This window comes from Euprymna scolopes, chromosome 5 (assembly GCF_053919585.1).
Source record: "Euprymna scolopes isolate OS-2025 chromosome 5, ASM5391958v1, whole genome shotgun sequence".
Taxonomy (NCBI): Eukaryota; Metazoa; Mollusca; class Cephalopoda; order Sepiida; family Sepiolidae; genus Euprymna; species Euprymna scolopes.
Genome location: NC_136486.1, coordinates 160403495 through 160691852, shown reverse-complemented (window position 1 = coordinate 160691852; position 288358 = coordinate 160403495). Strand labels below are relative to the sequence as shown.

Here is a 288358-nt window from a genome sequence, read left to right as displayed (position 1 = left end):
TGCATATATCTCAGACTGTTTTGTAATTGTGCGTGTATTTTATTTTTTTAATTTAAAAAATTTCTTTAATTAGATTTAATTGATACTTTTATTTCATTTTCATTTTATTTTCATTTATCTTTATTATATTATATTTTCCATTATATTATGTTATATTTTGTTTTTCATACATATTACAATAATGCTTTTGGCCTTTTTTTTGTCTCAAATAGTATCTTAAAAAAGTTTTCGTGATTAAATAAATCAATGAAAATCTTTTGTGCATGCGCATTTTAGGGAGCAACCATTAAATTAAAACCCGTTTACGCTAGGTCCACTTTCCCCGTAAAGTACATTATAATAATAATAATGGTGCGTGTGCAGTGTGCACAACGTGCTATATTTTAGAGGGGATTTTCAAGTTAAATTTTAGGATATCTTTTTTGTTTTTTCATTAAATTGTTAGGTGAAGGTGCGGAATAGTTAGAAAACCCACTCCTATTAAGAATGGCTTTCTAAATAACGTTATTATTTCAGCACGGTAAGTACACGGCACAAATACCAAACAATATTTATTTATAAGATAAACACAAGAAAATATGTTAACTAAAATTTAATGTACTCTTTATTTTTAGTTCATATCAAAACTTTAATTAAAACTGATTAGTTAATGAATTTTTAAGATGAATTTGTGTTCGTATGTTTCTGGGGAGAATAGAGTTTCCTATTTCATTTCCTATTTCAGTCATGTAAATTATTTACAGATAAAATGTTATAAAACAAACAAACAAACAAAAACGTTTAAGTTTCAAATATATTTCAAAGAAATAAATTACGCCCGGTGCTAAAATATTGAATTCATCGATCGTTTTAGTTAAAAAAAAAAAAAAAAAAAACTGCCGTGAAAAATGCTTCTAACTTTAAAATATTTAGAAATACTCAATACTTATTATTAAAAGAACAGACTGAAAAATATTCTCATATAAAAATTGTTAGTTTTGCAAATAAAATGAAATATTCGACTTCCTTCGATAGATGGTCCTGGATATGAGCTTAAACTATATCCAGTGGTGAGGCCCCAGCTTGCGGACTTTGGGGAGTGTGGAACCACCCTCTAATTGCCATTGCTCCCAGGTCCACTCTGACCCGGAGTGGGAGTACGTGTTAGGGTCCCAACTATCGGTTAAATAGAAACCGACTTGAAAACAACAAATATATTCTATTAAAAAAATTTTCTTCGAAATCTTTGGATTCGGCATTAAATAACCTGAAAAGGGTTGATATGCCGTAAAACAAAAATAACCAACCAATCCTTCGATAGATATGAAAATTCAAAAACAATCCACTTACTATCATATTTTGTTAGATTAAAATTATCCCAATGTGCAGTTATTATAATAATTGCAATTGTATAATTATCCAAATGGAGAATTGTTTTTTCTCCTTAGGAGAATAAAAAAATCATGCACAATCTAAGGCAATGAAAAATATCTTTTATGGCCACCTGGTTGAACACCGGAAACTTTCTTTACATGTTGATCTGGTAATGACGTCACGCTGTCATGTTCACTGGCCTACTCTCTCGGTAGCTGTGGTTGAATCCACTTCTTCTGCTGGAGGAAGTGTTATGGGATATGGAATTCACGAGCAGCCCCCAGTCGCCTGTATATTCCTATCAAGGGAGATGACGACGTTAGGGTTTTGCTGTTTTTGCGGGGAGGTGTCGACGTTGGAGAACTATTATTCGTTTTGTCGTAATACATGCGGTGTTGCTTGCTATGTGTATCTTCACTACGTGTGAATAACACACTCTTGTATTTCTTCTGTTATTGTCAAGTTACTTCCCCATAACAAGCCTGGTCGCTAAAAACTTCAACCCCTGCGTTCTTAACGGTGTGATCTGATCATGTGACCTTTCAAGACAAACTGTCTGTTATACTATGTTTCCATATTGAAAAGTGATTAGTTTATCAAAAATTGTAACTTCAGTTATTTTTTAGGTGTATTCAGGTGTAGGTTCACATGCGTGACAACTGTGATAATCTCTTACACACTGGACAATGACAGTAAATTTGTACTAGTGATTTTCGTGTATTTTTTCTCCATCCAATCTTCGCCACTTGCAGTACCAAAGACTGGCGGTGGGGAGGAACTATTATTCATTTTGTCGTAATACATGCGGTATTGTTTGCTATGCGTATGTTCACTATGTGTGAATAACACGCTCTTGTACTTTTTCTGTTATTGTCAGGTATCCAATAAACCTTTCGTCAATGCGACACGCCAAAAAGAAAACACTGTACTTATCTAGACATCCTGTTACGTAGAGCGCCCGGTATTCCCAAATCGTTACCCGTCGTTGCTTAACTCCGGTGATCTAACGGGAATTCTAATATGAAACTGTAGAATGAAATTAGCATTTTATTTTTGTTTTTATATCAATTATCAGTGCTGATTAGCAAAATCAAGAAAAAGAAACGATGTTAACGTTTTATTATAGTGTTTTTTGTACAAGAGAGTCACCAATTATCAAGGCCCGAAGGCGACTCGAGGATAAGGGTTAATAAGTATAAGGAGGTCACTGAGACGTGTCAGTGGTTGGAATAGGGTAGAATTTCATTATTTAAGGGGATGACTCTATAAAAAAATTGTTTGCATTGGACTTAAAGACAACCGTTTTGTCGTCAGTTGGAAAGCATGCCAGCGGAATAGAGTTCCACGAGTGGGCAGTTCTAGAAAAGAAGCTTTATTTATAGAAATTTGCGTTTAGCTTTTTGCACAGGTATGGAATAATTAAAATTGTTGATAGTGGTTGTAGCTACATGAGTGTTTTTGTAAAGTTTTGAATATGTGGCATCATAGATTCAAGCTCAGACGAACATGTACCATGAAAATAACGATAGAGAAGGGACAATCTCGCAACGTCTCTTCTATGGGAAATAGATTGCAGGGAAGAATAAAGGACATGTTCTACTAGGTTTCGAAGCCCGTTTTAAAATCTATTGAGGCAGGATATGGTACTCCGAGCAGCTCCTGTCCAGATGTGGCAACAGTACTCAATTAAGGATTATATAGCACTTATACAATTTTATTTATTACATATCGAGTAGGATAGTAAGTTTGAGATGATCTGAGTTGCTATTCCCTTTCCCGTCTCACATTACTATTTTAAAAATGATTCTTCCGTGGTATACAAAACGCACGTGTTCTACTCTTATTTGCGAACTTTTACGTATGAGAATAATAGTACAGATATATATATATATGTTCGTAGCATACGTGTGTACAATTCAGGTGTTAACCGGCATATTTGACCACTAATTTGGATATAAAATGTGTCGACTAAAAACAATCACATGAATCGCAGGAAAAGTCTCAATCTATCAACAATTCATAAAATATTGTTTATAAATATAGAAATAAAGAACTACAAAAAATATGCTTGAACCTGACTTGAAATGAGAGACCTACATCAGATCCGCTGCCAAAATTACTGGGAAAATGGTAGGATCGTTCTACCACTCCGGAAAGTATCTCAATCACAACATAATCCTCTACATATACGTGAAATGCGTCATAAGATGGAATACCGTGGCCAGATTTGACGTGGATCTTCGAAGAGTAATCTTTCCTGCCTTAACAGGATACAAAAACCGTCTTCAGAATTTAGTGAGCGAGAACCATTTTTCCTCTCTACTCCCTCTTTCTCATAGAAAATACATTGCAAGTCTGTCTTTGGTCTTTCGTCACTTTTATGGTACGTGCTTGGCTGCCTACCTGTAAAACGTTCGCAACAAATACTCGCATAGCTACAACAATCGTCAACAACTTCACTAATACTTTATCGGTGTCTAAAACTAAACGAAAATTCCATAAACAGTTTCTTTTCTAGATCTGTCCGTCTGTAGAACACAATACCGTGGAGCTGCTTCCCAGCTGACTATGACATGGTCATTTTCAAATATAATGGAAATAAGGTTTTGTTGAGCTGTCCTTATATATAATTAAGCTCTACCAAAGTTCCCCGATTATTTATTATCCCTTATCCTAGAGTGCCTTGGTTAGCTGTGATACCCCTCAAGTTAAAAGAAAAAAAATAAAGTAAATGATCAAAATTCTTTTTGTGTTTTCTGAGTCTTCAATTGTAAATCTAATGTGAATAAATTCCTATTGAGCCGTCCTCTTAAATAATGTGTGCCCTAAGTTACACCATAACTGATCATGCTGTCGCAGCATCTACCCAACACGAACCGTTATCCTTGAGTGGCTTCAAAGCTTTGGTAAGTGGTGACCTACTGAGTAAAAAAAATGTTAAGTGCATAAAGTACAAAGAAAACAAAGGATGTTTAAAACCAAAATCTGCAGCAAATAAAATAAAGAAAAATAAAAGTAAAACGGAACCCCAATGTTTACAATTACACATTACGGTAAATAAAATATATGAAATATAAGGGAAAGATTAAAAAGAAGACATTTTTTAAATATTACATAAAAAAAACATAAAGGCATTTTTTCGGATGCTGGCATTAGTATGAAAATAAAATGGCCGCTGGGAAAGTACGTGACTGCATGTATAAAACATGTCTCCAATGAATTGAACGCGTTCATTGTCCGCGAAGTAGAACTCTTGGGGAGAGGGGGGTAAGAATGGTTTTAATTTGTTGTTTGCCCCGTTTCTTTTGTCAGTTTTTTTATAAACAATGAAATGAATGATGTCGAAGAGAAAATATTCTGTGGAATACCCATCAATGTGTTTCATTCGGCTAAAAGGCCGATAAAAACATTAATTTTTTTGTGTGTTTCCTTCATTTTGTACTTTTCTTTGATATTTTATTTGCATGATATTTTCTTTGTCGAATTTTAAATGTGCAGAAGTGTCATATTTATTTATATAGACTAGGCTTCTATAGGAATCCACTACTTTTAGTTAACACAAAAATACAAATATTGAGCACTTAACGCATTTTTGAAGTCACAAATAAGTTTTTTAACCAATACTACCGCCACCACCATTTCGTAGAGGTTTTAGATGTTACGTGATTACTTGAATGAATATTATCGCGTCCTATGGAATTGCCTATAAAAGAATGCTGCCTAAATACGCACAATATATATTCATACATGTGTATATGAACACTCCCGTCAATTTCGATGTAAAAAATATTTCTGTGTAGTAGTTAGTGAGAATGTTAAATGTACAGGGTTTTTTGTTTTAATCCAAACCGTGATTCATGTAACAATGTTATAAGAAATAGTTTACATCTCTAGGAGGATCAAAAAAAAAGAAATCATTGAAAAAGTCTCGACTCGGAAGCACGTTCCCATTTTTAAAAAGTAAAGAAACGTTTCTTTTCCAAAAAAATAAAGACATCGTTTTGGTTTTCTTTTTAAATATCATATTTGAATATCAATATCATAAAGATCTTTAAAACAACAAATGAAGCATGCATGGTCTCCTGTGAGTGCACAGTGAACGAGACATAAAAAAGTGACTAAGTTCAGCATTTGCCCCCTCCCATTTAGCCCCAAAAGTTCCCAGAGGACGTTAAATCCTGATGAAAATGAACAAACGATGCAGTTTTAGGCCTTAACATATGTAAATTTGAGGTCTGCACCATGCAAAAAAAAAAGAAGTGACTAAGTCCATCATTCCCACCCCCCCATTTTAAATTTGAGTTCAACACCATGCAAAACTGCTAAATAGACTTATACAGAAAATTTTGGACAAATATAGTAAAAATGTCCCAAAAATGGAGTGTTTTTAGTAGCCCTAAAAGAGTCACTGGGGCACAACCAAGAGTTATCGCGAAGTATAGACAAACAAAATTATATAGAAATCAGTTAGTTACAACTTTTCAGAAAGTTTTATAAAAATCAAAGTCATCATTTTTTTTTTTAATTAGCCCAAAAGTATCAATTTTATCCATCTTAACTCGAAAAGCACCCCGGGAGCGGGGGCAACCGAAGTTTCCCCAGAAAGTTCGTTCTGTTACTTTTACTCATATAATGTTTAATGTTTGTGCAAAATTTCAAAAAATTCCAAGACGTAGTTATTGAGAAAAGTGCGGACAGGCGAACGGACGAGGGTGAATTTACAGGCTCACTCTCCAATCTTATTTCTAATAACAAAGTCACGTAATTATGCGTGCTTGGTTTTGAGACTTAGAAATTACCAATTTAACATCCCAACTGACTGCGAGCTAGGTCGATTTTTACATCAAAATTGACAGGGGAGTCCGTTTAACTAAAAAAAAAAAAAAAAAAGATATCGCTTGAAAAAGTCAGGATCGAAGTGAATACTTGTTTCATATCTTTTAAGGTAAATAAAAATTGCGTTTAAAATAGAAACGTCTCTTTTGGCTTTCTTCAATTACAAATTATATATATATGTGTGTGTGTGTGTGTGTGTGTGTGTGTGTGTGTGTGTGTGTGTGTGTGTTTTAAGAAAAATAGAAAAACCGAATGAAATTATTAAAAAATCAACGTTTCGTCCTTATTTCAGAGGACATCTTCAGGATAATTGAAATAAAAATGTAAGAAAAGAAATATATATATATATATATATATATATATATATATATATATATATATACTTGCAGGCCGCCCGGCATTGCTCGGTCGTAAAATACGCTTAAATATGATATTTTGATTAATGCAGATTTCGTATCTATTATATTATGTTGGACCCAATATATCGTTATGATTTTAAGTTTTTATAAAATGATTCGTGCACCACCACTGAGAATCTAAACCAAAGCGTTTAGCTTACGATTTACTTTTTCCTTTGACGTTTAGGCCTGACGTAGGAAGACATGTTTACTGCAAGACTACGTGTGACTTATTTACACGCTTATAATTTATGAACTATACAAGAAAACTTTATATCTTCGGAGAACTTAAAAAATTCAAATTAAAATGAATTTTGGAAGAGTATCTTGTATTATAAACTTATTCTTTATATGGGATGTTCTGACTGTGCGTCTCGACGCTGGTAGCATATTTGTAGCCATCGATCATATTGACACATTCGTTTATTGTTATAGAACGGATGTATTTAATGATGGGTAACTTTAGTTCTGCAGTTGTTGGCGGGGTGTTCTTCTGAACATGATCATTTAAGTCTTAAAAGGTAGAAATCCGATTGATATGATGAGCGTTCTAAAACGCGGGGTCGACTGATCAGTTAACATGCAAAGTGCCAATCCAACTTTTTTTTAAATTTAAAAAAAAAATGGTTTTCAATTTTTTTTTTCAATTTTTTTTTTTCAATTTAAAATTTTTTTTTATTTTATTTATTTTATTTTTTTTTACATTTTTTTATCATTTTGATTTAGCTTGGGATGCAGCATCTTACCAGATTCCAGACATTCATTCACTATCTCAGATATCACAACCAAGAGATATTTTTTAGATTCTTACTGTCTATTCAAGTGCACTTGGCTCTATAATAATAAATACGAAATCTGCATGAATTAATATATTAAGCGTACTTTACGACCGACACGGTCTAGCGCCTCCTGCTAGTATATAGATATAAAACTGAACTTGTCTCTATGTGTGCGAAACAGTCAATACCAAAATACTCTCTTAATTTTTAGCCTAATGATTTGAAATTTTATATATGAGATTTGGATCAGTAAAACAAATTCAATTTAGTTTTTAGCTGGTTGAAATAGCTGCTAAGTAGTCAAAATTGAAAAATGGAAGCTGGGCAGACGCGAGTCGACTTAAAGTACATTTCTACGCATGCGCAAATATACATTTATACGTTAAAGTCGGTTAACTTTTTAAGTATTGATATCCATTTTTGTTAGCTCAGATAGTAATGAATAACGCTGGGGCGCTGTTTTGGTTTCGATTCTAGCTGATGGCACCCAAGTCATATATTTTGAAAACGTTTGAAATCACTACTATATATTGTGTACAGTATAATATTAAATAGACAATTCGCTGTATAAAATTAAGTACGAAATCTGCATAAATTAAAATATCACATTTAAGCGTATTTTACGACCGGACAACTCCGAGTAACCTGCTAGTTCTATATATTTTTGAATAAATTACCATTGTGAATATGACGTAAAACGATTGATCAATGGACGCAAATTGCGTCGAATCTCAGTTCTAGTTACCGAAATAGTTAGCTTGCTGCGGTCAAGTCGAAGAAGTTAAAAGACTATCGGAACCTAATGAAAATTCCGCGGTGTTTTCTACATCGATCTTAATAATTTACTATTATTTTTTTTTTTTACATGATAATTGTGAGTGCCAGTGTTGTACAGAAAAAAATCGTTCTTCTTCCGTAAAATAACTGCAGTTGGAAGTTGAATATTTTTTTCAATAAATAAGAAGACATATGTATTTTATTTAAAGATTGAAGTAATTAAATTCTTTTTAAAACGTTAAACATTCTTTATCTTCGTACTGTGAACATAATTGCAAGCTAAACACTCTCCAAATATATATATAATGGAATAATTTAAACCTATACGGTTTTACTCGACCGGGCAATTTAACTTGATTTGAGAACAATTCATTTTAAAATAGATAAAGTTGATTTTTTTTTACCTTAGCGACATCAGATTAATTATCAATTGCCATCTTTGCTAATCGGGCGGTCTCATGTTTTTAATGAATGTGAAAGTTGATAACGTACGTCCGAAGATGAAGCGTTATGGCGTTTTATTTTATAGATAGAAATTAATCGGTAGATTCAAACAGATCATTGTTTTTGTGTGTCTGTCTTGTGCGATGAACAAATTGATTGTTTATTCTATTGTAATTTGATCTTGTCGTCGAGCTTCTCTGTTTGGTTGGTACTCCGGAATTGTATTAGTAAGACGAAATAGGTTATCAATAACCCAACAACCTGAAAAAGAAAGAATTTTGAGATATCAAGTTTAGAAGTATCTTTGTAAAACCAAGACAAACTGACATCATATATCTGCTGTATTTTTTTTAAAATATATAAATATACATATGTATATAATAGTCGTTGAATACTATCTGACTGTTATTTATATCTACCTAATTGCTATTAATAGAACTGAAATTCCCTTATTGCCCGTGTTGATTACTTATAGCCTGGAGATTATATACAGGGTGTCCTAAAATGATCGGACACATCTGTAGGTAAAAGAAATAATTAAATAACAATTAAATAAAGAATTTTTTTTTATTTTTGAACTGTACATAGAATGCCATTTTATTTTAATTATGTCAAAATTTTTTATATTTGTATTTATGTATATATTAAATTTTACAAAACCCTTATTAATTTGATTTCCTTGCACGGTTATACTGGTTGGCCCGCAAGATCGCCTGATCTAAATCCCTGCGATTTTTTTTTCTTGTATGAATATTTGAAGTCGAAGTATTCAGCTATCGCCGTCGATCTGTCGAAGAATTAAGACGAGATATTCATTCTAAAATTGCTGCTATTCTACCCGAAATGGTCCATCTTTCGTAAACTTCTACAATCGTGTGTTAGCAATGATAGGAAACATTTCGCCGATTTAATATGTAAGACTGTGTGAAATAAAATGACGTTCTATGTACATTTAAAAAATAAAAAAATATTTTATATCATTTTTTTTTTCTTTTTTACCAACAAATATGTCAGATCATTTGGGAACACCCAGTACAAGCCTACAGAGTCAAAATGACTTTATGATTACGTTCGAATCCCCTGATTAGTAATTATTATCAATTCCCACATTATTGAGAATGTAAGTTCTGAAACCTGAGTCTGTAGGGTAAAAAATAATTATCTATTTATGTATATATCACGATGATATAGATATCTAACAGAGTAGAACCCCGGGATACTGTGGTTCTAGGATACTTTTTTTTTTCAAGTTACGATGTGAAATACGATGTTTTTCTGACCCCTGTTTACGGTATTTGCCCCGCCTTACGATGTTATTTATAATGTTATTTGATTATATACATGTGTATTATATACTGTACTGTATTTTGTTACTATGTTTTAATACTGTATCCCGGTGTTCTACTGAATATATATATATATATATATATATATATATATATATATATATATATATATATATATATATATATATAATTTACTGTGCTTATTGTGTACTACTTTATCGTCCTGGATCTCAGTCAGAATTGCGCTAATTAAAACAGGTGGAGGTGACCCTACGTGATAGATTGCGTCATTTATTGACGTCACCCATTAAAACGGATGACGTTATCGCATTATGTCGTCTTTAATGCAAACACAAATGGAGTTAACCGTGTAGAGTGAATCACGTCAACTTTTAGTGAAGCCATCCACTCTTCCTGGTTTTTCAACCTGTGTTTTAATAAATAACGTCGTAAAATGTCGACATCCCGTAAGGCACAGAGAAACAAAACCAAACATTGTAGTTTACGGATCGTCTATGAGACCGAACATTCTCGACCCCTTTGACTTTGTTCACTGGGTTTGTTTTCTGGGACCAGCAGTAATTATAACTTCTTATAACGGATGATTGCGTAAGATTGAAACATCAATCTCTGTAGATATAAAAAATAATATTTATTGCAAAAAAGATATAATTATTAACCTCTTTAAGTAAAATTAAAGTTTAGCCGCGAATTAGCTACGTGCATCATTCACAAACATCTTAAAGAATCTTAATGCTGCAATATTTTAAGTCATCGCTGTCTAATTATGACAAGTCAAGCTTACATGACTTCACAGGTAATTTAATTCACTTTCATTTAAGTGTTAATTCCTGATGGCCGAGTGGAAGAAGGCTAGCTTGTAAAGCCAAGGTTAACTTTGTTGCATATTTGAGTCTCGCGATCAGCAGTAATTATCACTTCCTGCACTGATGATTGCGTAAGCATGAAGCACTAGGAATAAAATTATTAATCTTTATTGAAAAATAGTATTATATATATAATAAAGAATGCTAGACGACAATCTAACGCTCCCAGGCGCTGTTAAATCTGACGTAAATTTATATAATCTTCGCCAATGATATTGAGGATTCTCCAACATGAATGCAGCAACTGCTACAAGTGTTTTCAAGTTGTAGTTGCTGTCTATTTGTTTTGACCAACCTCCTAGTGTTAAACGCAACCATGAGAAAATACGCGTAAGCGCGCGTATCAAGATGGCCACAAGCAACAATATAAGAAATGGCATTACTTGATTCTTGGATAGCTACTTATTTGCGGAAAAATTAAATGCGATATTCGTTTTAAGCATACCGAAAACCTATAAAAGTCGTAATTTTACTGAAAAATGTTAAGGTGGCAACCAGGTAAAAATTTGCCAAAAGTTTTAAGCGAATACAATTGAAAATAAATAAATAAAAACATAAATCAACCGCAGATAAAAAAAAATCTCTCTAATTATTTATTTTGAGTCAATAATGCAAATTACAAAACAAAAAATATAAAAGGAAATCGTTTAACCATGTTTAAATGCAAAGGCTCGCCGAAATAAACGCTTTCAAAAATGTTAAAAATAAAAACAAAACGTCTGCCGTAAGGTGGGGGCAAACGCAAAAACTAATACTTATGAGACAACCCTTCAAGCCATTCGGCTACAGCGACAGTCATACTGTTGCAAATTTATCTACTTAACGTATCCGAGAGGTGAAGTGGTTCACGCATGCGCAGATCCTAAAATCGTTTAGAAAGAGACGATTTTACGTGACCACTCCCGTCAGATTCTGCGATGGTTAAGGTAAAAAAAAAAAATGAATATTTTGTTCTAAATTTTACATAGTATTCGCACGACTTATTTAAGACAGTACCAGAATCATTCTTATTTGATTTAGATTTCAAAAGTTTTTGCAAGACATGCAAACACACATACATACATATATTTACGCCCCTTTATATAATCTTCTCTATTTCTGTCTATCTTCTTCTATTCTATATGTCTATCTATCTATCTTCTTCTATCTATCTTCTCTTCTCTCTATATATATAAATAAAATGAAGTCATTTTTCCCCTCTGAGTTTGGTCCTTATAAGATTAAAACTCAAGACATTACATGCAAATGTAATATACACAAACTGCAGCACATTTTATGAAGTGTGTTATAGGCCTATTACCTCTACACTTGCTCGATAATCGTACATCCCTATATTTTTTCTGATGAGAGTTCACTGCCAAACCCTGTAAGAATCAATGGAAGTTGTAAAATCTTTCCACTCTATTTAATTCCTCCCTTGCCTGCTCCACATTTACACCGCTGCTTCATCTTTCACGAGGAACCAAAAACGAACGCACACCGATTTCGGGTTTTGCAATGCTTCTTTTTCTGTTCCCATTTCTCCGATTACAGAGTTAAATATTATTTTTCCCATTATCGCAGTACAAAATTTTAAATGCCAAATTTTCACGTAAAGCGATTACGAACATAATCTCGATTACTAACAAATCAATTTATGCGTGCTTTAAAATATTTACCAACTCGGATCGAGATATACTACATTTAAACATGTAAACAATGCATTTCTATATGCACCTCCAAAACCTCAGTGTCGTTTTACTGCAATTCGTATGCTTTCGTTCCGTTTCTTTCATGTTCCCATTTTTCCGATTTCATTGCGATTGTTAACATCGTTACGCTATAAGTTCTAAATTTCATTACCGATGCTATTTTTAGCACAAACAAGGTGTTTTCTTTTTTATAATATTTACTACATTACCTTAGGACTTTACTAATTATCTTTGAATTATACCAAGAAAACTTAGATTTATCTCTAACTGGATTTTTACATTGGATTTAGTGAACGTCTATATTAAACTGCATTGGTAAGCTCGCCGTAAATTGCGTAGACAAATTATAATTTTAAAACAAGAATTTCATTATGCAAGCAACATCGGATTTTTATAAAATACTTTTTTCTTTCTTTTTTTTACAAATAATTTTTTGGATACGTTTTTTTTTCTTAAAACAAATTGGAAAGGTCAACAACAAATATATTTAACTAAGTGGGTTGTTTTTTTTTTGTTTTGTTTTTTTCATTTATTTATTCTTTGTTTTAACTGCAATAGTTCTCCAGTTAACACTTTATTTTTTTAATTTCATGCTTCGGTCCTAACTTTTTTCTTGGCCCCACGTGTACACACATTTTCTTTCAATTACGGGAATTTTGGTCCTTAATCTTTCAATTCCTATTTCAGTCACCTAAATTACTTAGTGTGACACGAATTTAGGAATTTATTGCCAAACCTAATTATTATTTATAATTAAATATTATGAACATTATTAAACTATGTTAGGCAACATCTGCATAGTTTCATTCTATGCAGATGTTGCTTTACAGTTGCGGTAAAAATGCAACGGAAATCGACTTTTCTTTCCTTTTCCAATTTGGTACAGTATTACATTACGTCAAACTCATCGTTCACATTACACATGTCAACTTCATTAGGTTTTCGGGTACGCTGTGGAGACCCGTTTCATTGGGAAAATGACATGACATATTCATCATGGTTTAAACTGGGCGAGCGCTATTTGACAACCAAATAAAAGACTAAAAGCAACATTGGCTTTTTATAAAATAGTTTTATTTGTGTGTGTGTGTGTGTGTGTGTGTGTGTGTGTGTGTGTGTGTGTGTGTGTGTGTGTGTGTGTGTGTGTGTGTGTGTGTGTGCGTGTGTGTGCGCGCGTTTTCGAACAAATAAATATTTGGAAACATTAATCTGAATTACAGCAACTTTGAAACGTCAACAACAAATTAATTTAAATGATTGTTGTTTTCTTTTTTTTTAACGGGGAAGTGGGTTGTTATTTATTTATTTATTTATTTATTTATGTTTTAACGGCAATCGTTCTACAGTTTAAATTTAACCAGGATTTGCACAGAAGGTGCGTCAAATAAAATGGCGTCTCCAATTTCGGCAATAAAGTCTAGAAGCACCGTTATTCTTTGCATTGTATTCGTTGGGGGGGCACAATTTAAAAATAAACTTTCCTCTACTTTCACCAAACTATTTACAGTGTTCATATAAAGCATTCATCTTTTTTTTTTATAATAAAAATTCCGTTTGCAAAAAGAAACGTTTACTGCCAATTTTATTTTTTAAAAAGTGCTACTTTTCCTGAAAAAAAACCGTTCCCCTAACAATTTATGGTAAAAAAGGAATCTTTTCTGGAGGAAAAAAATTGTAGAAAATATTAAAAGTAAATAAACAATAAAAATTCTATTTTTCTTGAGGAATGTGTTCCATTTTAACAAACCAAGCCACAGCAACGTGTGGCCGGGTAAAGATAGTAGATAATATATTTTAAAAAATAGAAGTTTAAAAAAAATGTTTAGTAATTTGCCCAGGAGTACACCTGGAATCTCAGCTGAAAGTCGATTATGTTAAAGACGATAAGGTCACTGGAAATTATTTGAAAAAATATCAGTCTAAAAACTAAATTTCGAAATATTACGGAGTAATTCCTTTTTTTATTTCAATTATTATCAAAAGATTGAAATTAATTACTTTTCTTACGACAAAATCAGAATACATTGCGGCTGATTTCATTTCGTAATTATTTTAAATGGATTTTTTTTTTTTTTGCAATTTTATGTTTTAAATTATTGCACTTTTTATTTCAACAAATATTATCCTGTGTGTAAGTCACGTAGAAACGAGAAAAACACACGTATAGTTATTTTATTTACCTCCTTTCCATGAGGTTAGATACATGGTCAGATGTGTATTTGATGAAAGTGTTACTGTGGAACGAATTAGATCAGAACATGGTACACTCCGGTTTTCAATCTGTATGGTTAACAACTTAGCAACCATCATCTCCACACCTTGTAGTTATTTTATATTATTTTATTTGCATAGAGATATAAGAATAAACTGAGCTGAAGTTGAAGTTTCTTTATATAGCATGGGCTACACGTTAACATTTGTTGCCAACTTATATCAAAATCTGATTTTAAAAAATGTTTTTTAGAAAAGAGAAAACGTTCGCGTTTGTCTAAATAGTGTTAATTAAATAAAGATAAGAATAGTAGACGTCATAAAAGGGAGACAATTCCAGGATTTTTATGAGATAATTTTTGTATAGATTCTTAGGCGAGACGCTTTCCATTTTAAGTCGTCTGTGAATGATACTTACCTTGAGAATGGTTTTCCAAGTGATAACAAACATTCGGAGAGCAGAAAGTCCAATCTGTCTGCCAGTTAACTCGCTTAAGAATAGAAGCATCTGGAAAATTGAGATGTCGAATCGTTTAAGAAAAACAACCATAACACTTTCTTTACTCAAAATTTAATGGCAGAAAAGAAATAAAACCAATTTTTTTTTTTGTTTCATGAGTGAAGCAGTATATATATATATATATGTGTGTGTGTGTATATATATATATATATATATATATATATATATATATATATATATATATTACAATAGAAAAATGCGAGCATGAAAAGGAATATGGTTAAGCTTAAACATGGAAAAGCAAAGGACTAGCTATCAAAACTGGAAAAGAAAAGGACAAGATATTTTAGTAAAATCTATAGTAATAAATTCATAACTTAAAGTATTGCAGCATTAAGGATTGATTATATAATGTAATAAATTGAATTTTAAAGAATCTTAATGCTGCAATATTTTAAGTTATGAATTATATTTTTTACTAGAATATCATGTCCTTTTCTTTTCCAGTTTTAACAACTAGTCCTTTACTTTTCCATGTTTAAGCTTAACCGTATTATTTTTCATGCTCGCATTTTTCTATTGTAATTCATGAGTTTTCCAGGCTTCCAATAAATTCACTTGTTTCTTGCTTAATTTCAGTCTTACTATTTTTGGTCTCCATAAACATATACGCAATAACAATGTAAGGCACTTGCATGTTTTCAATACAATCCCCCCCCAATTATCTCCCCTTTGTGCTTTCATTCTTTCTGTTTCACTTGTTACTTCTCTTTCTGCAACAGCAGTTAATTAGTAGCATCAGTAGTCGCCGAAGCGGCGTGGTTGTTGTGGAAACCACTCATAAGAAGTGTCGCTCACCTCTTTATATATTTTTACGATTTTGAACACAATAAAATTCACATAACTTGTTTTACAGAACGAAAATTGAAATATATATATATATATATATATATATATATACTAAGACTAGCAAATATATATATATATATATATGTGTGTGTGTCTCCAGTCGTATGTTTTTGATAGTGTATTAAATCTTGATAATATTACGTTGACATTTTCTTCGATTTATATATATTAGAGTATACCCGTCCCATGACGGGTAAAATTATTTCCCAGAACACACATTTTTGCACCACCCTGCAATAAGATTTAAATCAAGATAATGCTTTTTTTCCCACTTTTGATTAAAACTCGTTGCATAATTTTTATTCGAGAAAACGTCAAAATTTTAAGGAGTCTTAAGAATAAATTGAAATTTTAGAAACCTTAATTGGTCCAATTATGTATCAAATTCGATGCAAATCTAATATATTTGAATTTTTTAATGGGATGATGCCTCCATATAAGACTATTTAAAATATCACAAAGAAAATGGAATTTGGGGAATATATATTAAATACCTAATACCTATGGTTAACATTTTAAAAAAGTCGGAGATATCTAAATTTTAACCGACGATTTCTGTACTTTATTTATCAATTTAGTATAAAATTAAATATAACTTACATTAGGATTCCTTACGCCAAGTAGTTGTGTTCCAAGATTCGTAACGATCAGTTAATATACACTTATCAAACATATATATATATATATATATATATATATATATATATATATATATATATATATATATATAATTACTAGTTTTACCTACTGATAATAATGTTTCATGCTTACGCAATCATCAGTGTAGGAAATGAGAATGAGTGCTCGTTGAAGGATTCCAGCCCAGTTACAGTCACTTTTAACTCTGAGCTACTATAAATTATGACGGTATAAGAAAGAAAATTAAGCGCTATATAATGTCAGTGTAGAGGAAAAATGTTGAAAGTTAGTCAAATAGTGTTCAACTGCAGACGCCGAAACAAACAAACGGGTTTAATTATAATTTATTCTATGAATTTCAAATTTATAAACCAGTTGTTTTTATTTAATTTCATTCATTCCTTACTAAATACTAGACTAATATATTTTATAAATTTTATATTCCCTAATAAAGATAAATTTCTCTGTATACGTGCGAGCAAATACACAATCGTATAGATGCACCCATATCGATAGGCCACTCAGTTCATATAAAACATCGACTTGAAGTACGTAGTTATTATTATTTAAAGATATCCATCGAAATCAATTATGTGCTTGACTCTAGTATATAACGCTGTTTCATGATAATAATTCTCGAAGGTATATATCATCACTCTCTTTTTAAACATGTTAGCCACATAGATTATTTTAGTTAACCGTTTTCGGGTATTTTACTTGTAAGTATGCAAAGTGCACTCACCTTTTTCCGATTAATGCTATATTGTGCTCTCATCAATCGATTTCAGAATGAATCCGTATAGCTCCAAATGATGTTGTAGAACAGTTAGAGAGTAGTCCATTCATTCACGTTAACTACATTTTTATATTAGTCTATTGTACCACGTTTCTAGTATAGTATAATTATTAAAAGTACACTGGAACCACTTATCATTTCAACTTCCTACTTGATTTATTAATAAATGCCTTTAGATATCCTTATAGGAAGAGGGTTAGGGATTATAATATCATTCAAAATAAGTAATTATGTATATATGAATTAGTTTTTTTGGGGGGGGGGGAGAAATCCAGCAGAGTGCTCAATCATAAGGAAAATTCGAAAATAAGAGCGTATTTTATATTTTATATTTTGTTTACAGAAAGTTTTTAGAGGAGACAAGTCATTGGTACCGTCGGATGAGTATTGGCTGAAGAGAGCTTGATATAGGTATCTAAAACTGTCCTAATTATCGGGTTTGAAACCGACGATACCAATGACTTGTCTTATCTAAAAACTTTCTGTGAACAAAATGTGTGTGTGTGTGTGTGTGTGTGTGTGTGTGTGTGCATATGAAGATGTATAAAAAAGAATACACGAAAAGTATAAAAGTTTTTAACTTTTTTTATTCGCTTTCTATTGGTGACGTGTAAAAATACAAACAATTATTATAAAGAATTTCAAAAAAACTATAAATTTCTCTAAGCTAATTATTTTTCCATTGTGTTTTTATTTAATTATGTAATTTATTCTCTAAAATAGTTTTAGTCAGAAAAATAATTTTAATTATTTAATTTGGTTTATTAAACGGCGTATAAACATACCTCACAGGAATCGCGATTAAGTCAGCTAGTGTTAATTTTAATAAGGATCACACTTAGTGCAGGGCATCATAACTCAGATCCACAAAACAGAATCGTTCCCAGAGCTAGGTAATGTAAAGTTGAGCCAAGAAGTAGCAGATCAAACTGTAGAGAAAACAGTGTGAAATGATGAATGACGTCGTGTTTTTTGAATTCAGAGAAACAAAGATTTTGCAAATCATTTTTCCCCTATAAGCCGTGCAAATGATACACCGCCAGTAATGTAGAAAACCTTGAAAATCCAGGTGCGACATATTACTTCGCTTTCTTTGTCCGTGTGTCATTGCTTTCAATGAAATTAAGCAAGAAATAATTAGAGAACATCAGTCTTTCTCTCCTGAGTTAATTCTCTCTTAAAAAAATAAAACCTTGAAAAAAGTCGAAAGCACATAAAGACAAGCATGTAAAATCAACTCAACATATGTATAAATAAATTCCTTTTGCATTTACAAACATAATAATTTCAAAAGCGAGAACTAATGATAAAAACATTCGAGTTCATATTTCAAAACTCTATGAACGTTGGGGAAAACTGATTTAAGGTTTTCTTGAAAATCTGACATTCATCACTCACGCTCACTATGGTTCACTACAGATTTTGCAGCTGCCATTGCACAATGACAGCATGCCCTCCGTTGGCTCGTATGTTATAAGTCAAATGCAAGTAGGAAAATTTATAGATTCTAGAAATCATTGTAAGACAGTAATATGCTGCAATAACAAGGTAAAGCATAGAATCGCAGATGATAGGAACTCGCGATTTCTGGAAAATTTATAATAGTGTAATAAATAAATGACAACCAATAATTCCCCCACTATTCAAAACCAGAAGTTTGCATTCAGGGCAACCGAAAAGGCGGAATCACTTGCTCGACGATTCGCGTCCAACTCCATTCCAGAACCAACAAATAACTCCCTCCCAAATTTCCCTATGCAGACAGAAGCCACAATTGATGACCTGAAAATCATCCCTTCACATGTCCACGGTGTTATAAAAAAACTCAGACACCTGCAAGGCGTGTGGGCCTGATCTCATCCCTGCTATACTAATTAAGAAATGCTTAGCTGAGCTAGTCCCCGTACTTTTCAAACTCTACAACAAATGCCTAGCTGAATCCTGCTTCCCTAATAGTTGGAAAATGGCCTCTGTAATATCAGTGTACAAGAATCCTGGCGAAAGGACCGACTTTCTCAATTATCGCCCCATAACTCTCTTCCTCATCTTCGCTAAAATCTTCGAGACGCTAATCAATCAAGCACTAGTCCACCACCTTTCAAAAGCTAATCTTCCTTCTGACAAACAGTACGGAATTAGGAAATATAGTTCTACTGCAGATATTTTAACAGTCATATCTGAACGCATATACCATGCACTGGATTAGAAGGGTGAAGCCAGGGCTGTAGCTCTCAATATATCCAAGGCCTTTGACAAAGTCTGTTATGAAGGGCTGCTAATGAAAAATCATATGGCATAACTGGAGGAATACTAAATATAATTAGCTCCTTCTTATACAATAGGACCATCTATTTCGTCATTGATGGACGTTCATCCAAGCAGCATAACATTAATGCGGGGGTGCCTCAGGGATCGATCCTTGGACCATTATTATTCCTGATATTCATCAATGACCTCCCCGATAATACTGAGTCCGAGGGTTATATTTGCGGATGACACAACGCTCTATAACTTGTATGAAGGAAGAACGGATGTACACATATCGAAGACTGAATCATTAGAAAATTACCCCCCAAACCGTAGTTGAATGGGGGACGTAAATGGATGGTGATATTTAATGATAGTAAGACTAATATGCTTTCCTTTAACAATTACAAGAAATCTCTCCAATTACTGATATCCATGACAAATAACACCCTAGCTGAGAATTCTTCTTTCAAACTCCTCAGCTTAAAATTCACAGGAAATATGAACTGGAATAAATATATTGAGAACATTGCGAAGGCTGCTGCAATGAAGGTGGGTTCCCACAATCGCGCTAGAAAAATGTTTACACTTGAGAGTATCCTGTACCTCTATAAAGTCACCATTCGTCCATGTATGGAATATTGTTGCCACATCTGGCCTCTCCCTCTTGGATAGGGTCCACAGAAGGTTCTTCTATCAAATACGTTCCACTTCGGCAACTCGCCTCCAATCCCTGTCCCATCGCCGCAGTTTTGCATTCCTGTACCCCCTCGACAAACCCGTTTACCAACAAAATCACACCCCTTCACTGTTGAGGTCCCTAAAGGTCAGAAAGTTTTTTACTCAAATAGCTTCTTCCCCAGAACAGCTATACTTTGGAATTCTCTTCCTGCTGCCTGCTTCCCAAACTGTACTGATATGCTGAAATAGACATGCAACGTAAACCAACATCTTAATCTTTTTTATGCATGGTCCCAATTAGTAACTCCTTACGTCCAAGTGGCAATGTGCGTTGTTTGGGATGAAGGTAAGTAAAAAAAAAAAAAAAAAAACTTTATTCCAATTAAGTTTCTTGTTCATTCAATGTTGCATCTTGTCTATTTTATCAACCTTCTTTCACAACCAGGTAGAAGGAAACCTATTAATCTGGCTATTACATAAACTTTCTAACATTTGCTTCCACTGAAAACCATCAGTCGTCACAATTGCATAGCACAAAAAAAATACAAGGATGAGGATTCGTAAATGTGGGACTTACCTCCATTTGATAATCGCACGTGTGGTCACATGAACGAATTCTGTACAAATATGGTAACAACCTGTGCGCCTGGTAAAAAGAGCATAAAAGAATAAAATATTATTCAAAAGATACTTACATTAAACTTGTACGCTAGGTACGTGCAAAATGAACTGCCGATACCCAAAACGTTAAACATTTTGACACCAAAATTAAGGAAATCAAACAAATCTAATGAAAATTTCAGTATTTATTGAGGAACGATCGCCGAATATAATAAACTTAATGTTTTTTTTGTTTGTTTTTTAAATCTTAGAAAAATATATTTTGTGCAAAGAAAAGCACCTTTACTAATATTATATTTTTTGGTATTAAAAAAACTTATACACAATATATACTATATGCTATGAAAACTTTGTGGATATGGGCTGTTTTGTTTGTGTATTTTGTTGTTTGTAATTGTTGCGAAACCAAAACTTACCTGCATCATGGAGTCTTCCAGTACTAAATTACGATGAGAGATAACAATCTCAATGGGCAATATAGTAATAATAGGAGTACTAGTAGTGCGTAGTCCATACGACTACCCATATTGAACCCCATCGGATAGTAAGCTCCGCTTACCCTTTATCCTATCCGTGTAACCTTTTGTTAATATATCTTTCTTACACATATTTTGTGTTCTCTTTCCGTCCATTACACTAAATATATAGAAAGAAGGAGGGAATTTTTATGGCGTTTTATTTCGGTGAACCATAATCCGAAGAATCACAGGTTGTCACCTAAACGAAACGTTTAGACAACTGTAATTCAATTGTATCTCTCAAAATTATGGACCTTGCTTGTTATCGTGTCATATACTCAGGGGTTCCGTATAACATGGAGAAAATGTGTATATTATGTATACGTATGTCTAACGAGTGTCTTATTGAATGTGTGTATGTTGATTTTACATGTATTTACGTGTGATCAGCTAGTTTTCAAAATGTCACAAAACAACTTATCTCGTGTATGTTTGTATATAACGACAAATAAGGGATGGAAACGAACATCTTTGTCACTTGGCAGACAAAGGAAGACATAACTTCACAAAGGGGACGAATACCATTTTATAGGATTAGAACATTCGGCCAATTAGGGAACACACTTAGCCCATCTTTGATCTTGTTGGACGGAAATTTGCAATGAAAATTCTACCACGAACAACAAACCTCGGGTTTATTTCAGTAACCTTTATTCCAAATGTTGTTCTAATTTTGGAAAGGTTGGACGCTTATACAGTCCTGCCTACATTTTAATTATCGATCTTGTCCCTGCTGGATGCCATACCGTCTGTCAACCGTTTCTCCTGGTGACCCGTTACAGACTCAACTAACTTGTAACGTCATGTATCTACGTAACCAAAACTCTTCTCTGATCTTTTGTCACGTATCTTTTTTTTTATTAAAACTAAACATTCCAAAACATTAAACGTCATTCTAAACATTTTATTGTTTTACATATTTCTGGTTTAATTATTTCTGTATAAAATTCCAATCCAATTTCAAACACTGTTATTTCCAATAGTTCCACATTGTCACCAGATGTTGGTCAGTTATCTCTCACCCCGGGACGTTGTAGGTAGAACATATAAGGGTAAATCGGAAGAGTAGTATAAATGTAGGTAATATATATGTGTGTGTGTGTATATATGTGTGTGTGTGTGTGTTGTACCTACTTTTAATTACTATTTACTAGTGGTGGGACGATTCTAAAAATTCTACCGATTCCGTTCTAAATTTCCGATTCCGATACGACTTCCGATTCTAATGACAAAAACGGCCGAAAAAACACAACGATAGCATACGAGATTTCCGCCGTCCTTATTGAATGAGTTCATTAAATAGTGTCGATTTAAGTCTGTTTAAGACATGTTCCGATATTTGAAGCTTTACGTATCGCAAAGAACAAGGAGTTTAAGATATAAATTTATTATTTAAAAATCAATTAACAATTTGTTTACGTAAGGTTTTTTTTTCTTTCTCTTTAATAATTTTGTGAAACAAAATCTATAAATAACGGACATGTTCATTTTCTTATTTGTATCTCGCCGATAATTCATATACAAAATACACATTGGGAAACAAATGAATAAAAAAATTCTTTTCATGTGATGGAAACTTATGCATTTATAGCAATGTCATACGAAATACCGAAAAATTTTACCTAAAACCGTTTTTTTTTAACCCTGTAGATTTGTGGAATGAGGGAACAGACATATTTTTGTATGAAGTTTTATTGATTAGATTTCTAACACTGAATAAATTTATTATTGGCAGACGATTTATTCATATTTTTTAGGCATATTATCGAAAATATTTCTTCATTAAAAACGTATCAATATTTCATGAAATATATATGTGTGTGTGTGTGTGTGTGTGTGTATATAACATATTGACACTCTTTGAATAGGAGTAAATGTGGTATTGTGGTGAGTGAAATGATTCTAGCTAAGAATATATTATAAATGTTACTGTGACATTTATTGGGTGGGTTTCTACCACAATCAACTTTTGGAAAAGGAGTTAAAGCTAAAAAACACTATACAAAATACTGTTAGAAATTCACTCAATATATGTTACTGTAACATAGGCTGTGTTAGAGGATGACCAACATCTCCACTTTCCCACACTTTTGATGACCTTGTTGTATATTATATTTTTTTAGCAAATAAATAATTCAGAGTGGCGTACCTGTTCTGATACTACACTTTATTTTTCTGTCCTCCTTCAGTGAAAAAGAAATCCTTCTAGATTGAGGCATTTTTATTTTTATCCCAACTTAGAATTACCCTTCTTAGAGAGCTGGATTCTGTACATTATAAACCAAAACTTGTGTCTAAATCAGTCTCATTGAGATGATAACTAAAATGAATGACATAAGTAATAACGAATTTAGGAAAACTCGTCCACGGAAAACTCGTCCATTTTTGCTAGGTAGAAAAACTGGTCCATTATTGAATAAGTATCGATAAAAACACATTTTATGATCATTCTTAAAGGAGGTGTTGTTTTAGGACGACTATACCCACTCTATAATATTTTTTTATTAATTTACTTGTTCACTGTTCTTTTATAAAAGATAAAATCGATTTTTTTAAGTGTTCGTTCTTTACCTAGCTGGATATGCATTTAGTGGTTTAACTTATTTTAAAGTGTTTATTCAGTTCCAAAATGAGACTACACCCCCATAATATTTTTGATTTTCCTGATTTCTACTTTCGCTTTTCTCGCTCACATGCCCCTATTCCGAATTCGTAACAGCGGACCGACATTAATGGACTTTTTTCAGGTTTGTATTACTGTACACATAGATTTGAAAAAGTTGTCAAAAAACAAATATATAACAAATAAATGTTATCAAAGGCAAGATAAGTTACTTTTCTGCAAAATGCTTGTTCGGTTCAAAAAACATACAATTTTTATCGGTATATGTGAAAAAGGCAAATATGTGTCAGCCTATGTTACGGTAACATATATTGAGTGAATTTCTAACAGTATTTTGTATAGTTTTTTTAGCTTTAACTCCTTTTCTCAAACTTGATTGCGGTAGAAACCCACCCAATAAATGTAAGTAACATTTATTGGGTGGGTTTCTACCACTATTTTGTTTTATTTCTTAATTGTAAGTGATTATTGAGTTTTCAAAGACATCGCGACCATATTTTCTTGTTCTCCGGCAGCGTTCAACAATACTCGGTTTTAGAACCGAATAAACATTTTACATTAAATAAAAACACTAAAAACTTATCCAGCTAGGTAGAAAATTAACTTTTCTTGCCTTGATAACATTTAACTGTTATATATTTGTCTTTAACAACCTTTTCGTACCTCTATGTATAGTAATACAAACCTAATACTCGACACTACTTGTTTCAAACTGAATGAACGCTTTAAAATAAGTTAAACCACTGAAAACTTAGCAAGCTAGGTAGAAAACGAACACTTAGAAAAATCGATTTTATCTTTTTTAAAACAGTAAAACCTAAAACATTTTTTTTTAATATTACAGGGTGTGTACTTTCTTTAAAAAACAATATTTCTTACAAGAACGGTCATAAAATGTATTTTCAATCGATATTTATTCAATAATGGACCAATTTTCCTACTAAGCAAAAATGGACGCGTTTTTCGTGGACGAATTTGGGGGATTTGTTGAAGACTTTCATATACTACAACAATAAGTTTTTGTATAGTAAAATAATTCACTTAACGTTTATATTTGCATGAAAATATAAGGTTAAATAGGAAACGAAGTATCAGAAAAAACTTTTGGTAAAGTTTTACGACATAACCCAGCGTCGTTTAACCACAAAAAAAAGGATAATCTTATGTTGTCGTTTTTTTTTTGTTTTTTGTTTTTTTGCCTGATACGTTTAAACAGCCTTTATAAATAATATGAAAGAGGAAGTTTTGGAAAAAAAAAAATTAATTTAATATTTTAGAGTGGGGATCACTTTTCTATATAAATTTAACGTAAAATAAGCACCCACTTTTTCATCACATAGCGTTCAACGAGACATAGCACCCTTAGCATTTTTTCCGACATAGTCGTATTTGGACCTTAGAATTCACCCTCGTCCGTTCGTTCCCAAAATTCTCAATAACTACTCATTGCATTTTTCTGAAATTTTGCATAAAGTTACAACTACCGAAAGGAGAAAATGTAACATTCTCGGATTTTTATTAAAACATATTGGTTGCGTCACAAGGGGGTCAAAATAGCCAAAGATATCACTTTTCGGGACATAGAATCTTTTCCGACGATCATATTTTGCCGAAAATTACCCAAAAGCAATATACATGGATATACATCTGGAAACGTAATATCTGAACCTGGGAAAATGCTGCGGCTTGAGCGCCAGGGTGTTTTAGGTGTGAAAAACACCTTTTGGGACTAATTTTATTTTTATTAGGCATGAGTCGGGGACCATATAGTTTTTAGTTTGTGTAAAAAGAAAATACAACTTTATTATATACTAGCATGGGTGCCCGGCGTTGCCCGGGTGTTTGGAGGTGTATGCTGAGCAAAAAAAAGAGGGTAATTTTTTAAACTTTGACCCCTATTATGACCCCTGAAAATTTATTGTTTTGGGCTCAAATCAAGTTATTAAGTTAGATCCATGTCCACGGAAGCTATATCTAAAATTTCAAGTGTGTAGACCCAAAATTGTCGGAGAAGTTTGGTAGAGTTCTCAAAGCTCAAATCGTTGAACTTTGACCCCTTAATCGCCAAATTTCTGGCTAAAAACCGATCACATAGATTTTTCCAAATCTCAGTACCCTGTATATCAAATTTCGAGTCTGTAGACTAAAAATTGACAGTTATTTCGTAGGGAAATGTACACAGACACACACACACACACACACACACACACACACTTTCACTTTTATAGATATATAGATTTAAAATTTGAGTCTGACAGAATGACAAAATTATATTGCAAACCGATATATTAAACAAACGAACTTCAAAGAGACAAATGAACACATAAGTAAAAACAATTTGTAATAGAAAACATTTATTATTCCACGTCTTTTTTTACAGACCTGACGACTGAGGTTCGCTCTTAATAAAAATTGTTTTTTATAGTCTTAATTTTGACTTCCTTTTTCATAAAAAACTAAAAAAAAATCAAGAAAGAAAAGAAATTTAATTTTATTTTTTCATTAATTTCTTTCTGTGCAAAGCAATTCTTTCAAACTTACTCTGTTTCCAAAATGTTTTTATTTTATTCCCCTCCCCCTTCATTCATTTTCCTCCGCATCCTGGCAAGTATTAAAATAAACCATTTATAATATTTATTTATGGATTTATTTACTTATCATTTCTTTTGTATCGGTAAATGAATTCCATTTAAAAAAAACTGTAAAAGTCACGTTAAAGGTGATTAAGTTGGAAAGTAAGTAAAAATTTACCCTTTTTACTTTTATACGATTTCTGATCACTTTGAAAAAGGTGTGTGTGTGTGTTTTAAAAATGTTTTTTAACTGCTATAATCTCATTTATATATATATATATATATATATATATATATATATAACAACGTGAGTATTCATATCGTGGATTTGTATTACTGTACACATAGATTCGAAAAAATAGTCAAAAACAAATATATAAATAAATGTTATCAAAGGCAAGATAAGTTACTTTTCTACCTAACTGGATATATTTTTTGTGTTTTTATTCAATGTAATATATTTATTCAGCTCGAAAAACATACAGTGTTTACCGATGTGTTGGAAAATTCAAGATGGCGTCTCACACCCTCTTTAACACCGTAAGTTTGGGAAAAGGTGTTATAAATAAAAAACTATACAAAATACTATTAAAAACCCGCCGAAAAATATATTGAGCGAGTTTTTAACAGTATTTAAACAGGGCACATCGTAAAAACTGACCCATTAATTTTCCTGAAGTAAAAACTATATAGTTTTTAAACTTTTAAAACTGTACATTATAAAAAGAAAACTGTTCGAGTGATTTTTTTTTTTTTACATGGGTGTCACCACTTATCAAGGCCCAGAGGCCACTCAAGGATAAGGGTTAATAGGTATACATTAGTCATTGTGATTTTAGCATAGTAAACAGTGGGAATTTTTAACTTGGTTTACTTGAAAAAGAAAACTGTTCGAATGATTGAAAATGAAAACAAAATAACAATGTAAATATATTGATAAGAAAAAAACAAAAACAAACGAAGTTTCCGTTTCAGGAACCCGAGTTTAATTTTATGTCGTAATCATTCAACTCGTTAGCGGTTTTATTCAGCGATTAGGGATAACGATACGACATATCTAATTACCAAAGCGATTTTTTTAAATTTTTTTTTTTTATTAAAACTAAACCTGTTTAGTTTTAATGAACCAATTTTTTTAAAATCCAACACTTTAGTTATTTTGAGAGCGTGCAACTGCACCCGAAAGATTGATTAGGAAACTCCAAATCCTTTTATGACTCGAAAAAAAAAGGGCTTTTTATCGGCTTAACTGATAAACTAATGTTAAATATTAGTATTTAATATAATGAGATATCAATCTACACAATTTGCCATCGATTATGAAATAAAATGAAATCCTGACATTGTGATCATTTTTGCAGGTGTTATGTGCCAAATATTGAAATAAGAATGTTTAAATTCAATTATTGTAATTTAAGTCTTTAATTTTAAAGTTGATTTTATTTATAAAATATCTTTTTAGAAATCAATCTCAAAAACAATCTGAACAATAAATCTCTTTTGTTATGGCTAAGTTTTTGTCAAGGGTAAAAATTATAATAGACAAGTATTCATCCATGATGACATTTTACCGATTTCCTGGTTTACAGGTATTCTTGCTGAATTTCTTCGAAAGAATAGTTTAACATTCTGTAAAAGTACCTTCCGTTTTTTTTTGTTTTTTTTTTTTTTTGTACTTCTGCAGAGAAGGTAAAAAACCGATAAAAACTGGATATATTTTTCGTGTTTTTATCCAATTTAACATGTTTATTCAGCTCGAAAAGAATATAGTGTTTACCGATGTGTTGGAAAATTCAAGATGGCGTCTCACACATTCTTTAACACCGTAAGTTTGGGAAAAGGTGTTATAAATAAAAAACTATACAAAATACTATTAAAAACCCGCCGAATATATGTCAACCTATGTCACGGTAACATATATTGAGCGAGTTTTTAACAGTATTTTAACCGGTTTTTTATTTATTACACCTTTTTCCAAACTTACCGTGTTAAAGAGAGAATCGGCCGCCATCTTGAATTTTTCAATACATCGGTAAACACTGTATGCTTTTCGTGCTGAATAAACATGTTAAATTGAATAAAAACACGAAAAATATATCCAGTTTGGTAGAAAAGTAATTTATCTTGCCTTTGATAACATTTATTTGTTATATATTTGTTTTTTGGCAACTTATTCGAATCTATGTGTACAGTAATACAAACCCGAAATGAATTTAAGACCACGAGTGAAATGAGAAAATGAAGAAAATCACATTTACTGTGTGTGTTTACTGTTTATGTAGTCAGCGGGTTTGGTTGCCATAACAACGTGACGGTAGTGAACGTGTGTGTGTGCGCGTGTGCGCGTTTCGTGTAGTTTAGTTTCGTATAATAGTTTCGTATTTTTTTAATTTGTAAATAACAAGTTATTAAAAAATTAAACCCTTCCAAGATGGACAATAAATAAAACCATAATATTTTATGGTAAAGGTAAGAGCGTAGAAACGATTGTTTTTTAGGAGATGTGATTATTGGATTAACCAATCAGAAATCGTCTGTGGCACACACATCTCTGTTTTTATAGATATATATATAGGTCGAGGTAATTAGTTAAAGAGATTTAATATAATGTGATATATAGATAGATAGATTAAATGTTAAATAGATTTTGTAAATAGTACAGTTGAAATGATTAGAATATTTCCAATATGTAATAAGGTCGAGGTAATTAGTTAAAGAGATTTAATATAATGTGATATGCAAATGAGCATAAGTCATTCGATATGGGGGTGGTTTGTAGAATAGTATATAAAGAAATTAGGCAAAGATTCTGATGTCTCCTATAACAGAAACATCCTAAAATGGGTTCTAATGTTTCTCTACCAGGAGAGATCTACCCTCTTACCTCCTTTATATTTCGTTGATGATGGAGAGCTGTACACACAGACAGAAACACACGAACCCTATTACTTTATAAAAATATAGATAGGTCGTGGAATTGCATTCATTTTCAAAAGATTTGGCTAATTTGCATATTCTTTCAATCATTTATTTTAATCAATCCCGTATTAGTTTTTTCGATTTTCTGATAGGACGCTCATCTTTAATTAACTATTACGTGTAATTATGTTCATGCAGATAGTTTACGTGGTTTCTACTTGCATAATATTTGCGTAAAAATATTATAGTAAACACAAACTTCTTTCTATATATATATCTATGTATGTGTTATATATATATATATATATATATATATATATATATATATATATAGGGTGTTCGAACCCATACGAAACTTGCTATTTGGGTTTTAGTCAGGGAAAATCGGTGCAAAAGAGTGCAACATAAAGAAATGGAATATCCCAGTTGAAGGTCGAGTGACGGCATTACGAATATGCATGCGTAACGTAATAGCTATTGGTTCATGTTTTAATTGTTAGCCTTGCAGCAAACATGTCTTCATAGCTCATGCATTAACGTCAGAGGAAAAAGTAAATCTAAGCTAAAAGTTTTGGTTTCGATTCTCGGTGGTGCCGCACGAGTTATTTATTTTTTTTTAACTTTGTAAATCATTAACGTAAATCATTACTATATATTGGGCACAATATAATAATGAATACGAAATCTGCATTAATCAAAATATCATATTTAAGCGTATTTTACGACCGGACAATGCCGGGCGGCCTGCTAGTGTATAAATATATGGATGGTCTTGGCCGAAACAATTATTTGCTCCAATTAACAATTCAAATAATGTTTCGAAAATCTGAAGTTTTTTGTTAAAATGGTTACATAATGAAAAGTATAATATACATTATGTGTGCTGCTATATGGAATCACTGTTTAGAATTAAGAATAGATAATACTTACATTGTTGCAGTGCTTAAATAGCGGGAATTTCTGACTTCTCTTTTCACCATTATACACCTCTTTACCATTCTGCTAATTGTCCCTATTATTCTGAGAGTCACCTTATATTTATTTTTAATTTGATTTTCAATCTTGGAAATAATGATGTTCTCATCATCTCCTACTGACATGTATGCGACATAGATGGACATGCCTATAAAATACGTGGTTCATGTGAGGCCAGACACACACACACATTATATATATATATATATATATATATATATATATATATATATATATATATATATATATATATGCATGTTGGCTTGAATTATGTTTTGTTCTCTCCTCCACCCCACCCATTTTGATTTAAATGATTTTATTTGGCGATGTCATCAAAAATTCCTGCAAGGTTTCGCAACGTAGTGACAACTTCGTGATTGCCACGTGCCAGAGATCGCCAAGCGGACAATCAATTTATCGATATTTAAAATAAACAAAACCAAATGCAGTAAATACATAAAGAAAGACAGAAATTGCGATAATACACTAGGGAGATGAAACTGCCGAGGAAGGAGAGCACCAGATAGACGTCTATTTCAAGAGCACCAATAATACTGTGTGACGTGATCCCTTGCTTTGGTAGCGCCATTGTAGACGATAGCAACATTGGATATAGCCAAGAACCACACCAATATTTGATATAAATTGGGTGTAAAAGTTATGTTATAACGAAGGAATGAAATTAATATATATAATTATCATAAAACTCTGTTGACCGTCCGGCCGAACTTGCTAGAATCTTGTTTTCGAAAATCGGGCGATTATATTTGTTACAAAAAGGATAACAAGTGAACGTTATATAAAGTAGTAGCGTTCGTGTGTGTGAGTACAACTGTCTCACAACCCATACCTCTGGATCGATTATGACCAAACCTGGCATGCTGATGCTCCCCTATCTATGAATGATGAACACCATTTTTCAAGGTTTAGTGGTCAAAGGTCAATGTTTTGTATATATACTCTCCTACAGCCTACACTACTCGATAGATTATGACCAAACCTGGCATGATGATGGTCTCCCGCCTAGATATGGTGCACAGCATTTTCCTAGGTAAAGGTTAAAGGTCAAGGTCATAGTCTATGTACTGATACTTTCCTACGGCGAATAGCAAGTTCGCGAAAAGCGCGGGTATCTTTGCTACATTTTTGCTAAAAATGTGTGTGTGATGCCAAACAAATGTTAACCATTGTGATTCTTTGTTAACTGTTTCAATTTTTATGTGTCACAATATCAGTGTCAACTTTGATATAAATTATTTGCTTTAAAGTTCATAGTTGGATTACAGTCACTTCAGGGGGTTGTTACAAAATTTTAAACATCTTAAGCAATAGTTACTCTTACAACATCCACTTACTAAAGAGGTGTACAGAGTAGTCCCATGCGAAGCGCAGGTATCTTTGCTAGTATATATATATATATATATATATATATATATATATATATATATATATATATACTAGCAAAAGTACCCGTCGTTGACTCGGTTCAAAAACAGCCTACAGAAAACGGACTCTGATTCATGAAAGTATGATAGGTTATGAAAAGGAAGGGTTGTAAAGAGATAGCTTCGAATTTGGGGGTATCAAAACCAAAGCAAAATATGATGAAAGTAAAAATAAAATATATAAATCCCATAATTTATTATACCATACCTATTCACACTGAAACATTTATCACAATATTCTGTGGATCTATATTAAAAAACCTTGTTAAACTTTGTGACATATTTCCATTCGATGGGGGTCAGGCGCGAACAAACACCCCATAATTTTATTATACCATATTTCTTCAAAGTGAAACATAATTATCAAAGTATAGTTACGCAGATAGATATAAAACGTTTTTATTAAAGTTTGTGCCTATTTCGATTCTATGGAGGCCAAGCGCGAATGCAGACCCCACAATTTTATTATACCATCCCTATTTAAGTTAAAACATACTTATAAAATTATTATTATGTACATATGTATCAAAAACACTTGTAAAAGTTTTTTTTTGTTTTTTGTTTTTTCATTTTTCATTTTTATATTTCCCATACTGCGTAGACCAGACGCGTACGCAGACTCCACAATTTTAATGAATCATCATTATGACACATCAAACATATCCATTCCTGTGTCTCGATACATCTTCTATCATTATATGTGATCAGTTTTCTATAATAGTCAACCATATAGGAGCCTATTCGTGACCAGACATACACACACGTTCAGATTATATATATATATATATATATATATATATATATATATATATATATATATATATATATATATATTATGCGTATGGGCGTGGCTCAAAGGCTCAGGACTGAAGGTAGAGTTGAATGTTTTGGTTTCGATTCTAAATTATGGCACCAAGTCATATATATATATATATATATATATATATATATATATAGTTTTGATCGCATACTATATTAGGTTCAATATAATAATCGATAGAGAATTGTCGCCATAAAAATGAATATGTAATCTGCATGAAATAGCATATATTTAAGCAAATCTTACGACCATTCAACGCCGGGTGGTCTACTAGTATATATATATATATGGGCATGCTTATAAAAATTGCGATAAATGAACCATTAAAAGCATAGAAGGGTCACCAGTGAGCAAGTGCTAATAAAACATAATCTCTCTCTCTCTCTCTCTATATATATATATATATATATATATATATATATATAAAGTGAAATTATATCAGTGTGTGTCTGTACATTTCTCTACCAAATTACTCAGTCAATTTTCAGTCTACAGACTCAAGATTTGACATAATGGCTATTAGGATTTGAGAAAATTTTATCAATCGGTTTTCGGCCAGAAATTTGGCTATCAAGGGATCAACATTCAACGATTTTACCTTTGAAAACTCTATCAAACTCCTCCGCCAATTTTGAGTTTAAATACATGAAATTTTAGATGTAGGTTACTTGCACATGGATCAAACATTTTAATTTGATCTGAGCCCAACACAAATGTTACTGGGTCAAAATTGGAGTCAAAGTTTCAAAAAATTGACCTTTTTGGTCTCTACCAAATTACTCAGCCAATTATAAGTCTAAGCATTTGAAATTTTACAAAAAGTGTTCAGATATAGAGCTAGCCTTTTAATCGGTTTTTCACCGAAAATTTCGCTGCCAAGGGGTCAAAGTTCAAAAGATTATGCCTTTTCGGTTTCTAGCTAACTATGCAGCCAATTTTGCGTCTAAACATTTGGAATTTTACATAAAAGGTATTCAGACATGCAACAACCTTTATAATCAAGTTTTATGCGAGAATTTGACTGTGAAAAGGTAAAAGTTTAAAGAGTTGACCTTTACAGACTATACTAAACTCCTCCGCCAATTTTGGGTCTAAGCATTTGAAATTTCAGATGTAGGTTATCTGGACATGAGTCGAACTTTTTAATATATATATATATATATATATATATATATATATATATATATATATGCACATGCTGTTATGAACAGTACATAGGGCCTGAGCAAAGCTGGTATGAACTGTTAGTGTTTTATAAATGAAAAATTGAGAAAACGAACTTCTCTAACAAAGCATTTTCATCAGGATAATTTAATAAGAATATAAAAGTTATTTTCTATCACTAAGTGTTCATTTATGCAAATTTATGTTTGGCGAAGAAATCCAGTGTTGAAGATGTTGGAAAGCGTATGGAATCAGGGGAGACTTGTTTTCACTTCGATCCCAAAGAATATTACTGGTTATTAGCAGTAAGAACTCCTAACTAGTCGAGGATAATAATAATGACAATAATATTAATAATAACGCAAAAATGATTGTGAAAATTCAAGGAATATAGAAAAGGAGCTCTTCAGTCGAAAAGTGTGCGAAGGACTGCGATTTATATTACTTTTTTGTTCTCATCTGGAGTGTTATTTTTGCAACGTTTCGGTCTTAAAAAAGAAAAGCTACGTGTTTCGTCGATAGTTTCGTATACTTTGAGTTGTTTTTTTTATTTTTGCATAGTTTCGTATGTGTGAAAAATAGGAGGTCAAATAATTGATAGCAATGCAAGATAGTGTTAGACGGCTTAAAGAAGCAGCACATATGCTAAAAAAGAAAAATTACTCAAAAGACTGCGCATAGATATCAGCAGTATATGGAAACCTCTAATTATAGAGAAAAAAAGTTACACAACCCCTGTTAAAATTTCCACAGTAAAAGGAGGAAAATCCCGTCACTCTTTATTAGAGTTAACTCTCTTTATCAACCACTTTTTTCATATATACGAAACCACGGCAAAAAAAATCTTCAAGAATACAAAACTATATACAGAGCCAATAAAATTTCTCTTCTTTTCCAAGACGGCGACCAGCATGCGTGACGAAGGTCGATTGCACAAATAACATTCGAGATGAGAACAATAGTTCGATCAAAATAAGTAATACAATCAGCCCTAATCTAAAAAATGAAATAAAAAACATCTAAAAATTATGGGAGACTTACTGCCAATAAAATGACCAATGATCGTTGCCAGCGGGAAATCATTAACAAACGGTAGTTGCGATAATGCAAAATCATTTTCAATGGTTATCGAAAGTAGTGGGGAATACTGGAAATCTGTGGCGACTGTTGTCACTCAGACTGCAGGAAACGCCATTAGCTACTGTCAGTTTGCATCATTGCAAGAACTGAAAGTGAATAAGTGAGTAAAAAAAGAACAATAATAAAAGTAATAATAATAATTAGATATGATAAACCTTCGAACTGATCCTTATATATATATATATATATCTCATGACGTCACTTCCTCTGGTGACATCACATCCGGTAACCCGGCCAAGGAGGTCGTGTGCAAACGCGCTACAGTTGAAGAATGGTATTGCTCAACCCGCTTTGCCTATAATATATGTGAATACATATTTGTTCCTAAAAGTCCTGTGTTCCTTAACTGCAACAATTTTAAATGCCTGTACAAAAAAGTCTGGAAACGTATTAGATGCACCTTGTAATAGTTATTATCAATTTTCATCCAAAAAATTCCGAAATATTATTTCACTAACCGTACCCGTCCCTTTTCTTGCCCCAGAAGGTGTCAAAATGAATTCTTTGAACTACGTCAAGTTTTTTGGAACAGACATTATTGCCCTGGTTGAAATCACAAAATGATGCTGTCAACTAGAATCTCATTATTCAACAAGACAATGCTCCAAGCCATGCTTTTCGGTTTACAAAAGCTTGCCTTTCAGCCCATGGGATCTCTGGTGAACATCGGATGGATTGGCCACCTCAGAGCCCGGATTTGAATCCGATAGAGAACCTCTGCTAGATTCTGAAGAGGAAGGTTTACGAATGCAGGCATCAATTCAGTAGTAAAAAAACCCTTTGGGAGAGAATTAAGGAGGTATCTTCTGAAATCACACCTAAACAAGTGCATGAATTAACATCCTCTGTTGATAGGAGGCTGATGGAGTTGGTTAAGAATGGAGGAAAGTGCATAAAGGTCTAAATTGTTTTAAAAAATTGTATTGTTTTGTTAATTGTTATTTGAGCAATAACTGGTTTTCTTGTAATATGTTATCAATATATGGTACTATTATCATAATGACACAATGTTTCAAATTAAATTATGTTTAAAATGTTATTTATTTTGAAATAAATTAGTCTTGCAAACTCTTATGGCCCATATTTCTTCCTGAATTGTTTTAAAATCCATATTTTTCCGCAGAATATGACAATTTGGTTTCCATTCTTAGGAATTTACTTAACATATTTGCATATCGAACAATGAGTAACATAACTATTATATTGGAAACTATTGAAGCATAAATTTATCAGTTTATACGTTTTGCAAATACTTTTGATCCCCACAGTAGTGTTGACGCCGTAAAATGTTTGGGGGTTTTCAGCATAAGAAGAAATGTACAAAGCGAGGGAGAGACGAGATAAAAAAATTTGTAGGTAATGTTGACGGAGTCGAATGTTTTTTTGCTTGTTTTTTTTTTTTTCGACAGAAAAAATGTGAAAAGCGAGTGAGAGAGAGGGGGGATATAAAAACTGTTGTAGGTAGCGTTGACGCCGTGAAATGTGTGATTTTTCGGCATACAGAGAAATGTACAAAGCCAGCCAGCGAGCGTAAGAGAGGGCGAGAGTAAGAGACAGAAAGAGGGTGAGAGGAAATAAAAACTGTTGTAGATAACGTTGACGCCGTAAAATGCTTGTTTCATTTCGGCATAAAAGAAATGTAAAAAGCGCAGCGAGCGGGAGAGAGAGAGAGAGAGGGAGAGAGAGAGGAAATAATAGCAGTTGTAGATTGTGTTTACGCTGTAAAATGTTTTTTCGGCATAAAAAAATGTACAAAGTGAGTGAGAGAAAGAGAGAGGAACTAAAACTGTTGTAGATCACGTTGACACCGTAAAATGTTTGTTGTTTTTCTTGAGCATCGCCGTGTAATGTTTTTTTTTCTTCAGCATAAAAAACTGTACAAAGCGAGTGAGCGAAAGAGGAAATAAAAATTGGTTTAGATAGTGTTTACGCAGTGAAATGTTTTTCTTCAGCATAAAAAGATATGTACAAAGCGGGCGAGCGAGAGAAAGAGAGAGGGGAACTAAAAACTGTTCTAGATAATGTTGACGACGTGAAATGTTTGTTGTTTTTTCTTCGGCATCACCGCGTAATGTTTTGTTTACTTCGGCATAAAAAGAAATGTGAAAAGCGAGCGAGAGAGTTAGACAGAGGGGAAAAAACTGGTGTAGATATTGTTGACGCCGTAAAATGTAAGAAAATGAGTGAAGCAATTTATTGAGAGGGCAAAAGTAGTTATCATTGCGACACCATATTTGAATGTTGCGTTAGTGTCCGTTTACCATGCGAATACCGTTAATCCGGAATATAGGAATGTCCAGAGCTTACCCAATCAGAATGAACTTCATTATTTTTAATCGGAAAAGGAAAGACTATGTTATGTTTACGGTTATGATCCAGTTACGAAAGGTGCAAGCACAATATATGTATCAAGTGTATATTTCCTCTCGGTGTTGACTGAGGCGGTAGGATAACTTGGTATATAGATGGAAAAGTGGGAAATACTTTCCCTAAAAATGGTTGGGATTGTGATCCTGTTTCTCCTGCGATGAAATGTAGGATTTTATTATAACGACTAAATGTGTCTAAAATGTCGTTCTAAAGCTGTGGCTAATAGTTTAGACATAATAAATTTTATGTTGCATATGTTGCAAACCTACGGTATTTTGGTTCTGAAGGGAATTTCTGCAATCAAAATGTTATATATGAAGCTAATAGAATCTTGAAACGTGTGATCAACAATTTCTCCAAATTTTCAAGTTAGAACTCCAAGTTTGATGCATCCTCAAATAGAATATTGCTTCCATATCTGGTGAGGAACCACTCTGATAACCCATTCTTGTATTGACGGAATGCAAAAAGATATTCGTAATCTAGTGGGTGAAGATATCTCCTGGTCTTGAGAGATTCTTTCTCTATGAAGTGACATAGCCAGTCTTTCGTTATTTACATGAAAGTGCTCGACTGAGCTCTAATCTCTAATATCTCTTTTTAAAGAGATTCACGAGAAACCATGTTCCTACTCGTGATGGGACGATTCCAATATTTTTCCTGAATCCGATTCTATACTAAATAACTGATTCCGATATAATTACCGATTCTGATTCTTTAGAAGTTTCTAAATATTTAACTATAAAATTGTTATTTTTCCCAATTACGGTAAAAAAAAACCCAAAAAAACGCATGTTAAGTGTGCATATATTTTCTCAAACGTAAAAATACACTTGTGGTGGGTAAGCTATAGATGTTCGTTTTACTGGTAACTTAAAATCAATAAATATCATTTAATTATTACAACAAGTAGTAGAAGATTTGGTTTTAAACAAAATCCACTAAAAAAGATAATGAATCGTTTTTAGCAACGAAAAATAGGTTCAAATTTTTCCGATTCCGATATCCCTAAAAAATCCGATTTTTCTGATTCCCAATTCCGATTAATCGTCCCAACACTAGTCCCTACCACAACTGAAATGCCTGAAAAAGTTTCCTTCTTGCGGCATGTGGTACTCTCAGGTGGAATTTCGATTAACACATTAACACAGAACTACTTCCTTGCGTATTACAACATGGTTCTATCCAAGTCCAATATTAATTAATACTTGTCATAAACAGGAAAAAATTAAACAAAGATCATTTACTCTTTATTTTCAATCATTTTATAATATTCTTTTTTTTTTTTTTTTTTTTACATTTTCACCCCAAACAAGGCAAATTGCCACTTTGGTGTAGGGGCTACTATCAGGGGCAACAACTACTGGGGTACTATGTAGGGATTTGAGCAGTAAGGTGTCGGTTCACGTTACACTTGAACTTCTGCACGTCAGTACTGTTGGGGAAGCAGGGACCGGGAATGGAATTCCAGAGTTTAGCGGTTCTGGGAAGAAACTATTGGAGTAAAAAGATCTTTTACATCTAGGGATCTCTACAGTGTGGGGGTGGGATTTAGCAGCCTGTCGGGTTTGTCGAGGGTTCAACTTACAATCTTACTAACGTATTCATCGTTTCGAGTTGGATTTGTTTTTGATACGTAGCAACTCATGCGAAGAAAATTATTGCTTCCAGGCAACGCCAGTTTCTTTATTTGTGTAAACAAAATGAAGAAAAGTTTTGGTCGATCTGAACACATTGATCAAGTTAGAAAAAGGAGGCGGAGCTAAAGTTTATTTCCACAAGAGAAGCTGAACCTGATAGGTTGGTTATGAAGGAGGAGCTCAAACCAAGTAGCTGGATAGATACACAAAAATTACAAGTTGATTGGTGAGAGAGACAAAACTCTATCGATTACAAATTTTTTTTTTTTTATATAACTTTAGCTTTTCATATAGATTTTTTTCTCCTCTTGGGATTTCTCGTGAACTGTGGACAGACTTAGTTTTTTCAATGTGCTTATTTCTATTATTTGCGTATATGTGTTTGTGCTTTGACATCCAATTAGCTATGACTTAAATTAATATTCAGTTCTTTGGTTTGAGATTTCTTTTAATAGTGATGACTCTCTCTCTCTCTCTCTCTCTATATATATATATATATATATATATATATATATATATATATATATATATATATATATGAGAGAGAGACGGGGAGGCGATAGATATATAGATAGATATTTGTATGTATATATAGATATATCCTCAGCCGCTTTTTTCCGATAGTAAACTGCAAAAATTCTCAGTGGGAATTATTATTTCTCTAATTAATATGCCCGAGCGATGATAATTGGAATATCGACCAATAGTCGTTATTTCTTGACATTCAAAAAGCTATATATATCAAAAATAAAAATAAAACTTTTAAAAATGTATAAATAAATGCTGATAATAAAGGAAGCTTAGAACAAACAACGATAATCAATTAATTTATTAATTAATTATATTTATTTTCTCCTCTTTTGTTTCCTCTTCCACCTTCCACCTTTTTTTAATCGGGATACTTCCGCTTCACAACGGTCACCATTACGCAAAGTCGTATTTCGCGCCTCTTCTCTACGTCATGAATTTGCTGCACGTCTTTTTACGCTCCCATGAGAACAATGGCGAATGTCTTGGGTATTTTTGTCAATAATACACGAAACACATAAAAAGTTATTTTGTTTATTTTTCTTACATATGTTTACTTGTTCGTTTGATAATAAATTTGATGAAAACGCTGTTTCTATTTACGCTAACACTTTTCATTTTTATTATCATTTTCCGCGTTTATAATCACACAATCGTTCTTCATCATATTAATGATTATTAACTTGATGCCGATTATTTATTGAACGATGATGATGATTTCAAATCCAATAAATGGCAAACAACACCTAAGTAAGAATTTTTTTAAAAAGTGTTCAATATGAAAAAAAATTCTGTGACAATTACTTGTGTATATTAATACACAAGTAATTGTCACAGAATTATTTTTAAATAACAAAGCGAAAAAATACACCTTAATAATAATAACTTCTAAGCGCCAGGACTACTTGTGTCTATATAATCCAATAAGCGTTTTAAACAAGGGGTCTTATTTTTAAATAAGGAATAGAATATTGCCCATATCATAAAGAAAGAAATCTTATCCGTGATGGAAGAAAATGTAAAACAAAACAAAGAAAAAACAGTAATCGTGCAGAAAACGAGATCTTAAGTTTCAAAGATGGCGGCAGGTCTGTCAATTGAGCTATGGAAGCACAAAATTGATACAATATTGTCGCTATTCTTCAAAACTGCTCACTTATATATTTGGGCAAATTACTAAGATTTTTTTTATATATTTTTCTAATATATTTACATTTTTTTTTCAAATATAGTTATGCTTTCATTTTTAAATGTACTATATTTAAATATATTTAAACATGCACAGTCTATTCCGATCATCGCCGATTGAAAAAATATTTTTTATAGTTAACTATATTTTACGTTTATTTTTTTCACTACCACCCCTGATGATAAAATATATAAAAATATATAAACTTTCTATGTCAATTAATTTTGTGTTTTTTAATCGCATAAAAATATCTAAACAATTTGACAAAATATAAACATAATTATTTGGAAAAGATATGCGATTAAAAAATACAAAATCCATCGATAAAGAAAGTTTACGTATTTTTTTTTATATATTTTTATTTTAAAGGGGGTGAAAAAAAAATCTAAATTATAATTAACTATAAAAGATAATATTTTTTAAATCGGCGACGATCATAATAGACTGCACAGGTTTAAATAAAGTGGATCTAAATATAGTACATTTAAAAAAGAAAACGTAACTATATTTGGAAAAACGTAAATATGTTAGAAAAAATATATCAACAAAAAAAATCTTAATATTTTGCCCAAATATATAAGTTTTGAGAAACTAACGAAAGCTCAATTGACGGTTCGTTCTCTATAGACTCGAAAAAGGCTAGGCTAATTTTTATGAAATTTCACATGAAGTATATTATGTGCCTGAAAGTATCCTTAGATTGGTTTTGTATTGAAATTATTCGATAAGTATCGATAATCGAAAAAAAAAAGTCCGATGAAAGAACGAACAGACGATTTTGATCAAAGTTAACACCTTACACAGCCTAACATCACAAGTGCATGTGAGAAGTTTAATCATCATACAAGACGAAAAGACCCACATATAAAATTAATAGTAGATACTTTGATATAATAGGAGCAGGTTCGAAATTAATGTTTCTATTTGGAGCAAAATTGGACAATGATAATTGATGTTTGTATTTTAAACTTTAATTCAAGATATTATACAAAAATTATAAAATCAATAGTAGGTTCTCTACATTGCACTGTAGGCTACAATGTATTGTAGACTTTCCCTGCTAAGAGGCATATGAAGCTTCCACCCGCTGCACCGCGATGGGTCCCCAACTAGAGCAAGCAATCAATCTATTTGAATGAAAAATGGGCGATTTCACCGATTTCGATGATAATAAAAACATGGCAGTGTGAAACATTCGTTGCTCATCATTCGATTCCACGCAATGTCAGTTCTCCCTGCAAGTATATATATATATATATATATATATATATATATATATATATATATATATATATATACTAGCAAAAGTACCTGTCGTTGACTGGGTTCAAAAACAGCCTACAGAAAATGGACTCTGATTTATGAAAGTATGATAGGTTATGAAAAGGAAGGATTGTAAAGAGATAGCTTCGAATTTGGGGGTATCAAAACTAAAGCAAAATATGATTAAAGTAAAAATAAAATAGATAAACCCCATAATTTATTATACCATACCTGTTCACACTGAAACATTTATCACAATATTCTGTGGATCTATATTAAAAAACCTTGTTAAACTTTGTGACATTTCCATTCTATGGAGGTCAGGCGCGAACGAACACCCCATAATTTTATTATACCATATTTCTTCAAACTGAAACATAATTATCAAAGTATACTTACGCGGATAGATATGAAAAGTTTTTATTAAAGTTTGTGCCTACTTCCATTCTATGGAGGCCAGACGCAAACGCAGACCCCACAATTTCATTATACCATCCCTATTTAAGTTAAAACATACTTATCAAAGTATTCTTTTGTACATCTTTATCAAACACACATGTAAACGTTTTTATTTTTTTATTTTTTATTTCCATACTTGTGGACCAGGCGCGAACGTAGACCCCACAATTTTAATGAACCACTGTTCTGCCAAATCAAACATACCCATTCCTGTTTCTCGATACATCTTCTATCATTATATGTAATCAGTTTTTTTAAATAGTGAACCATATAGGAGCCTAATCGTGACCAGACACACACACACATTCAGCTTTATATTATAGATACATCATTTTGTATGTGCGTGTGTGTGTGTGTTTGTGAGTTCCTTCCTCATGGCTTTCGAAACGGCTAAGCCTATCTTTTGCAAATTTCACACAAAGGTAATTTATATGTCCGGTATTATTCATAGATATGTTTTGTATAGAAATTCATCCGGTAACGAGAATAAAAGAAAATCCAATTTTAAAAATGTCTTTCTCTAATAGATAAAAAATGATTTTACACGGAATATTTTACGTTACACCGGCCGATATTACGTAAAATATTCCCCTGTAAAAATTCTTGTTATCTATAAGAGAAGAAAGCCCAAATATCAGCTGACGTGATATTGTAAACAAAAACTTTTTTTCTTGCGAATTAGTTCACCGGGTAAATTATTCCTCGTAATATATAATAATAGAGGATTGATTTTATAATGATACATATGCAATCTGCATAAATTAAAATATCATGTGTAAGTGCATTGTACGACTGGGCAGTGCCGGGCGACCAGCTAGTAATATATATATATATATATATATATATATATATATATATATATATATCTTCTTTTCCAATTTTCGGATTTTAATCATGTCAAAACGCACTTTATTTCCTTTTGACGGATTGATAGTTGCTATTTCTCCCGATGAGTTAAGAGTAAAATGGACACTAATTGATATAATAATTGATTGATTGATTTTGCGCTACGAAACAGATACTGTCAAGAATTGTAAATGTCAACTGAATTAAAGGAATAAATTATAAGATGGTCAACATCATGAACTTTGGAATATAGTCTTTTGTCATTTATTCACATGCATATATATATATATATATATATATATATATATATATATATATATATATATATATATATATATATGTCTGCGTCGGGAATTTATAGGTTTCAAATCTAAATAATTTGTTTTCTTGTTTTCACCCATGAAGTTTTTGTTTGACATCAGAAACAATTGTTAGGCTTCTCAATTACATTTCGTTTTCTTTCAGCGATTGTTTTTGTTTATTCGTTTATCTTCGTGATGGTCCATTGTCATAGATAACTTCAGGTGTACCGTTCAACAACTTGCCTTAAGCCAAATCAAAATGTTTTATTACTCGTTAACCCCACCCCGCTTCAAAGTATATCTTCAGGTGTACTATACAAATACTTCAAATCAGAATTGTGCATAACTCATAAATTTCAGAACTAATAATCAATTCATCATTCAAATTTTCCTTTATTTATTTATTTATTATTATTTTTATTTATTTTATTTATTATTTTTTTTTTTTTTTGCATAATGTATCAGCCGATCTATTCTACAGCCTTCTTTGGGTGACTAAGTGTATTGGGAGAATTAAGTATCTTTTTCTTAATATTGTTTCTGTTTTATATCTCTACTTTTATTTTATTTTTATTATTTTTATTTTTCAATTTTTTTTTCGACCATCTTTTTTATTTACTTTTTTATAATTATTTCTTTCTTTTTGGCGTATTTGTTTTTTTGTTGTTTTTTTTGTATCTAATTTATGTTCTTCCTTTTCCCTTGTATTCTCGTCTATTTTTCCCTTTTCTTTTTCTTTTTTATTCTTTCTTTCCTTTTTTCCGTTTTGATTCTTTCTTTTCGTTGTTGATTCCTTCTTTATTGGTTCCTTCTTTTCTTGTTCTTTTTTATTCTTTCGTTGTATATTTTTTATTCGTTCATTTGCTCTTTTTTCTGCCTTTTCCTTCTTCCCCTATTTTTTATTTGATATCCTTTTCTTGTCCTTATCGTTTCACCCATTTCCATCATTCATCTGTCTCTTCTTCTTTAACACATTTGTCCCTTTTGTCTTCTTTTATGCCGTAGTTTTTATAAGTTTTCTTTTTCCTCTTCTGTATGTTCCCATCTATAATATATTTAAACAAACAGGTGAGATTTATATGTATGTATGTATGTATGACCTCGACCCTTTGGACGACAAATATCGAAAAATTTGCCAAAAACATTCATTCCTTCACCCTCAACTGGGCGCTTTTTTACAGGGATGGGTTGCTTTTTCGCAGATATTTTCAAAAGTCATCCCCTCTTTTCAATTGTCTAGCCTTAACTTAAACCTACGTCACTTCCGGTTTGGCGATGGGTGCAATAGCAAAGATGGTTTTTTTTGTCACGTTCTTTTCCTCCTTCGCGATACGGGTTCGAGCCTGCCTGCCAACTACCAGTTTTTTTTTTTTTGTTTGTTTTTGTTTTTTTGTTTGCTCAACACACACCTCCAAACACCCGGGCAACGCTGGGTACAAGCTAGTTTAAGATAATAAAGAAATAAATCGACTTTTGGACGGACATAAAATGTATAAAACTATAATTCTATCGCGTGTAGACAAATGAATTCAGTATATGAAACTGTTAATACTTATGAATAATAATTCAGAAATAAAAAATCTGAATTACAAAGGTATCAGTTACTAAACTATTAATTGAACTAAATCTGTATAAAACGAATGCAAAATATCTTAGGACGAATAAAACTAATTCTTCGTGCGAAATAGTTTTGCACAGAATTAGTCCCCATGGGAAAATTCAAATCAAATGTAAAAGAATTTTGACGTAGGTATCTGCGAGTATTTTTATTTTATTAAGTGGTTTATTTTTGTCAATGTTTGCTTATCTATAATATAAAGCTGAATGTGTGTGTGTGTGTGTGTGTGTGTCTGTCTGTCTGTGTGTCTGTCTGGTCACGAATAGGCTCCTATATGGTTGACTATTTTAAAAAACTGATTATAATGATAGAAAATGTATCGACACACAGGAATGGGTAGGTTTGATCTGGCAGAACAGATGTTCATTAAAATTGTGGGGTCTGCGTTCGCGCCTGGTCAACAAAGTATGAAAATAAAAAAATTAAGAATTAAGAAGAAACGTTTACAAGTGTTTTTGATATAGCTGTACATAAGAATACTTTGATAAGTATGTTTTAACTTAAATAGGGATGGTATAATAAAATTGTGAGGTCTGCGTTCGCGCCTGACCTCCATAGAATGGAAAAAGGCACAAACTTTAATGAAAACTTTTCATATCTATCTGCGTAAATATACTTTGATAATAATGTTTCAGTTTGAAAATATATGGTATAATAAAATTATGGGGTGTTCGTTCGCACCTGATCTCCATAGAATGGAAATATGTCACAAAGTTTAACAAGGTTTTTTAATATAGATCCACATAATATTGTGATAAGTGTTTCAGTGTGAACAGGTATGGTATAATAAATTATGGGGTTTATCTGTTTTATTTTTACTTTCATCATATTTTTCTTTGGTTTTGATACCCCCAAATTTACAACCCTTCCTTTTCATAACCTATCATACTTTCATAAATCAGTCCATTTTCTGTAGGCTGTTTTTGAACCGAATCAACGAAGGGTACTTTTGCTAGTATATATATATATATATATATATATATATATATATATATATATCCTCAAATAACCTTGTAACGAGTGATGTAACCCACTTTCCGGTTTACGACATCCGGTTGCGCATGCGCGCATAAACATTAACCCATAATAACGTAAACAAATAAACACAAATCCCTTCTTTTGCAGATTTTGACCTGCGCACTGAAATATTAACGTTATTATTTCGAAATTATTATTTAACATGGGAAGAGTGGGGGTGTTTTGCAACTATTCTTTATTACAACTATACTGTCGCTATTTTCTTACAACTAAAAAACTTTAACCCGTTGACAAACATAAGAACAATTGTAGTAAAGCCAAGACTACTACTACTACTACTACTATTACTCTTCCCGTCCCTTTTCCTTCCTTCCTTCTTTTTTATTTTTGTTTACATTTCTAGATACAAAATAGTTGTGTGAGAAATGTGAATTTGTTGACACACTTATTAATCTGTTTCAATATTAGTTTTATTCTATTTTATTTATTTAGGTTATATTTTTTGGTTCAGGTTTTATTAATTTTTTTTTTTTTTTTTTTTAGATTTTATGTTTCCATAACTTGGTTGAAGGATTCCAATATTGGTTTTTCATTCTTATATTTCTCATCGGTAGGTTCATGTGCGTTTTTGCTGCTAAATGACTTTCGTCGACGTTTGATTCGTAGGAAAATCATGTTTAATTTTCGATTTTGAGCGATTATTCAGAAAAATATGTAACGATACAGGAATAGGGAGGACCTTTTGTCATGTTTCAGTGATCCGTCCGTGATTTGTCATTTTAATATAGTTTCATAGAAATGTTTCTCTTATGTAAAAAAAAATATATATATTTTTTCTTTACGTCACAAGTATCACGCTCATACATGAATTCCATAGCTAATATAACATACTGACCCAACGTGTCACGGGTAGTCTAATATATATATATATATATATATATATATATATATATATATATATATATATATATATATATATATATATTGCTTTAAACAAAATAGACGGCAAAACCCGAGGGGCCCCTTTCATCAACACTCATCAGGAGTTAATCGTTGATCATAAAATAAAAATAACTAAATAAAATAACTCGCAAGAACAGACTTAATGGGGTGTATGTGTAAATTTTACCGAGGGAGGGGGAGGAAGGGAATACGAATTAAATAACATATTTAGAATCATATAAAATGAGGGCAATAGGAGAGTTAAAATATATCCCCAAATAAGTCTAATGACCTAAAGAACTCCTTCTGTCGACAGTACACTAAAAATTGCATTCCTGACTCGTTTAGGTTTGTGGAACATTTACGTTATCTACAACCTGGTGTTGAAAATAATTTTATGTGCTCATTCGATGTGTCTAGTTTATTTACAAATGTCCCACTACATGAAACTATTAATATTTGTACCGACTCTCTTTACAACAGTAATTTAACCTTTTCGTCAGGGACATATTTGTTGAACTCCTGATGGTCTGTATAAAGCAGCAGAATTTTACTTCGACAACGTTATGTATAGTCAGATAAACGCGGTTCAGATAGGAAGTCCCCGTGGTCCTGCACTAGTTGACATTTTGGGGGGATTTTACGAGTCGGCATTATTTAACGATGTATCGAAGCCATCAATATATTTTAGATACGTCGACGACACATTCGCAGCTTTTGCTTCTGAAAATGAAGCGAAAACATTTTTTCAGCAAACTCAATCTCTTCATGCAACGTTATTATTTACTATGGAGAACGAGAATGATGGTTGCTTGCCTTTTTTGGACGTTTTAGTTGAACGTAGTAAGAGTTCTTTTCTTACAACTGTCTACCTTAAGCCGATATTTATCGACTTATATATGAACTGGCGGAAGATTGAACATTCAGATGTTAGTGTATAGAGCCCTTAGAATTTGTTCTTCTGATAGACTAGAACGTGAATTGAAGACCGTTCAGGATATCTTCATTCAAAACGGCTATCCGGAGAATTTAATTGATTATATTATTAAAAATAAAGTTAAGAATATAATTTAACTGATTATATTATTAAAAATAAGTTAAAATAAAATTTAAATGATTATATTATTAAAAAATAAAGCTAAAAATATAATTTAATTGATTATATTATTAAAAATAAAGCTAAAAATATAATTCAATTGATTATATTATTAAAAATAAGTTAAAATATAATTTAAATGATTATATTATTAAAAATAAAGTTAAAAATATAATTAAATTGATTATATTATTAAAAATAAAGCTAAAAATATAATTTAATTGATTACATTATTAAAAATAAAGTTAAAATATAATTTAAATGATTATATTGTAAAAAATATAGTTAAATTGATTATATTATTAAAAATAAAGTTAAAAATATAATTTAAATGATTATATTATTAAAACTAAAGTTACAAAATACAATTCTCCTGCGTTCATTGATCTCTCCAGGTGTCCTATCTACTTAAAGGTCCCTTGGATTGTGGAGATCGGTCAGTGTTTGGGTAGACGAATCATTAAATCTGTGTCAAATTGCTTCCCGTCCGTTGCTCTACGTTTGGTCTTTGGTGTAAAGTCTGCATTTTCCCTAGTTGTTAAGGATGGTTTACCTTACATCGCAAGCCTTGTCGCTCTTGCACCCTTTCTTCCACCTTGGAATCTGCCATTGACCCATAAAACCCCCATAAAAATCCAGCGGGTACCAAAGTGTATAAAATGGAGTGCTTTAGGATTATGCATCGAGCTGACTTTCAAAATCACTTGCGGATTTTGGAGTCGGTATTCTTCTACGCAAACCGTCTCTCCGTCGACAGAAGGAGTTCATTAGACTTATTTGAGGATATATTTTAACTCTCCCCTTTGCCTCCACTTGTACATATATTTTATATTATTGTAAATATTTTATTTTATTCGTTCTTCTCTTTTCCCCCCTCTCCCTCGGTAAAATTTATACGTACACCCCATTAAGTCTGTTCTTGCGATATATTTTATTTATTTATTTTATGATCAATGATTAGCTCCTGGTGAGTCTGTTAATGACAGTGACCCCTCGGGTTTTGTTGCTTATTTTGTTTAAAGCAATGTATAAGTTTTGTTCCGGCAAACAGCTATATATATATATATATATATATATATATATATATATAATGATCAACACTTCGAATTTTATAAAGTGTAAAAGGTAACCTGTGCCAATGAAACCATAGTACATCTCTGCACTATGTAATGTATAGTTATATATATATAATTTTAATGAAATGCTGTGGGATTACAGATTGTATAATACTGTAAACCTAGTCCAAATAAATATTAGTATAAATATTTATTAGACAATCGCAAGCAGAAAAAAGCTCGATGTACGAAATAGAGCAGTAATATAAATAGAAATTCTGAATTAAATTATGTAGAATTGCAACAAATTTGTTTCACAAGGAGTACAAATAATTTTTAATTGTCTTCTTTAATTCATTGATTTTCAATGAATAGCTCATCTCATCGCAGAAGATTTTACTAGATTAATAGATATGGGTGATTATAAATTGTGTGTGCTAATAAGCAAAATTTATAACTATCCATATATATTTTGCTAATAACCTTTTCTTCGATGAGATAGCCATTCCTAGAAAATCTATGGATTAAGAAAAAAAACCTTTAAAAATTATTTGTATTTCTTTTGAAACAAGAAATTTTGTTGTAATTCTACATGATTTCATTTAGAATTTCCATATATATATATATATATATATATATATATATAGTATGAAATGTATATTAATTTATATAATATTCTGTTGTTCTTACCTTAGTTTATCCGTAAGTTACGCTTTTAAAAAGGGCAAATATAATTTTTGAAGGTCAAACTGCTTTAAAACGGCTAAATTCGCGAAATTAAGGCCACTTTGGTAACCTTTGACTATAATATTAGAGTGGCATCCCTTTGATAAAACCTCGTTTTCGAATATGATTATAATAATAATAATAATATATGATCATTGTTGTAATAGTGTGATGACCTCCTGCTCGTAGTAATTTCGGCATGAAGCAGTTTTTCACTGCAGAATGAAGTAAGCGAAACATTACCAAACATTCGAATAAAAAAGAAAAGCATTGTCTGCCAACAGGTACTGGACTGAGAGTTGTTTTATTATTTGTTCTGAACTATGTACCACAATATTACTTTCTTAATAAATACTGATTTATCTCATTTGAATCAGAGCTATATTTAAAAAACAATGGACATTATTTTAATAGAAATGTTAATAAACCAATAACACACATATACATTCTGCGTCTTGTTTGTTTTTCTGCCTTAAAACTATTTTAGCCCTATCCAGAAAAAAGTCAGCGTTATCGAAACATATTTGTTGATTAAATATTCTTCTCATTCTGTGTCATTTCCTCTGAAAATATATATATATATATATGTTGCATGTATGAAATATAAATATATATTATTGTTTTACAATATATTGTTTGAAATAAATATATATAATAAGTATATATATTGTTTTGAATATATATATATTGTTTGAAAAATATATATATGTATATATTGTTTGAAATAAATATAGATAATATATGTATATATTGTTTGAAATAAATATATATTTTTTTAAATAAATATATATATATATATTGTTTGAAATAAATATATAAATACAGTATAACTCCTATAATTTGAACTTCGTTCAAATTAGAGGATGCTGTTCAAGTTTCGTGATAAAAAAATATGCTGCAGTTAACTTTAATTTTCTAAGAATTAAGAAATAGTAAATGAAATTCATTGCTATATGATACTTCAAGTATATATTAAATTGAGTTTACGATATATTGCAAGTAAGAATTGTTAAATATTATTACCAGGAACAAAAACATTAAAAATAAATTAAATCTACTCTTACTTGTTAGGTATTTATTACCTAAGTATCCTCTACAGAAATCATACATTTATGTAAAATACAGGGGGGGGGTTAAAGTTATTCATTGAATGAGTCTCATTACAGTTTCTATTTTCATCGTTTGAGCTCTTGGACGCTGCCATTGTATTCCGTAAGCGATCATGAAAATCTACAATTTCTTGGTTCTGTAGCTTCTTTATGATTATATCTCTTCGGAGTGACATTGCTTGCAAAACATAGTTGTCACTGAAGTAAAGAATTTTTTCTAGAAATTTTATAATCGTCTCCATAGACTTTTCTGCATCATCCTATGATATTGCTTTATCAGAATGTTCTTGGTTATTTACATTAGGGTTAAGAGAATGGGAGCTGTCGCTATCTTCATCACCATTACTGCCTTCAGGATATTGATCAGTAGTTTCCTCATCTTGTTGCACCCACATTTCAACATCATTTGCATTAAGTGATTTAAGAACAGCGTGGTTGGTCGGTAACCGTTTGGCTTCAGGAATTTTTTCTAGACCAGATGTATTCTCTGATTCTTTCAGTTCAGAAGCCTTTGGCGCTGGGCATAATTTACCCCATGCTTTTGTTAATGTGCTTGCTCGAACTTGATTCCATGCACTTGCGAGAGAAAATATGGCATTTTTGATAGTAAAATGGCGCTGAAAATCGCTTATACTCACGGTACTATTTATCATATTCATCATGAAATCATTTCTGTAGCAACATTTTAAGTTCCAAATAATCCCTTGATCCATAGGTTGGATGAGAGAAGTCACATTAGGTGGTAAGTAGCACACAAAAATATTCCTGCAAGATGACACTAGTTCTGACTCAGGAGGATGTGCTCTACAACTGTCCAACAGAAGCAAGAACTTTGAATCAGGTTTACCTAATCCAAGAAAACACCTCTGAACAACTGTCACAAATTCTTGCAAAAAACATTTTTTAAACAACTGTTGATTCATCCATCCATTTCGTGAAAAATAATAAGATACTGGCAAAAGCGACACTCCTTTCAATGCTCGGGGACACTTTGATCTGCTGATGACAAGAAGCTTAAGTTTATGAGTTCCGGAAGCATTAGTGCATACCATCACTGTTAGTCTTTCTTTATTTAACTTGAGTCCTTTTATTTCCTGCTCCTCGAATCCGGCCAATGTTTTTGTAGGTAAGCACTTCCAATTTACGCCACTTTCATCAGCGTTGTAAACATCATCTGGTATTAAACCATAATCGGTAATTACCGTATTGAATTTGTCACAATAATGTGATGCTGCGTGTGTATCAGCAGACCGTTGTTTACCTGACATTGTTAATTGTCTTATAGCATGTATACTCTTAAATCTCCTAAGCCAGCCTTCACTGAATTTCATATCTTCTGCGATATTCAACTCCTCCTTAAGAGATTTTGCTTTAGCAATTAACATCGGCCCAGATATTGCTACACCTTCATTCCGTTTTGCTACAAACCACTCATGCAATATTTGATCGAATTCAACTTGCTTTGGTCTGTGAAGAGTCCTTCTTTTGACATGTCTTTTATTTGGAGAGAAAGGAGCAGTCTTCAATATTTCCTTCTTCCAATCTTATAATCTCTCAATATAACGCTATTTTCAACTCCAGCATCTAATTTTTCTATAATTTGACGTTTTTCGAGTAAAGTCAGTGTCACTTGTTTTCTTTGAGAGTTGCAAGCCATTGTGATGGGTTGTTTTACACTATTTTAAATATAGCAATCTGAAAAAAATTACAGTTAGTATAAATTATCAATAGCTAATCTACATTAATTACATAGTACCAATATTAAGATTTCTGCGCAATATCTGACTAAACCATGTAAAGTTTTACTGCAACTCCGCATCAAATATGCTAATACAATTTCAATGACGAGACAGTTCAACTTTAGAGGAAGTCCAGGTTTAGAAGAAGTCCAAATGAGAGGAAGTCCAGGTTTAGAAGAAGTCCAAATGAGAGGAAGTCCAGGTTTAGAAGAAGTCCAAATGAGAGGAAGTCCAGGTTTAGAAGAAGTTCAAATGAGAGGAAGTCCAACTTTAGAGGAAGTTCAAATTAAAGGAGATTTTATATATATGTATAAATATATTGCGTGAAATAAATGTATATATATATTTATATATTAGAAGGATCTGTTAACCGGCGTTGCCCGGCAGAAACATGCCCTTTTCCTCTCATAGAAAAATTAAAGTACGGTTGTTGTTGTGTTTTCTGAACACTCAAATTCCTCATGTTAAGAACGGCTTTCGGAATATATACTCCATTTTACTAGTAGGGGTGTCTGTCAAAATATTTGCCACAAATTTAACCTTGATAATCGCTGTCAAAATCTCCACGTGCAAATACTATGAATCAACAAAGAAATTTGAGGCTGGCAGTGTCGGTCGTATAAAATTAGATTTGTTTCTCGCCTTTGCGTACTAATCTGGCTGTCAGTGATTTAAATTTCACTTTATATCGCAAAAACTACATTTATCCGCTAAATAAAAATGATATTTTCTTCATCAGCATAGTGGAAAACTTATAACGGTCGTCATTTTAAAATTAAAATGTGTAGGTGGACCTACGGTAAAGATTTATCTTTAAAAAAAACAAAAACAATTCATCCATAGTCAAACAGCCCCCCCTCGTCAAAACAATAGAGTATGGTTGTTGTCCTCGTGTTAAGAACGGCTTTCATAACGGACACCCCCCAACCTCCTCTGGCCACCCGCAACGTCCCCATATTAAGAACGGCTCTCTGAATAGACACTCCATCCTGTGAATGGGTAAGGGGTGAATTTATCTGAATATTTGACCCATATTTAACCTTGATAATCGCAGTCAGGATCCCGAGGCGCAAATAGTATGCAACCAAAGGGGAAAAAAGTCGGTGCTATTTTACAATCGTTCACGGTGCAGAGGGAGTCAACTCTTTTTTACTAAGAGATTCGTTCATTTTTTATTGTTTTGTTTAGTTTTCATCTCATAGTTTAGGACGCTCGATGCAACAATATTTTAAAAGAAAGCTGCGACGAATTTTTTGTAAGTAACAAAGTTGATAAATGAAACATACAAAAGGTAGCCTGTACGCTACTATTAAGACAAAACCAACGATATTTTCATTAGATGAAAAGATTTTTTTTAAAAAAAAGAAGCTTCGGCAATTTTTTTTTTTTTTTACTAAAAAGTAAACGTTATGGTAATGTTTTTAAAAAATACAAAGAATAAAACTCTTTGAAATAATATAAAATAAATCTTCTATATAAATAAAACAGTAGACGTGTGTCTATGTGTGTAAATATCTAACAGGTAAACTCTTCAACTACTGGTCACATAGCACTGAAATTCTCAGGAAATAATAGTCATGCACCAAGGGTCGTTTACAGCGAATGATATCTTTGCTTACATGCATTCATATCGCATAGAAACATCGGCATTAGCTGACATCATACGTGCATTTTATTCGCGGTTTGAAATTTGTAAATATAAAAACAAACCTATATATCTTTTTTACGACCTCATATTTACTTAATTTCATACATTATTTTAAGACGGAGGAGGGGGATGACACACGGAATACGGACAGTGCTGAAATAATAACGTTATTATTTAGAAAGCCATTCTTAATATGGAAAGGGAAAGGTATTTTTTAACTATTCTGTATTTTCACCTAACAATTTATTAAATAAGAAACTGACACGTATTATCTCTGTTTTCGTTTAGTATTAATTAAGGTGCTTCTATAGTATAGTACCTATATTTAAAAAAATACAAACAATTCATAATTAAATAATGTATTTCGAAAAACGGCTGAGTTATTTTCCGGAAGTGACGACATGTATTGATGATGGGGGGACAAGCACGATTATGGTGCTTTAAAAAGTACTCTGGAGGCCGCCAGGGATTACCAAACCTTTTTTTAGGTGAGGTTTGGGTATGGTGAATTAGTGCCTGTTCATTCTCCCTATCATTACCGCCACTTCCTGTTTATGGAGAGGGAGCCAGCAGATGATTTCGCTGAAATGCTGCGTCAGAACAGATACTACACTGTAATCTTAGCTAAAAGGCAAAGTAAGCGTAATATAGCTTTCTACCAGGCATTACCGCCTTCTAAAAAAATACAAAATAACCAACAAAGCATATATTTTAAGAGGTGGGAGGGCAATATGGAGTAAGTCTCGGTAATGGCTGAAGCAGTTTATGATCTCAAAAACACTTTATTTCATATATATTTTCAAAAGAAGTTGGGATACGGAGTCAGGCCCGGAAAAGGCTGAAGCAGTTTACGTTGCCAAGGTCGCTGGAAAGATGGTGGGATCCTTCTACCGCTCGAGAAGATATCTCACTACTGATGCAATTTTCTATCTATATAAAAGTCAAGTACGTCCAAGGATGGAATACTGTTGCCATATCTGGGCAGGAGCTGCTAAAAACAGCCTATCCTGCCTTGACAGAGTACAAAATAGACTTCGTGGCTTAGTGGGGGATGCCCTTTTCTCTACCCTGCAACCTCTCTCCCACAGAAGAGACGTTGCGAGCCTGTCCTTGTTTTATCGTTATTTCCATGGCAGATGCTCGTCTGAACTCCAATCTCTGGTCCCCCTCGCCAATCTTTCACGAAAAACACCCGTCTAGCTGAATCCACTGTGAAAAATTTCCCCCACTCTATATCTGTGCCTAAATCAAAACGCGGATTCCATGAACAAAGCTTCTTTCTTAGAACTGCACGCCTGTGGAACTCTGTTCCGTCTGCCTGCTTCCCTCCGGACTACAACTTGGATGTGTTCAAGTCCAATGTTAACAAATTCCTAATGAACCGCCCCCTTAAGTAAACACTTCAGCAAATCTCCTCACTAACTTAATGTACTTGCAGTAACCCTTATCCTTGAGTGGCTTCCGGGCCTTGATAAGTGGTGATCACTGTGTAAAAAAAAAAAAAATCTAAAAATTATTTTATCTAATATATTAAAGCTGAAACAGTCTACGATTTAGACATTACATTATTTCATGTATGTTTTTAAAACAGTGGGATGGGGATATGAAATCAGTCCAGGAAATGGCCGAAACCGTTTGCGAGTTAGACATTACTATATTTTATTCATATTTTTAACAGTGGGGTGGGGAATATCGAATCAGTCCCGAAAATGGCTGCAACATATTACGTTTTAGACATTAATTTATTAAATGTATATTTTTAACAGTGAGGTGGGGGATAGGAAGTCAGTGCCGGAAATGGCTGAACCAGTTTACGATTAAAACATTACTTTATTTCATGTATATTTTTAACAGATATTATTACATAGTTATTATTTTAGTAAGGAGTGGCCAGAATGTGGGTTAAAAGTATGAAAAATGATTGTCGAAATTAGTAACATATCCAAGAATTATGAAATATGGTGAAACTTAAGTTAATTTATTTGTGTGTTTGTAATGAAATGATAAAGCCAGACAATATATTAAATGTATTATTTTCGTAAGGGGTAAGGCGATAATTTGGGTTACAATTATAACAAATGATTGTTGAAGTTAGTAACATATCCAAGAATTATGAAAAAAAGATGAAATATGAGTTGATTGATTGGTGCGTTTGTAATGAAATAATCGGCCCAGACAATTTATCTAAGTTATTATTTTCGTAAGGGGGGGGGCGATAATGTGGCTTAAAATTATGACAAATGTGTGTCGAAAATAGTAACATATTCAAGAATTATGAGAAACGATGAAATGTGAGTTAATCGATAGGTGTGTTTTTAATGAAATAATCGGCCTAGACAATATATCAGTTATTATTTTCGTGAGGGGTTTCCATAATGTCGGTAAAATTATGAAAAATGATTTTCAAAATTAGTAATATATCTAAGAATTATGAAAAATGATGAAATGTGAATTAATCGATTGGGGTGTGTGTAATGAAATAATGAACCCAGGAAATATATCAGTGTTAATTTTGTCGCAAGGGGGGTGTATAATGTGGATTAAAATTATAATGAAATGATTGTCGAAATTTGTAACATATCCAAGAATTATGAAAAATGATGAAATATGAGTTAATTGATTGGTGTGTTTGTAATGAAATAATCGGCCTAGACAATATATAAAAGTTATTATTTTCGTGAGGTGGTGGCGATAATGGTGGTTAAATTAATAAAATTGATTGTTCAAATAAGTAACATATCAAAGAATTATGAAAAATGATGAAATGTGAGTAAATTGATTGGTGTGTTTTAATGAAATAATCGGCCCATACAATATAAACAAGGCCGATAGCCATTAGTCGCGTGCTCTTGTGTAATGAATGAATGTGTGAATGTAGGATTGACATGAAATTCTTAAAGATAAACTAAAATGACCGAAAAATGGGCTGAAATGACTTAAATAAAAAGCAAATAACTTAGAATGACTTTAATAAACTTAAGGATGACTTGAATGCTTAAAATATAACTGGAATCCTTCAAAAACAACTTGAATGATCTGGAGAATGGCTTGAATGGCTTTGAGACTGACTGGTTGTAAAGTGGGTGATCAATTTACATTAAATTAATACAGAAAAGTGATCCCCCACTTTATATCACAAGGTTACAAACATAAGTACAGCGTGTAGTAAGAAAAGATACTACACTTTGATCTTGGCCAAAATGCCAAAAAAGGGTATTTATTTGCTGCCCCACCGAGCAAATTAGGCGCAAGGCCGATTTTTAATGTGAGGAGTGAAGGGGAAATGGGGACCAACTCCCCGGGGAGTAGGGGAGCTGGATAGTGACAATTGGCATAAAGGGTTTCCACTACATTGACCAAGGTCTTATATGTGGGGTTGCCCCCACATATGGTCTTTGCTTGCAGTATCTGCCGGAACAGATGGTATTTATTTGCTCCCCCACTCAGCAAATTAGGCACAAGGCCGATTTTTAATGTGAGGAGTGAAGGGGAAATGGGGACCAACTCCCCGGGGAGTAGGGAAGTTGGATAGTGACAGTTGGTATGAAGGGTTGCCCCTACATTGACCAAGGTCTTATACGTGGGGTCGCCCCCACATATGGTCTTTGCCATAGGGACAGGTAAGAAAATTACGAATTTATTTAACCTTCCAGAGATAATTAATAGTTAAACAGCTTACCGAAGAATTGACACAAGCTGTCGTCGTCGAAATGGATACCAACTGCGAGACGATAGTCCAAAACCAGATGCTGAATAGAATCGTGTGGTAGCCGGATTCTCTGTGGAAATATAACATGTTGTAAAAGTTGAGCGTAAAAATCACAATGTTAGTAAGAAAAGTGATAGCGATCACAGGACTGAAGCCGCAATCCAGCGTCTCTACGAGCTGGATGAGGCGTTGGTGTTCGTATCTGATCTGTTCGAGATCACAGAGTAATCGGCCTTGTGGCGTGATGGCCTCTGTCAGACGGCGTGCGAGTTTGTTGAATTGTTGGATGATAAGTGCGCATAGCACGACTAGTAATGACACTGAGGCGCTGGTGACAGCCGTGTTTAGTGTAAACAGACTTATAATAAACCCCTTTTTAAACATCATCGGTGATTCCTGAGAACTGAAGTTTTTTTCTTCGCGACAAATGGAAAAATTGCATTCCGTGTTAAAATGAAAATTGTCCAGACTGTCGTTGATGGTAAGATTGGTGTTAATTCGTTTTCCTGGCCACGTTATTTCCACGATGATATCTCCGATGTTTGGCTCTATACAAAATGATAACAAAAGTCCGAAAAAGTTTACTGAAACGTTAAAAAGCAACAATAACAAACCAGCGACGACCACACGTTTAGTAAAACAGTTAGCGCTTTCGTTGGCAACCGTCTGTGACCAACGATTGAAAAATAACTCAAGTGGTCCGCAACATCGAAATCCCCGCAAAAACATTAACGGAAGAAGCATCGACTCGAAACATAACAAGCTCCATTGAATCTTTCCAAACAGAATGCTACCATAGACCTCATTCGTATCAAAAACGGTAAGGCTATACATAAACGAAGCTGTGAGTCCAAGGAAAACGATGAACCCATACCGTCGCCATCTTTCACTGTAGTGGTTTGAATAGTAAAGTCCTAGGAACTGAAGAGCCGTTAGAAGGGGGTTTAAAGTCCGTCGCAAACCGCCGTGGCAGAGATCGTCGCAGATTTTCGTCCTGCAAGCCTTCCGTAATTGTTGGGATTGTCGCATTCGTCGAACCCTCCAGGCATGAATGCCTGATTTAGAAAGTAAATTGTACATATTGGCACCATATAAATGAATTATTTCATAAACCATATAAATGAATTATTTCATAAACCATATAAATTAATTCTTTTATAAACCATATAAATTGATTATTTTATAAACCATATAAATTGATTATTTTATAAACCATATAAATGAATTATTTTATAAACCATATAAATGAATTATTTTATAAACCATATAAATGAATTATTTTATAAACCATATAAATGAATTATTTTATAAACCATATAAATTAGTTCTTTTATGAAATGGAACAGGTGCCGGCAAGTACAAGCATCTTCAAATAGAAAATATGGAATAAAAAGATAAGCTTTTTACAACATACTTTTAGAGGTGAAAAAAAAAAGAATTTTCTTTTCTTTTCTAATTAATTTTGGATTTAAAAATTCCTCACCAGTAAAAGAGTTCCAAAGTTTTGTTGGTCCTTTTTTTTTTTTCCTCGGGAGTAAAAGTAAAATATCCATCTATATGTTGTGGTATCGAGGTTGCGTTAGCTGGTATTGCACGTAGAACTCTTTAGTTTTCCTTTCTTTATTTATAAAGCCGGAGAGGCGCGCAGTTGCCAAATATGAAATTGAAAAAGTGTCGGTAAGTAAATTATTTTACTTCGTTATTCAGTTGTCATCTTATCCCGTGTTAATAATCCAAGTTCAAATCGCTACTATATGTCGTTCCGACGAGGGAATCTCTAAGGCTAGATTAAAATCCTATAGGATCTATTTTAATTTTTTTTTTATTGAAATTGCTCCAGAGAAGGCATGAAGCCAATTGATGTAAGGAGCTAAAAAAATAGTACTTCATAGTTAAAAACTAGTCAACGAGATATGTTATATGAATAGATTCCAATCCAGAAAACACAATTTTCCTCCTTTGTTTAAAACATAATTTATGGAATGTGTAAACTAAATAACAAAATAAAGGAAGCGAGAGTTACGAGGCTGCCGAAAGTAAACCCAAGCTTCACTTTCTACTATGTTCAATAACGCATTAGTAACCTTTTAAAAGGCATGAACAAGCAATTAACTCACATCATCTATGAGTAAACTGACAGTGTATGTTCATTTGTTGCTGTACTATATGTATTATGTTTCCATATTAAATAACTCAAAGAGGAAGGATTTAAAACCATTCAACCAAACCTTTTGTTTTTAGATTTTCTAGCGCACAAATTCAATTTCCAGCAGGTGACCTCGAAGATTTTAGTTTTTGTATTCATGTGTAAGCGTCGAATGGAGAAAAAGGAGTACGAGTTTTTATATCATTTTAATAGAAAACCTTTTATATCATTTTAATAGAAAACCTTTTTAAAATGTTAACAGGGGAATCAGAAGAAATTACTTTTACATATTCTATTTTTTTACTTGTTTTTAATATATTTCTGAAGCTGTTAACTTCTTGGATTTCTTTATTTTTCGTGTGTTCTATTACGTTTTTTTTTGTCTGGCTTCATGATCTTCACTTTTTATTGTTCACATTTTTATGTGTACTTGCGTTATTTTTTATGTATCATTATTCATATTTTATATCATACTACGTTTTTCTACAATTTATGTATTTTATACATTGTTATCATATCTGTTTTATATATGGGCTTTATATCTCTTTTATATATGGGCTTTATATCTGTTTTCTTTTAAACCTTGTATACATTTGTTTGTGTTCGTTTTTTTTTTTTTGTACCAGGTTTCTTTACATATTTTTATATTTGTTTTTACCTAAGTTTGGTGCAGTTTCTTATATTTTGACCTTTATATTCGTACTGTTGTTATTTTCTGTTCGTGTTTACCTCCCTTTTTTTCAACAATACGGTTCATGTATTTGCTTTAAGCGCCTCTATTTACGTCCGTTTTCTTAGGACTATTGATTTAAAATTTTAATTCCTGTTTAACTGTATTACGTTTTTCGTTTGTTTTCTGTTTGTGTAAAATTTCCCTCTGTTATGATTCGCGTTGTTAATAGTGACAAATGTTGACAATTCAAACGTTCCTTCTTTCTAGCCAATTTCTGTTTGTTAGCGTTGTACCATCTAATTAGCAATATAATAAATACTTCGCTACTATATTAGTTTCTTTTTATTTTACGTGTTTTATTATATTCTTTTAATTTTACTTATTTTATTTCTATTCATTTTAAATAAAGTCTTTTTTTATAGACTAATTACGAATACGTGTCGCTTTATACTTATTTTAATTCGCCCTTCTTTTACTTCTATCATAATGCCAATGAAATATTTCGAGAATATATTCTGCAAATTAAAAACAATGTTAAAATTATTTATTAAAGTCAACGCGTGATGTCGCTGGGAAGTAATGTATTTATATAAAGGGCAAATGCATGTTTGGATGTCCAGCCAAAACTTGTAAAATGCAAAGCTAACACCCACAACGTTATTATGTCAATAAAAGTAACTGCTTTTTTCACATACTTTACGCGTATTCTAGTTGTGTGTGTGTGTGTGTGTTTAAGAATGTTGTCCCTTTATTGATGCCCGGCGCGAACTCAGATCCCACGATATTACTTTACTCCCTGTTGTTCAAACTGGAACATACTTATATTTGTTAATGTAGTTTTAGAATATATTTTGTTATGAGTTTCTGTTTCCAACATCTTTGTTAGCGTTTGTTACGTGTTTTCATTTTATAGACGTCCGATGCTAACACAAACTGTACGATATTATTGTAGCAGCCTTGGATAGAACAGATATTTCGCATTGATCCTATCCCGAAGATCCAGAAAATTTTCATGGTGACATTAACTAAACATTTTAAAATTAATTTTATTTATTTGCAAAAAATCTGCGGCAGCTGGTGATACCACGCTTTAAAATAAAAGTTGAGGGTGATAACATACGTACGGATATGAAATTGCTTTAGTGCTTATTTGTTGCTGTTGTTTTATTTTTTACTAGAAAGAGAGATTAGGATTTGAAAGAGAGAGAAATAGAAATTATATTACACTTTTGCTCCGAGCAATGCCGGGTAACTTTGCTAGTATATGTATAATTTAGCTTTTAACTGTTAATAATGCGCAATAATGACAGATTATCATCAACGTAAAAGGTCATATGTCTGTTTTGATGGATAGCTAAAACTTGGAAAATACATAGCTAACACCCACAAGGTTATCATTATTTAAAGAGAAGTAACAGATTTTTTCACAAAGTTATTTCCCTTCCGCTGATTCGAGTTGCGTTTGTGTTTAAGAATGTTTTGTTTTTATTGATGACAGAGGCCAACTCTGCCACCACAATATTATTTTACTCTTTGTTTTTCAAACCGAAACATACTTATCTGCGTACTATAGTTAATATAGTTTCTGGATATATTTTGTTATGTGTTTCTATTTCCAACGCCCTTGTTAGAGTTAGTGACATATTTTCATTCTCTGGACGTCCAGCATTAACACAAACCGCACGATATTATTGCTTCATCTTTGGACAGAACAGATACTACATATTGATCCTATCATGAAGCTCAGAGAAGGGATAGTACAGGCAAGAAAAAAAGACATTAGGGATGGGTAGGACAGAGTGATAGAAATTATGTTACATTTTTGTGCCAAGTAATGTCGGGTAGATTTGCTAGTATATATATATATATATATATAATGTGGTTTTTAACTTTTGATGATGCGCGTAATGGCAGATTATCATCAACGTAAGTTTATGTACAAAGCGCAAAACATCGATAACAAAATCGCATTCCGATTTCGATTGAGTACAAATGTATATAATGATACATTATTATCACCGCTAAAATAGATTGTTAATATTCAAAGAACTCTAAGCTGAAGCTTATATTACTAATTAAAACATAATTAAACAAAAACGTGTTTATCATAAAATAACTTGAGAAAGATATTTTTTTAAACATTAATCATGAAAATCTGATTAACTAAATAGCGTGTTGTTTCAGTTAATATCTCTGTGGTGTGAACGTGAACTATTGGAGAAATTATTGGCACAATGTCAGCGGAGCATATCTGAAAATTATGGACATATAATCTCTTGATAATAGAAATAATTGTACAAATATATTGATGCAGGTTATTGTCGTGTAATTCCGATATTTTTATTTTATCCGTGGGGAATATAAAGAAATAACGATGCTAAATATTTATCCCGAAATATGTTGCTTCTTTGTAAAGTTTTGTGAAAGGTTAACAATAGGTATTAAAGATGTGTTATGATAGTGATCTATCATATTATGACTCTCCTAAACATTAAGTATCGAGGAGCTAACGGTAAATGGCAAAGTAATATCAGAGCAATCTTCTGCGACATGCTATTCTGTACGCCTGTAAATACAAAATTGCGTTGTCTTAGTTTAATAACTAACGACATAATCTGGACATGTTCAACAGAACACTGGCAACGAGAACTAGGACTTGCGTCGGATATAACATAATCATTACTACTAATTAGCAATGTTGGATTTTCGTGAAAAAAATTAGATGGTGTTTTTAGAAAAAAAAATTACAACACTAACAGTGAGAAGTTAAAAGCTGCACTGGATTTTTAATACATCAAATTTGCGAATGAAAACCTTTTAAACTTCTAAGTTACGTAATTTCTCAAAGGAGATGGTTAACCCCTCCTCTAGTGATTCCAGTCAGATTCTGGAGATGCTAATGTTTCCACATTTTTTTGATGATTGAATTATATGTAGATATTACACGAAAAAAATGTAACGATGCTAACAAGACGTAAACAGAATCAGTTGAATACTTTTTGAAATTTGTTTCATTAAACGAGAAAGATAGAAAGAAAGAAATTGGTTTTAAGTATGTGTTCATTTCTAGTTATTTTTCATTAATAAGTGCTATCCCCACCGAAAAAAAAAAACAATTATAAAATTAAGATCGGTAATATTTTTTTACAAGTTAAATACGATTTTGTGACTTTTTCCCCCAGTAATGTTTAAGGTAAGAACGATATAAAAGAAAGAAATGGGTTTTAAGTGTGTATTTTTCCGGTTATTTTTCATTAATAAATAATATTCCCACCAAAAAAAAAAATATAAAATGCATTATAAAATAAATGAAGATAAATAATATTTTGTGGCATTCTGTATGTTTTCATGTTTTTTTTTGTCTGTGTTTTGTGTACAAGAATTACAATGTTTTTTATACTATTATATGTTTTTATGTATAGTTTTAATATCATTTTTTTTTACAAATTTTTATAATTTTTTATCTTAGTTTGATTTTCATCTGCGTTTTTTTTAATATATTGAACCTTTACATCTGTAATTCTATTCTTTTAAATTTAAACGTCCTTTTTTTGTTGTTTTAGTTTTTCTTTGGTTTGAATTTTATGTATTACCGCTGTTTTTATTAAATTTCCATTTGTTTGTAGGTTTCTGTACATATAATATCCAATAAAGTTGTGCTAGTGTTTGCTTTAATCTCTTTTAATTATCTTCCTTTTCTTTTGGCTGTTGTTTTAGATGGTAACGTCTTGTTTTATCGTTTTAAGATTTCCGGGGTTTTTTTTGTTTTTTTTGGGGGGGGTTGTTTTATGCATGCCGCTGGCTGGTTTTAATTTCTGTCCGTTTTATTCGCGTTTTCATATTGACAACTTAAACTTTGCTTCTGACTAGCCAATTATTGTTCGTTGGTGTTGTACCATGTTATTGGCAATATAACAATGTACTTTACTATTATATTTGTTTATTTTCTTTTGTATGTCGTTTTGATTTTATTCTTAATTAAATACGGTCTGGTTAGTTTAATAGATTCAGTATGAAATATAAAGATCGAAAAATTATAGTTATATAAACAAAAGGAATTTTTTCATTATTTAAATGTTTCGTATTTTCTGCTTTGATATAAGTCTAATAGAAAAACAGATTAAGATAAAAGAAAAAAATCAAAAAAATCTTCAGGTATGAATCAAAAGTTGTCATTGCTTACATATTATTCTGATAATCCATATGTGGCTATTTTTTATTATTTTTTTTTTTTTGCCGTTTATTTTTCTTGTAAAGATAATCGTCCGTGTACTGAAATAGAGAATAGTGGTATTGTGAAAGGTGTTCTCAGATTTCTGTTATTTTGGAAACTTTTTTAAAAATTTATTCTGAATTACAAAATTTTTCAGTTTTTCTTGTCAGTTCCTATTTTGGTATTAAAACATTAGTCTTTAGTCATGTATTTTTTACCATTGGTTGAAGAACACTATGGGAGTACCAAAACTGCTCAATGCAATGAAATAAGTTATTATTTTTAAGAATCCATCACAAGTATTCGTTGACATTAAATTTGACGAAAACTATGTTGTAATCTGTAAAGAGGCAGTCACACAGGCATTTTTTATAGGTGAGGAGCTTTTGAAAAGAAATTCAGTCCATGGAAATTACACCTAGCGTAAGACATATGAAGGAAGAAGGGAAAGTCCTTTTTGGATGTGGTTTTTTGTGCTGGGTATTTTCGGGGTGTTTTTTCTTGTGTATACCCTGTTTTCCCCTTTTAAATCTCACATTTTGTTTGTTCGTAATCCAGTAACAGAAAAGGTTTTCTCCTTTATCTGCATATTGTCCAGTGAATTATTTTCTAACCCTTTAAAAAAGATGAATTTATTATTATTATTATTATTATTATTATTATTATTATTATTATTATTAATAATTGCCTAACGTGCTGTTAACGGAGAATGTCGACGTGGCTGCACAGGCAAATGTTGTTCAGCTCGAGTGTTCTTCTTCTAGGGGGCTGCTTTCAAATCCAACTTTTTGATTTTGTGTCACATCTTCCGTTGTTAGATGAGGGACAAATAGAATTATTTTCTATATACATTCATTACTCAATTTATATATTTTTTTTAATTTATCAATTTAGTTTGTAAACATGATTTTATTTAAGACTATTTTAATTTTCACTGTCATAAATTCAGTCTTTTTCTTACACAGTAAAGTTGATTATATCACAATTTTAATCCAGAGTCCATGCCGTTTGAAAGATTGTTGCAATTTACCTAAATAAAATAGACCGTCTGCTCTCGGTAAAATTCACGCTGTACTTTTTAGAAAACGTATAAAGACGTTTCCTTTTTATTTTCAGTGCATTGCCAATGTCTTTGTTTCTAACAAAATGTTCCTTGTTTATTTGTTAGGCAGATTTCTTTGCTGATGTCAAGTAAAACCCCTCATAGTTACCCGCCCTTTGCCACTTATGTTTCCATGGGTATTACACTTTCATTTTGGTTCATTTTTATCGTCGTAGTTACGTTTCGCCGGTAAATAGTAAAATCAATCAATTCCCTCCTCTTTCCTCCTCCTCTCTGTCTCTCCTCCTCCTCTCGCCTATCTCATCCTTTCTCTTTTTCTATTACACCTTCCACCTGGTTTTATTATCGTTCAATGTCTCCCAATATGTGATTATCTCTCCCTTGCTTCTTTGTCTCAACATTTTCCCTCTCTTTTCTTTTATGTGTAATTTTTCGCCCTTGTTTCTATCTTTTAACTACACTCTTTATTCCTTTTAATCCATCTTACTTTACATACTCTTTCTTTCTATCCTCTTTCTCATTCTCTCTCTCTCTCTCTCTCTCTCTCTCTATATATATATATATATATATATATATATATATATATATTATAATAGAAAAATGCGAGCATGAAAAGTAATATGGTTAAGCTTAAACATGGAAAAGTAAATGACTAGTTGTTGAAACTGGAAAAGAAAAGGACAAGATATTCTAGTTAAAAATATAAATTTATACCTTAAAATATTGCAGCATTAAGAATTGATTATATAATGTTATAAATTTAATTTTAAAGAAATTCTTAATGCTACAATATTTTAAGTAATAAATTTATTATATTTTTACTAGAATATCTTGTCCTTTTCTTTTCCAGTTTTAACAACTATTCCTTTACTTTTCCATGTTTAAGCTTAACCGAATGACTTTTATGCTCGCATTTTTCTATTGTAATTCATGATTTTTCCAGGATTCCAATAAATTCACTTGTTCTTTGTTTAATTTCAGTCTTTTGTTTTGTTTTTTTTGCAACCACAAACGCATATGTTATAACAATGTACGACACTCCTCTGCTTACAATAAAACCTCCCTAATTATCTCCCTTTTATTCTCACAGTTTTACTTATTACTTCTCTTTTCGAGACAACAGTGAATTAGTAGCAACAATAGTCGCTGAAGCGATGTGGTTGCTATGGAAACCAGTAATAAAAACGTCACCCACCTTAATTTTTTTTACGATTTTGAACACCAGAATATTTATCATTTGTTTTACTGAACGAAAATTGACATTTTTTTTTTCACAATATAGCTGAGAAGAAAATTAATAATTATTTAAAATTTGGTCGAAAAATGAGTGAGCGGTGAATCTTTAAAGCAGTTCTAAATAACTAAAACTGCCACTTAACCATATGTTCAAACACTACTACCATGATGTTTTCCTTATTGGAGCGATAAATTCATATTTATTTTATTTGTTATTTTGTCAAATTTTATCTGTTATTTTGTCTACGGTCCAACATTCCAGAGGTTGAAACCCAATTACAGGAGACGAAACTGGACATATTCTTTCTAAGTGAAACTGGCATAGGATCAACCACTTCCCTAGACGAATTCATAATTAAAGGATACTTTAACTTAACATCTAAATCTGACCTCTAAGATCGCCATGGGCATGGAATATGTGCCTACATCAAAGATGGCTTTCCATGTGATAGGGATATCTCCAGAGAAGACCCTAATTTACCTTATATGTGCTTCCAGGTTACACTAGCTTACACCACTGCATTTATATTTGCCCTCTATCGCCCCCATAACAGTGGGGTTACTATCTTTAAGAGCATATCTGAGTAAATTGACCACATCCTGCCTGCTCATCCTTCGGCTAACATTCACATTTGCGGTGACTTCAATGTCCATAATGTGGAATGGCTGACCCACTCGAATAAAACCGATGACGAGGGGAGGTTTTGTCATGATTTTGCCACTGCCGGTGACCTCACTCAGATTGTTCACGAACCCACCCGTGTGCCCGATACTACCGGTCAGTATGCAAGCCTTCTATATCTTTTCCTCACAAGTTCCCCTGAGCTATGTTCATGTTCCGTTCTATCTCCTCTGGGATCCTCCGACCACTCTGTTGTAGCATTTAAGATAAAAATGAAGTGTAATAAGTCTTCAGACGTACCTCTCCACCGTACTATATATCGATACTCTATAGCTGACTGGGATAGCTTCCGTACATTCATATCTGACCTACTTCTGAATTCCATGTTTAAAAAGGATGTATCCTCTATACTATTAGACCTGACCGAATACTTAATTGTACGCATAGACCGATTCATACCATTTAAAAAAATTCCAACAAAAACCTAACAGCCAGCCATGGTTCTCCCCTGAATGTGCTGCTGCCATCGCGCACAGAAATCACTTTTTCCATAGCTACCAACATAATAGATGCACTGAGACTAAAGCTGCTTTCAGGACTGCCAGCAACCACTGTAAAAGAGTAATAAAAAATGCAAGAGAGCTATATGCTCAGTCCGTTAAATCGAAAGTAGCTGAGCAGTGGCTTGTTTCCTACCAGTTCTAGCAAATAGCAAACAGGATCTTGAACAGAAGCGTGCGTTCTATCCCAACTATCATCAATGGACCTAAGGTCATCTCGTCAGCATCAGACAAGGCGAGACTATTTGCCATGAACTTTGCAGCTAACTCTACCTTAAGCGACAAAGGCCATCAACTCCCCGTATTTCCTCCTATAACAGACAACATGCTATGCAACATACAAATATCTGTGCGTGAGGTCGCCAAGCTAATCAAGAACCTTGATTCCAGTAAAGCAACTGGCCCTGACGGCATTCCAGTTATAGTGCTGAAAAAGCTCCAACCATAACTTGCCCCCATACTTACAAAACTGTTTAAGCGTTGCTTTAAGGAGAAGTGCTTTACAACACCCTGAAAAACCTCATCAGTATGCCCTGTATTTACGAGTTCAGGTGAAAAGTCAACTCCCTCTCAGTACAGACTAATAGGTCTCCTGTGTGTTATGAGTAAGTTGTTGGAATCCATATTAAATAAAGAAGTAGTCAACCACCTCAGCAGAAACATCCTTCTTAGTGACATTCAATATGGTTTCCGCTCTGCAAGATCTACAGCAGATGTGCTAACGGTTATATCACATAGGATTAGTGAATCTCTTGACAAAGGCTTTCTTTTCCAGGGCAATTGCTCTTGACATATCAAAGGCCTTCGATAAGGTATGGCATAAGGGCATACTTCACAAGATTTCCAGCTACGGTATCACTGGAAATGTTTACTCAATCATTAAATCATTTCTCTCCGATAGGTTCATAAGAGTAGTGGTTGATGGGCAGAAATCAGAGGCCCACAGTATTAATGCTGGAGTCCCTCAGGGGTCCATCCTGGGCCCAACTCTCTTCCTGATCTACATCAATGATCTTCTAAAACACATACTTAAATCATTCGTTGACATCTATGCTGATGACACGACCATCTATGGCAACACATCAAAGGCCATAAATGAAAAAGTTCTTTCTGATTCTTTCTCTTCTGATCTTGAGTGCGTGGTACAGTGGGGGAAGAGGTGGCCGGTTACTTTGAATGCATCCAAAACTAAGCTCCTATCATTACATCATCAACGCTATGATCCCCATCTGGCATCAATTGAAATGGATGGCTCTCGGCTTGGGGGAGACTCCATGTTTTGACAAGCTTCTGGGTTTGACCTTTACTCCTGATCTGGAATGGAACAAGTACATCAGGTCTGTTGCTAAGGACGCTGGGAAAATGGTGGGATCCTTCTACTGCTCCAGAAGATATCTCACTACTGATGCAATTGTCTATCTGTATAAAAGCCAAGTACGTCCAAGGATGGAGTACTGCTGCCACATCTGGGCAGGAGCTGCTAAAAACAGCCTATCCTGCCTTGACAGAGTACAAAATAGACTTCGTGGTTTAGTGGGGGATGCCCTTTTCTCTTCCCTGCAGCCTCTCTCCCACAGAAGAGATGTTGCGATTTGTTTATCGTTATTTCCATGGCAAGTACTCATCTGAGCTCCAATCTCTCGTCCTCCCTCGCCAATCTTTCATGAGAAACACCCGTCCGGCTCTGGCTGAAACTACTGTGAATAATTTTCCCCACTCTTTATCTGTGCCTAAATCAAAACGTAGATTCCATGAGCAGAGCTTATTTCTCAGAAGTGCACGACTGTGGAACTCTCTTTCGTTTGCCTGTTTCCCACCTGACAACAACTTGGATGTCTTCAAATCCAACATAAACAAACTCCTGACAAAGCGCCCCTTAAGTAAGACACTCTATAAAATCTCCAATACTAATGATTACTACAATGCTATCTCATTAATTACTGTACACGCAATAACCCTTATCCCTGAATGGCCTCCGGGCCTTGATCAGTGGTGAACCCCATGTAAAAAAAAAAAAACTCAAATATATCATTTTTTGTTACGCTCCACCTTCAAATGTTGAGCTTTATATATCCTTATATAAAGAATAAATCCATATATAGAGAGACACTATAATTCAAACACAGTTATAATTCTTCATTCATATCTTCTCATTATCTCATAGATGCATAGTTTTTTTTTTTTGGGGGGGGCGACATTTGCAAATGAGAAAGTGTTAATTAATGACTGTTTTCAGAAAAAAAGAAATATAAGGCAATAATTATTGCTATAGCAGTGCCAGCTTATGTGAATATGGAGGAAAAAGAACAGGTATATAGTCGTGAAGTGCCAAGACTTGAAAAGGGAGGTTAAAAAAAAACTGGAAGTTGAAGAAGGTAAACGTTGTACCTGCTGTGATGGGAGCCATGGGGAGGGGTGTAACAAAAGGATTTGAAGAGTAGGTTGGGATCCAGTGCAATGTTGGAGTGCTTCAAAAGTCTGCCTTGTTAGAAACAACCAGAATCTTGCGGAAAGTACTAGAAGTCTGAGAAAATAAAATGCTGATCGCCAATGTCCATTTGCCTATCAGTATAAAATCGACAATACTAAGAGCCGAACACAAAAGGTAAATAATAATAATAATAATAATAATAATAATAATAATAATAATAATTATTATTATTATTATTATTATTATTATTATTATTATTATTATTATTATTATGAACATATCCACCGCCCTATCAAGAGTGGAAAGATTAAAAAAAAGTGTTACTCACTCGAATCACCACACATCTATTCTATACTGACAAAATATTGTTAGAGGGCACTGACACTTCAGAAAATGTTCTTCAAGTGGACTGTTTCCAAACATGAAGACCAAATAACAATCGACTCGATATGATAGGAAACACACCCTACAGTAAATAACGGAATGCACACACACATTATATATATATATATATATATATATATTATCAAAAGGGTTTGAGAAATATGGAATTGTTCTTTATATAAGGACTCAGCAGGATATATAAAGCTCAACATTCGAAGGTGGAGCGTAACACAAAATGATATTTGAGATAAAATAAAATAAATATGAATTTATAGAAATAGCGGTTATAAACGCCTTTTATACCTAGGCATTTCGAAGCCTAATAATCCTCTTCAGTCGAGGAAATGGGGCTAGGTTACAAATAAACAGAAATTCAACATCCACCTTAGGATGCATTGGGATGAATATGTAAAATAAAATAGGAGGATAAATGATATATAAATATATATATATATATATATATATATATATATATATATAAAAGCGAAAATGTATGTATGTGTGTCTGCTAAAATATTTCGACAGACTGAACAAAAATTGACAAAATTAGCCTCATATGAAAGCCCCATAATTCGGCCGACAAATATCGAAAAATTGGCCAAAAACGTTAATTTTTTCACCCTGAAATCAACACTTTTTTTCGGGGGGGGGGGGCTCAGCAAAAACCGTCCTCTTATGACGAGATACATTCTATGCATGCGTCAGACCACGTCATAACCTGATTTAGCTTAAATATTTGAAGAACTGACACAATTTCAAGTACGTCGTGTTAGGTCAGTTGGTTAGAGCGTTTGGTCATTATTTAAACGTTTTGGGTTCGAATCGTGGTGTGAGATGTCTTTTATTTTTCGATTTTTTTAAATTTTAATATTGAAGCTGGGTTATTTAAGCCGTTTTTCACGTAATGTTCGTTTTTCTGTGTTTTTTTTTTTTTTACTTCGCTTATTCTTAGGTTTTCATTAACATGCCCCCACTCCCGACCAACCACACACACCCAAAAACACCCAGGTACCCACCGATTTTTTAAATTTTAATATTGAAACAGGCTTATTTAAGCCATTATTCACGTGTTTTTTTTTGGGGGGGGTGTATTTTTCAGAAGTTTTAACGTTCGTTTTTCTGTTTTCTTTTTTGTTTTGTTTTTCAGATTTTTACATTTAACATCGTTCGTTTCCTTTACGTTAGTTTTTTTTGTTTTGTTTTTACTTCGCTTATTCTTATGTTTTGCTTACCCTCACCCCACCCCACCGCCCGGGTACCCCCCCCCCCCGCTTTATTTTTCAGATAAGTTTTAACGTTCGTTTTTCTGTTTTCTTTTTTTACTTCGCTTACTTTTAAGTTTTCATTAACACCCCCAACCCTTCCCGACCATACACACCTCCAAACACTCGGGCAACGCCGGGTACTCCCCCCCCCCCGCTAGTCTATATATATAAAAGGCAAAATGTGTGTGACCATTTTGTGTATGTCTCGCAAAGGATTTTCTCGCACACGGTCCCGGGGGGGGGGATTACGATCGCTTAGAAGTGTTTATATACGCCGTAGATAATAGTATTTAGGATTTGGGAAAGCGCGTCGCGTCTAGATTTATTTACATCGACTTTTACAAAATTATTGCTATTTTGGCTTCTCGCATGTTGATTGGGCTTTTTCGTATAAAAAACCGAAACTAATTCAAATGGAGGTGTTCTCGGCCTCGCGCCGGGAAACGTCAAGAAGCAATCAGCTTTGATCAATGTTGTATATCAGACAAGGGTAAACAAACCCAAACGCTGCCTCGCAGCAAAGGTTTACTGCGTGACTTTTATTTGACCTTCTTAATTGGGTCAAATAGAAGCAGCAGAGTTAACTTTTATTGCGGACACCTGTTTTTAATAGTTAAATAAATAAACTCAAATGTATCTCCCTTGTATGTCGCGGTGGCCCAATGATTAACGTCGCACGGGGTTTTTTTTTTCACACTTTAATTTCCAACTTTGTCTCAAGGGTTCGGGTTCGATCCTCATACTCACCTACCAAAACTTTTTTTTAATTTTAGTTTACTTTGATTTACCCAAAACCACACACACCTCAAAACACCCGGTACCCCCCCCTAGTCTATATATATAAAATGCAAAATGTGTGTGACCATTTCGTGTATGTCTCGCACACGGTCCCGGGGGGCGGGGTACAATCGCTTACAAGTATTTATATACGCCTTAGATAATAATATCTAGGATTTGGGAAAGCGCGTCACGTCTAGATTTATTTACATCGACTTTTACAAAATTATTGCTATTTTGGCTTCTCACGTGTTGATTGGGCTTTTTCGTATAAAAAGTGAAACTAATTCAAAGCTAAGGGAGCGTTCTCGGCATCGCGCCGGGAAACGTCCAGAAGCAATCAGCTTTGATCAATGTGGGGACAAAGTCCTCTAATATCTAATATCAGACAATTGCTAATCAATCTGGAAAATGGGGAGCTGGTTTCCTCCTCTCCAACATCTGTTGGGGAAAAAACTTGTGTTAATTTAACTGCGTGACTTCTATTTGACCTCAATAATTAGATCAAATAGAAGCAGCAGAGTTAACTTTTATTGCTGCCCCTATCAATTTAAATAAATTCAAACCTGTTTTACTTGTATGTCTCCGTGGCCCAGTGGTTAATGTCGTACGTCTTTTTTTCACACTTTCATTTCCAACTTTGCCTCAAGGGTTCGGGTTCGATCCTCATACTCGCCCACCAAAACTTTTTTTTATTATTTTAACTCCCCCCTCCCCGGAGTTTTGATTTACTCAAAACACCCAGGCATCGCCGGGTACCCGCCGCTAGTATTATATAAAACAAAGGATGAAAGAAAAATCAAAACAAAAATTAGAGAAATAGAATGGAAGTTACATACATCGAGTGAAATTCGATTAGATGAATGCATGGGTGTTTTTTAAGGCAAAGATGTTTTAAGGCAAAGACGTGTAGAGAATGAAGAAAACTGTCCAAACTAAATACGAAAAATATAATATGGCTTAGTGAATAAAGGCGCAGGGATTAAACAAAATATAAGCAAATAAACAATGTTGAGCTTTATATTTCAGGATAGGTTCCTATATAAAGATTTATCAATTTATATATAAACCCACTAGCTATTGCAATTAAGTCCTTGTCGGTTTTTTTTTGTCTAATATTTAAAGTAAAATATTTAATCAATGATGTATTCTCCATTTGTGTTCACAACTTTTTCCAGCGTTCAACAAGATTCTCAATATATTTTTGGTAGAAATCATTTGATTTTTAACTCGAAAAATATTCCAAATAAATTTTCAAAACTCAATATATTTAAAAAAAAAAAAAAACGGCAAAAACTTGGTTGCCAAACCTCTCTCTCCCTCCCTCCCTCTCTCTCTCTCTCTCTTATATATATATATATATATATATATAATCAGTAGTATATTACATTTATATAATTATAAGACTCTGTGGATCTTGTTTGCTTGCATCTTGTCTTAAACGATCGGGCAATTCCATCTTAAATTCAAAAGGGATGATATATATATATATATATATATATATATATATATATATATATATATATATATATATTCAAACTCACCAACCATTTAACCACTATTGAGATTCACACGAATGTTTTTAGATAATGAATGCATTCAAAGTTGAATCAATAATAGTTGTAAGGTCATTACAGCTTTGTGGACGTTTATATATAGTGTACAAGTACTCAAATTATTTTGGATGCACCGTGAGTACGCTGCTTGGAAATCCTGTTTTACTGCACTTATAGTCTTTTGGACTTGTATCCTGTTTCAGAAATAATCTTCAACTTCAGCTACATCGCTTCCTTTTATTTCTTTTTAGGGTTAGTTTAAGGTTCATTAAGATTAAGCTTAGATATATCTATACTATACCTATGCGTTTTCCTTTCAACCCCCTAAAAATCTAACATTGTTTAGTTTTTTCATCACTTACGGAAAAAGTTCCACACCATTTGTATTTAATTACATATTTTAGTTTATTTTTAAAGCAGATAAAAGATTAAAATTGATTCTAAGTCTACAATATCTGGAGGTATAGGGGGGGAAATCGAACTTTTAGGTCATGAATGCATAAATAAAGTCATCATAACAATGCAGTTTACAACCCCTTTGATCCATTCTGTCGGAATAAAAGCTATAAGAGGGATTACCTTTGGAACGCCAGTTGTAGGTCTTAATACTTACTGTTATAATTAGCACCTACAGAGACCCATCTTAGTTTTCATCACTGTATGGTCTACATTTCTTGGAGTGATAGTGCCTGTCAAGACTCCCATAAATAGGTTAATTCGAATCTTATTTTAATTGGAATTCATTATTGAGATGAGTATTATTTATATTAATTCATCTTATTGCGGACTATATTAATTCATCTTATTGCTGACTATATTAATTCATCTTATTGCGAACTATATTGTAAACAATAGATTCGAATTATTAATTCATTTTATTGCGGACTATTATTCTCATCTTTATTTGTTGTTACACGACATTTCGGCCAACTATTCCTTTACTTTGACGAAGGCCAGAGGAATAGTTGGCCGAAACGTCGTGAAACAACAACCAATAAAGATGAGAATAATAGTCCGCAATAAAATGAATTAATAATTCGAATCTATTGTTTACGAGATAATCATTTACAAAAATGCATTTATAAAAACTTACTCAACAAATGAAATGTGAAACAAAACATGCATTTATAGCGTGAATAATTATTGGAAAATATAAAACATTCGAAACATAGCTGAATGGCCGACTATAGTCGAGGGCAACCCGAAGGATACTTTTTACGTAGCTACTACACCGAGGTGTGAGGGAGTGCGCCACTCAATTTCTACGATTACTCCACTTATACTTGATCCTCGCTTTATAATGCTGAGCGTTTTAGCAAAGTGGCATCAAGTACAATTTTTTTAATCTTTAGTATAACTCAACCGAGTATTGAACCCCGGTCTCCTGGCCCATTAACGAACACTCTTAGTATTATGATAAATATGACGGTTCTTTGTACAAATCTTTTAGTTTTTACATTAAATATCTGGAAAAGGATGGATATGCCGTAAAATAACAAAGTAAACCAAACGTTATAAGTGCAGACCAATTGAAATCAGCCTACGTCAGAACTAGGTAAATAAATAAGAGATCCAAAATTTTATCCAGAAAGCATGTGTTGGAGGCATACACTCACCAAGTGCTTATATTTTCTATTTCTTTTCTTTCCGTTGTGTTATTTTCTCCCTGGCCTGCACGTCTGTTTCTCGATATTCAATAATCGAAAAACAATAAATCATTTTATTGGCTTTTGAATGGTTCGATAATACACAAGTTGTTTTTCTCGGAAACTTTCAGCTTCATTTTTTTCCAGATATTCGAAAATAATTTAAATTAATAATTTTGACATTTAAAAACTATTTTTCTGTCTTTTGTTTCCACAATTTAACAGTTTCGTTATTTGTTTAACTTTTATAAAATATCCTAACCTGATATTTTTGTTACGATTTATATAATCCACGAGCTGAACTTGTTTGGCGTTGTCCGGGCAGAAGCAGAAATAGTCAACCACCTCAGCAGGAATAACCTTCTTAGTGACACACAATATGGTTTCCGCTCTGCAAGATCTACCACAGATGTACTGACGGTTATATCCCTCAGGATTAGTGAATCTCTTGACAAAGGCTTCCTTTCTAGGACAATTGCTCTTGACATATCAAAGGCCTTCGATAAGGTATGGCATAAGGGTCTACTTCACAAGATTTTCAGCTACGGTATAACTGGAATGGAAATGTTTTCTCAATCATTAAATCATTTCTCTCCGATAGGCTCATAAGAGTAGTGGTAAATGGACAAAAATCGGAGGCCTGCAATATAAATGCTGGAGTCTGAAATGAATGGCTCTCGTCTTGGGGAAGCTCCATGTTTTGACAAGCTTCTGGGCTTGACTCTTACTCCTGATCTAAAATGGAATACGTACATCAAATCCGTTGCCAAGGTCGCTGGAAAAATGATGGGATCCTTCTATCGATCCAGTAAATATCTACCTGCTGATGCAATTCTCTACTTATATAAGAGCCAGATACGTCCAAGGATGGAGTATTGCTGTCACATCTGGGCAGGAGCTGCTAGAAATTACTTATCCTGCCTTGATAGAGTTCAGAATAGACTTCGTAGCCTAGTGGGGGATGCCCTTTTCTCTTCGCTGCAACTTCTTTTGCACAGAAGAGATTTGCGAACTTGTCTCTGCTTTATCGTGTTTTTTTTTCATGGCAAGTGTTCGTCTGAGCTCCAATCTATGGTTCTTCCTCGCCAAACATTCACGAGAAACACTCGTTTGTCTGTAAACACTATCAATAATTTCCCCCACTCTTTATCTGTGTCTAAACCTAAACGTAGATTCCATGAACAAAGCTTCTTTCTTAGAACTGTTCACCTGTGGAACTCTGTTCCGTTTTCTTGTTTTCGAGCTGACTACAACATGGCCGTCTTCAAGTCCAATGTAAACAAGTTATTGATGAGCCATTTCCCTTAAGTAATCCAATTTACCAAATTTACACTTCTAACGATTATTATGATATTGTTCTTTTGACCAATGTACACTCTTTAACCCTTATCCTCGAGTGGCCTCTGAGCCTTGGTAAGTGGTGGTACCTATGCAAAAAAACATTGTAAGTTAATCAAAAACCATACTATCGCTCAGGTGAATTGAATTGGTTTTGTCCTTATTTAATTACGGTCTTATTTAAACGATGATTTTTTTCTTCTACAGAATTAAAGTGAGCTTTTTGTTTCACAAACCAATGAAGCTATCATAAATAGCTGCAGACGAGATGAGAAATAAACCGCACATTTTTCAAGAAAGATCATCATAACAATAAGGAACATGCATTATAAGTTTTGAAGGCTTATTTTATTTACTCAGTAAAGCGCACAAAAGGGTCTAAAAAGTAATTATTTTAATAATAAATATTTAAATATTATCAACATGAGCATACGTTTCATCCTTGCGAAATCATTAATGTAGAAAAAAGCATTACCGCAACTCACATCATTTGAATCCCGTAACAAATCGAGCGAGCTAACTAATGAGACGACCGTAAGTGGCTAGAGATGAGGTAAGAAATACCTCTTAATGATTAGATCACTCTGACTGGCGTTAAAAACATTTAATAAGAATTAATGTTCAAATTTCAACTTTATCTCTCGCGGTTGACGGTAGCCGAATAGTTTGGGTCCTTGCTAATGAAGCCAAACATGACTTCTGTTACCGGGCTTCGAATCTCTCAACTGGCGTTAATCGTGACACCCTGCACTGATGATTCCCGAAAGGATGAAACACTAGTGTCTGTAGGTATTTAATAATTATTATTATAATAATAATTATATATTATCAGCAGGAAAATCCGGCATTGTCCGGCATTGAATAGGGATCAACAAATTTTCCACACTTCAAGTACTTTTCTTGTCATCGAAATCACTGAAATCGACCAAATTTCAATCAAATCGATCAAATTGATTGCCCGCTCTAACCGGAAACCCACCACGGTGTATCGGAAGGAAAGCCTTACATGTCCCCGCAGTGCCTAATCCACAATACATTGTAGTCTACATTTTACTGTGAGAGCCTACTGTTGCTTTTATAAAATTATTTTTATATAATGACTTGGATTTAAGTTCAAAAAATTAAATTAAAGATTGAGTAATACAAGTTAGAATGCAATTCGTTCCACAAAATCACTTTCATTTAGGATGTTGGCAACCTTCACATAATCCTTCTTGTAAACATCTGATGTCATTCCAGAAAGAATTCTGACTTGAAAAGTATTGTGGGAAACCATTGCTAACAATAGTCTTTGGACATGATGATGAGCTAATATTTCGTAACAAGGTCGATTGTTGCTTCAAACACAGATGTAAGGGTTGCGGTTCTTCATTTACGTATTAAAAACAAGGCCGGTGTCTTTATAGTACGTCGCTTTATTTGTGAAAAAAGAAAAAGATGTTTTAGTTGTGGTCTTTTTTAGTCAAGTTTGGTTCAAGGCTGCGAAAAGAGAAGAGTTTCTACAACAACCTGTCTCGATTATGACCCTAAACTTCATCCGTTCGTTCGATCCAAATTTGGGGAGTGTCAAATTACTCAATAGTTTCTATTACTCTGCGGTTTTGGCCTTTTGGTCAAGATCAAAGTGTAGAATCTGGTCCGGCAGATACTGCAAGCAAAGTCTTATATGTGGGCGAAACCCCACATATAAGACTTTGGTCTATGTAGGGGCAACCCTTCATACCAATTGTCACTATCCAGCTCCTCTACTCCCCGGGGAGTTGGGCCCCATTTCCCCTTCACTCCTCACATTAAAAATCGGCCTTGTGCCTGATTTGCTCAGTGGGTGAGCAAATAAATACCATTTTGATCAAGATCAAGGTGTAGTATCTGTTCTTCAGATGCTGCACTTCCATTTCTTATTCTCTTTCGGTGGAGGATCAGTCCTTCACGACTGAGACAATTTTTTATTTTTGTACCTTATCACCACGTTAAAAAACGACCCTGGTGTCTAACTCTGTCCCGTGGGGAGGCATAGTAAATAGGTACTCTGACGACTTTCAGACCTGTCAATATCTTATTAATAGTTTACACAGAAACTATAGTTTAGACATTTTATGTAAAAAAAAATGCCTACAAAATTAATAAATGTATAAATATCTTAACATATAAAGAACCTGTAAAAAAAAAAAAAAGGATTTACTGAAATTTCGCTATTACATAACTCCAACATTGTATATATGCCGTAAAATTAAGCAAAAGATTTTGGATGAATTAAAATTGTCCGCGTGGCAGATATTTAGATAGTTTATCTAAGTTTGGTGAATAAAGGTCTTTTTTCTGCAAAATGTGTCTAAAATAAGCGTAATATAACCCCCCTCTTGTTAACAGATTGCGCATGTGCAATTCAAGTCGTAATAATATCGCATGACTTGCATTTTGCTTAATAGAGTTTTATTGCATACATTAAAAAACTATCAGCGTTAATTATAAACGTAATTTTGTTTCTGATCCCATAAGAACGCATCACGTTTGCTGATAACGCTTTACTTTAGATAATACATTCAACGAGAGACGAGCATTTTATCGTGAAATGGACATACAGTCGCTCCGTCAAACTTAGCCCTACAAAACTAGAGGATTAGCGCAGGTCTTCCAAAAGACCTAAGCTTTTTTTTATATATAACTAACAGGATTCGGATCCCAGCGTTTCTTGGGTAAAATAGAACAGAATGATTGAAACCATAGTTTGTGTTGCATTGTAACAATCTCAGCCTGAATACAATGTTATCCACAAAGGACATAAAGTCACTGTTTAATTGTAAGTAATTTACACGATTAAAATAAGACTTATCCATGAATAAGGGGTTTTAAATTGTGTTGAATCAAACACGTCACAAATACGACGGATAGCTAAAGTGTATTTGTTTTAAAACAATTTATGCCGTTAATACTAATTAGCTTCATGAAAACCGTGGCTAAAATTCCAATTTATACATTGGATTTTTGTCACACAGACTTCTGCTTATGTTGTTTATTTCACATGAAATTCCTGCAGGAGTTTAATAAATGCACAAAATGTCCTTTCGATATTGAATCCATTTGCCTTTACATTTTATATTTGTTACTATTTGTGTTTAAAAAATAGAATTAATTCATAAACAATATGGCATTCGTCGTATAAACGGGACACAAGAATTCACGTAGATAAAATTATATTTATGCCAAAAGTATTTTGCCACACATACTTAGGGTTAGTTTTTGTTGTGGTTTTGTTTTTTGTTTGTTGTTTTTTGCCATAAGGAATTCCCGCTAAAGATAAACATATTTAAAAATGCACAGCAAAATAATGAGCAATTAAACGTGAAAGATGGCAAAAATTAAACAAAATGCAAAAAATAACAAAGACAATCGTTTAATTTAGTAAAAATATTGGGCAGCTTTTGGATCAGACGAAATTGACCTATTATTCAACATATTCAGCTATCTAAAGAGCGGGAAGATGCCAAACCGCTTCCTTGTTTTATCGTTATTTCCATGGCAGGTGCTCGTCTGAACTCCAATCTCTGGCCCCCCCCCGCCAATCTTTCACGAAAAAAACCCGTCTAGTTGAATCCACTATGAAAAATTTCCCCCACTCTTTATCTGTGCCTAAATCAAAACGTGGATTCCATGAACAAGCTTCTGTCTTAGAATTACACACCTGTTGAACTCTGTTCCGTCTGCCTGCTTCCCACCTGGCTACAACTTGGATGTGTTCAAGTCCAACGTTAACAAATTCCTAATGAACCGCCCCCTTAAGTAAACACTTCATCAAATCACCACACTAACTTACTGTACTTGCAATAACCCTTATCCCTGAGTGGCTTCCGGGCCTTGATAAGTGGTGACCACTGTGTAAAAAAAAAAAAGATTTTTTTTTTTTTTTTTTTTAGAAAGAATGCACAGAATCTTGAAAGAAAAATTAAATTTGTTGTGAAAATAAAATATTTAATTAAATTTTTTTGTATGAAAAGTAAATTGTTAAAAATTTAACATACGGAAAGTGTTTCCCTTTCAGTATTTTTTTTTTCGTCTTTTGAAACGTTGCCACGGCGTTTAATGTAACTATAATTCTGGTATTTGGGTGAATCCATTACTCCTGAAATATGTAGATCAGCTTACCCGTTAACAATACAAATCTTCCCATCAACGAGCAACAATACAAATCTTCCCATCAACGAGCAACAATACAAATCTTCCAATCAACAAGCAAGAAGTGTGATTGGAAATCCTTTCTTTCTCTATAAATAAGGTATCCGTATTTACTAAGAATAAAAGAAGGTTACACGCACACATACTGTAAAGTTAATATACGGCATAATCGCGTTGACAAACCGGTTCTCGTCAGATCACTGAAATCAAGCAACGAGCTTGGTTAATAGTAGATGGGTGATCCTTTGGGAATTCTAGGCACTGTATGAGCTCTCCGCTTATCTCGGCATTTGTTATCCAGTAGTCCTGTACACACTTCACTGGCCACTGGTATAAAGCAATATCGACTAAGGAGAGGTGTGGTTGGAGATTACGCACATCCTGTTACAGAAATATAACGCTCAGTCACCCCTTAGTGGGTATCCATAGTCTGTCAAAGACTGAAGGAGCTGAACTGTAACGTTACATTTTTATGATAAAAGATAAAATCAGTCTTAGATTTTAACACCGGTTCGTTCTCTTTTCTTTTTTTTTTTCTGGCTGCTTACGCATTTCTGTGTCGAGGATATTCGATGTTTTCTCTAAACGTGCAAAACATTGTAATTATTTGTTTAAATTTGTGTAACTTATTCGAAGACTATAATTTCAATTTTTGTATACGAAAGAATGTCATTGTATCGTTTAGTAACAACGTAAACATAATCTGCTATGTTATGAGGCAAGGAAGGTTGAATGCGTCTTGTTTGAGGCAATCTGCAAAGAAAAAATATGTAAAACAATATGCAGTAATCAGCTCACTACTACTGGTGTGGCAGTTTTGGAGGCGTTACGTGATCATGACGTCATGAACTCAAATGCACATATGGATTAAAATCGGGAGAATTGATACAAGAGTCTGCTCTATCCTATTACCACTTCCAAAAGTTGAACTTTATGAAAATTGCCGTTGTGCCGGTGATATTTATGGCATTAATTTGTTTGGTGCTATGTTCTGAGAGCTATTTGTTCCTGGTGCCGTATAATGACAGTCGACTGAACTGGCGATCAGAAAGAGAGAACATTTTGGTGTTAAATACGTATCGGCGACTGGTGTAGTAACCGAAGAAAATAAATACTTTTTTTCTTGCACATGGAAATTTTATGTCGAAGTTGTCAAGTTGCAACTGTCTCTACATCGAACGTTTGGGTTGGTTCGAAAGAACAACAATATTACACTGATTATTCGGAATATCTGACATTCGATCCGATATTTTTGTTTACCGCAATGTAAAGTGTGTCCGCGTTTTGAAAAAATAAGATGAAAATTAATCTACGTCACTAGTAATGACGGCCTTAAATCTATGACATCCATTTCGATATTCCTGTATTTCGCGCTAAAGTAGAAAGTTTGCAAGTGTTGTGAGTTTCGTATTATTTTGATTCGTCGGGCTGCTATTCTAATCTTGAATGTAATTTTCACAACGTTCCGGTTGATGTAACCTCCGACCTTCTTCAGGTGTATCTTGTCGAACTCGGAATTGTTTTTGTTGAACTCGTTAATTTGAACAGAATTTCGAACGGAACCCTTTATTTATTTCACGGAAGCAGCATGTTCTTATTCCGTCAGCCATGACTAGATAGAAGTGGTGTGTAATTTTCAATTGTATTTTTCGATTGCCCACACTGACAATTGAACCTTCAACCTTCAGGAGAATATCACTTCGGCAAGGATTCGTGGCGCAGTGGTTAGAGTACTTGGAAAAATCAATTGTAAAAGTGATATTCTGATGAAAGATTACATCGACCGAAACGTCGTGAAAATGGCACTCAAGATGAGAACAGTATCCGATGAATCCAAGTAATACGAATAACCAATCCTCATTTCAAAAATTCAGAAACGTTATAGTCGTCATTTTTTAGATTGTGTAATTATAAGGGGATCAGTTCAAAAAAAGAAAGAATTACGTTTTAAGTGAGGATTAATGATGCAGAAACCCATAGTGTTATTAAACAATTGTTGTTTTTTTGTGTTTTTTTTTAGAGAGATGATGATCATTGCTATTTTCAAGGATTCGATAATTTTTATAGATTAACAGATGTTTCCTGAGTTTTCAAGAGTTTGAAAAGTAGCGCATGGTGATTTTGGTAGTAACAAAACTAGTAGCGGGTTAGTGTTGCTGCTTTCTCTTTGAAAGGTTTATTTAGTCGTCTGGGCGGACAAATTAAATATAATGAGGTGAAACAAATGCAGACTTTCTGGAAACACTTCTGGATGTTAAAGATGATTAGAGTGTAGAACGATTAGCACATAGCGTTTATAATAAGCATGTTCTTTTATAATAAGCATGTTCTTTTATAATAAACTTAATTGGCTGGTATGTCGAGAAATTATTATTATAGAGTCGTGATTTAAAAAAAAAAAAAAAAGTATTTCGGTGGCATCAGCTTGAATCGAAATCGAAAGCAAAATTGTAGCATTCAAAGAAGCTGGTGACGTTACCACTGTACCAACGTGATATGCACATGAAATGATTAAAAATAAAAAATAATCTAAGATGAATGCATAAAATGTATAACGATTTTTGCAATTTTAACCCATTTTTGACTCCTTAAAAACTATTATAACCAGCTAAAAGCCTATAAAAGAACGACCCGTAAAAGCTCTAATGATTTGAAGCCGCTAGCGCCACTCTGCGACTTTTAGTTTCGGAAAAGATAGAGTTTGAAAATATGGAGACAAACAGACGGATAGACAGACAGACAGACAGATAGACATGCATATAGCCTTTTATATATTAGATTTTGAACGGGAACAAAAGCTATTAAAAAAACAGATACGTTCATTATTTTTTTTTGTATCTCAACTATGATTTAAATAATACACATGCACACCCACATATACAGAGTGACCTAAAAAACAAAAAGCGGGCCCAACTCTAATTAGGCCCCGTTTCTTAGTGTTTTTGTCTGAATGAAATGAAACTTTGGTAATAACTAGTTTATTATATTCAAAACATCACATCAAAACACTAGGGTCTTTGGCCTTTTTTTCTCCGTTCTACAGCATATGTTCTAGATGGCCTCCATTTAGCTTTTGTTTTTTTTTTTGGGGGGGGGCTCACCCTGTATTAAAATGTTGTTTATTTTTTGCAGCGAATAAATGATTCAAAGTGGGGTATCTGTTCAGATTTTACACTTGACCTTTTTTGTCCTCAATCAGTAAAAGAGAGTGAACCGTTTTCTATTTTTAATTTTATTTTTTTCCCGAATCTAATGCACTCCTCTTTAGTAAGGAGTCTATGCATTAAAAACCTTGTTTCTAAATATGGGAAGATAAGTAAATAAGAGTACATATATCTATAATATAAAGCTGTTCGAATTCTATCGAAGCTATCTCTTTACAACCCTTCCTTTTCATAATCTATCATACTATAATAAATCAGAGTCCATTTTCTGTAGGCTGTTTTCGAACCCAATCAACGACAGGTACTTTTGCTAGTATAATAATAAATTTTTTAACTCAATCACCCCTCACCAAAATGAGATTCTACTTTTAGGCGATTATGTGTGAACGCCTTAAAAATATAACATTAAAAATACAAAAAGAACTATTTAGAATTTAGTCTGAGGGATCAGTTTCGTACTAAAGTTAATTTTTTTTAGCCACTAACCCTAAGTCTGGCTGGAAAAGTCAGAAAGCCACACGTAATCGCTTTAAAGATTGTAGTCTGTTTTACAATATATATTGGTAGGAAAAAATGGTTAAAAACCTAATATATAACCAATAAATGTTATCAAAGGCCAGATATGTTACTCTTCTACTTATCTAGAAAAAGTTTTTAATGATTTTACTCATTTTAAAACGTTTCTTTGGTTCGACAAACAAATTATATCTAGCGTTAGGTGAGAACAAGAAAATTGCTGCGAATTGATACCTAAATATTTGAAGTTTCGATAATGACTTTAAAATGAAAATAAAACAAAATACTCTTAGATATCCAATAAATTTTACAGTGACATTTATTCATTCTTTTATCATCAGTACCAGCAAACGAAAATTAAGAATCGTTTCGGAAATTAGGCGATTTTTTCCGATTTTGATTAATCGTCTCAACACACACACACACACACACACATATTATTTTTTTTAAATAATCAATATATAAATAAACATATTATTTGCTTACGTCCAAATAAAAATATGGGCGATTTCCTAAGAAACAAGATCTTCATGATGAAGACGCTAAGTTGACTGTATTATCATTAAAAAAATCAACAACAAATCTACTATATAATATATATATATATATATATATATATATATATATATATATATATATATATATATAAAATATGTGATGAGGATCATGGAAATAGTATTCCGACGAGATAGACAAAAAGGAGAAAATCAAGTTATGTGTTTATCAACGTTTCGTCTTTATTTTAAGACGCATTCTTCAGACTTATTGTAAAACTCATCCAGAAGAGGTCTTATAATAAAGACGAACGTTGACGAAGACATAACTTGGTTTGTTCCTCTCTCTCTCTCTCTCTCTCTCTCTCTCTCTCTCTCTCTCTCTCTCTCTCTCTCTCTCTCTACACATATATATATATATATATGTGTGTATATATATCGAACCTGGGAATCCGTACGATATTTCTAACTAACCCTTTATTTAATCAATGAATACAGATTGTTTTCGTTACGTTAGTTAGTTTTTAGATAAAAGATGTTAATAAAAATATGAATTTTTTGGTTTACCATAATGTGAAAAAAAGAGTACAAATTTAAGTAATTCTCAATTACATGCAAACTATCTCTTGCACTGAGGATTGAAACTTTAACTTCCATTAGTCTATTCATTGGACTGCTAGAGTTTGGAATTTCCTGACTATTTTCTGCTTCCATAACCGTACTAACATGCAGAAGTGCCTCTGTAATATGAACAGCCATCTCGCTTATCTATGCACATGGTCCTCGGTGGTTTTACGCCAAATTGGCAATATGCCTTGCTTGGTTTAATAAGTCAAAAATAGAATTCAGTATCGTATGCTATTTATTATATTAAAGTCGTTTTCCTGTTTGTTTGTTAATAATTTGGTGATTATATATAAAAAGTGCAATGTTTCAAAAATACATTTAATATTAAAATCGGATGCTTATATACTTTTATTCCTGCGTGATTTTCATATAAACTATTTATTCAAAAGGAATCAATATTGAAAATTTTATCTCATTTGTTTATTATATTAAAAAAAATCTGCTTTAATCATTAGCTCTAAATCTTTAATGAAAATTAATAATAGAATTTTTTTAAGTATTATATATAGAAATCTATATAATTATAAAACTTAAATGACCTTATAACGGGTGTTGTAACCAAACATCCGGTTTGCGACTTCCGTTTGCGCATGCATGCATAAATAAATAATCAACGCGCCAATAAAACGTATTGTTTTACTGTGTACATTTTCAACGTCCCAATTGGGGTTTTTTTCGCGTTTAAATTATCCAAATAAACCATTGTTAATACTCTCTTCCTTTTTTTTACAGCGTTCATCTCTGTATTACGTTTAAGTTATTTTAACGAAATTTTCTTACAAATAAATCTACTTTAACCCGTTGACAACCATAAGAACATTTTACCACGGCGATTTACCTACCGCCTTCATTTTTCTTTAATTTATTCTCCATTTTTTAATACTCCTTTCTTAAAAAAACATTCATACATTTTCTTCTACATTACCAACATAAATAACCCCGAAAATACTTTTTTTGAATTTGCGTTACAAATAAATAATCAACGCGACAATAACATGTATTGTTTTACTGTGTACGTTTTCAGCGTTCCAATTGTTTGGTTTTTTTCTTCGCATTTAAATTAAAAGATATATCAAAATTTGAATTTAACTTTAAGTATTGTGGTATCTGTTCAGTGCACATTTACCTATAAGTATGGCAAACCACTTATAATTCAATGAATGTTATTTTTTTTATAAACAATTATAAACAGAATGACTCATATAAATCTATCTATATTCTTTTTTCATTTTAATATAATTTCATTGAAATGTTTCTGTTATGTCATAAAAAATATTTTCTTTACGTCACAAGTGCCACGCTCATATTAATTCCATAACTAATATAACATACTGACCCAACGGGTTACGGGTAGTCTAGTATTATATAAAGTTGATTTATTGATTTATTTTTTTTAATTTAATTTACATTTAATTATGAGTTTAACCAACGTCAACTGCATTTAAAAACGGAACTACGTTTTCAATAACATGAGTTATTTCCCTTGAATATATGAGATTTTATTTCCCTGTTTGAATTTCTTAGATGAATATGGTGATGTTTTATCCTTCCAAAAATCCAAAATCTTGTCAACTTTCAGGAAAATCGTAACAGCTTAGGATATTTGGTGTATCTTAAATAGTATGTGACTAAACCCTCCGATCGACAATGATTTTTCCCTGGCAACACCAGGGAAAATGTAGTATGTAATGCAACAAAGAATACTACTTGAAATGCTTTGTCCCTCTCTCACAACAGGAAGTAGACTAAAATCCGCCATTTTGGTAGATTATCGGCGACTATTTCTAAGTTTGCATGTGGTCAGTCGTAATAAATCTAAACTGATGTTAATGTCCCTTAAACGGGGGAGCTGCCCATTATATGCATGTAATTTTTATAACTCAGTGTTGCTGTATAGCTAAATATCTCATCTGACAACGGCTTGTTTACAACCGACTCTGCTTATTGATTGATCCGTACTCGGATTAGTAGGAATCTTCTCTTCCATAGCGGTAGGCTTATCGATCCCGGTTGTCACTGACACATCAGTACCGGCGGTGATCTACGATTGTTTGTTTCACAACAGATGGTGAAGAATCAGCGACGCCCCTTCCCCATAACATGGGGTAGGAGATGGGGAGAGTATATTAGACGAACCCCAGTACAAAATAATAATAATAACCCTTCTCGTTTCCAGTTGCGTGTGTTGGATATTTATCAAACACACATCTATCAAAAGGGGAATTGGCTTCGTGTTTTGTTCATGGCCAAATGTTGATAGAACATGAATACGAATACCACTTATTGATATAGATAAAAGATGCTAATAAAAATATGCATTTTTTTGGTTTACCATAATGTGAAATTATCTGTGTGTATATACACATGAGCTTAAGAGAAGACAAGCTTCACGCGGAGTGTATGGTTTATTTTTATTATGATATACTTGGTCGTTCAGTCTTCATAATTGTTCATACGAATGAAAATCAACAGAAATAAGAATATTCCTGTAAAGATCTGATCCCTAATGATTCTGCGGTAAGAGTTTAGTTATGGGCAGTTCTAGGAGGTCCACCTTCGCAGACTTTGCCTTCTCTTTTTGAGAAAGAGTTAGTTTATTGCTAATCGCCTCAGCCGTCTCACCGGGAAATACCGACGGAGCTGCCCACGCACTTTTTGCAGGTCAGAGTGCCCCTCCTCTAAGTTCTTGCACTAAACGAGAAATAAACAATTTCATAACTGCTCATATCTGTTCTATCGTTAATTTCATGGCAAGTGCTCGTCTGAGCTCCAGTCTATGGTCCCATTTGCCAAACTTTCACAAAAAACACTCGACTAGCTACAACCATTATCAACAATTTCCCCCACTCTAGATTTGTGCCGAAATCCAAACGCAGATTCCATGAATAAAGCTTCTTCCTTAGAACTGTCCACATGTGGAACACTGTTCCACTAGTCTGCTTCCCGGCTGATTACAATGTAGTAGCCTTCAAGTCCAATGTAAAGAAGTTCTTGTTGAACCGTCTCCTTGAATAATCCAAATTCTACCCAATCCACATCATTAATGATGACTAAACTACCACCTTACATCTATTAACTCTTATCCTCGAGTGGCCATCGGGCTTTGATAAGTAGTGGCTCCCATGTAAAAAATGGACACTTTAATGAAACACAATGAAACAATTTATTGAGCTGAACATGACATTAAATAAAACAACATTTACATCATTTTTTTCAGCATTTTAAAAAATGTTTTTAAAAATTGAATTAGTAGCAAGTCTATCATTTTTTACTACTCTTCGCCTCTCTCTCCCCCTCCCTCCCTCTCTCTCTCTCTCACTGTTTCTATTTCTCTTCCTTTTTCACTTTTCATCTCTCTCTCTCTCTCTCTCTCTCTCTATCACTCTCTTGCACCATTTTTATCACTTTCATCTCTCTCTCTCTCTCTCGAATACTCTTTACAGTCTATTTGTCATTCTCTTTTTGCCTAGCTTGCACCCTATTTATTAACCCTATTTATCACTCTCTCTCTCTCTCTCTCTCTCTCTCTCGCCATTTCCATCACTTGTGCTGTCTTGTGTCCTCTTCATCATCCTCTCTCGCACTGTATCTATCTCTCTAACACATACGCTCTATCCATCATTCTCTCTCTCTCTCTCTCTCTCTCTCTCTCTCTCTCTCTCTCTCACACACTCTCTCTCATCATCTCTCACCACTTCTTCACACACACACACACACACATATATATATATATATATATATATATATATATATATATATATATATATGCTGGAACCCGGTGTTGCCCGGTCGTACAATACATTTAAACATTACATTTTAATTTACGCAATTGCGTATGTATTATTATAGAATCAATCATCTATTCATTATTATATATTATGAGGAACAATTTCTCCTGTGAAATAATTCGCAAAAAAGTAAAAATAATAATACTGATAACGTTCACCAAATTCTGTCTGTTTGTTTTCAATATCACGTCAGCTGATATTTCGGCTTGACAATGAATGCCCTGGAAAAGTCACTTCTGATTAATGTTTAGTTTTAAGATATACAAATGAAGACATGAGTTGCGACGATTTTAAATGGTGCCTCTTCTTTTTATTGTAACTTGAACTCATTAATAAGAAAAGATTAAAATTAAATGGTGAAGTACACCCGGGCTTGAACAGGGGATCATTCGATGTGTAATCGAATGCTCTACCACTAAGCTATAACTCCAGATTATAATAAATCTGTTTTGTTTTTTTTAAGAAGAAATGACTTGCTGAAATTGTATTATCTCCTTTCCGGTGTAAACTAAAATATTCCCCTGTAAAAATTATTCTTTTTTATCTAAAAGAGAGAAATCTATTTTTAAGATTTTTTTTGATTTTCAGATACTTTTTGGATGACTTTCAAAACAAACCATATCTAATAACACTACCAGAATATAAATTAGCTTTGTGTGAAATTTGCAAAAGACAGGCTCAATCGTTTCGGAATCTATAAGGAAAAACTCATACACACAAATTGACTTTTATATAATTGTAAATATATGTTTATTTTTAAACTTTTGCAATTGCTTTAATATTATAGGCATAGTGCAAGAATAAAAAAAGATGATCCTTTATAGCCGAATTGTTGAACTTAGTTTCAGTATCTTTACGTACATTGAACACTAAAAATGAAATAAAATACTTTTATGATCTTCAAGTCTCCAATCATTCTAAACTAATGATTATCATAATCTTTAACATAAAGCCGACAAACAAGCAAATAATACCGCAATCCTTCCATGAGCATAGTTACTTTCGAATAATTTTCACATCTGTAGAATATAATGTCATGGGACTACTTCACTGCCGACGACAGCATAGTTGTCTTCAAGCCAAAAACTACTTGTTGAGCCGTCTACTTTATTTATTAAATCATTTTCACCTATGCTTTGTAATCGTCTCATAGTCTTCGCCATCATGAAATTTGCAATTTCCATACCCTTACACTCGAGTGGCATTTTGGCCTTGGTAAGTTGTGACTATCATACAAAAAATATATTCTGTAAGAATGTATGCTCTTTCATTAATTTATTTTTAAAAAGTGTGTAGTCAAATGTATGGATTATTAGCATTTTCATATTTATTTATTTGAAAATTGTTTTGATTGGGATTTCATATGTACGGCGGACTTAACTTGTACGTATTGCACTTTTATGACCAGTAGTGGGTAGTGGCGGGCATAAAAAAACAAGCAGTATATAAAATCTTTATGTACAAATGTGTTTCGAAATGTAACTCGACAAGCACAAATAAGGAGTTTTTAAAAGAGCGATTGGATGCTTGCTTCAGCTAGAGATCTGCTTTTAACATTGTAGGGTCTATGTTCGCGCCAAATAATCATTAGCAGTTAATAATTAAATAGTTCGGTGTGTTATTTCTGGATTTAATTTACTTTCCAGGGCAGCCCCGAGACATGTCGGCTAGTATATATATATATATATATATATATATATATATATATATATATATATATATATATATATATATAGTGGCTAATCCTTATAAGAGTGAAATGCAGAAAATTCTGTATAGCTTAATACTTAGCTCTACTTACGTATTGAGCACTGTCGAAGTAAATACTGAAAATATATGCATAAAATAATGATAATAAATAAATATATATGTTAGTGTGTTTCTGTGTCATTGACAAACTGTTTCATTGTTACAAATAGTTACAAATCCTGACATTACATTAATGTTGTGTGATTTGTGTTCGCGCGAAATAATCATAAGCAGCATATATTTGAAAAGTTCAAGATTGTATATGGAATTTCTAGAATTAATCTGCTTTCCCGGGAAACGCCGCGACATGGGTCAGCTAGTTCTTGTATAAAATCTTGTGTCGTTATTCAAATTAATAAATTACAAATGCGGTTTTTTGAAGAGTCGAGTATTTTGATTCCTTTTTCCTTTCTTGCCAACATTTGCCGTAACATGTATTCGCTTTCACTGTTTCTCAATAATAAAAGTCTCTATCGAATAATCTGGGGGAGGGGGGGTCCTGACAATTCATTTACTTAGATTTGCCTAGCATTGTTCTTCATTACAATCGTTTTCTTTTCTCTTCTTTGCGACTATGATTACACAGACTGTGATGACAAGTTTACCTAACAAGCTAACTCCAGAGGTCAGACAGTACCACCTGATTACACAAATGTTCTCGGCAGAATTCAATTTAAAAAGCGTATTCAGACAGCGATGACAATTTTACAAAATAGGCAGTCTGACCTCAGAGGTCACAGAATCCCATCTGGAGGGAACTATGCAAAATATTCAGTTCTCAACTGAATTTTATTTAATAAGCTTGTGTGCAGTTATATTTATTCTATGTGTTAATTCGTACTAAATTAAAAGAATTTCCGCTCAAGGTCCAAGGTCAGCTAAAATTAATTCTCGGGGCAGAAGTTTTACACCATTTTTATGTACCGATACGAAGATCAAAATATAATGATACTAAACCTTATATCTTGAACCCTTATTCCAATTTTGAATACAACTATATGATTTTGATACTATCTTTTTCTTCTTCGTGTATCCGCTCTGTTTTCGCATACATTGCTGACCATGGCTCAATCTCTTCTGCATTAGGTTCTTCTAATAGTCATGGTTCTCTTGTGATCTCATTGAGAGCGTTTTTCTGCCTTCCCTTGTTTTTTTTTTGTTTTTTTTGTCGACGATTTTCATAAGAACAAAATATTTTTCCATCCCGTCGCATTATATGCCTAAATAGCTTTAACTTTCTGGGTCCTTGATATGACCTTAAACTATATCCGATAGTGAGGCCCCAGCTTGCGGGCTTTGGGGAGTGTGGAGTTACCCTTTGTCATTGCCCCCAGGTCCACTCTGCCCCGGAGTGGTAGTACTTGTTACGGTCCCAACTATGGGTTAAATAGAAACCGATTTGAAAAACAAAACAAATATATTTTATTAAAAAAAATTTCTTCGAAATCGCTGGATTCAGCATTAAATAACTTGAAAAGAGTTGATATGCCGCAAAACAAAAACAACCAATCAACTTTCTGACGTGGATGGTATTTAAAAATGTTGTGTTGTACTCTTCCTTACGCATGACTTTTTTATTTGTCTCTGTCCATGAGACTCTTAGAATTCTCCTTATAAACCATACATCCGCAGCTTCCAAACGACTTTCGGTAACCTTCATCCAACATTCGCAGATATAGAGAAGAATATATATGCCTTCAAGATTCTGAGTTTTGATTCGATAAAATGTCTACAAAGTTAAAGGGACATAATAAAAAAGTGAAACTAAAAAAATCTTGCTTAATTATTATCTAAATCGTTCAACGTAATGCAAATAGAAATATTTTAATTAAACAAAAAAAAGGACTGTACCCATATTGTGTTCCTTAACGAAATATTAAAACTTAGATTTGAAGAATATTTATTAATTGATGTAATAGTTATTGTTAAAATGTGACACTAATCGTAAACATCTGCATTTTAAGAAAAGACTTACACCATGTCTTTCTCCATTTTAATAAAACAAAAATTAAACTAAATATAGCCCACATTACACCTCTTTCGCCTAGGAGATGTATTAAAAAATGTTATGATCGATTAGAAGTTCATTCTATACATAGAAACATACGCACATACTTAACTTATATATATTAGTTTCTTTTCAAGAACTACAAAGTTATGAAACTCTCTTACTACCGATTATTTTTTCTCCTACCTTTTCAAGACTCTGACCAATAAGCATCTGTTGTATTTTCAGTTATCTTTCTTACTGGTTAGACAAGAACTTAAGTGGCTTAATGTCTTGTCTGGGGCGAGTTTTATAACAAAAGAAAGCAGCGATGTAAATTATTTAAGTCTACTTTAAATCTCATTCTTCGTTTTGATTGGTTCACTCCACACAACGTCAGAATCATTTGTCAACATTATGCATATTTAAAAGTGTTTAAGAATTTTGTTAGCAATCTCATTGATCGGGACAGGTATTGCTTTCTCACTAACTATTGATGATTCTTCGAGTTGTATTTAACTCTGGCAAAACATCGTTAACTGATAGTTTCATGCAACTTAATGCATTTAGTTTTATATTCCCTTTTATTATCAAGTAAATTTTGATACCAATTTCTAATCTTTTAATTAATAAAGCTAAATCTTTAGATATAGAAAGATAATCTCTCATATTTGTTTGCAGCTTAATTTCTATATTATATTTTTCTTAGTTTGATTATTCCTTTCTTTGTCTCTCCATCCGTTCTATTTTTCTCAGAAAGTTCTGTATCGATCTAGATGAAATTTTGTACGGACCGTTGCTATGATAAGGTGAAGGAAACTTAGTCTTGTGATATACTTTCGATGCTCAATTAAGAATTAATAGTGATTAGTATTTAAATTTCACTTTCCTCAGAAACTATCTGACCGATCTGGCGAACATTTTGCATGGACCTTTTTGTGATATAGTGCAGCGAATTAAGTATTATGGTATCCATTCGATTCACAGAAAGGGATTAATATAGATTAGCATTTAATGGAAAAATAAGCAAAAATGTAATCATATCCAGCCATCAATTTGGTATGAAGAACTAATTCTAAGTTAACGAGCTACATCTTTTATGTATTTCCATAACTTTAATTTAAAAAAAACTTGCAATTTGATCAGCTCGGTCTTCATTAGATTCACTGGAAAGATATGGCGAATCTCAGGCAAAACTAAGCTTATATCACAAAAAACTTATTTTATTTTCTTCTATTTATTAGTGTTGGTGAGCTTCCAATTGTACTTTATATAAGACTTGCAGGAAGACTTGGAATCTATATTATTTTTTCATCTAACCCTAAACTATATTAAAAAAATTTATTCTTAAATGTTACATGTCATAAACATTCAATTTTGGGGGTGCGGTTCAAGGATGTACTTAGGATTGATTGTTTTGAAACTGCTGTAAGTAAAGTGATATTTATCAAAATACTTTCTTGTGGATGTATAAACTTTCAGGCTTTATAATCTTAAAGGCACACCGGCTTCTCCAAATAGTTATTAAATTGGTCGCTCTATGATCCTGATCTAAACCCTGAACTCTATTACCAATTCTGTTCCTGTTTGTTTTTTGTTTCGTTTTGTTTTTTTTAAATTTCTATGATTTTTAAGTTATAAATTAAATCAAATGAAGTAAACTGTGGCATTTCATTTCTATTGATGTTCGGGGATTACGCAGACCTCACTATATTATTAGACTTTTCTGATACAAATAAAAAAAATATACTTGTCCAATTACTTTGGATAATGTAGTTGCAGGATAAATAGGAATACGGGTGTCTAGCTTCAAAATCCTAACAGAATTTTGTGAAACATAAATTACACACACACACACACACACACACGTGTGTGGATACTAGCAGAGCTACCCGGCATTAATGATGTCCTAATTTCCATAAACTACGTAGATTGCATAAATAAAATATAAGTAAAACCAAAAAACTTACGTAACATTGTAGTTTGATATGTTTAAGTTCCTTTTATGGTCAATTAAAAATAAAATATTCTCATGTTTGAGTGAGTTTTGAACTCATAACCTCTGACTATAAGTATAACCTGCTAATCGATTGATCCACCAAATCAATTCTCCCATGTTGCTTCCATGTAAAATAAACACCCTCTCTCTCTCTCTCTCTCTCTCTCTCTCTCTCTCTCTTTCTCTCTCACACACACACACATACATACACACACTCGCTGTACTTTCTTTACTTTTCCCTCTCTTCGCTAAAATCAATGAATGATTCCTTTCCCGCTTTTAAAAGCTGAACCAGCGACATTTTCAGTCTAACCTTGTGTTTCTCGAACACATACACACACACATTACCTTCTCATCATTTGTTTTTGTTAGTCTAACACCACGATGGTCCTGGATATGACGTTAAACTATATCCGATAGTGAGGCCCCAGCTTTTTCCATCCTGTCTGGCCGCAATATATGTCTAAATAGTTTCAACTTTCTGGGTGCTGGATATGACCTTAAACTATATCCGATGGTGAGTCCCCAGCTTGCGGGCTTTGGGGAGTGTAGAGCCACCTTTTAGTTGCCATTGCTCCCAGGTCCACTCTAACCCGGAGTGGTAATACCTGTTAGGGTCCCAACTATGGGTTAAATAGAAAATGACCTGAAAAGGGTTGATATGATGTAAAACAAAACCAACCAACTAACACAACGAAAGTGAAGAGAGAGCGCGAAATATACTTTTTATTCACCGAATAAGATCAAAAGAATTATTTTTTTAAACTAATATATCTTTCGATGAATTTTTACAATTTAACTTTCAAATTTAGCCGAAATTCCAAGTTTTCGTAGACGCAGGGAAAACGTTTCTAATTATATTTTTTGTTCACGTGTAAAAATACATGTTTTCCTTTTAGAGACTAACTTTAGGCTCTAACCGTTCAAACATAATAAAAAAGTAAACGGAAACTTATAAAAGAAAAATTATGATAAGCTGACTTTCAAAATCATCGATCAGTTTCCACCATTACCTTGCACGCGCCTTATCTCTCACAAACTCTTCTGTCAATTTTTTGTCTACAGACCTGAAACTCGATATATACGGGGTTAAGACAATTTGAACATGGCAGGCGTAGGTCGGCTTAAAGTGCTGTTCTATCCATGCGCAAATATAAATTTACACATTTCACATCGTTATTTTGTGCGTTTTTATATGCTTACAAACACAGTACAAATGGTAATGGATAAAGCTGTAGAGTTTTGTGCTTTTGTTTCTGTTGTAGTTGATGGCATTCAAGTCGTTTTTTCTTTTGAAATCACTGCTATATTTTTAGTACAATACATTAATCGATATAAAGATTGGCTCTATAATGATAAATACAAAATCTGTATGAAGTAAAGTATCATATTTAAGCATATTTTAGAGCCGGAAACACTGGACGGCTTCCTAATATATATATTTTTAGCGGGGGGGGCACCCGCGTTTGGCTGGCCGTAAATATGCTTAAATATGGTTTTGTATTTTGTCCAGATTCCGTATATATTATGGAGTCGTGATTTAAAAAATAAAATTATTTGGGTGCCATCAGCTAGAATCGAAACTGAAAGCAAAATGTAGCATTCAAAGCTGGTGACGTTACCACTGTACCAACATGACACGCATATAAACTGATTAAAAATAAACTATCATAGACGGTTATGTTTCCAACCCGTTTCCCTGACCAGCAAGAGCAACACGCATCACTTTTAGATCTGTTTCTGACCACAGTTCCTGATGATTGTGTTACGAACGCCCACAGCCTACTTAGGAATGCTTATCATGTAGTGATAATAGTTGAAATCACCCTAAACTCTAGAGCCAAAATGGAAGAGCCATTGCTCAAAACAACGAGATATTATAAAAAAAAAGGCCGACTGGGAAGCCATCAGGGATCTCATTAGACACGTCCCATGGCGAAATAGCTTTTTACTTCCTGCTGAACAGTGCGCAAATGAGACCATTGAATGTTTCAAAACAGTAATTGAAGCTCATGTCTCCACGCAGAAATATTGTAGCAAGCCCCACTCTCCCCCAATGGTTTACTTCCACATGTGCAGCTGCCATCGCGCAAAGGCAGCACGCGTACCACAGATTTGACCGACATAAATCCAGTTCAAACAGACAGAAGTATATAGAAGCCAGAAGTAACTATAAGAAAGAAATAGCGACAGCTAAGAGAGAATTTACTGAAACCACCCAAAAACGCATCGAATCTCAGAAATTAGGAATACCTGACTTCTGGAAAATCTACAACAGTGTAGTAAATAATGGGCAATCAACAATTCCCCCACTATCAACAATCATGAAGTTGTTTGCCCAGCAACCGAGAAGGCTAACATGCTTGCCATTTGGTTTGCCTCCAACTCCACACTAGACCTTGCTAACCACCCTCATATCATGCCATCATACGGTATCACTAGAATAATACTTAACATAATTAAATCCTTCTTAGATAAGAGAAAAATCCAAGTTGTCCTCGATGGCCGTACATCTAAACAATATGATATAAATGCGGGAGTGCCTCGGGGGTCTATCCTTGGACCTCTATTATTCCTAATATTCATAAATGACCTCCCTGGCAAAATTTTCTGTGAGATGGGTATATATGCTGATGACACCACGCTCTATAACAGACACGACAGGAAAACAAATGAACACGTATCTACAGAAATGGTAGAAACACTAGAGGATGACCTCCAATCTGTAGTGGAATGGGGACAAAAATGGATGGTCACATTCAATGCTGCCAAGACTAAACTTGTTTTCTTCAACAACTATAAGAAACCTTCTCTACCACCAATAGCAATGGCCAATGACTCTTTATCTGAAAGCACATCTTTTAAACTCTTCAGCCTAATGTTCACAGGAAACATGAGTTGGAACAGTTACATTGAGAGCATTGCCATGACCGCTGCGAAAAAGGTAGGCTGTCTCTACCGTGCTAGACAGCTACTGACCCCTGAAAGTATCCTATACCTCTATAAGGCCACCATTCACCCATGTATGGAGTATTGTTGTCATATTTGAGCCGTTGCATCTGCTACTAGTCTCTCGCTCCTAGACAAGGTTCAAAAAAGAGTTGCCAACCTAATAAGTCCTGAACTATCATCCAAGCTTCAGCCTCTGTCCCATCGACGTAATGTAGTATCCCTCTGCCTGTTCTACAAGTACTTTAACGGTGTATGTTCCGACGAGTTTCAAGCACTTGTACTCCCTCTACGTAAATACCCCTGACAAACCCGACAAGCAGTTAAATCCCAACCCTACACAGTAGAGATCCCTAGATGTAAGAGAGCTTTCTACTCCAGTAGTTTCTTCCCCAAAACCGCTAGACTTTGAAATTCCCTGCCAGGTTCCTGCTTCCCAACTGTACTGTCATGCAGAAGTTCAAGTGTAACGTGAACCGACATCTTACTGTCCAACTCCCCACTTAGTACCCCTGTAGCCTGTGTCACTAATAGTAGCCCCCTACATCAAAGTGGCAATGTGCCTTGTTTGGGGTGAAAATGTAATTTTAAAAAAACTAAGATGGATGTAAGAAATATATAACGATTTTTTCAATTCTGACCCATTTTTCACCCCTTAAAACTATCCAGAAAAAACGGTCCAGAAAAATCCAATCATTTTAGGGACATACCGCTGCTCTGCGACTTTTAGTATCAGAAGAGATAGAATTAGAAAATATGGAGACAGACAGAGATATATCCTTTTATATATTAGATTACACACGCGCGCACGAGGGTCGTTCCAATCGTAAGACCGCTTCATTTTTTAACTAGAAAGTTGGAGGAATAGGTTTGGGGTGACCGTTAGTAAAAAAAGAATTCTTCAGCGAAAATAATCTGCAGTTTTCTAAATATTATACTGAACCTCTAACTTACGGTGCGACTTCTATTCCGTAGCGCTTCTCAGATTTTAATCCTAATATTAATATCATAATTGATGTACAGTTGTTGCAGAATTGAAAATTCTGAAATGAAAGAATAAGTTGAGGCAGGGAACTCACAATGAACGACGAACTCGCTGAATGATTACGGATGTGAAGTAAGAGTGTAACCTCGGTGGATCACGGAAGTCTGAAATAGCATCATTTATGCCGGAAGTTAGACACCTACATTTGACAGTCATCAAACGCATGCAGCTATAGTATTAAGTTCCGTGCGCGTATTTCTTTCTCTTTCTCTCCCTCCCTCCCTTCGTTTGTCTGTCTATCTGTCCTTGTGTGTGTGTGTGTGTCTCTCTCTCTCTCTTTTAGTTATGTCTTCAATATTGAGTCAATTTATATCATGCGAATCAAAATCCATTTTAAATAAAACTTGTGTCCGTGTAATCGGTCAAGAGAAAACACGATAAGCGTGGAGCCTGACGACAAGTGTAGACACCGGTATCATACACATGATATTACATCAAAGTACAATGTTTATAAACAAAAAAAAAATAGGCGTGGGAGGAAACTATTAAAACTAGCGATTGTATTAATTTAAATAAAAGTTGCAAATAAAAAGTTTATTCATGAAATTAAATACAGGTTATTGTCTTCCCGTCACTTCTCTCCCGTCGACTTAATTCCATTTACTAAATTTCATAGCAACATATCTGTAAATTAGTTTTATTTCAATTTGGTTACCATTTGGTTCTAGCTGGATGCCAAACAATCACCCACTATCTCATACATTCCAACCGAAAGATCTTTGGGGGATTCTAACCGACCTTTTAAGTGCATTTCTTTGTATCTGTCTTGCACTTGGTTCACCGATTATATTTCTTAGATAGTTTTTACGTTTTTAATACGAAGCGAGAAGTCAACAAAAAAAACTGTTAATTTTATCATAAAAAAACGTTCACAAAAATACGTTCACTTTGAATATGTCACTCAAGAAGCAACAATGAGCCAAAGTAAATTTGTAATATTTACCATTCAAACTAAAAGACTAGTGATGTACTGAAAAAATAAAGAATTATCCGAAATATGGATAGTAGACGGTATAAAAAGTGTAATGGGAGGTATTTGATATAATTTCTTTAATGCAAACAGAGCGTGTAAAACACTTCTTTGAAAAGAAAGTTACCAATTGATTAAAAGATTACTGGTTATTTTTTTTTAAACGAAGATTAATCCCTTAAATACATGTGTTGTATATAAATGGAGAGAGAGAGAGTGTGAAATGTGCGTATAGTTATGTGAATATTTATACATATAGATGTATATGAACATACATAAAAATATGCTTATATTTAGGTATACATGCATGCATATATGTGTGTATCTTTGTGCAGAACATTATGCGTGCATGTATGCAGACATATATCTATGAATCTAGTAAGAAAATTACGCATATGAGTGTATTTATGAATATATATATATACGTATAGACAGAAAATTGTGCGTATGTTTACGTGTGTATATATATATGTGTGTGTGTGTGCGTGTGTATATATGCATAGAAATGCGGATTTGTATGCAGTATGGGTATACATACACGCATGTATATAGATAGTACATATTTGATTTGTAAATAATGACAAAGATACCTACTGATAAATTCACGACATGCAAGAATTATATATATATATATATATATGCATACACACACACACATATATGCGCATAAAAACATATACGTACAGATCTTAACATTATCTGATAAAAGAAAATGCATTCTCACATTGTACTTGGGTTATGAATGCAAATATTATAATGATAATAGAGAAATGAACTGAGCAAAACTGAAACTTTGCCAAACAAATATACAAGAATTAAAAGAAGAAAAAGGATTTCCTTATTATTCGAAAGAATATCGCCTAGAGAAGGAGCTGTACGAAGAAAGAGTCGTGAAATGGTTGGCTTGGCACCGACTCATATTGTTCTATTCATCGCAACGTGAAAAGAAACAATCCGCATGTAGAAGTGCTGCCTTATTGACTTTACTTGTCCGGAAAATAAAAACTTCCGAAATGCATTTGCACTGGTTTTTTTTTGTTTTTTTTTTTGTTTATTTGGGTTTTTTTGGGGTTTTTTTGTCTTTTTTTTTTGTCCTCGTACTTCCATAATCGGCTTCGTCCGCCACACAGTCACGCTTAACTTTGTTTCAATCAAATTTATCTATAAGTTAGTGCCTTTCTGAGAGCCTCTAATTTGTGGAACACATTATTATGAGGATGTTTGCTTGATGACTACAACATCGATATGCACATACTCTCATACGCACTGATTTGCATTATTTTCAAATACTGGACAGACTAACAAAGTTTTCCAATGTGATAGAAAACATTTCTTACTTAAGCAACGATTCAATAATTTTTTAAGGATAAAAGCTATTCCATGTTGCAGTTTTCTAGTACTATGACAAGAAGGTTTTGCTCGCATCGAGGTTCTTGATAAGTTTGGCAACATCCCGACCAGATATATGAATGTCGCTAAGAATGCTTCCAATCATAGTGGAAATTTAATGATTAAGGTAGAACTGATTGTAAAGGTTGGAATTTGATGCAAAATTCTTTCAAAAAAAATTGGGTTTATTGAATGCTGAGGAAATCAACCCTGGTCGATAATTGTTGGAAATAAAGATTATCTGTTTAGGACCTTGTGTGCTATTCGCCAAAACTCATGAACAAGTCCTCTGTTCAGACACTAAATTTAATGGGTTGGCATATGATTCCTTTGCGTTTTCTTGTTGCCGTTGTTGCTGGCAGTCCTAAAAGCGGCTTTGATTTTTATTTAGCTGAAAATAATTGAAATAGAAGGTATCTGCGGGCAGTGGCGGCGGCGGCACATTATGGAGTGTACCATCGCTAGCAGTTTAAATCGGATACGATAGAGGAAACTTTTTTTTTCAAATCTTAAATTCAGAAAGTTTTTTGATAAAAATCCGACATTGAATATCGATACTCTTTGCGATGAAGTGAGGCTGGAATATATATTTTTTCACTTGTTTTTATTTTCATCGAGACAAATGATCGAAAGATCCCAACGGAGATATGACAGTGAATGAATAAAAGTCAAGACAAATTGTCAGGAAAAGATAAAGAACACTTATTTCCTTGTCCTTCCTGAGGAGTTCTAACATCGTCCTCTCTGTCGTCAAGGTTGGATTCATTTATACTTTAAAATAGACACCAGATCCTATTAGATCTGACAAATTCTTGTAATATGCTGCTCCATTCGTTGATTCTTCAGCATTGCCTTTCTCTGCTAGTTGTACTATTATGACATCCCTACTTCGTTGTGACTTGCGAGCGAATACTTCTTCCTGAAGGTTTTAAATTCTCAGGTGTTTATCTTATCTTCCATCTTAGCTCATCGTTTTGGGCCTCGTGTTTATTTAAGAATTCCCCTGCTATTATCTCTAAGTATGTAACCTCTCAGTAGTTCTGGCGACGATAAGACCTTTTAGTCAGCCGATGATTTCTTTTTTTAACAATATCTTTTATTGTGAATAGTAGACTTAGAAACATCTGTCTTTAGCCTTCATTTTTCGTCTTTATTTCGCGAGATTTTATATATAACATATGCCGATATTCTTGGATAAAAGTTTTGTCTTCACTCGGCGATATACCTTTTGGAGTTTGAAGTAATTCGTAATTGTATTCTTAGGATCACTCGTACTAATGATTAAACCTGTAGACTTCTACACTGTCGTGGCGGACAAAAGAAGAATAAACTTTCCCGTGGAATAAATAGAGGATTCCGTTCGAAATTCTGTATATGTTCCGGTCTGATTTAAATATACTAAAATTGAACAAGGTGTACCTGAGGATTGTTGAAGGTTACATCAACCGAAATGTTATAACATCCAAGATAAAAACAATAGTCCGAATAATTTCAATAATTAAAATTTATCTCCATTTTATAAATTCCGAAATATAAAAATTCAAAATATTAAAAACTAACACGGATTCAAATAGCGTAGTCCATTATAATGAGTAATACAAGATGGGGTGGGGTGATTCCAAAAGTAAAGCATTTAAGAATTTATTTTTCTATATAGTTGCCACCATTTTCAATGTACTTTTGCCAGGAATTCAATGACACATCTCAGTTTCTGACACATGTCCATGACAAAGGTTGCTTTTTTAGTTTCAGACCGTCAAAATCTGCAACAAAGAGAATAAACTTTCAGGTCATGAATGCATACGTTAACCATAACACTGAAAGTAGGCGAATAAAATATATAAGGCATTTTTTGGACGTCCCTCGTGTTTAATATTATGTTTATTTTATATCCAATACGTTGGTAAACACAGGTACCAAACTTCTATTATTGTAAAGATGTAAGCTCGTTTCTTTTTGTTTTTTGTTTTATGAATGAATTTTTTTTCGTTATATTTCATGCTGCCTATTGTTATTTATTTAGTGTTTCTGTACATCTTCAGATAGCATTACTAGTAAACATACTATATAAATAGTGCGTCAAAATATAATCATTGGTATATGACATTTATCTTATGTTTTCATTTTAAAAAACTTCCTACCCACAAATTAAAATAGTTGAAATTCAAATTATAAAAGCTAAACTTTAAATTAAAAAGCTATAGAAATTATATATATATATATATATATATATATATATATATATATATATATATATATATTAAGTGAGAATGTGTGTGAAATGATGTTTATCAACCTATATACTCAACGAATTTATTATCTACGGACTTAAAATGTAGTATATAGGCTTTTAAGACACGTGGAAAACTTTTTAATCAGTTTTCATCCGAAAAAAAGGGCTGGTAAGGTGTCAGAATTGAAAATTTGGTACTTGGTGGTCATTGGATTTTTATCTGTTTGTCAATTGTTCTACGACTGCGCATGCGCGAATCGTTCACACTATGTTAAGAATAAATAGGTTTGAAAACACTTTGAAAATCGTGTCAAGCTGACCTAATGGTTATTGTATTTGACTCACTGTCTCTGGGTTTTTATTTCGATTTCAGATAGAGTATTTCTTTACTTACAAGAAATAAACTGTTTAGAAAAAACAAAATACTCGTTTGCACATATTTCAGTTTCTTTCCGGGTTTTTTTTTTTTACTTCAGTTTTTTTTTTTTTAAGAATTAATGTTTAATACCGGGCAACGCTGGGTACATACACCTTCTAACAAACTCTATAGATATATAAACAAAAAAAGGAAAATTATTATGAAAAATTAATAAAGGATTAATTTGTATCTTCACATGACTACTTATAATGAATTTCAGTTTCATGAAGTACAATTCAGAGTTTTATGAATGTATTCATTTATACATCTTAAAATGATTCTAAATTTTAAATTTGCAAATAATTATCTTCATACGAATTCACAGCTGCATACTAATCGGGTATGCCATCGTATTATGGATGTTTGGCTTATATTAATTATTTACATATTTTTTGTTTTACATTCATTTTCGTCATGGAATTGAATAGCATATTGTATCAATTCCGCCTTTAGCAGCTTCAGTTTAAGTAAATCATTTTACCAAATAGACGTACCTAACTTATATATAAATTAAAGTGACATTTTCCTCTATTTGGTTCACGATTAGAGCTTCATCATCAAATTGTGTTTGCAAAAATTCTAGTGCACACATTGCTTCGTCTTTTGATAAAATATATTTTTATTTCCAATCGATGAAATCTGTGCCTATATAGTTATGTATGCATAGTTAGAGTTGCAGTCTGTTAGTCGGAAATAATGCGATGACTACTCGAATCGCCAGGTTCAAACATTTCCTCGAATAAATTTGCACCGCTTGTAAATTCTACACTGCTTATAATCTTTCATTCTTCTTAATCTTACCACATACGATTCACAAATGGATTTTAGTATTTCACGGTTTTAGACAAACACCGACTAATTATTAGACAATGTTTATATTAATATCGTAATTCGCTTCGGCCGTTATCATCCTGTGCTTACCTACAAACATATGTGAAATATTCCGAACATATTTGATTAACTAAATTGGTGTCGATATAAGGCATTAACCTAGTCATATTCTGATTGGCTGAGAAAAACGCATGCCAGCAATCTCGCTAACCAACCAAAACGTTAAAACAGTATGGCGGATATATCTTACAATTCAAACGTGATTTTCAATAAAAAAAAAAACGTCAAATTTACATTAAAAACATTGGGTTACAATTTATACGTATGTGAAAACATTTATTCATAAAAAACTTTATTTTACGCTTCCATTTTATTTTTTTTTACTTAACAAATATATTTTTATACCCATCATCGAAATAAAAATGGACTACTCTCATCGACTATCGCCTATTAATTACTCTGTTTTTATTATTCTCCTAGATTAGAGGTGTACGGCTGATCACGTTGATACTAGTTTCCGCTGGATCACCGAAATTAAGCAACATTGAACCTGGTCAGTACAAAAATGGTTGACCATTGGGACTTCCAGGTGCTGTATGTGCTCTCTGCTTATCTCGGCATTGTTTCCAGTCGTCCTGAACTTCTCCTTTGACTGGATTGAAAGAGTGCGTGGTTGAAGATTGCGCATCCCTTGCCGCATGATTACATGCGCAGCTGCCTCTACATGGGGTATTCTTTGTCTTTCGAAACTGACCGGAGGTATTGAGATCAGAAGTTCTCAGACGGGGGTAAAAAAAATTATAAAGTCGGGGGTGAAAAAATATAAAGTCAGGAGTAAATTATTGAAGTACCTGATAATTTAAAAAGAATTTCTTTTCAGAATATAACATGTCTAAAAAATGTCATATGTTCAATATGGTTTTGAATTCGTTGTTTTGTATAAAACTATTTTCAGACAACAATAAAATGTTCCTTTTAAACGTCTTGTTTTTTCTGACACTTTATGATGGCTATGAATTTTGTGGAGGGGGGAGTAGGGGGTAGGTGAAGAGACACATAAATCTGACGGGTCAATGATGGAGGAAAAGTTGAGAATCGCTGCTCCTGATGATAATTCGCATCAATTCTATGATACGATTATGTACGATTATATATCTCATTCAACTACATTGTTTGAAGTTTTTTCTTTTGAGAATCGTGGGATTCACCGCTATTTTTCTTGATATTAAATGATAAGGGTTCAATTTCACGTTAAAAATCTTCGTCTATTATTCGTAATATTCATTAAACAATCGGAAGAGTTAGTGGGAATATTTGAAAACAGGCCTAAGCGTATCAAGTGATATATACTCCCGGATAAAATAAAATCAGTTTGACTAATTTTGAATAAAATGACAAATAAACCTGAGTTTGGATATTTTAGAGTACTCATTTTTAATAAAATTATCTAACACATACATTAACAAATTTGCATTTATCTGATATATTTGAGAGGTAGGCTCCGAAACGGTTTGTATTCTCTCTTGATGACCCATCATTATCCGAAAACCGGGATGGATTACCCTACAAGGCAAAACAGCCAATAAACTTATTATATACAAGTCTATAGGGAGAGGAAGCTCCGAAATAGTGTGTATTCTCTTTCAATTACCCGACATTTTTTTTTGTTTTTTTGTTTTTTTTTGTGTGATGTCTTTCGGCGGTCAGAGCCCTCCAAGGTCACTGCGGCAAGCGGCCTCCAGTTGGGACGGTATAGGCGGCGTCGAATCAATAGACCGCTGCACCGTTTCGCTGTCCCTCTTTACACAGACAAGCATGTGGCGTAAGCTATTGGATTCACTGCGTCTAATAGCGGTATAACCGGGGATCTGAGGTTCGTCTGGTACAGACTTCAGCCAGGTATCCAGCGCCGACTTGAACGATTCTGTTTTGCAGTTCGTGATCTCTCTGATGTTACGTGGCAGGCAATTGAAGAGCGTAGGACCCCGGGAATTTAAACTCGATTACCTGAGCCGTCGGATCCAGTTGTCCCTGGCACTGGTTAGGGGTGGTACCACACACCTTCTGCCACGTTTTGAGATATGGTGCTGTATACCAGCGTTGGGCACCTGGTTCTCCATCATACGCCAGGTATAGATGATTGAATATCTTTCTTGCCTGCGTTGAATCGATTTGATATTCAACGTATTCAGCAGTTGCCAATAATTCAATTGACTATAACCAGTTATCTTTCTTAGAAACGACTTCTGGATGGCCTCTAATGCATGAATATGACCTTTTCTGTCCGGAGTCCACAGCTGACAACAGTAATCAATGTGCGGCAACACCAGCGACTTCCAGAGTGTCAGCATTAGGTTTTTTTGTCTCGTTTTGAAAGTGCGTAGAATCCAACTGGAAAAGCTCCGTGCAGTTGAACAAACTTTGTCGATCTGGGAGGTGAATGTACCATCAGAATCCAACGTTACTCCCAGATCGCGCACAGTATCTTTGGTTTTAATTAGCTTCCCGTTATTTTTTTTTTTTTACTTAACAAATATATTTTTATACCCATCATCGAAATAAAAATGGACTACTCTCATCGCCTATCGCCTATTAATTACTCTGTTTTTATTATTCTCCTAGATTAGAGGTGTACGGCTGATCACGTTGATACTAGTTTCCGCTAGCGGTGAAAAATAGCGGTGAATCCCACGATTCTCAAAAGAAAAAACTTCAAACAATGTAGTTGAATGAGATATATAATCGTACATAATCATATCATAGAATTGATGCGAATTATCATCAGGAGCAGCGATTCTCAACTTTTCCTCCATCATTGACCCGTCAGATTTATGTGTCTCTTCACCTACCCCCTACTCCCCCCCCCCCACACAAAATTCATCGAGTACTTAGATGCTTCTCTCAGGTCCTTCCTTCTACCGTATTTGATACACTCGAATTTCCCGGAGTTAAACTGCATATTGTTGTCATCCGCCCATTGGTAGATAGCGTCTAGATCATCTTGGAGAGCTTGTACATCAGAAGAATCTTTTATTTTCCTGCCAATCCTGGTGTCGTCGGCAAAACTTGAGACGAAAGACGATTTGACTTTTTCGTCTATGTCGCCGATTAGTACGAGGAACAGCATCGGACCAAGTACTGAACCTTGGAGAACGCCAGATAGCATTTTGTTTGGGGGAGATGCAGAGCCATTTGCTACAACTGTCTGGTAGCGATCTGTTAGGAATGATTTCATCCATAGGATCAATTTACCTCCAATTCCAAGATGTTGGAGCTTTTCGATGGTTACTGCAAAGTCCACTTTGTCGAACGCCTTTGAAAAGTCTAGGTATATCAGATCGACATTACATTCATTGTCTATAGTATTAATGATCCTATCATGATGGATTAGAAGCTGACTTAAGCAGGATCTTCCGGTTCTGAATCCATGCTGCCCTGGATTGAACAGACTGTGGTTGTTGAGGAATTCCACCAAGTACTTTCGAAGGACCTTTTCGAATACTTTTGTAATGTGGGATGTTAGTGCCACTGGTCGATATTGCTTGGGGAGAGATCGACCGTCACCTTTTTCTTCTTTTTCCTTTTTTTTTTTTTTAGTTTAGTAAGCCGTTGATGTTTGAATACGAATACTACTTTTTTTTTAGTTTAGTAAGCCGTTGGTGCTTGAATGCGAGTACTTTTTTGAGTATTTTTTTCGTTTGGTGGGCCGTTACAAGCTAAGATCAACCATGTCGGCCAATTCACATACTACAACAAGCCAAGCTGAATCACTTGAAAAACGGAGAAATATCATAGCTCAACTCTCAGTGAATGCTCCAAATCATGATATTAGAGATTGTATTCGAAAATACAATCCGGAAAACACCACAGCTCAACATGAAAAATGTTTTGGAGGCTCTGGTGTGAAAAAAGAGGTACTCGTATCAACACTGGATTACCTTGGCATGAAGCCACCAACTAATGTAAATAAACTATGCTACTGCGTAGGATACAAAACCTCTTACCCGATGTGTGTGTATTCTGCCACGAGGAATACACAGTCGGACCCAATGACACTCCTATTCTAATATGTCGTCTATGTAATCAGGGCTCTCATGATGAATGTTTGAAGGCTCATATCAAAGATACAACTGGTCAGGATATAAGAGATGATGTCGCGGGACTCGCAAGCCATCATAAACCCATCTAACATCCCCGGTGTGCACTATATCTGTCATGTGTGTGAACACACGAAGCTCCCTGAACCATTACCATTACCAGGCAGTGGCCGGAATCCAAATGCTAATCAGGTAGATGTCGATCCAACACAGGCAGATTAGAATGATGATACCCGTGGTGCTCATGGTGGTGATGATGACGAGGAAGATGATGAAGACCGAGGTACTGATGGCGATGAAAAACATACTACTCATAAAGCAGGAGAGAAACAGTCTGATGCTGCAGATCTGAAAAAATCTCTCCGTAAGAATAATACTCCCGACAAAGACCCCAACGGCGGCCCGCCTAGACTTCAAAACGTATGTTCACACTACGCCAAGAAGAAATGTCGTTACGGGGTGTCTGGAAAGGGATGTTCAAAAAACCACCCACGTCCATGCCGAAAACTTATGAGATATGGGCTGAAATCCAAAAGGAATCCAGACGGCTGCCCGGGATTTCCCACTTGTACAAAGTGGCATCCTATATTATGTCGCTCGTCTATCAAGAACAAAGAATGTCAGAATTATAAAGACTGTACATTCCGGCAAAGACATTATCTGGAGATCGGAATGAACTACTTTACAAGTAAAAATACCCATTAAACTTGATTATATACATGGTAAGCTGTTTCTTCCAAAAATAATATCTTCTGTTAGTCGCTCGCTTCATTGCAAGTTTCTGCTACTCTTCTGGTAGCAAATATCATTCTCGATACGTATTTTGTATAAAATTATCAAAGAAATTCATAAGCAAACTGACATTTAACTAATACTTAATAGTACATCAATCGTCTTTCATAATAAAGCTATTCATTTAGGCATGATATCCGTCAGATTTTTGCATCGTTGTGATAAAGCGTAACGTTGTCATTAGATGTTAACACGGATCCACACGCAAAATAACAAAATCAGAAATAAATTGGACTCGACTTTTACAGTTTAAATAAAATACATTTATTAACGGTACTTTCTAAAACAACGCATTGCATCTTGTTTTAAAAGTGTCTTAGTTCGCCGTGTAGTTGACAAAATCTCTGCCGTGTCGAACACGTGCTTAAAAAATCTCTCACGCCATCACGTGGCCACATGTCCATCTCACGCTGGCACGCCTTCCCGGTCGTCTTACCACGTGGAGTCCTTTTTCTCCTCTTTTTACCAGTCTCTGCCTCCGCTGAGACGTCACATCGCGCACCAGCTTAGTTAGTTGCATACGTGTCATGCGGCTTCTACTGCTAACACGCTTCAACGGTTCTGCTACATACCTTCCCATGCCAACAAAAACGTCTGTACAAGAATTTATTAAAATCTTCGCTGAGTTAATAAAATAAAATAAACTCCAAAGTTCAAACAGAAAACATAAGTAAATAAATCCAAATAAAAGGTCCCGTGTTGATTTTGTTCGACTTTTTCATTTTACTTTTTCTCCGAATTTCCTTTTTTATTTCCTAGCATGGGTCCCCGGCGTTGCCCGGGTGTTTTGAGGTGTTCTGGGCAAAAAAAAACAAAAGAAACGGTCAATTTTTTTTTAACTTTGACCCCTATTATGACCCCTTAACATTTATTGTTTGGGGCTCAAATCAAGTTAAGTTAGATCCATGTCTAAGGAACCTATATCTACAATTTCAAGGTTTTAGACTCAAAATTGTCGGAGGGGTTTGGTAGAGTTCTCAAGGGTAAAATCGTTGAACTTTGACCCCTTAACAGCCAAATTTCTGGCCGAAAACCGATCACATAGATTTTTCCAAATCTCAGTACCTTGTATATCAAATTTCGAGTCTGTAGACTAAAATTGAAAGATATATAGATTTTTTTTAGTAAAACGTAGTTTTCTAAATATTTAAAGACAGCGTTTTAATACGTAGAAAGGGAAAAAAATCACTAACCTGTTTAAATAGGGTGATTGTAGTTTTCTGCATTTTCAGAAAATCAGTGCCGAAATGTTTCATCTTGGTTGTCTTAGATTAAAGTTTTAAATGTTAACAATAGATTACGAAGCCAGTTAAATCGAGGCAAGAGCAAATCCAAACTCAATTGAACAGTCTTTGATGATTGTTGGTCCTGTGTCTACTCCCCAAATTAAACCTTTCTCTCCTTGTGTTTGGTTGATTGGAGATTTTCACGCCCAATTAGTTTTGTTTTGGTTAAAATCTCCTCTTCGAAATTATTGACTAAACTAGTTAGCATAACTTTAGTCTAAGGATATCTGACTAACTTTCAGAAGGGCATTTTGTTATTAATTTTTTTTTTACTACTTTCTAAGCACTTTTTTACTGTGTTTTACACATTGTTGATCGGGTTGAGATCAGATTATTTTACGATACAGAATATTGTCTGGAAATAGTTATCATTCACCCACATTTGGGGTAACTTTTCAGCGTGAGCTGGTGCAATATAATACTAAAACAAGGTATTTCCCAGCAATAGAAAAGAAACAACTATAAGCCATTTTTTAAATTAAAGATGTATAATTTGGTGTTGATGCTCAAAGAGAATTTACTCTCCAATAGGAAACTATGAATATGCGTTCCGAGCCATAATATCCCCACTCACATACTTAACCATATTTGAAAGACATTTAAAGACTGGATTTTTCAACTGATTTGCGAAGACACGGTTGAAAGCACCCGTCTTAAGAGAAAACTTCGACTCGTGTGGTCAAATAACTCTCTGAGATTATTCTAAGAAAAGTGTGCCGTATCCACTGGAAAAGCTCACCTCATCTCACCTCACCTTATCTATGATATTAACATAGGGTTTTTTATTACATTTTCACCCCAAACAAGGCACACTGCCATTTTAATGTAGGGGCAAATATCAGGGACATAAGCTACAGGGGTACTATGTGAGGAGTTGGGCAGGAAGATGTCAGGCCACGTAACACTTGAACTTCTGCATGTCAGTACAGTTGGAGAAGCAGGAACTCGGAAGGGAATTCCAAAGTCTGGCGGTTCTGAGAAAGAAACTGCTGGAGTAGAAGGCTCTCTTGCATCTAGGTATCTCTGTGAAGGGGTGGGATTTTGCTGCTTATAGGGTTTCTCGGGGGTATTTACGTCGATGGTACAAGTGCTTGCAGTTCGTCGGAGCATTCACCGTTAAAGTACTTGTAGAACAAGCAGAGGGATTCTAAATTTCGTCGATGGGACAGAGGCTGAAGCTTAGATGACAGTTCAGGACCTATCAGGTTGGCGACTCTCTTTTGAACCTTGTCTAGGAGTGAGACTAGTATCAGATGCACCAACCCAAATGTGACAACAATACTCCATACATGGCCGAATGGTGGCCTTATAGAGGTATAAGATACTTTCGGGCGTCAGTAGCTGTCTAGCACGGTAGAGAGAACCTACCTTTTTCGCAGCGGTTCTGGCAATGCTCTCAATGTAATTGTTCCAAATCATTTTTCTTCAATCTCCTGGCTGTTAGTTTTCGGGAAATAGACTTAATCTTTAGCTGGTTAAATGTGTAAGGATGCCTTTTCTGTAACGAAAAGCTGTCATTTTCAAACTGAACAATTTTTTTTGTTGTTGATTGTTTTTAGACGACTTATTCTTTTACAAATTACATGTTTGTTCATTGGGTTTACGAATCCTTTTGAATATTAAAAAGAAAATTGCATATTTTTTCTTGTGCAAGATGGTAAAAATTTGTTTATAATCCAAGCCTTTATTTCCCATCTCTTCATTTTCGGTTTTCGTAATTTCACCCGAATACTTATTTTTTACGTTCCATTTTATATAAGGTATTAGAAAGCCACCTGACGTTGCTCGGTCTTAAGATATGACATTTAAATATTTGCAGATTTTGTATTTATAATTATAGAGCCAATTCTCTATTGATTATTCTAGTGTACTCACAATGTAGTAGTCATTCGAAAAGTTTAAAAAGATATAACTTATTATATTATTTATTATTAGTTTTACCGTCGGGTTTTTTCGCTGATCAATCAATAAACAAAATGAAAGCCATTTTTTTATGAGAAATTAGAAAAATTGCTTGACATTAAAAATAATAAAGTGATTAATAATAATAATAATAATAATAATAATAATAATAATAAATCACAATGAATCATTAAATATATTTATAAAAACTGAATGATCAAAAATAGTACAAAAACAAAAGTGGATGATTAAAACCAGTACAAAAAAAAACAAAATTGAATTATCAAAAATAATAACAACAGATTTAAACGTAAAAAAGAAAAAGAAAAAATGGTTGTATTTTATTGTTTTATTCATCCACACATTTTTTTTATCAGTTTTTAAACAAATAATATAAAAACAAAGCAAATAATCTTATAATTTTATATTTTGTGTGTGTTTTATTTGATCTTTAGTAAAACACGAAATCGCGGAGAGTGTTTTACACAAAATTTGCAGCCAATCTTTTGTTTTTTGTTTGGCATCTATTAAATGAAAAAATTAAAAATTGCCCTTAAATACGGATACATCGTAAGAGATAGAGGACAATGTTCTTAAATTAAAAGAAATCATTCTTAAATAGCTATTTTCTTTCGACATTTTTCAAACAAATAATTTCAAGAAACTTTTGCAAAAGGGTTGTTTTAAAATTACTACTACTTTATAACTTGTTGATAATCATTTTTGAAGTTATTCAAATCGTATCCTGGTTTTACGGTTGTTGTTTTTATTCAATTCTATTTTATTCATATGATAAATAGAAAAGTGTAAATACTCTTTAGTTATACATTTTATTTGCATTTTATTTGTATCTTTTTAATTTTAAAACATTTTTGTTTAACTCTAATACATCCACATTAAAGAATTGAGTTTACTAATATTTTTTGGAATACCTAAAAATAATATTTTATTCTACATAGTTCATTTTTCTTTTTATATCCAGTTGTGCTACAATTTTTAAATCCTGTGCAGTGTTTTCAAAAATAAAGTTTCATAACGTGAAAAAAAAATACACGAGTGTATAAAATCCTAGAATCTTGATTGATTGCTTCCTTCTCGACAACTTTAAACTTAATCAGTTAACTCCCTTTCTTGTTTCATTACTTGATGAGTAATCTCCCTTTGGTTTGTTTAATTCGATATGAAATGCTTCCTTTCGGGGGCTAATCGTTGTCTTATGACAAATGTTTTACTTTTAATGGGATCGTTGTCTGCTGTATGTGCCACGTTAAAACCTTTGCGCATTTCGGCTGTTCTTTTTTGTTTGTTTGATTGTTTTTGTTTTGTTTTTTAAACTAAACAGATCGTAGATTGCAAATAGGCTAAAGTTGGTGATTAGAAATAGATAAATATATCACAGATGTTCATTATTGTTGCGTGTGTGTAGATTTGGCCTCTTATTTGTGTCATAAAATTACGAGATCGAAAGCAAATGAATAGAAGACGCCATTAAATTGGATTTATTCTCAGTTTAATTGCGGATGTGCAACGAAAAAGAAATGCAAAGATTGATTAAAATAATTATTTCTGCTATGCCTTTATTTCCAACTTTTAAAATCGGTATTTTAACTTCAAGTGTTCTAATACGTCCTCTACGATGTCTACTTGAAGATACCTCGTTAAAAGCATAAGTGATACGCGGCTTAAGATGTATTCAATCATTTTCATTTGATTAAACATGCGATCAATTACCAGGTTTGTTTTCATATGTGAAAACTTACATGTTTGCAAAAATTAGAAAACAAACACATCGTTAAGGTCGGGCGAAGATATTTCCGTCGATGAGTTCGACCATAATCATTTGAGTTGGCTTTCAATATAGCAGCATAATTAAACGAATATGGTCGAACATATCGTCTTCGTCCAGCTTAAAAGATATGTTTGTATTCTGATTTTTACTAGAATTTTAACTTGTTCATATTTTTATAGATAATTTCACATATATATGCATCTGCTTTAATACCACAAATTTATTTCCGGTAGTATGCTATGTATTAAGCTGAGTTCTTTTTACTATTGTTTGTGTAGGTAATATGCAACAAGATATGTGCTTACATTGCTAGTAAAAAGCTCAGCAAACACGTGCCGAAAAACGGGGAAGATGACTTATCACGATTTTCTTTGGACGTATGAATTGTGAGTCAAATAGTCCAAGATGATGCTTATGTTAGGCGATTCTCTTCTTCTAAGGCACAGTTCGAATCCAGTATGATTCTCTTTGTTCATGTTATAATATTCTTTGTTTATATCCAGCCCCGGGACTAAATAAACCGTTTGTTCCGTAATATTACTCATGCTAAAATAGCATATCATGAAATGATTCAGTTTTATTTACTATACAAGCGTACAGTTGTTTCGGTCTATTACTAATATTTTTATGCAAGGTTCTTTGTATATATTTTTTAGTATTCTTAAATCAGTGGGGCATTATATATAAAGACAGATAAAGAGAGACAGAGACAGATGAAAAAAGAAACAAATCAATATATATGTTCATCAACGTTTCGTCTTTATTTCTAGACTTCCTCGTGAATCATCTCGAGGAAGTCTTAAAATAAAATTGATTAGCATATACCATGGTTTGTTCCTTTTTCATCTCTCCACCTCGTTGGAATATTATTTTCTTTAATCTCATATATATATATATATATATATATATATATATATATATATATATATATATATATATGTGTGTGTGTGTGTTATTCTATAGATCAACAAACCTGTTTCATGGGCAATTTATTTTTCACTCTTCTCCGATCGACACACGTTAAAGGGTTTTCTTGAAGATGCTGCATATTTTGATGTCGTTGCTTCATCCCAACTTTCTTTCGAATATGATTCAATTTTTTTCAGAAATCGTGAAAATATTGTTAAATAGTGATAAACTCTTGCTTTAACATTTCTCCAGCCTGCATCGTTATTACTTGATAAACACGTTATGTATACGAAACATAGACTTTTACAGCCAAATTTGGATTGTCATTTCCATAAAAAATATAAACGTTTATCATAATCTATTAAATGAAACGGAGGGCTTCATTGAATAAATCTATTATCGTAACCAATTTTAAATGTCTTCACAGAAAACACTTTTTACTATTTGTAACTGTTAGTTTTATTATGTTTCGCCAGAATTTAATCGCTACTAATATAAAAAAAAAAATGTCTAATTTTATTATGTAAAATTATCTTCCTGCTTTTCCTTTTTTTTTTAGAAAATATAAAACATCTTTCTTCATCTGGTGCAAATATAATCTGTCTTTCATGGTTATTGCTTCCACGGAGTAAATTTCACGGGTCCTTTCGGGCGGATGTCTGTCGGTTCAGCAAAGGCATGTCTGAAAGATAAAAACGTAAAATGTGTAGGCATAAATTTAAAATAAATATAAGCATTTTCAAATCTTTACAAAGAAAACGCTATTCTGACTCCTCTTGGGTTCGTAAACTTAAAGGTAGCAAACGTGTTTAGGATATCATTGCTACATCATTATTAGGGTGAAACCAAAGGTAAAACCGATTAATTCACTTCAATTACCTTTACAAGGAAAGTACGCCTAATTTCGAATGTAAAGAAAAATAAAACCTAAGGACTAAAACTTAAAATATGAGTCATTGTTTTTATATGGTCACAATCAACTTACCTTCTTAGGGTACATCTTACACTTAAAATTTTCTTTTTTTAATTTTCTTGATTAATATTATCTTTTATCTTTTTTTAAAAAAAATTATTTTTATTTTTTATTATTTTCATATATTTATTGTTTCTTTCATGTTCGTCTGTCTTTTGTCCCTCCCCTAATATTTTTTTTCCATTTCTAATCTGAACTTTTTAAAGTCGGTGTTGCCTTTTTACTCTTAAGTTTGTATAATACCGGCTTTTTATCTTCTTCTGACGAGAAGCATTTAGCTTCGAAATACCATGGTCTAAACAGGTTTCTCCCTTATTTCCCTTTCTGTAACCCTTATTGATTTCAAAATGTAATAAAGTTTCTATGTAACTTTAATCTTCATCCTTTTAACTTATTCTATTTTTGCTCCTCTTAATCGGGTAGAGCTTTTTATCCTAATAGGTTTGTCTTAATTCTATTACACACTCTCTCTCTCTCTCTCTCTCTATATATATATATATATATATATATATATATATATATATATATATACTTTTGAAATAAACCTTTTATGTAATTTATGGGTGTGGATTGTTCTTTTTCGTCAATCATGATGTGATAGAAATCTTAGTGTCGTCTGTAGTGGGGATTGAACCATCAACCTCTAGAAAACTGGCACTGAGAACTGATTGTTGCTTAATACCTTTATTCGTGTATCACGTCTCCACGTGTTTTTATATGTGAAAAATTACCGGAAATCTACGAAATCACTACGGAAGTTCTTCATTTGACGTGATGGGAGGCAACCAAGAAAAGCAAAAAAAAATCTGTTAAGAGTTTGTCTCATGGGAAGAGGCTAATTCGTTAAGATGAATGATGAAATGTCTTTTAGCGCGATTCATTTGCAGACAGACGCTTCACGCCGCCGCTGACGACGCCTGTACTTGCTTGGCAATCAAACGAGTTGAGATGATTTTAGACGCGACTTTGCGTCTCGATAATGTTATATAATAGACAAAGCATAAGGTAAGGAGAAAGAAATAAACCTGGGCAGGATGGACCTTAAGACTGATTGTTTTACTATCATTTATTGAACTTTAAACTAAGTTGTTGTTAGTGAGGAAAGATTGTCTGACAGGGGGTTATTGGAGAGTGAGGAGTGATTTCCTTGTGAAGATAATTGGAATGAGAGTGAAGAAAGATTGCCAGAGAGGCGGTTATTGACGAGATATGCTAATTCCCTTGTGAAAATAATTGAAGTGAAGTTGTCGGCGAAGACATCATCGTGTGAAACGATATCTTAGGACGGTGCTGCCCGTATGGAAGTTATCATTTGTGAAGATATTAAAAACGGGACGTCACCCTGAAGAAGTTATCATTTGTAATGATAGTTGAAATATGACTGCAACTGCGCTGCTGGTTGTTTTTAAGAAGATGGAAACGATGGCACTGCTGTGTGGAAATTATCGTGTGAGTTGTCGAGAACCCTTGACCTAGCGGCTAGGGTCAAATTGGTAGTTCCCTTATAGGAGTTGTGGTGCTTACTGACAAGGGTTCGTTTGATAACGTTGCTGCTACTCCGAGTCTCAACTTGCGCTCTGCCTTATATTAGAAACTTTGGCAGGTACCCAGCTCCCACGGCGACTGTATTCTGATTGGTTGAAGTTAGGTCAAAACAAGGAATAAAAATCTAGGTTTCTAACCAATCAGAATTTATTTTTGCACAAATCATTTTTCTGCTCCTGCTAATTTTTGTTGTCGCTCCTACTCCTAATTTTGTTTTGATAACTTTGAAAGGGTTCCATCAATTGTATCTAATGTCAAGTTAGGATAAAACTTAATAAAACGGAACGATGTATTTAACAATTAGGAGCTTTGTCCGTCCGTGGGTCGAGCTGCAGTTAAACATGATACTTTTCGCTTTAAACGCGCAGCATGGATGGACGCATTTTGAGGATCTTGGTTCTTGTTATTTTTTGTAATATTTTCGCACCTCACTGTGTACTTCCTCTGCTCTGCTTTCTCTCTATCTTCTACCCCCTCCCCACTTCTAATTCCTCTCTTCTCTTCATTTCTATCGTCTCTTTCTTTACTCTTTTACCATCTCTTCCTTCCCTCATTCTCTTTCTTCTTGTTCTCTCCCCTTCCTTTACCTACCTCTTACTCTCCTCTTTACCGCTTTCTACTCTTACTTTCTGTTCCTTTTCTCACTCCCATTTTATCTCCTTCCTACTTTTTAAAGTATTTCTCCCTCTCCCCTTTACAGTCTTCTCTTTTCCTTTGCCCTTCCCCATCTAATACATTTCCCCTCTTTGTCATCTCCCTCTCTCTGTCTTCCCTTACACGTCTTCTCGATTTTAGCTTCCTCCTACTCTCTTTCTCTTTCGATTTCCATCTCTTTCTCCTCCTACCTTTCTTTTTCTCTTTTCTCTCCCTATCTTTATCTAACTCTTCAGTCTCTTTTATATTCCCCCTTCTCTTAGACATGCGTTTTCTTTTTCAGACTCTTTAACATTTCTTCAAGGATTAATTATATTTTCTTTCCAAATTGTTGCTTTCTAAGAGGCACAACTTATTTTCAAATTGTTAGCTTTTTTTTTCAGTCTATTAAGTTGATAAACAAATAAAAATCCGATGACAACTTTTTCCATTTGGGCCTCTTAGCAGCCCTTCTTCCGGATGAAAACGAATTAAAAAGTTTTCCACGTGTCTGAATACCCTAAATATCAAATTTAATCTGTAGATAAAAATTCGTTGAGTATATAGGTTGAGAACTGTCCTCACACACATTTTCACTTTTATAGATATAATAGATTTAACATAGCGTAGTGAATACATCATCAAAACATTACGATTCACTGATGTATTTAACGGACTGCATCATGATGATGGTACTAATTATGACAACGGATTTTATACTCCTCAAAATCTGTGCACTTATGCATCGAACTTTTAAAATGTGTTTTAAAATGGAATACGTTCTAAGAATCAGCCTAATGGACTGCAGATGAAGTTTATCAGACACTGAAAATAAATCTTTTGGGTTTTTTGGGTTTTTTTCAACTGATAATCTTCCTGAATTCGTACCAACGATTCGAATGCATACGCATACGTCTGGTTTATCCCTCTTAGACAGGATCTACAAAGAGTCTCTGTGCCTGTTTTACAAGTATTTTAATTGAATGTACTCTGGTGAAATAATAACGTTTGGAGCGTGTTATATATTCAGAATTTACTTTTACGGCCAGTAAACACTGCTAAACAGACAGGAGATTCCAAAATCAAGAAAAGCTGACGCTAAAATGTTTCTCGCGTAAAATGTGAATTTTTTTCACGCGTTTTAACAACCTTTTATCAGACTTGTCAATGCCGATGGGTAGGGCAAAATCCAAACATTGTTTGTTTTGTTTTTCCCAAGTAAAATAACATCGTCTTTTTATGTTATATCCTTTTTTATGTTATATAGTTTATGTTTATATATAGATTTCAATTTTTTTTTTTAGTTTGAAAACAAGAAATATTCCTTATTTAATACCGTCAATGTAAGATGAAGTTCAATATGTTTTAAGGAGTCGTTTTTTTTAATTGGAAATTCGGGTTAAAGTTTCCGATTCCGATACCCTAAAAGGTTCCGATTTTTCCGATTCTCAATTATTATCCCGATTAATCGTCCACACACACACACACACACATATATATATATATATATATATATATATATATATATATATATATATATATATATATTGTGAGAACTTAGAATTGTTAAACTTGCCGAGGAAGGGGAAGTAAGACACTTTCGTGTGTGGAGAACGTTGGACCGTTTTTCTGTAATAGTAAAATAAAGAAACTAGTGCCCCTATTGTATGCGTTATATAGACACGCTAGTCTCGTTAATTCTCGCTGAACGAGAGGTTGGGTGTATAAAATATGTTACATGTGGTCTTTTGTTTGTAGTTACTTTTTGGGTTTTAGACAAAAGATACGTGTGTTTACATTACCAGCTTGTTTCTTACATAAAAAGATTGCTTGTTACTGACATCATTTCGTTACAAGCTTTAACGTCTTTCGTCCCATCTAACTAGTCGGTAAGATTATTCTGACAATATATATATATATATATATATATATATATATAAAGTGGGAATGTGTGTGAGGGCAGTTGTCAACCTATATACTCAACGAATTTTTTATCTACAGACTGATATTTGGTATATAGGATATTCAGACATGTGGAAAACTTTTTAATGTGTTTTCAATAAGAAAAAGGTCAAAACTGAAAAATTAGTACTTGGGAGTCATCGGATTTTTATCTGTTAATTGTTTGACGAGTTTTGAAAACACTTTTTAATGACCATTGCAAGCTGGTCTAATGGTTTTCGTACTTGACTCACAGTTTTTGACTTCGATTTCAGCTCGAGTATTTTCTTACTAACAAGAAGTGAACTATTTAGAAGAAAAAAAAAGCATAATACTCGCATGCACATGTCTCGGTTTCTTTCCGTTCTTTTTTTACTTCATTTTTTAAGGAATTTAACGTAACGTTTAATACCGGACAACGCCGGGTACATCTGCTAGTATATTTAGAAACAATGTTGAAAATACCACACTTTTTAAAATAAATCATGGGAAAGGTGCATAAACACAACTTTAAAGCTGACCGACAAACGAGCCAATGATTGTCAGCTAAAAATCTGGAAAATAAACAAAGTGTTGTTTGACGATCTTGGGGAAATTCAAATGCGCATAACGTTTTGCGCAATCAAAATCGCCTTATTGTCTGCTCTCAGCGAACGCTTCTTCCAGGAGTAATTTAGGAACATTCCGCTTCACGAAAGCCGGCATACGCCCATATCGATGCCGATTTGTGTGGCATAAATCTTAGCTGAGAGACGTGCTTGCTTTCCTGCCTGTGTAACTTTTTGTTGCTTTTAGACGATTATATTACCGAGGAACGTAACATTGTGTTTAACGGCCTCCTACCTATGAATGTTATCGTAAATATATGTGTACTAGACTTTTTAGCTCATTAAAAACTGGCAAAAGTTATAACTCGTTCACTTAGAATAAGTGCTCTTTGCTAAACTTCTAGAGTAAATGTGGTATTGTGGTTATTAATCTCTATCGATTCCTAACTGTACATTGAACGGATAAATAATAGTTTGCTACACCTTATAACAAAGCTCCATACAAAATTACAGGAAGATCGACTGAGGAGATTTCGAGAAAAAGTGAAACTGACAGTCAAAGAGAAATCGTTAATCCAGAATAAAACATTCCTTTAGACTTACGTTAAATTGGATTGAAAACTATTGCGTGAGTATATAGATAAATTCAAATGTTATCATGATTTTGTTATTGTTTTGATGTTGCTGCTATTAAAGCAACTTTTTCAATCTTATATACTAAGAATCATGAACGGTCAAAGTTTCAGTTGCGCAAGTGCTTTTAGTTTTTTAAGGGCAGATGACAGTATCGCTAACAGATCTGATGAATTCTTTCAAATTACTGGTGAAAAGAATTCATATTCACTTCATCGTTGACAATAGATGCCAATCGGCATCAAGTTATCCCATATAAATGTCGAATATACTGTGAAATACATCAAACTAAATAACAGATGTTCTTAAGGTTAAGATTCGCGATTTAAATCAACGCGTTTAATCATGAAAATACTAGTTGAAACTTAACAGATTGGCTGACGAAGAAAGCGCCTTAGAGAGAGACTTAAACATTCTATAAAATAATAAACTAGAAAAGTTCTCGACTACAACATCGAGGTTTAGAAGTTCATTTTTGGCGCCTTGTCAATGAAATAGATCACACCATCCGTTCCGTTTATCTTCTCCAAACTAAATTTCAAAAAGTGAACAAAAAATAATAATTTCATATTTACTTTAAAAGAGTTAGTTGCAAAAAGTTTCCAGCACTTTTGATAAGTTGATGAGCTTGCATATGCGTCAGCTGGCCGGTATTACTACCTCCGATGCCAAGAATGGCATCGCCGGGATGCAATTGACCTGCGGCAGGAGTGTTTGGTGCTACCTGCAAAAAAAAGGCAAGAATTAAGTATCTACATCAATAAGAAAATAATTACACTTATTACTGAATTCAATAAATTACCGTTAAAGTTAAATAGAGTAGAATAATTGACTAGTAGAATAATGACCCCCTTTCCGGCCATTATGGCGATCGAAATGCAGATGAATGTTCCTCTCAGCTTGTGTCTTGTACATTGCAGTAGCATGCAGTATAATACATCTGATCGTGACTTATGACGATCTTATGCGCAAGATTGAATAGCCTTATCTCCTCTCTATACACAAACTTTTATATATTCTTTAATATTATGATGAATACCGAAATTATTCTATATTATAGGATATAATTAATTCATTTTATATTATTAGGTGCAGTTAGATCATTGTGTATTATGGGATGTAATTAGGTCATTTTATATTATGGTGTGTACTTATATTATTTAGTAGGATTTATGTAGTTTAATCATTTAATAGTATGGTATGTAGTTAGATTATTTAATATAGTGATATGTAGTAAGATGATTTAATATCGTGATATGTGGTAAGATTATTTAATACTTTAGTATGTAGTAAAGGTTTTAATAGTATGTAGTTAAATATTTTAATATTATAGTATGTAGTTAGATTATGTATTAGTATGGTATGTACTTAGATCATATCATATTGTGATACATAGATCATTTAATATTGTGAAATGTATTTAGATTATTTAATAGTATAGTATGTAGTTAGATCATTTACTAGTATGGTATGTAGTTTGATCATTTATGTTGTGACCTTGGAGGCCGATAATAAGACAAAGTGCTATGATTAACAAAAATACGCTATAAAAGTACGCATTATGATTTTGAGTGTTATCGCAATATTTACTTCATTGTAACTACAGAAAGATGTCGGGATGTGCATAGAATAAAGCCAGGAAACCTAAATGACGAACACTCTAACCTTTTAAATATTACCAGGGCAATCCCCGGTTGGAACGTCTCGGGAAGTAAGCCATAAGCAATAAACTTACTCTATCCCAAAGAGAAGAGGACCGATCCTGGAGGATAGACGGCCTAGGACTACCACAACGAATGGTTCAGCCTGCTAGATGAATGGTCACTGAAATGGTCCCGTTTCTCCTGAACTGGTTGTCGAGATCGAAACTTCGACTAGCAACTGTCTGCGACCAACGCCAAAAAAATACCCCAAAACGCTGTTATTTACTTCCTTTCTACTGCAGTAAGATATGGCATAAGGTTAGACAGTGAGAAATTCAAACCATCGCCACTAAAGAGGGATCATTCTTGTCTTTGGAAAATTGCCGGGAAACCCAGTCAACTTTCCTAGGTCAGAGCACCTCAGTCAATAAGCGATAAAATTACTTCACCCGAAAGACGAGAGGCAATACCAAAAAGCGTTGACCTCTTACGTCTATTAGAACGATACCTCAGCCCGCCAGATAAAAAGCCACCAAAAGGATACAGTTTCTACCGGATTAATTGTTGAGGTCTTATACTGGACTTATAATGCACTCACACGACAAGTCCGACACCAAACAAATGAATGAGATGCGACATGGTTTTTACTTTCTCTCAATCGCAGCAAGATGTGGAACAATCTCAAGAAGGTGGAGAAAGTCAAGCCAGTGCTCTTAAAGATGTGCACTCTGGCCTTTTAAAAACTGACTAGGCAGCACTGTCGGCACTCCTCGGTCGAGGCATCCCAGGCAGTAAGCAATCAACTTCCACCATCCTGAAAGGAGAAAACAAAGTTTTGGGGGAGTTCCTTGGATTACCCATAATGAATGGCTCAACCCAACAGATAAAAGGTCAGTGTAATGTCCGGGTTTCCGTAAGGCTTATTGTCGACGTTGGAACCTTAACAGGCATGTGTCTATTATCGCGCAAATGAATGTCGCTAATCGCGTCCACAACGTTTAGATGTGTTTTCATTGTTTCTAGGTAAGTCCATTTATTTTTATTTATTTATTTATTTATTTTACTGTTTTCTCACCCCAAACAAGGCAAGATTCCACTAAGTCGTATTTGGGACCAGATTTGTAGGGATATTATGTAGGAAGTTGGGCAACGAGATGTTAGTTCACATTACGTTTGAACTTCTGCATGTCAGTACAGTAAGGGAAGCAGGGGCCTGAGAGAGAGTTCCAAATTTTAGCAGTTCGAGGGAAGAAGCTATTTGAGTAGTAGGTTTTACGGCATCTGGGGTTCTTTTCAGTATAGGGGTGGAATTTTGTTGCTTTTCTAATTTGTCGGGGGTATTTACGTCGAGAGGGAACAAGTGTTTTAAGTTTGTCCATTAAAATATTTGTAAATAAGTAATTTATCTACTATCACAGAAAAAAAACTTCATGATGACTTTCAGGCCACAAGTTTGTATACCAGTGCGAAACTTTTACTACATATCAGCTTAATTATAATCTTTCTTTGCGTTTGATATAAAACTACATTCAGAGACATACACGTACATTTATTTGATTATTTATATCTTGAATAACGTAAACTACATCAATGTGAAGATGTTAATGATATACAGAATAAACACTTTCGTCAAAATAACTGTTTTCTGCATTGAATGACATGAAATGAATTGATATGCCCTAAATAAAAAAACTCGTTTCTAACTCATTTTTCTGTTGTTTTCATGCATATTTATTTATATTTCTACCCGCAAGTCGGAGTTTGTAAGAAATAGAATATCTCCTCCCAGCCAAAAAGAATATAATTTAGTTAGTGTTATCTTGCTTCATTATATGTTTGTAAGTAATATTATGCGAGAAATGTTCAACAGATCTTTTCAAAATTTGATCGTAACCTCAGAAGTCTTGCAGTTGGCAGATATCATGAATTCCATGATTGTAATTCTGTATCTGGCGAAGCGTAAATATATATGTAAGTTGGACTGCAACTGTGTAAATAAAACATCGTGTCATTATTCAGTTTCATGATGTAGATATGTCAGCTATCAGGTGCCCCTAAATAACTCGTAAAAAGTGCTTATGTGTTTGTGGGTGGAGGGGGATAAACGACAACCTTACGACAGTTGTTTTTATTTCCTTTCTTCTATTTGTTTAAGTTTTGGGGGGGTAAAAATGATTGTTTCGTCGGTAACCTGTGATATCTGACACTTTTGAACAACGCACCGAGACGCAGTATCATCTAACTACCCGTTCGAAATGTCAGGGAGTTAATGTGTATCGCGAGTCTAGTTAATCCAATGATTATAACAAGTAGCACTGATCGTGTCAGTCTGTAGAACTTGCAAACAGGGTACATATTTGGTCATGTCTGCAAGTCCACATGCAGATAATGCTCTCTCTCTCTCTCTCTCTCTCTCTCTCTTTATATATATATATATATATATATATATATATATATATATATCGCTTCACTGGGAACAGACGTCAAAAAAAGGTTTAGTCTATTTATCATACAAGCGTTCATTTGTTTCGGGCCATACTAATATTTTTATTTTAACTGAACCTATTTTGATGAGCATAAAATGATTGTCTGTTTCAAATGAAGTAATATAAGAATACGAGTGGCGTTCCATAAGTAATACCTCCTATTTTTTTATTCTGCCTGAATTGATCAAAGAAGATTGCAAACTGAATTGCTACATGACTGAATTCATGCATTCGTAGCCTGAAAGTTTCATCGTCCAAACTGAGGATTGAAATTTCAACTTCAGGAAGAGTGTAACTTACAACTGAAATATCAAGTACTTTATCCACTACGCCACGGGTCGTTGCGGACGAACTACATAGTACGGACGTCTCTCAAAATACAATTTCGAATTATTTAAAACTTCTGCCCAGTAAAGGCTGTTGGAACGAGAGCATGCTACCTTCCTAAATTTCAAAATTCCATGCAGATTCCCGAATTCAACAGAAAGATACCCGTGTTCGACAAGGGACATCTAAAAAAAAAAAGTTGTAAGTCAATCTCCCGAAACGTGGTGAAAATAACACTCAAGATGAAAACGTGGTGAAAATAACACTCGAGATGAAAATGTGGTGAAAATAACACTCGAGATGAAAATGTGGTGAAAATAACACTCAAGATGAAAATGTGGTGAAAATAACAGTCAAGATGAAAATGTGGTGAAAATAACACTCAAGATGAAAATGTGGTTGAAAATAACACTCAAGATGAAAATGTGGTTGAAAATAACACTCAAGATGAAAATGTGGTGAAAATAACACTCGAGATGAAAACGTGGTGAAAATAACACTCAAGATGAAAATGTGGTGAAAATAACACTCAAGATGAAAATGTGGTTGAAAATAACACTCAAGATGAAAATGTGGTGAAAATAACACTCAAGATGAAAATGTGGTGAAAATAACACTCGAGATGAAAACGTGGTGAAAATAACACTCAAGATGAAAATGTGGTGAAAATAACACTCAAGATGAAAATGTGGTTGAAAATAACACTCAAGATGAAAATGTGGTGAAAATAACACTCAAGATGAAAATGTGGTGAAAATAACACTCAAGATGAAAATGTGGTGAAAATAACACTCAAGATGAAAACGTGGTGAAAATAACACTCAAGATGAAAATGTGGTGAAAATAACACTCAAGATGAAAATGTGGTGAAAATAACACTCAAGATGAAAACGTGGTGAAAATAACACTCAAGATGAAAACGTGGTGAAAATAACACTCGAGATGAAAATGTGGTGAAAATAACACTCGAGATGAAAATGTGGTGAAAATAACACTCGAGATGAAAATGTGGTGAAAATAACACTCGAGTTGAAAATGTGGTGAAAATAACACTCGAGATGAAAACGTGGTGAAAATAACACTCGAGATGAAAACGTGGTGAAAATAACACTCGAGATGAAAACGTGGTGAAAATTACACTCAAGATGAAAACGTGGTGAAAATAACACTCAAGATGAAAATGTGGTGAAAATAACACTCAAGATGAAAATGTGGTGAAAATAACACTCGAGATGAAAACGTGGTGAAAATAACACTCGAGATGAAAACGTGGTGAAAATAACACTCAAGATGAAAACGTGGTGAAAATAACACTCAAGATGAAAATGTGGTGAAAATAACACTCAAGATGAAAATGTGGTGAAAATAACACTCAAGATGAAAATGTGGTGAAAATAACACTCAAGATGAAAATGTGGTGAAAATAACACTCAAGATGAAAATGTGGTGAAAATAACACTCAAGATGAAAATGTGGTGAAAATAACACTCAAGATGAAAACGTGGTGAAAATAACACTCAAGATGAAAACGTGGTGAAAATAACACTCAAGATGAAAATGTGGTGAAAATAACACTCAAGAAAATGTGGTGAAAATAACACTCAAGATGAAAATGTCGTTCGAAGAAATCCAAAGATACAAATAATCAGATCTCATCTAAAAAATTGGAAAACATAAAAATTCTTTCACACATAAACTTCAGAGATAAATGAAATACTATTTCAAACTAACGGGTTAATAAATTGTTAACTGCCGATAGACAAAGCTTCCAATAAATATGTAAGGACGCATCGAAAACGCTGGCAAAGAGAGCGGGGTTCAATCTACCGATGGAGCCTTTTAATCGGCACTACGGGAGATATAAATGTAGTTGTTAAATTTCCGAAACAATTACATAGTAATGAGCTGGTCGGTTTTTTTTTTTTTTGTTTTTGTTTTTTTTGTTGTTTGTTTGTTTGTTTTCACGTTTTATCGTTAGATCCTATATTTATGCTTGGTCCTAAGTATGCCTAAAAGACATCCAGTGGCTATGCCCCATTTGAGAACTATAGGGAATGTGAAGTTGCGCCTTAGTTTCTATTGCTCCCAGATTCATTTAGACTGTCTAACATACTGGCTTCCTGACCAAAAATGCACCAAACATTAATGTGATTGTTTTTTTTTCCTTTTCATTTCCAAAACTCAATCATGTTCTGCAAAGCCAAACACAAAAACATTTTCTCTGCAAAGCAATCAAACCAAACACCATGAATAAATATTTTAAGATATAAAGAACTTGAAAACAAGTTTTTGTTTTATTTGGGGGGTAGGGGCAAAATTATTGGATTTAGCATTAAATAACCCAAAAAGGGTTGATCTACCGTAAAAAGAAACAACCAAACCAAAACAATTAACGTATTCCGGAAATTGACACAACAAATATGCAAGACTGTGAGTCTTACTCATGAATCTAACACACAGCATCTGGCACCAACACAAATACAGAATGTAACAACGTTCGAGAGCTGTCTACGCTTCTTCTATCAATACCTGATGAAGAGATATTTTACTCGAAAGTGGTTGGGAAACTCAAGCATGTACCATCTTGTGCGAGACACTTTGTTCAGAAATAAATATGCGTAATACATTTATTTATTTGGGGAAGTGTTATTTTCCACTGAAGAGCTATGACTTTAACAGCTTTCCTGTTTTCTAAAATTTCCGAAACAGCTACATGGTAAACAACTGATGATCCCCGTTTTATATTTAACGATTTATGTTAAGCTTCCCCCCCCCACCGGTATTTAGTTAAATCCTCTTTTGTAATTATGAATTTACGAGCGAGAGCCGCATTATGCAAGTGTTAAGTCTGTGATATGTTGAATCTAGTTAGTCATTCTACAAATTTAAACTACAATATTTTTGTATTTTATAACACACTGAAAGCTTCTTTCGCCAATATATATATATATATATATATAAGGTGTGTGAGTGCTATGTGGGTATATATAATACTTTAGGAAGATGAACACCTCTGCCTTGCATAGTTCCAAATAACACGTTAACCTCCCTCCGAGGTCTTGGAGGGTTACCATACATATATATTGGCGCCGGGCCATGGAAATACCCAGATTGGTGTCTGGGGGTGCGTTTAAACCACGAGGAGTTATGCACCCTTAGTTTTCGTGAAGGCATGCATCTAGGAGAAGGAAACTCTAATGTAAAACCTGGGGACTGTTATTCACCTTTTCTGTGGCAAATTTTTTGCACTAAATTTGTGTTATCAGCCGCTCCAAAAAGTGTGGATAGTTGTACACTGGTTTTTACTACTTAAATTAAATATTTTTGTACGTTTTCTGACAGCAACATCGAATCTTAAGTTTTTTTTTTTATTTTTATTTTTTTTTTTTACGTAGTCCATGATATACATATAGAGGTGTGTACTAGCAGGCTGCATACGCTAAAATATAATATTTTAATTCATGCAGATTTCGTATTTATTATTATAGAGACAATTTTCTATTGATCATTATATTGTACCCAATATATAGTAATGATCTCAAAAGTTTTAAAAAATGACTTGGTTGCCATCAGTTAGTCTCGAAAATAAAACATGTAGCACTCCAGCCTTAGTCGATTGCATTGGAACTATGGTCCAACTAATAAAAAACATGTTTAAAAACGTTTAACGAACTTTAACGTATAAATGTATATTTGCGCATGTGTACAAGAGCGTTTTATGTCAACTTTCACTTGCCAAGTTTCATTTTTTTTTTCAATTTTGATTCGTTAACAGCTATTTTTACGTGCTAAAAATCAAATCTAATTTGTATTCCAGGTCCAAATCCCTTATACATAAAGTTTCGAGTCTGTAGATTTAAAATTTACAGTGAAGTTTTGTAGAGGCCGTTCCTCAAACAGACAAGGTCACTTTTATATACACATATATATATATATATATATATATATATATATATATATATATATATATATATAAAGAGAGAGAGATTTATATTAATAAACTTAACAGATAAATAAAATTCTATATCAGTTCTAAAACTAACGCGAATGTTATTATATACGTAAGCGTTACAGACCAACAAGAATTTTTTTATTAAAAGTGCCTCTCGTCTTGGGGAAGCCCACGTTTTGAAACGCTTCTGGAATTGGCCTTTACTCAGGATCTGAAATGGAACACATACACTAAATCTGTTGCCAAGATCGCTGGAAACATGATTGGATCACTCTACGGCTCCAGTAAGTATCTAACTGCCGATGCAATCCGCTATCTGTATAAGAACCAGCCCACAACTGGACAGGAATTGCTCGGCGATATTCTATCTTGCTTTGATAGATTTCAAAACAAGCTTCGAAACCTAGTAGGTGATGCCCTTTTATCTTCCCTGCAACTTCTTTCCTACAGAAGAGACGTTACGAGCCTGCCTCTGCTCTATCGTTATTTTCATGGCAAGTGTTCAACAACTCCAATCTATCGCCCCTTTTTGCCGAATTTTCATAAAAAAACACCCGATGAGTCCTATACATAATTTTCCCCACTCTCTATTTGTGCCTAAATCTAAATGCAGATTCCATGAATAAAACTTCTTTTCTAGAACTGTCTGCCTTTGGAACACTGTTCCGCTGGCCTGCTTCCCGGTTGAATACAACGTGATAGCTTTCTAATCTAATATAAACAAGTTCCTGTTAAACTATCCAAAGCAAATTTTACCTAATTTACACCATTAGTGATTACTACATCATCACCTTACATTCATTAACCCTTACCCTCGAGTGGCTTTCGGACCTTGATAAGCGGTTACTCTCAGGTTAAAAAAAAACACGTTACAGACAATTGAAAATGAGATTTCAAACTGAGGGGTGAAAGAACTATCAGCCGATCGACTGACGGACAAAGTTTCCTATAAACATTTGAAGACATGTCTAAAATGCCGGCAAAGAAAGTGGGGTTCAGTATATAGATGGGGGCAAATCCACAAATAAAATCGGACTCACTTCAGCGACAATGACTTTTTTAATGTTGTTTTGTCAGTGAAGACAAACTGTCTGCTGGCGGGCTTTAATATTTGGCGTCTCTCCATCGTTATCATTGTTCTCTAGTGAGTAACAAGCTTCAACCGTACTCGATGAAGGGATGGTCGATAGATGAATCATTTGACATTTACAGTTGTTTTTCTTGTTTTGTTTTTTTTTTGTTTTGTTGTTGTTTTTGTTGTTGTTTCGCCTTTCCTCAGATAAGGCATGGCTGACTTTGTTTGTTCAGACGCTGCATCATAAATAATAGCCACGCATACAATACAGCCATTCTGGATGAATTATATCATTCGTGTTTGTTTATTAAACAGTAGTCTTTAGACATTCAATTCCCACCTGTATAATGTTAATTTATTATATTTCTCTACAAAAGTTTTATTGAGCACTATTTAATTGAATGTTAATAAATGCAAAACTGATTTTGAATTATCTCTAGCTATATAAAGTTAGGCGTGGGTACATATCGTCGTTGTTGGCAAAACTCGGATACGAGTATACATTTTGCTTATTAGGATTGAGCCAACCCCAGTTAGAAAGTGTTTTTTAGGTGATCCACGAGGTGCAACCTCGTGTAGCAATCACTTCAGATGTCACCATTTGCTGCGGCAAACATGTGCTTGGCATGCAGGTTCAGAGAGGCATTTTGCAGCAGGTTGTCGATACACCATTACGTGGAGTACTGCTTTGCCGCTTATTCGCCAGGCGAGTTTATTCGGGGGTGCACCTTCCCCAGTGAATTAAACACGCGCCCAGTTACCAACCTGGAAATTTTCTACGATTCAGCGCAGTACATACAGCGCATAGCCTTCCCAAATGGTCACCCATCTGGTACTGACCAGGATCATTGAGAGAGAAAGTGATTTAGTCTGTTGATTAAGAATGAGTAATTTATGCCAAATTGATGGTTGAATAGAGCTAAATTAGTGCACACTTTTGCATTAGATACTAATCCCAATTAATCTCTATTAATCCTTTGAACGGGTACCATTATGGTTAGTGCGCTGCACCTTATCATAACAAAGGTTAATACAAGATTTCAGTCAGGTCAGTTCAATAGTTTCAGAGTAAAACGTGGAACTTTAATACTAATCGCTATTAATCTCTAAATGAATCAAACGAATACCATAACACTTAGCTTACTGCACCTAATAAAGGTTCATACAAAATTTCAGATAGCTAAGCCAGTAGTTTCAGAGAAAAATAGAAGGGACAGACAGATTAACAGAAATACGTGTGTGCACAGATTAATCTAAAATTATGGCCGGATTATTATGAAGGGATATATATTCTGGGCAACATGGTGAATAGCATGGGCACATTCTTATAATTTTTTTTGTTTTTTTGTAAATGTTAACATTTAGTGGATGAATACGCATAAAGTTTTTATGAAGCATTCATTATGATATTTTTAAATATATAATTAATCGTTAACTCAGTGGCTAATATATTTTTAAATATATAATTACTCGTTAACTCAGTGGCTAATACGGACACATGATTATTTTGTAAATGTTTACAGTTTGATCGTGCGCCTATTCAAACTCGCACTCGCCCTCGAAACCCCAAGTTACATTTTTATAAATTTCATAGATAAAAAAATTGTTTTACGTTATATTTTAGTTATTTAGTAAGTAATATATTTTTGAAGGGAGTAATGTGGGTGCGTGAACGTCAATATTATGCATGTGCTTGGTATAATTTTAAATTATTGAACTAATTATTATGAATAAGGGTGAGTAACGTAGGCACATTGTTTATTTTATTTATTATTATTTTTTATATAAAACTTAATATGTGGGTGGGTGAAATCTTGTCATTCCCCCCCTTCCTTATCCAGAAGAAAAGAGAAAACATTAATATTTTAAACTAATACTATATTCATGGTTTGCACCCCTCCAGTGATGGATATTCTAATATATATGAAATAAAATGGAGGTGGAAGGACCTGGATACTCAACGTTTCGCCCGATTTATGCGGGCTTCTTCAAGAGGGATGGTCATTGACGAGAGAGTCGGAGGATTGGGGCTATATATAATGATGGGGGATAGCAGCGTGTTTTCCTTATGTAAATTAGATGTCATATATACATGTATATACATTTTATGAGAGAAGAACTAATTAGAGTAAACTAGTGTAGTGGATTACGTCTAAAAGATAAAATATCGTAGAGATTAAAAATTGTGTTTGGAAATATAGCGGTGATAGATTAAATAAATAAAATGACACGAGATTACGAAAGAATCTTTTTTTTTTTTTTTTTAATTAGAAATAATTGAATTGGGATAAAATAGCGCAGTAACTTAAAAGATGGTATCTAAAAATAAGAATAGGAGACACACACACATATGGTCAGCCAAAAGTAGAAAATGTTTAGAGAACTGTAAGACGCAAACTTAAAAGCTGTATAAATCAAGAAGAAAAACAGTTTGAGCACTTGTGTTGATAAATAACATTTAATTTTTATTAATATGATTGTCTTATTACTAGGGCTAGGACAACAGCATATTCTTTTCATTGTTTTGAACCTCGAGTGTGTATCCGTTGATATCTTATGTGCTTTTATATAGAGTGATGTGGTTCTCAGGTGATTTACTTTGTCTAACTATGTCGGATATATATTCGAGAGTCAAAACAATGAAGAGAATATTCTGTTGTCATAGACCTACTTATTACATATAGTTGAACGTATACGTGATCTCTAAATAAATGTGTTTACTGTCCACCTACTTTTGGCTCACCCTATATATATATATATATATATATATATATGTATATATGTATATATATGTATATATATATATGTATATATGTATATATGTATATATATATATATGTATATATATATATATATGTATATATATATATATATATATGTATATATATATATATATATATGTATATATGTATATATATATATATATATATGTATATATATATATATATATGTATATATATATATATATATGTATATATATATATATATATATATGTATATATATATATATATATGTATATGTATATATATATATATGTATATATGTATATATATATGTATATGTATATATGTATATATATGTATATATGTATATATATATATATATATATATATATATATATATATATAGGGTGCACCAAAGTGTGTGTTGAGATTATATATATATATATAATATATATATATATATATATATATATATATATATATATAATCAACACACACTGTGGTGCCTCCTCCGTCAAAAATAAAAATATTAAATCAAGCTTCGCCGGTGTTCACGCTCTTACTTTTCCAGCTATATTACAAAAATATTTATTTAAAATCATAAATTACGTCAGTAGGGTCTTTTTGTTTTGTTTTTTTTTCTTTGTTTTCTTTTTTCTTTTTTGGGGCTATATAAATTATTACCGTTTCTGATGGCATGAAGAAAAACACTCACCGTTAAGTTTTATAACAGAGTGGAGGATTTTATTCCAAATTAATTTCAAGCGACGAGATAAGTCTGATATTGCTCTCTGACTTGCTTTCATTCATTTCCTCTCATTCGTATGAGAGGCGTTCCAAAAGTAATGCCTCCTATTTTTTATTCGAATCAAATGAATCATAAGGGAATGTAAATGGCATTATTATCATGATTGAACTTATGCATTCATGATCTATAGTTTCATCCATCTGTTGCAGATATTAGCGGTGTGAGATTCTAAGAAAGCAACTCCTGTCATGGGCGTGCATCAGAAACAGAGATGCGTCATTAAATTCCTGTCAAAAGTTCATTGAGAACGATAATGACTATGTAGAAACAAATTCTCGAGCACAAAAGGTCGTTTATTTTAATGGTACCACTCACGTTTTCGAAGGTCTTCAACTTTTAGAGTTAAAACACATAGGCGACTGTACTTTTCAGACGACCCTCATGTGATAAAGTGCGCTCCGGACGCTCGTGCACAGCCATCATACATCGCTGGCAAAAGTGCCTTAAGAATGCTGATGACTATGTAACAAAAATTAATTATGGAGTACAAAAAGTCGCTCGTTTTTATAGTACCACTTTTCTCTTCATAGTTCTTTAACTTTTTGAGTTAAAAAAAATAGGAGTCTCCACTTTTAAAACGATCGTCGTGTTTATTCGCTAACTTTTGCGTTACGAAGCGGTAGTACACGTATTTATATTTTATGTACAAATAAGTGCACATAGTTATTTATTATATGAAGAAGGTATTATATAACGCGTATGATGTTAGCTATATTTAAATTCCGGTGAGTCTTCGTCTTGAGTGTGAAAATTACTAATGAGGAAGCCATCATTTTGGCAGTTAAACTATTTTTTAGAGGAGCCACACCCGGATATTTTTGGTCTTTCAGACAACACTCGAGTTGTTTGTAAGATATTTACAGGTGCGCCGGGTTTCACGAGATATTTATCTTCGTCCAGGGTTTTTGCGCAGCTATGTCCGTAACAGCAATTGAAAACTAACACATGTTCCCAGAGGTGCTGGCTGACTGGCATGCGAATATCTACATCACCAGCTATTCGACTTCCTGCCAGCATCGCAAACGCATCCGCCGTTTATCAGTTGTGTACTGACACTTTTTTTTATTTTAACCTCGAATGCTTGACTGTTCCTTACCTGACGGATATTATGAAGTCTCTCGCCATAACCATCTATATATATATATATATATATATATATATATATACCCGAAGTTTAATTGTCGGGCCCTTCTGCTTCTGCGGTGATGAAACTTCTCGTGTGATGTTAGGCTGCATAAAGGTGTTAATTTTGGTAAAAATCGACCCGTTTTTTCTGTAGTCGAATTATTTTGATTATCGATTTTCGATAATCATCGAAGGCATTCCGATAAAGAACTAAGAATACTCTCAGGCAGATAAAATACATTTGTGTGACAGTTCAAAGAAATCGACCAAGCATTTTCAATGTCGCGAATCAATTTAGGCAGTATTCATTCATTTAAGCAAACATTGTTAAGCATAACAGAATTCCATTCTGCCTCTCTTTTTCATTTTTTAAAAAAGTTTTTCTAATGATCGTTTTTGTGTCAAAATCAAAAATAAAATGTATGTTCTATATGCATCACGAACGTTTTCGATCCTTCGTCGAATCATTTCAGTTTATAAGAATAAATGGACAAGAATGCTAGAGGAATTTCCAAAAGCAGCTGAGAAAGTGCACATAAAGTTAAGTGTAAAAAATGTGCATTGTCCGTAGATTTAAATTTTGATACGTAAAATTTAGCGTCTTAGGATACATTTTATTACATTAAACATTTCAAAATGTTTTACTGGTCATGTTAGTAATTGTAGGATACCTAGTTTTAATAAAGATATCCCCAAATATTTTTAATTTTTTGAATCGATTTTTTAGTATACTATTTTCGTGTTATTTACTAAAGTGTTTTAAATCAGAGGATCCTAGTTATGTATTTATAGATACTGGTAAATTGGGTTTCCAAGATGCATTGTGAGGTGGCAGGATAAGGTAGTGGTTGTAAAACAAATATAGCTATTAGTTGTATTACAATAAGGGAAATTGTATTTTTTATTTTGGCACAAGATCATTCGAAAAATTGAAAAAAAAAACAAGGTATATCAAGCTATTTAATCTTGTTATAGTTAACAATGTTTGCCTCTCTCTCTCATATATATATATATATATATATATATATATATATATATATATATATCTTTTGTTCGACGTATAAGATTCTTCACTGTTTCAGTGGTGCTTGAATCGTCGGTGATATTTCAATCCAGCTGGTGACTTACATTGTAATCCACAGAAACTGCAGGTGTGGGTACTGAAAACTTTTGATGAGTAGTGGCGTGCTGCCGACTTCCGGTTTGCCCTTACATTGCACAGGTTAGCAATTGTTGTCAGGTGGTGATTTGCAGCTTTAGTTTGACACTGGAAACGATATACACTCCGTTGCATCGCAATCTTCTCAAAGTTTCTCAGCTTCATGCTTACAAAAAAGGCAAGGTTATTTTTCAACTTGTCGTTTTATCTTTTTTTTTTTACATGGCGGTCGCCACTTATCAAGGCCCGGAAGCCACTCGGAGATAAGGGTTATTGCGTGTACAGTAATCAATGGGATAGTATCGTTGTAATCGTTAGTGTTGGAGATTTGATATATTGTCTTACTTAAGGGGGCGGTTCACCAGGAATTTGTTTATGTTGGACTTGAAGACATTCAAGTTGTAGTCAGGTGGGAAACAGGCAAATGGAAGAGAGTTCCACAGGCGTGCACTTCTAAGAAACAAGCTTTGTTCGTGGAATCTACGTTTTGATTTAGGTATAGATAAAGAGTGGGGAAATTTATTGACAGTGGTTTCAGCTAGACGGGTATTTATCGTGAAAGATTGGCGAGGGGGGGCAGAGATTGGAGCTCAGACGAGCACATGCCATGGAAATAACGATAAAACAGTCTCTTCTGTGGGAGAGAGGTTGCAGGGAAGAGAAAAAGGCATTCCCCACTAAGCCACGAAGTCTATTTTGTACTCTGTCAAGGCAGGATAGACTGCTTTTAGCAGCTCCTGCCCAGATGTGGCAGCAGTACTCCATCCTTGGACGTTCTTGGCTTTTTCAATATATTTATTATCTTTGTTTCTACTATTATATATAAGAAACTTTGGCGGTGGGTGAGAGGAGGAAGGAAAGGGTTTCTATGGACTCGGCAACGACTGGGCCGATTTTATTAAATTTCACACGAAGATGCATAATTTATCTGGGAAAGAATAAAGTCCGATTGTGACGAAAGTAGACACGTTTATACAACCTAACATCAAAAGTGCATTACAAAAGTTTTAGCACCGCACAAACAGCCTATAATCTCAAATATAGATTAGTTTATAAGACAAGAGTACGTTCAAAATCAATGTTTTGTTTTGTTTTTTTAAATTAACCATGACACTTGACTTTTCTAAGTTTAACTTCAAGTGATTATGTAAAAATGATTTCAAAAAAATCAACAGTTAATATTGGATAAGACATACGCGCGTTCGAAATGAATATCTTTGTTTAAAGTACAGGTAAACCATGATACTTGACCTTTTCATTTTAAACTTTTAGTGAAGCCATTATTCATATAATTTTCTAAAATGAACAGTAGATTCTTTACAGTGCAATGTAGACGACAATGTATTGTGGGCTAAGTCACTGTGGGGAGGCATGTGAAGTTTTCTGATACACTGCAAGGGGTCCCAACTAGATTAGACAATGAATCGATTTGATAAAAAATGGACGATTTCGATAACAATAAAAGTATGGGAGGGTGCAATATTTATTGATCCTCATTCAATCCAGGAAGACGTCGGGTCTCCCTGCTAGTGTATACATATATATATATATATATATATATATATATATATATGTATATATATTATAACCCCGAGATAGGGCATTAAAAATTCGTAATACAATACAGTATATAATATACATGTATATAATCAAATAACATTATAAATAACACCGTAAGGCGGGGCAAATACAGTAACCAGGGGCTGGAAAAACATCGAATTCCACATCGTAACCTGAAAAAAAACGTATCCTAAAGCCACCGCATCCCGATGTTCTACCATATGTATACATATATATTAGGATTTTTAGAATATGAGAAAGTATATTATTTCAACAGTCAAGCAATGTCGCAAGTAGTTGCTTAAGTGACAGAGTACCCGCCTCGCATGCAAGAGATGTGGGTTTCGAATCCCAAGTTCGGATGTGTTCAACCGATGAGGGCGAAACTCGAGTCATAGACTTCCGGTTTGTTGGTTGTTATGGCTTGTGTGAGCTGCAACGTTGCTTTGCTGTGAGAATGAATATATATATATATATATATATATATATATATATATATATATATATATATATATATATATATATATATACAGGAGAAAAAAAGGGTTGTTAACAGTCTAAGCCCGTGCAGTTTTTATATCGATCTATATACTTCAGCCACAGTTAAATGGCAAATGCCAGAACACAACGGATGAATAAATACCAAGCGGATAACCTTTCTTTACTTGTTTATTGAATTTGTTGTTTTGATGGCATTTATTTTAGTTCAAATAAATGCCAAGATGTTCTGCCGAGTGCTTCCAGTTTCTTGTGTTGAAAAGAGAAATGGTACTGGTGAAATTCAGTGCGATGTTGGCATTACACTCGGATGACCTTTAGCGATACGTTAAAGATCTCATGGCAGTGATCTTCCTTCGAGAATTAAGTTTGGATGAACACATCATTCCTAAGTAGGATTAACAGAGTTTAAATTAAAGTTTAACCTTTACCACATGTACCGGAAGTAGATCTGACTGGTTTGTCTAATCATGTAACGTAAAAAAGGATGGAAGTATGATTTTAGTTGCGAATGAAACTTTAAATTAGAAAACATAATTTGACGTCATGAGTATAGATGTGTTGTCGTCACTTTCAGTAGTTACCTGCATATATCAGCAACCTAAGAAACTTTTATCCGGTGATGACCTCCAGTTTGGGAGCTGCATCAAATGAGGAATCCAAATTACCATTACTAAGGTCCACTCTTACCTAGAAGGATAGCAATTGTCATGATCTTATCCCTTAGTTAATCATAATAGTCCAGTGTATAATTTAAACTCGTACAATAGTGAACAATTCTACAAAAATGGCAGTTATCTTAAATTTTCCGGACACTTTTTGCCTCCTCTGCATAAATTAAATATAGCCTACTTACGCGTAACATCTGTGTAACCATATTTATAATGATCTAGAATTATTTCAATGGTGAATCTTGTACATACGAATATATAAACATAAAACAAACAAAAAAAAATTTTTTCATATTTTTTTTTGTCTTACACGTGTTTCGTTGAATGGCGTACGAACACCGAAGAAAATTAATATTTTCCTCGGAAATATCAAAGACTTCTAAAGGTTTTTTGATTACATAAATATGCATCAGGTGCGCTTAAAAGCCAAATTACAATGCAATATTACGAAAATAAACAAATATTTTACTTGTTTGAAATTTATAATTTAAATATAATTCGGAGTTAATCTCCATCCTCAGTATTTTCTTTCTTTTTTCTTTTTCTTCTTCTTTCTTGCCATGTTGTCACGTTGGAGAAAGAAAAGTCCATAGTAAAGATCAGCACATTGTCTCTCAGCGGTTGTATTTTAAAATGCCAAGAACGGTGCGTTGGCTACGCGAGATTAACGTCAGGGGTGTGAGTTCCGTTATAGAAGTGTTGATTTAACTGTAATAAAATAAAATACGCATCAGGTGCGCTTGAAAACCAAATTACAACGTAATATTACAACTTTAAAAGAAAGAAGAGGAAAAAAGAAAGAAAATACTTAAGATGAACTTGGACTCCGAATTATATTTAAATTATAAATTTCAAACAAGTAAAATATTTGCTTATTTTCGTAATATTGCTGCGTTGTAATTTGGCTTTCAATTACACCTGATGCGTATTATATATATATATATATATATATATATATATATATAATCAAAAAAAACTTTAGAATTGTTTGATTTTTCTGAGGAAAGTATTAACTTTCTCCGAGTTGTTCGGTGTTCGTATGCCGTTCAACGAAACACGTGTATGACAAAAAAAATATCCAACTTGTTTTTCAAGCGCACCTGACGTATTTTATCTTATTCAAATTAAATCAACGCTTCTATAACGGAACTTCACACCTCTGACATATATATATATATATATATATATATATATATATATATATATATATATATATGACGATTTATGATTAAAATAAAATTTCAAAATAGAATTTTAAAATAAAAAGCCTCTTCCATGGGCTACTAACCATACGATTTGGATTTCTTAAATTTATTCTATTGATTCTTGTATTCAATGGAATTTTTTTCATGGTACTTTTGTGAATGGCATACTGAATTTTGAACTATAATTCCCGAGGATGGGGGATTTTTCCTGTACCTTAAATCAATGTTGACTGATTTATGATTGCTATTACACACTTCTAAAATGTACGTAAAATGTTTACTTCATTATGACGCTTGTTTAAAATGATAACTATAGATATATGAGAATATATATTGCTAAACCCCCCATATACATATATGCACCAAAAATGACGGAATTTACGGCTTTTATGGAGAGGAAAAGATTTATAAAAATATACTAATCTTTTCTATACGTTAAAATTAGTTAGGTGCATCAAGAAATTCATTATAATGCCATTTATCATTCAAACATTACTGTGTTTGAATATATGGTAAAGTGACAGTTTTAGTCATTTAGAACTGCTTTAAAGCTTCACCGCTCACTTATTTTTCGACCAAATTTCAAACAATTATTACAATTTATAGATCACCTTCTAAGCTATATTGTGAAAAAAAAATTCAGTTTTCATTCAGTAAAACAAAAAATATGATGAATTTACTGGTGTTCAAAATCGTAAATAAAAAAACGTAAGGAGGTGAGCAACGTTTTTTTATGACTGGTTTCTATAGAAACCACGTCGCGTCAGCGACTACTGTTGCTATCAATTCACCGCTCTCGCGAAAAGAGAAATAACAAATGAAACAGAGAGAATGAAAGCATGAAAGGGAGATAATTGGGGGATGGGTATTGAAAGCAGACGAGTGCCGTACATTGTTATTACATTACAGATGTGTATATTATGTTTGTGGGGACAAAAAAATAAGACTAAATTTAAACAAAGAGCAAGTAAATTTTACTGGAAGCCTACAAAAGTCATGGATTACAATAGAAAAATGTGAGCATGGAAAGTAATATGGTTAAGCTTAAACATGGAAAAGTAAAGGACTAGTTGTTAAAACTGGAAAAGAAAAGGACAAGATATTCTAGTAAAAAATATAATAAATTTATGACTTAAAATATTGTAGTATTAAGATTTTTTTAATTCAATGTATAACATTTTATAATCAGTTCTTAATGTTGCAATATTTTAAGATAAAATTAATTATATTTTTTACTAGAATATCTTGTCCTTTTCCATTTTTAACAACTAGTCCTTTACTTTTCCATGTTTAAGCTTAACCATATTACTTTTCATGCTCGCATTTTTCTATTGTAATATAATTTAAGTATTATCGTTTTATTTTTGGGATTTTTTTTTTAGCGGGGGTTGTGGAATACGTATTTTTCTCTTAAAAAGATGCGACCTTTAGAAGTAGAAAACTGAGTTTGTCTTATATAATGATATGTATACAGAATTTTCCGCCCCCACCCCGTACGCAAAGTCATGCTCGGGGTGATTTAAAAGCAAGTAGCAAATTAAAAATGCTTGAACCATTTTCTCTCTTAATCGAATCAGCAATTAAAGGGTAGTATTTACAAACATCGAGATACTTTTGCATAGATATTTATTCTTCTTGTATATAAGTATGTTTTCCTCCTATTTAAGTGAACATTCTTCAAGAAGATATACGTACAACGGCCTATTGCAATAAGAAGATTAGTGGGTTGGATTTTAGAGAACGATGTATGAAAACATGAAACGAAAGAAAATGTCATTTCAAAAAAAATGTCATTTCAAAAAAAAAATGTCATTTCAAAAAGAAAAATGTTATTTAAAAAAATGTCATTTCAAAAAAAAAATTTCATTTCAAAAAGAAAAATGTTATTTAAAAAAAAATGTCATTTCAAAAAGAAAAATCTCATTTCAAATATAATTGTGATAAAGATATAAAAAAGTTTTTGAAAACTAAATACAACCAACCGACTAAGGAATTTATAAAGATACATGCACAAATCTAAAGAAAAAAAAATGCTATTTTAAACTTAAGTGCGGCAGACCGACCGACATATGTGGGAGCGCATTTTATAAAGGGAACATACTTCGATTAATAATTAATTAAAAAGGATCTGTTTTCGATTTTTTTTTTTTTTTTAATTTTGTAAACCACAAAGGAACGATTGTAAGGAGAGGCCATATTTTTAAGTTGCAACTTAGGTTTGTTCATATTACAGTTAAAGTTTTTTTGTGTGTTTATACACTCGAGGAAATGGGGAGGATGGATGACATTCCAAAGGCAAGCGGTCCGACAAAATCTTTCAGGATTCTTTTTTTTTTTTTTTATGGAAATCGCTTCAGACAAGGCGGGAAAGTCACTTGATGTAAAGATATAAAAAATACTATTTCAAAGTCGAAAACTTGTCAACGATAAGTGTTAGATGAAATAGATTCTGACCCAGAAAACAGCAATTCTTCCCTCTTTGTCAGAAACATCGCTCATGGAATGTGAGGACTAAAGGCATAAGGAAAGCGAGAGTCATGCGGTTGTCTAAAATCAGCACAAGATTCATTTTCTAGTCTCCTTTAGCGGCCTCTACAGTGAGGCGATAGAAATTTGTGCTATTCGAGTTGGTCAGATTATTTTCATCCAGGGTTACACGAGCAGCAAGTTTATCACACCACATCCTGTGAACGTATTTGTATAAAAGTACAGGAACGCAACACTTCAGCGCATGGGGTTTGTCACACACTGCGCGAACAATTAGATTAGAAATTCTTTGCATCCTATCCAAGAGAAAGAGGCTAGCTGTTGGTTCACATGCCCAGATGTTGCAACTATACTCCATGCACGGACGAACACCGGCTTTATATATAGATAGTTGACTAGAATTAAATGCGTCGATTGTAAATTTCGATTAAAATAATCGGAATATTAGTATTTAATAAGTACTTAAGGGATTGTGGATTTTGTGTGTGTATGTATGCGTGCGTGTAAAGAAAATGCCTATGAAATAGACGTTGAGTTCCATTCGAAAAGTGTAAAATAGTTTCTAATATAAAGTGAAATGAAAACGTTTCGGCAATTTGATTGGAAATTTTGAATGAGGTGATGAGGAATTTGCTGACGTCAGACGTCAATAAAAGAGACAGGAAAACCAACAGTTAAACCCAACCAAATTGCGGGGGCTTGCATTCCTATTTAACTGAGTAGGTTTTACCGGTGGGCGTCCAGATTCTGAACATTGCCCACACATCTGGGAAGCAACAACAGATACATATGCCCCATTTGGTGGAGCCATGCCATTCATCTCTCTCTCTCTCTCTCTCTCTCTCTCTCTCTCTCTCTCTCTCTCTCTCTCTTATATATATATATATATATATATATATATATATATAGAGAGAGAGAGAGAGAGAGAGAGAGAGATAGACAGACAGGTAAATATTTGTTCAGGGGTCATAATAGGGGTCGAATTTGTTCAGGGGTCATAATAGGGGTCAAAGTTTTTAAAAATTGACCTCTGCGGTCTCTACCAAATTACTTAGACAATTTCTGGTCTAAACATTTAAAATTTTACATAAAAGGTATTCAGAGATAGGGCAAGCTTTTTAATCGGTTTGGGTCGAAAATTTGAGCTATCAATATATAAATGTATGTCTGTATGTCTGCCTAAAACTTTCGATAGAGACGACGGATTTTCACAAGATCAGTATCGTTTTGAAGCTCGACTCTTCAGACGACAAATACAGAAAAATGGCTAAAAACATTAATTAAATTAAATGCTAGTATGAGAAAAAAGAGGAGGTAATGACTTGAAGGATGATATCATGAACAGTTACTACACTACATTACTCTCCAAATAGATTCATAGTACGTTAGTCTGAACCATTATATAATAATGGATTGAACATACTATGAGGATTGATAATTTGGATTGTTTCATTAAATATAAATTTATATATCTATAAAGTTGACTTCTTTTCTTACTCTGACATTGATATTAAAAGCCTACTTTTTCTATATAAAAATGATTAAAATGAACTTGTTATATTCAGTCATGGATATGCAAATGACGAAATGTAGGTTTATTTGCATATTCTTTTAAAAAACTAATTAATTACTTATTTATTTCGTATGGTTTTTAGAAGATGATTTTCATTTCACTATTATGCTGAATTTGATTCATTCTGTATAATTATGTAGAATTTAAGATGAAAATCTTTAAGCACTTAGTAATATTTACGTATAAATACATGCATGCATATATATGTATATATATACTAGCAAAAGTACCCGTCGTTAACTGGGTTCAAAAACAGCATACAGAAAATGGACTCTGATTTATGAAAGCATAATAGGTTATGAAAAGGAAGGGACGTAAAGAGATAGCTTCGAATTTGGGGGTATCAGAACCAAAGCAAAATATGATGAAAGTAAAAATAAAATAGATAAACCCCATAATTTATTATACCATACCTGTTCATACTGAAACACTTATCACACAATTCTGGGGATCTATATTAAAAAAAACTTGTAAAACTTTGTGATATATTTCCATTCTATGGAGGTCAGGCGCGGACGAACACCCCATAATTTTATTATACCATATTTCTTCAAACTGAAACATAATTATCAAAGTATACTGACGCAGATAGATATGAAAAGTCTTTATTAAAGTTTGTGCCTATTTCCATTCTATAGAGGCCAGGCGCGAACACAGACCCCACAATTTTATTATACCATCCCTATTTTAGTTAAAACATACTTATCAAAGTATTCTTATGTACATCTATATCAAAATCACTTGTAAACGTTTTTTTTTTTTTTTAATTTTTAATTTTTTATTTCCATACTTTATGGACCAGGCGCGAACGCAGTCCCCACATTTTTAATGAACAACCGTTCTGCCAGATCAAACATACCCATTCATGTGTCTTGATACATCTTCTATCATTATATGTAATCAGTTTTTTTAAAATAGTCAACCATATAGGAGCCTATTCGTGACCAGACACACACACACGCGCTCGGTCAGCTTATATATATATATATATATATATATATATATATATATATATATATAAAGTGATGGGACGATTCTAATATTTTTCTCGATTCCGTGCTAAATTCCCGATTCCGATACAATTACCGATTCCGATTCTTTCTAAATCTCTAATTATTTAACTATAAGATTGTTAATTTCCCCGATTTTCGGAAAAACACACATGTTAAATATGCAAAAAATTTTCCTAAATGTAAAAATATACTTGTGAGGGACGATCTATCGATTTTAGCTTAATTGGTAATTTAAAATCAATAAATATTTTTATTTTATCATTTTTGGCAGCAATGAAAGATTTCGCTTTAAACAAAATCAAATAAAAAAGACAATCAAAAGAATTGTTTTTGCATCGGAAAATCTGTACAATTTTTCTGATTCCGATACTGATTCCGATACCCTCAAATATTCCGAATTTTTCGATTCTCTATTCGGAGTCTGATTAATCCTCTCAACACTAATATATATATATATATATATATATATATATATATATATATATATATATATATATATATATATATATAGATCTTCAGTAATAAGTATTAAGATTTTACATGTAAAAACAAGAATAGGTTTAAGACTCCATGAATTCATATTACAATTATTCACGAAAATACACTACTTGGTAAAATCAAGTTGTGACACTTTTCTGCAAGTTGAAGTTTCAATCGTGAGATACTCAGAATACACTTGTAAATTACTTAGGACTTCTACTCAGTCAAACGAGAGCACGTTGCCTACATTGATTAGATAAAATGGTTCCGTTAAAAATTCCGTACAGATTCCTGATTTCAATAGCTGCTACACTAAACCTAAGCATCGAAAGATAGTAATAGCATATTGCCGCCTTCAAACAGACAGATATCAAATCTCAATTATTCATAGCAATAATACAAATGTTTGTGTGGGTTGAATGAGGAAAATTCTGTTTAAACTTAAGTGTCATAGAGAGACGGAAATGTGATTTTAAAATGCTGACTCTCGGCCGACGGACAAAGCCTGCTATAGAGATACTTAGAAACATAAAAGGAGAATATATTTGATTAACGTGGAAGATTATAGTACGAATTAATGTGCGGCAGGTGGACGGCCGACTAACAGAGCACCTTGTGTAGATATGTGGACGCAACTAAAAAGGGGAGACAACTTGAGAATTTGGTGAAGAAGAAAAGAAAAAAACTATTGGGGGGGGGATGTGTTAAGAACTCTTATCAACGTTTCTGTTATTTCGTTTTTATTTTCCGCCCGCCTCTCCACCATGACCCTTTTTTTTTTTTTGTTCCATCGACTTTATCTAAACAAGCATTTGCTACGTGGGGCCCTCAACCAAAAAAAGTAAACGAGACCCGTTAGTGTTGAAACTCCATCCATTCTTCCTTTATTAACTTCGGTTAAGAAGGATTGCTCTCACCTCCCTTCCTACTCCATCCTCCTGCTTCCCCTCTCCATCTCTCTCCTTATATATCGCTATCTACATGCTCACATGCATACCTGCATAGGTAAGCGTATCCATGTAGAATGCAAGAGAATTGTATTTAAGCCGTGTTAGATATGTTCGCCGATTTCAGATTAGATGAGCCTATTTTTTTAAACTTTCGCATCTCGACTGCTAACTGAATACGGTGTTTAATTGTTTTATGAAGATGATGGTCGGTGTTTCAATCCAGAGTAAGTAGAAAGTGAACCTTGTGTTCACTTATGGCTGCCTTGTAATTTAGTCTCAATGGACAATGTAAAGGTAGCTGCGCGTATAATTGTGAAGCAAGGGTTGCGCAATCACAACCACACTTCTACTGAATGGGCGCTGCTTGTGTCCAGTGGCAAAAGTTTAAGACGATTGGAAGCAATGCCGAGATAAGCGGAGATCACATAGAGTCCCCCCTGGATTTTCCAAATGGTCACCCATTTTTGTACTGACCAGGCTCAATGTTGCTTAACTTCAGTAATCTGAAGGGAAACGGTGTGTCAACGTGATTATGCTATATACATTCCATTTATGTTTTGCATATTAAATGATCGTCCGTGCAGATGGAGGAGTCACATCCGTCTTAAAATTACCCTGTTTATATGCATGTGCATAGACAGAACATGGCGAATCCAGAGAAGTAAATTTTCACCACAAATCCTGCCTTTCATACATTCTCTTTTGACGCAATTTAATTTTATGATATATCCTGTAGTTTCGCCTCATGATATACACACACACACCTTCGACGATCGGGAGATTACGTATTTTGAAAAAGGATAACGAGTAAATATATATATTATCCATTGATACGTAGGGAGTACCAAACTGGTCAAGGGAAAAATTATTCCCAACTTGTATAACTTTCGTATAAATAATTGAATTCATTCGAAAAGTATTGCAAACCAAAGCAATTAACCAACAACAACAACACACACACACACACACACACACACATACATATATATATATATATATATATATATATATATATATATATATATATATATATATATATGAATAATGGAAATAGTATTCCACACAAATATTTTCCAGGATAAATAAGCAAAAATAATATACACCAGACATTTCTCTCGTAAGCAGACATCTTTTACCTACACACACACACACACATAAATAATACGATAAGTTGTAATTATAAAGAAACTAGGGATTTGAATCATAAAACCCACATCACAAACTATAAAACAAGCATTTAAAAAAAAAACATCTCCAAAACAAACCAATTTCCAATGCAAGCATATACACAGTTCCTTGCCAAAATTGCCATCATATATACGAAGATTAGAAAAAAGGTTCACTAAACATACAAGAAATATAAGAAATAGCAATGCTCTGAATACATTTTGTTTTCATTCATTGATGCATAATCATACTTTTGCATTAAAACAAGCAAAAATAGTTAAATTTATTTCAAATAAACCGCGACGGAGACCTCTTAAATCAGCGCTTATCGCAAATTGAAGCACAACTAAACAACATAGAGGTTTCTATAATATATCGCCATTAATATGTAAACTCCTAATAAAAGAACATAATTAATTTTAGACACTGGTTTCCTCTCTTACACCATGGAAATATCACCTATAATAAATAATACATATAATACGTCAATAAATTCCATAACAAAAATGTACTCATTTAATTTCAGTTACAAATCCATATTTGAATTGCAACGGATATATTTGTTTCAAAGAGAATATGAATTACATCATATCTTTTTAAATATATTAACGGCTATATGACGTTATAAAAAATCTAACTCTCTTTCACAACGTTATGCCTTTTTTTTTTTTTTAAATTTCCAACGACTTTTTCGTTTCTGAAATAGAACAAGGTCATACATTTTATTACATCAAAATATATTTTAAAATATTGCACTGGTATTTTATTTTCTGAATTTCATTCATCGAGAAGCTTTACAATAAAGACGAAATGTTGATGAACGCATAACATAGTTTGTTTCTTTATCCCTCTCTCTCTCTCTCTCTCTCTCTATATATATATATATATATATATATATATATATATAAGTGAAATTGTCTCTGCTTGTACATTTCCCTACCAAATTACTCTGTCAATTTTCAGTCTATAGACTCGAGATTTCACATAAGGAGTATTGAAATTTAGGAAAAGCTTTTTAATCCGTTTTCAGCCAGAAATTTGACTGTCAATGAATCAAAGTTCAACGATTTGACCTTTGAAAACTCTACCAAACTACTTCGCCAATTTTGGGTCTAAACACTTGAAATTTTCAGTGTAGGTTACTTGGATATGGATCAAACTTTTTGACTTGATATGAGCTCAAAACAATAAATATTAAGGGGTCAAAGTTTAAAATAAAATTGACCTCTCAGCCAATTTTTGGTCTAAATATTTGAAATTTTACATAAAGCGTATTCAGACATAGGCCAAGTTTTTTAATTAGTTTTTGGCCGAAAATTTTGCTACCAAGGGGTCAAAATTCTAAAGATTTGACCTCTGCGGTCTCTGGCAAACTATTCAACACATTTTAGGTCTAAACATTTGAAATTTTACATAAAGAGTATTCAAACATGCAGCAAGCTTTTTAATGAGTTTTTTGGGGTGAAAATTTGGCTGTCAATAGGTCAGAGTTGAAAGAGTTGACCTTTGCAGAATATACCAAACACCGCCAATTTTGAGTCTAAACACTTGAAATTTTAGATGTAGGTTACCTGAACATGAGTCAAACTTATATATACACACACACATAAAGTTATGAACAGTACAAAGCCTGGCTGAACTGCTAGTATATATATATATATATATATATATATATATATATATATATATATATATATACTAGACTTTTTAGCTCGTTAAAAGCAGGCAAAATTTATAGTCTCTGTTGACGTAGAATGAATGCATTATGACAAATTGATTGTTTAATATGATTAGTTCTGTGCTCATTTTTGTATTGGATACTAATTCCTATTAAACCTTAACTGATCATTGAATGGATGCTATAATACATAGTTGGCTGCACCTTATCATAACAAAGATCCATAAAAAAATTTGCGCTAGATCGGCCTAATATTTTCCAAGAAGTCAAACTTCCAAACAGGCAAACAGAATAAAGTGTGTGTGTGTGTGTGTGTGTGTGTGTGTGTGTGTGTGTGTGTGATATCTCCAATTAACAGGAAATAAGTATTTTTATCTATTACTTGGATTATTCGTTCGGACTATTTTGGGAACCTTTATGTCGAACTCGGGAATTTGTATGCAATTTTGAACGGAACACCTTATTTAATCCACGTGAAAACAACATATAAGCTGAGAACAGTAATCCAAATATAAATTATCGATCCTCATCTAAAAAAATTCTGAAACAAAGTATTTTTATGTATTTCTATATTTTATATTTGATTATTTAATTCAAATTATGAAAAAGATGCATTTCTTGATAAAATGAAGACATTACGAAGTGAATGATATTTAAATATGTATTTAAATAGGTAAAGTTGATACTTGAAGTCTACATCAAGATGGGTTCATGTGCACCCGGATTTCTTTCTGGGGTTTTGTTCGCATCAATATTTATGTACGCATCTTTTGGTTGGTATTATTTTCACAGCTGTCGGGTTTGGTGGGCGGACATGTGTTCAGAGTTCCTCTCTTTAAAAAGTAACTATTGCACCTAGTATGTCCAAAGATAGAGCCTGAAGTCGATGGATCACCTGACACGTGATTGGGATCCATTAAAGCACTAAATCTACAAATAACACACACGGCATGCATACTTGTAGCTCTGCTGAGAATTGGCCTATCCATGCAGTTTGGTAAATTCACATACTTTTTTTTCTTTTCTTTTTTTATATACTCACGTTCACTCCAAACAAGGCATATCGCTAGTTGGATGAAAAGGACTATCATTTGAACTGTACCTAGGAAAGATAAACGAGATGGTTTTTGTTTGTTTGTTTGCTTTTTTACATAGGTATCACCACTTATCAACGCCCAGATGTCACTCGAGGATAAGGATTAAAGAGTGTACAGTAGTCAATTGGACCTTCGACGATCGGGCGATTACATATTTTAAAAAGGGATGACAGGGAAGCAGGTATCAGGACTTAGAAGGAATGCTTTATGCTAAATTAATATTTATTTAAAATATATATGTAGGTTTGTCGTAATGTAGGAAGCGAACCCACTAACCAATCAATCTTTTATTATAACTAAGCATTGTTGACTCACAGCTGACTTCCTGTATGCTTCAAAACTACTCGACTGCACTGCACCAAATGTTGACATAAAAAAGGTTTTAAAGGCAATGAGTGTCACAGGGTGATAACAATGTTCATGTTTCCACTGATAATGCTAATAATAATTAACATGAATAGGAACCAAAACTATCGGTCATAATTTCGACAGCCCTTGTGATTCGTCATGGAGATCAAAATTAAACTACTACTCTTATTAAAACTATTGTTGCTACTAATACTTATAATCGATACTAATTAGCTTTAAACTATTCGTCAGAATTCTGGCCTTTTGTAAGAGATCTTCACCACTAATAGAAAAATGACATTTTCAAACATAATAGCCTTTCCAGTCATGCACAGTGTGCACACACGCCCTTGATTTATTTTCGTGAATCCTCTCAAGAAAAGATTTAAGAATCTCACTAATTTAACATGAATAACTCTTTGGGTGTCATATAGGTAATATAATTAACATACTACTACTATTATTAGAAGTGGTATTACCAAATTAGGCTGTCTGAAGATGCCGGCTTCCTGATCTCAAATTCATTAAACATGATGTTATTGTTTTGTTTTGTTTTTCTTTTACGTTCGAAAAACTTAATCATGTTCTGCAAAGTAAAAAACTAAAACAACAATTTACCTCTAGATCACAACCAAAACAAGCATCATGAATAAATATTTGAACATGTATATCGATTGGTTTTCTTACATGTAAATCCAATGAAACTCGCATGATTATTAAAGAGTGTTCAGTACAAGACAGAGCTGGTATATAGTCTGTATATTATAGAAAACATTATTGGTTGCATATGTGCATACATGTTTCAGTGGAGTTTCAATTCAGAGACAACATTTCATCAGACCCAAAAAGAATTGATATTAATTTTTTTTCTGGTCTGAGAAAGTGTTATCCCTGAATTGGAACTCCACTGAAACATGTATGCACATGTGTAACCAATAATGTTTTCTATAATAATCAGAATAATATATATATATATATATATATATATATATATATATATATATATATATATATATATATATATATATATACTTGAAGTATAAAAAAATATTGTTTCAACATTAATGGGTTCGGCATTAAATAACCCGAAAAGTGTTGATATGCCGTAAAACAAAACAACCAAATATCAGGCCGTGTTCATTTACGCCGAACATCCACAAAATGCCAACATCAATATCTTACATATAAAAAAGTGCGCTGTGGAATTTCCACAGGTCTTACTAGTAATAATTATTTGTTGTTGATAAAAGTACAAATGTTAAAACTAAGTCGATCTCTTATTTTATTATTGAAATCCTTTGAGATGAGTAATTTGTATATTTATTTGTTTTGCGTTATCTTCATCTTCATAGTAGAACAAGGCCAGAGGAATAGTTGGCTGAAACGTTGTGAAAACAACTATGAAGATGAGATTAACAGTTCGCAAATAAATAAATATGTCGATCTCTAATGAAGATACATTGAGCTGATTTTAGTACAACTGCATTTCCCAGAGGTGAGACATCCGATTTGTATAGTGTATTCTTACATTTAGACATTGCAAAATCTCAGTGGATTGGGTTATTTATGAAATATATTGACATTGAAACCGTTTGTCATATCGTAGTAGATTCTATTACTAAAAATATATACGATAGCATTTATTTTGTTGTTATGCTTATTATATACTCACTAGGAGTTTTCACGCATGCAGTCATCAAAGATTTCTCTGAGAACAACCTGTGGCATTCCCTGGAGTCTGAGTGACAACAATTCTTCTCAGATTTCTCAGTACTCTCCACCTCCTTCAATAACATTTGTAAATGAATTTGCATTATCGCAACAACCATTTACGATTGATTTCTCATTAGTAACGACGAATGGTCTTCACTGGAATTTGGGTGGCACTAAGTATCCCCAGGGTTTCACTTCTTTTCGCACATATTCAGTGGAGGTTTGCTTAGTGCTTTCTCTCCTAGAGTTTCCCATCTTCCTTGAGTCGACTATTTGGTGGGGTGCCAGTGTTGATGCCAAATCTTTTTTGAGAGGGGGGGGACTTACAATTATACATTTTCATTTTTCTTCATTGCATGTGGTGTTTCTTTGTGTTTCACTTCTGTAGCAATTTCTATTTATCTGGCTAAAGCCTGTAGCTTATATGTATTACTACATCATGGAAACTTTATTTTCTTTCTACATAACTATGTATCTTTTACCATTAATGATAACATTCTTTTTAAATTTATAAATATCTTTCAAGATCAATACTATTACGAAAAAGGTCATTCTTTTTTTTTTTCTGTAAATATAATTGTCATTGTTAGCTAAATATTTTTTATTTTTTTATGGAAATCGCTCCCGACAATGCATGTAGTCACCTGATGTAAGGATCTACAAGAAAATACTTCTTAAAAATCAAGAACTATCCAATTATATGTGTTAATAGCTTCTGACCCAGAAATAATAGATGTGAAAGTTACGAGACTGCCGAAAATAAACGCAGCTAACTACTTTCATGAAATTTATAAAACTAATATGTTTCTTTATTTGTGAAAGGGGTTGTGTTTGAAGGCTATATCAGTGTTGTTCGTAAGAAACACCGTGAATTCGAATTAGTTTATAAAAGAATGGCAATATTAGAAGGAATATTCAATAATTTCCAAGGATGTTACGTTTATTTAGTCTGTTATATACAAATTCGTGTCTACGATGTTTCCTAGGAACGGCATTGATATAGCCTTCAAACACAACTCCTTTCACACTACGCACAATGCTTCAACCAAACTATAACATCCTTCTCTCACTTATTTCTTTATTTTTTTTTTAATTGTAGCGATGAAATTCGATTTATAAACAATAAATATTCGCTGTCTTTTTCCTTTAAAAATCATATTCTACTAAATATTTATCAAATCAATAAAATGAATGCTTTCTTTTTTAATACGTGTTTGGAAATTGTCTTAATCGATGAAGAGCATAATTTGATTTGAGAACAATTCATTTTAAAATCAGTATGGTTGAACTTTTTACCTTCGCAGGTTAATTATTATCTACTTAGAGTTTTCACGTGAATCTTTGATCACCCAATGTCAACATTGGATAGTGCTCCTTGGAATCTGAGTGATAAGTCTCCCCAGATTTCCAGTATTCTTAGCTTCTATTAATAACTTTGCAAATTATTTTGCTGTCTCCCAACAGCTGTTTATCATTGATTTCTCGCTGATTACGACCGATGACTTTCCATGAAACCCAAGTTGTAATATATCTTCTCGGCATTCCAGTGTTCTCCGTACCCTTCCAATGGAGGTCTGATGTTTTCTCTCCTATATCTTTCCATCATTCCTGATTCTGCCGGAGTAATTTTGCATAACAGCCAATTCTGGTGTCACCATTCCAGAGGATGAGTTGGCCGAAACGTAGTGAAACAAAAACAATTATGAAGATCAGATTAACAGTCAACAATAAAATGAATAAACAATGCTGGTGTTACCGTTCTTACTTTGGAAAAAAGAGATGTATACGTTGGCAGTTTTAGTTCCTTTAGGTTTGTTTTACTCCTTTCCATTTTTTTTAATTTTAATTTCTACTAACCTGCCGTTGGTCAATGTTAATCCTTCCTTTCATTTCAATTTTTTTATAGTTTTCCCATGTTTTTTTTCGAACAGTTCTGAGTGCTCCTACAATTACTTGTCTTACCGTAGTTTCCTTCATGCTTCATATTCGCTTGAGTTCTCTAGCAGACCTCATTTGATAGTATTGTCTGCCTTTTTTATATCTTCACTCTGCGATATGCTGGGACATCAAAATCAACTATTTGGCATTGTTTTCTTTGTTTTAACTATTTTTTAAAAATCGTTCTTCATGATTGGACGAGATTATCCATTTGCATTTTCATGATCCTATGGATTTTATGAATTCAGTGTTTTTATTACTGTATCCAATTATGCTTGTAATATTTATGTAATTTATATTCGCTTGCATAGTTCCAAGTGAATCACCTTGCTGACTCAGTAATGTTTGTGTTTTGTATTCCTTTGAGGATAGTTTGCCAAATTCACTTACGATGTAGTTTATCATTTTGTCTCTTTGTTTACAAAGTAAACATCTGTTTTCCTGAATAGATAGATATCACGCCTGATTTTATTTCTTGGGCGAGTTTGCATGTTTGTATTTCCATGTTCGGTTTCATTTTTCCAATCCGCGCACCAGTTTGTGCTTTTCTCATTTATTTATAAGGCAAGTGTTGTAAGTTACAGTCAGCAAGAGTTTTGGACTAACGCACTCAAATGAAGGACATCTTCTACATAATGTCTATCGTTTTCAAATCGCTAGGACTGTAAAAACACTGTATGGTTCTAGTATGTTAAACTATTGCAACAGCAGAATATAGTTTTAATAAAATGAAAATATGACATGCAATCGCATCCGATGGTATACATGTTATTTTACCTCAGAAATACAAAATTCAACGAATGTGTAAACCATGTGACCTCAGGACAGTATTCAGGAGTGATTCAACTCTGCAGAAACAGCTTGTGAGATTCAAGCCCCCCCCCCCACAGAAAAAAAATAATGACTAAGAACTGTTTATATGAAACCCCATGTAAATGTGGAAAACTATACAGAGATGAGACGTGTAGTCCGTTGAAAGTACGGTTAGAAGAACATCGGAAAGCCGTAGGACGTAGAGAGACTGAAAAGTCAGGTATAGCTGACCATATCTGGAAAGAAAAAGGAAGCCATCTACCATTATGGGACGAAGTAAAAATTATAGACGGTGGAGAGTAAGACGACAAAAAGAAGTATCACATATGCTGGGGAATAACCAACTTCTAAGTAGACAGAGTATAAAATTCAATACGATATGGGAACCAGTAATTATAAACAATAAATAAGAGTTCGACAAGATACACCTGAAGAAGGTCGGAGGTTATATCGACCGAAACGTTGTGAAAATTACACTCAAGATGAGAACAGTAGTCTGATGAATAATAATACAAATAACCAATCCATATCTCAAAAATTCACAAACGTCATATCATACATATTTGAAGATGTTGGGGTGTTTAAGAATAGCAGCTTTTATCAAAATGACTGGATTCGTCATTATATGTTTAATATGACGTAAAACAATTCAGCCAATCATATATGAACATTACAGTTTTGTAATAAATATCTTTACTCAGCGTTGATTCACAACAAAGTAATGAACATGGATATTTATCTTTGTTGACGAAAAGAGAACAAGAAGGATTTATTCTTAAGATGCGTCTAATGAATATTAGAATGTGCTCATCCAGTGATAAAAGTGTTATTTCTTAGTTGAACGTGACAGACAAACGGAAATCTTATTTCCTAGGTTGTAACGTGACAAACCAACGAAAATGCTAATTTCGAACTGAAACAGACGAAAATGCTATTCTAAAATTGAACGTGACAGTCTACTGAAATGTTATTTCTAAGTTGAACGTGATGGACCAACGGAAATGCTATTTTAAAGTTAAGTGTGACGAACCAACGAATGTATAATTTTAATAGTGAGCGTGACTATCAACAAAAACATATCAAACTTAAAACTTTCAAACCAACGAAAATATTAGTTCAAACATGAACGTGACAGATTAATGGAAATGGTATTTCAAACTTAAGTCTAACAAATAAACGAAAATATAATTTCAGACTTGAACGTGACAGACCAACAGAGATGCCATTTTTAACTTATGCGCAATAAACGCTCGACATTCTCTTATTTAGATGCTCGAACGCATCTAAAATTAGGTGCACGCCTTTAATCTATTCATTGAATGATAAAAATTGAAGCGTGACCGACCAACCGATTAAACGCCTCCGTCCCATAGATTAAGGGACGCAACTAAGAGGTGGATATAAATAAAGAAGAGCAAGCAAGTATCTATATTGCTGTTTAGTTGCGAATTCAGTCGCATTTGCCCGACGTGTGCAGCATTAATCTGTAACTTTTATTTTGTTTTTCCTTCATATGAGATGGTATGAAATTGTTTGAACCGTTCTTTCGTTTTGCAATCAAACTTGTTTGCATTAAAAAGAAATGTCACGGGTTTTCTTTTTTGTTGTTTTGTTTTTGCGTTCGTTTTTTTTTTTTTTTTTTTTTTTTTTTTTAGCTGTCTAATTGTGTTCGGAATTTGCTGGCATCTCCACAGAATAGTAAACAATGGTACGTCGGACACTGGAAGAATACAGAGTTAATTGTTGAAAGAAATGCTTTTTGAGCAGAGTGTAAATCGCATAATTTGTTTTACTTGTTTTGTATTGAAAATGGGCGGAGATACTCGGGTTTCACGAAACAGGCCCCGGTCAAGACATTATAAGTAAACAGACAAATTTCGAATAATTAGTAATAATAAAATTCGATTATTATTTCGTACCATGAAAAAAAATCCGAGAAAATCCCAATTCATCCGTTTTGATTGATAAATGATAACAATGTTCATATTTCTTCATCAATAATACCACGGAATTTCATAAATTACGAACAGCTGTCATCCATTTCAGCAAGTAAAGAACATATTATAGCAAGTGGACGGCATAATAATTGTCCAGCATAATCACGTTGACACACCGGTTCTCGTCAGATCACCAAAGTTAAGCAACGCTGAGCCTGGTTAGTATCAGATCATTGACCATTTGGAAATTCTAGGCGCTGTATGTGCTTTCCGCTTATCCCGGCATTGTTTCCAATCGGCCTGAACTTATACTTGCCACTAGTATTCGACAATGTCGACTCAGGAGGGGTGTGGTTGAAGATTGCGCAACTCTTACTACAAACATTTCGCGCACATGCACCCTTACATTGTGTATTCATAATTTGTCAAGACTGGAGGAAGCCATTATAGCAAGTGGAGAGTTGAAGGTAAATCTTGCGTTTACTTTCAACAGCGTCGTCTCACTTTTTTTTTTTCTTTTTTTTTTCTTTACATTTCCTGAGCGATGTTTCTGACAAAGGGAAAATAATTGCTGTTTTCTGGATCAGCATCTATTCATATAACACTTATCGTTCATTAGTTTTAACCTTGAAGCAATATTTTTAGCTCTTTACATCAAGTGACTTCATGCTTTGTCTGGGAGCGATTCCATAAAAAGTACACGCAAATAGAACTTGATTCTGAATAGGTTTTCCTCTGAACTTTAAAAGCGACGTCGATAGCCTTTCTCTACTCTATCGTTTATTTCATGGTAAGTGCTCGGCTGAATACCAACTTTTGTTTCCTGATTGTAAAACATTTAAAGCAAAACCTCCTCTAGCTACAACCACTGTAAATAATTTTCCTTCTCCTTCTGCATCTAAAATTAAATATAATTCCATGGACAAAGTCTCTCTCCAAAACTGGAATAAACTACAAGGTGATTCTTCACAGCTAACTACGACATAATCGATTTAAAGTCCAATGTTAACAAATTCATGTCTAGATGTCCTCTTTAATAATCATATACCTTATCGCTTTCAACCCTCTCAAGATATTGTTAATCGTCCAACTGATAGTCATATGAACCTCGTGTAGCCTTTGAACTTTGATAAGCCATCACACACGAGCATAATAATTATTTCTTCTGCTATTAAGTTATCGGATGGTTAATGTAGCGAAAAGACGTTGAACTACAACATTTCTGATTTTGGTTTCGGTTATCGGCATGTTGGTTGTGCCTAAGCCACGCCAATAAGTCCTAAAGGATGTAGACAAATTATATTATTGAATTTTCATCCTAAACAAGGTACATTGCCACTTTGATGTAGGGGGCTACTATCAGGGACATAAGCTACAGGAGTACTATATGGGGAGTTGGGCAGCAAGTCGGTTCACGTTACACTCGAACTTCTGCATGTTAGTATAGTTTGGAAAGCAGGAACCCGGAAGGGAATTCGAAACTCTAGCGGATCTGGGGAAGAAACTACTGGAGTAGAAGGCTCTCTTACATCTAGGGATCTCAACTATGAAGGGGTGGGATTTTACTGCTTATCGGGTTTGTTGGGTGTATTTACGTCGAGGGCGCACAAGTGCTTGCAGTTCGTCGGAGCATTCATCGTTAAAGTACTTGTAGAACAGGCAGAGGGGTGCAACATTTCGTCGATGGGACAGAGGCTGAAGCTTAGATGACAGTTCAGGACCTATCAGGTTGCCGACTCTCTTTTTAACCTTTTCTAGGAGTGAGAGACATCTATAATATAAAGCTGAACGTCTGTGTGTTTGTCTGGTCACGAATAGGCTCCTATATGGTTGACTATTATAGAAAACTGATCACATATAATGATAGAAGATGTATCAAGACACAGGAATGGGTATGTTTGATCTGGCATAATGATGATTCATTAAAATTGTGGAGTCTGCGTACGCGGCTGGTCCACAAAGTATGGAAATAAAAAAAATTAAAAATTAAAAAAAAGGTTTATAACTGTTTTTGATATCAAAGTATTATTATGTACATCTATAAGTATATTTTAACTTAAATAGGGATGGTATAATAAAATTGTGGGGTCTGCGTTCGCGCCTGGCCTCCATAGAATGGAAATAGGCACAAACTTTAATAAAGACTTTTCATATCTATCTGCGTAAGTATACTTTGATAATTATGTTTCAGTTTGAAGAAATATGGTATAATAAAATTATGGAATGTTCGTTCGCGCCTGACCTCCATAGAATGGAAATATGTCACAAAGTTTAACAAGGTTTTTTAATATAGATCCACAGAATATTGTGATAAGTGTTTCAGTGAGAACAGGTATGGTATAATAAATTATGGGGCTTAACTATTTTATTTTTACTTTCATCATATTTTGCTTTGGTTTTGATACCCCGAAATTCGAAGCTATCTCTTTACAACCCTTCCTTTGAATAACCTATCATACTTTCATAAATCAGAGTCCATTTTCTGTAGGCTGTTTTTGAACCCAGTCAACGACGGGTACTTTTGCTAGTATATATATATATATATATATATATATATATATATATATATATATATATATATATATATATAATGTCTACATGTTTGTATATTTGTATGCATAATCACGTTGATATACCGGTTCTCGTCTGATCACCAATATTATGCAACGTTGAGCTTGGCTATTACTAAATGGGTGACCATTTGAGATTTCTAGGCGCTGTATGTGCTCTCTATCAGCATTGTATCTCGTCGTCCTGGGCCTCCACTTGCCACTGGTATTTAACAACACCGACTCAGGAGACGTGTGGTTGGAGATTGCACAACTCTTACCATAAAAATTCCACACGCAGGAACTCTTACAGTGGATATCCACAGTTTGTCACCACTGAATGAAGCTACCATATTTGTATGCAGTAGATTCATACCTAAACTAATATTCTAATAACTATGAATGAACTCAGCTACTATGCGTGAGGATGTGTAAAAGTGATAACGTACGTGCAAGCGAATATACGGGTATATTATTGTACAAATTGTAATTAAAAAAAATATCTTCTCAGCTTTGAATTCGACACAATAAACATAAGTGATATGAAAATTATCATCATCATCGTCAAGTGGTTTCCTGCCTGGTACAAGCATTGACGGATATGATTCTATATCTATCTATCTCCCTCGGGGCATTCATCAATTCATTGTTGCTCATCATTCAGAAACCTATTCACGCTGTTTCTCGAAAGTGTTTGATGTATTTCCATAGATTTCTTTGCAGTTTTACAAACACTCGGCTGCAGTTTATTCCTGTCCGAGCAGTGCTGAACTGGACTGAAGCGGGTTCTTGAACTTGACTAAGGGTCTCCCAAGACAGAGAAGGAGGTGTCTTAGCTTTCCTTTGATGCTGCCCCACCACTCTATACAACGCCTACTATTCCCAAATGGTCACCCGTCTGATACTGGCCAGCCTCACCGTTGCTTAACTTCGGTGATCTGGTGAGAACCCTTCTGTCAACGTGATTATGCCGTATGATAGAATAAGAGGATAAAATAAATACGTTACCGTAATGATAACATTATTAATTGTAATAATAACATTACTAATTGTAATACATAACATCATTAATTGTAATACATAACATTATTAATTGTAATAATATTATTAATTATAATACATAACATTATTAATTGTAATACATAACATTATTTATTAACTTAAACTTATTTTTATTATTCTGGCAAGTTTTCGTATCTACAAATGTTTGTGAGAACGATTTTCTTTTTTAGAATAGAGTCTGTCTTTCAAATTACCGAGACCCTTAATTCTCTTCAAGATACTTTAACTAAATAATGCGTTGGGACTATCAAGAAGAGATAACCGTGCCCTTTGACGTCACTATGCCACCGTTCAGAAATGACATCAAAATGACCCAGAAATACCATCTTAAAGATAAGCAAATCTACGTGTGGTGTTAAAGGCAATCACGTTGATGCCAGTTCAGAAGCGATTCACTTTCAGACTTTTTTCTCTGTAACTTACAATGATCCCTGTTGAATGGTTTAGATAAGAAACGAATGGACATTTTTCAAGGCAAGTTTAGATTCTAAATCTGTCACGCTTTCATCATCTAATTACGTTTGTAGTGATTTATAAGTATACTAAAAAAAAAAATAGGTGACCTTTTGTGTCAGCTATTGACGTCGGGTTAAATTATTTGAATCAGGAAAAACAAATTGGCTAAGCATGTTGAATATTAAAAAATAATATTCAAAATTAGCCCCCCCCTCTCTCTCTCTCTCTCTCAAATATTATTACAGCATGTAATGATATTGCCTTTTGTTTTGAATAGATTATTTCAATAGGATATTGTTTACTGCGACTATTGCTAAAGAGAGAGAGGAGCGCAACCGAGGGCGTATATAATAAAAGCGAAGGAGACCGTAAAAGTGGCAGATATAAAGTTAATAATAGATGGGTTACTTGTATAATTAATTTAAAATTACAGCTAAATAGAACAATCAAAATTAAAGTTTATCAAATAAAGCTCAATCCCAAACTGACGAATATTTTCGGATACATTTTGTACGGTTAAAATATATAAGAAAAAGTATTAGAGAAACAAATGTTGATTTTTTTTTTATTGCATTTTCATTCCAAACAAGGCACAGTGCCACTTTAATGTAAGGGGCTACTATCTGGGACATAATTTGTAGGGATTACTATCTAGGGAGTTGAGCAGCATGATGACTGTTTACTTTACACTTGAACTTCTGCATGTCAGTACAATCAGGAAAGCAGGAACCTGAAAGAGAATTCCTAAGTCTAACAGTCCTAGGGAAGAAACTATTAGAGGCTTTCTTACATCTAGGAATTTCTAATGCGTATGGGTGGGATTTTGCTACTTTGTCGAGTTTGTAGAGGGGGGCACAAGGGCTTGTAGTTCGTCGGAGCATCTACCATTAAAATACGTGTAAATGCAGCTTTAGTATAATAATATATATTTGAATCAGGAAAAATAAGTTGACTGACTATGTTGAATATTAATAATCAATCATCGTTATCGAAATCGAAAGTGCTTGAAAAACCAACATTTTGTGTAGCTGAATATTTCCCTTATATATATATATATATATATATATATATATATATATATATATATATATATATATATATTAGACTAGACTGCCCATGACCCGTTGGGTCAGTATGTTATATTAGCTATGGAATTAATGTATGAGCGTGACACTTGTGGCGTAAAGAAAATAGTTGGGGTTTTTTTTTACATAACAGAAACATTTCTATGAAAGTATATTAAAATGAAAAAAGAATATAGATAGATTTCTATGAGTCGTTCTGTTCATAATTGCTTATTTAAAAAAAAAAACTTACAGCCATTGAATTATAAGTGGTTTGCCATACTTATAGGTAAATGTGCACTGAACAGATACCATAATACTTATAGCTAGATTCAAATTTTGATATATCTTTTAATTTAAACGCGAAAAAAAACACTTAGGACACTGAAAACGTACACAGTAAAACAATACGTTTTATTGCCGTGGTGTTTATTTATTTGTAACGCAAATTAAAAAAACATTTTCGGGGTTATTTTTGTTGGTAGCGTCGAAGAAAATATATGAATGTTTTTTAAGAAAGGTGTAATAAAAAATGGAGAATAATTTTTTTTTTTTTAATGAAGGCGGTGGGTAAATCGCCGTTGTAAACTGCTCTTATGGTTGTCAACGGGTTAAAGTAGATTTATTTGTAAGAAAATTGCGTAAAAATAACGTAATACGGAAATAAACGATGTAAAAAAATGCAGAAAGTATTAACAATTGTTTATTTGGATAATTTAAACGCAAAAAAAAAACAATTGGGACGCTGAAAACGCATACAGTAAAACAATACGTTTTATTGTTGTGTTGATTATTTGTTTATGTACGCATGCGCAACTGAAATTCGTAAACCGAATGTTGGATTATAACACCCGTTACAAGGTCATTTGAGTTTTATAATTATATATATATGTATAGCAGGAAAACTCGACGTTGTTCGGGATTGAATAAGGATCAACAATTGTTCCACCCTCTCGTACATTTATTTTATGGAAATTGGTGCAATCGCCCATTTTAAATGAAATTGGCTGATTGCCCGCTATAGTTAGGACACCCCCCCGACCGTGACTTAGTTCACAATACATTGTAGTCTACATTGCACTGCAGAGAATCTACTGTTAATTTTATAAAAGTATCTATAAATAATGGCTTTACTTAAAGTTGTAAAAGTCAAGTATGATTGTTCAGTTGTGCTCTAAACAGAAACATTCATTTTGAACGCGCCTCTATTTTATCAAAAAACAACCGTTCATTTTATGAAATTATTTTTGCATAATCACTTGAATTAAAGTTAAACATAAAAATTAAGTATCAGAGTGAACTAAATAGAAACATTCATTTCGAACGCGCCCCTGTCTTAGAAAAGAATTAGTTGATTTTATAAGCTGGGCCTTTCTGCTTATGCGATGATAAAATTCTTAAATGCACTTGAAATGTATAAAACTGTTAACTTTTGCCAAAACCGAACATTCTTCTTTAATCGGATTTGTTCGATTATCGATATTAATCAGACGGGTTTGGTACGTTTCGGTGGGGGTGCGATTCGGCGGGGGGGGGGGGGAACGATTCGGCGTCAAATTAGCGCTTCGTCGTTATAGTCAATATATATATATATATATATATATATATATATATATATAAAATTGATTTGTAAGCAAAGGTATTTTTCTTTGAATAAAATTTAAATAAACATTATAAACAAAAATGAATTTGATTTTTAAAAACGAATTTAAAAAAAAACAACATTCGATCGTCAACAATAGGAGATTATATGTTCATATTAATTTTCTTAATAAAAAAAATAAACTTTAAAATATCTTTAAATTTTTAATTAAAAAATTATGAAATAATTGACCAAAATGAGTTTTGCAAAAATATTATTTTTCCTTTAAAAAACAATTAAATTGATATAAACATTATAAAGTTCGAACCGTGTTTATTTAAGTCACAACACAAAAATAACATTCAGTCTTCAACAAGGAGATTATATTTTCATATTATTTTTCTTAATCTCGGTTATTTTTTTGTGCATATGCACTTTACCGTGCAACTTTTGAATAGTATTTTCAAGTTAATTTGAAGTTTCGCGATATCTTTTGTTAGGTGAAAGTACAGAATAGTTACAAAACATCATCTCTTCTCATGTTAAGAACGGCTTTCTAAATAATTACATAACGGTAACATAAGTGCATAAGTACCAAAAGAACTTAAAATATTTTAAAAGGTTTTATCCTTGAAAAATTAATTAAAAAATAATTACCCAAAAATTGCAAACACATAATTGTTCTTAAAAACACTTAAAGTGATATATTTTCATATTGTTTTTCTTAAATTTTTTAAAGAGTTAAAAAAAATCTGTATAAAAATGTGACTAGCGTGATCGATGCCGAATTGTCCCTATGCCGAATTGTCCCTATGCCGAATTGTCCCTATGCCGAATCGGTCATACCGAAACGTTCCATTCCCTTATCAAAAACATTTCGATACAAAGCCTTTCGTAAGAACGCTCTCAGACACGTATCTTTGTGTGAAGTTCTAAAATAGTCGACCCAGCCGTTTCCTCGTCAATAGGGAACGAACCCATACGCACAGACAAAATTCCTAGAGAGAGGGAGATTATTTATATCATTTTTCTACGAGCATAAATGCCTCTTCAGTGGGTGTATACAGATAAATACAAGAAAAATATTAACTTTTTGATTTTATTATAGTGCTTTCGTTATACACCTTGCAATAGAATGCAACAAACTGAAGAAGCTGCCGACCGTTTTTCTTGGAAGATTGTGTGTGTGTGTGTGTGTGTGTGTGTGTGTGTGTGTGTGTGGGTGTGTGTGTGGGTGTGTGTGTGTGAATATCGAGTTTCTCTTGATCTAATTTGGTTTTCTGTTTCTGTCTTTGGAGGCAGAAGCAAAGGGAAACGTTTCTGTTTAGAAGTGTGGAGGAACTTAGATGGAAGTGTTTGCGATGGGAGCTGGTGGGTGGGGGGAGAATGTCATAGTTAAGAGAACTGATTAAACTTGCGATCCGTAATTTTGGTGGTTTTGAAGCGGTACTGCTGTTGTCAGTTTTATCTGACAAGTGTCAACGTCAGAGTTCGGAGGTGAAGTACATCAACATGTCGCCCTTAACACAGTCGCGTAACTTTGTCAATGTTACCATTAAATTGTGGAAAGTCACAGAACCGGTGATAACTAACGCACACACCGCTTCAACCGGAAAGAACCACTAAGCTCTATACAGGACTGAAGAAAGAAAGCATTTCAACAGAATTCTTGTAGTTGGGTCGATAAAGGTGAAAATAGGAAAACACGACGACTGGTGAGAATACGAAGAACATTTATATCCAGAACAGGGTTAGTGATACATGAAGATTAGTAAGTCCGTGGGGACTCGTCTCTGTACGACATCCGAATAGCTCTCATTGAGCGGTCTATACTTGCTGCTTATATGGCTAATTGATGAGTCCATCTTAGTGATTATAAGGGGGTGTATGTCCCCACAACACTTCTAATTGACGGCTCTTTGTTTCGTTGATTTGAAATGTCAGAAAGAATGTTCTTATGTATTATGGTACACAGGTGAAAATCGCATTGCAAGTAAAAACAAAGTCATTGATCTATTCACGTATCATGCAAACAAAAGAAAGAACAAGTAAAGAATGTCTGGTCCCCCGTGAGTGCACAGTGAACGAGGCATAAAAAAAATGACTAGGTTCAGCATTTCCTCACCCCATTTAGCCCCAAAAGTCCCCAGGAGACGCCAAATCCTGGTGGAAATGAACAAATGGTGCAGTTTTAGGCCTTAACATATGTAAATTTGAGTTCTGCACCATGCAAAAAAAAAAAAAAATGACCAAGGCCATCCTCCCCTCTTATTTAGCCCCAAAAGTCACATATTTAAATTTGAGCTCAGCACCATGCAAAACTGCTAAATAGACAGACACAGAAAATTTTGGACAAAGATAGTAAAGTAGTCCCAAAAATAGAATGTCTTTATTAGCCTTAAAAGAACCCCTGGGGCGCACCCAACAGTTATCGCGAATTATAGACAAACAAAATTATATAGAAATCAGTTAGTCACAAATTTTCAGAAAGTTTTATAAAAATCCAAGGCATCAATTTTTTTTTAATAAACACAAAAGTGTCAATTTTAGCCATTTTAACCCGACAGGCATCCCGGGGGGGGGCAATCAGGGTTTGCCCGGAAAATTCGTTCTGTTACATTTTTACTCTCATCATGTTTAATGTTTGTGCAAAATTTCAAAATATTCCAATGCGTAGTTATTGAGAAAAGTGCGAATTTACAGGTCCACCCTCCTTTTGTCAGGGGACCAAAAATGATTGAGTAAAAGTTTAATTAAAAATAGTATTTTGCTAATTCGCCATTCATCATTACTCGATTAAATAACAAACTGAGTTATCTCCTCCTGATTTACCGATACAGACGGATCGACAAAATGTAATATATAATATTGATTTTTATTTTTAATTAAAATTCTACTCGATAAGTTTCCCTAATTTTTGGTTTAGATATTTTTGTCTGATACGAGAGTATATCAAACAGTTTTTTTTTTATTTGAACCACTGCTATTTTAACCTGTGTAACACTATTTTAAATATCACTATGACGTTAAATTCGAAAAATTATATCTCTATGTATTTTAAATAAGGTATATATATATATATATATATATATATATATATATATATATATATATATATATAATAAAAGTTACAATAAGTTTACCAAGGTAATGAAAATGGTAAACTTAAAATATATTATAAATATTAAAGAGTTAATATTTACAAGTAAAATAAACTCAGACAGATATAAAAAGCTCAATAAAACCGAAAAGGAAATAGAGCGTATAATATGAACAAATGATTAATAAAACTCCGCGGATTAAGGACTATCCACTTATCATGTGCTTCCTTTTTTTAAAATTAAATATGTTTTTAACTCTTTTTCAAGATGTCTTTTAACATGTTTTATTAATCATTTGTTCATATATATATATATATATATATATATATACCTCTTATTAATTTAGGCTTTTTTGTGTATTTATATTCATCTTAAAAACCTTTTTTTCTATTTATTTGAAAAGAAAATACAACTTTCTTATATATGGGTCGTGGAATTGCATTCATCTGCATAAGATCTAGCTAATTTGCATATTCTTTTAAACATTCATTTTAATTAACTTCCTGTTAGTTCTTTTCGGTTTTCTCATGGGATGATCATCTTTAGTTAACTATTACGTGTAATTATATTCATGCAGATATTCTATATGATTTATAGTTGCTTAATATTTGCGTAAAAAGGTTACAGTAAACACAAACAAATATATATATATATATATATATACGCATCCATAAATTAATATAGAAGAGGTTTAAAAAAAATTTGTCTATCAAAATCCTCTGTCAGTTTTTGGTTTACAAACATGAATATTAATATCTAGGGTATTCGAATACATGCGAAACTTTATATTTGGGTTTTAGCCATAGAAAATCGGTGAAAAAGTGTGAAACTTTTAAAAAAATGGAATTTACTTGGTGAAGTCGAACAACGGCATTACGAATATGCATGCGTAACGTAATAGCTTTTGGTTCATGTTTTAATTTGTAGCATTTCAGCAAACGTGTCTTCATGGCTCAGGTATTAACGTCAAAGTAAAAAGTAAATCGTAAGTTAAACGTTTTGGTTTTGATTCTCGGTGGTGGCACACGAGTCATTTTCCCCCCAACTTTTTAAATCATTACTCTATATTGGGTGCAACATAATATAAAAATAAATATGAAATCTGCATTAATCAAAATATCATATTTAAACGTATTTTACAGGCGGACTGCTTATATATATATATATATATATATATATATATATATATATATATATATATATATATATATATATATATATATTAAGAACCGGACTTCTCCAGTGGAAGACAAACTTTATTAAGTCGCCTGACGAGAACTTGTATGCTAGACAGATCATCTGTCCGAAACATTAATATGTCCAGTGTTGCAACTATGTAAATTTGCCTATATCAATAAAGAACATATATATTCTTAAATCTTTACCGCTTATACAGGAATAAATTCACGTTTATGAAAACCAGGTTTTAAGGGGGGGGGGGATACGAACACATAAACAGGGGCGATAATTCATTAGAAAGTATGGCACGAGTTATTTCCCTTTTCTTAAAGATTCTAATCTCAGTTTAAACCAGTAAGTCGTAAATTATTAGCGTATGTTTGCAGAAACTAAACGGGGTCAAGGAAATATATGACTGACTTTTAGGTGCTAAAGGCTGTCAAGAGGATTATTACAGGTATGCATGTGTGCATGAAAGTTTGGAACGGTGGATTTGTGAATAAAAATTACAAGTAGAGCTCAGTGTTGATTCAGTGCAGGAAAGTTCGTGTAAAAATATATCCGAAAGTCAAGGATCGAATCATTGGATTCAAGTGACTCTAAGTACAGAGTTATGAAAACCGATACAACTTTCTGGGTAATTTAACAGCAACTAGAGGTGTGAAAAAATATACTAATTTAAATGTATGGATGCGGATCCGGAACGGTGAAGTCATAGGAAATAAATGCAGGTAGGGAAGCACAAAGGGTTTGTGGAAGTTTGTTTGAAATTAAATTTTAAAAAATCTAGTAAATGGTTGACCATTCATTGTGTTAATTTGATTTAGTGCTGGTGCTTTGCTGATAATTAACTGCGAATAATTCAATGAGTTTTCTATATCATCCTACATTTTACCTCTAATTTTTAATAACAATTTAACTGTGTAGAAATCGTGTGTCTAAAAGTATTTAGTGTTCTCCCACTACAAGAACTCTGACACCAGCGTCGGAAAGTGGGATTGAAAAATCAACGCCTCTGAGGAGGCGTACGCTGATCTGCAAAAAGTGCCTGGGTGGGGCCCCGTCATGATTCCCCGGTAAGGGTGTCTCAGGCAGTTAGCAATACAAGAGAGAAGACAACATCTGGGAGGGTGGACTTCTTAGAACTATACAGAACCAACATTATATCGCAATCAACAGTGATCAGGTCATTACAGGAATGCTCTAATTTCTGTTGGTTTAGGAGGGGAGGATAAAAATAAGTTTTAAGATGAGAATTTATAATTTGAATTATTCGGACTACTGTTCACATCTTGAGTGTGATTTTTGCCATTTTCAGTTGTATCTTGTCGAAATATGGAATGTGTACGGAATTACAAATGGAACTCTTTTAATTAATTCACAGTGATGGCATACTCTCGTTTAGTTTGCCATGACTGGGTACAAGTTGTAAGTAATTCGTAAGATTGAACCTTCAACTCCCAGAAAAGTATAATTATAACTGAATTTTACGAAGTAATTTATCCATGATTGCTTGTGAACAATTCTAAGATGAATTTTAGGTGCCTAACCCTATTTTTCTTTTTCGAAGTACAACCTTACTACATATCACTATTTATTATCAAAAATTACTCCATATATATTACAATTTATTTATATTACAATTTATATATATTACAATTTTTTACATTTTATGACTAACAATCATAATGTGTTGTTTCATCTAATGCCATAACCAGCAAATTCTTAGCTAAACTATACTAGTAAATTTGCTAATGCAGTTCTTTCCTCTGAAGAGAAGAATAACATTTTTGAAACTCTGAGGATTAAGAACTTTAAAAAAAATTTTTTTTTTGAGTATGCTGTCGAACTATAAATTTCCTTGCAAATTTTTAATTTACAGTCTTGATTTCTTTTCCTATATATACATATATATATATATAGTTATTAATCTTTTGATGGTTCAAATTCTACACTAGGTTTGCTTAGTAGGCAACGCATATGCTGAGTGACGGTTACGTCCTTCAGCATATGCTTTGTTTCTTTCAGTTGTCTTATTCTCCGATAACATGTATGATGAGAACGGTATATAATCCGATACGAATGTATGGTTCGCAATGTTTAATATGTGTTTTCTGCTAAGCCTGAAAAAAAATCATCCTAATGCAATATTATGGAAATAATTTAAATCTATCTATATACTATTAAAATATTATGATGTTTGCTTATTAGTGTGCAAATAGAAACATGTGATTCGTTGACAGAAAGAGAATAGGCAGAGTTGAAAAAATCGCTTTGAACTTTTAGTGTTTTGACAATTTGACATCTATAAAAACTTCTACCTTAGAAAATGTAATAGTTTTTATAGATGTCAAATTGTCAAAGCACTAAAAGTTAAATACGATTTTTTTTTCAACTAGCTATACCTGAGTTTGAATCTCACGTGAGTCTGTAGCATCCGCTATGCCCGGCAGGAACATTTCATAGCAACCACCGTTTTCAACGCCCACGCGCATGAGAACGCGTTAGAACACGACGTCGTGATACGACCACACGCACACATAAAACAAAAGGAACGGTTACGTTTCCTCGCGTAGAAATACACTGAACAGACTGGAATATCCGAGAACATCTGTATATAAAGATTTGCGCGTGAAAAATCAGGTCAGTTTTCCTCTTGATTTCTCAAGAACAACACATGTTCAGAATAACTCCGTCACAGAGACACGTTAAAATCAACCGTCCTGAATTTAGGCGCCATGCAAATGAATTTTAATTTTCATCATGGAAAATTACCACATCGAACGAGAATTTAAATCTTCCTTTGAACAATCTTTTTTTTCGAACTACTGTTCTTACGATATGAACACGCGCGAGCGCAATTGCTTACATGATTTATGAACTGTTATTCTCGTTACCTTTAAGCCACTTATGACATTTTAATTATAAAAAAAACAGACATTTCAAACTTCGTGCTCTTCTTACAAAAATTCTCACGTCATTGATAATTCATTGTGAACACTCGACACAAGAAAACATTTATGTTGGAATGATTTAAACTAAGATTCCTAACACGTAAATAAATGTTGTTTATTCCAATACAGTAATTTCGTGTTCTTTGTTGAGAGTTGTTATTTTCCGGTGTTATTTTTATTTTTCTTATGTAAGGATATAGATTGGTGAAACATTTCTATTAATCGGCGATCCGGTTTAATTTACCTTTAATGGTCCCGCGGATACACTTCTACTTTCGACTTCAATAAAATTGCAACACACGCAACCACGATCCCAAAAATTGATAAATCCCCATTATAAATTAATTAACCAAATCTAGCAAGTAGGGACTCCGCCATGAGTCCTACAATTGGTGAAATCCGACTTGCCTTTAACCTAGAAGTCTAAATGATTCTTTTTATCTGGATATATGTTTTATAAATGAAAAATATAACATAATATTTGTAACACAAAATTAACATGACATATTTTTTTTCATTTAATTTTAAAAATATATTACATTTTTTTTTTTTTTTTTACGAAAATATTTTGTTGCGGGGGTGAAGAGATAAGCCGCAAAAAATACGTAGAAACAAACGTTATTGAACCTTAATCCAAAACGAAATATGTTTGTTTAAAAACATAATTTATAAAGCGGTAAAGCGGTAGAAGCTAGATAAAGATGAAAATAGGGTAATTATGTAGAAACAGGATCGTGCTATCGTCGACATTTTCCGGGCAGTTTATGTAAAACGACGGAAAATGCCGAACGGCCGAAGTTTCGTGATTTTTTTTTTTTTATTTATTGATTTTTTTTTTTTTTTTTTTTGTGCAAACGCTGGCCAATTTTTCAATGACAAATATATTATTTCTGTTATTACGAAGATAATTTAATGAAAAATTAATTGGGGGAAAAATGAAAACAGCATTCTTTTTTATTGTTACGCAGTACATACAACGAATAATTATTAGACAATTTTTACGAAACTTGAAGAAAATTAAAATACTCATTCTAAGGTAAGTGCCATTTATAAATGTTTATCTTTTGAATAACAAACAACTGATAACAAAGTGTAGTATCTGTTCTGATACTACACTTCACATTTTCTGTCGTCGGTCAGTGAAGAAGAAACACTTTTTGACTGAGACAATTTTTATTTTTCTTCAGAGTGACCCTTTTGGGGGAGCTGGATTTTTCATAGATTAAAAACCGACTGGGGAGGCAATTAAATAGGAACAAACAACTAATAGCAAATATTTAAAAAAAAAAAATGTTGTTTGTTCAAATCGGAGTAAATAGTTTGTGTGTGTGTGTGTGTGTGTGTGTGTGTGTGTGTGTGTGTGTGTGTGTGTGTGTGTGTGAGACAAACCACTGAGAGCAAATAAATCTTTTCTTAAATAATGCTGATTGTTACGATTTCATTATCTCAGCGTTTAAACATCTTTCGGCGTTTTACGTAAATTGGCCGAAAACTTCCGACACTTTCCTTTTCTGCAAAACTACTGAAATTTGACGTACCAAGCTGTCGTAACGGCACCAATCAATTAAGGCGTATAATCTAGTAATTTTAGATTGAACTCATACTTTATTTGCCTTCGTATGTTGCATCGCTTAGGAGAAACCAAAATCGTGACGTTTCATGGTCAGAGAACAATGAGCGATTTTTGTGTCGTCAGCAGACCTTTGTGTTTTTAACATATTTTATTTCCGCACTCCATCTTTTTTTTTTTTTTTTTTAAATTTGTCCAATAATAAATCAAGGAGTAGCGGTTAAAGTACTTGGTAAAATTCACTTCTACATAAGTAACACTCTTTTGGAAGTTGAGGATTCTATCCTTAGTGCGGACGACACTCAAAAATACCATTGTACTTGGGACTTTTATCCAATCATATCTGACGGAACGAGAGCAAGGGTTCCGTTTGAAATTACGTTGGAAATTTCGTGTAGATTTCCGAGTTTGATAAGATACAAATGAAGAAGGTCGGAGATTACATCGGTTGAAAAGTTGTGAAAATAATGCTTTAGATGAGAACAGTAGTCCAAATAATCCAAATAATCAATCCTCATCTCAAAAGTTCAGAAATGTAATTGATCTCATGTTTTCTTCGGGGGTGGGGGGTATTAAACGTGCATTTCTCCATGTTTGGTACAATACTGCTTACTCTGACCGCCCTTTTCGGCTCATACACTATGTAACAGTCTGGCTGGATGGCTGGTGCGTGGGAAACAATTCTCAAAAGTATCGAGTTCTACCTGCAAGGAAGAAAGGGAAGGGGAACTTGCCGTTGCATCTAAAAATAAGTCGAAATCCTCGTTGTTCTCTTGTCGCTTAAACTGCATCCGGGTTACGAAGAAACAGGTGTAAAAATACTGTGATCGTTTTATTGGTTATGAAACTACGTGTAATACGATATGTGCCAAATTAAACTACGAGTTCCTTATATCAATGTACGGTATGTAATATAATATCGCACTCTTATTTTTTGTCTATATGTAATTTGATATTACAATTATTACACTATATTTCTGATTGACGAAAGTCTTTCATCCTCGTAAGGAATAATTAGTCTAAATAAATAATAATAATAATAATAATAATAATAATAATAATGATAATAGTAATAGTAATAATAATAATAATAATAATAATAATGATAATAGTAATAGTAATAATAATAACAATAATGATAATAGTAATAGTAATAGTAGTAATAATAGACATTTACGCCTGACGATTCATTACGGGGATGAAATGCAAAAATTTCTGAGTAACAATTATAGTTTCATAACTATAATATAACTAATATATACTAACAGGGAGACGCAACGTTGCCCGGAATTGAATGATTATCAACGAATGTTTCCACCCTAATATTTTTATTGGCATCGTAATTGATGAAATAACTCATTTTTCAATCAATTGATCACCGTTCAATTGTGCTCTAAACAGAGACATTGCTTTCAAATGGACCCCTTTCATATCAAGGAACCTATAGCTGATTTCATATGCCGAGTATTTCTGCTTGTGCAGTAATAAAACTTCTCAAATGCACTTGTGGTGTTAAACTGTATAGGGTGTTAACTCTGATCAAAATCGCCTGTTCATTCTTTCGTTGTATTTTTTATTGCTATCGATACTTATCGAAGACATTCCAACACAAAACTCATCTAAGAATACTGTCTGATACATAAAGTACTTTTGTGTGAAATTTCATAAAGATCAGCCCAGCCGTTTCGGAGTCTATGGTGAACAAACTCACTTACATACACATAATTCCTCATATATATGATAGATGTGCCATAGTGATATTGACTCTTCTGTCCATAGCGGAATATCAGTGTCTGGTTATATCAATTTTGTTGACCATACATTCTAAGGAATTAGAGCCTATCTCTTTACCAGAAAGCAAGTCCTGAATATGACCTTATACTCTATCCGATGGTGAGGCCCCAGCCTGCGGGCTTTGGGGAATGTGGAGCCACCCTTTAATTGCCATTGCTCCCAGGTCCACTCTGACTCGGAGTGGTAGTACCTGTTAGGGTCCCAAAGTTAAATAAGAAACCGACTTGAAAAAATATATTCTATTAAAATATTTTTCTTCAAAATAACTGGATTCGGCATTAAATAAACTGAAAAGGGTTGATATGCTGTAAACCAAAAACAACCAACCAACCAACCAGAAAGCAATGCACGTATGGCGGCTGTATTTGTCAAGTACTAGGAGTACGTAAACCATGATACTAAGACATTTTTGGCCCAACGACATCTGATATCAAAATTATTGATGTTATCCTGTTAGACAGATGTTCAGTCAGTTAATATTGTAAGATAAAATAAAGATTTATTAGCATTGACAGAATAAAATAAATGCGGAAATTAATGTCTATAAAAAGTAACAGTTTTCGTCTTCTTTTCCTTATGAGGAGTATAGAAGGGAAATCCTGTTTTCTTAATTAAATACTCGTTAATCGTTTGAGGCTCATCCAGATGTTTTACACGTAGGAATGGTCGACTCTTTAAAAGGAAATCTTAAAGTAAAATACAAAACTGAAACGATTAGTTTGTTACACCTGCTTTGATTCGAGCGAAGGGGGATCTAATAGACAAAAAAAGAAACGAGAAATGAATTATCATTTTAATGGACAAGCACCTGCTGAATGCAATTAGGACAACTGATATCAATTTCAGAAATAGCTATCTCATCAACAAGAAGATGGAAGTTTTATTGGTTTGTTGTTAAAGAAATTAAAGCTAGTTTACGTTATTTGGATTTTTCGGACTATTATTCTCACCGTTGTATAACGGATCAAGTATTAGGTTATATTCAGTTCTAAGTGACAGTCTTTTGGCAGTTGGGGGCTTAATTTTTAATGGGGGAATACTAAGAATACAATTGCGAATTACGAAAACATTTAATTCGGTCATGGTTGATAGAATGAGAGCATACTACCCTGAGGATTAAATAAAAGTTCCGTTCGAAATTCGAGATTTTTTAATTCGACAGAATAATACACTAGATGAGAACAGTAGTCCATTCATCCATCCATCGCGGCCGTAGCCGAGATTAAACTCACTACATGAGTTTGTAGTGTAAAGACTATTTTTTATCGTGACGCCATCACTAGATGTGATGCCTACCACGGCTTAAGAGAGTCCCATCTACCCTTGAGAGAAAGATAGACCGCTCTACATGCCCCCCTGCAATAGCTTCGTCCACACTACATTATAGTCTACATTGCACTGTAGAGAATCTATGTTGATTTTATAAAATTATCTGTAAATAATGGTTTCACCTAAAGTTTAAAATACAAAAGTCAAGTATCATGATTCAATTGTACACGAAAAAGAAACATACATTTCGAACGCGCCCCTGTCTTATAAAAGAATCTAGGCTGAGCCCTTCTGCTTGTGCGGTGATAAAACTTCTGAAATACGCTTGCGATGTTAGGTTGTAAAAAAGTGTTTACTTTGATCTAAATTGGATAGTTCCTTCTTTAATCGTATTTTTTCGATTATCGATTTTCAATGATTATCGGATTCTGGTACAAAACATACGTAAGAACATTTCCACACACACACACACACACACACACACACATATATATATATATATATATATATATATATATATATTGTGTACAGAAAGTTGTTAGTTGAGACAGATCATTGGTACCGTCGGTTTCAAGCCCGATAATAAGGCCCGTTTAAGGTATCCTTATCAAGCTCTCTTCAGCCAATATTCGAATATTGGCTGAAGAGTATATATAAATACGCTCTTAAAATTTGGATTTTCCTTTTAATTGAGCACTCTGCTTGAATTCTTTTTCCAAAAAAAAACTAATCATATATATATATATATATATATATATATATATATATATATATATATATATATACTAGTAAAGGGCGACTTTGCTTGGGCGTAAAATACGCTTAAATATGATATTTTAATTTGTCCAGATTTGGTATATATTATTATAGAGTCATGATTTCAAAAGTAAAACAAAAAATATTTATGTGTCATCAGGTAGAATCGAAATTGAAACTGTAGCATTCAAAGCTGGTGACGTTACCACTGCACCAACGTGACACGTATATAAAACGATTAAAAATAAACTAAGATGAATGTACAAAATGTTTAACAATTGTTTCAATTTTGACCCATTAAGACTTCTTAAAAACAATTTTAAACAGCTAAAGATCCGTAAAAAACGCCCGGTAAAAAGTCCAATCATTTGAGGTCCCCAGTGACTTTTAGCTCCAAGGAAGATAGTTTGAAAATATAGAGACAGACCGACAGACATATAGTCGTTTATATATTAGATAAATAGATATTTTTTAAATTCCTTTTCACCCCAAGCAGGACGTCTTGCCACTTGGGCGTGAAAGGCTATTATAGGTGGGTAGTTGAGCAAGAGGATGCCTGTTTATATTCTGTTTAAACTTCTGCGTGTTAGTACAGTCAGAGAAGCAGAAACAGGGAGGGAATTATAAGGACTAGCAGTCTGAGGAAAGAGTGGAATGCTTCCGACATTTATGAATCTCAACAGTGAAGGGGTCGAATCTTGCTATGTGTCGTCTCATTAGGGAGTAAGTGCATTGAGTAGCAAAAGTGCTATAAGTTCATAACGCACATTCCATTAAAGTAATTGTAAGATACATTGATGCACCATTGAGACGATGGGGCAGAGGTTGGAGCTTGCCCGATAGTGTGGGACCTATTAGATTGGAAACTTTTTTTTTTTTGCACCTGCCAAAGAGAGAGAATGAGAGAGAATGAGAGAGAGAGAGAGAGAGAGAGAGACTAGGTGTAGATGCACCAGTCCAGATGTGGCAACAAAACTTCATGCACGGGATACTCTTGGATGTGAGTAATTTTCCAGCACGATAGAGGGAGCCCACCTTCTTTGCAGCAGCTTTGGCAATGTCCTCAATGCTTTCTTCCAATTCATGTTGCTTGTAAATGTGAAGCCGAATGTTAAAGCTATTTACAATATATGAAAGGCCTGTCTAAATAAACTGGGAAGATATGCAATCCTTATGATATTGTGAGCATTCAAGAAAACATCTCGTCCGAGATAATCATTCTATAAAAAAAAACGTAACTAAGAATTGTACGTAAATTGCATAAACGTACAAATGTGGCAAATATATAAACAGGAAACATGACTAAGGTTACAAAATGATCAGAAAATTGTAACTTGTGATATAGAAAAGTTGGCAAGATCATGTTGACAATCCGATTCTTGCCAGGTTTCAGGTGTGTCCGGTCATGGCTGATGGAACAAGAGCATGCTACCTCTGTGAAGTAAATAAAAGGTTTCGTTCGAAATTCCGTCAAAATTCCCGAGTTCGACAGACACATTTCCATGTTTGACAAGATGCACCTGAAGAAGGTTGGAGGTTACATCGACCGAAATGTTGTGAAAATGACACTCAGAATGAAAACAGTAGACCGATAAATCCAAATAATACGAATAACTAATTCTCATCTCAAAAATTCAAAAATGTCATTTAGTCATTAAATTATTAATCAAACCAAATTAATGTGATGTTTGAGCCTCTATTTATACAATCGCTGGGTATAAAAAAACTTCCAAAACTTTTCAACATAAATCTATATAAATAAAATAGATGTATGTGTGTCTGCGTGAAAACTCTTAAACTGTTGGTGAGATAATACTAAAAGTAACAAGAAATAGTAATAATATACTAAAGATGGTTTATAACGAGTAAGGATCTATTATTTATAGAAAACCAAATGACTTCACGATATATAATAAATTTATAACTAAAAATATTGCCGCAATAAGAATTTTTTAATTCAATTTATAACATTATATAATTAATTCTAAATGCTGAAGTATTTTCAGTTATAATTTTTTTTATTTTTTACTAGAATATATTATCCTTTTCTTTTCCAGTTTTAACAACTAGTCCTTTACTTTTCCATGTTTAAGCTTAACAATATTACTTTTCATGCGCACATTTTTCTATTGTAATACTTGACTTCTCCAGGTTTCCAGTAAATTAACTTGTTCTTTGTTTAATTTCAGTCTTTTTTTTTTTTTTTGCCCCCACAAACATAACATACACATATGTAATAACAATGTACGGCACTCGTCTGCTTTCAATAAAATCTCCCAATTATCTCCCTTTCATTCTTTCATTCTCTCTGTTTAATTTGTTACTTCTCTTTTCGCTAGTGGTAAATTAGTGGCAACATTAGTCGCTGAAGCAACGTGGTTGCTGTGAAAACCAGCCATAAAAAACGTCGCTCACCTCCTTACGATTTTTTAAGATTTTGAGCACCAGTAAATTCATCATAACTTTGGTTTTACTGAACGGAAATTGAATTTTTTATATAATATAGTTGAGAAGGTGATCTATAAACTGTAAAAATTGTTTGAAATTTGGTCGAAGAATGAGTGAGCGGCGAAGCTTTAAAGTAGTTCTAAATGACTAAAACTGCCACTTTACCATATATTCAAACACTACCGTGTTTGAATTATATACACACACTAGCAAAAGTACCCGTCGTTGACTGGGTTCAAAAGCAGCCTACAGAAAATGGACTCTGATTTATGAAAGTATGATAGGTTATGAAAAGGAAGGGTTGTAAAGAGATAGCTTCGAATTTGGGGGTATCAAAACCAAAGCAAAATATGATGAAAGTAAAAATAAAATAGATAAACTCCATAATTTATTATACCATACCTGTTCACACTAAAACACTTATCACAATATTCTGTGGATCTATATTAAAAAAAATCTTGTTAAACTTTGTGACATATTTCCATTCTATGGAGGTCAGGTGCGAACGAACACCCCATAATTTTATTATACCATATTTCTTCAAACTGAAACATAATTACCAAAGTATACTTACGCAGATAGATATGAAAAGTCTTTATTAAAGTTTGTGCCTATTTTCATTCTATGGAGGCTAGGTGCGAACGCAGACCCCACAATTTTATTAGACCATCCCTATTTAAGTTAAAACATACTTATCAAAGTATTGTTATGTATATCTATATCAAAACACTTGTAAACGTTTTTTTTTAGTTTTTTTTTTTAATTTTTTATTTCCATACTTTGTAGACCAGGCGCGAACGCAGACCCCACAATTTTAATTAACTACCGTTCTGCCAGATCAAACATACCCATTCCTGTGTCTCGATACATCTTCTATCATTATATGTGATCAGTTTTCTATAATAGGCAACTATATAGGAGCCTATTCGTGACCAGACACACACACACACACACACATTCAGCTTTATATTATATATATATATATATATATATATATATATATATATAGACTATGTATTTTCTGTATATATATATATATATATATATATATATATATATATATATATATAGACTATGTATTTTCTGTATATATATATATATATATATATATATATATATATATATAGACTATGTATTTTCTGTATATATATATATATATATATATATATATATATATATATATATATATATATATATTAGCGAGGGGGCGCCCGGCTTTGTCCGAGTTTAAAATACGCTTAAATATATTATAATTTGTCCAAATTTCGTATATATTATTAGAGTCGTGATTTCAAAAGTAAAAGGCAAAGTACCTGGGTGCCATCAGTTACAATTGAAATCGAAACTGTAGCATTCAAAGCTGGTGACGTTACCACTGTACCAACGTACTAGGGTGGCACGCATATGAACCGATTAAAAATAATCTAAGATGAATTTACAAAATGTATAAGGATTGTTTTTTAAATATTCACGCACATTTGACCCCTTAAAAACTATTTTAACCAGTTAAAGACCCATAAAAGTCCCCTAGCGCCGCTCTGCGATGTCTAGTCTCATAGGAGATAGTTTGAAAATATGGAGACAGACAGACATACAGTCTTTTATATATTCAAATATATGAGGGTCGGTCTAAACGTCAGGTCACCTATTTTCTAGCTAAAATGTTTAAAGGCTACAAAGTCGAGTGTAGTACCATGTAAATGAATGGTTGGTTCGTTTTGTTTTACGGCATATCAACCCTTTTCAGGTTATTTAATGCCGAATCTGGTGATTTTGAAGAACGATTTTTTAATATAGTATATTTGTTTTTTAAGCCGTATTCTATTTAACCCATAGTTGGGACCCTAACAGGTGCTACCACTCCGGGTCAGAGTGGACCTGGGAGCAATGGCAATTAAAGGGTGGCTCCACACTTCCTAAGGCCTGCAAGCTGGGGCCTTGCCATCGGCTATAGTTTAAGGTCATATGCAGGACCGTAAATGAATGGGAATAATATGTAAACATTTTTTAGCTTAATTGCCATAAGTATATTTTTATACTATATTATATGATGTTTGTTAGTTAAGTTTCAAATTTCACTCAGAAGCAAATTATATTTTTCTGTTCCTCTAAACTGTAATGAGAAAAAAAAAAGAGGAGGACATTAACTTTGCCTTAGAGGCAAAATTTTCCGCCATAGCGTGAAGAAGTGACGATAGAAATACGTTGAGGAAATATTAATCCGTCTGAAATTTGTTTCTTTCTTAATTGCATCTTTCAACAGTATTTAGGATCCCAGTCATTTGATATCTGACCTCGAAAATATGGTTTCTCTAAACTGATAAGTAGGAGGCTCGATACAACTCTTCCTCCTCCTCCTCCTCCTCCTCCTCCTCCTCCTTCTTCTCCCACTTTTACTATCGTTTGAAGGAATAGTTTTTCGTATGCGTTTCTCCAAGTATTTATGTTTAAGGTGGATTCTTTGGTTGTTTTATTTTACGACATATCAAACCTTTTCGGATTATTTTTAGCGCCGAATGCAGTAATTTTGAAAAACCTCTTTTATGCTTAAAGTTCTTATATCGTCAATTTTTTTTCCATAGAGTTTCGTTTGGTAGTTTTGTTTTACGGCATATCAATCAATATCTTCGGATATTCATCTACGGTGTTTTGTTTTGTTGTTTTGTGGAGAAAAAGGTGTTGTTTTTGTTTTTGACTTTGCGAATGATTAAATTTGGCTAAAAGAAAAAACAATATCATCATTTTTTTCTTTTTTATTTCCGGACTATTATCCTCATCGTTTATAGTTGTTGTTTGAGGATGTTTCAGCCAACTATTCCTCTGATCTTCGTCAGGTAGTTAATGCTGAGTCTCTTAACTCTATCTTCAATTATTACTGTCTTCCATAGACGTTGGATCTTTACAGTTCCAGGTAAGCATTGTCTGAAGATAACGGTTTCAATCCTACCCAAAGCCGACCAAAGGATTAGTTGGCCAAAACGTGATGAGACGACAACTATGGAAAGCAGTAATTACTGAAGATACAATTAAAAGATTCAGTATTCCTATCCCGTCGCAGTTAACAACCTGATAAAGGCCAGAGGAATAGTTGAATGAAACGTTGTGAAACAGCAAATGTAAAGATGGGGATAATAATCCGAAAATAAATAAATAAAAATATACAAATTAAATATTTAATAAGTATTGATAGTAGTTCAGTATCTTCATACAGCCTGATCTGAAAACGTCTGGTTTAGATAGGAAATAATAGTACGATATATTTCGAATGAAATGTGTACATTTTTTAAAAGTTGTATGTAAGGTTATTATTATTTTTTTTTTTTTTTTTACTTTTCGTCTATAATTCTTCATGACATTTAAACAAGAATATGTCTGTTGAAAAATGGTTTCTTTACTATAACAATGGTTGTTCATAATATAAACCTTATATGTCTGTTTGAAGAAAAAATTTAGAATTAATCGGTATCGAAATTATTTTCACTAATGGTATGTATGTGTGGGGGAAAGATATGATAGTTTTGTTTGTTTTATTAGATGAGTAAATTGGCAAATGAGAGCGGATGTAATTAAACGACGTATAGATTTATGATGTTTTAGTTTAATAAGATTTACGTTTACAAAGTCAAAGTGATCACCATGCTTCATAATATGTGTAAAAAATGGCGTTGAATGTCTTATTGGTTTTTATAAACATAAATATATTTCTCTATTTTTTTTTTTTGTCAGAAAACCTACGTTATCTATAATATTTTATGCCTAAATCGTACATGTTTTTTGTATATTTGTGTTTGTGAATTCATTTGTTTTATGGGTGTATGTTTAGTACTAGAATTTAGCCGGTTTAAAACATGCAAAAGTTATAGCCTGTTGACTTAGAATTAACCCTTTACGCCACACATCTTGAGTAAACGTGGAATTGTGGTGACTGATCCCTATTTCTTCTTATTTATCCTTAACTGTGCATCAAACGGGAATCATAATACTTAGTGCGATAAATCTTATCATAACGAAGGTCAATACAAAATTTGAGCAAGATCGTCCCAGTAGTTTCGTCGAAAAAGTATAATTGATAGATAGACAAACAGATGAAGAGAAATATAACAGAAGCTTTTGTTCCACCCATAGACGTGATCTTGATGGTACTACCACTTCTGAGTGGGCCTGGGAGTCGTAGTGACTAAGGAATAAATCCATACTCCCCTAAACTACCAAATTAGTGTCTCACTGCTGGATTCAGTTTCTATTTTTTTTTTTTTTTTTTTTTTTTTTTTTTCATTAAACACGGTTGGAGGTGATAGGGTTGAGAAATATGGTTAATCTTAAAATTAAGTAGAAATGTTTCATTCTGTGGTACATATGCAGAATAAAAACCGTGCTGAAATAATAACCTTATTATTTAGAAATCCATTTCTAATATGGCATAGAGAGGACGTTTTTGAAACTATTCTGCTTCCACCTCACAATTTAATCAACAACATATGCTATAAAAATTGAATTTAACTTTAAAATCCTATCTAAAAAAAACAATCAGTACAGTCCACATTGTACACAATTACAAAGTATTTGTTTACAAAAAGACACACACCCAAAAAACGGTCCGTATTTTGCCTACGTGCCCATTTGTTTTATAGATATTGTATTTAATAAGCAAGTTGTATGTAAACGATAGTTTTTATTTAATTCATAGATGTGATCTTGACAGGTACTACTACTCCTCCCGGTCAGAGTGGACCTATGTTACTCAAAACTCACAAATTGGGGTTTCACCGATGGATTCAGTGTTGCCTCATATTTAATACGGTTGGGGGAGGGGGCATTGGGTAGGTGATAGGAATAGTAAATAGAGTACTCTTCTCTCAGTGTCTATCCCGTTGGGTGCATTTAGCTTGCAGTTTACTGCACCTCGAGCCTGTCTCACATGACAAAAGGGTAGAAAGATGGATTTCGGATGCTGGCAGAGTCGAAAACCCTGTATAAGGCTAATCGAGGCAATTTAGAGTTTAGCCCGGGAAGAATTCTGTTTAACACATAAATTGACTTTTAACAGGCTCTTACATTTAGAGTCAAAGTGGGCCTGGAAGTAACGGTAACAAAGTATAGGGTGTCCAAAAGGTCACTGAAAGGTTGAGAATCTTTATCATTTACCATTAATGATTTTTTTACTTTTGCTTCAGATATTTTACAGATAATCTTTTGGAAATAAATTATGTATACGTATAGTATGGATCAACGTACGTAAGTTGTGAAATTGTTTTACCAAATTCAGGGGGTCAATTGTTTTGACTCGAACAGTTTATCGACGGTATTTTCAAGTAAGAGATAGCTCAAGTCACAACACAATTCGAAACATTGTACGCCGATTTGAATAAGGAGCTGTACTTCATCTTCCATGAGCTAGCAGACTCGAAACGTCATCACAAATGAAAATAGGGAAAGAGTGCGATAGAGTGTGGAGCAGCATCTTGAAACATCGATTCGACGATGTTCCACACAACTTGGGATATGTCGAAGCTCACTACGATATTCTACACGGTATAACACTTTTTCCTCATAAAGTACAGCTTGTTCAACACTTGAAGCCTGAAGATTTTTGAACAAGAGTTCAATATGCAATTCTAATGCAAGAACTTGTTCGAAATTATCCCATTTTTCTGCAAAAGTTGATTATGTCAGATGAAGCACATTTTCATTTGAATGGATTAGTTAACAAATAAAATTACAGATTTTGGGACTCTGAAAATCCAAAAGGCAATTCATCAAAAGCAGTTGCATCCCATAAAGTGCATTGTATGGTGTGCAGTAATTGAGGAGAAGATTATTGAACCTTCTTTTTTGAGAAAGATACCGGACTATGATTATAGACTTCCTGTGCCCACAATATCAAAAGCCCGGATTATGGTTCCAACAAGATGGGAGAACGGCACATACGGTGAGAGACACCATGGAGGATCTCAGGCAATGCTTTGGTGATAACATTATCTCTCGCTATGGCAATGTCAAATGGCCATCACGTTCCCCAGACTTGACTAGCCCCAACTTTTTCTTGTTAAAAAAACTCCAAACCATGCAAGAATTGAGGGAAAACATCAGGAACGAAATAAGGGAGTTAAACCGTAATCCAGAGATTCTGCAATCTGTCATTAATGTTTTGGAAAGCGCATAAATATGGGAAGCTGAAAATGTGTAACATTTAAGATATTTTTTATAAATAAAAATTGTTTGAATTTTGCAGTTTCCTTTTAATTTCCCATTGTCTTAGTCAGATTGTGTTAAAATTGCAGGAAGATATCATCAAAAATGAGAAATCTATTTCAGTTCAAAACACTTCAGTGACTTTTTGGACACCCTGTATTAACTACTTTACATTCCTACAAATATCCCAAATTTAGGCTTTACCGCCGGATGCACTATAAAATTATACTGGGAATTAGTACAACAAAAACTAAAAGAAAACATGTATTCATGCGATGTAAAACAGTATAATCAGAAAATCAACAATATGGCCGCGACGCAAACCAACCAATAACATATCCTCAATGTCAACCATTTTGGAGGTCAAAAGTCATTTAAAAGTTTTACATTTCACCTCCTTATCTGTCAATAATGGCGTCATCCACAAACCCTAACAAACAGACCAGTTAAACTCGTATTTCTTTTTGTTTGTTTGTTTATTGTTTGTTTTCATTTTTTTAAATTTATTTTTATATTTTTTACAAGTAGGGAACGATATCGAAACCTTTGCTGTCAACTAATACTATTTTCGGGAATCCTAAACGAATTCCACTCCACCCAAAATGCGTCCTAGATGCGGGAACGATGAGTCTATGCCACTGGGGAGAGGGTAGTGCCTCGCCCAAAGACCATATGTCCGTCGAGCGAGAGAAAAGAGGAAAAATCTATAAAATATGATTGCAATAAGTCTCCCGCCTCTAAAATGGGTGTGTAATTCAATTTTATTTTTCACTTTGGATTAATATCGAAGTAATATTTATAATGCTAAAACTATGATAATAGTGCTTGCTGATTTGCACATTGAATATTTTAAATGACTGGAGTACTAGTCGCTCATGCATTGTTGCCATATGAAGATGAGTGCATCTATCAATAGTTTCTCCCTCTTAGAAAGGGTCCCAAAGAGAGTCTCATTTTGAATCATTTAATGCCATATTAAGTAACGTTGTTAAAACTTGTTTTGTTCAAAGCTCTTAACATCTTCTAAAATAATGTGTTTTATAACATATATTTTGAAAATAGTGTAAAAACGATAAACTTTATCCTACGTATAGTTTTAGCCCAGACAAGCACTACCGTTCGATGTCAGAATGGATTTGAGAGCAATTGCAGCGAAGGAGTTTTAGCTATTTGATACTGAATTGAGTGATTTTATGTAAAACATTATCTGCTTGAAGTTCTTAATATCTTGAAATAGATTAATTTGTTCCATTGCCTATATTTTAAAGCCATATTTCAAAATTATATTTTTAAACTACATCTTGAAACTATATTTTAAAACTAGATTTTAAAAGTGTATATATATATATATATATATATATATATATATATATATTGAAACTACAGCTTAAAATGATATTTTAAAATTATATTTGAAAACGATATATTTTAAAGGTATATTTTGAAACTACATTTTAAAACTATATTTTAAAACAATGTTTTCAAATTACTATATTTTAATATTATATTTTTTGCTTTTATTTTATTTGAAGGGAGAGTTGATTATTATTTTTATTTTATTTTTTTTTTTTTTTTCACCACATGAAGACGATCGGATTTTTCCCCTACCCTAAACAAGAACATTAAATCAACAAATACTAAAAACAGAAATAGGAAATACGAAACAATGCATCGTTTAAAATCTCGTTGGTTTCTGATAACAAGTTCAGTGATATATGCTTGCTTTCGGCTAATATAAATAAAGCAAGTACATTTTCCACACATCTGGTTCTTGGGTTATTTACGACTTGAAGAATTACTGCGTGTTTCCCACGTAGAATGAATCACATATACATAAGTATGGTAAGTAAGGGTGACTGTGTGACTAGGTACGAATCTTCTGACCAGCAGTAATTATTACTTTCTTCACAGATAATTGCATAAGCATGAAACACTAATGTCTGTAAGGATAAAAATACTTGTTAATATTTATTTTAAAACTAGCAGGACCTGTTAACTGGCGTTGCCCAGTGGGAGCATCCGCCACGTAAAAAATTAAAGAACGGTTGGTGTTGTTGTTGTAGTCCAACCACCGACCTCCTCATGTTAAGAACGGCAGTCGGAATGGACACCCCAACCTACATATATTAAGAACGGCTTTCGGAATAGACACCTCGTTTTGTGAGTGTGGTTGTGTAGCCCGAAATGTAAGGTATGTAATAATCGAAAACAATTTATTTGGCCTTGTGACCTATTTGCGTAAAAAGTTTAAAACAAAATATTTAATAATAGTTATTATAGATTAAAGTACGCACAAACAGTTTTAAACTTTAATGGCATTTTGCATTATGACGTATTTGTGTGTAAAAATTAAAAAAAGGAAACATTTAATAATTTAATTGACGTGCGAGACCTCCTAAAACAAAAATTTATAAAAAGTATATAAACCCCTATAAGAAATGTAAATAGCGATTACCGGTTCGAGTGCAAAAAAAGAAAAAAAAAAAAATATTACCTGCATTAGCGTGGCGCGAACGTATGACGCCATAAGGAAAAGGGGAGATGTAGAGAACAAAGAAATATATTAACCGAGTAGGGCCCTGGTGAAAGTACGATGTTTGGAACCTCGAAACACTACATATATGGGATATCAATGACCATCCCTCTTGAAGAAGCCCGCATAAATCGGGCGAAACGTTGAGTATCCAGGTCCTTCCACCTCCATTTTATTTCATATATGGGATATTATAGTTATAAAGCCACTTTCAAAAATTGAAGTCGAGCCCTCTTTTGTGAATTAAGAAAAAGGGTCAACTTTAGCGCAAATGCGACATTCCTACTTCCGGGTGTTGAATACTCTCTGGCTGTTTAGTATGTATGCCCACTGATTGGCATTTATAGTCGCTTACTTTTTCTCAGTTCTTGTGTCAATTACCGGTGGGCTTGAAGTAGAATGATAGCCTACGAAATCAAAGGTTACTTTGTGATTTAGTTCAGATTTACTGGCCAGCAGTAAATATCACTTCCTGCACTGATGATTGCGTAAGCATGATACACTAGTGGTCGTAGGTATAAAAATAATTGTTTATAGCAATATTTTACCCAATATTATATTTTTAACCTTAAACACAATTCATTAATCTATTTACAGACTATAATTTTTACATTAAAGAGTTTCTCGCGCAGCAACTATAAGTATATTTACGACGGAGATATTCAAGATCTGAGGATGAGCAAAATACCATTAGATTCACGGATTTTACTACCAAATTTACCATCGTCCTAATAAATTTCTATCTGTGAATTTTCAGGTTTAATATCATTTAGTGATATATAATATATATATATATATATATTCTTTAGAACATTACTTTTCTCAAACTTTGAATGTTTCAATTTTTGTGTAAATCAGCAAAATTACAGATATATATTTATTTTGCTAACTGGTTTTCCTCTGGGGAGAAGAGCCTTTCTTTGAAACTCCATGGAATAAGGAAATAATTACTTTTAGTTTGTATCGCTTTCTCTGCACAATAAATATTATAAATTCTAATTTGTAAAATTGTAACTTCATTATATATATATAAGTAGATCTGACCAAGATCACAGTCTAGTATCTGTTCTGATGCTTCACGTAAGTTAATTTGTCCTTAGTCAATGTAAAGGAAACCCTGCTATACTAAGGCAATTTTTATTTTTTCCACTTCCAGAGTGCCCCTTTTTAGGGGGTTAGTTTTCTCCCACATTGTGTCACATTATGCGTTCGTTGGAAATTAAATAATAATAATATATATTAGGGGAAGACTCATCATTGCACGATATTGAACAAAAAGAAACCGTGTGTTATTTTATGCCATGACACATCATATTTTATTCATGTTTTTTTTTTACATTTTATAAGAATTACTTGTTAGATTAAAATGTAAGTTCAATAACATGTATTTCGATAATTTTATAGTTTTTTTAACCTTTCTCAATATGCACACTATTAGAATATCTATGATTATGGGATGTTGGCTCTGTATGCTCAGAGTTACGTCCCCTGAATCAATTCCACGCTTTTAAGGCAATTCAGCATAAATTACTTACGAAGATCGATGTGTAAACGAAATTAAAAGTTGAAAAATTATTAAAACGTAATTAGGTCATAAATGTTGGAACTGGAATTTCGTATGGGGACTTTTGTTAAGAGACAATGAGCAATTAGAAAAATTGAGGTATTAAAAATAAATAATAATTAGAAATACGATAAACGATATTGACAAAAATATCGAATGGAAATTAATGTACATTAAAATTATGACGCAAGCGATACAGTTAAATAGATTGAGAGGCGACAGAGAAAGAGGAATGACAGAACAAGAGAGAAAAAGAACGATTAAGTGTACGTTAAACTATATATAGACAGCAGATCTTTCACCGCCTACAAATATATGCGCAAAGATTCGCATCTAGCTGAGTGACAATGGAATTCTACGTGTGTGTGTGTCCATATAAATAAAACAAGAACGAACACCGTTTTTCAAAGCAAATTGTGTGCATGTATATATATATATATATATATATATATATATATATTGTGATGTATTGCTATACTAACAACGACGAAACAGAAATCACCAACATTCAATAAAGCAATTAACCAAGAAACAATGCTAAACGATAAACAAATAGCAGCAGCAGGTAGGTGACGGTAGCTTAGTAGTTAAAGACACTAACTGGCGAGTTCGAATCTAGTTCTTTCCCACATAAACACTTTCACTCAGGGATGTTGGCAAACGTCACGTGGTCTCTGCCGTAAGTATTAGATGTCTTTCTAGAAAAGAATTCTAACTAAAAGATATCGGAGAAACGAATACAAACAAAAATAACCTGATTCACACTAAATGAATAAATGGTGCTCAACAGCAGGAAGGCGATAGTGGTTCAGTGGTTAACGACACGAACTGACAACCTGAATGTCCCAAGTTCGAATCCAGTTTGTTCCACTTAGAACGTTGGCAACCTTCACGTGGTCCTACCTGTAAATAACTGACGTCTTTCTAAAAATAATTCTTTATAGAAAGATATCGGGAAAACCAATGCCAATAAAATTGCCATTATGAATGATGCTTAACAAATACAACAACAACAGATCTTAAGCAACGAAAACAATTAACCGGTAACTCCAGATAGCCTTCCGAGTTTCTATCATAAAGTTCACGGGATAAAGTCATATATCTATAGTTTTCGATGAATTTCCAAATATTAAACTAATTTGACCTCATTGTTTAAGTTCACTTTTTGCTTTCTGTGAAATAAATAATATTAATAATATATAATTATTTGATATTAAAAAACGTATTCACACACTTTAAAAATGTCTTAATGAGAATGATATGTTGGGCGTGTAATGTGAGTATTAAAAATAGATTTAGATCTGTTGACCTAAGGCGAACATACAGTCAGGGTAGTATAGGAAAGTGTGCAGATCAGGAGGCTTCGGTGGTATGGCTTTGTTGAAGGAATGCATGGAAGTTCTTGGGTTAGTGCGTGTTGAACAGTTCAGGTAGTAAGTTCAGTTTACATAGTACGGGGACGTAAAACATGGGATGAAATGATAAAAATAAAATTGAGGAAAAGGAAGATAAACAAAAAAAGATAAGATTTTGCAATTTATGTGTACACTATACAAACATGATTAGAATCAAGTATATGTCTTTTACACTCTTTTTTAGTAACTACTTTTATTTTTACTATAGAGCCATGGACTATTTTGTTTTAACTCAACGATTCCGCGGTCCGTTCAGCTGTGTCGGTTATGGTTCTGAAGGCATTACGTTTTTTTTTTGTTGTTGTTTTTTTTCACCTAGTGAGCCAATATCTGTAAGAGCTTTGGACAGTGATAGGGCTACAACCTTGAGTCCACACCTCAATTGGCAAGCAGCTTGATTTTCGTCCGTTTGCCCTATATGCCTCTAATAATTCATCATATTTAAGCTTCTTTTTCTCACGGGCCTCTTCTACCAGATCTATCCAGGAGATCGTTAATTTCCTCAACATTATTTCTTTTCATTTCTCCGAGTAACACAGTATATATAACCCTAACCAGAAATTAGTTTTAAATGTAATCTTTCAACGCCGTCCAACGTACGTTAGTATTTAAAACGAACGTTAACTCAAATATGATGATGTAGTACTAAACTCAAGGTATTTTGATTTTAATAATATTTTAATAATACTTTAATAATATTTTAATAATATTTCAAATTAATTTAATTAATATATCATTGTTTGTATTTATCAACATTGAATGAAATTGAAAACGTTATTCCCTCGTAAAGAATAGAAAACATAATAGAAATAAAAAATAATTAGTAAAACATGTATTTAAAATCTGTAAGGAAAAAAAGGGTTGAAATAATTTGTAAAATGAATGCCAAACTTTCACTAATAATAAAAACGGAAATGTGTTATGTAAATAAAAAATAAAAAAGCAATTACTAAAGTTAAATTAATTATTCTGTTATTTTATTTATAATTAAAATATGTTCTTGCATCTCTTTTTATTAATTGTTTAAACATAATTTATTTCCACACTTTCTAAAAGTATAAAATATATATTTCTGAACAACAGGAAATCCACCACAAAACTGCAGAAATTTTCAAATTGTTCAGATATTTTTACAATTAAAGATATATCTGTAATACTACTAGTATTACATTGGCAACTTATGATACGTTTTCAAAGCTTGGTCGCCATTTTGACGTTTTGTTTTATTTCGGAAAAAGGTCGTTTTGAATAGCTGTACTGTATTTCCTTAGTCCGTCTGTCTGTTCCACTTTTTCTTTAGAAGTACTATCCCGATCTCTAGTTTAAATATTATATGCACTTTCGTTAAGACAAGGTGCAACGAACAAAGAATTATGGTATCCGTTCGATACACAATTTGGAATTAATAGAGATTAGTCGACACATTATCTTATTTAGTCTATAAGTTTTATTGGAAACTACTGGACTAATCTAACTGAAATTTTGAATGGACATTTGTTATAATAAGTTGCCGTGAACTAATTATTATTGTGTCTGCTTAGGATTAATAGGGATTAGTACTTAATGAAAAAATGATCATAACTTTTAAAGTATTCAATCATCAATTTAATATAAAGCACTCATTCTAGATCAACGAGTTATATAACTAATGTTATATAAATCGTCAGCATTTTTTCTGAAAAGAAACTCCGTGATGGATAAAATGAGACTTTGTATCTCTTGAGAGTTTGGATACGAAGAAAAAGAAGTTTAATTGTTTTGTTGTTGCTGTTTTGTTTTCTTTTACACATCGAAGTTTCTTGGTGTTCGAGAGAAAATTGTCTGCATTCTTTTCATAACTTTTCGGGATATGTTTCAGATTTTTTTTATAATTAATAAAATGATAGCCATTGATAAGCGAATTAAGATTACGGATTCTAACTTATATTATTTACCAAATTAAATAAGAACAAAGATTGAGGAGTTTGCATCAGACATATTTTTCACGGAAATCGCTCGAGAAAGGCATGAAGCCACTTGATTTAAGGCGCAAACAAGACCGTCAGCTGCTCATTGAAAAGATAGATGGCTATTGGCCTTAGTTTGAAAAAGTCCAAGGCAGACAAAAAATGTGAGCAGGAAAAAAGTTTCATAATTTTGCAGTCGGAATAGGAAGCTGTATTACAATGAGGTATTAAAACAGAAAATTGATGGAGACCTGTAGACCAACCAGTTAAACGAGCGAAAACAAAAGAAACAGGAAATATATCAGAGTTCTGATGAACACATGCCGTAATAGTATTCATAGAAAAGACTGAGACTAGCAACATCACATATGCTGCAGTGAAGAAGAAGAAAGTGTGAGGGTCAATCAAATTACAAACATGTTTATGCAGCATTTGAAAAACATTCAAATGAATTTAATATATGAACTCCAAAAAAGATTTGATGAGAAAGAAAAACCAAGAAGTTGACGAAACAGCAGTTATGGCGAACATCCACTGCAAGTAATGTTCGACCGCTTTCTACAGACTTGAGAGGATGTGTAGCTTAACATTAGCCTGAATAAGTCAAAAGTGTTGCGCTTAATATTGATAGTTATGACTTCGATGCCTTTCACCTTGGCTCCACCATAACTACAACCTCTCCCTGTACATTGAAATTGAAAAGAGATTTGGAATTATCATTTCCTACACTGAAGATTGCATAAGCATGAAATATATAAATATAAGAAATCATTACATTCGCTCCAAGAATTCAACATTAGCAACAGTTTTGTGTACGATTGTTTCTGAGAAGATATGGGTTTTTATGTATATCACGTCTTATCATAAGTACAGGAACATGACATCAAGTTCAAAGTTAAAATATTGCATTATGACTGCCGTGAAAACATTAAAAATTTATACGGCAAATTGAGAGGTAGAAAGAGTTTTGCACTAGGGTAACTACAACAAAATACTTATATCAAACGTACAATAGGGCACAATAATCAAAATAGTGTTCACATTACAGCTATAATAAAATATAATAACATTTTAACAATTACTGACTTTTTTAAGAGAAAGGTGCAAAATATAAGAACTGAGAATCAACAGTTAATTCATATATATATTACAATAGAAAAATGCGAGCATGAAAAGTAATATGGTTAAGCTTAAACATGGAAAAGTAAAGGACTAGTTGTTAAAACTGGACAAGAAAAGGACAGGATATTCTAGTAAAAAATATAATAAATTTATAACTTAAAATACTGCAGCATTAATAATTGATTATATAATGTTATAAATTGAATTTTAAAAATTCTTAATGCTGCAATATTTTAAGTTATAATTTATTATATTTTTACTAGAATACTTGTCCTTTTCTTTTCCAGTTTTAACAACTAGTCCTTTACTTTTCCATGTTTAAGCTTAACCATACTACTTTTTATGCACGTATTTTTCTATTGTAATCCATGATTGTTTTCAGGTTTCCAATAAATTTACTTGTTCTTTGTTTAATTTCAGTCTTAGTTTTTGCGTCCATAAACACATATGTAACAACAATGTACGGCACTCGTCCGCTTTCAATAAAATACCCCCATATATCTCCCTTTCATGCTTTTATTCTGTCTGTTTCACGATTTTCTACTCTTTTCGCGACAGTAGTCGCTGAAGTGACGATGTTGTTATGGAAACCAGTCATAAAAAGCGTCGTCATCTCCTTACATATTTTTATGATTTTGAACAGCAAAAAATTCACCATAACTTTGTTTTATTTAACGAAAATTAAAAAACATTTCACAATATAGCTGAGACGGTGATCTATAAACTGTAATAATTGTTTGAAATTTGGTCGAAAAATGAGTGAGCGAGGAAGCTTTAAAGCAGTTCTAAATGACTAAAACTGCCACGTAACCATATCATTCAAACACTACCTTGTTTGAATGATAGATAAAAGAACGTCAATATAAAAATATATACTAATATACTAATGCATATAAATTTATTCGTTTATTCAATATGGAGATTACATCAATTTAAGGGTGTGGGATAAGTAAACAATTTATACCTAGGTATTTCGAAGCCTAATGTTTCTCATCAGGAAATGAGAGAAGATGTTAGGTAACATATTAGAGATGCGACGTCTAGCAATAACTACATAAGGAGAGAAATAATTACTGTAATCTCCATATTGATTAAACAATTAAATTTATATGCATTAGTATATAATCGTCCTTTTATTCTTTATTTTCTATATAAGCTCCACCTCAATTTGTTCAGCTATGCATTATCCTGATGAGCCCCCTCTTGAAGAATTTATCTAATTCTCCTAACTCTCCCCATATATATATATATATATATATATATATATATATATATAGTCATCCACGGACACAATGTTTCGCTGTATCACAGATTTTTAATACGGCTAGACTAGCAACTACCTCGAGCCAGGATGAAAACTCCATCGCCCAGGTGACAACGCTTAATAAACATTCCAAAGCCACAAATATATTTATTTCACAAAGTCACCATGTGTGTCTGTGTGTGTGTAAAGGATTTAAAACCATAAAATTATTTACCAAAATGACTAGATTTGATATTAAATTTATTGACAAGGTTAATATGTCGTAAAACAATTTTGCCGATGGTGTTATAATATGGCGTAAAGAATTTTGACGATTAAAATGATCCTTCTATTGATTTATTTACAAAGAGCAATCTCCTAAAGATGGAATGATGCTCCAGCGTTGGCACAATATAGATGTCCTATATTTTCATACAAAGCAGTACTTATGAAACCCCCCCCCCCATTGCGGATTGAACTCGTTATTTCAGGTGGATAACAAGTTTCTCGTGATAGGACACTCTTCGTTTCTGTTTTTATAAAAGCCTTTTATTTGTTTCTGAGCCTGTTTCCTAGGTCTAATCTGTTATCAGGAGTTCTCAAAGGATGACTATGATATGCTAGCATTCCAATTTGTAAACTTCCGCACATTTCAAAATTGACCTTCGACCTGGAAGTTTTTTCCGTGACTCATCAGAATTTTCAAGTCTGACGCCTTCAAAAAAAAAAAAAAAAAAAAAAAAAAAAAAAAAAAAAAGGTAGAAATATTTCATTTCCATTGAATCGTATTTCATAATTTGTTTAGCTTGCTTGGAATGACTTGGCTGTTTTTCGTGAAATTCTTCTGCTGTATAGATGCAGAACCAGGTGTACGTTTGCCGGGAGCATGGGTGAGAACAGTTATTTAGATGCGTCCTTTAATGATCGATGAGTGGTTTGGTCTGTCCGTCCATCACGTTTCAGATTGAAATAGCATTTTCAATCGCTACACACACAGATTGCTTGGACAGAATTTAATTTACCTACGTCCACACATCTCGCTAAAAAGTTCTGTCTGTCTGTCACACTTAGAATTGATTCGTTATTATGTTTCTCAATTTTCTAGATGAGGACTGATAATTCGTACTTTTTCAATTATACGGACTGCTGTTCTCATATTGAGTGTTATTTTCGTAACGTTTCAACCGATGTAAACTCCGGCTTCTTTTATGTGTATCTTGTCGAATTCGAGAATCTGAACGGAATTTCGAACGTCACGTTTTATTGAATCTAAGGAGATAACACGCTCTCTCTCGTTCTGTCAGCCTTAACCGGATAGAAGTCCTAAGTAATTTGGAACTGTATTTTGAGTATCGCCCTCACTGATGATTGAACCTTCAACCTCAAGAAGAGTGTAACTTACAACTGAATTTTACCAAGTACTTTATTCGTTACATCAGTGAAACAATTATCTTATCAATTTCTTGATCATTTTATGGCCATTTTTACAAGATGAGTCATGACTTATCCTTGAGCGGCTTTTGGCCTTGATAAGGATTAATAAAATGGATTGATTGCTAGTTTGGAGATTAAAAACCTATTTTGTGAAAGGATTCAAGGTGATTGTTCAAATAAGCTAAGTTCGATAAATTTTAAGGACGGTTCATGCAGTCCTGTGATAATGTGTACTCCACAAACGGGAAAACCTTGGGAAAATTCTCTGTTCGTGGAAATGGCGCCCAATGCTACATACAGAGGAAGAAAGGAATTTCCTTGTTGTAGAAAGACATGTTCTGGATGTGAATGGGTTACAAAAAGGAACCATGAATTGAAGCTGAGTCGAACAGCTTCTTTGGAAAAATAAAGTAAAATGATATTACCAAGATAGGCTTAATATTCTACCCTTAAGAAAGAAGAGATTATCAGTGTCGAATCAGTCTATTGTTATTGTTATTTCTTTATGAATAATTCTTATACAAACCACTACCGGTAATTACTCATTAAAAAATAACAGGTAATTTATGATATCAGCTGGTTTCAATCTTAATAAGGGTTGAACTAAGTACGTTTTTGTGAAATAAACCTATTTCCACGAAGGTTAAAAAGAAGAGAGGTGTGATATTGAACAGATTAAAGTAAAACTAAAACCAAAGAGACGCCAGTCGAATGACGCATGACGTCACAGATATCGAGGTTGACCCGAAAAAAACATTTGAGGTCAATTTTTCTTTTGGGGTCGCGCAGGACCATTGTCTTTAATACTGTAAGGAAAACTTTACTTTGATAATCGCCAAAAGCGGAATAACCCCTTTAGATCTCTATTCGCTGGGCTCACCATTTTGCATATAATACGATTGTTAATTAGTTTGGTGAATATTAGTCTTCAATTCAAGTGTTGTTCTATCATTGTTGCTAAGCAACGACATGGAAAAAATGGCTTCGCCGATGATAGATAAATAAAAATAACGGTTTAGATTGTCGAGTATCGGTAATTATCAGGGTATTCTGAGACAAAACTTAACTATGATCATTTCCAAACACTAAAGTTCTGTAAATTTTAAAGAAAATCTGTTCATCCGTTTCGGAATCTATAAGGAACGAGCTCACACACATGTACCCACAGACAGGGTTGCTTTTTATAATTATAGAGGTAGAGATACGATTGTTAATTAGCTAAGAGAATACTAGTCTCCCATTCAAGTGTAAACTATTTTCTGTTTAAAAAATAAACATTAAAATCTCTCAGCCATCTTTAATCTTTCTTTTTCCCTTACACGTTAAAAAGTTGTGATTGTATAGCTGCACTGATGACGAAAAAATACCCACGTATAAAGACTTCCAATGAAAACATTACAATATTATGTCTTTTGAGGGCATTGTATCCGATATGAATGTTCTCCGACTCGTCGCCTTGGACGCACAGAAGATCCGTTCGTTTTAATAACATACTTATCAGGCTCACAATTTTCCGATTCTTTTTTCCATCCAAGAAGAAAAATCAAAACAAACTTATTCTCAACATTCAACCGAAATGAAATCTGTGACTAGGTCAAGCTAAAATCCTTTAGGGAAAAGAAATGAAAATAGAACTCCTGTTTGTCCAATATAATAAAAAGAACTATTGTTCTTGGTTTGTCCTGTAAAGAGGGAACATACGGTTACAACGTGTGCGAGTTCTGTAGAAGATTACACCTACACACATTGCATGAATTCAAAAAGAACACACACACACACACACACACACACCAATATGTGTGTGTGTGTGTGTTTAATAAGGAAATGTTTAAGGTTTTAGTCATTTATACGAGAGATAAAATATATTTCTTAACATCAATAATACAATGCAAGTCAAAAAGCACATTTTACAGGGGTCATTCACAAGAAACTCTATCCACAGAAATATTAAAATATAATTATCCACGAACACTTGTTTTGTCTTTATACGACTCATCAGCGCAGCTGAACAAAGCGAGATTTGAAACCAGAGTCTGGGGCTTGAAACTCTGCCACTGAGCCAATTTCCGCTATTACTAGATTTATAGCTCTTTTTGTATCCGTTATTTACCTGCCCCCCACCTCTCTGAATACATTCTTATATATGTGGCGTTGCTTTTTTTTAATCGTTTTAGCTAAATAACAGTTAGTACATATGAATTGAAGTGAGAATTTGGAATACTGTAAAAATGCTGATGACGGCTGAGAGCTATTAACATAGAAACATGCATGCCCATTGCTATACCTTTTATGCACGTAATAATATTTCAGAATAAAAATAAATAAAATACGTCCCATAAAAAATAAGGCGACTCATTCAACAAAAAGAGCTTATAGCTTCAAAACAAAACGCTAAAGTAGCGGAAAAAAATAAATAACAGCGTTTCGAAGATGTTAATATCGCTAAAAATACAAGAACAAAGCGCGCGCGCGCACACACACACACACACACACACACATCACTAATTTTAACTTGCGTCTCCAAATTCCCCTTCCTCGCCTCCTTAATACACTAAACTTGGCAACTCAATAAAACCGCCTTTTGACTGTATAAACTCCTGCTGTATCCATGCAAACTCTAAATGCTTATTTTAAGTCTAATATCCTATTCCCTCGTACTTTCCCTCGGCAATTCTTTCTCATATCTATTTCTGGTCTTACCAGAATGTATAATGTGTATTATATCTTCACATCTAAACTATTCATTTTCTGCTTTACCTTTTCTCTCTTTTTTTATGTTCACCCGAAACAAGGCACATTGCCACTTGAACGTAAGGGTTTACTATTTGGGGCCATGTTTAGAGGATATGAGCGAGATGTCGGTTTACATTACATTTAAACTTCTGTATCAGTACAGTCAGAGAAGCAGTGAATTGGGAGGGAATTCCAAAGTCTTGCAGTCCGAGGAACGAAGCTATTAGGTTTAATGGCAATGTAGTATCTTCGAAGAGTTCATCAGAGCATATTCCATTAAACCACTTGTAAAACAGGCGCAGAGATTCAAGATAGTGGCGATGGGACATGTTGGAGCTTAGTTGACAGTGCGGAACGTATTAGATTAATTATTCGTTTTTAGACCCTGTTAAAAAGGGGTCAACTAGTGCACCAGCTTAGATGACGCGACAATACTTTCTGCATGGGCGACTGGTTGCTTTGTAGAGGAACAGAATACTGGTTGCTTTGTAGAGGAACAGAATACTGGTTGCTTTGTAGAGGAACAGAATGCTCTCAGATATGAGCACTTTTCTAGCACGGCACAGAAAAGCCACCTATTTTGCAGCTGCCTTTGCAATGTCCTCGATGTATTTGCTCAATTTCATGTTGCCAGTGAATGTTAAGCCGAAGAGTTTGAATGAAGAGATCTCGGTTAGGGTGTTATTAGTCATGACTATCGATGGTTGAGAAGGAAAGAAGCTTTGTCTGAGTATCATTAAATGTTAATCATTCATTTACAGCCCCATTTCACTACGGACTGAGGTCGTTTTCTAAGGATTCTGCCAGTGCTTTAGAAATGTGTACATCTGTTTTCGCTTATGATTATTATAGCGTTGTGTCATCGACAAATATACCCATCTCAGACACAATGTTATCATAGAGGTCGTTTATAAATATATCTATTTAGCATATTTGTATTTATCAATCGAAACGCGATCTACCTTGTAGAAGTCTTTTAATTGAGACGAAATACCGGATATTATTTTGATTTGCCTGTGTAACTGTGACCATTCACTTTTTTTTCACTTATTTCTAAGCATTTTCGGATTTAAACGTAATTGTTTCCTCCGTACATTTGTGTATATATAATGTTTATTATACTATGTGATCGGGTTATTTCATGGGTAATTCTATCTGTGATCATTGTGAAAGTCTTGCAATATCGTACCCATTTCTCTCAGGTCAGGTCATGTTAGAAGTCAAAAGAGGTAGAAGAAAGCCAAGGAGAAGGTGGAGAGAAAATGTTCTTGATTGGACATCTCTCAACAGTTGGGCGTCCATCAATCAACTTGCCCTGGATCCGAAGGAATAGCGAAAAATAAGTCACATGGGTTTGCAACCCGCATCAAAACGATGCTACTTATGATGGTCGCTCAGGTCACATCATTATTAATCAAGTAGTGAATCGAACCAGAATTCGTGTCCGTATGATTCGGTAACATTTATTTAGAGTGTGTTTTATCTAAGGAGATTTAAATAGAAGAGAGATGTATACTTATGCAAAATGATATGTTATACATACTTGCTAAATTACGCGTTTAACATTCATTTTTTTTTTTTTTTTTTTTTTTTTTTTTGCAATCAGCAACAAAAATGGCTACCCTTTTACAGAATAAACTTATTAAATTAAGTCTTGATGTCCTATGAACGCCTAGATTTACCATTCTTGTTTGGTGATAGAATAACTTCGATGACCAAAACGTGGCGAAGAATGTACGACATAATCATGTTATCACATCGGTTATAATTAGATAACCGAAGTTAAGCAATGTTGAGCCTGATCAGTACTATGTGGGTGACTATTTGGAAATACGATCCTCTGTATGTCAAAAAACGATAAAACCTCTCTGCAATAAACTGTAAAAACTGATGTCGTTAAAATTATCGAGCTTAAGCGAAATATACATGCGATTGGGGATCGCTTGTAAATTTGATATTTGCGGCGGTCGATATTTACACATCGACGTACAAAATCAAAATGCATAAACGCGTTTGTACGCATGTTGTTTATCCTAAATAAAAATGAATAATCACATTTTGAACCAATCAGAAAACTTTGAATTTATTTGAAATTGTCCTTCTGTGAGCTATCCAAACCCTTTTAAAAGCCAGATTTTTTTTTTCAATAAATCAATGGAGCCCAATTGACGCGAGGCTACGGATCAGTATCGCTGGCCGCGTCTATTACACGCACACAGGCATTACCGAACACACAGACACACATAAAACTCATCGATATTATCGTTTGTCAATCTGTTAAATGTTAGTCATTGAAATATTTCCAAACCTTTTCACTGAACTCCAATTATAATATGAAACGAAAAGAACATTGACTCGTACAAAATAAAAACTTGAGATGAATTATAATTCATTGAATTGAGCAGAGAAGTTTTGAGAACGATTTTCATGGCCCCTGAAATGCATAGTTCTTTATCAATCCAGACTTCTTCTAACGTCTAAGTTTTTTACAAAATCTCTAAAAATATTCATGGACATTCTATGTTTTCCTATTGCTGTAACCCTTTGATGCTCAACATATATTAAATTAGCTCTTTTGTGAATATATGCCATCTTAACTCATTTATTTGTTTTGTTTACCGTATGACAATGTTTCTCGTATTCTCACATTTGATTATAAATCCTGAAAACTTTTCCCCTGGAAATATTTGTATAAATCTAGCTCATCTAAAAATTATCTCCCTCCTTACAAAACACCCTAAAGTAAAACCTCCAAAACCGGCCTGAACATATTCCTAAAAACAACTAATGACCGCCATTAATATCCTAGAAACTTTTACCTTCACAGGATACGAGTCCACGTGTCACGACAGAAGGAGAACAGAATGACGAAGAGGATACTGGCGTAAATTGATGATTTGATTGCTGTATCCAAGTATTATTGGATCCAGAACCTTATTTTCTTTATGAATGTTTGAAATCTTTATGTGACCACAATGGCCTTCAGAAGTATCTCCAAAATTGTGACTTGATGGTCCGTAGGGATTGTATTTTTTACCAAGTAATGTTTGCTAATAAGCGAAGTCATTCAAAACTTCTATTTGCACTTTTACTCGCAAGATTATTTCATAACGACAAAAATGTTTATCAGCTTTTAGCGCGATGCCATGCAATCTGGCAATAAAATCTATCTGTTGACCTTTCAAGAATGAAGAAATACAAGCCAAGCAGAACTGCAACTTTCTACGCCACATTACTCCAATATGTTATGTTACGTTCTAGACGTTTGGTTTTAATCCGAAAAACGATGAACATTATATTAATATATACGTTACTGTCTAAGTAAATTTTAATTCAAACCAAAACTTGTAGAAATATTATTATGACTGTGGTTTGTGTCGTGTGGTGTATATGTATATACTGAGTGTGGTTTGTGTCGTGTGGTGTATATGTATACCCGTATAATATGCCCTGAAACAACATGAGATTAAAACACGTAGAAAAGAATAATTTTTTTCTCCACGATGGATTATTAACTATAATAAATTCATATGTTGGAAGATTTCATCGCCTGCACACACACCCATATATATATATATATATATATATATATATATATATATATATATATATATATATAATTACATTGGGTAATTTCAAAACATAATGTTATGAAGAGGCATCTGCAGTACCTTAGGAGAAGCCCATGAACAAGCAAAATACACAGACATGAACGACATGTCTATATTGCCCGACTATTCCAGGTATCTTCTTAGTCCAAAATGTATATATTACTAGCATGCTTCCCGGTATTGCCCGATTGTAAAATACGCTTAAATATTATATTTTAATTCACACAGATTTCGTATTTATTAATATATAGCCAATTCTCTATCGAGTATTATATAGTACCTATTATATAGTAATGATTTCAAAATAAAAAGAAAATATGACTTGGGTGGCATAAGCTAGAATCGAAACTAAAACATATAGCTCTCCAGCTTTATTCGTTAGCGTATGACGTAAGTGGATCTATACAAAAACTGCAAAAAATAACGTTGTAACCTGTAATTTAACCGCAAAAATAAATGCATATAGTTGACTATCGCCTAGTAAAGGTCAATGTTTTTATTATTATTTTGATCCCTTAGTAGTTATTTAACTGGTTAAACCCCAAATTAAAAGTGTTTCATGGGGCCAAACCCCCTGTATATCAAGTTTCAAGTCTAGGGAACAAAAATTTAGGGAGGAGTTTGTTAAAGACTCTCCCCACACACACAAACAAGGTCAGTATATATATATATATATATATATATATATATATATTGTCCTAAATGCTACGCAATTATGCAGAATGTAGAAAATATGCATAAAATAGAACTGAGCGTAAAAGTTAAAGAAATCATGAAAAATTAATTAATGAAACATTTTTCAAAGGACTATACAAATTAGTTAGCCTTTATGAATTATTTCGTATATCCCTAATTGAGTATATTAAGAAATTCGTTTTTATAATTTTTAACTGGAAAAAATAGACTTGTAACATCAATATCAGTGCGACAACTCAACTTAATAGATGTATAGATTTGACGTTAGTGAGATTCTTTATCTTTTTCTAAATTGAGAAACTTATGAAAAATTCTTTGGGTTCATCAGCTCTAAAAAACTATTGACACTGAGGCTGAAATTGCTATCTCTCCAGTCGTTACTCCATGACGCAAACTAACACAGGCCGGCTTAGATAAATGTGCTTATATAAATAGAAGGCATACATATAAAAACGAGAGATCTCTATGCAATTTTACACGCTGTATACTTTAGTAACAACTCTTGTCAAATGGCACATTCTTACCGCTGATTGTAACCCCACTCTGGTGAAGCTCAGCTAGGGCCCCTTTTTGCCTGGAAACTCGGCTTGGATCGTCTGGTCCTTCTCTGAGGGTTTTTACATTGAATCCTGTAGCTGAAAGCGAATATCGAAGCCGCGGGCAGAAAGAAAAACAGACACGTGAATTCTATTCTACAGAATTAATTCACAAACTTATGTACAATGTTTTTACAAATCTCGTTCAGTTCTTAGTAAGTTTTTCAAGCCTCAAATCCTTTTCACACAAAGCGTCAGATGGGCGGAGGAGGAGAAGAAGTAATCTGACTAATTTTCGAGCGTATCGACCCGATGTGGTTGGGATAGAAAGTTTCCTAAGCCAATCAAATCACGCTAAATCTCAAACTGCGGGTGTGCGATTCAACCGCAATCTGAGATTCAATTCAATATTAAAATCCCTATCACTCAGCCAGTATTATATATCCTTCTAACATCCTCACATTTCCTGTTGTTTAGGGGTTTGTTTTTTTTTCAAATAACAAAATATCTCAGATTTTCCAACTAAAAAGCAAATATATCTATTTTGACAATGAATTAAAATATATATCTATATTTATCCACCCTAAATTCCCGTGGCACCTACCGTTACCCGGGATCGGTCAAAAGCTATCAGCATAGTAATTCGGCCCTCCTCATGCCATTGGGGGATCTAAATCTCCCCAATGAGGGGCAAATTACTCCCTCAGGTTGATTACGCCACAGATAATCCTCACTTTTAAATGTAATGTGGCAATTACATTTTAACTCGAACCTGACGTTCAGTATAAAAGTCTCTCAAAGAAACAAAAAAATTCGACTCGATTTTTTTTTGTTTGTTTGTTTTGTTTTGTTTAAAGAAAAGGTATTTATTGCCGGTCGTTTCACCACGAAGCATATGACACTTATTTTCAAAGCCAACAGAATACGGTCGCATTCCTGCTTTGGCCTTTTTGTCAATTAACAGTTTCTTAATCTGTGCAGCTATAACCGGCTGTTATGTGTGTAATTCGTTCGACGGTTCACAGTTGTCCGACATTTTGCAAAGGTTCGGAGAATTGACGCGTTCTTCATCTTCTTCAGAACGCCTTTTGCACCGACACGCTCTTCTCTTCCTTTTTTTTATCCTTTCTCTCCTTCTGATTCCATTATGACGTTCCGCTCGCGCCATGGCTTGGTCACTTGCATACGTGCTAGTGGCTTCGTTACATGAATTCACAAAGTGATTTGAGTCATCTTTTGTTCTTGTTAGTTTCATACATTACGTGGCTTCACATCTCGTCTGGAGCGATTTACAAAAAAACTCAAGAAATAATGCGTTCAATAGTCAACTGAAATAATCCACTTAAGAGAAATAATAACAAAGCCGTTAGCCTCGTCATCAAACTGCAAAGAGGATCACAACGCTACGTATAATCGCCCTATATGTGCCTGGTATGTTAATATAGTGTTTATAGTCATTCCCCGCAATAAAGATGTGATAAACGCATGTGTTATTTTATATTTCTCTTATATTTACTTTTTTCTTTTTATTATTTACTTTCTTGTTTCAATATCTATTATCTTGATTCATCTACGCTATTCTACGCAAACAGGATGTCATATTGTAGTCGAAGTTTTTTCGCTGATAAGTGATCAAAAAGAAGTCGACAAACGCGAAGTGTATTTTTTCTTATCACCTACATCCACATCAGTATTCATAGTTTGTTTCGCTCTCAACATTTTAGCAACATTTAAGATTGTCGAAATTCTCAGCCTACCCAATAACCGGAAGTAGTTTTGACCTACATACTAAATGGTTTTACCAAGTTTGTGCGGAAGTCCACATATAGTAATCTATTGCTCCAGAACCCATGAAAATTACTTATCTACATTCTTTTTTCTTTTCTCATAAAATGTTTGTAAGCTAAATATTTGTAAATAAATTTAATGGAAGTTTTACAGGTTGAATTCCTTTATTTATTGCAACAAATAAGATCGTTTAAAAATTAATAGTCTCTTTTTTACTGTAAAAAATAATTGTTAGCTAAATATTCTTTAAATAAATAAATAAAATATATAAATAAAATAAATACCATTTTTTAAATCAACGGCGTCGTCCAAATAATCCGAATTATCAATCCTCATGCCAGAGATGCTGCGTACAACAGTTACAAACTTTCCTTGAAAATAGATTATTGAGAATCTCTTTTCAAAGGAGACTATTTTAAATAAGTAAATAAGTACTTCTAAATCTGAGTGAAAAGGAAATCATCCTTCATATTCTGACAAATAATGTACTTCGAAAAAATGTCCGCTTTTTTCTGTATTTATATCAATCTTCATAACTACATATATGAGTTTGTATAAAAAAATATTTTAAAATATAATCTTTTTTAATAGTATCGAAATTATTAATGATGTCATGTTTCCGGCTCCAGCGCATATATATATATATATATATATATATATATATATATATATATATATATATATATATATATACAGGCTCTTTCAGTTGTTGACAGACTATGGATACCCACGAAGGGATGCCTGCGCGTGATATTTTTTGTGGCAAGAGGGGCACAATCTCCAACCACACCTCTCCTGAGTTAATATTCATAAATACCAGCGGCAATTTAAATACAGAAAGACTGAAAACAAATGCTGAGATAAGCGGAGAGCACATGCAGCGCCTAGAATTCCCAAATGATCACCCATCTGCTACTAACCAGGTTCAACGTAGCTTAACTTCTGTGATCCGACGAGAAGCGGTGTGTCAACGGGATTATTCCGTGTATATATATATATATATATATATATATATATATATATATATATATATATATATATATACACACACACACACACACACACGCTAGAAACCTGAGATCCGGTATAAATCCGTTCCGAGGTTGGTGAAATCGCCGTATGACGGGGCCTATGCAAAATGTTGTACAGTTCATATTAAAATTAGAAACAAATTACAGTACAGTATATAATACACATGTATATAATCAAATAACATTATAAAAAACACCGTAATGCGGGTAAAATACCGTAACCAGGGGTCAGAAAAACATCCTATTCGACATCGTAACCTGAAAAAACGGTATCCTCGGGTTCTAATATATATATATATATGTATGTGTATGTGTGTAAATAATATTGGTTGTATTCATATAAGGGAAGTAGAATATGTCAGTTCACAATCATAATTTTTAATTTACTTTATATTTTGGCGGATGCTTATATTATTTCTGTCTTTCGAATGTTTCGCAACCGAAAACAAAAGTGCAGGGCGTCCAAAAAAATGTACTCACTCTCTGACCTTCCATTACTCATGCATTTTGTGTGTAAGTACATGCGTCTTGCCAAACGTGCAATCTTAAGGAGTTAAATTGATAAGTAAAATAAATTGATGTAGAACTTATTTATTTTCATGCAGATAAATGTTCTCTCGCATTCCGTCCGTGTTCGAAAATGTTCAAACTGCCATCCTTCATTTTCCAAACACTGCTGATAACGTCCAACAATAGATTCGACAACATTGCTAAACACTTCATTTGGAATTGCAAATCCTCGATTGATGCTGATCTTGCAGCATAAACCTTATCTTTGAGATATCCCCATAAAAAGTAGCACTTTAATATAATTTTTTTCAAATGTTAGTTGTATGTTTGTCATTGTGAACGGTTGGCTGCATCTGAAATCAAAAAAATGCATGATTAATTGTGTGGATTTAAAAACTCAAATACAAATTCTCTTTCAAATAATGAGTACATATTTTCGGCGACACCCTACATATTCTTTGGTTTGACGGATTTTTCATCAGAGACTTTTATGACTGAAACTGCTGCAGAGTTAAAAGTTGAAAGTGTATGTGTTTACTCACTTAATTGTGGCATGTTTCATTTATAGCCAGTTTTACTTTTATTTTATCTACCATAACAAGATTAGTAACGTGATGTACAAGTCTCTTATCCCCTTTTCAAGCAAGATGAACGTGATTCCATCAAACAAATCATGAGAAATGCTGTACTAAGCATATCTTAATAAGGCCTAGACCAATCTTAATTGGGTTTGGCCCAATTACGCTGGAGTTATCATTTGTTTAACCCCAACGTCATTTTGTGTTAGGGTAATGAAGCCTCATCGATCGTCGTTAATGTTCGTGTATAAAAAAAGGAATATGTTAAATATACTTTAATCAAAGATTATTAAAATGCTAGAACAAAGCATGACCGGACGGGTCATCCATTGAGCTTGAGTTAGATTGTTTTATTTTTTGTTGTTACTTAATAAGACATATTGCCACTTGGAAATTCACAAAAAACGCGACAAACACTATATATGATTTTCCCCACTCTATATCTGTGACTAAATCTAAACGCAGATTCCATAAACATAACTGCTCGTCTATGGAACACTGTTCCGCTGACCTGCTTCCTGATCGAATACAACATCAGTAGCCTTCAGATCCAATGTAAACAAGTTCTTGTTGAGCCGTCCCCATAAATAATCAAATTCTACTCAATTTACAACATTAACAATTACTAAACTACAACTTTACATTCATTAACCCTTATCCTCGAGTGGCCTTCGGGCCTTGATAAGTAGCGAGTTGAGCAGCGATGTGTCTGCTTGCATAACATTTAAATTTCTGCATGCTAGTACAGTCAGGGAAGCAGTAAACATGGAAGGGATTCCAAAATCTGGCTGTTCGAGGGTAGAAACTATTAGAGAAGGTTTACTGGCATCTAAAGGCTTTTACATTAAAGAGGCAGAATTTTGCTGCCTCTCGTGTTAGTCGGGCATGAAAAACCATTCAGAATTAGTATTATACTGTTCGCTGTCGCTCCTCCCTCCCTACTCTCTACCTTCATTTCTATGCCATAACACTTCTTTCTCTCTGCCTTTCACCTGCCTCAACTGCGGTTAAATAGTATTACTATTGCAGTTATATTTCCCTTTACTGATGATGATAATAATGGAGTCATTTTATATTTTAATTAGTGTTAATACCTTTGACGACTTATTAACAAAAAGGGTGACAGAACCGAGAGTAATATACATGGTATAATACGAGATAAAATGACAAAGAGTGAAAATAATAGACATACTTAGTATGGGATGGATTACTTAATGAGTTAATTAGTTAATCACGGATCATTAAAAGTTAAATTTTATTTCAAAGATAATTCATTCACAGAAATAAAGAATATTTTCACGTGTATTTTTCTTTTATTAAACTATAAGAAAAAGAAAGAATGATTGTTTCATAGTGCACTTGCAGTGTTGACCTGCTCAGACGGCAAAATCTACAAATTGGCAGTTCCTTTCCTTCTTATGAATTATTATTTCGTCTGGTCTTCTTGTTTGGATGAGTTTATCTGTTTGTATCTCCATGTCCCAAAGGATTTTGTGGTTTATTATTATTATTATTATTATTATTATTATTATGAAGTAGTAGTAGGAGGAGGAGGAGTTTTCACACTGGCCATCAGCAGTGATCGCTAACGGACAATGACCTGTGGTGTTCCCAGGAAAGTACAACAGATCTCCCCAGATTTTCAGTGCTCTCCACCTCTTTCAATAATCATTACAAATATCCTATGCCTTATCGCAGCAGCCGATTATCATTGATTTCTCGATGACAACGGTCATTGGTATACTCTGAGGTTTGGGTGGCAAAAAGCCTTCTCAAGCTCATAGTGTTCTCCGCACTCTTCCAACTTGATTTTTTCATATTCTTCGATCCTTCACGATTATTTGGTGTGACATCAGCCTATGCCAACGCCACCATTTTTATTATTGTACTCACTAGAAGTTCTAACATATGCTTTAAGCAGAGATTACTCACTGGAGTTTGAGTGATAACAAGTTTCTCCAGATTTCCAGTACTCTCCACTTCTTTCCATAACCTTTGCAAATGAGTTTGCGTTATCGCAACAGCCGCTTATCATTCTCGCTGGCTACCATTTGAATTTGATTGGCAACATTCCTCTCCAGAAGTCAAGTTCTCTTTGCATTCCTCCAATTTAAGAATGGTTAGTGCTTTTTCTTCTCGGTCTTTCCATCCTTCTTTCACGACTAGTTGGTGTGGCACCAGATGATGCCGACACCATCTTTTTTTTTTTTTTTTTTTTAGAAAATGGTATATTTACAATTTTGAAATTTCAGTTTTTTTTTTTTTTTTTAGTTCTATGCGATGTTCCTTTCTGTCTCTCTTTTTTTTTCTTTTTTTTTTTAACTTTTGTAGCAGTTTTTTGTGTGGTCGGTTAGCGTTTGTAACTTCTTTGGGTTAGTTTTTTTGCGTTCGAGGATTTCCCTTAAGATTTCAGTTGTTTTCAGTATTACTGTCTATTATTATTATTATTATTATTATTATTATTATTATTATTATAGACTCCAAAAATATTGTGTAAAATTGCACCAACTATGTCATACAGAACCCTTGACGCTGGATATTAAACAATTACGAATACTAATTATGATTAAATAAAATCTCAACATCTTTTGATGGTAAAATCGTTTTTTAGCAACTATTTTGCTCGTGATAAAAAAAATAACGATTACATTTAGCCAAGTTTAGATTGTAAGCAAGTCCCAGGAGGATACAACTTCCTGCCTCTCCGTCTCAGTAACCACCTTTCTACTGCCTAAATATATGGAGATACTTGAAGCGAATCCTGATCTCTCCGATAAAAGCGAAAGAACCAGGCAATGTTTGGATGACTCAGCATGCACCCATGAGTCAGGATATCCCACATTTAAAAGAACCTTTCTCGTATCCATTCTCTTTTGTGTTTGGTAAATAACCTCGAAGACAAACATGCCAATGTTGAGCTGAAACTTATAAAGTGAAAGGCGCAAGCGTCGAACAAGGATTCAACCTATTTTCTCTCAGATGTTTTCTTTTCGTGTGTACACTGAGCATCTTATTACAATAAATGAAGTGATTTCTTTTCCGATACTTATGCACTATAAAATCGTACTATCATCGGGATCATCCGGACAGTTTACGGAAAACGCCGGAAGGTGCCGAAATGCTGCGTGCCTTACCCCTAATACAAAAAAATCATAATAGAAACATTCGTTTTCTTAGTGCTTCCTCTGCTGGATCTTTTTATATTCCTGGACCCTTCACGATTATTTGGTGTGGCACCACCCTAAGTTGACACCATCATCACCATTATTATTATTATTATTATTATTATTATCATTATTATTATTATTATTATGAACAAAATATTAATATACTTATCTTGATTTGAACAAAAAAATCATAAAATATTTTTTAAATGTGTTGTTTGTTATGCATTTGTTATTCAAAAATATTTATTCATGAAACTTACAATGATTTTTTTTCTTGATTTGAATTTGAATTTTTTAAAAGTTGCGTAAAAAATTTTCCATAATTATTCAAGAATATTGTTTCTATTTTTCAATTAATTTTTTTTATATAGAATTAAATTCATACTGACAGGAATTGTACATTTTTACATTGAAAAAAAAATGGCCAGCGTTTACACGAAAAAAATAGGAACATGGATAACAAAATAGAAAAGTTTTTTTTTAAATAAAAGTGCAGTATCTTTCTTTTCTTTCTCTCTCTCTCTCTCTCTCTCTCTCTCTCTCTCTCTCTCTCGCTCTCTCTCTCTCTATATACACACATATATATATATATATATATAGAGAGAGAGAGAGAGAGAGAAAGAAAGAAAGAGAGAAGAAAGATACTGCACTAATATCTAGAATATATATTCCACAATACATAATGAGTGTTTAATTAGTTTAGGAGTGAATCCTATACATAGAAATAAATTAATAGATACACATATTTAACGTTTCATATAGAGATAAAAAGTTTTCAAATGTAGATTCATTTAAGCTTGGAAAAGTATGGAAGTTTTATAGATTCTAAGTTTTGGCCAAATTAACGCATATGGGCAGTTGTCGCGTAGACCCTAGCTTTGGTAGGGCTATTTTTTACTATTTTGGACGACGATACCATCTTTGGATAGTTCATGAAACCAGAAACTATTAAAAAATTAGGTACAAAGGAGGAAAATGAAAGATAGATGCATGCGTTATAAAATGGAAATAAATGAAACATTGGAAGAATAGAAGGGTCACCAGTTAGCAAGGGCAGAGTTTTGTAAATTAAAAATAAAAGAAAAAAAAGGAAATTCTATAACAAAACATTTTTATATCTATAATTTTCTAAGCATGAGTTCATTTATGCAAACATATGGTTGGTAAAAAATGTTGGGTGAGTAGTCACAAATCTTAAAAATGTGTGTATATATATATATATATATATTCATCGTATCAGTATGCGCAATATACGTATGTGGTTATTTGGAGCATGGCATTGTGTATGTGTGTTGGTTTACCTTGTTCTTATTAGTGCGTTTGTTGATATGAGCGAGTTGATGAAGGTTTATATTTTAGTCATTGAAGATTTCTTTTCGACTTGCCTCCCTCCCAGCCAAAGGCATGAAGGGGTTGCTGAGTATACTTCTTGTGTCCCTCAGTTTGGCCGGTTGAAAGAATGTCTACCTATTTTGCTTGTTTATTCCTCGCTTTATCGGAGTTTCTAAGGTATTATCGGCTTATTACTTTGACATATACTATTGGTGTAACATACTTAACACGTTCCTGTGAAATCTAACTTGCTTTTAAAAGTAAAGAAGAAAACGAATCCGAACGAATCGCAAAAAAAAGTTGCAATTAGAGCTATTTGTTTTATAGTGTTCGTTCGAATCGCCTCGCGACTCAGTCGGTACCAAATAACATAGGTGTTCATTTTTTGTTTGATATATTATCAGTGTTAAAAATGCGACTTTATATCTTCTTTTTTCGATAAGAGTTTAAGTAAGTGAACAAAAATAAAACATTGTAGTGCTCCAGGCCTTTCCTAAAACTCCTCTTTCCTTTGGTCCGTGAGCAACTTGATATTTATCTCCCTCCCAAGGCGAGGTTATCTGAGACAAGGGTCGGAAAATGGGATTAATTTGATAACATCCTATGGGAAAGAGCACTCGGGTATACTAAATGCTTGGGCAGCCTGGTCGGTATTCCTCAGTAAAGACGTTTCAGGAAATTAGTAGTTTATTAACCCGTTTTCAAAGGAGGGCAAAGCCTGGGAGAGTGGACCTCCTAGAACTGCATAGGACCAAAGTGATCCCTCAAATCAACAAATGGTAAAACTCTTTTAACAATGGCCTAGACTTTGAAACTGAAGGTAAAATCCAGGCTGCTCATGATGACGGATGTATGTAGCGTTGGCTCTGTCTTTACCAGAGTTTCCCAAATGTCAGGAAGCCATTGAGCCCTTGGGCAGGGCAAAGGTTTTTTTACGGACACTAACAAGATAATGTTTTTCATATTTATTTTAGAAATTATTTTCAAATTTTAACTTATATTTGTTAATTAGTTGTTCCTGTTTGTGGGTTTCCTATATTTTCGTGTTTACAACCATTTTTTGTTTTTAGTTAATCAAAAATTGTTGCATTTTTTAATAATCTTTCTTTTTTTCTTTTCTTTTTTTTTCATGAACCATCCTGAAACAGTAATTGTCTGTATTTTTGAGATGAGGTGTTTTCATTGATTGAGATTGTCGGACTGACTTCCTCATCTCGGTTGTTATCGTCACAACGTTTCCTAGTGACATATGGCCGAGTGGTCCTAGACGTTGTATCAAAGTTTACAGTTACCCAAAGGTGCTGAGTTCAATCCTGAACGAAGGCAGTAAAAAGTAACATTCAAAACAGAGAATCAGCAACTATGTCCCAGAGCCTAGCTGGAGTCCGAACACGGTACCCCCGTAATAATAATAAAGGGTTGGGTTCGAGACTCCTAACAAACGGTTCCCCAGTTCGATACAAAACACCTGATGAAGGCCGGAGGGAAAAACGGCCGAAACGTTGTGACGATAACAACCAAGAAGTCAGTCCGACAATCTCATCCTGAAACACTTTATACCTGTAGTTATGTATCATATCTCTTTCCAGTAAAAAAAAAAATGATTAATAATTAAATGTCTGTAGTCATTTTAATTTTTCCGTCTAATGTATTTGATCGTCTTTAAAAAAGAAAAAAAAGCTTCCGGAGCCCTTCAGCCTTACTCATGGTGCCCCAGAGCTCCGTCGAGCCCACTTTAAGAAACTCTGGTGTTTACCACCTCTCATAAATACATCATCATATTAATCTCGCAGCACATGGTCGGGAAGAATTTAACTCGATAAATAAACCAGATATAAACATCTGCAAGTTGCTGGCAATAACAAAAAGAAACGTCTCTACGTAAGATATTTTCGTGGCAATTAGATTTTTTTTAAAAAGGACATGATGTATGAGAAAAACAGAACTATGAAAACAGCGCCGGCGTGTTCACCTTAAACGGTCACAGCGCCAGCAAGCTGTATACCTGCTTGCAAAATGGTCGATCAAACATTTCTTTTATGCCCCCGCGCTAAATATAAATAAATACGTGTGCGCGTGGATGTGGATAGTAAAGCAGCCTCCTTAATAAGTGATGTTGCTGAGAAAACGGAGATGGAGAGGAAAAGAGACCAAATCGCAGGAAGGAGGGAAATTGGAGAAAGAGGGTGAGAGACTGTTGTAGAAGTATAAGGGAGAGATGCGGGTGTCTATTGAAGTAAAAACAAGGATGCATATCTTGAGAGGCGCCCATTCAATCTACGCGTTTTACGATGAAACCCTTTTTAAAACTAATACATAACAGACACAAAAAAATATTCTAAAGTGAAGTGTTATAGACGCAACAATATATACAGACCACCGCAATACTAATTCCAAAATACAGACTAGAATTCTGTCTAAAACTTAAACGTGACAGACGCACAAAAATGTTATTTCCGATAAAAATGATGTTACGGATACAAAAATGTATTCAGATCATAGACTATGCAGACTAAAATTCTATTCAAAACTTTAGCTAAATTCACTATCTCCAATTTCCCCTACCCCATATCTGTGCCTAAATGTGGGTTCCATGAATAAAACTTCTTTCCTAGAAGTGTCCACTTACGGAACCCCGTTCCGCTTACGAGTTTTCCAGCTGAATACAATATGGTCGTCTTCAAGTCCAATGTAAACAAGTTCTTGCTGAGCTGCCCCCTTGAATAATAAAATTATACCAAATTTCCACTATTAAACTACGCTGTTGTCCCAATGACTACCGTACACTCATAAATCCTAATCCTCGAGTGGCCTTCAGACCTTGATAAGTGTTGCCTTCCTTGTAAAGAAAAAGCGTGACAGACCAACGTAAATGCTATTTCAAACTGAAACGTTTATAGATACATGGAAAATACTATTTCAAACCAAAGTGTAACGGACACACGACAATTCTATTTCAAGCTAAAGTGTAGCGGACATATGACAATGCTATTTCAAACTGAAGTGTAACAGACACATGATGGGGGAAGGCATTTGAAAAATGGAGAGCAAGGGTGGCTAGGAGGGTTAAGTGATAAGAGCAAACTGTGAATCTGAAATGTTATATACCAACAATTATTGGATTCCCGAGTGGGTGTGGCTGTTTTCCTTCCTTCGCTATCCTTCACACTTTCTATTTATACTACTAATAATTCCACTACTACTACTACTACGAATAATAATAATAATAATAATAATAATAATAATAGTAATAGTAATAATAATAGTAATGATAATAATAGTAATGATAATAGTAATAATAATAACAAAAGAAGTACTACTAATAATGAATAGAAAAAGAACAACTATACAGAAAGAACATCATCGAGAAGTTAAAACTGCTTGAAATCCAATAAACTGCACTCAACCTCCACCCTACACACGTGCACTTGCTAACACTAGCTTCGGTTGGTATTAAACAATCAATCTTGACGGGTCAAGGAGGATGAAAAGACCAAAGAGCCAGATCACCGACTAGTCCGCAACTGGAAAGGTGTGGAGAGCATTTATTACCACTCAAATAATAGCGGAAATCAAAGGAATATAACTGTTGCGATAACATAACGTGATTTGCGATGGATATCGAATGATGTGGGGCAGGGAGGAAAACTGGGGAGACTTGTTGTTATTCAGATTCCAGGGAACACTGCTTATTATTGCCAGTGAGAACTCATCGGAAATGGCTCATATAAAAATTTATTGTGAGTAATTAATAATAATTATAATTTTAATAATAATGATAATAATGATAATAAAAAGAAGAAGAATTTTACAGACAGAAGCTGTATTGCTATATGATTGATTAGTAAGGGCTAAAGAGCCAAGAATAAAACAGAAAAAACGAACCATATTGGAGAAGGAGAATAGAAGCTGACTTGAAGAGATTAAGGAAAGATCTAAGTTGAATCCTGCATGGTTCAAAGGACAGTGGAAAAAATGCAAACAAGGGAGACAAGAAGAACTGATTAGACGATACAAACTGAAAGCCAAGGGGTTTAATACCAATATGGAAGAGATAAAGCAACAGATTATCACAAAAGCTTTCAAGATTAAAAGGTATAATAACAGAATTTAGAAGTTTAACGACAACAAGTTATTTAAGACAAACCAGTCAAGGTTCTTTAGAAATCTGGAAGGAGGTAAAACTAAACCAGTTGTTCCTAAACATCCCGAAGCTCCAAATATTTGGTCAAGTACATGGTCAAGAGAGATTTCCCACAAGGTTGATGCTGAATGAGTCGAAAGAGAAAGAAGATAAACAAGAGGACATCCACATTTCTGTTGAAGATTTGAGAAAACAAATGAAGTTCATGCCTAAGTGGAAAGGACCCAGACTTGACGGAATTCATGGGTACTCGTTGCGATTTTTCACAGGAATTCACGAAGGGCTTGCTATTTCTCTGGATGATTGTGCTAGACTGTGCCAGATACCAGAATGGCGTGTAGTGTAAAGGATTATTTTAATCATTAAATATCCTGCTAAAGGACCAGGTGTTCGAAATTTCAGACCAATTGCTTGCTTTGGAATACATTGACAGCAATATTCAGTACAAAAGTCTATGACCATCTTGAAGTAAATGGTTCATTACCAGTTGAGAAAAAAGGCGTGACGAAAAGGTGTTTAAGAAAAAAAGACCAACTATCGATTGATACATTTATTTTAAAGCACTTATGCTATGGTGCCGCATTCGTGGATACTCAGGACGTTGAAAATGGTAGGAGTGGCTGAAAATATAATCGAGTTCATAGGGAAAAGTATGATTAGTTAGAAAACCTTCTTTTCAGATGGGAAACTATTAGGGATAGTCAACATCAGACGATTTCTATTCGTAATAGTCGTTATACCATTGACATATGTACTAAGTGAGAAAATGCTAGGATACCAACTGGAGAGGAATGGACTGAATATCAGCTATATGTTATTTATGGACGATTTGAAATTGCTTGGACAAACAGAAAAAGAAATGGACTCTTTGATTACAGCATTGGAGTGAAGATATAAATATGCAGTTTGAAATTTCCAAATATGCAGTAGTTACTCTGAAACGAGGACAGAGAGCAATCATGAAAGAAGTTATTTTGCTAAATGGTGAAAGATTAGATCCTGATACAAAAGGCTACAAGTACCCGGGGTGCTTGAACTTGATACAATGCTTTGCAATGAAATAAAAGAAAAGACGAAAGAAGTTTTATAAAGAGACTTAAACAGCTCCTGAATCTCAAGTGTATAATAGGAGTTTGGTCACAGCCATCAATTCATGAGCGATTGCTGAAACCCAGTAGAGTGCAACTTTTGTAGGATGGACACAGGAAAAAATGAAAAAGATACACTGAAATTGTTAGTTAAGTCTGGAGCACTTCACTCAAAATTCTAATGTGTTCATGTTGTGCATCACAAGGAGAAAAATGGCTGATTGGGATTGAAGAATGTGTCGGAAAAGAGCTTAGAAGTCTGCACCACTACTTGGCTAACAGTCATGAAGTGTTACTTGCAGCAGTGATGAAAGAGGAAGAGCTATATGAAGAGGATAAGCAGAAGTACAAGGAAAGATTCAGAGCGGAAAAATGTACTGAGTTGGTAAGAATGAAACTTCATCGTCAGTTTGAGCGAGATACTAAGGCACGAAAATATCAGGAATCGTGGTCTTTTCTGCCTAACGTGACTTGAAAAAGGAGATATTAATAGAAAATCTTATGTTTGCTGCTCAGAAACAGGCACTAAGTACAAATGCAATCAATAGAAACATCTTTGAGAAGGACTGCTCTGGTAAGTGTAAGCTGTGTGGTGTAACTCTTGCTCAAAAAAGAATACAAATGTCGCCTTGATAAAATATGTGAAAATCTGCATTGGAGTTTGTGCCAAAAGTTTGGATCCAAGTGAAGAACTAGTGGTTTCAACATCACCCAGTAGTGGTAGTGAAATGAAGACGTTAAGATTCTCTGGGATTTCATGGTTCATTGTGATCTAAAAATTACTCACAGGAAACTGGATAATGTCGTTGTGAACAAAAATACTAATGAATGCGAAATTATTGATGTGGCTTGCCCAAACAACATCAACTTAGTAGGCAAGAAGACTGAGAAACTACGGAACTATCAAAAACTGAGGGTGGAGATTGCTAGGCTGTGGAATAAGAAAACTTCCATTGTGCCAATCATCATAAGTGCACTTTTTCAGGGCAGATTGGTGTTCAAACATTGTATTTTGGCCTTTTTCAGAGCGTAACGTACGGACTAATTAAAAAGGGGAAAACAAGAATATTATAAAGATGAGAATTATTATTATTATTATTATTATTATTATTATTATTATCATGTTTATTATTTATTATCATGTTTATTATTTATTATCATTTTTATTATTTATTATTATTTTTATTATTATTATTATTATTTTCTTATTATTGTATTTATTATTTTATTATTATTACTATTATTATTATATTATTATTATTATCATTATTTTATTATTTTATTATTATTATCATTATTCTTTTATTATTATTTTTTTATTATTATTATTGTTATTATTATTACTATTATTATTATTATTATTATTATTGCTATTGTTTTAGTATTATTGTTGTTGTTGTTTTATTACTTGGCGCAGCAAACACCCTACTTCAGGTGCTTTCCATCTAATTGACCCTTCAAATATGCTCGCTAGCTTTGGTGTAAAAACTCGCTCTTGAGTAAAAAAAATTAACTGGTGTAACGCATCACAACACAATAAGAGGACACTTCTAATTCTCGTCCTCATCCTTATTAATTATATTTCAAATAATTGCAATTCATAACTAATAGGTTGCTATGTAGATATTGTCTATGAAATGTGACTGTAGCTAAAACTTATAATACGCATGAGGAAACGATAAGTATGATTGAAATTTAAGTATTAAATAAATATCAACGAACATATGCGTTTTTTTTTTTGTTGTTTTTTTTTGCCTTTTTCAGGAAATTTTCAATTACTTGACTTCATACAGAGTTTAAAAAACGCTTTTTGGATAATAATTAATTTATATAAGTATATGTGTGTGATTATCAATTTATAGAATAATTGATAAGCATGTAAACAGACTCGTTAACAAAGTAAAAAAAAGCATATATATATATATATATATAGCGTGAGTGTGTATAAAGATGTATATTTTTCCACATATTCTTCTAGATGTTTTGGGAAGTGTATGAATATAAAACCGTTGTTTTTTTATTTTCAATATTTTGTTTTGATATTTCAAGCGGTCCTTCTCTCTTATTCACAACATATAACCAAATAACAATGAAAGACGTTGGACAAACAGGAAATTTGCTTTTGGGCTGCGTTAATTCCTCATAAAAACTTCTAAAATAGTTCACATAAATTTGCGTAATCGTTTGTGAAAAGTAATGTTGTATTTTTTTATTGTTTAATTTTTTAACACATTTGCGTTCGTTTAAATCGGTATAAATAGCAAAACGAAACTGATTTCAGTACATAAATAAAAAAAATAAGAAACTATAAGGAATATGTAGAACTGTAAATAAATAAATGAATAATGATATATAATAATTAAATAAATCTTAAGAAAACGATACGTATGCGTAGAATAAGAAAAAACGTTATATATATGTTATATATCAATTTATTTATTTTATTACTTTTTTATTTTTAGACGCAATCTTTCAAATCACTACGGTAGTTTACTCCAATTTATTATTATTTTCTCTAATCATAAAATGTATATATGTATATATGCATCTAATTTACATGAGAAACATGCTGCTATAAATCTGGCGAAATGTTGAGCGTTCAGGTCCTTCCACCTCCAATCTATTTTTCATATCGTCAGATTTCATCCATCTTAACAATCATAGTTTTATATATATATATATATATATATATATATATATATATATATATATATATATATATAAGAACGTCTGTGTGTGTGTGTGTGTCTGGTCACGAATAGGCTCCTATATGGTTGACTGATTACATATAATGATAGAAGATGTATCGAGACACAGGAATGGGTATGTTTGATCTGGCAGAACGGTGGTTCATTAAAATTGTGGCGTCTGCGTTCGTGCCTAGTCCACAAAGTATGGAAATAAAAGATTTAAAAATTTAAAAAAAAAAACGTTTACAAGTGTTTTTGATATAGATGTACATGAGAATACTTTGATAAATATGTTTTAAGTTAAATAGGGATGGTATATTACAATTGTGGGGTCTGCGTTCGCGAATGTAAATAGGCACAAACTTTAATAAAGACTTTTCATATCTATCTGTGTAAGTATACTTTGATAATTATGTTTCAGTTTGAAGAAATATGGTATAATAAAATTATGGGGTGTTCGTTCGTGCCTGACCTCCATAGAATTTTAACAAGGTTTTTTAATATAGATCCACAGAATATTGTGATAAGTGTTTCAGTGTGAACAGGTATGGTATAATAAATTATGGGGTTTATCTATTTTATTTTTACTTTCATTATATTTTGCTTTGGTTTTGATACCCCCAAATTCGAAGCTATCTCTTTACAACCCTTCCTTTTCCTAACCTATCATACTTTCATAAATCAGAGTCCATTTTCTGTAAGCTGTTTTTGAACCCAGTCAACGACGGGTACTTTTGCTAGTATATATATATAGCCTTAGTCAAAAATATGGAGCACCAATGAAAAATAGAAATTATGGTTCAACCTTATATATTAAAAGGTTAAGAAGAGAGGAGTTAACATTAGTAAATCTATTTTAACAACAAGCAGTCAATTCAGTGGCTGATCATTCTTATATCACTCTAACCTGAAATTCCCCTTTTCTATTTTATTTATCATTCTTTAAATACTTTTATGTCCTCATGTTTACCGTTCCGATAATCCGTCTTTTGATTTTTACATGATTTTAATTAGACAAATTTAGCTCCAATTCCTTTTATATCTTTCTAATGCATCCACTCTTTGCATTTATTCACACCCTCTGCCTTTAGCCGTTAAGAATCCCCGTTTTAGTATTTTGATAATACCTTCCTCTTCAGTTATACGGCCCGATCGGTGGGGCATTAGAATACGCCGACTGCCTCCCTGCAGAGGGTAAAAGTCCCTCAGTGGGGGTCCTGGATATGATCTTAAACTATATCCAGTGGTGAGGCCCCAGCTTGTGAGCTTTGGGGAGTGTGGAGCCACCCTTTAATACCATTGCTCCCAGGTCCACTCTGACCCGGAGTGGTAGTACCTGTTAGGGTCCCAACTATGGGTTAAATAGAAACTGACGTGAAAACAACAAATATATTCTATTAAAAAGATTTTCTTCAAAATCTTTGGATTCGGTATTAAATAACCCGAAAAGGGTTGATATGCCGTAAAACAACCAACCAACCAACCAATCTTCAGTTATACATGATTCTTCTATACCTCTTGTTTCTATAATCCTGGATATGACCTTAAAATATATCCGATTGTGAGACCCCAGCTTGCCGGCTTTAGAGAGTGTTGAGCTACTCTTTAATTGCCATTGCTCCCAGGTCCACTCTGACCCGGAGTTGTAGTACTTGTTAGGCTCCCAACTATGGGTTTAATAGAAACTGACTTGAAAAAAAAACAAAAACAAATATACTCTATTAAATAATTTTCTTCAAAATCACTTGATTTGGCATTAAATAACATGAAAAGGGTTGATATGCCGTAAAACAAAAACCAACCAACCAACTTTACTTCTATACAGGTTTTCTTCGTTACTACTCTATTCTAAAACTACTTTTCCTTTTTTGTTTTTTCTTCTATATTTCGTTACTTCCAGATGTTTTTAGTACCTTAACCCTTAACTTCCACTTTTTCATTTCTTTCCCCTGAACCATATTTTAATATAGATTACATCTATCCCTCTATATCCTAACTTACATTTATTTTCACTTAAATCTTTAACGATTGCTAGCCCCCCCCCTCCTCTACAACTCTTTCGAAACCAGCATCTTTATTCTTTTTTGATCCGCTTATTTCTCCAACTAGTTGCACACAAGTTTAAATGTCTTACTCTTTTCACGTTTTATTTTTCTCACTTTTTTCATTTTATCAAATTTGACAGCTTTTCATACACGGCTTATTTCTCAATATTATTTTATCAATTTTTTTTTTACTAATGCATATATATATATATATATATATATATATATATATATATATATATATATATATATACATACATACATTACTAATCATACATCTTTCTGAATCTATTTATTTACCTTTTACCGTTTTTCCTCCTTATTTCAAACTGTCTTACACCAAGTAAGTTGGCATCTACTATAGGATCCTTTTCATCTCTAACACTTCCTTTCTGTCCAGTGAAACGATATCCATTTATTCATTCAATATTTACAAATAAAACCATCGAGAAATAAAGTAAAATATTTCTGGATATCGTCCCCTCGTCAGCATAAATGGAAGGGTTGTTGTTAAGATTGGTAAAAACACCAGAATTTGATTTTGTTGTTTTCCCTTGCGAAAACTTGATTAATGATTTCACAATTATTAATCTTTCACCCTTTATATATATATATATATATATATATATATATATATATATATATATATAGTAAGTTATGAACATATATATGGCAATTAAGCCACAGATAATATTCCGCGTTTTATCCACGTGAGAATTCGTCAAGCATAAGCCTTAAGGCTTGAAACGCAGAATATTCTGTGTAACTTAAATTGCCATATATATTTTCATTACTTACTACGTAGTTCTACCTATGTATTGAGCACTGTTGAAGTAAATACTGAAAATAAACGCATAAAATTATACCTCCGTATATTAATTTATGTGATTAAATGAAGTAGTTATATATAAGAACCGGATGTATTCAAGTCGAAGGGCATAGCTTTATATTACACTGTTCTTTGTATGAATCGCGATACTCTGCTTACCACGGCATTGCTCCCAAACCTAATTAGATATTGTACCACCTCTGCCTCATTCTTAATTCCTCATAGCACAGCCACCATTTGACAGTGTACTTCTTGTCCCTAAAGTCAGAATAGCATGGTTAGCTTGAAATTACTTGCGTGCATAGATGCGACACAAACTGTGTGAGTGCTAGCATTAATCATGCTGCAAAATAATTCAGACACACCTTATTTTCAAGTATGCTGAGATCATCCATTGTATTTTCTTTCTATTAATTTATAAAGAGGTCTCAAATGTTTATTCACTTCCGGTTCTCGTTAAATATAAATATGACACTGCTTGCTTCTTAAGACTCGGCTTGTAACCACACGTCGATACGGATGTTGTCGTTTAGTAGCTATTAAAACATTTTACGTTTTGTTGTCGAAATATTAAAAACTAGCAGGGTTACACAACATTGCTCGGGATTGGATGATAATCAAGTAATGTCTCACACTCCCATATTTTTATTATTATCGAACTCGATGAAATCGCCCGTTTTTTAATCCAAGCGATTGATTGGCTCTTCTAGTTGGGGACCCATCGCAGTGGACTGGGACGAAGCTTCACATGTCTCTCCCAGTGACTTAGTCCAGAATATATTGTCGTCTACATTGCACGTTGATTTTATTAAATTATTTTTATACAATGGCTCAAATTCAAGTTTAAAATGCAAAAGTCAAGTATCATGCTTCAATTGTGCTCTAGACAGAAACATCCATTTTGAATGCGCCACAGTTATATCAAATGACTTGCTGTTAATTTTACATGCGTGGCCTTTCTGGTTTTGCGGTTATGGTGGCTTAAATTTAAGTTTAAAATGAAAAAATCAAGTATCATGGTTCAATTCTGCTTTAAACAGAAACATTTATTTAGGACGCTCCCCGCTCATATCAAAGAACCTAAGGTTGATTTTAGATGTTGGGCTGTTCGCTTTGTGTGGTAATAAAACTTTGCAAATGCACTTGTGATGTTAGGCTGTGTAAGGTGTTAACTTTAGTCAAAATCGCCTGTTCATTCTTTAATCTGATTATTTCGATTATCGATACTTATCGAAAACATTTCGACACAAAACCTATCTAAGAGAACTGCCAGGCACATAAATTACTTTTGTGTAAATTTTCATAAAAATCGGCCCAGCCGTTTTCGAGTTCATATGGAAAGAACTCTCTCTCTCTCTCTCTCTCTCTCTCTCTCTCTCTCTCACACACACACACACACAAATTTCCTTTTATATAATAGTAGAGATATGATTTAGAAATATGTGTTTTCTGACACATAAAAATATTTAATTCTATTCCTCTAAGTGTTCCTATTTACTTGCCTTAGACATAAGGCCAAAGAATAAGTATTCTCGTGCGTGTGTGTGTGTGTGTGTGTGTGTGTGTGTGTGTGTGTTCTTTTCATCTTTTTTTTTTTTTCTTTTAGAAGTATTACTTCTATTCTTATATTTTATTGGCAGGAAGACCCGGTGGTTTCCGGGATTGAATGAGGATCACCATTATGAACTTTTTCACTTGCCCCTAACACCGTATTACTTTCTTTGTTTTTTATTACGTTTTGCCCCTTAAAATAGTCGGAAAAGGTCGAAATGTTTCAAAACTTTCTGAATTAGTGTCTTATACACATGGTTTAAATTTAAATAGATATACGTATTTCAAGTTTCAATAGAGTTCTGTCCTCACAGGTCATCCACAGGTCATCGCAGATATCCGTGGAGATCCGAGACCAGTATCATTTTGTAGAGTTATATACATATGGTAAATGTTTCATCTAAATAGTTTATATATGAAGTTTATATCGCTTAAGGATGCACTTCGAGATTCGGAAACACTTATATTGTCTTCCCCGATATATATATATATATATATATATATATATATATATATATATATATATATATATATATAAATGAAACTCTTGGTATGTTTGTTTTCGATAAACTAAAAAACTACAGGCCCGTTTTCCTTCACATTTTGCAACAGCGTTTTTAGCTTATCCAAACGTGTTTTTTATATACTTAAAACGGAAAAATATTAAAATATTAAAAATAACTTTTTTTCAAGATCATTTGTTTTCAGCAATAGTCGTCCATTTTTACAGCAGCAAACACTGGCATAAGAAGAGCGCCGATTGGCTGAATCCCAAAAGTGGGATACACGAAAATTATCACTTTGTCATTCGTCCACATGTGGAAGATTAAACAAGAAAAGATTAATGGCCTGACATAGACGAGTCGAACCCCAAGTACCTAATACAATGTTGAACGTGTTCCTAATTGGATTTTGCTATACTTTTTTTTTATTATTTAAGAATTTTTTATATCCGCATCATGCATTTCTTTATAGTTTTTTACGCATTTTGGCTTTTTTCTTTTTACAATTTTGCGCTTTTCTATTCGATTTTTTGTACTTAAGCACCTATGTTACTGTGCTGAAAAATATAGTTGTTTGTTATATCAGACAAAAAAAATGCTCGCAAAAAGGTGCATTTTGAGTTGAAACGTATAAAACTCGACGCCTTTGGAGTTGGCCCTATTATAAAAATTTACCTATTTATATATAAAATAATCCAAAAGGCGCAAAGTTAAAGCCAAATAAAAATAGAGGGGCACAAAGACCCAAATTCTTTAAAAAAAAAAATTTAAAAAAAAAAAAAAAAAAAAAAAAAAACAGCTGTTCACAAAAATTGGCCTAAATAAGTCGAAAGTAGACGTAAACCAGAAGGGACTTTTTCAGGGATTTGATCGTGTAGCAGAAATTGGAAGTAAATAAAGGCGTGCGAAACCTTTACAAAACCATCTTTGTTGTAAAAAAAATGTTGTGGAGACGCCCACTAATTAGCATACGTGGGTGAACAAGATGTAGATAAAGGTATCAAGTCAGCAAGACCGGAGAGCTGTGTTCGAACGCCGGATAGGCAAGACGCATGTTCCGGTTGCTCCATGAAAGACTTTAACACGCCCTCTGTCGGACAATCTCCCAACTGCAGTACAACTGCACCTTTGTAAATATGTATTATCTTTTCGTCTTAATATATTTGTTTTACCTTTACTTTCTGCGTTCGTGTTGTTATTGATACAGACACAACAAAAAACTTTAACAAAATTAGCAGTACACGTTATTTATTTTTATTGTAAACAGAAGTTGTTTTTATATAAGAAAAAATATGTATGCTTTTTTTATTACACCCGTAAATTATTAGATGAAAGTACAGAAAAGTTTTTTCCAAGGAAATTTACAGTGCATATGTATTTTTGTAATGTGCTAAAATAATACCGTTATTATTTTTTCAGCCATTCTTACGATCGGGACGGGAGGGTGTTTTATAATTATTCTGTACTTATAACTAATAATTTAACAACAAAAAAAGAAATTGTAAAATTCCAATTTAACTTGGAAAAACTGTTTAAAAATAGCGCAGTACCAAAAATACATATCCACCAAATTTACAAATTACTTTTTGTGAACAAATGTTAAGAAAAATAAGCAGAAAAATACCCCCTCTTCGGGTTTGTATTACTATACACATAGATTCGAAAAAGTTGTCAAAAAACAAAACAAATGTATAACAAATAAATGCTATCAAAGGCAACATAAGTTATTTTCTACCTAACTAGATAATTTTTAGTGTTTTTATTTAATGTAACATGTTTATTCGGCTCGAAAACATAGTGTTTATCGGTGCATTTGGAAAATACAAATGGCGGCGGACTCAATGTTGATTACGTTAAATTTGAGGAAATGAATTAAAACTAAAAGCTATACAAAATACTGTTAGGAACCCACTGAATATATATCAGCCTATGTGACGGTAACATATATTCGATGGGTTTCTGAAAGTATTTTGTATAGTTTTGTAGTGTTCAACTCATTTTCCCAAACTTAACGTAATCAACAGAGTTCGCTGCCATTTGTCTTTTTTCAAATACATCGATATAAACACTGTTTTTCGACCTGATTAAACATTTTATATTAAATGAAAACACTAAAAAACTTATCCAGTTAGGTAGAAAAGTAACTTATCTTGCCTTTGATAGAATTTATTTGGTATATATTTGTTTTTGTTTTTACAACTTATTCGATTCTATGTGTATAGTAAAACAACTCCCCTTTATCCAAATACTAATCAAAAACTCACATTTTTTAATACAAAAAACAAAAAAAAAATCGATTTACCGCTTCACCATTTTGGCAACGCTGGGCTTAATCCACTGATTGCTGGTCGAGCCTAAGCCATGATTGACGGAAACTCCCAAGGATCCCGGTCAAATTCTGCAAGAGTATCATTTTATCTTTTTTTCGCCCCCCCCCCCTTTTTTCTTTTTTTTTTCATTTTCTCCTTTGTTTTTTGGGGTTTTTTTTTTCAATTTTTGGAGATTGCTGTACTAAAAATATAAGAAATATGCATTTACTTTTTTCTTTTAGATTTTTTTCCACTGCACAGCAACGCGTGGCAGGGTACAGCTAGTTTTACATAAGAATACCTTTTTAGATTTTATGTCAATTCTCTAACATTACTTATATAAGGAACACACAAACATGCACAATAGCGTTTATTTAGATATACTAGAAAAGTTGGGCCTAGATAGACCCACAATATAATTCATAATAATAAATTAAAATTTAAACATATAAATTTTTATAAATGTCAAGCATAAACGCAGACCCCATAATATTATCGATATGAATAAATTAAAATTAAAACATATTTCCTTTTCATAAATATCAAGCTCAAACGCAGACCCCAAATAGTATTTGGTAGGAATAAATTAAATGTAAATTGATTTATTTAAAAATTATATATGGACGACCTATATCAATAACTACTCACAAAATAAATTTTATGGCTTTTTGGCCTTTTGTTCTTTTGCTAAAATCAAAGTATACTATCTATTCTCCACAACATCAGTGCCATTTGATGCCGGAAATTTTCACATGATTATCTCCCTTGAAAATATGCAAAATACGGACAAACTTACAAACATTAAAAATTATTGTATATGTAGATTGAGACGTTTCTGGGAGTTTGTAAGCAGATAGGATAGATACTCTTGACGAGCAACGTCATCGTTGCCAAAAGAGATTTTTATCTGAGGGAGAAAATCTAAAATCCAAAAATATTTTTAGTCAATGTTAATACTTGTCCTAAAATTCTGCCCCTCAACCTTCGGCATACACATTCAACCCCTCTCCAGCAAGTTAGCTGCATATGCAAATTCTCTCTCTCTCTGTCTCTCTGTCTCTCTGTCTCTCTCTCTCTCTCTCTCTCTCTCTCTCTCTCTCTCTTGCCTGCGACGCCACCCTACTAAGATTGGTATTTAACCTTGTAAGCACATATAATTTAATTATACGCAAAACTCGACTCATAATATTTAATAGGCTTAAGGTTCTTACAATATATCTATATGTGAGAGGCGTGTGTCCAACCGCTACATTCTTTTATTCTATTAAATCTAGAGACTTGACATGTAACAAGACAGGTCGCATACCCCAATAACGAACTGGTTCAATATATATATATATATATATATATATATATATATATAAAGCAGTTCAGCCCAACTTTGCTCGGGCTCTATGTACTGTTCATAACTTTATGTGCACATGTATATATATATAAAAAAAAGTTTGACTCATGTCCAAGTAACCTACATCTAAAATTTCAACCGTTTAGACCCAAAATTGTCGGAGGAATTTGGAAGAGTCTGCAAAGGTCAACTCTTTCAATTTTGACCTCTTGGCAGCCAAATTTTCGCCCAAAAACTGATTAAAAATCTTGCTGCATGTCTGAATACCCTTTATGTAAAATTTCAAATGTTTAGACCCAAAATTGACTAAATAGTTTGCTAGAGATCGCAAAGGTCAAATCTTTTGAACTTTGACTCCTTGGAAGCCAAATTGTCGGCCCAAAACCGATTAAACCTTGCCCTATGTATGAATGCACTTTATGTAAAATTTCAAATGTTTGGCTGACTAATTTGATAGAGACCGCAGAGGTCAAATTTTTTTAATTTGATCCCCAATTTTGACCCCTTAATATTTATTGTTTTGGGCTCAAATCAAATTAAAAAGTTTGATCATGTCTAAGTAACCTACATCTAAAATTTGTTTAAACCCAAAATTGGCAGAGGAGTTTGGTAGAGTTTTCAAAGGTCAAATCGTTTAACTTTGACCCCTAGACAGACAAATTTCTGGCCGAAAATCGATTAAAACTATTTTCCCAAATCTCAATATCTCTTATGTCAAATCTTTAATCTGTAGACTGAAAATTGACAGAGTAGTTTGGTAGGGAAATGTACGCACACATACACAGACGATTTCATTTTTATATGAGAGAGAGAGAGAGAGAGAGAGAGAGAGAGAGAGAGAGAGAGAGAATAATAAAAAATTTAAGACTGTAAAAATATTTTTTACATGAATTTATTGTTCGGCAGGATATTCAAATAAAATATATTAAAATTTCTTTAATCCGCTGAGTTTCAAATAAAAGCCAAGTACGTCCAAGGATGGAATAATGTTGCCATATCTGGGCAGGAGCTGCTAAAAACAGTCTATCCTGCCTTGACAGAGTACAAAATAGACTTCATGGCTTAGTGGAGGCTGCCCTTTTCTCTACCCTGCAACCTCTCTCCCACAGAAGAGACGTTGCGAACCTATCCTTGTTTTACCGTTATTTCCATGGCAGGTGCTCGTCTGAACTCCAATCTCTGGTCCCCCCTCGACAATCTTTCACGAAAAACACCCGTCTAGCTGAATCCACTGTGAAAAATTTCCCCTACTCTATATCTGTGCCTAAATCAAAACGCGGATTCCATGAACAAAGCTTCTTTCTTAGAACTGCACGCCTGTGGAACTCTGTTCCGTCTGCCTGCTTCCCACCGGACTACAACTTGGATGTCTTCAAGTTCAATGTTAACAAATTCCTAATGAGCCGCCCCCTTAAGTAAACACTTCATCAAATCTCCACACTAACGTAATGTACTTGCAATAACCCTTATCCCTGAGTGGCTTCCGGGCCTTGATAAGTGGTGATCACTGTGTAAAAAAAAATGTGTTCTTCTCATCAGAGGAAGGAAATTAGCAAATTAATATTATAGCGAAGCTATAAATTTGCTGGTACTGGCATTAATTGAAACAGCATTACATGAAAACTAGTACTAAATTCAAAAAAAAACTTTTTATGCAAAGAGTTTTTAAAATGGGGAAAATTTTAAGAATAAATAAGAGGATATATTAAAAGTCAAGGATTAAAAAGACAGACAAAAAGCTATGGCGAGATCAAGTTTTATGAAGACGAAAAGATAATAGGAGACGATGTTCCCAAAAGAGAAATCTGGAATTATGCTGTTGACATGTAGACTAAAATAAAAATCCCAAATGTGTATTAATCCAAAAAGTTTCTAATAGTCCAAATATGCGTAACCCAGGTTTGCAAAAAATTGCGTTTGCAAGCAGTTAAGGAGTAACGATTGTTTAGATTCTTTAAAGTTTTGTTTTTTTAAGGATTATTTAATTGACGTAACTACTCCCACCCCCGTCAAAAGTGGAATTAATAGATAACGGAAAAATAAATTTTCAAAAGAAACAACAGGAATAAAATTACAACGGGCACGGAAGCCTAAAGAAGAAGAAAGAAAAGAAAAAAAGAACGAAAAATATATATACTGTCCAGAACCAGATCAATTATTTCCAAAGATGAATCCAGGCGGATTTAAAAGTACTTGAGCCTAGAGTAAATATGACAACTACATCAGCCAGTTTTTTTTCAGAAACAAAATGAATAGAAGGCAAAATGTGTGCTTTAGTATTATCCTATAGTCTTCCCTATACACATATGTATTTGGAGAGAACTTGAATACGTACTGGAAAAAACTTGAATGACTACTAGATACTAACCTTGAATGTCTAAGGCCTCTCTGTACAGGGTTTGTAAGGACAACTTGGCATGAGGATACTTTTCGCTACAAGTAAACCCTGACTAAATATTTAAAATCACAGAGTATTCGCAGCACAAGAAATATTTCCTCTGTATAGCTAACCCACACTTGCTTTTGCGAAGAAATAGTGTCCTCTCCACATTATGTACCTCAAGTAACATCAAAAACCACCAAACTAGATGAATTTTTTACTTGGAACCTGGTAAGATCAAGAGATCACAAATATTAAAATGGTCGATTAAAGAGAGGAAACATTTGTCAACTTCCTTACTAGCTCAGTGTTTGAGGAGAACTTCATATATTTATATATCTCGTATGAAGATCAGATGTTAGACCTTGGAAAGAGGCCCCTTAATTTCTCAGAACTTAGGCTAAACTAAAATTAACCAAAAGTGTATATATATATATATATATATATATATATGTGTGTGTGTGTGTGTGTGTGTGTGTGTGTGTGTGTGTGGATCTTGTAATCTGAAACTTACTTATTAATAGTTTATTTTTTATTTATCTATATTTTTATACTATTTTTTTATATATTAATAAAAATAGTAACCGTATTATTTTACATTTTTTTATTGGGGAAGTGGTATTATCCACTGGAGAGCCATGTATTTAACAGCTGTCCTGTTTTTAAATCTCCGAAACAGCTACATGGTAAGCAGCTGATGATCCCCGTTTTCTATTTACAAAATTTTAGTTAAGGTTTTTTCTTTTCATCTTTATGTAGTTAAATTCTGTTTTAAAATTGAAGACTTTCGCGAAATCGGCTTATGCAAGTAGTTAGTCTATTTTTATCTTACAATTTTAGTTAAGGTTTTTTTTCTCATCCTTATATAAATGAATTTCCTTTTGTCATAAACTTTTTAGAAGTTGGATTATGTAGATTCTTAGTTTGCGATAGGTTGAAATTATTTTTTTTTCCGGGAATTTAAACTGCATTTTTCATTTTCATTTTTGCATTTTTTTAATTCAAAACTTTCTTTAGCCTCTCTCCCTATATATATATATAAGCTACACAGAGGTGTCTAAGCGCAAAGAATTATCGGGCTTGGTGCCTTAAGAATTGACAGATTTTTATACTATTAATAATAAGCTAGACCCACATAGTAATCACTGTTGAAGTAAATACTGAAAATCTGTATCCAATATAATATATTATCTTATAATATTTGATGTGTATACACATGAAATAATTACATTTCATGTACACACACACACACACTATATATATATATATATATATATATATATATATATATATATATTACGAAAATGTAATAACAATTAAACTTCATAGAAATGGCATTTTCCGGTCAAAACGTATGATATATTTTGTATTGCTTCTTAGCTTATATGCGACTTTTATAATTAGAATCACTTGGTAAGACAATAGCTATCTTCTTAAACATAATAAGGCTTCAACTTAGTTAGTGCTGATGATTGGTATAAGTAACTTCGCGAATAGATTATGCATAGTGAAATAAATATTTTGTCACTGTAAATTATATATAGTTCAATAGAGAATTTAGTCTATTGGCACAAAAATAGTTTTAAACTTTGTAAAACAAAACCAAAAACTCCTGTTTTCTCAACCAAATCTGTTTTTCAAATTACCTTCACTTTTTATAATCAAATTCATTTGGTGAAAAATGCAGATGTCGTCTTGTTTAACTATTAATTGATTGATTCGACTATCGGCAAATACTCATATTCGCTTGAATATATTACGAATTAGTTCCCATTGTACAACACGCGAACTTGGAACTATTAATGCAGAGATAGTGACATAGAAATACAATACACACTTTGTCAAAAATGGTGGAAGAATATGATGGTTCGTCATTGTCCGCACTAATATTCGTTAAAAAATAATGTTTTTGAAATAAATAACATAAACATCTCAAGAAACGAAATTAGAAAAAAATCAATTTATCGATCGATATAGAAAAAGACATGGAAAAAAGAAGGAATCTGCCTCGTTATTAAAAGACTTCAAAATTATTATTATTCAAAATCTGTCCCATCGCCAAAATGTTCTTAATTTACTGACTACTTCGTAAAAACAAAATAAATTATCTCCGTCTGGAAGGATTTCTTTTACATAGAAAGACTTCAGAACCTATGGTTTAAGAATTTTAAACAATTTTTATTCTTTACTTTTCTTTTATGAGGGGTGCACATTATATACCTTAATTAACGTGTGTTTTAACATTGGTTTTATTGGTGGAGACCACAATTCTTGGCTTACCAACCATTTCATAAAACAAAACAAAATTACCTCAGTCTACAATAATGCACTAGATAATTATAATTTGTTTTTAGCGGGGCTGTGTATTCTTTTAACGAATCTGTTCTGGCTGCCACTTTTCTATTGGGTAACGCCGATACACAGGTCCTGCTTGTATAATAATAACGATGCATAATATCTACATTTTTATAAAGTAATAGGGTTCGTGTGTTTCTGTCTGTGTGTAAAGCTCTCCATCATCAACGAAATATAAAGGAGGTAAGAGGGTAGATCTCTCCTGGTAGAGGAACATTAGAACCCATTTTAGGATGTTTCTGTTATAGGAGACAAGAATCTTTGCCTAATTTCTTTATATACTATTCTACAAACCACCCCGATATCGAATGACTTATGCTCATTTGCATATCACATTATATTAAATCTCTTTAACTAATTACCTCGACCTTATTACATATTGGAAATATTCTAATCATTTCAACTGTACTATTTACAAAATCTATTTAACATTTAATCTATCTATATATCACATTATATTAAATCTCTTTAACTAATTACCTCGACCTATATATCTATAAAAACAGAGATGTTTGTGTTTCTGATTGGTTAATCCAATAATCACATCTCCTAAAAAACAATCGTTTCTACGCCCTTACCTTTACCATAAAATATTATGGCTTTATTTATTGTCCATCTTGGAAGGGTTTAATTTTTTAATAACTTGTTATTTACAAATTAAAAAAATACTAAACTATTATACGAAACTAAACTACACGAAACGCGCACACACGCACACACACACGTTCACTACCGTCACGTTGTTATGGCAACCAAACCCGCTGACTTACATACACAGTAAACACACACAGTAAATGTGATTTTCTTCATTTTCTCATTTCACTCGTGGTCTTAAATTCATTTCGGGTTTGTATTACTGTACACATAGATTCGAATAAGTTGCCAAAAAACAAATATATAACAAATAAATGTTATCAAAGGCAAGATAAATTACTTTTCTACCAAACTGGATATATTTTTCGTGTTTTTATTCAATTTAACATGTTTATTCAGCTCGAAAAGCATACAGTGTTTACCGATGTATTGGAAAATTCAAGATGGCGGCCGATTCTCTCTTTAACACGGTAAGTTTGGAAAAAGGTGTAATAAATAAAAAACCGGTTAAAATACTGTTAAAAACTCGTTCAATATATGTTACCGTGACATAGGTTGACATATATTCGGCGGGTTTTTAATAGTATTTTGTATAGTTTTTTATTTATAACACCTTTTCCCAAACTTACGGTGTTAAAGAATGTGTGAGACGCCATCTTGAATTTTCCAACACATCGGTAAACACTGTATTCTTTTCGAGCTGAATAAACATGTTAAATTGAATAAAAACACGAAAAATATATCCAGTTTTTATCGGTTTTTTACCTTCTCTGCAGAAGTACAAAAAAAAACAAAAAAACGGAAGGTACTTTTACAGAATGTTAAACTAACCCTAACCGATGTTTTATGTTTAGTTTAGGAAAAGTCAGAAGAAACAAAAGTCATTATTGCATGAAATATACGTATTTAGTTGAAGTATTGTTTATGTCAATTCTTTCGAAGAAATTTAGCAAGAATACCTGTAAACCAGGAAATCGGTAAAATGTCATCATGGATGAATACTTGTCTATTATAATTTCTACCCTTGACAAAAACTTAGCCATAACAAAAGAGATTTATTGTTCAGATTGTTTTTGAGATTGATTTCTAAAAAGATATTTTATAAATAAAATCGACTTTAAAATTAAAGACTTAAATTACAATAATTGAATTTAAACATTCTTATTTCAATATTTGGCACATAACACCTGCAAAAATGATCACAATGTCAGGATTTCATTTTATTTCAGAATCGATGGCAAATTGTGTAGATTGATATCTCATTATATTAAATACTAATATTTAACATTAGTTTATCATTTAAGCCGATAAAAAGCCCTTTTTTTTTTTTTTTCGAGTCATAAAAGGATTTGGAGTTTCCTAATCAACATTTCGGGTGCAGTTGCACGCTCTCAAAATAACTAAAGTGTTGGCTTTAAAAAAATTGGTTCATTAAAACTAAACAGGTTTAGTTTTAATAAAAAAAAAATTTTTTTTAATCGCTTTGGTAATTAGATATGTTGTATGGTTATCCCTAATCGCTGAATAAAACCGCTAACGAGTTGAATGATTACGACATAAAATTAAACTCGGGTTCCTGAAACGGAAACTTCGTTTGTTTTTGTTTTTTTTTCTTATCAATATATTTACATTGTTATTTTGTTTTCATTTTCAATCATTCGAACAGTTTTCTTTTTCAAGTAATCCAAGTTACAAAATTCCCACTGTTTACTATGCTAAAATCACAATGACTAATGTATACCTATTAACCCTTATCCTTGAGTGGCCTCTGGGCCTTGATAAGTGGTGACACCCATGTAAAAAAAAAATCACTCGAACAGTTTTCTTTTTATAATGTACAGTTTTAAAAGTTTAAAAACTATATAGTTTTTACTTCAGGAAAATTAATGGGTCAGTTTTTACGATGTGCCCTGTTAAAATACTGTTAAAAACTCGCTCAATATATGTTACCGTGACATAGGTTGACATATATTCGGCGGGTTTTTAATAGTATTTTGTATAGTTTTTTATTTATAACACCTTTTCCCAAACTTACGGTGTTAAAGAGGGTGTGAGACGCCATCTTGAATTTTCCAACACATCGGTAAACACTGTATGTTTTTCGAGCTGAATAAATATATTACATTGAATAAAAACACAAAAAATATATCCAGTTAGGTAGAAAAGTAACTTATCTTGCCTTTGATAACATTTATTTATATATTTGTTTTTGACTATTTTTTCGAATCTATGTGTACAGTAATACAAACCCACGATATGAATACTCACGTTGTTATATATATATATATATATATATATATATATATATATATATATATATATATATATATATATATATGAGATTATAGCAGTTAAAAAACATTTTTAAAACACACACACCTTTTTCAAAGTGATCAGAAATCGTATAAAAGTAAAAAGGGTAAATTTTTACTTACTTTCCAACTTAATCAGCTTTAACGTGACTTTTACAGTTTTTTTTTTAAATGGAATTCATTTACCGATACAAAAGAAATGATAAGTAAATAAATCCATAAATAAATATTATAAATGGTTTATTTTAATACTTGCCAGGATGCGGAGGAAAATGAATGAAGGGGGAGGGGAATAAAATAAAAACATTTTGGAAACAGAGTAAGTTTGAAAGAATTGCTTTGCACAGAAAGAAATTAATGAAAAAATAAAATAAAATTTCTTTTCTTTCTTGATTTTTTTTTAGTTTTTTATGAAAAAGGAAGTCAAAATTAAGACTATAAAAAACAATTTTTATTAAGAGCGAACCTCAGTCGTCAGGTCTGTAAAAAAAGACGTGGAATAATAAATGTTTTCTAATACAAATTGTTTTTACTTATGTGTTCATTTGTCTCTTTGAAGTTCGTTTGTTTAATATATCGGTTTGCAATATAATTTTGTCATTCTGTCAGACTCAAATTTTAAATCTATATATCTATAAAAGTGAAAGTGTGTGTGTGTCTGTGTACATTTCCCTACGAAATAACTCTGTCAATTTTTAGTCTACAGACTCGAAATTTGATATACAGGGTACTGAGATTTGGAAAAATCTATGTGATCGGTTTTTAGCCAGAAATTTGGCGATTAAGGGGTCAAAGTTCGACGATTTGAGCTTTGAGAACTCTACCAAACTTCTCCGACAATTTTGGGTCTACACACTTGAAATTTTAGATATAGCTTCCGTGGACATGGATCTAACTTAATAACTTGATTTGAGCCCAAAACAATAAATTTTCAGGGGTCATAATAGGGGTCAAAGTTTAAAAAATTACCCCCTTTTTTTTGCTCAGCATACACCTCCAAACACCCGGGCAACGCCGGGCACCCATGCTAGTATATTCATAATTGTGTATATCTCCCTTTTTATCTCGATATGGTTCTTATATATCTATAACCAGCTGATGTGCATTGTGTCAGACTAGGCTGCTCTAAAAATTTGATATTTAAAGCCAAGTCACCAATGCCAGCTGTGGTATGAAAAGTTGATTTTTCGAGGCTTTATCATAACATTGGATACGAGTAATGCATATGGACGTTAGAACATCATAAAAGTTGAAACATGAGACAGTGAAAAGAAGACACAGACAGAAGTTTTCTAGTTAATGTTTAGTTTGTCTCTAGATATGAGTGTCGTAGTGTGTCAGAAAAAGACGTACATGTATGTATGATTAAAATTAACACTATTTTTAAAAGAAAATATCATCACTTATGTAACATATATTATAAACTGTGCGTGCAATCTGAAAAATACTGCTTATTGTAACGTTTCAAATGCTATATTTCAACTACAATTTTGCAGATTTATAAAAATAGTTGCCAATTTATTTACTGTAAAGTTCAAAAGATCAGTAAAAATGTAGATTTTTAACATAGAGAAACAAACATATTTATTCATTTATTTAAATTATAATTTTAATTCGAATTTAAATAAATGTTTTTTATTTATTTTTTTAAATCTTCATTTTGACTGGTCTCTAAATGGTTATATTATTAAATATTATAATTCTTTTGCAATCTTATTTGGCAGCACGAATCAAGGAAATTTCTAATTATGAAAAAGAAACAAGAATAATTTTATAATGGTGGCTAGTTTAATATCCGAAATTAATTTAAAAAATCGATTTCTTTTTATCTAATGCTTTTTAATAAAATATTTCTATTTTAAACGTGGTTTATTCAATATTTCTTATCTTTTATTGCGCACGGATTTTATGAATCGTTTATGTGGTGGGCGAAGAAAGTTCCAATGATAAATACCTAATGATCCGAATAGATCGAATTAACTGTTTTCACTAATCTTTTCCAACTTTCCCATCGTATTGTTCATCATGCAATTAACAATCCGATTAATTCTTATCCTCGAGTGGCTTTTGGCTCTGAATGTTCGTACCTCGAAACGACGAGGACAATCTGATTATCTTGCAGGGATGATTGGTAATATGCACTGAATTGTTGCGCAATTCCTAACCTCACCTCTCCTGGGTCGACATTGCATTGTTTCAGTCGATCTGGACTTTTAATTGCAACTGGAATCAAACAAAGATAAACGGAGAACACATACAGCATTTGGAATTATGAAATGGTCACCGATTTTAGTACTGACCAGACTCAACGTCGCTTAACTTTGATGTGCCAATGTGGTTATGCCGTATCTATAGTCAATCATCAGTATAGCAAACAGCATCGAAATATATTCACTCTTGTCTCCATGTGTAATGGAGTCGCGGGCTCCGTCATTTAAATACGTACGCATATTGACGACTCACGTGCCGAGTTAATGTTGCGTCAGCATTTAAGCCGTGAGCCTGATGTCACAGAATGAAATGTATATATAGGCATTCAAACGGAGGAAAAAGGGGAGACGCGTGGCAATTTGGAAAGTACCTGACAAGCGTAGGTCTCCTCCTTTCTACTCATTCGAAAGAGATCTGTCCGATTGTGAGTTTTAGGAGAGAATTGCCAGCAACACAGAAGCGAATTGTAGCTGAAAAAAAATGACTACAGTTTGACCTGGAAAAGGGAAAGAAAGAACGTGTCGTGTTTAATACCTGTCGCCGACTGTTTGTAAAACCAGACGAAATAAATAAGTTTTTTCTTTCGCCTAAAAAAGTTCGTGTCAAAGTTTTCATTTCTTTGCGAGTCTCTACATACATCGTTTTGAAAGCAATAACAACATTACACACGTTTAAAACACCTTAATTGCAATTCACACTTAACATGCATAACTCTCGTGTGTATCTTGCATATCATTCTCTGAACTTCAGCACATATCTTGGAGAGAATCTCTAATCATATAATAGACAGATATCTAAACAGTTCGTCATATTCACCTGCCTGTTTGGCTAGATTTTATATATATATATCTCTAATATCCATCTTTTCATATCTTGGCATGATCATATCTACATTTACCCACCCCCTCTTTTCCCATTCCCTCGCTCTATATTTGCCTCTACATATTAAGCCATTCACAGAGAGCTGTTTCTCTTTACCACGTCTCTTTAGTGTGGCTAGGTGTGGCAAACGTTTTTACATTGACATTGGAAACCTGACTGCCAAATAACTTGCAACGGTGATAATCCGTTAGGAATTTAACTCTACATTACCAAAAGTAAAGGAGATTGTAGCTGTTTTATTTGTTTATGTTTGCGCTACTGTTAAACAAAAGAGGAGATAAATCATGGGAGGATATTATCATGAGATGAGCTAATGCACTACTACCCTTTTGAGTTGAGCATTGAAAAATTGTAATAGTATGATTTCGGCTTCAGGAGTAGACATAATACTAGTAGCATAGTTTCGGCTTCAGTCAGATACTAAGTTAATTATAGATATTAATAAGAATTGTTTTGTTTCTTTAAAATTCAGTGACATTGAAAAAATGGAAATTAGGGAGGAATTCTGAACTATCATAAAAAAAACATTAAAATATTCTTTAGTTTTATATAAGAAAATCAACATTTTGCTGTGATGGTTGCCATAGCGCACGCATGATGTAAAATTATCCCTCGCTTAAAAAAGAAACGAGAAAAAACTGCAAAATGAAACGCGTAAAAATTAAATTAGTAAACGATGAATCATAGTCAAAATATTTATGGAATTTATTTTTGACTTGCATACGTAGGAAAAATGTAAATATCTTAACTATTAAAGCTTATTAAATACAACCTTTATTAGCAATATCCAATTGCAATGAAATTTTCAATAGTACGAGTAGGTTTTATTTACTACAAGAAGATAATGAATTCTAAAATATAGAGCAATATGTACTTATTTGTATACGCATAGTAACACGCATCTCTCATATATATATATATATATATATATATATATATATATATATATATATATATATAATGTGTGTGGGTGTGTGTAAGCATCCAAAGTAAAATTAGGTCATCTCTCATCACAATGCATAGAGAAAATACTCACTAAAACAACAACGAAACAGACACGCGCTCATTGGTGACAATAAATGGGGTGTGAATAACTAAGAATCTGATTGGCTGACTAGCAAACTCAGTACTTCGAGATATATAAAAACACGAAGTAACATCAATTCCATGCAATGCCTAACGAATCCTCACGAGGAAAATTATGTGTAGCTTAATGATGAGAATAATGGAAATATATATATATATATATATATATATATATATATATATATATATATATATATATATATATATATATATATACACTTTCTATTTGCTTTTATATGAGCATTTTTGCCCTCTTCCGGCGATACAGCTTATACGAAAGCTAAGTCTGCAATTAAAATATTTTAGCTGATCGAAACATGTTCATGAATGTGTAGCGACATAGTAATGCTCGTGTAAAAAACAAATAGAAAATATATTTGGAATTTAATACTCATGCATTAATCCCGTTAAAACTTCATTGGTTACTTTACGTGGGAAAATATTAACCATGAATTTATATATGCATTAGGAACAGTCTCGTTGGATCCCTAAATCCTTTAGAGATCCGATGAGACGTGTTAACGTTGAAATGTTGGTTGATCCGCGTAGACTCTTCGTAATGTTTATATAATATCATTTACAAAAGTTCTACTCATATGTTGAGCATTTTTGAAAAACCTTGGTTTTTAATTCATGTTATCAATATATTTGAATTGATTAATATACGTGCATCCATCTGGTCACACAAATCCATTTCAAGTATTTAGTGGAATTGCAAAAGCAAATAAGAAGTCAGACAATCCTCCATCTGTTTCAATAATGAGACGGTTTCTTTTTCTATGCCGATTTATGTTTTTTCTACTTTACGATTTGAGGCGTTTTTATATCTTATTTTTGTAGCGTCACTAATGTGTTACCATGTATTCGCCTTCTGGACTGCCAACATCAAACATAACGTTGTTTACATCGTATTCTTCTCTTTCTTCCCTTCTGATCGTGTTGTAGTCTCTTACATTGGCAGCTTCCAAGAGGCGTCGTACGATTTTACAAGTGCAAAAAATAACTCGAAAGAAAACATAAAACATATCTATATATATCGTTTGGACTTTCGGAGATGTGTGACACCATCGCGATGAAACAATTCTCTAAGCGCTAATTTCCACATCTTCGTCTTCTGTAGAGGCAGTGTTCGTAAGTTTGTTGATCAATTCGTTTCTTCATCTTCACTTCTTAAAACTTTCTCAATTTCGTCCAGGCCACGTCTTGCCTTGCATTATGTCAAACTGGAAACTATTCTTAACCGTCGCAAACCCCAAGACTGTCCATAAACTAACTGTCGTAAGCTGTCGCAAAACTCATTGACACTTCTAAACTAACTCTAAATATATAATGGCCTCTGTTGTCCACTCATTTTGTCCCCGTTAGCTACGCTCTAAGCGCTAATGTTCATATCTACGTATTCTGTCGCGACGTTTGGTCGATTCATTTTCTTCATCTCGGCTTCTTAAAGCTCTCTCAATCTGATTTCGGTCACGACTTGCTTTGCACTGTGCCAAGCTGCTTTCAACTATCGCAAACTGAAGCTTGTCTGTATATTGTTCGTAACTGTCGTAAACAGTCGTAAAACTAAAGATTGTCGGTACACTGTCCCTAACTGTTGTAAAATGTCGTAAAACTCATTGACGCTCCTAAAACTGACCGTAAACTAACTTTAAATATATTGACCTCTATTGCCCACTCGTTTTGCCCTCATTACTATCACGCCATGATTAACAATACTATTACAGCTATCTTTTGTGTACCTTAGTGAACAACTTCCTATACTTTTGTTTGCTGATAAACGTATTTCCTTTTTCGGACAATTAATCATATCCTGACTATGTTTAGAGACTTACAGAGAATTTTCTTCTGGTGCGTATTCATAGTAGATTATCTTAATGCGATGAAATACACGTAATTCTAAATACTACGCAACGTAGATACGTACATCTGTTTGTTTGCAACAGACTGGCACCAATGAACGTGCTAGTGCCCGCTAAAAGTAGAGAAATCATGGCTCATTGATTATTAATTACATTCGACTAAGATGCGACATAAACGTTAGGTTAAAAAAATAATGGAGTCATTAACGAGATCACAAATCAAGTGAAGGGACAAGATATTTTTACGAATGACGAAGAAGTTGACGTTTTATGTTTTAAAAAAAACTGCGTTTTTCTTATTCTTTAACTTTTTATTTATTTAAAATTTATTCTGTTTTTTGTTTGTTGTTATCTCATTATCATGAATAAATACGTCAGCATCTGCTTATCATTTCTTCGACCATTTCTCCGTATGATTACATCCGTGTTTCCAGGTATCTAAGAATTTAGATATAAAATGAGATACTAAAAATGAAGTCATTCTTTATATATATATTAGCAGGCCACCCGGCGTTGCCCAGTCGTAAGATACGTTTCCCTGCCTTGTCCCGAGCGATGTTTATAAAAAAAAACCATAGTATCTAACTAAATTGTTTAAGAATTCTGTTTGGTGACTGGTTAGAAAATAGTTATATATATATATATATATATATATATATATATATATATATATATATATATATATATATATATATATATAGCAATCATGACAGGAAATCTCGTTTTGATGTTAATGATTAAAAGTGGGAAATGAAAATTTAAAAAAAAAATTAATGAGGGAGGCCAGCTGGCCGTTTTCGCACTCACTTTTCATAAGCTGGATCGAGGGATTTGCTTCTTTTATTTATTTATTTTTTTAATAAAATCGAGTGCAATGGGAAACGATACGTTTAAAAAATAGCGATTTAGTGTATTAGATAAAAAAACGAAAGAAAAAAACGGGATACACTATATGTCTAAAATAACGATACGTATGATATCACCTAAAATCTGATCAAGTTCAAACCTTCTTTTTTTTTTTGCCATTTCCTACGTTTAATCATGAACATCAAAGCAGGTCTTCCTGTTATGATTGCAATAATGAAATTTTGTATCTCACATAAAAATTATGATATATATATATATATATATATATATATATATATATATATATATATATATATCGAACAGATCGACTGAGATAACTTGGTTCATCTTTAATGGTATTTTCTGTTCTTATACTTGGTTCATCTTTAATGGTATTTTCTGTTCTTATTTCTATTAGCATATTGCCTTGTTTATCCACTGTTCCATAAACTGTTTTGTTTTGTTTTTTATTTTATTTTGTCTTGAACTTTTATTTCATACTAGCAGGTCGCCCGGCATGGCTCAGTCGTAAAATACGCATAAATATTATATTTTAATTCATACAGAAACTGATATATATGCATACGAGTATTGTTTTTTTTTTCTAAACAGTTCACTTCTTGTAAGTGAAACACAAACATACTCGAGCCGATATCGAAACCAAACCCTAAAGTCAGTGAGTCAAATACAATAACAATTAGTCCAGCTTGACACGATCTTTAAAATGTGTTTTCAAACCTATTAATCGTAACATAAGCAATCTGTCATGTGAACGATTGACGCATGCGGATTCGTGATAGTTAACAAACAGATAAAAATCAGATGCCCCCCCCAGTACCAATTTTTATAATTTTGAGTACTTAGCAGCCATTTCGTTTCGGATGAAAACCGATTAAAAAGTTTTCCAAATGTCTGAATACCCTATGTATAAAATTTACAAGTATGTAGATCAATAATTCGTTGAGTATATAGGTTGAGAATTGTTCTCAAACACACACACATACATATTCTCACTTTTATAGATATATAGATTACTAGTAGTTCAGTCCGGCTTTGCTCGAGCTCTATGTACTGTTCATACCTTTATGTGCATATGTGTATGTATATTAAAAGGTTTGACTCATGTCCAGGTAACCTACATCTAAAATTTCAAGTGTTTAGACCCAAAAATGGCTGAGGAGTTTAGTAGATCCTGCAAAGGTCAACTCTTTCAACATTGACCTCTTGGCAGCCAAATTTTCGCGTAAGAACTGATTAAAATACTTACTGTATGTGTGAATACCCATTTTGTAAAAGTTCAAATATTTAGATACAAAATTGGCTGGATAGTTTGCTAGAGACCGCAAAGGTCAAATCTCTTGAACTTTGACCCCATTGGAAGCCAAATTTTCGGCCAAAAACCGATTAAAAAGCTTGCCCTATGTCTGAATACTTTATGTAAAATTTAAAATGTTTAGACCAAAAATTGGCTGAGTAATTTGGTAGATACGGCAGAGGTTAACTTTTTTTTAACTTTGACCCCAATTTTGACCCCGTAAAATTTTTGTTTTGGGCTCAAATCATATTAAAAAGTTTGATCCAGGTCCAAGTAACCTACATCTAAAATTTCAAGTGTTTAGATCCAAAATTGGTGGAGAAGTTTGGTAGAGTTCTCAAAGGTCAAATCGTTGAACTTTGACCCCTTGACAGCGAAATTTCTAACCGAAAACCGATTAAAAAGATTTTCCCAAATCTCAATACCTCTTATGTCAAATTTCGAATCTGTAGACTGAAAATTGACAGAATAGTTTGGTAGGGAAATGTACACACACGCACACATACAATTTCACTTTTATAGATATATAGATAGATATTCTCAGCTATAATATCTGTGTGCGATCGTGTGAAAATTGCCTTTCACTATGTATGGCTCTTGCTGTTAAATATATTTACATGGTAGATGACTGCTTCTGACTTGCTGGATTAAGCAAGATGAAGCGTTTGTTAACTCCCCCCCCCCCCATCCAACAATTTGTCGGGCGGATCTACTTGATAGGGACACTATATACTATAACCTTCTTAAATGTACAGAATCTAAATGGCATTTGGACCGTGCTCGGAGGTTCCATAACTAGCGAGAAAGATGTTACTGCTCTGTGCAGGGTAGAACATTCCTTTTCGAAAAAAAGGAATTGAACAACTTGTTGAACGAGTAACACCTGCTTATTCTCCATTTCATGTTTATTTATTTGTATGTTTATTATAAATATTATTAGCAAGGAGACCTGACGTTGCCCGGGATTGAATGATGATCAACGAATGTACCATACTTTCAATATTTTTATTATCATCGAAATCGGTGAAATCGCCCACTTTTCAATCAAAGCGATTGACTTGTCTGGTCTAGTCGGGGACCCACCGCGGTGCACCAGAGAGAAGCTTCACATGTCTCCCGCAGTGACTTAGTCCACAATACATTGAAGTCTACATTACACTGTAGAGAACTTATGTTGATCTGATAAATTATTTTTATATAATGGCTTGAATTAAATTTTAAAATGCAAAAGTTAAGTGTCATGAATCAGTTATCCTATAAACAGAAACATTCATTTCGAACGCGCCTCTGTCTTATCAAAGAACCTACTAATGATTTGATACACTAGCCCCTATTGTTTGTGTGGTGATAAAACTTCTGAAATGCACTTTTTATCGGGTTTCAATAATTATCAGAGGCATTCCAATATAAAGCTTACCTAAGACCACTTCCAGACACTTAAAGTACATCATTGTGAAATTTAATGTTCCTGCCCTTTTGGAGTCCATGGGGAACGAACTCACACGTATACACACAGACACTTTGTCTGTGATAGAAAGAGAGAAAGGGAGAGAGTTCCCTATGGACTCCGAAATGACAAGCAAGTAAAATACGTGCCTTTTCCTAGCCCCTGGTCAGAAATCATTTCAAGTGGTTAGAGGAGGCGAGAAAGTAAATAACAAATAACGCCGCCTGAAATGGATTCCGGAAGACATCTCTTATTCTAAATAAAAAATGAACAGTGAGTGTCTGTTTTCCTTTATGTGATCAGAAATGCTAATGATAATTTATATATTACTGACACATCTCTCTCTCTCTCTCTCTCTCTCTCTCATATATATATATATATATATATATATATATATATATATATATATATATATATATAGCAAACATTGTAGAAGCGTGATCATTTCGACTATTATTGATTAATAATTAATACTATTTCTATTAATATTTTTCTTTGATTTGTGTTTATACGACATATCAACATTTCTGTGTTATTTAATGTCTGAACACAATACTTACTGTAAGCGATTCATTTAACACAATTAAATAAAAACTTGATATTTTACATATATACAGTGATAAATTGAGGGTTCATACCTCTGACAAGAATGTAGGTCTTGTTGTTCTCTTTCGTGGCAAATCAACTTGTTCATACTGAAATATCATTCCTATTGTATACGAATACTATTTCATATAATTTTTTTTTTAATTTCCCCCCAAGAGTATTAGTACGTAACTCGAGATAACTAATTCTGTAGTCAACTACGGTATCCATTAGGTCAATAAAATGCATTCATTATATTTATGTCTTAGTTAATGTTTGTGTAATGATAAATGTGATGGATGGGACGCACCTCGCATAGTTTATTACTGTGGAATTTGCAGGCTATGTAGATTTCGGGCTAATTCTTCTGAAATATGGGAAATAGATTATATGCATAACTGTGGGTGACACACACACACACACATATATATATATATATATATATATATATATATATATATATATATATATATATATATACTAGCAGGCCGACTGGCCTTGTTTGGCATTGCTCGGTCGTAAAATACGCTTAAATATGATATTTTAATTTATGCAGATTTCATATTTATTATTGAAGAGCGAATTCTTTATTGGTTATTATATTGTACACAATATATAGTCGTGGTTTCAAAAGTTTAAAAAAATAAATAAAAATGACTTGGGTGTCATGAGCTAGAACCGAAACCAACACATATAGCTCTCCAGCTTTATTCGTTATCATGGGAGCTAACAACAGATAGCTATCAGAACTTTAAAAACTCACCGACTCTATAGTAAAAATGTATATTTGCGCATGCACAAAAAGTTCACGTTTAGTCGACTTATACCTATGAAGTTCCGATTTTTTAATGTTGACTCCTTAGTAACTATTTTACCAGTTAAAAATCAAATCAGATTTGTTCCAGAGGTCCAAATCCCCTATATATCAAGTTTCTAGTGTGTAGATCAAAAATTGGCAGAACAGTCTGGTAGAGACCGTTCTTCACACAAACAAGATCACTTATAGATAGATAGATAGATAGATAGATATATGCATCTCTCTCTCTCTCTCTCTCTCTCTCTCTCTCTCTCTCTCTCTCTCTCTCTCTCTCTCTCTCTCTCTCTCTCTCTGTATATATATATATATATATATATATGATTGTTGAGCTGGGTTAAATCCGACGACATGGAAGGACCTGGATACTCAACGTTTCGCCCGATTTATGCGGGCTTCTTCAAGAGGGATGGTCATTGACCATCCCTCTTGAAGAAGCCCGCATAAATCGGGCGAGGGATGGTCATTGACCATCCCTCTTGAAGAAGCCCGCATAAATCGGGCGAAACGTTGAGTATCCAGGTCCTTCCACCTCCATTTTATTTCATATATATATATATATATATATATATAGAGAGAGAGAGAGAGAGAGAGAGAGAGAGAGAGAGATGCAAATAGTTTTTGTATTGTTGTTTTGTATATTTGAAAAATAAATATTTACTTAAAATATTTTCTTTAAATTAATATTCAAAATTATTTGCTTGTTAAATCAAATTTTCGAAAACACGAAAAACTTATTTAAAAAATACTGTGTAAGTTTTATTATTTTTAATTTTCAAAATGTTACGCAATTATTTCAGTCAGTAATATATGTATTTCTCTAATCTATGATCTCCCCTCTCCAAACTTTTACGAACAACACTCGTCTAGCTGAAACCACTATCAATAATTTCCCCCACTCTTTATCTGTGCTTAAACCTAAACGGAGATTTCATGAACAAAGCTTATTTCTTAGAACTGCACACCTGTGGAACTCTTTTCCGTTTGCCTGCTTTCCAGCTGACTACAATTGGTTGTCTTCAAGTCCAACGTAAACAAGTTCTTGTTGAACCGTCCCCTTAAGTAATCCAATTTACCGAATTTCCATTAATAACGATTACTACCATATTATCCCATTAGCTACTGTACGCTCATTAACCCTCATCCTCGAGTAGTTTCCGGGACTTGATAAGTGGTGACTCCAATGTAAAAAAAATGTGTACGAAAATAATTATCCAGAAAAATCTAAAGTTACACAGATAAAAACGAAACCTCAATAATCTAATATATAAAATAAAATTAGTCCCTTAGTTATTTATAGTTGATTGTTTTCCTTTTACAGACTTTTTATTTTGTTTGGGTTTTTCTGGTGGACCATCCATTGCAGGATGTTCTTAAGCAGAATAAAAAGTAATTCGATTTAATTTCTTTCAGAAGATCCTTTATTTCGTTCGGAAATAATTTCAAATGGCTATTGTCTAAAACGACAAGGCAGGGAGGTGCCATTCTGTATTCGCATAACTGATGTTTAATGTATGAAAACTGAAAAATGAAAAATGAAAGACAGGAAACTTAAGTACGGAAAGAAATTTGTAAAAAGAAGAGGGGACATGATCGAATTTAATAATGAATTAAATAAAATGTAATTTTTTCTCTTTTAAACTGAAATTGAGTATGAGAAAAATAAAAGTCCTTGTGGCTAGCAGTAATCAAGACAACAAAGAGATATAATAATCAAAAGTGTATAAATAAAAACTTGTTTACCTACATACCTACATGTTGAGTATTTTTCTCGCTCTGACACTGATATTAAAAGTCTACATTTTTCTATTTAAAAGTTATTATATCGAACTTAATATACGCAGTTATAGATATGCGAAAGACTTCACGAAGGTTATCTAAGTTGCTTATTCCTTTGAAAAACGAACATTATTTAATTATTCGATTTTATCTTTTCTCATTAGATGATTGGTTTCATTTAACTATTATGCTGAATTCTTTTAATGCATAGTTGCTACATTCTGCAAAATGGGATAGAATTTCAAATAAAAACGTTCTAGCACATTGAAATATTATATATATATAAATGGTTGCGTGTGCGCGCGAAAAGTCTCTACCAAACTCCTTTCTGAATATTTGAAGTTTGATATAAAAGGTATTTTCACCTGCGACACATTTTTGGTTTGGTTTCTGGTTGGCAAAAAACGCTGCTAAGGTGTAATAATTGAAAAGAAAACAGTTGACCTTGGCAGGAGTAGTCGAATAAACCTGTTTGCATGCACAAATCTACAATAATAGGTTACCCACGTAATTTATTTTAACTATTTTTATGCGTATGAGCGTGGTTCAAAGGCTAAGAAATAAGTCTTTAGAGTTATATGGCCTGGTTTTAATTCTAACCGATGTACCAAATTCGTTTTTTTTTGTTTTGTTTTTTTGGGGGTTTTTTTTTTTCGAAATCACTATTGGGTACAATATAATAATGTATAGAGATTTGACTCTATAATAATAAATATGAAATCTGCATAAATTAAAATATCATATTTAAAGGTATTTTATGGCCGGTCAACGGCGGGTGACCTGCTAGTATATATATATATATATATATATATATATATATATATATATATATATATATATATATATATACGCAGATTTTTTCCAAAAGTAATACCTCCTCTTTTTTTATTCTGCCCGAATGGATCAGAAGGGAATTAAAACTGTTATGATTACTGAACTTATGCATTTATGAGTTGAAACTTTTATATCTCTATTGCAGATATTGAAAGTGTTAGACTCTAAGAAAGCAACACCGGTCCTGCCTCATGGGTATGTGTTAGAAGCAGAAATGCGCCATTGAATTTCTACATGCAAAAAAAATGAACCGATCAACATTCATCGGTGCCTGTTAAACGTTTACAAAGCCGATGTAGTTGATATCACTACAATTAGGAAATGTATTCATCGATTTCAGAGTGGCGACAAAAACGTAAGTGACAAAGCGCGCTCCGGTCGGCTATGCAGAGTCGCCACCTCATTGCTAATAGACATAAATAATATTTTTAGAAAACGGCATAGTTTTTAAAATAAGTTGCCAGGCTATTCGCCACAAGGCTTCGGGTTGCAGCCTACTTTCCTATCAAAACTTTTTTTCTTTTACACCGACAAACACCCGAGCAACACCAGGCAGCCCCGCTAGTTACTGATAAAAGCCAATGTTGATTAGCCATACTGAGGAGATCTTATTGGGTTGTGAATAGTATGTGATTTTGAATATTTAGTCAAGTTTTACTCGTAGGAAAAAATATCCCCATACCAGGTTGTATAGACACACCCCTGTCCAGAGAGACCTTAGACATTTGAGGATAGTATGTAGCAGGCATTCAAGTTCCTATATGATCTGTTGTGTTCTGTTACAATGATTGGCAAAACAAAATCTGCACGAAACAAGAGAATGCCGCCATTTTGCATTTTTTCTGAGGTGGCTTTTAAAAATAAATATAATACTTTTTTCGTTTTAACCTTTATTTTATTTCCTTCCTATTTTTTGTGTAACTTTAGTGTATATCTTAGCATTGTAATCCTCACTAATCATATACGCCATAAATGACCTGTCTTTAAGGATATGAGACGCACAAAACTATGTGTACCTTAATTACCATATATATTTGGATAATTTACTACCTAGCTCTATTTACGTATTGAGCACTGTTGAAGTAAATACTGAAAACTGATACATAAAAATTATATAACATTTTACTTGGATACATTAACTAATCTCTACTTATAGATAAAAGACATTTTGTTTGTTTGTGTGTGACTGTGAGAGAGAGGGGTGGTTCCCTATGGACTCCGAAACAGTTGGGTTGATTTATTTTTTTAATTTCATACAAATATACTTTTGTCTTTGAGGGTGTTCTTAGATAGGTTTTGTATCGGAATGCCTCCGATAAGTATAGAAAATCGATAAGCGAAAAAAATCGATTAAAGATGGAACAGTTCGATTTAGACCATAATTAACACCGTTACACAGCCTAACATTATAAGTAAATTTGAGAAGTTTTTATCGCCGTACAAACAAAAGGGTCACGCGTATAAAAGCAATGGTAGTTTCTTTGATAAGACAGGGGTGAGTTCGGGATGAATGTTTTTGTTTAGAGCACTATTGAAGCATGGTACTTGACTTTTGCATTTCAAATTTTAATTCAAGCCATTATATATAAAAAGTAATTTTATAAATTTAACAGTAGGTTCTCTACTACGAGGAGGCATATGAAGCTTGCTCACGGTGCATTGTGATATGTCCCCGGCGAGATTAGGCAATCGGTCGATTTTATTATTTTTTTTAAATGGTTGGTTTCGTCGATTTTTTTATGAAAATAAAAGTATTGGAAGGGTTGAATATTTGTTGATACTCGTTCAATCCCGGAAAACGCCGGTGTGTGTGTGTGTGTGTGTGTGTGTGTGTGTGTGTGTGTGTGTGTGTGTGTGTGTGTGCGCGCGCTTGTGCTTGGTGGGGGTAAAAATATGAAAAATTAGACGAAAACTAACCAATACGAGGAAGCAGTTGAAATAAAAGATAAAAAAGAAAAAGGTTGAGGTTTATTTTCATAAATTGTCTTAGTTAAAAAAAAATAAATAAATAACGAAGAGGTGCAAAATGACGGGTGGGGGAGTAATCAACTTTATTTTCCGTTCAGATTTTGGTTTCCTCGTCATTTGATAAAACGCTTATCGCTATCAGTTTTCGTTAACGCGCTTTTTATTTCTGTTCTGGCTCTGCCTCAAAACTTTGCTAACCATCCATCCACGCGGTATCAGTTCCGCTTCTATTTTTGGTAGCCATGTCTCTCCCCTGTTTTCTATCATGGCGCTCTGGGACAATGGCATCGCTATACTCTTATTTTAGGTACTCGGCTGAAACTGCGTTATTCAACCTATCTAGGTATGACATTATTCAACTACAGACTTTAAGATAATCTTGTAAAAATAAAGATTTTGGTTCTTGCCCAGAATTTTACCTATTTTAAAAATACAAAAATAAAGAAAAATGTAAGTACCCGTAACAAGACGAAAACATTATATTCCAAAATTCATGTAAATTGATGAAGTAGTTTTTATTTTTAAAAAGGAAAATCAAATTTTATGAATATAAGAAGAGTGGCTGTCTTTTGATTGTTATCAAAAGACAGCCACTCTTCTTATATATACCGAAAAAAAATACTAGGGGAGATAACTCAATAATTCAAACTTGCAAGATTTGTGTTGTAATGGTGTGTGAATAACAAGGAATCTGATTCGCTTACTAGCAAACCAAGTATCACAGGATTATATAAAATCACGAAGCAATATCAATTCAATGCAATGGCCTGACGAATCCTCATGAAGAGGAAAAGCGGAAAATTTTGTGTAGCTTAATTGCCACAAATATTTTCAAAACTTACTATATATATATATATATATATATATATATATAGTAAATATAGAGTAAAGTGTTAAGATAAGCTTATATATATATATGTAAAGTGTTAAGATAAGCTTATATATATATAGAGTAAAGTGTTAAGATAAGCTTATATATATATATATGTAAAGTGTTAAGATAAGCTTATATATATATATATATATATATATATATATATATATATATATATATATATATATATATATATAAGCTTATCTTAACACTTTACTCTTCAAAAGCGTAACTCGATGCTCTATTTCACTTAAACGTCACCCAGGACTCTAGCGGTATTTTACGAATTTATTTATTGGATTTTTTTTATTTTTTTATTTTCATCACAAAGATTCTTTCGCTTATAGTAACCTTGTTAAATAATATTATATTAATTGTCTTCGGCATTCTTTGATTTTCCCTTTTGCTTTTATAGTGGTTTAATGTGCTTTGTGTGCGCTAATGCATGTTCTTTCTTATATGATATCCTTTAAGATCCACAACCCAATCCTTATTGTATATGTATCACTAGTTGGTTTCGTTTGTGCGCCTTACAGAATGTTAACATTTACAGAGGTTAGTTAAGCAGCTTCCATGCTGAACAGAGGTTTATTACCTTCAATCCACGAGAGACGACTTTTCTCATTTTATTACCAGCGGAACGTTTAGATGAAAGAGCGGAGGAAAAGATATGTGTAGAATTTCACGGTCGTATGCTAAATCTGACTACGTAACTATGTTAAAGTCCTCTTGGAATAACAAATAAATATAATTTACAAAAAATGCCATATGATACGTAATTCATATTCTATCACCTTGTTTGATGTATATATAGATTAATAGGGGTAAGTACTTGCCGTAAGACTGGGCACAACTTTAACCATATTCAATCGCTAATTTTGCATAAATTTTAATTCAACGGGCTAAAATGCCTAGCATATATATATATATATATATATATATATATATATATATAAATATATAACTACTTCATTTAATACCATAAATTATTAATGTAGGTTGAGCTAGGTAGTAAGTTATAAAACGCGGAATATTCTGTGTAGCTTAATCGCTATATATATTTTATAACTTACTACTATATATACATATACATATATATATATATATATATATATATATATATATATATATATATATATATATATAATACTAACATTTTGTAGAATTACAGATTGTATAATATTGTGAACATAATGTCCAAATAAATATTGGTATCAATATTTACAAGATGATCCCAAGCAGAGAGAGAGGGGGGGGGGAGAGAGAGCAATAATGTTAATAGAAATTCTGAGTTACATTATGTGGAATTGCAACAAAATTTATTGTTGGACAAATACAAATGTGTACTCCTTTGTCAAACAATAAATTCTATTATAATTATACATAATTTAACTCAGAAGTTCCATATGTATATGTACATATATATGTGTGTGTGTGTGTGTGTGTGTGTGTGTGTGACTACGTCATTTAATCACATAAATTAATATACAAAAGTATAATTTTATGCGTAAACTTTAAGTATTTGCTTCAACAGTGCTCAATACATAGGTAGAGCTAGGTAGTAAGTTATAAAACGAACTGAATTCGAACTCTCTGATTGTCAGTTCATGTCGTTAACCAGTGAGCCACTGTCGTGCCCCTGTTGTTGTTTTTCATGTCAACAAGCGGTCAACTTCCGCTTCTGCCGGTTGGTGACATCATCTACTTTAGTTGCAAGTGTGAAGACAAACTCTAGTTTCGGGTTTCAAATGCTTCGTAGACGATCATTTCCTGTACATTTTAAAGCACACTCAAATTTTACCGAGTTATTTACTTGCAATCGGATGCTGAATATTGTGTAATTTATGCCAATTTAAACATATTACATACAATTCCATTCGGCTTATGTTTTCAAACATATATACTGCTACATATATGCACACTGGTTGGTAGGCTTGTTATAAGAATGAAACTTAATACTGAGAGATTTTCGGGCTGGGTTTTACTATGTACGACAAATTAAGGCACGATAAAGCATGACAACTTCTGCTGATTCTCTATTCATATAATATTTAGGCACGTCATTCGAGCAACATAGGCTTCTTATGCAAAGGACAAGAAGCAGCTGATTTTCATTTAGACTGACTGACAGGCTGTATTTTTTCCGCTAAAAAATCTTTGTAAAAAATAGAAAAAAATTTTGTTTGTTTTTTGTTCAAACTGACGAGCCGAGATTTACAGGAATTAAATGATTTGTTGATATATTTACTTTTCATGGTCATTTTTTGACAAACATTTGCTATTAAAATAAACACTTACTAGAAAACAAAAGCATTCGCGATTTTTAAAAAGTAAATAAATATTTTCTTTTCATGTAATTGAAAATCTTTTTTTTTTTCTTTTTATGTCTGACTCATAGTTTTAATATCTCCCTTAAGTATGAAAAAGAAAACTGGTTTATTTTTTACAAAGATTTTTTTAACCAAAAACCAGCAGGAGCAATTTGCCGGGCCTAAGTAGTCGTGCCGAAATCAAGCGTGACAAAATATCATGAATAAAGAATCCGCAGGAACAGTTGTCGTATACTTGTCGTGCCTTAATAGTAAAACCGTTCTCGAACCTGCATGATGTCGTCTAAATTGTTTGCTAGCAATTAAAAATATACGGCGATGGTAATAACTGTTTTTTTTGTTTTTTTTTGTTATTGTTTTTTTTTTTTGTGTGTCGTTTTTTTTTCCACTGCTGGATTTGTGCGTTTAGAAAAGCATTTCTATTGTTTAGTTTTCCAACTTTTGTATTCCAAAATATCATGTTAACTGATTAATTAGTTTTATTTTTTTTATATAAGAAAATTAAATGTAATGATCAATTGGACAGGATCCAATCTAATAGATCCCACTTTGTCAACTAAACTCCAACCCTTGTTCCATCGCCGCAGTTTTGCATTTCGGTGGCCATTTTATAAGTATTTTAATTGAATGCGTTCTGATGAACTCGGTGCATTTGTGTCCCCTCGACGTACATATCCCTGACAAACCCGCTTTGCGACAAAATCACGTCCCTTCACTGTTGAGGTCCCTAAATGCCAAAAAGATTTCCACTCAAATAGTTTCTTCCCTCGAACAGCTATACTTTGGAATTCCCTTCCTGCTACCTGATTGTCTGATTGTACTGATATGCAGAAGTTTAAATGTAAATCAACATCTTTTTAATCTTTCCTAGGCATGGTCCCAAATAGTAGCTCTTACCTCCAAGTGGTGATATTATGCCTTGTTAGGGGTGAACGTGAGTAAAAAATAAAAGTTTAGCTCCTGCAAGGGGTATCTAAAATATATTATGTCCTTCTAGTCGTATACTTTTGTTATGATATATAATATAAGCGTAATATCTTGGAGGATGGTATCTTAACGAGCGAACATATACTACACTATCCACAAAAAGGATAAAGTAATATCTTAGATGAAGGTTTCATGACAACAGGACACATACTACACTACCGGCTAAAAAGAGTGTGTAATAGTAATTGTCTGTATTTTTTAGATAGGGTGTTTTCATTTATTGAGATTTTCGGACTGACTTCCTCGTCTTGCTTGCTATTGTCATAACGTTTCGGCCGTTTTGCCCTCCGGTCTTCATCAGGTGTTTTGTATCCTAGTGACATATGGCCGAGTAGTCCTAGACGTTGTATCAAAGTTTACAGTTACCCAAAGGTGCTGAGTTCAATCCTGAACGAAGGCAGTGAAAAGTAACATTCAAAACAGAGAATCAGCAACTATGTCCCGAGCCTAGCTGGAGTCCGAACACGGTACCCCCGTAGTAATAATAAAGGGTTGGGTTCGAGACTCCTAACAAACGGTTCCCCAGTTCGATACAAAACACCTGATCAAGGCCGGAGGGCAAAACGGCCGAAACGTTGTGACTATAACAACCAAGATGAGGAAGTCAGTCCGACAATCTCAATAAAAGAGTGTGTAATGCCTGAAAGGGCGGTATGATGTCAATCGAACAGATACTACACTAGCATAAAAGGAAGATATATGATATTTTTTCTTCATCGTTTCAACGTTGTTTTCACTTCACACAGACAGATAAGAACTCTCCAATGTTAATACCGTGGTAGAAAAATACACACGCCTGATACCATCATATATCTCTATAAAGCTCCCATTCGCCTATGCATGTAGTATTATTGCCACATCTGGGCTGATGCGTCTATCACTAGTCTCTTCCTCTTGAACGAGATCTACAAAAGTCTCCAATCTAATAGACCCCGCGCTGTCAATTAAGCTCAAACCTCTGTCCCATCGTTGCAGGAAGCTGGTTTGTGCAAAGCCAGTCTCACTATCTCAGGCCAAACAGTCTAATCAAGCTGTAGGACGAGGTTGAGACAGCTGGAGGCCAAATGGCATGCAGGAGCTGTCAGACGTGTCTACGCCTTTCTAAATACAGCGCCTGGTATTTCAAAATGATTACCATCTGGTACTGGCCAGGCTCAAGGCCGTTTAACTTTGTTGATCTAATGAGAACAGTGAGAATTATGGAAAAGCAAAATCCACAGTAGGCCCGCAGAATTTCTCCTGCAACAGGGGACTTTCTTCTAGTCAAATTGAGGCAGTCGCAGATGCTGATTGCAGTACAGTGACCATCAGACGACACGTATGACAAAAAGGCATGGTAAATAAAAAGCGGAAACAAATTCTTCGCTTGCTTCCACGTCACAAGGTGAACCGCTTAAGGTTTGATCGTGAATATCAAACATGGGACGTTAAGAAGTGGAAGAATGTCTTGTTTTCTGATGAGAAAAAATTCAATCCAAATGGTCGTGACGGCTTCCAACGATATTGGCACAAGAAAAAAATCTTCCTGAAATTTTTTCCACACGTCATAGTGGTGAAAGGTCCGTTTACAGAGGGATGATGGAGTTCCAGGTGGTGCAGGGTCGTCAGACAGCGGCTGGTTATGTTAACATGCTACAAGAAGCATCGTTGATGATGGAGGGCCATCGTTTGTGTGGGGATGGATAGTTATTCCAGCAGGATAATGCTGCAATACACGCTGCACGACGGACCTTGACCTTTCTGCAAGAAAATGGTGTCCATTTCTTGGGGCATCCTGTATGCTCACCGGACTTGAACTCAATCGAAAATGTTTGGGGATATATTACAAGTGATGTTTATCGAAATGGCAAACAATATTCAACAAAAAAATTAACTTTCTGAAGCCATCTTCAGAACCTGGATCAACATTCCCCGCACCTTAATGGAAACCCTTATTTCTAGCATGACCCAACGAATTTTTGAAGTCATCAAAACTAGTGGAGGTAGACATCATTATTAAATTTGGTTGTTGAATGTTTTCATACACTTTTCGTACAATTTCGTGGAGTTTATATCCCTTAATCAAGTGTAAAATGCGTCATTTTATAAAAATGTAGAATTATGAATTACATGTTTGGAATGTAGCTTTTTTCCATAACCTTTTAAGTTGTAATATTGGTAACCTTAAATGGAAGGAGTTTAAAATATATCTGTAAGAAAGGTTTCTTTTTAAAAATTTTCAAGTGGTCTTAATTTTTTGATCATGAGTGTATAAACCAAATCTTGATTAGTAATAAATATGCCTGTATTTTTCTATTTAACTCATAAACCATGGGAAATGATGTACTACGTAGTTTAAAGACTCGTTTCTTTTACGGGCTGTTATCCCTATCTTCATAGTTGTTATTGTTTCAACGCGTTTCGGCCAACTCATCATCTGGCTTTCGAGGCCTGTGGCGCAGTGGATAGAGGTGTTGAGCCTCTACGGTTGCAGATGAGCATTGTCTGAAGATAACGGTTCCAATCCTTCTCAAGGCAGGCCAGAGAATTAGTTGTTTAAAACGTGGTGAAACGACAACAACTATGGAAGGCAGTAATTACTGGAGATACAGTTACAAGACTCGGCATTCCTATCCCACCGTGGTTAATCACCTGAAGAAGGTCAGATGACGAGTTGGCTGAAACGTAGTGAAACAAGCAACAATGAAGATAACATAAATACACAAATGAAGCCTCGTCTTAAAGGATTCAAAAAAATAATATCTAATATCTTAAAGATGGTTTTGTAATTCATTCGGTTCTTAAAGCAGAACATATGTAGTTTGTTAATCTCGTTGGTTAAAACACTGGCATTTTATTTAGTTGCTTTTACTTTTGGATTTTACTATTTCTTCGATAGTTGGGTTGGAGTTATCAATAAACGATAACCCCTGACCTTTGACGTCACGCTGCAAATATGGTAGCACCACTCCTGGGGAAGATCCTGTGACATAGAACTGACCCAAAGACGGTATCTTTTTTTTTTCTTTTCGAAAAAAAAAAGATAAGCCAATATGTCTCTGTAGCGTTGAAAGAAACCAGAAAGGAAGCAGTTGTTGTTGTTTGTTTGTTTGTTTGTTTGTTTTTGTTGTTTTTTATTTTATTTTTTTTTTATATATTATTTTACTTATCGAGATAGCTTAAAACAAGTCCTCTTGGATTTGGCACCGAATGACTTGGTTGAAGATAAAATAAAAACTCCGTGTAAAAAAGGAAATCAGTTTTGAAATTTCACAAATGCTTAAGTATGTTTTCAAGAACGCTAGATGCTGAACTGTATTAAAACTCGTTTTTTTTATGATGCCTTCTCTCTCTCACTCACTCACACACACACACACACACACACACACACTATCTATATTGGAAAAATAATTAGCATTATTGCTGACTTATTTAGATACTAGCACGAATAGTGGAAATTCCATGGTGCTTTCCTCATCAGTGTGTATGTTTGTTAATAATAATATTTGAATTAATTTCTGTCAAGTTTAATGTTATTTTTTTTTAAAGAACTGCTCCTTTTCTCTTCCGTAAAATAATCGTCAATGTCAACTAAATATTCTTTACATAAACCAAATAATCGAAGATTTCATCTATTTAATTTAAGAAAAAAAAACAATAAATTATTGTTTGTTTTCTTGCGTCAAAATAATCGTCAGGTAACTATTCTTCAAAAACAAATGCCACTTTTTTAAATATAATTATTTAAAATTATACTGTTCTGGTCGATGGGACGATATAATTTATTTCGGAACAATTTATTTTAAACATGGATAAAACACAATTTTTCCTTTAACAACGTCAGATTAAGTGCCAATCAACATACAGATGATATCAACTTTTAATATGTGTGCATTACGTACGTACGTTCATAATATGTGTGCATTACGTATGTACGTTCATAATAAGTGTGCATTACGTATGTACGTTCATAATATGTGTGCATTACGTACGTATGTTCATAATATGTGTGCATTACGTACGTACGTTCATAATATGTGTGCATTACGTATGTACGTTCATGATAAGTGTGCATTACGTATGTACGTTCATAATATGTGTGCATTACGTATGTACGTTCATAATATGTGTGCATTACGTATGTACGTTCATAATATGTGTGCATTACGTATGTACGTTCATAATATGTGTGCATTACGTATGTACGTTCATAATATGTGTGCATTACGTATGTACGTTCATAATATGTGTGCATTACGTATGTACGTACGTTCATAATATGTGTGCATTACGTACGTACGTTCATAATAAGTGTGCATTACGTATGTACGTTCATAATATGTGTGCATTACGTACGTACATTCATAATATGTGTGCATTACGTACGTACGTACGAACATAAAATGCCTCAGCATATTATTATATAGATCATAATTATTATTCTTACTTGTATTGTATCTTGCCTTCGAAGAACTCTTCATTCTTATTGGATGATTCCAATATTTTCCCCGATTCCGATACAATTACCGATTCTGTTCCAAATTCTCGATTCTGATGCAATTACCGATTGCAATTCTGATTCATTTTTAAATTTCTAAATATTTAGTTATGGAACTGTTTTTGAGGTGGGTCATTACTGTGAAAACCCATGTAATATGCGCATATGTTTTCTAACGTAAAAATACACTTGTAATTTGGGATATATAGATTTTAGTTTATTGAGCAGTTTAATGTAAATAAATATCTATCATTTTAACATTACTATCAGCAATGAAAATTCAGTTTTAAACAAACAAACAAGAATAATTAAAAGAGTTGTTGTTGGCATCGGAAAAGTGCACTAATTTTCGATTCCGATTAATTGTCCCAACACTAGCTCTATATGACCTAATTTGGACTCTTCTATGACACACCAATTTCGTCAAGAGACCTTCATATCAAAGTTCGTAGGAGTGGCAAATTCCAAAAAGATGCGATGTTTTAATGAAGTAAAATACGAACAGTTGGTACTAAAGAAATTTAAAAAATAAAAAACAGACACAAGGGAAATAACTCTGACTAAGTCAGATAAAATCATTGAATTAAAATATCGTGCCATGTACTCCGCAGAAAATAGTTAATAAACTCCAGGAATATTTTAGCATGTGCATTTGTTATTTGAATTAGTGGTTCTAAACATTATAATTCTCCATACTTTTACTAAAGAAACCTTATAACTGTGTTATTTGAAACGTTTTGTTATGTTCATTGAATTTAAATAGTACTGGTCTTGGGTATCACCTTAAGATAAAATTCTTGGTGAAACGCAAATGAGTGTTGAGTTACCTCTAAGTTAATATTCATCCAACTTTCACTCTGATTTGAAATGTTAGTACTCATGTATGGGTTAAATAGAATCTACCATTTGCAAGCTATTAAAAAACATGTCACTCTAAAACAAATTAATCTCCCTTCCTCTTTCACACACACACACACATATATATATATATATATATATATATATATATATATATATATATATTAAAGAAGTGGAGTTACCTATATTTACTATACTTAAATGTTTTTTATTGTAGCTTTCAATATTCTTTCAGGGCTGCAATGCCCTTTCAAAAATTATCAAATTAAGATAATATCTGAAGAGAAAGGAACTTGAAACATGTGTAAGATTAATTTTAAAACACAAAAAATTAAATGCACTTAAATATTAAACAATAAACAAAATTTTAAAAATAATAACTTTTGGTAGCTCAACTTCTTTAAATATACGCTTTTCTCTGGTTAGAACCACTCTACCTATATATATATATATATATATATATATATATAGTCATCCACATACAGTACTGTTTCGCTGTTTCACAGCTCATCAGTGCGGCTAGACAGGCAACTACCTCAAGCCAGGATTGAAACCCGACCGTTTGTACGGCAGTCCAGGCTCCTAACCAAAAAGAGGCGACCCTATATATATATATATATATATATATATATATATATATATATATATAGGGTCGCCTCTTTTTTCGGTCTGATTAAGTAGGTCTCTCTAAATGGAGATTCCACTGACACGTGTATGCACATATGTAACTAATAATGTTTGTGTAATAAAACTAATATATATACATAGTATGTTATGAAAATTTTCCAGATTCCAAATATCAAGTTTTCTCAGTTGGTCATTTATTGCTTTTCAAAAGGTAATCATTACAATATTGTTTGATGTTGCGACTAATAAGTTATGTTATTGCTACGTATTTAGTCACGTACTCATCAGATGTTTATCTTTACAAACTTATAAAAAGTACTATTTTGGACGACTTAGATTTTTCATGCAACCGATACTCTCTGCAGTTCCTTCTTGTTTCGAATGTTATAAAAAAAGTTTTTATGAGAAAGATTTTTTATCCATTACGATTGGTATATACAGAGTACGTTTCAAGTAAATTATTAACCCATATATATATATATATATATATATATATATATATATATATATATATATATATATGGTAGCCCACAGATATATATTTCGCGTTTATGACTCACCAGCGAGGCTAAATGGAAAAAATAGTAATGTCAACTAAATTCGATGAATTCTTGGTCTGTCCTTTTTCTCCATTACCTAGTGTTGTGTTTTTATTAGTTGAATAATTAATGAGGAAAACACAGTAACAATTAAATAAATATGTATTAACAAAATACATAAACAAAAAGGTAATTGAGCAATAGCTTTGCTCACTGTTGGACTAGTCGTGACGACAATACTCTCCGCGTGTCTGTCTCTGACTTCTTTGATAAACCGGTTCTTGTTACCCGGAAGTGACGTCATTGAATAGTTCATTATTTCAAGTAGTAGGGGTGCGTCCCCAACCCCTAGAAAAACGATTTAGCTTCCAAACTCGTAAATCTGAAGAAAAAAAAATGAACTAGTTGAACAAATTTACTTCATCATAAACAAATGATGCTATTTGTGAATTTTTATCAACTTGCCGTGTTTATTGTTAATTTTACAGTCAGTTATTTATTTTACAAATATACAGACGTGCGAGTCTCATACTACGTGTTTTCTTTCTTACAGAAGGTGCGGAAGATACAATGGTTCCATTGATTAATGTCATGGACTAAGAAGTTCGGAAACATATTAATGCTTGAATTCTGTCTAACTATCGTGTAATGAAACTGAGGCGCAAAAGAAATTGGTAGGTACGAGCAATAACGGTGAAAAAAAAGATAGAGGGACATAGTTTTTAAAGCCGGTTTATCATATTTTTGTAGGTTTCCGACTACTTTTTTATTATTTTCCAAAAGGAAAAACATATTTATATACATGAAAACAATGTTCAACTAGTACTTCCACATATATTGCCATTTTCGTCTGATGTATATATCGTTCCTACTGGTTAATATTTCTCGTAAACATTCTTAGCGTCGGTGCTTCTATTATTATCGTTTCTCGCATATGCTTTTCCGGTTACTCAGTTCTGTCAGTTTCTTGAGAGCTAACGATTCCTGGTTCGTTCTCGGTGTTTTGTGTAACATAAACTTTGAAATTCTCTCCTGGAATGGCGCTGGTTCAAACTAAAAATTCGTTTTCAAATAACAGAAAACACACCTCTATAATTCATATGCAGATATATAAGTAAATTTTGTGGATTTATGTATTTGAAAATATATCAGTAATTCCTATAAAATTTCAGAAATAACAATTATGCATAATAGCAAATAACATAAACTATATAAATTCGGTGTTAAGTTTTATTTTGTTTATATATATATATATATATATATATATATATATAATGGATTAAGAAATTCCAACGAAAGAAAGATGTATATTTAAATAAGGGGGTAGTCACCAACAAAACGATTTCAATGATTTAAAAACATTATCACAATGATCCAAACATAATTCTCAATGAAAAACCAAGACACGGAATAATAAAATAATGTTAAAAAATACACATTGTTGGTGACTACCCCCTTATTTAAATATATATATATATATATATATATATATATATATATATATATATATATATATATATATATATATATATACAGAGAGAGAGATGGGAGAGAGATGTATATGTAATATTAATATACTGAGTTCGTGTAATTCAGTAAATTTTCCTATACAAATAGGTTTTAAGCCAAAAATGGTTGATTTCATAATTGAGCATTAATATACTGTTTGTGCAAAATCAAGACTTCAAGACAAGGTGTTGATGGCAATGTATTTCATTTTACGTTGCAATTGTTTCTATGTCCAGTTCGACAATTTCAAGCATTATATCGTTTGAAATGTTTCTCGCATGCTTTTCCCGTTAGGGATTCCCCTCTTTTTTTTCTATTAAAAAATGCTACATTGCCAAAAGTGTGTTTATTCATAAAGTCTGAAGAAATGCTGGTTTTTGAAAATTTTTCAAACGATATAATGCTTGAAATTGTCGAACTGGACATTGAAACAATTGTAACGTAAAATGAAATACACTTTTTGTTGCCATCAACACCTTGTCTTGAAGTCTTGATTTTGCACTACAGTGACCCGTTGGGTCAGTATGTTATATTAGCTATGGAATTAATGTACGAGCCTGACACTTGTGACGTAAAGAAAATAGTTTTTTGTGACATAACAAACATTTCTATGAAAGTATATTAAAATGAAAAAATAATATAGATGGATTTCTATGAGTCGTCCTGTTTATAATTGTTTATTTTTGAGAAAAAAAAACTTACAGCTATTGAATTATAAGTGGTTTGTCATACTTTTAGGTAAATGTGCACTGAACAGATACTATAATACTTTAAGTTAAATTCAAATTTTGATATATCTTAATTTAAACGCGAAAAAAGCAATAGGGACGCTAACAACAATACGTTTTATCGTCGCGTTGATTATTTAGAGGAAAGCGGTGGGTAAATCGCCGTTGTAAAATGCTCTTATGGTTGTCAACGAGTATATTTATTTGTAAGAAAATTGTGTTAAATTAACATAAACGCAATACGGAAATGAACGATGTAAAAAAAAAGCAGAAAGTATTAACAATTGTTTATTTGGATAATTTAAACGTGAAAAAAATTGGACGCTGAAAACGTACACAGTAAAACAATATGTTTTATTGTCGCGTTGATTATTGTTGATTATTTAGTATAATATATATCGTATAAATGAAACAGGTCGATGATTATACGTATTATTTGTAATCACGTTGTGCGTTTGCTTCCCATAACTTGAAGTTTTTTATTCAATAAATTTAAGATATTCGCTTTTCTAAGGACGTCCGTTTGTTCGAATGAAACCGGTCAGCGATTTGTGTTTATTTGTTTACGCTGTTATGAGTTTATGTTTATGTACACATGCGCAACCGGAAGTCGTAAACCGGATGTTGGGTTACAACATCCGTTGCAAGGTCATTTGAGTTTATATATATATATCGTAATATTTTTATGTTATCGCTAAAAATAACTGCATTACTAGTAACAATTCCTGAGCCTTGGGGAATTTATTCTCATTACATACACGTGAGATTCCTCCCTTTGATTTGTATTATCGGACTGTTTTGTTTTGTTTTTTTGTTTTTTTTTTTTTGTTTTGTTTTTTCAGAACGTGTGATAAATGTCGTTTGTTTTTCTTACTTATTTTTTTATTTACTAGCAGTTCAGCCCGGGTCCTATATACAGTTCATAACTTTATGTGCATATATATATATATATATATATATATATATATATATATATATATATATATATATATATATATACAGGGTGTCTGTAAAGTTACTATACAGACAAATAAACCTGTAAAAAAAAATAAATATTAACTATTAATACAAATATAATACAATAACAGAATAAGACTGTATAGTAACTTTACGGACACCCTGTATATTAAGAAGTTTGACTACATCTAAAATTTTAAATGTTTAGACCCAAAATTGGCGGACGAGTTTGGTAGAATTTGCAAAGGCCAACTTTTTCAACTTTGACCTCTTGGCAGCCAAATTTTCGTCCAAAAACCGATTAAAAAGCTTGCTGCATGTGTGAATATACTTTATGTAAAATTTCAAATTTTTAGACCAAAAATTTGGCTGAATAGTTTGCTAGAGACCACATAGATCAAATTTTTTGAACTTTGACCCCAATTTTGACCGTTTAACATTTGTTGTTTTGGGCTCAAATCGAAATTTTAGATGTAGGTTACTTGGACATGGATCAAGTATTTAAATTTAAGTGTTTAGACTCAAAATTGGCGGAGGAGTTTCAAAAGTCAAATTGCTGAACTTTGACCCCTTGACAGACAAATTTCTGGTCGAAAACCGATTAAAAAGATTTTCCCAAATTTCAATACGCCTTATGTCAAACTTCGAGTCTAAAGACTGAAAATTGACAGAGTAGATTAGTAGAGAAATGTACACACACGATTTCACTTTTATAGATATATAGATTTATTTATAGATGGAATAGTTATCTACAGATACTTGTTTTGCTGTCACAAGGGCTTATCTGTGAATAACTATTTTACATATATATATATAGATATATATATATATATATATATATATATATATATATATATATATATATATATATATATATATATATGGAAAATATTGGAAATATTTACTGATTTAGAACCACCTGAACAGTAAGAATTATTTTTTTTTTCTCACTGGTTTTCCAACTGAAACCAATTTCCCTCTTTCCTCATTCGATTCTTAGCTTTTAATTTATCATTCTGACGTTTCCTCTTAGAGGGTCAGACGATAAGGCCTTAAGGAAATTTTAACAATTCCACCTGCCCGTTTTTTTTTTGTTTTTTTTTTTTTTGTTTCTTTGATTTAAATTAAATTATGTTTCCTCTGAAATTTCTCCTTCCATTTTGTTGTACCAAGAATGTACTTACATATTTTCGAGGTCGGTACAGCTCACAATTTATCAAAACGTTAAACAAAGTTATACGTATTAAAAATAAGTTAATCGTTTTGAAGTGTAGGATGGAATTTCTTAAATCTTGCCGCCTTAATCATGTAGCTCTCGGTTATATATGTCATCGTATTTCTAAAATTAAATGTAGAAATACATTGGCAGTTCAACGTGTATTCTTACAAGACGAAATCCTATTTAACTCCGATACATATAATTCGTTACGTAGTAAACACCTTTTACTTTGGGCCATGGTTTGGAAAGAACTATCTTTCTTTGATAAACTCCGTTTTTCCAAATTTTTATCCAATGGCGACAAATTTACCCTCAATAAATGTACTTCTTCTTATGATAAATATTTAAAAAATTTAATTACTAAGAAGTTTGGGATTAGAACAAATTCGGATAAACATATATTTAATTATTCTTCTTATGTTTTGTCCAATACGGAAGAATTTGTTTTATCTGCTGGCTTACAATTTTGCATTCCTCCCCTTTATGTTGATAAAATTTCAATATTTAGTGAAATTGAATTATTATATACTCAATTAAAACAACATTCGCCTATCTCCACTGATGAATTAACTAGTGTTAAAATTCAGTTAGGCGAATTAGGTCGGAGGTTTTCTGCCATAAACACTAAATTTAGCGATTTTTTTTGGCAGAAAAATCATTTTGAAGCGGCAAAATTAATTAGGTCTAATTCCGACATTTATCTTACTCGCCCAAATAAGGATCGGGCGTTGTTATACTTAACAAAACGGATTATATCTCCAAAATCTTACAAATGTTGGACGATAAAAATAAATTTCTCCGGTTGGGTGATTTAAGCCATGATGACACTTTTCGAATGGAAATAAAAATCCAGAAAAGATTTCTTCAACTTTATAAAAGCGGGTTTATTTCTAAGGAGATTTACGATAGAATCCGACCCATTTGCGCTCAAAGGCCTAGAATGTACGGTTTACCCAAGTTTCATAAACCTAACATTCCTTTGCGACCCATTTTATCTATGTTGGGTTCTGCACAACACGAACTTGGGAAATGGTTAGTTGATCTTCTTAAACCTGTGCTTTCTTTTTATTCGGTCCATTGTATCTCTGATTCTTTTCAATTTGTGTCTCATATACACAAATTATCTTTATTTAAGAATACCGAGTTCTTGGCTTCCTTTGACATTAATAGTCTTTTTACTAATATACCTTTGGATGAAACCATTGGTATTTGTGCTGACTATCTATATCGTGGCCCCTCAAAATCTCCACAATTTCCTGAACGAATTTTCGTTGAACTGATGGAACTTGCCACTAAATCAGTTTCCTTCAGTTTCAACAACATTATGTACCGGCAGATATCTATGGGTAGCCCTCTTGGTCCTTCGCTAGCCAACATTTTCGTTGGATTTTTGGAAAACGAATTATTTTCCAAAATTACTAAACCAACATTCTATACACGCTACGTTGATAACACTTTTGCATGCTTTCTCTCACAGAGTGAAGCTGAACAGTTTCTTCGTCTTCTTTGCAACTTGCATCCATCGTTACAATTTACTATGGAGGTCGATGACTGTGGCTCTCTTCCATTCCTCGATGTTCGTGTTTCTACAGTTGGTTCTACGTTTGAGACCTCTGTATACAGAAAACCTACATTTACAGGGCTCTATCTTAATTGGTTTTCCTTTGCCCCTCAGTCTAGAAAAAATAAACCTCATTAGCGCTCTTACACATCGTGCACTCATGATTTGTTCACCAAACCGTCTTGATGCGGAACTTGGTGAAATCACAAATATTTTTCTCAGCAATCGATATCCCATAAATATAATAAAAACTACTATTGAACGTAAAATTGCTACATTTAATAGTGTTAAACGTATTGGTCCATCACGTTGTCCTATTTATTTAAAATTACCATGGTTAGGTCCTGGAAGATGCCGGACGGAAGTTTCGTGATAATTTTTGTTTTTGTTTTGTTTTTGTTTTTTTGTTTGATTTTTTGTTTGTTTATTTTTTCTTTTGTTTTTTTTTTTGTTTGTTTGTTTGTTTGTTTGTTTGTTTGTTTGTTTGTTTTTTCGTGCAAACGCTGCGTAAGTTTTTTCATTGAAAACTATATCCTTTCTGTCAGTACAAAGCTAATTCAATTAGAAATTATTTGAAAACGGAAAACAGATTTAATGAAAAATAGTTGGAAAATGAAAACAATATTCTTGAATAAGTTTTACACAACTTTTAGAAAACTAAAATTTAAATCAAGAAAATAAAAACATGAATTAGATGAATAAATATTTTTAAATAACAACTGATAACAAATTAAAAATCTTTTTTTTTTTTATTCTTTTTATGATATTTTTTGTTTTTTTATTCAAATCAGGATAAATATTTACATTGTTGTATCTATATAAATAAAATAGTAGATGTATGTGTGTGTGTTTGTATGAAAATATTTAACAGACAAGCTCTTCAACTACTGGTCATATAACACTGAAATTAACAGGAAATAGTCACCTTTCACGAGAAACGGTTTATAAAAAGTAAAATCTTTGTTTGGGTATTTCATTGGCCGTCAGGTTTGTACGCACGTGCTATAAACAAATCTTCTTCTCTCCGACTGACACTGACACTCCCTAAAATTTTTTTTATAGTATTTGCGGGTGAGTATGCTGACAACGAATATCCAGGTTAAATTTGAGGCAAATACTTATACAATCCACCAACTCTCAAAACTTGAGCCGTTTATTCCGAAAGCCGTTCTTAACTTGAGGAGGTTTGGGTTGTCTATCCCGAAAGCTGTTCTTAACATGGGGAAGTTGGGGGGTGTCTATGCCGAAAGCAGTTTTTAACATGGGGCGGTTGGGGTGTCTATTTCGAAAGCCATTTTTAGCATGAGGGGGTTGGGGTGTCTATTCCGAAAGCCGTTCTTAACATGAGGAAGTTGGGGGTTGACTACCAACAATAACCGTAGTCTAATTCTTTTTACTGGAAGGGTCATGTTTTTCACTGGGCAACGCCGGTTAACGATTCCTGCTAGTAACGTTAATAAAATCCGACGGTTAAACGTCGTAATAACCGATATATTTCTAATCTCTCTCTCTCTCTCTCTCTCTCTCTCTCTCTCTCTCTCTCTCTCTCTCTCTCTCTTTCTCTCTGGAATTTAAAATATATATATACATATGCATATCTATATATATTTTTTAAGTGGGAGTTTCCTCCTAATTTTTTTAAGTCTTTCGCCCGAGTTATTTTTAGCGTTGTTATCTCAGACACGATTAGGCAGGCATCCACTTGAATAAACTATTTGTTTCACTTTCAAAACTGAAGCTTGATGTTTTAAGGGAGTTGTGTTCAAAAAATATTGAGATTCCTTCTGTTTATATTATTCTTTTTTTCTTTTTTTTTTTTTTAGATCACTAGATCGATGTTGACTTTGATGTCGTATGGAACTGTTCACTTCGTCTGAAATCCAACTAGTTGATGGCGAAATATCAGTTGGTTCTAAACTTTTAATAACCAACTATCATTTAAACCTGAATTTTAAACCGAAGTGTTAGTACATGCCAAGGTTCCATAAATAATCTAAATAGAATCTGTCATGAATATGATATAGAATATGATATAGGATATGATATAGAATATGATATAGGAGCGCCTCTTGGCTAGAATCAACGTTATTTACTTTGGAACAAAAATAGTGTCGAGTTTTAACTTAGAACAAGAAAACAAATGGCTGACATTAAATGGTCATTTGCGAAATCTCGATAACCGCTTAAAAATCGAAAATTAAACAAGATATTATTAGAACATTACATTTTCACACGATTATTGACATTTATTGAATGGGTTTCTACCAGTATTTTATTTGATTTTCTATTTTTGAGCGATTAACGAGACTCCACAGATGTCAGACATTATCATTGTTCTATCTTAATACTCGACCCTACTTTTGTTTTAAAGTAAATAAACGATGCACAAATCCGTTTGGACATATTATTCTCGAAGCCTCGTTTAACTTAAGCCCGTTAACTCCAAAACTCTTGTTTAGTTTGAAGTATTACTCATGAATCAAAGATTAAGCCCATTAATCGCAAACTCTCGTCACATCCGAACATATTAACTTCCGTTTAATGTGGATGCATTAATCTTACAAATCGGCTGTTTAAATATGTTGTTTTAAGCAAAAACGATATTACATATTTTATTGCAATGTGGAAAATAGTAATATATCCAAAAATTACGAAAATTCATTGAGTGGAACAACCGCTATTGTGTTTTTAGTAAAGTCTGTCGCTATAAGGTTAACATGCTGGTCGCCATGGACAAGCAATCTATGATAGTCGATCCGGTTATGTCCCCCTGTGTACGTCTACTTTAAGAAAATTACGATTTCTCCTAATTTTCCGTAAAAATTATTTTAACTATAACTAACTTTCTATTCGATGAATTTTCGTAAGTTTTGGACATATTACTATTTTTGACATTACAATTAAGTATGTCATTTTGTTTTTGCTTAAAACGACATATTTAAAAAAAAAAAAAAAAAAAAAAACGTCTGTCTGTCAACTCTATCTTAATAAGCACTCTCGAACTCATGCATCTTAAAACCCGTTTAACTTGGCCTCCCCTTCTCATCTCAAAAAGGTCATATAACTCGAATACTATTACGAGAAGAACCTGCGAAAATGACACAATATCTCAGGTGTTTGAAAAGTATGTACAACTAAGGAATGTTAGTATTTTTACTTGTCGCCACTGTTTGATACGTTTATTTGCACAAGACGGCAAACACCCGGCGTAGTCAGTGGCGAGCATGTTTATATAATGACATCGAATCACAAAGAATCCATGGAAAATAATAGGAAAACGTAAATATGCATATATATATATATATATATATATATATATATATATAGAGAGAGAGAGAGAGAGAGAGAGAGAGAGAGAGAGAGAGAGGGAGAGAGAGAGAGATTAATTTAAATAGTTGTATACATAGATGTATATGTGCATGTACACTTTGCTATACATAATATATGCGTACACATATGCATATACATACATGTGTTTTTCCGTGCAGACACATAATATTAGAAAGTGATAAAGTGTATAACGTATATATTTTCCGCATTTTATGCAACAGTACTTAGTAACAGCAATATGAAAATATATCTATTAAGCTAGTTAGAGGCCTCCATATTTCATCCCAGCAGGGAATAATAATCCTAAGTTTTAATATATATATATATATATATATATATATATATATATATATATATATATATATAGTAATTTATAAGATATATTTGGCTGATAGGAAGGGCGCGGTGGATACTAGAAAGCTGATTGGCTTACTAAAATCTCAATAGAAAGTGCGTATATAAAAGCAACAGGCAACCACAAAATTCGCACATAAGCCTGAAGAATCCTAGAGTGGATGAAACGCAGAATATTCAGTGTAGCTTAATCCCCATATTTATTTTATAAATTACTAATTAGCTCTACCTACGTATTGAGCACTTTTGAAGTAAATACTTCAAATTTACGCATAAATTTATACTTTCGTATATTCATTTCATGTGAGTAAATGAAATAGTTATATATATATAAAGATTAAAAAAAGAGAATAAGATCAATTCGTTAAGAGGAGACTTACCGGAATAATGCAAAATTCAACAAATTGTTTTGGAGATTATATAGAAATCAATAAAGAAAGAAAATGACGATATAAAACTATATATATATATATATATATATATATATATATATATATATATATATATAGAGAGAGAGAGAGAGAGAGAGAGAGAGAGAGAGAGATTCGATAAGGGTATACATCAAATTGAGGTGTAGGGTAAGTGATAACTCTTTATACCATAGTATTTCGAAGCCTAATGCTTCTCATCAAAAGAGTGGAGAAGATGCTAGATAACATAAGAGAAATGCGACACATCTTCTCTCCTCTTCTAATGAGAATCATTAGACTTCGAAATATCATGGTATAAACAGTTCTCACTTACTCTACACCCCAATTGATGTATACCCTTATTGGATAAATGAATGAATAAATCTATATATTATATATATATTACTACATAGTCTTATATCGTCTTTTCTTTATTTATTTATTTATATATATATATATATATATATATATATATATATATATATTATACTATACATTAAAATACCAAAGACGTAGTTTGATTTTATTGACCCGTGTAAACCTTTAGTGTTTTGCAATTGCCCTTAAACCCCATTTAAAATTCTCGGTGACTCGTAAATAAAGAGAGTTCGAAAAAAAATGGAAACCATTTAGATTGCCCGGTGGATTTTAAACCAAAAATACGTATTTAACTCTCGCAGTCTTTCGCTGAAACACTTTATTAAATTTTCAATACAGCTAATTGCTCTCTCCCCCTTCTCTTATATATATAAAGAAGGATAAAACATTTTCAACAAGCTAATTGACCTTATCATTTTTTCTTTGTTTTCTTAGCTACTTCAAATGAATGTATAAGAATTAATTTGAAATCGTCTTGGGTTTCCCACGTCTTATGCTTAAAGCCGTGCGGATTAGCTCGGCTCTAAATTTGGCATTCTGTTCTGTGGTTTAAAAAGTAGAAGAAAAACACTTCCTATGATTTTTTGGCTGCAGTTAATAACGGCGCTACATGCTCGTGCCTAACCCCACCCCCGCATCAATAGTGTGGGGTCGCCACTTAGTAGCTATTTTTTATTCGAACAAACCAATGCATTGTATGATTTCGATCATTCGAACTACCGTTCTCATCTTGGATGTTAACACTTATTTAAGACTTCTACCCGATTATGGCTAACAGAACGAAAACAATCTACCCCTGCTGATTAAGTAAAGGGTTTCGTTCGAAATTCCATACAGATTTCCCGAGTTCGACGAGACGTCGCCGAAGATTGTAGGTTATAACGGCAAACACGTTGTGAGACTAACAGCCAGGATGAGAACAGTAGTCTGAACATTACAAATTATCAATCCTTATCCCAAAAAAAATCCCAGTCATAAACGACAGTTTTTAATCACAAAACACATCCAATTGCGACTTACAACATGCATTTATTCATCAAAAAAATAAGTAAATAATAGTAGGAAACCGACAATGGAAGACCAGATAAGAACACAAAATTGAATTTATAAGACCATAAAATCCAACTTTGATCGCATTTCGGGGCCCGTGCCGCAGGGGATAGAGGCATTTCCAGGTGAACATTGTCTGAAGATAGCGGCTGCAATCCTACCCAAAGCCGGCCAGGGGACTAGTTGGCCAAAACCTGGTGAGACACTAACTATGGAAGGCGGTAATTACTAGGACTATGACAACAGAATATTCTTTTCATTGTTTTGACTCTCGTTTATATATCCGACACAGTGAATCAATCGAGAACCACATCACTCTATCTAAAAACATATAAACTGATATATACTCGAGAGTCAAAATAATGAAAAGAATATTCTGTTGTCATAGCCCCTAGTAATTACTAGGGATAAGTTACAAGCCTCATCATTTCTATCCCGTCGTGGTTAATCACTTGAAGAAGGCCAGAGGATGAATTAACCGAAACGTGATGAAACAATAACTATAAAGATGAGCAAAACAGTTAGCAAAAAGAATGAATGCACAAATTATGAAGCATCGCCTCAAATCATTAAAAAATGTATTCAGTAAATCGATTACACGTTTCACGTCATAGCAAATGTTCAAAAGACAGGAAGTTAGACGGTATTGAAGATTTTACCAAATTAAGGCACCTGCTCAGTGGCATTCTTTTATTATATTTGTTGTTATAATAATAACAACTCGTTTATCATGCTTGGGGGATGGGATGGTGCCAGTAATGGCTTGGAACCGCACAGAGTAAAGATAGCGGGATGCTGATTCAGTTCATAAAAGCTAAGACTGTCGAGAAAACTGATGCGTTTCAATCTTAGCTTGAAGGATTCGCAGGTCTAATCATATTAATAATCAGTAAAACAAGTTAACAGACTGTTTTTGGATTGTTATGCACACATGCATATAAAAAAATAAAGAGGAAAGGCGAGAACGTGTCCAAAATCACTTGAAGCATTGCGTGCAGCGTGTAACTTATTATATTTATAAAATATTTGAAAAAATAAAGTTTAAACAACTTAGATGTTAATGCTTATTGATATCTTTTGATAAACATCTGAGATATTTGATTCAAATTTGCATTGCCCATGCGTTCAATAATATGTGTGTGTGTGTGTGTGTGTGTGTGTGTGTGTGTGTGTGTCGAACTTTGGTAATGTTTAATTATATAAGAGGACAGCTCAACAAGAATCATTTACATTAGACTTGAAAACGACCATGTTGTAGCTAGCTGGCAAGCAACCTCACGGTATCGTTTTCCTACGGACGGATTAGAAAAGGATTTTTGTTATATACATATATATATGTATATATACATATATTTATATATATAGATACATGCATACATGTATATATAGAGAGATACATGTATATATACATATATTTATATATATAGATACATGCATACATGTATATATATATATATACATACACATACATATGTATATATAGAGAGAGATAGATAAATATATATATATACAGACATATGTATATATATACATTTATGTACACACACATACACACACACACACACACACACATATATATATATATATATATATATATATATATATATATATATATAGAGAGAGAGAGAGAGAGAGAGAGAGAGGGGGGGGGGGCGGAGATGAGAAATGCGCTGCCATGTGCATGTCTATTTCGTACTAAAAATAAACACTCATTATAGACATAGTTGTGTTATCGCCTACCTTTTATTGACCTTTAAGTTCACATGAGGTAACCAAAGGTCACAAGGTTTATATGCACACACACAATATATATATATATATATATATATATATATATATATATATATATTACCTCCCTTTAAACACACATAAACATTTTTACTGAGCTAGACATAGCGAATGTGTCAAGCTTATATGTACACGATATATCATACAGACAATATTCATGGAGATAGAGTGTACGAAAGACTGAAGGAAAAATAGTCAAGTTTAAGAAGAAAATTAAAAACAAACGGAAGAATTGACATTTTCTTCAAATCAAACTTTTTCTGAAGACGTTTGTTGATCTGAACGAAATTTTTCGATTGTTTCTTATGTCCTTGCTGTGTTATGTTTTATGCTGTGTTATGTTTTATGCTGTGTTATGTTCGTTAATTCAATGAAGTTCTTTCGATAGAAAATCAAGATATCAGACAACCGCACACACACACACACACACACATACATATATATATATATATATATATATATATATATATATATATATATATATATATATATATAAAGGATGTTTTTAAGAGGTAGCGAGCTTTAAATTGAAATAAATGACAGAAAAATATGTTCATTATGCAAATATATGGTTTATTCTAAAGATTAATTTTTGAAAATTTATAATGTGCATATAATTTCGGGCATATGACATAGCGGGTCGCATGTATATGCCGTAATCTAGAGGTACAATATGTACAAACTCGATGTATTAAATAGGGCTGTATTTCGACAATAACACATTAAATGCTGTCTTTCAAGTAGTCTTTTGTGTCTGGTTTATCAGCGTAGACATGGTTTATTACATAGCTCCAACGAAAATAATCTCATGGGGTTAAATCGTACAAATGCGGTTGCTAGTTGACAGGTCTATCTTTTTTTTTTTTTTCAATTATTCGTTCATTAAATGTTTTTCTCGTTAAATTGATTGTATCATTTGCAATTTGAAAACGCTGCTAAACCAAGCTAAACTCAAAATAAGTATAGTTTCCAAATCTACAATAAAGAAAACAGAGTTGTCAATTTAAATTGCGCTACCTCTAAAAAAAGTATAATATATATATTCTAGTGGACTCTGTTGTGACGTTTGAGTACCGAAGTACACACACTCACACACACGCGCGCGCTTTTACATGCGTACAGATACGCAGGCACATGCGCATATACATATATAGTATTTATTTACTTTCGAAAAATATGTCAGAAGGAAGTATATATCATTTCCCAAACTAATAAATGAATTCAAAAATAAACAGATATTACAGTGCTTCTTCTTCACTATCAGAGAGCGAAATTCAAAAATCAAAATATTGAATTTAAAGTGGAACCAATGGTATCTCCTTGTTTGTCACATCACAGTAATGAACATATCCAAAAATTATGAAAAACTATAAGCTAGAAAATTAATTATTAATGAAAACAGTTTTCGGGGACAGCGAAAATTGAGTTTTGCTTCATTAAAAAAAAAAGAAAGAAAGAAAGAAAGAAAGAGGGAGTTGGAGAGTACTAATCGTAACAAGCAAAGTAATACTTTTTTGAAAACTTTGAAAATCTTACGCCAATTTAGCAAAACTCAATTTTCACGGTGCTTCTTCGTTGTTACACCGATATTACACTTTGATCATCAAACTTGGTAAATTTTGACATTTTTTTTTGTTTATTTGTTTTTTGTTTGTTGTTTGCATAAAACTTAAAAAAAAAAAAAAAATTTAGGTGCCTACCTTTTTCACGCAAAGTTGCTGTCCGAAGTCCGTGCCACCGGCTAACCGAAATCCCCAGGACTCCCCAGTGTGGCCCCTTGAGAGGTTGATAACTACAGCCATCGTAAATAATATCCTTCCTCCGTGCTAAGTTGCAAAGTTACAAATGAACGCGGCTAATCAGAATCGTCAACTAAAAATAAATACAATGTAATGTAAGTATCCAGTCTCAGCCGAGTCTGCAGTTGGCGAGTTTTTTTGTTTTGTTTTTTTTAATAAGAAAGAAATAACAAAACTTTTTTTTTTCTTTGGGTTTGCCTGTGTTAAAAAAAAGTATTTATTTCTTTTGTGAAAAAAAACTGTTTAAAAAAAATATTGAATATTCTTGTGGGAGAAAGAGAGATGTAGATGCGACTGTATGAGGTCTTGTCGACAGCCCCTCAAAGAAACAAACCTGTAGCGCTGTAGCTAACTAAATAGAAAGAGAGATAGAAAGAAAGGAAACGTTCGACTGACTGAGCGTTGGCACTTACAGCGCTACACCTAAATAAAGAATGATGCCCCTCTCTCAGAATTGACAGCGATAGTATACAAATTCTTCTTTTTAGTCCCCCTCTCTCTCTCTCTCTCTCTCTCTCTCTCTCTCTCTCTCTCTCTCTCTCTCTCTCTCTCTAACGAGCGAGCGAGCGAGCGCGCGCGCACAATTCGACATTTAACATCGATGCAATAGAACAAATACTCGTTTCTTTTAACTCAACCCCTGATGTATTTTTCTACTAATGAGTCACCATTATAAAGGCTTCAAGGCCATTCAAGGATAAGGTTTGATAAGATAAACAATACTCTAAGAGGATTAGAAACGACGGGAATTTTCTGAAATAATCTCTGTTCATGGAAGTTCGGTTTAGTTCCAGCCGGAGGGAGGGTGTGTCTCTCTGTTTCCAAAAACCACCAGAGTCTAGGCCATTGTTGCGGTGGCTTGTTCTACAAATCGCCTGAGGCGCCCTTACATGTGAATGTCAACGGGCATCCAAACATTTTTGTAGGTGAAAGTGTTCTTCCTTATATTTGGATACTTGGTGCAATGATTGCCATGACAAATAATATCGTACCGGAGAGCTCATCTTTCAAACTCCTTGGTCTAACATTCACAAAGCAATAGGAATTGGAACGAGTACGTTGGTGACATTACTAAGGCTGCTGCAAAAAAGGTGGGCTCCCTCTACCGTGCTAGAAAGGAGTATTCAATATCTTTACACAGTTTTAAATCCTATCTCACTTTTAGACAGGATTAAAAGCAGAGTCTCAAATCTAATAGGTCCCACATTGTTCGCCAAGCTCCAACCTCTGCTTCATCACCGTAATGCCGCATCTCTGTGCCTATTTTACAAGTACTTTAATGGAATGTATTCTGATGAACTGATAACACTTGTGTCCCCTCGATATACATACCCCCGACTAACCCGATAAGCAGCAAAATCTCGCCCTTTACTGTTAAAATCTCTAGATGGCGGGAAGTTTTCTGCTCTAATAGTTTCTTCCCTCGGACTGCTAGAGTTGCGAATTCCCTCCGTTTCCTGCTTCACTAATCTGCAGAAGTTTAAATGTAATGTGAACAGACATCTCGCTGCTCAACTCCCCAGAGTCTCTTGTTAGACACGATCTCAAATAGTAGCCTTTTACGTGACAATATACCTTCGTCGGGTTATTAAATATTGACTTGGTTATTATAGATTTTTATTTTTTTATACAGGCATCACCACATTATCAAGGCCAAGAGGCCACTCGAGGATAAGGGTTAAAGAGTGTACAGTAGAAATTGGACAATATAGTAATCATTAGTAATGGAAATTCGGTAAATTTGTTAACTTATATGGAATGGCTCATCAAGAACTTGTTTACGTTAGACTTGAAGACAACCATATTGTAGTCAGCCGGAAAGCAGGAAAACGGAAGGCAATTCCACAGGCGTGCAGTTCTAAGAAAGAAGATTTGTTCATGTTTCCCCCCCCCCTATTTTATTGTGTTAGTGTTTATAATGTTCATTTTATTTAAACTTATGATTAGTGCAACCTGGTTATATGTGTTGGTGTCCGCATTTTATGTTTTTTTATCTTAATATTCCAGCTATTTCCATTAATTTCGTGGTTTTTCTGATCTCAATATTTACTGTCATTTAAGTTTCTTCTAATCGTGTTTTCCAGGTTTATTCGGAACTCATCGCTGCTTAATTAATAAAATAGATGAACACTCTAAGCCCCGTGTAACATCATAGTTGCCCATGCTCCTACTCAGTTCTTGGGCCTCTACAGGTTATCTGCCCTTTTTTGCTATATCAAACATCGCTTTCACTTTACTAGTACTTATTCTCATTCACAAACCTAATAAACAGAGCTGTAAACAACGTTAAATGCTTTCACGTGTCTTTCTATTCATTAGATAGAAATTCTTCCACTTTAGTAAACGTCATCGAGAATTGTTTCATACAATTAAGTGATTCTCCCATTAAAAATAATAGCGGCTTCTCAATAGGAAAAACAATGCTGAACATAACACAACTTAATTAAAACCGCCTGATGCGGTAAATTGCCTCTTGACGCGTTTTTTTTTTTTTTTAATGTAACCAGTTCCGGGTCTGTGTAAATTTCATGGTTAATTAACCCACTGTCTGACTGATTGAACTGGTTATACTTTTTTTTTACAAAGGAATCATCACTTATCAAGGCCCAGAGACCACTTGAGGATAAGGGTTAAAGAGTGTACAGTAGTCCTAGAGACAATATCATAGTAATCGTTAGAAGTGTAAGTTTGGTAAATTGGATTACTTAAGGAGGACGACTCATCAAGAACTTGTTTACATTGGACTTGAAGACGACCACATTGTAGTCAGCTGGAAGGCAAGCAAACGGAACAGAGTTCCATAGGCGTGCAGTTCTAAGAAATAAGCTTTGTTCGTGGAATCTACGTTTAGCTTTGGGCACAGATAAAGAGTGGGGGAAATTATTGATAGTGGTTTCAGCTAAACGAGTGTTTCCCGTGAATGTTTGACAGGGGGGGGGACCATAGATTGGAGCTCGAACAAGCACCTGCCATAAAAATAACGATAAAGCATAGACAGGCTCGCAACGTCTCTTCTGTGGGAAAGAGATTGCAGGAAAGAGCAAAGGGCATTTAAACGAGATCGGCTCAGTAGCTTCCGAGATAATTTCTAAAGTAAATGTGCTATTGGGGCGACTAATTTCTATTAACCCTTAACTATGCATCGATACTTGGTTAGATGCTTGCTATCATGTCAAAATCCATACAAAATTTTAGCCAGATCGGTGCAGTAGGTTCCGAGAAAAAGATTAAGAGAAATTTAGTATAGAAATTTAAATTGTTGATGTAATTGATCAAAGGAGGGGGCGCTTTCTCAAACAGAATCCTTGAACCTTGGAATATACTTCAAAGTGAAGTAATAAATACGCCAACAACGATACAATTAAAGGTGAATTTCGACAAATGTTGGACTACTTATCCTTTTTTATATAAATTTTTACCAACATTTCCCTCCATGACAATTGAAGCACAATTGTTATATTTTTTTTTTTAATTTTGTTTTGTCAAATAAATCAAAATTGAATAAGATAGAAATGTTTAAACGTTCCAGTAATTAACAGTCATAGATTTAAGCTTTTTCGCGGTGGCAAAATGATGACGTTGGACATCTGCAGGCCTAGATCTTTTCGCCACAAGTTTTATAGTACTCATTGCCATTGATTCGAACATTATTATTTCCAATCATTGAGAGTATCGCTTCTTCAAGCTTTGTCCAGCCTATACATGCCACGAACTGGTGTGAATATTGTAGCAACTGCAGTGAAATTAATTATACTGACGAAAGGTCTTGCACACAACTAATCCTTTCCACTTAGTACCATGGGCATTTCTCAAAAAGGAAAAACAAGCCATCATCTTTATAAGTTTTTTAAAGGGATATTCACTTCCTTAAGACTGTAACAACAGTGTGTGCTTTTCTAGTATTAGACAGCGTATGTGTGTGTGTGTGTGTGTGTGTGTGTGTGTGTGTGTGTGTGTGTGTGTGTGTGTGTGTGTGTGTGTGTGTTATTTAAATAATATCTACATAAAAATTCGCGATATCGGCCAGTGGTAGAAGTTTAGGCTTCTTTTTATGGAGTCTCAATTTCGAATCTCGCTGGATTCAGCCACTAATGAGTCGTAGACGACAGAACACGTGTCAGTGGACAATTATATTTTAAAAACAATATATATATATATATATATATATATATATATATATATATATATATATATATATATATATATATACTTTAGTAATGTTGCAGTTACAAACAAAGAGAAGAAAAAGATAAAAGTTTTTTTAACAAAAGTTTTTATTAGAGTTACTCTCTCATTTCGAGACCACTAAAAATGATTTTCGCCGCCACATGTCTATCTAGCCTGATTGCGTTTCTCCTTCGTCCAACTCCCGTTAACAAGTCAATTCATCCTGATCCTCAATGGAAACACTCATTGTACTAACTTCAGTAACATTTGCATCTCCAGATGTAACTTTCTTTGGCATCTCAATCCACCAATTGCTTACAATGCTCCTGTTGTAATAACTTGGATCGGCAGAGAGCATGAGTTGTACAGCGGCAGATCTCCGATCTCACTCGTTGAACATTGTGAACTTTCAGACATGATAGAAGGCTTCTATCGCTCTTGGAATTTGTACACAACTGGCCAACTAGTAGATGGTCTGCAACAACAAAAAAAACTTGTTTCCATCAAACAGAAATGGAATCATGTCGTCTTTTCTATAGCGAAATTTTATCATTCCATTCTGTAAAATTCAATATTGTCATTATTCTGTTTACCTCGTTTCGTGCCTACAAGATTGCGTATTCATAGTCTTCAAACACAACTCCTTGATGATGATTCCTTCAACCGTCCGGGGTCGTGGATGTGGGGGCATTATTTCATGCAGGTGTCTTGGATAAGAATAGCCTGGCGGCACCCATCCTTCTCCAAGCTCCCAGACATACAACACCTGATGTTCCCAATTGGTCACCCATCTGAGTATTGACCAGGCTCAATGTCGCTTAACTTTAATGATCTAACCGGAACTGGTGTCTTGACGTGATCATTATGTAATAACATTACGCGCAATGTTTCGATCAAACAACTAGAAATCGCATAGTCACGGTGGATGACGTATGACTTGTTTCTAGCTGTTCTTTCTAATATACTAGCATGAATACTCGGTATTGCTCAGGTCAACATGAAGTTCCGTTTGAACACACTTGCTATACTAAGGACATTGAGCACTTTTTCATTATTATATGTCAACTCCGTCATGGGCAATGTCGATACCGCAACAACAATTTCAAAAATAAAGACAGATAAAAACACGAAAATATAATCACAAAAAAAAGTACGTATATGACAACCTTCCTACCAGATATTTCGGTAGAAGGGATACAAAGATAAGAAGCTATTCTCTGGATATTGAGCACTTTTTGTTGTCCGTGCGCTGGAAAAAAAAAACTTCCTCCGACCAATAAACAATTAAAACAACTTTTCTTTCAATCAAATTAGCAGGAAGTGGGCGTGCGACAAAAAATCCAAATGAGCCGCGGTGGCTCGAACGTGAAACGCGAAAGACGGGCAGAAGGCAAAAACGTACGGAAAACGCTTTTGCTCACACGGCCACCGTGCTTATGATGTCATAATGTTGCAAAATAAGCGTTTTAAACTGTTTTAGTTTAATACGTGTGCGTGACTTGCTAAAAAAAGTGATGCGAAAAACGAACCCCCCCCCCTTCCAAAAAGTGGTCCAGTTGACCGCCACGGAATGAATCTTTTTTCCTAATTTTCATATATATGCATCCGTGGTATTGCCCTTTTAGCTGATATCAGTTTCGACTCGGTCGGATGCGTATAAGAAAAGACTTAGACATACAACCGCACAGACAGGTCCCCTTTATATAATAGAAGAAGGAGATGTTCCTAGGACTTGCTGCTACATTCGATATTCAACTTTATACAGATGGTCTAGTTGAGATGATTACACTTCACTGTGTTGCATCGTACTGTAGCCGTCCCTCAGCCTAACCTTACAGCTGGATGTCAAGTAGCTCATACACTCTACTCAGATCGTCTTTCATGCTTCATTTTGAAATAGCAATTTCATCGCTTGATTCGCAGATGGAAAACTCGGTTTTCTTAATTACTCTGTTATATATACCTTTACTTTTTTAATTGCTGGTATTTACTCTAATCCGTATTCTTAACTTCGTGCCGTATTGACTGTAATCATGTCGATTTTCCAAAACTTAACGAACGTCTGTAACTTGCTAAGCACTGTCTAGAGTAGGATAGAATACACATATAAAAGAACTTGGAGAGGTTTTGAATGCATTGTATATCAGTGGCGCGATCTGTGGCCTATGCAGAGTCCATTTTTGAACGACGTTAGCGTCTTTGGGTTTTGTCAAAAACCACATGACATTTAATATGAAATGTTTATAAAAGTTATGTTTCAGCAAAGGAAGAAAATTATATATATATATATATATATATATATATGAGAGAGAGAGAGAGAGATTAAATTAAAAATAAATTAAACACTGAGAGAAAACCGAAGTGCTAACTACAAACAAAACATAAATAGAGTTTTGTAAATAAAGTTTTGAGAAAAACTACATTTTGATACAACAAAACATTTTTAAATTACAATTTTATATCATATACTAGATGTACCCGGCGTTGCCCGATATTAAAAGTTACGTTAAATTCCTTTTTAAAGAATTAAGTAAAAAAGAACAGAAAGAAACTGAGACATGTGCGTGGAAGTATTATGTTTTTTTTTTTCTAAACAGTTCACTTCTTGTAAGTAAAAAAAAAAAAAAAATACACGAGCTGAGATCGAAACCCAAACCTAAAGATAGAGAGTTAAGTTCGATAAGCATTAGCATAACTTGACACGATCTTTAGAAAGTGTTTTCAAATTTCGAGAAACAGTTTACAAACAGATAAAATCCGATGACTCCCAACAATTTTTCTATTTTGTCTCCTTAGCAGCCCATTTTCCGGATGAAAACCGATTACAAGTTTTCCACATGTCTGAATACCCTATATACAAAAATCCAAGTCTGTAGATTAAAAATCTGTTGAGTATATAGGTTGAGAAGTGCCCTCACATACACGCACACATTTTCAAGTTTATAGATATAATAGATTATTATGATCCCTGTTTTTTTTCTGTAATTTCTTACCACTAGATAACACGCAATCTCCTCAGCTTTTAATAGATCGGGTGTCTAATCAAATAGCGCTTTTTCTTTTTATTAAAATTTATATTCTTTACGTACGTCATAGGTGTTTAACACTTTGACCTTGTAAAAAGGGGAGTCTTTTTCCTGACGATAAAGCAGATGAAAACATCTCTGGAGGCATTTTTTTTTTTTTTTGCTAGCATTAGAGAAATTGTTACCGTTTCATATGTCCCCACTTATTCACCACGGAATCCGGATCAGTTTCACATAAACTGTTCATCTGCCTGCAACTTGTTTTATCTTGGTAC

At 33.2% G+C, this 288358-nt stretch overlaps 1 protein-coding gene across 1 annotated transcript; it reads right to left on the bottom strand.

Moving 5' to 3' along the window:
• Positions 1-117455: 117455 nt before the first annotated feature.
• LOC145277029 (PDZ and LIM domain protein 3-like) lies at positions 117456-281326 on the bottom strand. The gene is made up of 3 exons (XM_080128633.1): positions 280792-281326; positions 124275-124423; positions 117456-118108 (listed from the first exon to the last, which is right to left on the bottom strand). Exons 1-3 carry the CDS (start codon positions 280891-280893, stop codon positions 118039-118041), a joined length of 321 nt encoding a protein of 106 aa, XP_079984759.1. The 5' UTR covers positions 280894-281326; the 3' UTR covers positions 117456-118038.
• Positions 281327-288358: the final 7032 nt, after the last annotated feature.

What these genes read in the sequence shown, in the direction of transcription:
- LOC145277029 (XM_080128633.1), bottom strand. Translation starts at nt 280,893, where the DNA reads ATGGCTGTAGTTATCAACCTCTCAAGGGGCCACACTGGGGAGTCCTGG. An exon ending in AGCAACTTTGCGTGAAAAAG is followed by an intron (nt 124,424 to 280,791) that starts GTAGGCACCTAA and finishes TTTTTTTTGCAG; the next exon opens with GTAGCACCAAACACTCCTGC. An exon ending in TTGCAACTAACTCTTTTAAA is followed by an intron (nt 118,109 to 124,274) that starts GTAAATATGAAA and finishes TTTATCTTTCAG; the next exon opens with ACATGCCTTTGCTGAACCGA.